This window comes from Indicator indicator, chromosome 32 (assembly GCF_027791375.1).
Source record: "Indicator indicator isolate 239-I01 chromosome 32, UM_Iind_1.1, whole genome shotgun sequence".
NCBI classification, from domain to species: Eukaryota; Metazoa; Chordata; class Aves; order Piciformes; family Indicatoridae; genus Indicator; species Indicator indicator.
Window position 1 is genome coordinate 3,947,436 of NC_072041.1, and position 288,358 is coordinate 4,235,793.

General features: G+C 44.2%; 1 protein-coding gene across 1 annotated transcript; it reads right to left on the reverse strand.

The window, feature by feature from the left end:
* Positions 1-35,350: 35,350 nt before the first annotated feature.
* On the reverse strand, positions 35,351-205,164 carry RERE (arginine-glutamic acid dipeptide repeats). Its single transcript, XM_054394838.1, has 21 exons — positions 204,840-205,164; positions 186,304-186,374; positions 153,509-153,614; positions 151,938-152,034; positions 148,270-148,374; positions 130,294-130,342; positions 127,002-127,126; positions 126,059-126,158; positions 114,160-114,258; positions 89,215-89,295; positions 50,846-51,008; positions 48,612-48,704; positions 47,680-47,879; positions 46,542-46,703; positions 44,952-45,065; positions 42,659-44,043; positions 42,236-42,458; positions 39,885-40,605; positions 36,907-37,053; positions 36,494-36,674; positions 35,351-35,438 (listed from the first exon to the last, which is right to left on the reverse strand). The coding sequence occupies exons 1-21, from the start codon at positions 205,162-205,164 to the stop codon at positions 35,405-35,407; spliced, it is 4,581 nt and encodes a 1,526-aa protein (XP_054250813.1). The 3' UTR covers positions 35,351-35,404.
* Between the last annotated feature and the right edge of the window lie 83,194 nt (positions 205,165-288,358).

Genomic DNA, 288,358 nt, shown 5'->3' on the forward strand with positions numbered 1-288,358 from the left:
TAGAGGGTTTGGTTGTTTTTTGTTTTTTTTTTTTTTTTTTTTAAGGAGGAAATATCAACACCGCCTGCCAGCAACTTCCCAGAGGGGTGCAGTGTCAGAGCACATTAGCCTGCTGCAAATGAAAAACCAGATGCAAAGGCTGAGGCCTGGGAGCAGCAAAGCTTCAGCAGCAGCCCAAGGTCTGTGCATGCTAATTGGGTTTGGAGGAACGCTCTTGTGCTCTTTGCTTTTCAGCAAACAGCTACAAGGGGAGGGGTTTAGCTCTGTGAAAAAATAATTAGAAATAAACACCCCCTATCGAGGCTTTGGGGCCAGATTGACAAAGTTATTTAAATGACAGCACTGAGAAACAAGGCTTAGCAGGATTTAGAGGAACATCTGAATGAAGTGCATGACATAGGCATACAGAAATATTTCCACAGCCTTTCTCCCTGCACAAGAAATACTTTTCTCTCTTTTGGCCACCCACTTCCTAGAAGGACATCGAGGTGCTAAAGTGTGTCCAAAGAAGAGGAACCAAGCTGGTGAAGAGCCTGGAACACAAATCTTAGGAGAAATGGCTGAGGGAACTGGGGCTATTTAGTCTTCAGAAGAGGAAGCTGAGGGGAGACCTCATCACCCTCCTCAAAGGAGTTGGAGTGGGTTTGGGTCAGTCTCTTCTCACTTGCAACAAGTGACAGGAGAAGAGGAAACAGCCTTAAGTTTAACTTTGAGGGTGGCACAGCACTGGAACAGACTGCCCAGAGAGGTTGTGAAGTCTCCATCTCCTAACGCATCCAAAATCCACCTGGATGTGTTCCTGTGTGATTTACTCCAAGTGATCCTGCTCCAGCAGGAGGGTTGGACTAGATGCCCTTCAGAGGTTTCTTCCAACCCCCACCACCCTCATTTGTCAGCTCTAGAGAGATCTGGATTTTGTCCAAACGCAAAACCCACGCTCCCAACATCCTCAAGGTTTGCTTACACGTGGCAAAAGGGTGGTAATAACATGGATAGGACTATCAAATCCTGGAAGTTATGGTTATTTCATCAGGGAGAATAGTCACACAAGACAAGCAAAGGACCTGCAGTGTCTGTGATTCCCACTTCCCATCACAGATACATTCTGCACACCTCCCTCAAACTGACCAAGACTCAGCTGAACGTCTTACACTGCACCATCGCTTGGAGGTCCCTCTAGAACCTCACTGTCCTAAAGCAGCACAGAAGCAATCTCCTCCTGATTTCCAGCTAAAATGCCCACATCCACCTTTGCTGGGGTTCAGCCTCACTGGTATAGAGAAGTCTCTTGGACACAGTGCCCAGGAGAGTTCCTGAGCTCTGGCTCTGCTGTTCCTGCATAGAATGAGGCAGAGCTGGCAAGCCTTGACCCAGAAAGTTTTGACCCAGCTGCAAGACAGCAGTGACCTGCCCTTCCATCTGCTAGGAACTGCAATTTCAGCAGACAGACCAATCCCACCAGCTGTTCCAGGAGCCTTTCCCCCATGGCTGGGTAACACCATGCAAATATGATGTCACGGTAACATAAATCCCAAGAGAAGTCTCCCAAGCAGAGCTCTCTCCATGCTGGGAACAGCTTTCCCTGCAAGTGCACATGCCTCCACTCCTGGCCTCAGACTCACATCCCTCCATCCTTTCAGTGATGGACACCAATAGTGCCACCCTCAGCAGGTGTCTGTAGAAGACCTATTTCCCCATGACCCAGCACTGACAAGGAAGGAGGGCAGAGAAACATTTTGCCAGAGCTTGTTTTCTCCCCCTCTGTGCCTCCCTCCTGCTCCTGTCTGTCCTCACAGTGATGGATGGCTATTGGTTCTGGCTTCATCCAACAGAGAAATCTGTCACCTCATGCCAGGGAGACATGACAGCAAATCCATCAGTATGGAGACAGCAGTCACTTGCAGATTGCTTTCAAGGCCACTGGGGGCTGGATTCTTCTTTACCATCCACCCTTCTGGTTTCTCTCCTCCCCTTTTGTACACAAGTCTTAGCAAATCATCATTTGAACAAACCCATTCATACCCACATTCTAACAGTTTTGAACCTGTGTGTTACTGTCTTGCTTGAGACAAGAGCAGCTCATGTGCAGATGTTCATATTTGGCCCTTTTCTTACTTAGCTTTAAATTCTACTTCTGTCCCCATGGGTGTAGCACATGGTTTGATCCAGAGGGGAACACTGCTTCAAATGGCAGCTTCTAATCAGGGTGGTCTCAAGAATGGAAATGCAGAGGATGCAATAAGGCAAATGGAAACTACAGCTGAGAGAAAGAGAGCAAAATGTTTCTCCATTCCATGCTTACCACACCAGCAATCATCTTGTTCAGCCTTCTGAAATAGTGGACTCCTGCTAGCTGAAGGGCAGCAACACTCCAGCATCTGGGTGGAGGATGCCAGAAACTCTGGATGTAGCCCCTTCCAGTGGCTGCCTTTGCTGGGCTGCTCACTGGATATCTTTATGCCTCAGGCTTCCCCTAGGACAGTAAGATTTGTCTTCCTGGAGTGCAGAGTAAGGCCTTATCAACTGATATGTACAAAGCTGTTGGAGATCTTCAGACAAAAGACCCTAAGAAAGCATCATGATTACAGACAAATTCATCTCCTGTTCCAAACACTAAGGTATGACTGCTGCCATGTAACAGCACTGCTTACAGAGGGGGCAGGGGCAGCCCTGTCTTACAGGGCTCACCTGGCTCTCCAAAGCACATCAGACTTGGAGGACTGAGGTTTTTTAGCATTCTCCACCCCTGAGGGTAGCCAGGAGCGTAGGCATAATGAAGAGCAGTGTCTACTTTTGCTCTGCCTGCCTCACAGGGGGCACAAGGGGACATCCTGGTGATTTGGAATTGCTTCTGACAGGTATGTTACATGTGGAATGTGGAAAAGGTGGCACTTGGTTGCCAGCAATGCCCCATTTCCCCTGAATGCCAACAATACCCCAGCAGTGCAGAGAAGAGAGGTGCCTGGGTCACTGCACTACCACCCTGCAAGGTGCGTGAGGCCACACCAAGAGCACCACTCACAAACACCTGAGCACCACAACACATCATGTAGTGTCCCACAGCCTGCTCCAGCATCCCAAAGCATCAGCCTAACACCATCCACAGCAGTTTAAAATGAAATGTTCCTAAAAATGCTCTCATTTCCTCAGTGACTTTTAACTTTTCAATAAAATTTTCTGAACCACGATAGGAGGCACAAAATTTGCTAAAAGATACCAAACCCACAGTGCTGCCCTGAGGGGTGAGACAGCTGCAAAAACTGCTGCCTAGTCCTAGTGCCACACATGAGCCACATCCTTTAATTTCTCAGTGATCTCTGACTCTGGGTCACACTCTCAGACTCACCTCCTTCAGACTCCTTAGTGGAGTCACTGCAGATTTAAACTGACAGCCTGGATAGGTGGTGGTTCTCTGAGATAAAGCCTGCTGGCAGGCTGAGCTTTGGCAGGAGTACAGCCTGAGCTTGTCCCCAAACTTCACCCCTCCCTATAGACTTTCTCATCATGTCCTCTGTGTGTCTAACAGTGTGGGCAAAGGGCACTCATGCCCCAGAAAGAGCTACTGTTGAGTAGCACTACAGCTCTCGGCTACTGTAGCTGAAGAGATCTTGACTGTTATTATGGTCCCTGAGCCTGACCCTACCTTGTGCCACACCTTGCAGTAAAGAAATTGTTCCTAATACCCCACTTAAACCTCCCCTGATGCAACTTGAGGCCATTTCTCCTCATCCTATTGCTTGTTCCTTGCGAGAAGAGACCAACCCCCACCTCACTCCAACCTCCTTTCAGGGAGTTGTAGAGAGCCAGAAAGTCTCCCCTCATCGTCTTCTTTATACTAAGCAACTCCAGTTCCCTCAGCTGCTCCTCATAAGGCTTGCTCTCCAGAGTGGTTGGAGAGCACCCCACAGTAACCCAGAGAAAGCTGACTTTGGAAGGAGTCAGGCACTCAGGTGGGAGAGATGCTGAGGCAAGATGGTGTGGGAGGTGGGGGACCATCCCCCCATTCTGCCACCCCTCACCACACTGGGAGTGGACCTTCCTAACACTCAGAGTCCAGGAGTGCCAGTGCAGTCTGCACAGCCCATTCCCTGCTGCAGAGCACCGAGTGAAGGCTTCCAAGCTGACTGGAAGTTTCCTGGCCATGGCTCCCATGGCCTCACGGGACACGGCTGGGGGGATCCACGTGGAGCGCAGCCAAAGGGAGTGCCTGGCTGGGACCCTCCGCCTGCAGAAAACGCCCTGCAGCTTCCCAGGGCTGGGACACATGGACACCCTGCTGGACTCCAGGCTGCTGAGTGCAGGATGATTTATGGATCTCTGCAGATGGCATGTTCCAGCCAGAGGGCTTCTGACCAGAAAAACTAGAGCCTTCTGCTTCCTTAAAGGGACAGCTCTGCTTCAGAACTGCAAGCTTACTATAAAGTTAAAATATTAAAATGCCAAAGCAGTTAAGTGCTGACCCCTCATTGATTCTGTTCAGCCTTTTAAATCTTTAATTTACTGACTTGTTTGGGTTTTAAACCTTGCCTGCAATTGCAGCTAATTAAAAAGCTCATTAGTTGGTATCCTGAGCTGATTCCCTGGGCTTTATGTACTGTACAGTGTGCCCCCTGTGAGTCTGAACCATGGCTGGGATTGCCTGACTTGCTTCCTACCTCCCCAGCTTTATGAGGTGTTCCATATTTTGGAATCTTATCCCCCCCTTCCCCTGATTTTTATTTAAACTACCACTTACTACAGTCTTCAGGAAACTTTGCAGCCATTCTGGCTGTATACAGTAGCTGTGTCACAAGTTTATTTATAGCTGATCTTCCCCATGTTCAGAGCTAAGACCTCCCCATACTTACAACCCCTTTTTAAAAGGGACATTATATATAGAGACAACAACAACAAAAATCCCAAACAGATTAATTTCCAGCATCACATACAGGGCTTGACTTGCCCAAGCATGCTGTTAACAGGCTCAGTAGGAAATTCCATCCTGCTTCAAGACAAACACCCAGGACTAAGGGCAGAGCTGGAAAAAACAAGCCCTGATCTCACCACACATCACATGCACGAATCCCAGCACCCAGGCTCTGCTCTTAGAAGTTTTGTCATCCCATCCAACCTTCTCTCCATAGTTATCCAGATGAGACACATGGAAGGACAGGACAGAATCACAGAATCAACCAGGTTGGAAAAGACCTTTGAGATCATCAAGTCCAACCTATCACCCAACACCCTCTAATCAACTAAACCATGGCACTAAGTGCCTCATCCAGTCTTTTTTTAGACACTTCCAGGGATGGTACCTCCACCACCTCCCCAGGCAGCCTATTCCAATGGCAAATTACTCTTTCTGTGAAGAACTTTTTCCTCACCTCAAGCCTAAACTTGCCCTGGTGCAGCTTGAGACTGTGTCCTCTCCTTCTGTCACTGGCTGCCTGGGAGAAGAGACCAACCCCCACCTGGCTACAACCTCCTTTCAGGTAGGTGTAGAGAGCAATAAGGTATCTCCTGAGCCTCCTCTTCTCCAGGCACTTACCTGCTTGCATTGTTCAGGGCCTTAACTTTTGCAGCCATGTGTGTTGATTTTCATACAGGGCTGGGAGCACTCCTAGATTCCACTTACATGGCTGGGAACTGTGGCTACACAGCCCACCTAACAGTTAGGCTGGACACTCATTTACTGATTGATTTGTAGCAGGAGGGAGATGTAGCCTAGACCACACAATACAATTGCTCGAGTAGAACACCCAAATCCATTTCTGGAGTAGGCACAGAGTCTTTCTGCAGCTTGCCACAGCCAGCTTCTATCAAAGCATTCTCATGGCAGCAGAGCCCCCACATGGGAACTGGAACACAGAGCTGCTCCCTCACAAGCTCCCCTTCTCCTCCCCTCCCCTGTCACCATCTGGCTGCTCTGCCATCCAACAAATCCAGCAGCTCTACACCCTGCTTGGGGAAGCTCCTGTTTTTAACTCTGCTGGAGAGCCCAAAACGTGGCTCCAGAACCCATTCCAACATAAGCTTGCACAATAAAGTTCCAAAGGAAGCTGTGATTACGGAGCGGAGGTTTAGCTGCATCCGAGACAGCCTCTCCCTACCCCCTAGCTGGCTGCCTGCTGCAGGCAAGTGTTAAAACCCATCTGGGAAAAAAACAGGCTTCCTGCTGCCTCTGCCTGCCAGGAGAGCTTGGAGGGATGGCAGGACCATGGTCCAGAGCTAGACTGGAGCACAGGCAGCTGGGGATTGGGATTGGGTTTGGCAAGAGCTCGGTCGTCATGTTTTTATTTTACAAGGTCAAAACCAAACCCACCTCTGGTTTGGGTTTTGCATTCATGCCTACAGAAACATGAGAGGATTTCAGACTTAGTAAACCTCTGCTTCCCCACACATGCCCCCCACATCCCCTGCCTTCCCAACTTGCTGGCTTGTGACCAGCAACATCTAAAATAACCATCTCCTCCTTCCTAATTCCTGTCTTGCTTCTAGGACTGTAAAGAGAGTAAAGTAAAACCAGATTGACAGAGGCCATTCTCAGAGCCCCTGAGTGGCCTGGCATAGCCCAGCCAAGGAAGATTGCACTGAGAAAGGCAAACACAGCTCCTTCCAGTTCATCCCAGACAGGCTGGAGCAACAAGGAGTGAATGCTGAGTTGAGACAACAGCCAGAGAACACAAAACTGCACTCTGAATGTACCGGAACGGAAGTGGTCAGGCAGTGAGGAGCAGCGCCTGGATCACAGTATAGATACCAGGGAATTTCAGAGTGAGATTTGGTTCTAGAAAGGAATTTCTGCAAGAAATCCTAAATCCTAGAACATCCCTTGCATGTCCCCCTTACTAGCCATACCATCCCAAAACCCCACATCCAGCATCCTGCACCTTGGAGCACTCTGTACTCCTCTGGCAGGGCTGCCCTCACCTTTAACCATGCCCATTCTTGGTACTTGCTGGTACCTTCCACCAACCTCTTACCTCTTCTCTGAGGGTCCAAAGCAAGGAGGGGGCTGTTTCAAACATCCCTGGGGCTGACTCCTTTTTGCTACTCTTGGAACTGCTGCTGCTGTTGCTAGGTTGAGAATCACAAGAAGAGACAGGCTGCAAGAAGCCAGCGGTGAAAAAAGAGGAGATCAGAGCCCCAGGAACCAAAGTGGATTCCAGCAATGAAATGCAGTGAGCCTGGCAGGACAGACATGTAGACAGGGCACTTCAGGACATGGCTTAGTGGCCATGATGGTGTTAGATAGATGGTTGGACTCCATGACCTTAGGAGGTCCTTTCCAACAGAATCAATTCTATGAAAGCATGGATCAGGGCTGAGCTCTCTGGACTGCAAGAAGCATTTCAAAAGGTTCATGCTAGGCAGAACCTGGGGCTGGGGCAGCAGCAGATGTCTCAGATCAGGACTGAGGTCTCTCAGCTCAGCAAAGCTTGCTAGCTGCCTGGGGATAAAAGTTTCTCCAGTGCTTTTCTATATGTAATGTGGCCACAGCCCATTGCTTCCTTCAGCACCAAGAGCAGCCTCCGCTCTCTTGTCCAAGAGGAAAAATCCCTGGAGACTCTCTTCCTCTGCACACAAAACCCCTCTGTGCTGGGCAGCAGATTTTCAGCAGCTGCTTTGGAGGGGACAAGACTCTGCATGCATGCAGCATCCCATGCTCGTGGGTGTTATTGTGCTGGCAGCTGCAGGTTAGGCTTTGCTGCAGGCATCACCAAGTCTGCTGGAGGCCAAAAGGGCCTGAGGTCCCCTCCCCTTCTTCCCCACTGCTTTTCTTCCCTTCTTTTTTTGCTGGAATTGAGCAAGCAAGCTATTATTGTCGGTCTGGCCCACTACAGTTCCTTTTGGCAGTCACAGGGCTTGGACCTCAGCCAAGGTCTATCCCAGGGGATGTTGGGAAACGCTTTGAAAATTAAATCTCTCAAGAACTCAGGAGGCTGCAAATGCCACGATGCTGCCTGACCTTGGGTTAAACTCGGCGGAAGAGGAGCAGAAGCGGCGGCAGGCACTGCCACACCGCTGGCCTCGGATAACTCCTGGGAAGAGGAGCCCTGCAGGGAGCTGGGATGAGGGGAGGCTGGGGAGGGGGGTGGGGGGTGCACGAGCAGGGAGCTGCCACCCTGCATTAGCCCCTGGAGGACTGATCAGGCCCTGCCACACATTAATTTGTCGCACTGGAGCCTTTGATGCCTCGTGAGAGTGGCCGGCACTACTCCTGTGGGTCTGAAATGAGCTGTGCCCCTCTGCACCAAAACAGCATCACATGGGGAAGGGCCAAAGTCTCCCTCCCACTGCTGTGCCCAGTGGTTAAAGAGGAGCTCATGGGGAGTAATCCACTGCAACATGACAGAGAATGGCACACAAAACTACACCTCCTCACTTTGTCCTTTGCTCGACAAGTCCCAAACTTCCAGGTGGTGGTGATTGCTCCCCACTACTCTTAGCTGTTGCCTCTCTGTCACGTTTAACTCCTGGATATTGAGAAGTTCTTTAGACATCAGGAAGAAATTCTTTACCCTGAGGGTGGTGGAGCACTGGAACAGGTTGCCCAGGGAGGTGGTAAAGGCCCCATCCCTGGAGATGCTTGATGGGGCTGTGAGCAACCTGATCTAGTTGGGGATGTCCCTGCTAAATGCAGGGGAGTTGGACTGGATGAGCTTTAAAGATCCCTTCCAACCCAATGCATTCTGAGGTCTGGGTGAAACACCAGGAGACCTGATCCTTGGCCATTTCAAAATACTCCAGGACAAGAGGGCTTAGTGATGGAGATTTCTAAACCAAGGTATAGAACTTCTAAGTGGAGCTTTATCATGCAAAGCATTTGAGAGGCACCTTGGTGCCTTTTTTGCTGAGCAGCCCCATCATGGTCCAGACAGGAAAGCCCAGAGCACATGTTCTGGGAGCTCCCCATTCCCTGGAGTCAGCTGGCTGGAGAGAGGCAGCAAGGGAAGCCTCACTGCAGGTGCCTTTGTCTACAGTCTGTGCTTTGTCATGGAGATTCTGCAGGCCTTGCAGAGTCTCCACTGGAGATGCTGCAGCTAATGAAACCTCTTCAGCTTCCCCTTCACGATAGGAAGCCCAGGGGGAATTCAAGAGGGATTGATGGATGGACCCCTGGAGACACTTTGGGATCAAGTCCATCTGCCCTTTCCAATTCAGCATGTGCAGGGCTGTGCTGGGTGAGGTGTGCACATCTCATTATGTTCTGCTGCAGAGCCTCTGCTCCAGCAAACCTCCTGGTGGCCTCTGTGCCCCCTGGAACTGGATGATTATTTTTGTCTCAGACTGGAGGCCTGGATGCTTCTGAGGATCACGACATTTGTGTAGCATTGCTCCCCTTTCAGAGTTCCCCCCTGCAGTCCCAGAGAGACAATCCAGATGGAACTGCCCAGCCACCCTCTGATCCAGCCAGGGAGGTTTGTAATTAGGACTCAGTGGCTATTATGCTGTGACAGCTGAGTGTGGTATCCAGGCAGCCCGGAGGCCACAGTAGGAATGTGAGGGCTTTGAGGAAGCAGGGAAGATGCAAGTGCTTTTCAGCTGTGCCATATTGCACCAGCCCTGCTGACAACATCCCACCTGCCAGGCCCCATTCCCAGGGCAGTGTCACTGCAAAATGGTGCTGGAGGAAGAGGAGGATGGGTGGCAGCTACAGGGATGCAGAGGGGTGAGGAAAGACCTCCATGGCCAGCCTAGCAGTTCTGCCTGGGACTGTCTGCTGGGGCAATGGGGGCAGAGGGTTCAGTTTCAGAGACTGTCCACCCTGGCGGCGTCATCCCACAGCTCAGATTCCTCTGGGTGACACATGCCTCTGGAGTGCAGCCATGAGAGACTGGAGTGGTGGCCCAAGGGGAGAGCAGGTGGCACCATCCTTCCCCCACCCTCCTTCAGTGGCCAGGCTTCCTAAAAGAGAGGCCCCCTGCTTTAAAAAGAGATGGCGCCGGGCTCCGGGGGTCCTTCCACATACTTGTGTTGTTGCCAAGCCTTCAGAGAGGTCAAGGAGAAACATGTTCCTAAGCTCCTCTCTGCCTGGCACTTCTGCCTGGCTCCTCTGCTCCAGTAATTACCAGAGGCAGAGAATGGCAGGAGCCACAGACCGGCAAGCAGATCTGCACCAAACACAAACCAAACGCTGGGAATTTGGGATCTAGTGTGTCAGGATGGGAAAAATCAGGTTGGCCTTCATAGAAAAGCAATGCCCTGAGATGTTCCAGCCTTTGCTGCTTCAAACCACATCAGACTTTGAAACAAGCACTAAATCTGTTAGACAAGCAAGAGGAAAATGTAAAACCCAATCCAGGACATCTCAAAGCCAGCCTCTAGAATCCAAGGTCCTGGAAGGCAACAGGAAATTAATGAGGACCAGCAAGGGATGGAAATAAAAGAGTAAATGACCTCAGAAACAGGGATGTATGATCTGTAGCCATCTCCCACCCATGCCCACCTCCCCTTCAGCTGCACACCCTCAGTGACTTCCCAGCCAGTCCATTTGTTCTGCCTCTGCCAATGCAGTTTTCATTGTTGCTGGCTCCAATGCATTACACCATGCTGCTTACACAGCATCACAGAATGGGTTGGGTTGGAAGGGACCTTAGAGATCATCTGGTTCCAACACCCCTGCCATGGGCACAAACACCTCCTGTTAGACCAGGTTGCTCAAGGCCCCATTCAGCCTGGCTTTGATCTAGATCTGGCTGGAGCTTCCCCTCCTGGCCTCACAGATGAAGCATGGATGGACTCTGCCCTCTGAGCAGAACAAGAAGGATTCAGAAGGAACAGGGGAGAGGACAGAAGAGATATAGGAGGTTTCATGCCCCAAAGCATCTAAGCTGGCTGCCAAGGCTGGAGGAAGTGAATCACTGCTGGGGCTGGAGGGGGGGTCCAGAGCAAGTCGTCACCCCCTGGAAAGGCCTGGAGCAGGACAGGCTCTGCCCAGGGATCAGCCAGCATTTGATTCCTGTTTGTGTCCCAAATGAATCATTCCCAACAGCTGTCACTGGGCCTGCCTGTGCTCCTCATCTGCTTTCCATTAGCTGAGAAAACAAGCCAGGCTGCTCCCAGCACAGGGAGGTGGCCTTGTGGCAGTGGGGGGAGCAGAGAGGGGAGAACCTGGGAAACCTGCCTCTGCCCTAGCCCTGCACACAGGGCCTGGCTTCTGGGGAATGGGAGGCAGACACCAATGGGGTGCCCTTAACCCCCCTTGTGCACAAGTTTCTTTTCCACCCTGCTTTCTAAATGCAGCTTCTGGGGACATTCTGCAGTCAAAGTGACTCCCACATCCATGCCACTATTCCTCAAAAGCTAAAGCCCCATGCTCAGCAGAGCCAACTTTGCAACAAGTATTTTAAGAGACCACTGAAGGCACAACCCAGAGAAACCTTCCCATTTAAATGTTGTATCAACACCCTGCAGGCATTACTGACAGCACCATGCAGCCAGGAGGGAACCACAGCACAGAGTCAGAGCAGGGAATAAGGACCTTCAACAGCATGGAAAGAGCCTGAGGATAAAAGCTTAAAGAAAATGGATGGAAAGTCACAGCCTCCCCGTGTGACCTACAGGAAGTCTCTGTGCCTTAGCATCATCCATTCTGCTAAGCAGAGGTGAGGCTGACCCAGTGGGCTAAGAGAACCTAACAGCTCTTAAAGCTCTATGTTGTACTGAGAAAGCTATAGACATGAAAAGTGTGGCTGTTAATTGGAAGAGCTCAAAGGGAGCAGCCTGGGCTTCATTCCCCTCCTGTTTGGGTCACTCCCCTATGGGAAAAATATTAGGGTTGTGCTTTCCACCTCAGCCAAAAATAATCAGCAAGCTGCAGGGGGTGGAGAACCTGGGGAGGGAGAGAAAATTTCTCTTCTCAGGCTGCCAGAGCAGAGAGGCTGCAGAAGCACATAATGAGAAATGCATTCCTTCCCTCCCTGCTCCCTCCTGCTGCAGTCACCTCTTCCTATGGGCCTGCTCCAAAAGAGACAGGAGTCTGCAGGCCAAGCCAGTGGTTCTGTGCTTCCCTCTGAGACAAAGAGTCTGCAAACTAAAATAGGATGTTTGTGCATCCAGCCCATTGCTGCTCTCAAATGGCCTCCAGCCCCCATCAAATATAGCTTGGGACAAATGGAAAATACAAAGTTGTGTTGAGTGGACAAGAGACGTGGAATGCACCCAGCCCCTTCTGAGACCCAAGGGTGTTACTGGCTCCTCAGCTATGGGAGGATCCAGCCCAGTTCCTGGTGCTCCTGGTGTTCAAACCACACTACAGCTCCCAGTGCACTCACTGAGTGGAGCTGAAGTGATAATTCAACAGCAGTAAAGCATTTGTGGGGCTGAAATCCTATTTCCCAGAGAAACATGGCACATGAAGGACTAAATAGAACTGACTTCTGATGATTTTAAAGCAAAATCTTCCAAAAGTGGAATTTAGCCACCTGAACAATCACCCCTTGTCTTATCCCTGCTTGGTCATCCACATTCAGGGTTGCACACTGCCAGGGTTGTCCTCACCAGGGCAGAGCACTGCAGTTTGCCTTCTCCAACATCCTGTTGCTGTGCCTTGTCTGGGATTGGTTTCCTCCTCTTACTCAGAAGCTTGGCTGCTCTCCGGGGGGTGTTCAGGAGAGAAATGCAGGTCAGAATCACCTTCCACCTTAAGCTCCCCAACATCTTTGCCTCAGCCACTCCTTTTGCACGTCATTAGCATCAGGGCTGTAGGATGCCAGGAAGAGGAAGCCTTCACTGGGAGCTCAGGGCTAATTGACAGCGGCGCTGCCAGGAATCAACCCCCTGTCCCCAGGGAGTGGCGGCAGAGGCAGCAAACCCCTCCCTCGGTGGCAGACGAGCTTTTCCATTTCCTTGGTTTCAAATCTTGCTTCTGTTCTCCCCAGCCTCTGCTGCGGCTCCAGCCGCGAATTCTAGGGCAGCCCAGCTGCCTCAGCAGGTATGGGCTCCTTAATGAGCAATTAGCTCCTAGCCTAATTGGGCAGCAGAATGGCTAATGAGGCCAGCCGTGGTTGTCTGTGCCCTCATTATCCTGTGCTCAGCCAGTGGTAATGCTGAACTTCTGTCCCATTTCCGTCATGCCACCATCAGAGCACTGCCTTGAAAGCTCAGATGTGCCAGTGCTCCCTGCCTTGGAGTGCTCTGAACTTGGGGGTTTCTCTTATCCTCTAGCAGGCCTGGGAAAGCTTCTCTCACCCCTGCACTACACAACCAGATCTTCCTTCCTCTGACTCCTACTCTTACAGCCAGTTTTTGAGCTCTCTTCTATGTATTTTTATTTGTGAACACCGCTGGATACAAATACTGAAGCATTTTCCCCGTGCACATGTACAGATTTATATGCAGAGCAGCTGAGACCTGGGGAAATGACCAAGGGTAGCACTTGCCTTCCTAAGGAGCACAGCTGATTAAAACATTTCCAGGGCAATCCAGAACACTGTAGCATGTATCAAGAAGGTGATTCAACCATCTGAGGCACTCAGAGTGCACCAAAGTGTCAGAAGGAAGGAAAATTAATCCCAATCTTTGTTTTGCAATTGTAAGTCACAAAATTCAGCAGTCTTCAGTTCAAGCTGCAAATCACAAACCTGTGTTGATTTGCTCTACTTTGGATTCCAAGTTAGGAAGTCACCAGCTGTTGGATTACACTTAGCATCATAGCTCTTTCCTATCATTTTTATTACTGAAGTAAGGATAGAAGCAGCAAAATGAGCTGCTGCTCCTCCTCTGCCACAGCCACTGACCAGACTTTGCTGATTGCTAGGAGGTTGGGAAAACCTCATGGAGTTGTCTCACAGGTCTGAACCTATCAATTAAAAAGATTATTTTACAGCTACACAGTTCTGAACAGGCAGCCTCACCATGATGCACCAAGTTACCACCACAGATGAAAGATGCACTCTCCCCTTCACTAGCAAAGCTCTTGGGCAGAACTTCTCTTTACTCTCTAGCATTGAGATTCAGAGATCTGTGAAAAAGTGGCAAATGCTCCTTAATGACAGCAGGTAGTCAAGGTTTGGGCCTTTTTTTCCTTTCTTTTTTTTTTGTTTGCTTATTTTTCTTAAGTCCTATCCAGCTGCTGGGTTTTGGTTGATCCAAGTCACATATTAAGACATGAAATATTTTGTAGCTCTACCTGCTGCAGCCATGAACTGTGTTTCTTCTAGGATTGATTATTCTAACTTCCTGCTGTTCCTGATAAGGCTTTCCAGTGGCTGCTGATGGGCTTAAACGTGGCTTCTTCTGCCTCCAGGGTACTTTCTTATATTAGATTATCTCAACATATCACACCCGCTTTTTAGCCGCTTCACTGCCTTCCTGTTAAGAACTAAAATGATTTTTTTAACTGCTCTTTTGCCCTAGAAGGACTTGTTTGACCTTGTTTTACCCCACCTAGTGGCTCTTCTCCTAGGTGCTCCATGAAATCGGCCAGAACAAGAGATGCTGTCACCTCCTGTAGATGATGAGGCACCTCCATGTCTCCACTTTTCACCGAGCAGTTTTACTTTCATTGAGCTGTACGTTTTTTGGAACTGGACTGAAAATCACAGACTGACAGTCCACACTAAACTTTGACCCTTCTCCCTCTTTCCAGAGCTGCTTCTGATAGTCCTGAAAGATGTCATCCACCTGGGACAAGGCTCCTTAGCAGAGAATCATCAGGAAGGAACTAGGGGTACCTGCTACTCCAGGGCTGATGATGTTGTCAGAGCAGGCACATCACTGAGAGGCAAACCCAACCCCCTGATGTTTTACATAAGGAGAAAAGAAAGACTGGGTCACTGGTTCCATTTTAAGTACTGAGCTTTGGGGTTATTTGGGGGGCTAAACTCTCTCAAAATTTATTCATTCTTGCCCAAGCTGCTTGTAACCAGACTAGAATCCAACAAACTGGTTAAAAGCTTCCATTTTAAGCACTGAACTTTTGGGTTTTTTAGGCCAAACACTCTCAAAAAATATTCATTCTTGTCCAAGAATTGGGCTTGCCTACATTAGGAAAGACCCTTAAGATCATCTAGTCAAATCAATTCACCTAAGACAGATGGGCAACATATTTCATCATGCCTCCCCAAAGTTTTGTTGGGCCCTTTTAGAATCTTTTTTCACTTCAGAACTTCTTTACTTTCAGGTGGAGCACTGAACCAGGCTGCCCAGAGAGGTTGTGAGGTCTTCCTCTAAAGACTTTCAAAACCCACCTGGATGCATTCCTGTCTGACCTGATCTGGGTGACCCTGCTTTAGCAGGGGGGTTGGACTAGATGATCTCCAGTGGTCCCTTCTGATCCCTGCCATTCTGTGATCTTGGAGCATTTAACAATCCTTAGTGTAAGCTTCCTAAGTCTACAGAAGAGGAAGCTGAAGCACTGAGGAGGACTGAGCCAGCCATGGCAGATAAACCTTCTCCTAAGAGCCATGCTGTGCACTCAGCCATTAACAACCTGCACCAGTTTCTGTAAAGGGCTAATTTAATGAATGGAACAAATGCTGAAACACCAAGCAGTTAAGAGAAGCTTCTCACATTTTTTTCCCCCCCCTAGCATGTGCTGAAATCTTTCCTTGCTATTGGGAAAAGAGAAGCAGAGTCATGTGCATGGGATTGATTTCCCAGAAGTCCAAGGCTGCATAACACCAGGCATTCCACAGGGGCAGGCAAACAGAATATTGTGTGCATTTTTGACAGTCTTGCCTTTTACTGTGGGCTCCCCACAGCGTTTCTCATGGAAAAAAAAAAAAAAAGAAAGGAAAAAAAAAAAAAAGGCAAGCTGTTGCACAGCCCTGTTTTTATCTCCTGGCTCACCCACCTCCCCTCACTAATATTTTATTTATTGCATCCTGATCCTAACAAGAGAGCTTCTTCCCCAATCACTGCTAATTAGACTGGGTGTCTCTCCAGAGCCTGCACACAGATGGATCCAGACAGAACGTGGAGACACTTTGCAATTCCCAGCAAGTATTCAGTGTCCACAGAGAATGTCCAAAGGCCACAGCACCAATTCTTTCACAGATATGTTTTACTTACAAGTCCAGGCATCAGCAAGAAGAATGAATATTGCAATTCACTGACAGTGGAAGATAACAAAGGATTGGCCAAGCCTATGTGTTGGTGTGGCAAAAGCAATACAAAGGAAGACACCTAAGGGAAACTATAAAATGCTCAGAGTTGAACCTTGTGGGTCTCAAAGTCATCTCTCTGATATTGTCAAGAAGCTTCCCCAGCTAAAAATGCAGACTTCTTGGGATTTTCTTTCCAGAGTGAATCCATGGTTGGTACTTTTTTTTTTCCTCTCTCTTTTTTTTTTTTTTTCCTGTTCAGGACAAAAATAGAGATAATTTTCTTTAAAATAATAAAAATAATGGAGAATAAATTCTTTACAGTGACCATGGTGAGACACTGGAACAGGTTGTTCCAGGGATATCATGGATGCTCCCTCCCTGGAGGTGTTCAAGGCCAGGTTGGATGAAGCCTTGAGCAACCTGGGCTGGGCAGGGGGGTTGGAACTGGATGACCTTTGAGGTCCCTTCCAACCCAATTCATTCTATAGGACGGAGTTGAAGCTGTGAATGCAGAATGAGGGTAGACTTGTCAGGAGCTAGATAGTGGTTGGGGGGCCTTGCAGTTAAAGCTAAGTGAAAGGGCATTTTGGGAGGCTAGAAAGATGGTAAGGAAATGTCTCCAGAACATAGAGCAGTAAATCTTGTTCCCTGCATATCAGAAATCAATATTGGTATTGCACCTGGGACATCAGAAATGGCAGCAGGGACTGTCACACTGAGAAAAGTATTTACAAGAGAGCAGATCTCTGAGCAGCTCTATTTCACCCACTGAACCCAGTCATTAGCCAGAATTAACAGCAGCCATTTCTCATCCACTGCAGAAGAAGATGAGAATGGCTTGGCCAAGCCTATGCATCAGTACAGAAAAGGCAACTCAAAGAAGGCCTTTCCAAGGATGTTTTTATAACTGAATCCATGAAAAAGTCATTTCAATAGGCTCATTTCCAGGGAAATAGTTAAAGTGCAACCCACAGAAGCTATGTGTAGGAGATGGGAGCAAGTCAGGAGTTGCTCAAAGCAGGATTTAAACTTCTGACCTTCCAGCTCTGGGAAGGTAGAGGAGAGGGGAGGGAAAGAAAACAACAGAGGTGGATGGGGAATAGAGGAGAAGGTCATAAATCTTTTCATTCCTGCTCAAGAGTGACATGAATGAGTTGTTCCCCACCAGCAATGCTGCAGAAGACAAGGAGTGGAGGAGGTGTGCTGCAGGATGGACTCTCTGGTAGACCCTACAGAGAAGTTCTTCACAGAAAACAAGAAATGAGGGACTGGCAAGTCTGGCTCCAACCAGATGACCTTTTGCCACTGAGAGCATCATGGCAGGTTAAGAGGAGAAATCTACAAGCTCTGGCATTGCAGCATGGGGGATGAGAGAGATGGCAGAGTGGGGTGCTGTCATTTATCTCCTCACCAAAGCCTGTATTAAAAATAAAAGCTGAAAAGCCACCAGCTGGATGCCTTGCACATGTAGGGCAGAAGACCAAGAGCTTTGCTCTTTCTCCCCTTACAAACACAGCCCTCTGGCACAGGGGAGGCTAAATATCAAAGAGCATGGCTGATATTGTCCCACATACTTGGCAGGGCTGGTGGGGAGAGGGTTAACACCTGGCTGTGAGGCCAACACCAAAGCCAAAGAAGGCTGGCTCTTAGCATCCTGCTGACCCATTCTAAATTAATTAGTGGAGTCATCAGGTGGTTTGGTTTTGGCTGCTCCTGAATGACTTCCACCTGGCTGGGATTCAGGCCTGATGGACTACACCAATGGATACACCAGCTCTTGATTTTAGACTTCCCACTCCTTGCTCCAGGAGGGCATCTTTGCAGAAAGACCTTGCACATGGATGGTTCTACCCTGCTGCAACTCCAGGTCTGAAGAGCAGAAAGACTATTTCCTCCTGTGTCCCAGCACATGCATCTTTGTGCCCTCTGCTCTTTAGCTCCTGTTCTGTGCTCAAGTAACTGAGTCTGAGCAGCTTGGAAAGGAGAGCAGGTGCAAAGCACATGCATGCCAGGAATTGTCTGGGCCAGTGACAGAAACAGAGGAGATGAGTGACATCAGCTCAGCTTCACATCCTTTTCTCCATATTCTCCTCTCCCTTCCCTGTGCTGGTGAACATTGCCAGAAGTACCTGCAGGGCTGTCAGTAACCTCTGGCTATAAACCACCACTTAGAGGTTCAAAGAGAAGAGCTACAGACTTCCACCCCTCCCAAACTGCCCCAGACTGACCCCAAACTGCCCCAGAGGGGCCATTTCTAGTATAAGCAGAACTGAAAATGGGGCAGAGAAATCTAGAGGCAGCCAGAGTTGCTGACTGATTCTGGATCCTACTGCAAACTCCTGTCCCTGGGCTATTCATTCCTGTCTACTCTCATAGGAGTGACAAGGCACACTCCTCACTGCTGTCTTGGAACAAAACCTCTTGGAAAGAACACAGCTAAACACTTCTGACTGAGCAACTAAGACTTAAGAGACACTCCTGGCACCTGATAGCCAGATTACTGTACATCTCTAATCATCTAAGACACTCAGGCTCCCCTACACTCATGCACTATGCAAGAGTACCTGTTAGTTGCTGACCAGGCTGTAAACCAGACATCTGCAGCTATCAGACAGGAATGCAGCACTTCAGACAAGCCTAGAGGCTCTATTGGGTTTGACTTCTTTGCCTGAAGCCCTGTTGGAGAACATTTAGCCTTGTCCTTGAGTTTGTAAGGTGTTTTCCTCTCCCTTTCAGAGCAGGTTGTGTTTCTCCGGTTTAAAAGCAAAGTTTGTGGTGTGATTTCCTCACACCCTTCATCCCACAGGAGCTCCAGCAATAGCTGTCCTGAAAAACCAAGCTGGAGCAACCTCTAGATAAATTTAAAATGGATCCAACTCAAAGAATTTCCTCTCCCCTTTCTGACACTGTTTGCCCTGGTCTTCAGAAAAGGTGCCAAGAAGGTTGCAGTAGTACTCCCACACCTGGGGGAAGAGAGCCTGCTTTCCCTGGAAAAGCCAGGGTCAGACAGCCTGATAAGCTGAGAGGCAGGACAAGAACAACCTGGGACAAAGAGTGAAGGCATTTCAGTGCTTGGAATCCACGCATGGAGGTTTTGCTGGCAGATCTGCATGGACAAGCAGGGCTACACACACAGCTTCAGCACGTCTCTGTATAAACAAACTACACATTTATACATAAACACAGAGCCCTGAAGGAGGCAGGAGCCAGGCCTCTGCCCTCAGTTCCCTCTGCCTCTCCCAAGGACTTCCAGCACCACTCTTAGTCCCCCCGAGCTCCTCTTCCCTCACAATTTGTTTTCTGCAGCCCTGACAAAACGCTGCTGGGAGTCTTAATCCAGGCAAGGTACCACTCCTACCCCCAAAGAGCTGCCTGACATCACTGATTAGGTACACTGTTTAATACAGCCAATTACTACCTTAATTAATTCACTTGCAAAGAATTCTTAGATACTGTCAGCTAGCCACAATCTCTTAATAACCTTAACAGACAAAAAACTCCAAACCAAAACAAAACCAGAATTACACAAAGCACATTTCATGTACAGACAGCACAGGTAGGACCCACAGACAGGAAAATTTGGCTGCTCTGGGTAGGCTGTGCTGGCACCAACACCTGAGCTCAGCCCTGTGCCCAGAGAGCAGCCAGCAAAGACCCCAGTTTGTGATTTGGAGTGAATCACATGGAGCTGCTTGGTGTTTGTGAGCAAGTCACATCCTCAAGTATTCTTGACCATGACATGGTTTGGAGCAGTATGGCTCACACCAGAGCAAGGTCCAGAGCTGCAGAAAGAGTCCACTCCTGACCCTGAGCTGCAAGATTTGATTCCACTCAATCTTAACCCAACTTCAACCCTTGAGGGGGAACCACTTTTAGGGGAGCTCTGCAACACTAGGGTTTGGATGGTTTAGGGGCAGGGAAGTAATGGGGGGAGATGGCAGGAACTGTCTAGGTGGGCTCCTACCGTCACTCTCTTTTAAAACTGAGTTTTCAGAGACAAACTATTTGCCAGGTAAAAGAACAGCCTTTCCTGCCCCTCTTCCTTCCTGCCCCAAAGAACCCTCTGAATGCCATGTAACACTCCTGCCTGCCATGTTATTCCACTGCCCCCATGCATTGCTGCCCAGCATCCTATACCTTTACTTCATCTGCATTTGCTACCCAGCTCCTCTGACCTCCTTCACCATTTCTTGACTATGCAGACTGTCAGGGAATGGGCAGCACATGGGTTTGGGCTGCCACAAACACAGGCTGGGCAGCAAGGGGCCCTGGCTCCACATTTGCAGGTGCTTACAGGTTGAAGCTGTGCTGGAACACCATCTGCACACCCCAGTTGCTGGCCAAACTCCACAAGCATCTTAGAGCTGTGGCCACCAGGAGCTGGGCACCCACTGCAAGAGGAGCTTTCAGACATCAAGAGCTGAGTCCCCTCTCGACACACAGGGGCCGGGGCAGAAAGCAGGACTGATCAATAAGGTCAGAAGCATTTTATGTAAGGCATCCTCTGCCAATACAACATGGACCAGTCCTTACCAGACCAATACTGAGTGACAGCAGCCATTGATCACTGCAGTGCATCTGCTTGATAAATGACACCCATCCTCAGCAGGAGCTGACAGGCAGGCTGGCATGGCCTCCAGACAAATGCTGGCTCTCAGGAGGCTGTGACAGTCAAACCAAGAAAGCCAAAAAGTCTGGAAGGAAACCCCATTTGCTGTCACCCAGCTGCTGAGTGGTGTGGAAGAAGAGGGCTGTTGTTAGCTGGGGTTGTTATATTAAATATTATTGCATGGCTTGTGTATTTTTCAAGTTCAAGAGTGAGCCTGGAGTTGAGGCCATCTAAAAGAAACAAATATTCTCAGGGCAGCTGCTTTGTGTTTATATCTCTGTTCCCATACAAGGGCATCAAAAGCATTAATTGCAGGGAGGGAAACCAAGGCACCAGGAGGCTCTGCAACTTGCACAGGGCCACACAGCTGGTCAGGAGTCCAGACAAAAATTCCCAGACTGCATTCCCCCAGGATATAAATGTGCAGAGAGAGACAGAGAGCGAGCAACTCTTCAAAGGGTCTGCGTCTCCCAGCCCCTAATGTGGAATGAGCAGAGCAAAAGAGAATTGCTACCATGATAAAGCCCAAGGGTGCACAGGGCAGAGCCTTGAGGGTGAAACAAGAGGAGGCAGCTGGGAAGTTTTAGCAACAAACTTGGGTTTGCAAAACAAATGAACCCCAAAGACAGCCACGGATTTGCAGTGTTGTGTGGGAGCAGGGGGACCCGGCTCTCACAAGCTTCTTCTTCCTGGCTGTGAGGAAGCCCAAGCCCCCATGTCTGTGGAAGTCTTGCTTCCTGACCATGCCTTCGGTCCCGAGATGACTCCTCCAGGCTTCCAGGAGAGCTGCAGCAGGGCGAGGGTTGGATTCCTTTTCTCCAAGCCTCTGCTGCCATCCTGTGGCAAGAGCTGCAATGGCAGCCAGGAGCTCCCAGGCCATCCCTGCCAGAGCCTGCGCCCCGGGGACAACCTGCAGCCTGGCCCCAGTCCCCAGCGAGCCTGAGGAGCTATGGTCATGGAGGGAAGGAGGGAGCTGCCTTACGCTTGTCTGGACAGGAAAGACCTGGATGAAACACAGAAATCAACTGCTGCAGGAAGCTATCAAACCACACCGAGGGCTGAAGTTGGAACAGTTGTTTAGTTCAAACCCCTCACACCCCTTGGTCTTCCTTCAGATGGTGTCTCCTTGTGCCACTCTCTATTCAGCCCTCTTCTGGGGTTTCCCTGCCCCAGCCCTCCAGTAGCCAGCAGGCATTATAAAGGAGGCTTTGCCAAGTCCCTGCAGCCCAGCTGGGCACAGGAAACACACATGCCAGGGCCAGCAGCCAACTGCCCATGTTGTCTTTTTTGTAGTCTTGTAAATAAAAATCAGTCAGACAAGGGCCCTGGGGGCCCAGCCAGAAACAGTCCAGTCCCTCATCATTTGAGTGTCTGCTCTTCATGGCTCAGAACTCAGTCTGGAAGATGCAGAAATACACAGGGCAGTGTGCAGGACACTGCATGGTGGTGTCAGACTGGAGATAAAATAAGCAGCAGCCACATTCCTAGAGTCTGAAAATCAGCACTCCCCAGCCAGCAAGAAAAAGCCCTCTATCTGAAGAGAGATCATCTCCTTTGCAAAGGCTTGGACATAAGTAATAATCTAATGCCAGATCTTCCCTTTCCAAACATTGCAGCAAAGGGCTCAGCTCATTATCTGTAGTGGTCCCAGAACCTCAGAGCAAACACAGGACTACCCAGCATGGCAAACACTGAGCAAACAAGCAAAGAGATCATACAGTTAAGCAGAACAGTCCAAGCACTGCTCTCAATTCTTCCAAAGAAATTCAGATGAACTCCTACTTGATGCAGGTATGACCTCCTGCTTATGATGGACCACTTTAGATGCTGCTGCTCCAACCTGTCACTACTCAGCAGCACTGGAGAGTGAAGCATTATCTTACTGCCTCCTCCAAAGCAGCAGCTCCAGAGCATTAGGGGCCAGATCCACACCATGTAACTACAGGACCTCATTAGCAGAACAGAAGGTAGAAGTAACCCCAAGCAAGCCAGGTCCAAACCACATCTGAAACCCTGTGACTGCAGTCATTAATTCTGTAGCCACTAGGAGTCAAGCTCTCAAAACCCTTCATGAACACCAAGTTCTCTTCCATCTCTGTTGCACAAATAACAGAAATCCATCTGTTCAAAGATCTTTTGGAAGACAAAACCAACCAACCAACCAAACCAAACCAAAACAGCTGTAGAGTCTTTTCACCTCTGTTCTATACACAGGAAAACCAAGGCACCAGCAGAACAGCACTGGGATCTGTGGCAGAGCCGAAGAGCACCAGGACAGAATGGCTGAACCATCACCCCAGGCCTGGTGGGACACAGATAAATCATGCAACGGGCCATGAAGTAACCTGTCACGAATGCCAAAATGCTGTTTGAGAGAAATAAAAGCCAGAAGTTGAAAGGGGGAATCCCTGAGGTCCATTGGCAGAGTTCAGCTGCCTGTGCCTATGTGCCTCTCACTGTTAGGAGCACAGAGTGAGGCCACCTCAGCCTGAAGTCCAAGTCAGAAGAAAATGAAGCATACAAGGCACCACTCATAGGTGGTGCTGGGCAGGAGACACAGAGAGTTCAGTCTGATGTGGAGTATGAAATAGATAAAGTAGTTCTGGTTTGCACTTTGCTGTGGCACCTCCTGACCTGCTTTCCCTTTTAAACAGGCAGGAGAGGGGACAGTAAGAGAATTTCAAGGTGCCCAAGATGGTTGCTTACAAGTAGATGTTACTGCACTGAAGTGACTCAGAAAACCACAGGATCTCAGAATAGTAGGGGTTGGAAGGGACCTCTGAAGATCATCAAGTCCAACCCCAACCTTTCCCCCATCTTTGTCAGGGACTCTGCACTGAACTCATTTACTCAACAGCCAACCCAAGTCAGAAAAGTGTGTCCCAGAGGCACAGGGAGGAGCACCAGGGGAGTTCTGTCCCACTTCTACACTCTCTTGTGTCCCACTATTAAAACACCTTCATTTTTTCCACCCTTTGCACTCAAGAATCCACCTGCACACGCCTTACACAATTTCTTTTTCCTCTCCTTTAATCCTTTCTCATTCCATCTGACACACCAGCTTAAAAGCCACACGTGGTCCTATCACCCCAGACCATACATTTCAAATAAGCATAAAAAGGCCTTCTATTGACATGAATAAATTGATTGTGACCATTACTTTGTAGCTGCTTCCAACAGAAGAAAGCCTCTTAAAGGCAGCCTGAGGCAGGGAAGCAACATTTACATTTAGATGAAGGCATTTGTGTCACAGCACCTCCCAACAGTTCCTGGCTGCAGGTATTGTGTCCACAAGAAATTAGTGAAGTCAGGGAGCTTTGCTTTAAATAAAACAGAAGGAAAAGGGGAAAAAACATCTCTACAGTCCCACTGCAAGCACTCTGTAGTCACAATCTGCAGCAGGGCAATGTCAACAGAGGAGAGGTGAGTAGCACCACCACATCAGAAAGTCGAGGGAGGTTGTCTACTCTGCCCTAGTGAGGCCTCATCTGGAGTACTGGGTCCAGTTCTGGGCTCCCCAGTTCAAGAGAGATAGGGAACTACTGGATAGAGCCCAGTGGAGGCCATGAAGATGGCTCAGGGAATAGAACATCTCTCTCATGAGGAATGGCTGAGAGGGGACCTGATCAATGCTTACAAATCCCTTAAGGGTGGGTGTCAAGATGGGGACAGTCTCTTCTCAGTGGTGCCCAGTGATAGGATGAAGGGCAATGGACACAAACTGGAACACAGGAAGTTCTGCTCCAACGTGAGGAAAAACTTTGGTGTGAGGATGCTGTAGCCCTGGAGCAGGCTGCCCAGAGAGGTTGTGGAGTCTTCTTCTCTGGAAAGATTCCAAACCCACCTGGGCAGGTTCCTCTGTGACCTGTTCTAGGTGATCCTGCTTTGGCAGGGGGGTTGGACTCGATCTCCAGAGACCCCTTCCAACCCCTACCATTCCAGGGAGAACAGCAAAAGGCTTATGTCTGAAAACCACATCTTCCAGTCAAACCCTGTTGAAATGCCCTGCTTTGTGTGCACTGAACACTCCCAGAGGTTTTCTATGAACACACTGACCATGGACCAGATTCAGTGGCTTGCTGCGAAAGGCTCTGGTACCACCCCAGATTTACACCATGTAAGCTTTACTTCCAGCTTTTCCTTTCCTCAGTTCATTACACTCTAAGTCCTCAAGACATCAGACAAATGAAATGCATGCCACATTGCTTCAGCACTGACAGAGTGCAAATGCTTTTGCAAAGGTACCTATTTCAGTGTTACTTTTTCTCCAGTGAGCACAGATCTGACATGGATTTTCACTACCCTTGGCATCCATGTCCCCACCACAGAAATGTCACTGAACAACAACAGCCCTGAGCTTTTGGCTGCTGTTGTTGAAAAGCTTGAATGTGCTAGACATTTGTTCCTGTTCCAGCACTGCACAATGGTTCATAGAATGGTTTAGGTTAGAAGGGACCTTAAAAGATCATCCAGCTCCAAACCCCTGCCATGGGCAGAGACACCTCCCACTACCTCCCAGGTAGCTCAAGGCCTCATCCAACCTAGCTTTGAGCACTTCCAGGGAAGAGGCATCTACAACCTCCCTGGGCAACCCGTTCCAGTGTTACAGGAGTGAAAGCAACAAATGCATTTCTAACCAATAAAATGATGTTCTACTGCCTTATCGACTGCAAAGGAATAAACTGGGCCCCTCAGTTTAGGAAAGATGTTGAATTGCTGGAGCATGTCCAGAGAAGGGCAATGAGGCTGGGGAGAGGCCTTGAGCACAAGCCCTATGAGGAGAGGCTGAGGGAGCTGGGACTGTTTAGCCTGGAGAAGAGGAGGCTCAGGGGAGACCTCATTGCTGTCTACAACTACCTGAAGGGAGGCTGTAGCCAGGTGGGGGTTTGGTCTCTTCTCCCAGGCAACCAGCAGCAGAACAAGAGGACACAGTCTCAAGCTGTGCCAGGGGAGGTTTAGGCTGGAGGTGAGGAGAAAGTTCTTCACAGAGAGAGTGGTTGGCCATTGGAATGTGCTGCCCAGGGAGGTGGTGGAGTCACCATCCTTGGAGGTGTTCAAGAGGGGATTGGACGTGGCACTTGGTGCCATGGTTTAGATAGGCATGAGGTTTAGGGTGACAGGTTGGACTTGATGATCCTTGAGGTCTCTTCCAACCTTCTTGATTCTTGACATCCTGCAATCAAGGAATAATTGGGAAGAAAAGTTAAAGTCTTTCTACCTCCCAAATCCACACCATGGATAGGAAAACTCAGCACAGACCAGGCTTTGATACAGCAGTCTGATGGCTAAAGGAGAACAGACAGATTACAAACCCTCTAGGCCCTGCACATTCTCCTGGTGGGCCAAAAAAAGCAGATCAAAATGAGGCAAGAAACTAAAAAAAAAAAACAAAACAAACCCCCCCCCCCAAAAAAAACCAAAAAACACCAAAACCCAAACCAACACCAAACAAACAAACAAAAAAACCAAACCAAAACAAAAAAACCCCAAACCCTCATTAATAATTTCAAAGTAAAAGAGATTCTGAGACAGGATGTAGTCAGGGGATTATTTAAGTGTTGTCATCTGAATGAATTAGTGTTTACAGCCCAGTGCCACCCTAGGGACTGAAGTCTCTGCTCAGATTCCCTGTCTGAGGTCAACTCAGAACAAGTTACAACCAACACAAATGCAGACAAAGCTCCCCCAGATGCTGAGGCAGCTGTAGAAACCTTCCTGGTTGCTCTCCTGACAGCCTGCCTTCACCTGCAGGGTCCCTGCATGCCAGCACATGATGGAATGGTTAATTAACTGCTGGTTTATTACAAGCAGTGAGACACTTCACAGTGGCCCTGTGTCAACCCTAGCATTTTACAAACCGTTTCAGTTCTGTATCACAAGACACTTTGTTTCCTCTCCTCAGACATTTCACAGAATCTCAGCTTGGTGGAGGGTCCTCTGGAAATCATCCAGTCCAACCTCCCTGCTAAAGCAGGAGCACCCACAGCAGCTTGCCCAGGATCACAATGTCCAGGTGGGTTTGGAATCTCTCCAGAGAGGAGGAGACTCCACAACCTCTCCCGGCAGCCTGCTCCAGGGCTCCAGCACCCTCACAGCAAAGAAGTTTCTCCTCATGTTATTATTTACAACACAAAAAGCCTTTTCTGGCAGACACATGGGACATCAGGCAGTGTTGTCCACTGGAAGATTTAGGGCTGAGTGGGCCCTTTCACAGAGAGTTCATGCATTTCACAGTGGCACTTGTGACTGTTCAACAATTCTGTTAGTCCTCTCCCTCTGAATAAATTGTCACAGGCACTCCCCTGGTGACAAACCAACCCTCAGTATTATCACAGAACACCACAGAGAGGCTTAGGTTGGAAGGGCCCTTAATCTACTGCAGTTATGAAATGCTGAAGCTTACTGGAGCTTCTTGGAGAAGTTGGGAAGTGTGTACCTTCGCTTGCTTTGCTACTGAGCATCCTCTTGTCCTTCTTAAATTACTGCTATCAATATCTGTTTTATTTGCTACTATATAAAAAGCATTGAGTTGTGAAAGAACAGAAGCCTAAAGAAGGATAAACCACTGACAGCTGGATGACAATAAAACAACCCAACTGACAGGGAGGAAAATCTCCCTTGAAGCAAGATGTCTATTTTGAAAGCACAAATTCACCCATGGTACAGGCCAAGCAAACTGGACACCGTGTCCCTGCCTGGGCTTTGCAATTAGGGCTCATTTAAACAAGCTGCAAAATGGCAGAGAAATTTCCATCCTAAAGATCTGGCTAGCAGCCTGCTGCAGCAAAACCAAGACCTCAGGCAAAGTGAAACACAACTCCACTGACATCACACACAGCTATTTTCCAAGACCAGTGCATCAATTTATTTCTGAATTTCTCTCCCATACACACATTCCCTGGTGGAAGAAGCTCAGCCTTGCAGCTATAGCGTGAGACAGGAGCATTCAGAAGCTAAGCAACAGCTCTGCAGAGCTTCCTCCTCCTGACATTGCCACAGGTAAGGACATTGGACAAATTTTTAAAGTGCTAACAAATAATGAAATGGGATTGCAACAGGATTCAGAAGCTGGAAAAACCCAAAGTCATCCAGAATAAAGGAATGGGCAACAGGGCTGATGGCTCCAATGTTTTCAGGGTCTTTCACTTTGACAGCAGCACTTGTGATTTATCCTAAGTGTGCTGTGGTGCCAGGGAAAGCACACTAGTTCATTAACAATCAGTGAAATTATGCTTCTGTCGAAGCTGGGCTTGATTTAGTGCCCTAAAATTTACACACTTTGACTTTCAAAACCTGAGAGATGTGGCAGTAAGGGAATTATCAAATTCTGTCCTGGATGCAGCTTCTACCTGCCAAGCGCCCTTGTCAGTGCTTTTTGACTGTGCCTTTTCCACCTTCTGCAGAGGAATGCAGGATTAACCCATCCCAATACTCATGCAAACAGAAAGTGAATGGTGTTTATTGGGAAAACTCAATTGCTCTCCTTTTTGAGATCCAATATGGGTGGTGACAGAAGCCTGTGCTGCATCAGCATTCCCTGGGACATCTCTCAAGTGAACATCTTTAGAACTCACTTTTGGGAAGTATCTGAGAGTTTATGCAGATAAAAGGTTTCGGTTTTGTCAGATTCCTTCACCTGCTTTTATTTAGGGAGTGGAAAAGAGGCAGGGGATTATAGGAACAGGGCAGGGAAGTACGTTCTTTATATATATATATAAATAGAAGTAGCTGAATTTGCAGGGGCCAAGTTACCACTTCTACAGAGAGAAGCCTTTGTGAAGAACAAAAACCAGCCTGGCTAAATCACCCACTTGGGATTTGTGGTTTGCATTAGGTTGTTTTTAATTTCTTTCCTCCTGTTTTTGCTAAGTCAACACCATGAGAAAAATCAGACTTAATTACCTTGCATTAAAGAAGGAAAGAAGCAGAACAGCAGCTTGCAAAGGCTGACTTGTACATGTAGGGCACACCACAACTCTGCCCTCCAACACCAGACATTTGACTCTGACACATTTAGGGTGAGAAATTCCTCTAGAAAAACACTCCCCCAGAAACACCAGCATGGCTTTCTCAACTTACCTGTCACAGAGGGGAGCAAGGGAGGAAAAGCATCTGGGACACATGGAAGAGCACCTGTGACAGTAACATGGACCAGCTGAGCAGAACAAGGGCTGCCTCAGGGACCAAAGGATACTTTCCAGGAGGAGTACAGAGGGACCTAAAGGACACCACCAGGAGGGGCAGAGGAGAAGCTGGCTCCCTTTAGGTCAAGGAACACGGCCAGGAGGGGCCAAGGGATGGCGTACCACAAGGTCAGGGTCTGTCTGGGCCTCGCTCCACAGGCAAGCAGGCATGGCTGTTCTCAAGGAGAAGACCATGGTCCATGACTCCCTCCACCACCTTATGTTCCCATCATGGGGAAAAGGCTCTTACCTGTAGGCCACCAGGCTGCACGGGCTGAGGGATCCCTCACAGCACCTTCCTGTCACACTGTTCCTGTCACAGCACAGGGGAACAAGGCTCTTCTCTGCAGGTCATTAACAATCAGTGAAATTATGCTTCTGTCGAAGCTGGGCTTGATTTAGTGCCCCAAAATTTACACACTTTGACTGTCAAAACCTGAGAGATGTGGAAGTAAGGGAATTATCAAATCCTGTCCTGGATGCAGCTTCTACCTGCCAAATGCCCTTGTCAGTGCTTTTTGACTGTGCCTTTTCCACCTTCTGCAGAGGAATGCAAGATTAACCCTTCCCAATACTCATGCAGGTCGTCATGCCACCAGACCTGAGGAATCCTCCCAGCTATCCCTGGGCTGGGAAGGACTGAAGCCTGCTGCCTGCATTACTCCTTCCAGCTGACCTGGCGTCAGGACGAGGTCTGGTAACGCACACAGAAAGCCCTGCGCTAGACGAGCTTCTGAGGCATCGTTAGCACAAGAGCACCACTGCAACAGGAACTATATTGTTCCATTTATGCAGTAATAAAAACCCTCTCCAGCCTCGTTCCCATAGGATTCATCATGTAAAGTCTGGAAACTTCAGATGCTGTAGCAAGAAAGGGAGGGCAGCCTAAGCCCTCTTGAGTTCTGCGTCAGGTATGAGGAGCAGGCGTTGAACACCTCCCAGGAGCAACTCCCGGGAGCCCCCCTGGGCAACTGGTTCCAGTGTCTCACCACCCTCACTGTGAAGAATTCCTAATCTCCAATCTAAATCTCCCCTCCTCAAGCTTCAATCCATTCCCTCCCATCCAATCACTACAAGCCCTGGTAAAAAGTCCCTTCCCAGCTTTGCTGCAGGCCCCTTCAGGCACTGGAAGGCCACTGTAAGGTCTCCCTGGAGCCTTCTCTTCTCCAGGCTGAGCAGCCCCAGCTCCCTGAGCCGGTTCCCACAGGAGAGGTTCCCCAGCCCTCTGATCATCTTTGTGGCCCTTCTGTGGACCTGCTCCAGCAGCTCCATGTTCCCTTTCATGCTGGGGGCACCAGAACTAGCCACAGTAATGCAGGTGGGGCAGGGGGGGTTGAAACTAGGTGGTCTTTAAGGCCTCTTCCAATGTAAACCATTCTATGCATCTATGAATCAGCACCCCCCACCCCACCCAAAAAAGAAAAAAAGTCAAAATAAATACATAGCATATGTTCAAGCCAGCCTCAGAAAAAGTACTTTCAGAAGCTATTTCCAGTAGACAAGAACTGACCTTCCCCTTAGAAAATGCCACGGGGTATAAATAGAGCAGCCACTTCAAATCTGCAGCTCCAAAGCCCCATGCAATTTGTCATGAATACTTCTCAGTCTCCTTCAAGCACACTCAAAGAAGAGGGCAGACTTCTTGCCACACTCAGAGCACTAATTAGCTTGAACTGGAGTCAAAATACTTCATTACTTCGCAAAATTCATAGGTCAAAACCAAAGCAGAACCAGATTAAGAATGCAGCCTTCCCATCTCCCTTGTGACCAGTTATTCTCAAGTTCTCATCACCTTTCTCTGTGGCATCATATTTCCCAGCATTTTGGAGATGCTGATTATCAGGAATTGCAAATACAGACTCACAGAATTGTTTTTTGTTGGAAAGACCTGAGATCATTGACTCCAACCATCAACCTAAGACTCCCATGGCCACTAGGCCATGTCCCGAAGTGCCACGTCCACCTGTCTGTTCCACACCTCCAGGGAGGGTGACTCCACCACCTCCCCCTGGGCAGCCTGTTCCAATGTCTGACCACTCTTGCAGGGAAGAAATGGTTCCTAATATCCAACCTAAACCTCCCCTGGCACAATTTCAGGCCAGTCATACAATCAGAACACCCAAACAGCCAGCTCACACAAATACATTTAAATCCCTGACAGATGGAAGACAGGGAGCCACTACAAACGTACACAAACATGTAACTTGATGCAATTTGAAAGCAGATTTTAGCTTTTCAGCAGACAATGAACAGACAATGAGTTATTGTGCATCTCCCTCTCTGCAATTACCATCCTTTTGGAATGCATCTCTTGCCAGTTCTGTATCAGCACTGCAAGCCAACTCTACCACACCTCCTAGAAAATAAGATGCATCAGAAACTCTGCTCCCAGGGCAGAGTGAACTGTACCTATCTTCAGGCTTATACTTCATTAGTCATCAGGCCTCCTTCTCCCTTGCAGGTCTTCTGAACATCTCAGGTTCACTCAATTTAAAAGGAGATGAAGGTGTGCAGTCTTTTCTTGAAACTCAGGGAATTCTCCTCTCTGGTTTTGGAGTTCTCTTCTTTCTTTTCTTTGGCTGACACAGGAGCTTATGCACAACCTGTATTTTAACCACTTGTCTCAAGCAGATAAGTGGCTGTAGCTGATCTGTTAATCACTTATAGCCACTGATTATGCATCTGTAAACATTATTTATCTGTAAATCTAGAAATCACCACTGCAGACAGAAAGGCCCTGAAAGCCAAAACATCCGCACACATTTGCTGTTGCCAATTTGGCTGCTTAACTTACGGAAGAATATACCCAAGTTGTGCAGCATGGCCCCAGAGCATAAAGGTGCTACAGGGAGGCAGAATATCAAAGCCAGGTTGGATAAGGCCTTGAGCAACCTGGTCTAGTGGAAGTTGTCCCTGCCCATGGCAGTGGGGTTGGAACTGGATGATCTTTAAGGTCCCTATGATATCTCTAGAAGTGGACATAGTTTGGTTTGGGTTGGAAGGGACCTTAAAGATCATCCAGTTCCAACCCCACTGCCATGGGCAGGGACACCTCCCACTAGAGCAGGTTGCTCAAGGCCCCATCCAACCTGGCCTTGAACACCTCCAAGGAGAGGGCATCCACAATCTGTGCCAGAGTCTCACCACCCTCACTGTAAAGCATTTCACCTCAAAATGTAAAGATGAAAAAAGACGATGAGGAGCAGCTGATATCCAGATGTGATGGTGGAGTTTTGTGTACTGTGTATTAAACCCAGAGAAGGGAAAACTGAAGCCAAGATGCCTTTGAAACCACACACTGTGGCCATCCCGTATCATCCCAGAGGAAATTTAACTCTTGTTCCCCACTAACAACAATCAAGAGACACATTCTGCTTGCAGGCAAAACCTGGCTGCTGTAGTGTAGCTTGGTTTTTATTTATGTCCACAAATATTTCAAAAAAATTACAAAATACTCAAATGGAGAGAACACAGAAGTCACGATTTCTGGGTTTCTACTCTGTTTACACTGTGTTATCCCATGGCAAACTACTCATATATACATTAAGCTTCAAGATATATATAAATGTAGCAGTCAGAATGTACACTCTGCTTTTAACGGTGCAGTGAAACAAGCTCAACCATGACGACATAGAGAACAAGAGAGACGGTTCAAAAAAACAAAAAACCAAAACAGTAAAGCAAGATTAAAAAGAAAAGAAACTATCCAAGCAAGAGGGAAAAAAAACCCAAAACCAAACCAACACAGATTTCTGAAAGAAGGAAAAAAACAAAATCAAAATGTCTGGGTTGTTGTAACAGGGCATCGAACACCAGGATGGCTTCAAAACCTACTGAGTGTAAAGTCGTAGTTAATCATTACAATGGAAGGGTTTCAGTGCTTGTTTGCTGAATGATGTGAAGAGAAACCTCCCATAAATGATTAAGAATGCTTTTCTGAGAGGAAAAAAAAAAAAAAACAACAAAGAGAGATCAATGAACAGCTTTTGAACAGCAAATTTTAGCTACAAATAAAAACACAAAGAGGACCACGGGAGGCAATTAGTTTTTTTTCTTTAAGACAAACTAGAGCTAAAAATAACAGAAGGATCAGAAGAAATGGCTGAAGTGGCTGAACTCCCCCAAAATCCTCAATTTCAGGTTTAAGTGAAATGTGCCTAATTGAAGCTTTAAAGAAAATGGAAGCACTCTCTCTGCTGAGCAGACTGATGTTAGGAGCTACTTAGCTGCCAGCAAAAATCACTCAGAAGAAAACCACTGTAGATCAGACCACTGCAGGCTGTCTGCAGTGCCCAGGTGAAATGGTTTTCTTCTTAGTGACATGTTTTTTACTGACTGAAGACTTCACCATCCTTGATTCTAGACTGACCTCCTGGTTTCCAAGCCTAGCTGTTCCTCCTGCCACCTTCAGAGAGTTCACATACAGCAGATGGAATGGATTAAACACTACTGCAGCAGGTCTTCAGCACTGAGAAATCTCACCTGGTGGGCAGAAAAGAGGAAGATCAACACTAGCTGAAATAGTCTTCCTCTGTCTCCTATGCACTCTTGGACCTAAACTAGCCCACTGCCTATTTTTAATTGCTAAATTGATGTTACTAACTGTCCATCTTTGGGCAGTGGTGCTGGTTTGAGATCCATGAGGGGGACAAAGCACTCTGCAGGCCATGCCTTCCATCAGAGAGCTGATTAACTGCAACTTTATCAACCATGGCTCAGGACAGTCCCTATGACACAACCATCACACTCAACAGCCTACAACACCAGAGAGAGAGCATTCCTGAGTTAGGAGAGAGAATGGGGGGAAAAGTTATGCACCAGCAGAAAAAATGGCCAGCAGGTTCAGATGTCCATTGATTGCATCACCCTCTGCTCTGGCAAAGAAAACCCATGGTAAAACAGTGGGGAAAGAAAACAATTCTGCCTAGACAGTAAGCAGAGCTGTCTCCAAAATAATGCTCACTGGCATGCTGTGTATTCCTCTCCTTTTACCATCCACATGGGAACAAGCCAACAGGAGTTATCTGTGTGGACCTGTTGTGTTGGGAGTCAGTGAAAGCTGCTCTCTGGATGATGTCTGGTTCATCCCAAAGCAGTTAAGTTCCTGAGATATAGAACATTGGTGGCAGTTAGAAAGATTTTTTGCTTATAAAACCAGAACTAAAAACAGTCAAGAGAAAAAAAAATAAATACAGACTGGTCTTTGCAAAAACAACTCTTAAGGACACTAACTGAGTTGCCTAGTTCACTTCTCTTAAGAACATATCAAACATAAGAGGCCAGAAAGAGCAAAAAATATGCACATGCATACAAAATTCTGGCTGGGCTAGTTTGAGCCACGGAACATTTTCCAAAGAGACTTTCAGAACAGATCATTTCTTTGAACTTTTGCCTATAAAGTCTAAACCCAATGTCATTAGATTTAAGTCTTCCAAAGGTTATAGGTTAAGAAATGTATTATGGCCACACTGAAAATGAACCCTGGAAGTAGGCATCAAAAAAAGGTAAGCTAGTTCCAAGGGACATCTGTGCTGCTGAGAAACCCAACTTCAGCAGAAACCATTCTGCAGAACAGAGAGATGGAACACAAACGAACAAACAAACAAAACCCCAACCAATCAAACCAACCAAAAAAAAAACCAGGAACAGAAACAGTCATTTGCAACATTATCCCTGCATCTGCCTTTAATGCTTATTGTTGACACCAAACCAAATGTCAAGCTTTTACCCATGTGAAATTATTGATACCCACCATTCCCTTTAATTAAAGGGACAATTATATATATCTTTTTAAAAATTATTATTATTATTTATTAAAAAATCAACTCTGTATTCTGTCAATACCAGGTAGGAATTCACAATTTGTGATGTTACTGAAAAAAAAAAAAAAACAAATCAAGATAAATGTTTCTGGAGTCCTGTTTGTTGTTTTTTTGTTTTGTTTTGTTTCTCCCCTCTACCCCAAAAAAAGTTATTTACAGACTTAAAAAGCCATGCTGCTGCAGAACTGAGCTCTCTTTAAAATTATGAAGATTTCCTACAATGTATTAAAATAAAAGTAGATTTTTTTTAATTATTATTTTATAGCACTTGGATTCAGAGCTTGTTATGTCACCTACTTGCAATCTTTGTTTCTTTTTTTAATAGCTATAGATGCATTGAGTGTCTCTTCACGCACAGTGACTCTCGTGTTGTGAACCTGATTCTAGCACCTACTCAAAACAAACTAGTAGGAAAAGGAAAAGAAAAAAAAAGGAGGAAAGAAAAAAAATAACCCAAAAAACCCCAAGATTGCAGGAAGTTCTCTGAATATTCCACACAGTCCTGTTATTTCCAATAGGCTTCTGAATATGTTGTCATGCAGGGAGACCCATGTCAGTCTTGAGAAATCTTCTCTACAAATGAACGCTAGATGCTGATCAGTCTCTACTTGTTGGGTGGCTGTTTTGTGTTTTAAATATATAAAGAAATCTTTATAAGATATTCTTTTTTCCTTTTGTAGCTCTTATTGTATGTAAAAATGTTCCACTCCTTCCCAAGGACTGGGGTTTCCGTAGCCAGCATTACAAATAAATAATTTATTACAACTGTTTGTCACCTTCTTTCTTCAGTCGACTGCAAGAGAAAGAAAACTCATTTTAGCAGGAGGAAGGAGGTGTCACATCACTTCAGAGATGGCTTTGCCTTCCTGCTGACCTCCCCCCAGGTGCCCTGAAGGGATCAGAGGTTGCCATGGGGCTTGTGAGCTTTCAGCACAAAAATGAGAGCTGCTGTAACGGCAGCGATAACGCTGTCTGTGGTGGGAAGAAGTGATGACCTTTTGCTACTGAAGTGCTCCTTACATGTGAGCACGATCACTGGTGCCAGCTCATCAAGCTTCAACTTTATCTGCAGCTTCAGATATGACAGTCAGCTTCAGACAGGCTGGCTGCCCCCATGGCATGAGGCCAGCAGGCAATTCAGGAGAGCAGAAGGCAGGACTGAAATATCAGAGCCAAGCAATGCAAGGTACGTGTTTGATATGCTGCTTCCTCTCTGCCCTTGCTACCCACAGACATGTGGAATGACCCCTGCTACGTGCTGGTGGCTTTTTCTTCTTAGCTGACACAGCCAAAGTCACTGCCAAACAGGAACTAAAGTGGTGTCACATAAGAGATCCGTACTACTATGAACACCATACAGCATTCTGGGGAGAAGGATCTCACATGATTCATCTAGGCACTCTCAGCTGGTAATGCAGGACCTGTATTCTTCACACACCTCAACTTCCCACTGTCCTTACTCGTTTCTTAAGATTTATTGAGTTCCTCTTCTCATTCACGTAGCTTTACCCACCCTCCTCCACTATTCTCAAGGAGGAGAGAGAGATGCGGAAGCAGCAGTTGTAGTGAGTATCGCAATAAAAACCTCACTCAGAGATAATTCTGCAATGTAAACCTCAACTCGTCTACACCCTGTGGTGTAGCTTGGACCTAGCTTCCCATCTGCCCTATTTTCTAAACCCAAATGAGGTCTTTCTACAGCTTCACCACTTCCCATAACTGCATCAGGAGAGGAACTCAGCACACACTAGCAAGGCAGCAATCCAGAAGAAAAAAGATGGAACGTGGAGAAAGATGAAGAAGCTGTAGCACCCCTGTGTCTCTAAAAGCTTTCATTGCACCTCTCACCTGTAATAATCTTCCTGACTTGGTAGATGACCACCATGCATGTGAGGATGCCCATGCAACCACTGCTGCTCCATTGCCAGTCTTTGCAGCTCTGCTGACTGGGCGTGCATGGCCTGCAGCTGGTGGGCTGCTGACATAGGAGGTGGAATGGCACCAGGCAGATCTCGTGGATAAGGAGTACCTAAGAGAGAGTTGCTCATTTTCAGACACTTAATTGCTATGAGGCCTGCAGAGACTTGTCCCATGAAGCTTTTTGGTTTAACTTGTTGTTATGACAAAACCAAACCAACCAGCTTTTGGCTGTCACCCAAGTTACAGCTCCACTCCACCAACTTCCCTCCTATGACAGGCTAAGAAGACCCAGATGAAAAGATGACAGTTGTCCCCTGTAAAGGACCATAAAATGCTCTCACCAAAGACTGGATGTCGGAGCATTTCATGCTCATGAGGTGGCTGTCCTAGCAATGGGTTGGGGATGGTCCCAGGTGGGTAGGGGAAACGTGCCAAATGGGGTCCAGCTGCTAAAGGATCCACCAGCGGGTGAACAGGTCCTGCTGAACCTTTAAAAGAAGGAAAGACAGAATCAAATCCCTGCTTTGGGAAGCATCACTCACTGCTGGGGGGATCAAAAGCCCTGTTAGACTTGAGCTGGATCAGCTTTTGGCTGAACTGACATGTAATTCCCAGGAGCTTAACTCCATCCTATTTGAAACCCACTTTTCTATCTTAAAGTAACATCTGCTTTCCAAACAGTCTCAATTGGTAAAGCAACAGCCCAGTGCTTTCCATTTCTGGTAGAGGAAGAAACCCACCAAAGATGGCCAGCATTTAGGAGACAGGTCCCCCAAACTCTTTCCTGTTTCCCCTGAACACACAAAACTGGAGAATCACCAGTGACATTGAGTACTGAAGCACTTAAGCATCCTTCTGTCTTTACTCATACTACTTGGTAGGCTAAAAGCTGGCAAACCAAGGGTTCAGCCAAAGGTCACCCTGTCACCATCCTTGTGTGGAGAGGGACACCTGCAGACAAGCTCTCTGATGTCACTTCAGCAATATAACAAAAAAAAAAAGGACACCAGGAAAACCTGAAAACCTCAGTGAGCTGATCTGAAATCTCTGTGAAGTTGTTAGCAGCCTGCAGAGGAACCTCGGACGAGGGGAATACAGCACAGCTAACAGAACTGTCCTGCAGCTGGTGCAGAGCTTGAGTGTGAGGTCATTCTGCACTCCAAGGAGATGTACAGGTTATGCACTTAGGGCCTCACTCACCTACAGAACTACTCTGGAGCAAGTACTATTTGGAGACACTCAAGAGCCCCTCATAGCTTTAAGGTGGCACCCAAAATTAAAGCCAAAGTAATTTCCAAATACAGGTAAGAGATTTGAAAATGAACTGACTTGGCTTTGTCTGCACCAGTCTCTAGCTAGTGAGGATCTGAACACGCTACCTCTGCTTTTCATAGAGTCACACAATGGTTTGGGTTGGAAGGGACCTTAAAGATCATCTAATTCCAACCCCCCCTTCCACTAGTCCAAGTTGCTGAAAGCCTCATCCAACCTAGCCTTGAACACCTCTGGAGAGGGAGCATCCATGACCTCCCCTAGGCAACCTGTTCCAGTGTCTCATCACCCTCACTGCAAAGAATTTCTTTCTAATATCCAGTCTGAATCTCCCCTCCTCAAGCTTCAATTCCCCCTCATCCTAAACAAGTAGCTGGGGAGTACCCACACTTACCTGCAGAGCTGGTAACTTACCTGCCCACAGACTCCTGCACAGACACGACCTCTGACAAATGCCTTCTGCTAACAGGGGGCTATGCAAACCTGCCCCAAACTGAACCAATCTGGAATTTATGCATTCTCAAGTCCACAGTGACAGCATGAAGAATGATGATACTCAGCACCATCACTTCCTAACTTTAGCAGCCCCCTGCCCCTTCCTCTCACCAGATTCCTTGCTGTACCATCCGGCCTCTGCGGCAGCACTCGAATTCCTTCCCAACTCCCCAGAGCAAACATCCCAGCTCCACTTCATGCACACTGCTCCAAGGCACAGGATGCTAAATCTGATTGCACAAACACTTGTAGCCAGCTGCACCAGAAGCTGCACTTTAAAGCACTTGGACGTTTTTTCCCCTCTGACTTCACATCTACTGCACCTGGTGCCTTGCTTGCTACATTCTCTCCAGTCTGCCACTAGGAAATGTGAAACACTCTTAGTGCCTCATCTTCCAGACTGGAGTAACCATGCAGCTTACTTTAGCAAAAAGGCATCAATTCCTTTTTGAGACTATTAAAATACTTGTGGGGAAAAAAAAACCCAACAAACCACACATCAGAATAAACTGTCAGCTAGGAAGATGCCAACACATAAAGTTAAATGGTTCCTAGGAGAATTGTGACAATTTCAGCTCAAGTAAAGCCAGATGGTTGGCATGTAAATGGCTGAAGGGATGAAATCTTTCTCTCCTCAGTTTTATTTTTCCCAGCTCCTATATGGAAACAGCAGCTCCTTTCCAGCTATACCTCCTAATCTAAGCAGTGTTACCCATTCCATGACATCTCTCCTAATCAACTGCCTTCACCCACTGGATTCTCCACCTGTAGACCAGACACCCCTGTAAGGTGTTGCTCTGGAACTCCAGTATTTTAAACCACCACAAGAAACCAATAACCCTTCCACAGTGACAGTGGGTAGGCTCAACGGAGATCCCTGTATTGCTATTCACTGTCACTGTTGTGGGTCCACCCTCCAAAAGCAGAATTGTTCGCTTTTCAGTTATCACAACTTACACAGTGCAGAATGATAGAATCATTAAGGCTGGAAAAGCGGAAAAGCTCTTTAAGATCATCAAGCCCAACCTTCAACTCAGCACCACCATGGCCACTAAACCATGTCCCCAAATGCCTTGTCCACATGTTTCTTGAGCACTTCCAGGGATGGCGACTTCCCCACCTCTTGGGCAGCCTGTTCCAATGCCTGACCACTCTTACAGCAAAAAAACTGTTCCTAACATCCAACTCAAACCTCCCCTCATGCAACCTGAGGCTATTGGCTCTTTTCTGTCACCAGGGATGGTGTTCACAGAGTAACACCACACAGAAGACAAGCATTTTGCTACTTGATTTCCAGAGTCACAACCTGCCTGGGGAGAAAGGCTCTCTAGCATCACAGAGTCATTAAGGTTGGACAAGCCCTTCAAGATCCAAGTCCAACCATGACCACTGAACTATATGCTGAAATGCCACATCTACACACTTCATGAACACCTCCAGAGATGGTGACTCCACCACCTTCCTGGGCAGCCTGTTCCAATGTCTGATCACTCTCTCAGTAAAGAAATTGTTCTAAACACCCAACCTAAACCTCCCCAGGCACTGGGCTCACCTTGATGGAGGGGATCCTGCTGATGTAGGTGTAGATGTGAGTGTATGTGTGAGTGTTGGTGATGGTGGGGTGTGACGTTGAACATCTGGAGCCGTGCCAGGGGGTCGTTGGTCAGTGACGCCATGCGCTCCGCGTGTATCCTCTCTGCTGCCAGTCTGTCAGGGTAGCTCATTTCAGGCCGTAACTGAGGGCCTGCCAGTGCAAGTCTCTCTCTTTCAAGGGGGTTCAAACCGGGATGGAAGGAAGCAAAGGGGTGAGGTCCTGCTGTTGGGGGAATAGTCAGTGCACCGTGCCTGGCAAAATGCTCCATGGGGTTAGTAGCTGGGTGCAGAGCATCCAGCTCCGGGGGCTTCACCTCAAAGCCAGGTTTCATCCTCTCCCTCAGCTCCCTCTCCCGGATTTCTCGCTCCCGGATTTCCCGCTCCCGCAGCTCTCGCTCCCGGATGGTGGGATCCACGTTGTAGAGGCCAGGCATGTGGTAGGCCAGGAGGGGATCGGTGGGGTTGAGGGGCACGAAGAAGGGGTGGTTGCGGTTTGTGGGGGACATGACGTGAGGCCGAGCGTATTCGCTCAGTGTTCGTAACGCAGGCGTGTCGGGGCCGATGTAGGGCGGCACAGCAGCGATGGTGGTCGGGGGAGGCTCAAACGAAGGCCTCATGTGTGCCGGACCGCTGAGCTGAGACTCGCCGAGCCGGCCCTCGTGGGACGAGCTGGATACCTTCTGCTGCACAGAATGGAGAAGAAAAAGGCAATTCAACACAGTGAATTCGACACGGGAAGGACGTGCATCTGTTAGAGCAGGTCCAGGGGAAGGCTGTGAAGATGATCCAAGGGCTACAGAGCCTCCCCTATGGGGACAGCCTGAGAGAGTTGGGTCTGTTCAGCCTGTAGGAGAGAAGGCTCCGGGCAGATCTTACAGCAGCCTTCCAGGATTTAAGGAGGCTACAGGAGAGCTGGAGAAAGGACTTTGTACAAAGGCATGGAGTGACAGAATGAGGGGTAATGGCTTCGGAAGCTGGATTTAGATTAAGACATTAGAGTGAATTCTTCTCCACGAGGGTGGTGAGGCACTGGAACACTGACAGATCCCTTAATGGACAGATGCTATACCCTGACTTCCACAGTCCTAGAGGAACACACATCTCTGATTCAGACCTCTGAAATGCACCTGCAGTAAAAGACTTTAGCACCTTCTCGTTCAGCATCAATAATATGTAACCACCCTCCCAGGTCTGGAATCATTCCAGAGACATGCATCAGTTGTACTGGCTCTTGACACCAAGACTGGAGTTTGGGTCCCCTGTGATGGTTTGAAACTGTCTTTTTAATTTTTCCTTGCAAAGTTCAGAACAGAGAAAGTGAAAGAATGTAAATAAGTCACTATTGGGTGTAAGAAAGCAAAATAACGATTGTTCTAAACACTTCCATTGGATAGATAGAAATGTTTAAGAACTATTACCCAAAACAAAGTAGGCACTCTGCACATTCTGCGTTCGGCAGTGGGGGCAGTTGCTGGGCTGTCTGGCTGCTGTTTCTTCTTCTCTTCTGGCTGAAGATAACACGTACTGACCTTGGCAGCTAAGTTAACAACTTTCTGCTTAACTAACTCTGCTTCTCTGTCCAGGGCAGTCTGGGGAGAAGCTCCTGGGAGAGAGAGAGACCCCTTTGGGAGGGTCCCCTTGGGGGGAAGCAAAGGGAGATCGGTTGTGCTTTTCTGTTGATTGTATATATTTGTGAATGTTGTGTATTTTGTATATTTGTACATATTCATTGCATTTCATCGTAGATTTTAGACTCTGCTTGTAAATACAGCCTTCATTTGCTTCCAGACTGAGCTAGCCTGGTTATTGTCAGTGGGGGGGGGGGGGAATTTCAGCTCACACCGACACAGTCCCCCCATCAAAAAAAAGAGTTACATGGCTGTAATTAAATTGACTTCACATTGTAAGTCTTCAGATCCCCCGTTTGCAACAGACAGGACTCTCATGCCTGCCAGAGTCTTGCACAAGGTACACCAAGGCATTCACTGTACCTGCACACAAAGTGCTTTTCTACTGCAAATGAAAAGTAAACACTTGACCTAGCTATCCCCTGCTGCACTGGCTTCCTGCACGCAACAAAGACCAGGAGCAGAAACTCCACTGCCTTTAACGAGAGGAAAGTCACAGGCAGACCAAGAAGTGCTCATAGCTGGCTGGCTTTCACTTGACACAGAAGGCTCCCACACTCACAAATACCTGATTGCAAATCCATGAATGTGCTTCTGGGGATTTGCATTCCACAGCCATCATCCAGGTCAGATCCCACCACACCAACTCCCTTCAACAGCTCTAAGCTATCAATAAACCTACCGCAGCTCTCTCTGCTTCTCGCTCCCGCTCACGTTCCCTCTCTCGTTCCTTCTCTTTTTCTTTTTCTCTTTCCCTCTCTTCTCTGGCTTTCTGCTCTGCTTCTCTTTTGGCCTTTTCAATGGCCTCCTCTCTCTTCTTGGCCAGTTTGGATCCTGCCAGAGGCATGAAGTACAAATCTGTTCTTGAGCATGAGTTGTAGCCACGGTCCAGGTGCTTATAGAACCTGAAAGAAACAAATGAGAAAGAGTTTAGTCCCGGGAAGGATGCAAGAGTCTGGGATTTGAGAGCTGTATGCCCAAAAAGTATTACTCTGCACTTACACAATTATTACTATGAACTGCTCTCAGAGCCTTAGGAACATTAATTGTACTGCAGACAACCAGAAGATAGACATTAAAGAAGCACAGCTCACAACCTCCATACCTGGCTGACTGACTGGCATGACTTGGTGTGTCCACCACAGTTGGTTCTGGTGATGGACTTCTGGGTGGAGGGGGAGGGCTTTCTGGTTCCTCAGCTTCATCTGGGACTTCTTCTTTGATTTGAATAGGTGGTAGCGTGCAGGCTGTCACCACTGGCACGTTTCCACTAGAAGCTGCTGATGTGGAGATGGAAGTCGGAAGTGGGATGCCAGGCACGGTGGGTGGTGTGGAAGTGGAGGGGCAAGATGGAGGGGTGATGGAAGGTGGACCTCCTGGGACAAATGGATGCTGAGAAAAGGGGGGCTGGGAGGATACCGGATGGAGTCCAGATGGGGGGTGGTTAGCAGGTGGAGGAAGGCTCTGACTCTGTGTCAGTACAGGAGGCTGGGCTTGTGAAGACTGCAGTGGTTGGCTTTGAGGCATCAGCTGCAGAGGAGGAGGGTGTGCAGATGGAGGGTGGTGAGTTGAGAGGGAGCTCAGAGGTTTTAAAGCAGGTGGAGGAGGCAAGTTGGAGTTCATTGAGAATGGAGAGGGGCCCGAGAGATGAGGAGGATGCTTGTGGGATGCAGCAGTGGGTAGCTGAGGGATTGGGGTCGTGGGGGGAGGTTTGATATGAGGCATGGCCATGGGTGCAGGTGGCAAGGGCTGCTCCCGGGGAGGCTGAGCCTGCGGCAGCGAGGTTGTGGTTGGCAGGACAGGCTGCGTTACCTGAACCTGCAGAGCAGAGTGAGAATGAGATGGTGCTTGTGTCTGAAGGGGAACCTGAGACTGAGATGACTGAGTGGGGAGGGAAAATGGTTGGGAAGGTACAGGATGGGGCAGGAGGGGCTGGGTCTGAAGGCTGTGAGGGGCAGGCTGGGTTTGACTGTGGAGTGGAGGCTGTGAGTGAGGCTGTGAGGAGGCTGGGGTCGGCTGGCTCTGCGACACACTCAGTGGCTGCAGAGGAGGGTGGGGTGATGGGAGTCTCTGTGGGTGCAAAGCAGGGGCCTGCTGTATATGAGAGTGAGGAGGTGGTGGAGCAGGGGCCTGGGGCTGGCTTGGGGGCTGGGATGCTGACGGTGAGACCTGTGGTGGAGCTGAAGCAGAACTTGACACTGCTGGCAGCGATGCTGGCAACGGGGCTGACACCGGTGGTGTGGGAGCAGGAGCCTGGCCAGAAGCTCCCTGTGCCTGCAGCACTTGGGGCTGTGCCTGCAACACTTGCTGCTGAGCAGATGAATCTGAGTCGCTCTCATTGTCCTGGGGGCTGGGAATGCTGGGGGATGTGCTCCGATTGTCCTGGTCAATGTCCTTGGGGTCGCTGCTCCCTTCGTCATTGACGCTGCGGCTGTCAGAGCTCTCCCCTTCGCCCTCGCCCTCCGAGGGAGAGTTTGGCCTGCTGATCTCCTGCAGGAAGAGTGGAAGAACAACCACAGAGCATCACAACACTGCACAAAGACCACCACCAGCCAGTCACAGGATGCAACCTGCGACACGCTGTGCAAACACAAGTGCCAGAGTCACCCTGTGAGCCTCACAGGACTTGAAGCAGCACAGGTAACAAAGACCCCACAGGCAGGGTGCAAGGAGCACAGAGCTTGGCTCTTTTACAGCGTCCAGGGGCAATGGGCATCAACTGAAATGCAGCAGGTTCTGCCTGGATGTAAGGAAACACTTTACCACTGTGAGGGTGACCAAGCAGTGGATCAGGTTGCCTAGAGAAGCTGTGGGTTCTTATTTTTTGAGATATTAAAAAACGCTCTGGGCATGGTTCTCAGTAGTCTGCTCTAGACAGCCCTGCTTGAGCAGAGGAGATGGATCAGATGACATCCAGGTCCCTTTGTACCTCCAACCACTCTGTGATTCTGTAATATGGAAAGCTCAGTGTCAAAATTCCCTATGCACAGAGTGAACCTGATTAGGTGCACCAAGTGAACCTGATCAGGTACAGAGAGCTACAAAGACATCCTGAAAGTATTTCAGTTGTGTTTTGATACCATTAAAGAGAACTCCAGTGGTGATCTTCCAAATAACCACAGAAGAGGAAAAAAAATCAAATTTCAATTAAAAAAAAGTCAGAGGGAATTTGAAAATAATCCAATCAATATTGCTACTAAAATTACCAACCAGACTTCTGGACTTCCCCTCTATCATTCCAGTGGTTCAGCAGAAGGACCACATTGTAATACTGTTTGCTTCCCAACCACAGATTAAGTTACAGTTTGCTGTGGCTCAAAATAGATTTCATGTTTTCCCTTTGTCACCAGGTCTGCACCCCCTCTCCCTCTCTAACTATTGTCCTCTGTCAGACTCACTTGAGTTTTGGATTTTTTGGCATTGGATCGGTCAGGCTCCTCTGTGTCAGAAGCTGCCTTTTCCCGTTGCCTCTTGGAGTTCTTGAGAGGAGAGGACACCTCTTCTTTTATCTTCTGCCATAAATGAAGAACACAACAGTTATCAGTGCTGTCAATGCAAAAGTAAACTGAACACATTCCAGTGCTACCATATTTAACTCAAGTAAGAAGGGTTCCTATGGAGCAGAACTGAAGCAGGAGTCAACAAAGTCACTATTTAACAAACACCCACTAAACATCTGTCCCTCTGTCCAGTTATAGCCTGCAGGGAATCTGTTCTGGAGATGCTGCTGCTGTCTTCTGCCAGCCTCAGGAGCAGCTCCCAGAAGACCTGCACCTACTTAATGCTCCAGCCATTCCCTCTGGAGGTCAAATTCAAGGCAGAATCCAAACCAGGCTGCAGTTTTCCTTCTGCAAACAGCAACCCAAGGGGCAGTTTGCTCACAACCCCAACATGCTTTTTTGACACAAGCTAGTAGGAAAAAGGATCACTGAGTGAAAGCATTCCTCAACATGCAGAGGTGGTCTGCAGCTATGAAAGGGAAGGATTATTTGGAACCAAGTAGTTGTCTTCAGCTGTGCAGAACCAAGTCTATCAGGAACTCACACTGGATCTATCAGCTCAGTAAACTCTTCTAACAGAGACCAACACCAATTAACAGAGGATGGAGGAAGAATTTCTGCAGGAGACAGGCACAGGACAAGCCTCCTTCTACCACATAAAAGTTTTGCTTTACTCCTGGTATTTTGAGAGGGGTATTTTTGTACCTCCTCAAACACAGGGCTGGCAGTGAGTAGCTATTACATGCTTATTACCTCCTTTCATGGCCCACAACAGCTTTATACATCACATAATTACCTAACCTAACTTCAAATTTTGCTAGCTTCTCAGTTTTATCATGTGAAAACTTGCTCCATAATCCAGTTTTTGACTTGGTTGTTTTTTTTTTTTAATTTATTTTTAACTTGCTACTTTTCAATTTACACTGCTCAATAGCAAGCCTGCCTGCTTCAGCTGGCTTTGTTTCTCCAGTGCTCTTGGAAAGGCACTTACTCATTTAAACAGGCTAAACTATCAGCTTGCTCTGAAAAATCAAGCAAATACACTCCCAGAAAACCAGTACCAGAAGTAGTCTCAATTACTCCATATTCATATTCCTTTGTAAACAAAGATTAAGCACTGCTTAAAAAATATAAAATTCTCAGAACTGTCAACTTGTGTCAAATACAGCATTGCTGATCTGTATTACTTCCATGAGCCTAATGCTTGCATCTGCATCTGAAATGGAAGGATTAATTTATCATGAGAGCACTAAGGTTACGTGGGGATACTTGGATGGTTTTTATCACTACACATCCTCATGTACAGGAACAAAGCATCACTCAGATGTACTATGAAATTTTTTTTTTTTTTTTGCTTATGTAGGCAAGTAGGAATTTCTAGGTCACTGAGAGATTCCCTGGTCTCCTCGAATCTGCATCTCATCGAACTGACTGAGGAGGCTTCAGGTGTCCAAGTCCTAACACAGAAGTAGAATGGGAATGTTTTACCTTGGTAGACTTCTTCACGGAATCTGCTTTGCTGTCATTACTGGAGGTGCTGGCGGCACTGGGGGAGTTGCGGCCGCTGGACCGGATGTCTTCGTTAATAGGGGAGGCTCTACCATCGGGGCTGGCTGGCTGCTTTTTACGACCACTGCGTAGTGTAGACATCTATTTGTTTGACAGAAATAAAAGCTTACTCAAGTCAGCATTTGGCCAACCTCTTCACTTTTTTTCCCCCCCCTCTGTCTTATGCATGGACGGATCACTCTGGCTAAGAGCTTGCAAAATGAAAAACCAAAAGCATTTAACGCTGTTACAGTTCTCTCTTGAAAGCTCACCTGGGCTTAAAAGGAGGCAAATTCTTAACTGGTCTGCTTAAAAACATTAAGTGCTGATGATTTGATTTAGCAGTGTCTGCTAGAAACGACAACATCATAAAGATAAGCCTCATCTGGAGTATTGTGTCCAGTTCTGGGCTCCCCAGTTCAAGGGGACTACTGTAGAGTCCAGTGGAGGCTATGAGGGTGATTAAGGGAATAGAACATCTTTGTGAGGAGGAAAGACTGAGAGACCTGGGTGGGTTTAGCTTGGAGAGGAGAAGGCTGATCAATGTTTACAAATACCTTAAGGGTGGCTGTCAAGAAGAAGGGGCCAGGCTCTTCGCACTGGTGCCCAGTGGCAGCACAAGAGGCAGTGCACAGAAACTAGAACACAGGAAGTTCTGCCTCAATGTGAGGAAAAACTTCTTTGTTGTGAGGGTGGCCAAACCCTGAAGCAGGCTTCCCAGAGAGGTTGTGGAGTCTCCTTCTCTGGAGACTTTCCAAACCCACCTGGATGCTGTCCAGTGCACCCTGCCCTAGATGACCCTCCTTTAACAGGGGTTTGGACTAGAGGACCTCCAGAGGTCCCTTGCAACCCCTAACATTCTGTGAATCTGTGAAAGATGTTCCCAAGCTGCTGCTGTTAAATACTGAATTGCCTTCATAAAACACATGCACATACATTTGTAAGCACACATCCCCACAGAGCAAGGTAGGAGGAGAGCCTCATGTTCCATTAAAAAGCCTTCCTGTTAGCGTTCCATCAATCAAGATCAGTTTCTATAATCACAGATGCAGCTGCAAAGCAGAAATGTTCATCCTACCGAGCCTCGACTCCTCCTTGTCCTCATGCTATGCTTTCCACTGAGTCCATCATCTTCCTCTTTGACAGGCTTGAACATAAAGGGGGGAGGGTCTACAGGCTTCTCGATGGGGGGCAGCTCGCCGTACTTTTTGAAGTGAATGCGGCAGTCAGTGCACAACAAGATGTTCTCTCTCCCACCGTGGTGCCAGTCCTTGGAGGCTTGGGGTAGGAAAAGCAACAGCTTAGAAACACACCATGGAGCACAAACACACCTCATTATATGTTACTTTATTATAATGTGTATCTTATAATGTAGATGAAATTGCTTATTTGTTGTGGTTTAATGAATGGACAGATTGTTGCCACATTATTGTACTTTAAAGAATCTATTGGTTTATAGAATTTATTATGTTATTATTTATATGTGTGTGTATACACACACACACACATACGGATGAGGGTGGGGGAGCACTGCAACAGGGAGGTTGTGGATGTCCCCTCCCTGGAGGTGTTCAAGGCCAGGTTGGATGAGGCTTTGAGCAACCTGGTGGAAGATGTCCCTGCCCATGGCAGGGGGTTGGAACTGGGTGAGCTCTGAGGTCTCTTCCAACCCAAACCATTTTATGAATCTATGAATGGGGCTGCTGTAGAAGAGATTTGGTGCAGAGGAAAGAAGTTTTGTGTGAGTCATAGTCCTGCATTGATTTGCTGTATCACAAATTGATTAGATACACTACAGATCATGCAGATTTCTTCCTGTAGACACTTCTCACTGCAAGATTAATTTGCAATGGCAAAGCATGATTAACTCTGGCAGGACTGCTGCACAGTTCAGCTGATCCTAACCCACATGTTTTGAACAGCTGAGCATGCACATGAACTGCTCTGGCTTGAATGAAACTGCATGAAACAGCATCAGAAAGTAGAGAAACAAATCAACTGGGAGCATACTGGTTGTGAAGCAGTGACGACAGGCGTAGCCCTTCAGTTCCTGTTCGCTGTCCTCACTGTCAAAGTCATCTTCACTGGCAGAGCTCAAGTCCACTGAATAAATAAAGACCAAGGGAAAAAGAGAAAAAATAAAAGGCAAACTCAGCAGGATTCTCTATTCTTCCTATTTGTTAAAATAATCACTAATAATAATGGTTTCTGATAAATTTTGTGACTTTCTGCAATCCCCTTGCCTTGAATTGAAATTATTTTGGGATTTTTTTGTTCCAGTCTGCAGATAAAGAAGGGTTCCAGGAATGACACAATTCATAGAACTTTTGCTTCAGCACATGGTACTTTTCAAATTAAGCTGTCATTCCAATACTGTTCATGCTCATGCAGGCTGTGCTCCCAAAGCACAATTCTCAAGCAAAAGCAGATTTATCTCTAGAACCTGGTCAAATTTTAAATCAAATATTCTCTAAATCCTGTTTTACTGAAGTCCATGCACAGATTCTGTGGTGACTCTTCTGGTTTTTGTTTTGTTTCTAGACTTCATATTCTAAACCAGATGGGGAGAGCTGCTATGCTCTGTTAGTGGCCATATTCAACCCAGGAACTAGATGTTCTTTTGTGTGGGAGAAACAATGCTCACACATAATGTACCTGTGTGAAAAACAGTGAATCTTTTGGATGGGAGGTACTACATGGATCCTAGAAGTTTTCCAATCCTTACTGCAAGCCTCCTTAGGAGTTTTGCCACATGGCAAACTTACATATCAAGAGTGTCGTATCTTGAGGACGTGGAGACTCAGGAAGGGGTCCCTTTCCTTTAGCTGATTACAAGTCTGCCAGCTAAAAAGCACTACCCCAACCCACTGAAAATCTGTAGGTATCTCAAAACTAGTCTCTTACCCTCATCTTCTAAAACAAGCCAAGAGTAAATCCTTTTATTGAGCACACTGCATTTTTCTAGCATTGCCCCAATAAATCCACAACATAAGAGATCTGTAATTTGTCACAAGCAGAGAGCCCTGTGGCTTCCTTTGTTCTCATCTTTAACTAGGAAGAGAAGTCCTTGATGCAAGAATACTGTTTTTCTAAAGGTTCCAAGAGGATATGCAGGTTATAGAGAGGGAGGGTTCCTACAGCACTTGCCATTAGTGTTTGTCATCAACTCATTAACCTTCACATTAACACAGGGTCCCATCTAATAACAACAGCTGCTAACACTGCCATCCTTTCTGCATTAATCCTTTCAGGTATTTAAACCCTGGCTACAAAATTGACATCAGGCTAGACCTTGCTTTATTTAACTAGACTGATTTTCATTCCCATCCTGCAGTTGGATCCATATGGATGGGTCCTTCCAGCCACATGTGCACTGAAGCATCGAGTATCTCAGATTGAGCTGCAGAGTCCAAGTCCTCATTTCTTGTGCAGACAGAAATCAGCAATAAATCCTCTCCATTTCACAAGGAGAAGCTAAGAGCTTCTTCTCACTACCTCACTAATACGCTCACCAGAATTCTCTGCCCTGCCCTCTTCACCACATTCTCTATCTCACCAATATGAGCCTGCCAATTTCTGCCTTCCATAGTCCCTTTTCCTTTAGAAGGCAAGTGAGATGTGCTGGCTTTAGCCTATAGAAGACTTACAATTCCCAGGGTAACAGAAGCCTTTCCCATCAGGATTAAAATGCATACATCCACATGGACTTCAACTACTCATAACTCTTTGCAGTGTAGCACATTCCACTGGTTTGGGTAATCATTTTTTGTTTAGGTATTTCTGCTTCAGTCAAGGCCAAAGTTCTTCCCTGATGCATCAAGATACAACAGTGCTGGCTGCAGCACAGGCTTTGAGATCAAGCAGGAGGTATGGGTCACCAAGCAAGGATGAAAAGGGCTTCCTTCCAAAGGGATGAAGGACTTCCTTCGCCTGCATTGTCTAATTCCCATTACTGTAACAAGCATGGAGAAAATAAAACACAGACCCAAAACAAGAGTAGGGAAATTCAGTAGCAGGGCAATGTTTCCATCCTTCCAGGATGCTTTTATGTTTAAGAACTGCACAAAGCACTCAGTGATCAAAGCCGCCTACCGCATTCCAGCATAATGGTATAGGAACAGGAGAGGGCAACTGCCTGAACTCCATTTCCTTGCTTCATTCCCTTGAAGGTGCAGCACCATTACATTACTGTTGCTCCCTGCATCTAAACAAAGATAAATGCATTGCTTTCAGCTTCCACTTACAGAATTCACTGGAGGGGGGCCTGGAGGGAGTGTTGACTGGAGTGGAAGCAGTTCGAGTTTTAATTCTCCGAAACACAGCCTGCCTTCGATGCCTACGGTGGGCTCGAGAACTTGCTGCTTCAGGGGTTTTCTTCCAATAGTAATAGAAGGTGATTAGTTCTCCCTGCAAACACAGAAGGAGTATGTTAGAGGGGCATGCAAACCTGACTTGTCAGCTTTTTCCCTCTCCCTTTTTGCTCTCCGGATGCGTGCACATGTAGTTTTTGTAGGAAGCTTCATGATGTGTTTCAGCCAGACAAAAGAATCCTTTAGATTAGACAGGGAAAAAAAAAGATCCTTATTATTTTTTGCTTGCTCTTGTAGGAGAGAAGTAAATAAATTCCTTCTCACTCATCTCTACCAGAAAAGAGAATGGGGCAGTGTGTACCCAGCACCTCTGGGCACAGCAGTTTGGAGGAGGATGCCCTTGCCCTGCTGGCAACATCCTGCTGACACCCCTGCCCAGCTCCACAGCACCCCAGCCAGAGAGGGACCACATCCAGTGAGCTGTCAGCACAAATAATTCATCACTGCTACGGATTCTCTGCTGCTTACAGAAAGAGGAAGGATCAATACAAACAGACCCTGCCATTTTGTCAACCTCCATTCCACACAGAGGTTTATTTTCAAATCTTCCTGTTTCAGAAGCTGAAAGTTAGACTGAAACCCTGCTCTCCACGCAGTCTATAACCATAACTCAACCCTACCACTGTAAATGGTGTTTTAATTTGAATGTGTATGCCCACATCTAAATTAATTAAGCAGTTAAAAAGAGCACACCTAGAGAAAGGAGTGATAATTTCACAGCATAATGAATCTGGCTTGCATTCAAAAACCAGAGCAGATGCCAGTCAAACCAGTGGATGCAATGCCCAACTGGAGAACAGAATGTGGGTTTAATCGCTTTTCTTTTACTTTGAAACCTCCTCATTTCCTGCCCACTTGTCTGCCTCGAAGGTAAAAGGTGTTGTTTCTTTTAAATTACAAGATGGGGAGAGGAGCGGGGAAGTTCTAACCAGTCCCTTGAAAAAATAAAAACCCCAACATCAGAACAAACATACCTGAATTGCCCACAAAAAGGGTTTCTTTGAACTGTGTTTTGTGTGATCAAATGAAATAACCTCAGCCTGCTGCCTCTGTGGGGAAATCCTGCAGCTTATACTGAGGGCAGATCACTCACCTTAACTCTAAGACAGACACACCCTTAATCCAAACTCTCCCAAGGGCCTCAACCAACCAATTACTGCCAAAACCAGCAGCTGTACCACTGAAACACTTGGAAGACAGGAGGAGGATATAAGACACTTAAGTACTTTACCAAAGTCTAACTTAAAAACAGAAACACCAGAAAAAGCAACTAGCCACAACTGTGAGTGCTGACAAGTGACAGAATGGATGCATTTTTCATTCTGTGCTGGGATTGATGTTACTGATCCCCCACCACAAGCCTGATCAATCTCCACACCAAACTGTACTCACAGTGATGCTGGGTGGGGAGGAAGGAGGAGTATATGTCAGCAAAATGAGTTGTTACCTACAAGTCCTGATTCTGAAGGACAAAAGCCCAACTCAAAAATAAATAAATACCTCTGCCCAAAAAAAACCCCAAAAAAACCCCACAAAACAACTTTCTTGAAGAGAAGCTGAAACCCAGCTGGGTGCAGGCTGGTGCTGAGCATTCAAGCACTGTCAGAGGAGATGTACACAGAGCTCTGACACCCAGCAAACCCCTGCTGCCTGTCCAATCCTACTTGTGTGCTTTAGCAATACCATTTTACTCCAAGTCCATTAAGCAGGCTCAAAGTCCATCCAGCACCACTGTTTGACAAACTGAGAGTATGCCCTGTGCCAGGAGGCACACAGAGCTCTGCAGAAAAGCTTATGCAATGCTTTTCAGAGGTAGAAAGTCTCTGGCAAATGGAACCAGCCATATTCTACCGAGAAATTCATTTATATCAAATCTGAGGTGCCAGCACCAAGGAGCAAGCCAGTAAATCCCACATCTTTATGTCAGTGGATTAATGTGTCCTCTTGACATATGGCCACAGCAGACTGCAAACCAATCTGTTTTCCTCTCATCACAAAACAGGAAAGAAGAACCTATTTGAGCTCTGCTTACACATCACAAACCCATCAGGTCCAAGGGATGTTTAACAGCTTATACAGGCACTACATCATAAACCAAACTTGAAAGAGAAATGGTGGATAGTTATAAAAACCACTAACTTCATGACCAGAAAGCTTTTTTCTTCTTAGTCTTTGAGACCCTCCCAAAACTGCAGTTGAAGATAAAGTAGAAATTTATTCATCAGCTAGTTTCATCCCAATGACAACATCTGGATATATTTAAGGATACAGTCCCACGTATGCTGCATTAAAAAAAAAAAAAAAAAAAAAAAAAAAGAGGTTTCACAGATTGCCTTGGGTTGGAAGGGAACCTGAAAGGTCATCTTGTCCAACTCCCCTGCACTCAGCAGGGACACCTCCAACTAGATCAGGCTGCCCAAGGCCACATCAAGTCTGATCTTGAATGTCTCCAGGAATGCGGCCCCAATCCCATCCCTGAGCAACCTGTTCCAGTATTTCACCACCCTCGTTGTGAAGAGCTCACTCCTTATGCCCTCAACAGGCACTCATCTGAACCTCACTGACATTCTGGAGCAGGCTACCCAGAGATGTTGTGCAACCTCCTCCCTCTGGAGACTTTCAAACCCCCCCTAGATATGTTCCTGTGTGACCTGCTCTAGGTGACCCTGCTCTGGCAAAGGGGTTGGACTCAATGTCTCCTGAGGTCTCTTTCAACCCCTACCATTCTATGGCTCTGTAATTATTAGAGAATATTCTGTACTTCAAATTCATCATCAGGCTGCACAGCTACATGACTCAGTGAATGACTCAACTGTCTGACAAAAACAGAGCAGTAAAAAGCTCAGAGCAGCAGCACAAGCAGAGGTGGTGAACATTGTGCGCATCCACACGGTTAAACATGTATTACACGGAAAAAAATTCCATGCCAGATCTTACTGCCTGCCTGGCTATCTAATATTATATTGTCTACCTAAGGGATTAAATGCTGGAGAGAAGTGAGTCTGGAAGGATTAGAAACAGCATCCTGGTGACTGCACGGGTGGCAGAAGCTTCAGCACAAAGAAATAAGTCAGAACAGCTTTGGTTCTGCAAACAAGAGAGTAAAGGGAAAAAAAAGCAGCTTCCAGCTTCACTGCCAGTGAAGTCAAATGAACTTTAATCAAACATGCATAGTGTGTGCTGCTGAAACCCAGGGTACATAAATTCAGGCAACAAAAGCTGCTGCAGAAATCAATAGCCTGCTGAAACATTAACACAGGCAGGCATTGATCAAAAGGCCCTTTTACAAAAGGCAGCCTTGCAAATTAGCTGCTGTTTTTGCTTGCAAGCAAACAGAAAAGCATAAACGCTGCTGACATGAATGGCCTGTAATGATCATTTTGTTCCCGAGGAGCTCACCTCACCTCACCACAAGGTCTCGCAGTCAACACATCCCACAGCTCTGTGCTGTAATTGCCAGCAGCAGGATGAGCAGAGCCAGGCTGCTGCTGCTGCACTGGGGGAGGGCTGAGAGCAGCTGCTCTCAATCCGATTTTCTGAGTAGCAGGTCTAGACCCAGGGAAATAGTCCTCACCTAACAACCTGCAAATATACTGTCTCCTTTGAAGGTCTTTGTGCCAGGCACTGGTACTGCTAGCAACACACATACACTAAAAATCATACAAGATAAAGCAGACTGAACCATCCTTCACTGCATCATTATACATCCCCCTCACTTCCAAACTCCAGAGAGAAATCAAGGAAGGGGGGAGACCATGGAGACAGCTACTGATGGTGGGAGAGAAGCTCAAGGCTTGCAAGCTGAGTTCAGGAAGGGCAGAATCTGCTGCTTGAAACACAGACCTTGTTCATCCCTAATCCAGTGTAATGGCCTGAAGCACACAGACCATCTGAAGAGGGGACTGGCTCCTTTGCCAATGAGCATCATCCAGCTACTTCTGTTGCCTTTTTCTCCACCAAGGAACAGCTTTTTCCATCAGTGTGGGGAGAGGATTCATTTCTCTCCCTAAGTGCCTAGCTGTTCATAGCAGGAGCCTCACCTCTGCTTGCTTTGTCACCTCCCTTCTGCAAACACAACTCCATTTCTCTGTGTTAACATCTGGTTAACTGTCCCAAGCAATTTATCAAACACACAAAGCAGAATGAGAAGCACTGCTTAGGTTTTTAATGCCACCTTTCCTTGAGAACATCTCCTTTCCCATTACTCAAGTTCCACAGGACAGAGGGCGTGTGTTCTTCACTAAAACCCATGGCTCAGCTTTCATCAATTTTAAAACAAATCTGGAGCTCAGAGCTCCAATCTCCTGCCAAGGCTACGTCACCCTGTGTTGTAGGTACACAGCAGAAAGTCATGCTTCAGCTCCTTTTCTCTCTGTTCTAGGGATTATGTCCGAAGAGAAAGAAATGGTTCAGATCCACTCCCACAGGAGTATACAGCAGGGAGATTTCCTCTGCAACTCAGCTTTGGAGATGGAATTGAAGGAGAGTGTTCCACCAGTGCCCAGCAGCCCACCTCCCCCCTAACCCAGGAATCCTGCTTGCACTGCACAGGCCACCTGCACGGATTAGGAGATGTGGCACCTTTCTCTTACCTCTCCCATTGCTCTCACCCATATTTTTTTTCAGCTCAACCAAGCTCTCCAAGTCATACCACAGAAAACCAGACCAGAGCAAGTTTTACTACCTCTTCTATACCCTTCAACTCTCGTGAGGACTAGTAAGTGCTGCACACCCTGGTTTCTGCCTCCTTATCAGTAGTTGTCCAATGTAAAATACACAATGCAAGCTGTGCCCCATGACTGTGTTTAGTCTTGCCTTAGGTAAACAAAGGATTAGCACTGTGGATGCATTTCTGGATTTGAGAGGCTCTGACAGCCCTGCTGCAGCAGAGCTGCTCCTATGGAAGCCAATCACACAAACACATCAACTTACCTTCAAGTATCTGTTATGGTAGAACACAGTGAGCAAACATCATAATTGCTGTTTAATTTCCCCAGAGCCTTGCTCTGCTAGGGAAAAAAAATAAATAAAAAAAAAAAAAATCAAGGAGGAGGAGAATCTCTTTACAGTAATTAAACAGCAAAGGTAAATGACAACTCTCTTCAGTGGCTTGAAACCAGCCAGGGCAGAGCAGAGGGGAACAAACTGTCCAGCTGTGGCATTAATGAATTCACAGTCTTTCTGGAATCCATCAGGATTTTATTAAGCCAAGGCAATTTAGCTGATGCTCCCTATTACTGAAGTCCTGTGGTAAAAACGCTGTCTCCAGCAGCTCCTTCCATCACTGAATTCTCAGGCTTCAGGCTTGGTTCTGCTCAAATGCCAAGGGGAACATCAGGAAGACGGACTCACAGAAGTAGTTTGTGTAATGGGAGCATTACAGAATCATTTGGGTTGGAAGGGACCTTCAAGATCATCCAGTTCCAGCCCCACTGCCATGGGCAGGGGGCACCTCCCACTGGACCAGCTTGGTTAAGGCCTCATTCAACCTGGCCCTGAACACCTCCAGGGAGGGGGCATCCACAACCTCCCTGGGCACAACCTGTTCTTGTCTCTCACCACCCTCTCTGTAAAAACTTTCTTCATAATTTCTAGTCTGAATCTGCCCTGCTCAAGCTGCAGACAATATATAATGACACAATAAATGCTCTGACCTCCTGAAGAACAGAACCTACCACACTGAGCTGGAAAACAGCAGTGGAGAACATGGCATGCATGGCTCTTCCTTCTCATGAGCCTGTATCCAGATGGTGAAAAATCTGCAGCTTCTCCCTTGGTTTGAACAAGCTCAAGTGTTGAAAAACTGCAGCAGGGAAGAGGCAGAACAGCTGTGTGCACCTCAGAAGAGCTGGACCTAGATGGTTTTACAGGTGTAAGCTCAGCCTGCATGCCTCTGCCAACTACAGCAAACAGGTCTGCAGATGCTCTAATTAAGCAATAAGTCTCAGCAGCACTGATTAATGTCCACCTTGGGTATGGGGAATGCTACATAGTCTAAAAACACTACTGAAATTTTGAGAGAGGCTTTAAAAACCCAAGCAGTACCTTAACTAACACTAAAAAAACAAACAAAACCAACACCACCACCACCCATCCACACAACATGAAAAATGGTGGGGTGCTCCCTGAGGAATACCCAGCTCCCTAGCACACTTTAGAAGTCCAGGGTTTTTTATCTAGCAGTTCCCCACAGCCATTATTATCTCTTGGATGGCAAAACAGACTCAATGGCCTTAAAGCTCTTTTCCAGCCTAAACAATTCTATGATTCTACAACCCTCTTTCCCTGGTCTCTGTCAAGAACTCTCCTGATAATCTGAGGGGAAGATTGGCTGTCTTAATACTCCTTTTCCTTGTTCTGCAAATAGCAAGGTAAGCTGGCTGGTTCCATTTTTTATTTGAAACTCCTGGAAAAAACCAGGCTGGCCAAGCAGGAATCAAAAGAGATGGATTAGTAAGAAACCCAGTCTAACTCCTTGAGTTTTAATGCTGTCGATTTAGTACAGGAAGAATCACAGAATTTCCTGGGAACCCAGCCGAGGCTCCATCTGTATTTTCTGGATTTCATTTTGCTGTGGAAAAAAACCTGCAATCAGACACAGCTTTAGCTTCCTAATTGTTTCTGCTAAATGAGCACTGCTCCCCTGCTTAGTCTTCCTCAGAGCACAGGAAGACTCATCTTCTATCTCCTAGAAATGATGATTTTGCTCAGGAAGCTGACAGAGGCCAAAGATACAACAGGTCATTAGAGAGCTGTGTCACCCCTGAGAGTGCAGAAAGGAGTCTGGAACCTGAAGAGTTCACTCTAAAGTTCCTTGAGCAGTGAAGAAACTAAAATATTTTCATTTTTCATGTTACCTAAACACTCCGATCACTTCTGTAACTCCCCCAAGAGAATATATTTGCCGTATAACAACAAGAAGAAGAATCCACTAACAACAACATCAGCATCATCAACATAAAGGGTGAGTCCAAACTAAACCCAACTCTTAAAACAAAATTACACCTGGGAACTGGAAGTGGCATGAGACATAAGGAGTGATGGAAATCACTAGCAGGAAAGAGTTGGGCAACAGGGACTGGAAAGCCAGGAGCAAAAGGGAATGTACAGGCTAGGATGCAAATCTCTGATTTGAAACAAGTATTTACCTGCGGTAGCACAGCAGCACTCAACCACTGTAGAGCATCTTCCATTTGATGACAAAGACAATGAAGAATTTACAAATCAACTCAGCACATTCCTTTATAATTTTGTTATGCATAGAAACCAAGAGACAAGATTTATACATTGGCCAAGATCAAGCCTGTGGGAGAAGTGCAATTGTGCTGATGAACCTCAAATTAAGTGAGCAGCTCCACCAGCAACAGTCCAGCTTTAAAATTCCTTCATAAATCACATTGGGATGGAAGGGACCCTGAAAGGTCATCTTGTCCAACTCCTCTGCAATCACCAGGGACACCTCCAGCTATCAGTCTGCCCAGGGCCACACCACATCTGATCTTGAATGTCTCCAGGGATGGGGCCTCAACCACATCCCTGGGCAACCTGTTCCAGTATTTCACCACCCTCATTGTGAAGAACTTCCTCTTCATGTCTTTCACAACCAGACCTACCGGTGAGGCTTATCCAGCCACTGCTGACTGTTCTTCAACAGCTCAGCTTTCCATCTGCCCTCCAACAAGCTGCCTTCTCTTTCAGCTGGACATTCCTGTTTCATCCCTACCACTCAACTGGTGTGGTTTCAGCAAACCACAGAGAAATCTGAATGTTATTGTCCACAGCCCAAAAGACATACCAAGAACATGTCTCTGGGCCACATCTAACTCACAACTTCCACCTACTTCATTTACTATCCTCTTCCAGCATTTGCAATTAAGGCTGCATACACTGGTAGGAAATAAAGGATAATCTGCATATTATGGAGCTTACCCTCACTATCTGCTCCATGAGAATGATCCTTTTTTAATTTCATTTTTAGGGATTTAAGTGCCAGCTTTAACAGTTCTGCATAAACAAACATATAAGATGCCAGTTGTAAGCCTCAGCCAGAGTTAAAAGCTGCTGACCCTCTCTCCAGCTGCATGCCATGCCAGAATGAAAAGAAAGCTTTTGTAATTAAGGCTTCTTCCTCCAGAGACTCCTTTTTGTTAATCAACAGAGTTTCTAATCCCCACAGGAACTCACAGACTGTTGGCTGCATCCATTATTAATTATGAGAGCCTATAGTGTCAGTTAGAGTTCTCCAGGACTGCAGTGTCACCAGGTACCCCCCACGGGGATCTCTGGTCCTTGGTCAATTAAGAGGTTAGCAAAATAATGAAAGAGTTAAGAATTTGTTTGCCTTGCAGACATTTGCCAAGGATTTCTCTTCTACTCAGCTCCCCTTTACTACTCATTCCAAATTAGAATCATGTTAGAAATCCTGATTTGCTTGACCACTCAACTCCACCAGTGAACTTCTTCCCTCTCCTCAGCTGACCCTCCACCTCTTGCCTTCCCACGCACCTCCACCAGCCTCTGCCCAGCCTGCAGCACAGAGAGGTCTCCCATTCCAGCAGAGCCCAGCTCTTCAGCACTGCAGTGATGTTTTCACCTGGCACAAACTCCTTCATGCAACCAGAGCCTGGAGAATGTAACTTAGCCCCCATGGAGTCAGGGCATCTCTCTTACTGTTGAGGCTCAGGCTCAGCAGGTTGCAGGTTCCTTGCAACCTGCTGTTCAACAGCCATTTGTAATCCCTGGCAAATGCAAATATTCAGCTTTCTTCCCTTTTCACTCACATCTTGATGCCCAAAGCACTACCCCAAAGAAAGCACATGTGGGCCAGGTGAATCAAGCACGGTGTAGTTCAGAAGCCCAGAGATTAAATGCTTTTGCAGAAGATGGCAGAGTCCTGATTTCCTTGAGCCAGTAATTCTTTCATTCCATTTTACAACCCACATCAAAGCCCTGGGGTTCACAGCTGGTCCCATGCCAGTCTCTTGTTAAGTAAAGTTCTCCATGTTGGAGCTCACACAGCAGGACAAAGAGGAGAGTGGGCTAAATACCCAGAGAAATGAAATGCAAGGTGTTAAGAAAAGGTCTCAGAGCAGAGCTCACCACACCCTCACCGGGCTATGCCTTTCCCCTTTTCACAGCCACTTTCCATCGATGCTGCTGGTGTGGAGAATTCAGCAGCACAATGCAAGGACCAGGATTGTCTCACTGAAGGTGCCAAGCACCAGGACAGGATCCCTTTAGCTGCACTTCCCTTTTCATACCAGCTCAATAATTAAGTTTCTTGGTTGCATATTGCTGGGTGTGGGGGACAGCTCCAGGCTACACAATGGTACCTTTCTCAATGCCTACAAGACTGGGCTCTCCAGTTTAAGGAGCACAGGGGTACAGAAAAGGGCTACAAAGATGATGAGGGGAGCAGATCATCTCCCTGATGAGGAAAGACTGAGAGAATTGGGGCTTTTTTAGTCTGGAAAAGAGAAGACTGAGGGGAAACCTCATCAATGGTGATCTCAGTATTTCAAGGGTGGGTGTCAGGAGGGTGGCACCAGTCTTGGGTGGGTGTCAGGAGGGTGGCACCAGTCTTGTTTCAGTGGTGCCCAGTGACAGGACAAGGGGTAACAAGCACAAACCTGAGCATAGGAAGTTCCATCTAAACAATATGAGGAACTTCTTTAATTTAGGGTGCTAGAGCACTGGAACAGACTGCCCAGAGAGGTGGTGGAGTCTCCCATCTCTGGAGCCATTCAAAACCCAGCTGGACATGTTCCTGTGCGACCTTCTCTAGGTGACCCTGCCGTGGCAGGGGGGTTGGACTCGACGATCCCCAAAGGTCCCTTCCAAGCCCTACCACGCAGTGATTCTGTGATACATGCCACTCTATTTAAAGCAAAGGTTGCTCACATGGGGGTGTGTGTGAGCGAGCAGCAAGCCATAAAGCAGCTAAAGCTACCACACTGCAACCTGTAAACACTTCTCTATTTATCTGCCCGTCATTACATGCACAATCTTATTATCTCTGCAGAGCCTCAAAGCGACAGCCGTCAGGGTCACCCCATAAAATATACATCAGCAATGCTACATCTAATGACTGGAGAGAGGAGGGGAATGAAGGATGGGAGGAGTGGAATACCGCAGGATGTTTTCAAGGGATCATCAGTTATATCCCTGCATTTCCTGAGGTGATAATTGAATGACAGTGGCTGGGGGAAAAATCCATTTCTGAGCTTGGGAAAAGACTGTTAAGAAAAATAGGTGGTGGTGGTTTTTTTCTTTCTTTGGGTAGTAGTAGCAGCATGTAATGGCTGCCAGAAAATGAAAAGGTTCCTTCAACCACAGCACTTCCTCTGTTTTATGGATTTTTTTAGAGAGAGGCTGGAAATTCTATCAAGTGCAATCAGCTATTGAAACCAATCAAAAAATATTGACAGACTTCGGTAATTTCCTCCCCAGCTCGACTTTTTCTGTTGTGGTTTGCATGGCAACTTGAATTCACTGAAACCAAAGCCCAATTTGTGTTTGTGCATGCATGTGCAGAAAGTGGCATTCCAAGCAGGGACAGCAGCATTTTCTACTGAGAGAATTTTTGTATAAATACAGTATTAAAAATTTAATCCTACTATTTGGCAGGGAACTTAATCCTCCTGCATTTCACAGGCTCACTTCACAGAATCACAGAATGTTAGGGGTTGGAAAAGACTTTGAAAGATCACCCAGCCCAACCCCCCCTGCCAGAGCAGGGTCACCTAGGGCACATCATGCAGGAAAGCATCCTGGTAGGTTTTGAATGTCTCCAGAGAAGGAGACTCCACAACTCCCCTGGGCAGCCTACTCCAGGGCTCTGTCACCTTCACAGTGAAAAAGTTTTTCCTAATATTCCTGTGGAACCTCCTCTGCTCCAGCTTGTACCCAGTGTCCCTTGTGTTGGGCATCACTGAGCAGAGCCTGGCTCCATCCTCCCCACACAGCCTTCCACATCATTATCAACACGAATGAGGTTAGGCTCTTCTCCAAGCTAAAGAGCCCCAGCTTCCTCAGCCTGTCCTCACAGGCAGATGTTCCACTGCCTTCAGCAGCTTCGTGGCTCTGCGCTGGACTCTTTCAAGCGGTTCCCTGAGATCCTTCTTGAACTGAGGGGCCCAGAACTGGACACAATATTCCAGATGTGGCTTCACCACAGCAAAGTAGAGGAGGAAGAGAGCTTCTCTCGACCACAGCCCTTCTAATCCACCCCATAATGCCATTGGCCTTCTTGGCCACAAGGGCACATTGATAGCTCATGGACATCCTGCTGTCCACCAGGAGCCCCAGGTCCTTTTCCTCAGAGCTGCTTTCCAAGAGGTCAACCTCCAACCTCTCCTGGTCCATGGGCTTGGCTTATTCTTTCCCAGATGCAAGACTCTCCACTTGCTCTTGTTGGAGTTCATTCAATTTCTCCCCCTCCCAACTCTGAGGCCTGTCCAGTTCAGGGCAACACAGCCTGGGGGGGTGTCAGCCACTCCTCCCAATTTGGTGTCCAGTTTGTTTTCTAATTCTGCAGAACTGAAACTAGGCTTGCAATTGGAAAAAGCTTCACCACTTCACAAATATTTCTATTATTGCATGATTGACAATTTCACAAACAGAACCAAACTACACTTACCAAAACATTCCCCCTGTTGTTACTGTTAGCTTTATTTGTTCTGTTAGCTGACTGCTTCGCAGCAATAATGCAAGTTGGTATTTAAAACAAACCACTTCCAGCTAATTGTCACTTAAAATCAATACTCTGTGTCACTGCAACACTCCACTGGATGCCTCAGGCTCACTGGAATGATACTGACACGTAACTGAAGGGATGAGAGAAAACACTGGCATTGAGCTCAGCAGAATTAGAAGGGGTTTCTCTCACTAGAATATTGAGGAGAGGCAATAAAACCACCCCCATACTGTCACACTCCTTATTAGCTAAACCAGACAACCATTACACAGCTCAGCAAATTCCCCTTCTGCTCAGCTACAAGCTTACACAGGGGTGAGATGGATGACATCTGACTGATCTGAAGTGGTTCTTTCAAATGGTTAAGTGCTAACCTCTTGCAATGCAAATTCCTGGCTCGACTCACCTGAGAAGACACTGGAGTCTCTACTGCTTACCAAAGAAGTTTCTAGCTATCTTTCAAGCCCCAGTTTCAAAGTGATGAGTTAGTCTATGTGTGGGCAAGCGCTTCAGGTCAAATAGACCACATTAGTCAAAGCTTCTGGAGCAGCCTAGACTGTCTGCAGAAAAGTTCCAATCCCCAAGCTGCTGCAGCTTCTCTGTACCATCCAAATGTGTAAATCCTATGACATTTTATGGGCCACTGAGGACATCTTCCTGTTAATTATAGCTGCTGCTTCTGTTTGTTTCCTTGGATGAAACTGCCTGTCTGACGCCTTCCCTGGCTTAAGTCAGAATGTATTAAATTAGCAGGTTTCAAAGCAAATCTAGTTCTTGCTATGCTCTATTATTGGAATCTGATGTCATTCTCAGTAGGAGTTAAGTCCTATGATGTCAGATTGGGTTTTTCTCCCCCCCCACCTTACTCCTTTGCTAAGAGGGTTTTTGCCTCTAGATTAAGAACACAGATTACTCACACTGTGCTCTGCAGTCCTAGCTCCATTTCCTTCCTGAGCAGGCAGTGGTCACAGAGAAGATAACATAATCACAACAGCAAGGAAACAAAACCACTCAAGTCAGCCAATGGAAAATCTGAAAGTTTGATCAGCTTTTCCTGTTTTAATAGACCAGGAAGATCTGAAAGGTAAGGAATCAGCCACTTGTTTCTCTGATGTCACTTTCTGTAAGTGTTTTTATTTTAATACAGAAACAAGAATTGAAGGGTGACTGAGCTCCGAGAATCACCAGCAATACAACTTGCCACTAGCAGCAGAGTTTCAGATGCTGTGTCTGCACCGACCTGCATTCCACAATTCCATGTAACAGATGTTTTAGGTTTTCTAAACACATCTGTGACCAATCACACAAAGCCTGGCCTGTCAAATGTGTGCATTATCTTCCCTGACAGACAGCTTCCTCCCTTTGCAGCTCAGGACCTATAGGGGAGCTCTCGAGTTTTTATAGCTTAGGATAAAGTCATGTTCACACAACAGGATTCAGAGAACACCGAGATTCACACAAGAGGCAAAAAAGCTCCTAAAATAATCCACACTGCTAATGAGGAATGTGAAGATGCATCATGAGGAAAGAGCAACATTTTGTAACTCTTTCTTATCCTTAAAGTCCTCACAGCTCATTATTTCCTGATGAAAACTATCAAACCCCCATGCCAAGGGGTTATTCCATGCTGAAGACAGCTAGATGTTGACATCTTAATAAAAATCTGTATCCCAGGCTGTCCAGCACTTGAACAAACCAGATGGATGAAGAAAGCCATCCCATTTGACACCTGGAAAGTATCAAATGAACTCACACAAAGCTTACCACTGAGAACTTGATTTACACACTACACAAACACAGGTTTAAGGAGCACAGGCTCCTGCTCCACTCTGCTCTCTGAGGCCCGGACAAAGCAACAAGCTTGCAAACAAAACCCCTCGAGCAGGCATCCCTGTCATTATGCCTTGATTTTAAACAGACTGTTTTCTCTCAGATCTGATCCCTGAACAGCTGTTTTCCTTTTACTGTTCTCCAAGAACATTTCTTTAAACCAGGAGATTTTCTAGATTAAGTGTGGAGGGCTGAGGGGTACTTCAGTGTTTTCCTGTTTATCAGAGCAATATGAAAAGAGGAATATTTGAAAGCAGGACATTGAGCAACCCCCCACCCCTCCAAACCACAAAAGAACTGCCACGTAAGCTGCTTATCCCTCAGTTATTGTTGCTTCCCTCCAGTCTCAAATTCTTTCTATCAGGAAAAAATCCTCAGCAAGCAAAATTCACCTAAAAGACAATACTAGGAGTTGTAAGGCAGCATTAGAATGATCAAGTCATTGTAGCTTACTATAATACCTATGCACAGGGAGCTCAAAGTGAAAGAAATTGCTACCTCTTTACAGTTCTGTTCTGATGTCTGCAGCAAGCAGTAATCCCAGTTACTTCCTTGGAAAGTCAATTTGATCCCCACTTCATATTTAGGGATGACAGAATCACAGAATGTTAGGAGTTGGAAGGGACCTCAAAAGATAATCCAGTCCAATCCCTCTGCCAGAGGAGGATCACCTAGGGCAGATCACACAGGAATGCATCCAGGCAGGTTTTGAGTATCTCCAGAGAGGAAGACTCCACGACCCCCCAGGCATCACTAGTTTTGGGGCATGACTTAGGGCTCTGATGACTCAGGTCTTGCAAATCACACTCCAGTGTGCTCAGAAATGAAATCAGGCTGCTGCCATGAATCCTGTCCTCCCTGCATAAGGCCCACACACACAGCAGGGGTTGTCAGGACAGGTCAAAGTGTGCTAACTTAAAATGACATTGATTGCAGTTTCTACTGCCAGCTGCACTGAAACAGGAGGCTCATTTTTTCCTTTCTGCCATGTCCACTACAGGGATGCTAACCTGTAACAGAAGAGCCATGGAAGCAGGAGAGAAAATAATTATGATGGAAGGAGCAAGTTAAGGCACTAGTGTTACTCATCAATCCCCAAATCAACTGCCACTCACAAGATCTCAGCAACAGGAGGAACACCCAAGAGCTGCTTCACCCCACCAGGCAAGCTAACCTTCTAATAGCTATTTCTGACAAGTTGGGCAAATTTCAGATTGTGACCTGCTGGATGACATAAAGCAGCTGCAGCATTAGAAAAGTCATCTTTGTCTATCTGCCCCTGCACAACACCTATTACGCAGAATTGCAGCTCCACAGCCAGTTATCCACCAGAGAGACAGAAGAGCCATTACAGCAAAAGGGCAGTATTGGCAAAAGAACAAATGGCTGCAGACCTTACGAGCTTTAATATGAAGTTTGAACCCTTCATGAAAGGGATTTGAGAGCTGGTTGCCTGTGACAACAGAACTTTAGATCCAGCAATCCCCTCAGGCCTCTTCTGGCTCTGCATTCTTATGACACAGGAAAAAGAAGTGCAGACCCCAGGAAAGCTGTCAAACAAGGGCACTGACCTATTGTGCAGCTTGTCTGCCTCCTACTAGCCTGTTCCTTACAGCTGCCTGCAGAGCTTCTGCTGGAGCTGCCTTTCTGTGTCCCTGAAACATGAGACTCTGCATTTCACTTCACTACCCCAGGAAAGCTCAACTCCCTCATGTAAATGGAGACAGGTTTATTTCCCTCTTGTCTTGTCTCTAGCTCCCTTCATGAGCTGTTCTACAAATTAGAGATTGAGAGAGTTTCTGATAAAGAGGAACAAAATGTCATTTTCACCCTGTCAGCAATCTTCTGAAGATTAAGATGAAGACTGCTTTGTTGTGCTGCTTTATTAGCTGCAAAACTGTGCAACAATTCCTCTGAGTGAGACCTGACAGCTCCTGCCATGCTGACCCACACTCTAACCTACCCACCCAGCTCTCCATCTCCATGCAGAGACCTGTTCTTGTTACTAGCTGATAACATTCCAGCTGCTTCAATAAGAGCCCACAAACTCTTCATTATTAGACTATGCCAACATGCCTTGGACACAGAGGTTGCCTGACCAGCTATGCCAAACACATGCAGCATCACACCACTTACTCTCTGCTACGTCTAACTGCCACAGAATGCTGATGTCTACCATGAGGCAGTGTCAGGGATCACTTTAATTAGTGGCTTGTAACCGACACATCATCCAAGGTGTCAGAAAGAGAACCTCTTACAACTGGGAACTTCAAAACAACTACAGAAAAGGGATTCTACCAATACTTGTTCATCATACAGTGGTTTGAGTTGGAAGGGACCTTAAAGATCATCTAAATCCAACACCCCTGGAGATTAGGAAGAAATTCTTTACAGTGAGGGTGGGGAAACACTGAACAGGTTGTCCGGGGAGGTTGTAGATGCCTCCTCCCTGGAGGTGTTCAAGGCCAGGCTGGATGAGGCCTTGAGCAACCTGGGCTGGTGGGAGGTGTCCCTGCCCATGGCAGGGGCTTGGAACTGGATGATCTTCAACGTCCCTTCCAACCCAAACCATTCTATGAATCTATGAATAATCAAGGTGGCAGCAAGAAGCAGAACTGTAACTGTGAAACCTGTTTTTACCTTGAAGCACACAGACTGAGGTTACAAGGCCAGCTAGGACTTCTAGCCTTAACTTTGTGTGTAACCATTTTAAGTGATTATCTCTAAAATCAGTAGTATTACCTGACTGTAAATCAGAGTGAAGTAAAAGGAAGTGAACCTCCATTAACTAGAAGTGAGAACACGCTGAGTTAAAGAATTCCCTCCCCTGAATGAATCCAAGAACAGATTTCTACCCCCACAAACCAACCTGTGTCTCTAGAGAAAACAACATCAGCTTTCATCTATTATTAAGTTACATCACAGTTTGGATTCGGTTTACTACAGCAAAATATTGCACTATAAATAAATTAGTTCTTGAGAAAGATGCAGAGACCAAATGACACAGCTCAGCGCTGAGAAAAAGCTCCTGATGGATGCTCAGGCGAAGTTTGAAAGCTGGAATGCCAAGAGTCTATTTGGTGGGGACACATTCTCATTTTTCCTTCTCACTGTGGAAGATTTCCATTTGTGAAACAAGATCAGCGCTGAACACAGGGCTTGGGCTCAGGGCCAAGTTCAGCAAACAACCACACGCAGGGCACAAGTTAATGTTTCCTGCAGACACTGACTCCATGGAACTTTTGTGAAGGGTTTCTCTGTGTAGTGCCCCAGCACACCAAACTTGCAGTGAAAGGGCCAGCTTACAAAGGCCATGTTGACATCATATGACAAATTCTGGGAATCTTCCAGCTCCTCTCCTCCTCCTTTGCCTGCCTAAGTACAGTCCTGATTAAGCCTCTCTCACAACGAAGCCTTGCAGTCAGCTCTCTAAACCTTAGTTTTATTTTCACTGCATCCTTACAAGAAAAGGCTAAGAAAAGGGCTTGTAGTGATAGGGAATGGATTGAAGCTGGAGGAGGTGAGCTTTACGCTGGAGATTAGGAAGAAGAGGGTGATGAAACACTGGAACAGGTTGCTCAGGGATGCTGTGGATGCCTCCTCACTGGAAGTGTTCATGGCCAGGCTGGATGAGGCCTTGCACAACCTGGTTTAGAGGAAGATGTCTTTGCCCATGGCAAGGGGGGAACTAGATGATTTTCAAGGTCCCTTCCAATCCAAAGCATTCTATGAATCTATTATCCCATTTCACAGAACTTGGAGAGCCTAATCAATTCAGCAGAGAAGGTCCACACACAAAAGAACAAGGAGATGAAGTCAATTTTCTCTTTACAAGACTAACTTCACAGTCTGTCAAATCATCCTGCTTTGTTATCTGAGTTTTCTCTTCTCCTTTCAATCCCTCTAGAATAAGAAAATGTAGAAATACCTGAAAGGGGCTGTGGCTGAGCACATGAGACATGAAAGAACCCTTCAATTCTTCCTGGTAAGGTCTAGGTAATGAGTGATTGGAGATAAGAGGATGTATCCTGCCCATTTAAGAACCAGGTTGTAATATGCTGCTCCTGTCAGCTCCTCAACAAGAGAAGATCACAGCAGCAGTAATGGTTTGGCATCTGGAGAAAGGAGACAGGCAGCATTTTTCAGGAAAAGAGAAACCCTCTGATTGATGCAGGCAAATTTTTCTGGCATCCAAAAGGAGCAAAGGCATCTGGGATAAAGTGACTTCTGCCCCTTAGCACTGGCAGGGATGACTTTCACTAGATCAGGCTGCTCAAAGCCCTGTTCCACCTGACTCTGAATGCTTCCAATGATGGATTCACAGCTTCTCTGGACAACCTCTTCCCATGTCTCATCCTATCTTTGCAGCCTCTCTAAATGCAGAATCCTTGTGTTTTCCATATGAAATATTCAATATCCTAAGAATGCTCTCAGCTTTATGTGCAGTTCTCCATCAGTTAGGAGCAAAACACAGCAGTGTCAGCCGTCTCAGCTCTTAAAGGCATCTGCTGCTTTAAACAATTCCTCACTTCAAGTTATTCCAACAGCAATGTCATTACCTCACAACAGCCTTTCTGTCCTGCTAAATCCTTCCCTGTTTGCCCAGTTCCTGAGTTGGAAGCACCCTATTCTACCCACCACAAACCCTGCATCTTGCTGGCTTAGGAAAATACAAAGAAATGAAGAGGAGCCATGGCCTCAAGATGCAAGCTCCTTCCTGATTACAAATACCTTCAGTCACCCAACCAGCTGACACAACGAAGGCAGACACCTTGCAATAACAAGAGTTGAGATATTACACAACTCTGGTGAAGAAACCCTGTGACATATGACAGACAGACCACAGACACTATTTTCTTGGCTAAAAACCAGTTAACTGTGCTGAATCTAGCCACACACAATATAAGCACAGGTCATGTTTTGTCTCATGTATCATTTTTAGAAGTAATTTTAGCTCTCCTATTTTCCCCCCATTAAACTAATCACAGTAACACTGCCAAGATGTCATTTAGTGTTGATCCATCCTTGCAGGTATTGTTTTTTGGGTTACTTGAGTAACTTATCCATTTCTTTGTGTGCTTCTATTGCTTAGGCCTCACACTTGTGAAGTCAGGCTGGGATCGAGCCTGTTCCTTTAAGTGATGACAACCAGGATTCCCCAGGTCTGTAACGCTGTTGTAATTAGCTGCTCCTAAGCTAGCAGGGCAAAAATCCAGGTGGGAATAAATCAAAAGCAACTAATTAGGACAAATCCAGATGTTTTCATGTGTATGGTACCAATAGTAAAAACAAGAGGGAAAATACAGCCCTCAGAGGGCTGGAGCACCTCTCCCATGAAGACAGGATGAAAGGATTTGGTCTGTTCAGCCTGCAGAAGAGGAGGCCCCACGGAGACCTTAGAGCAGCATTTCAGTATCTGAAGGGGACCTATAGGAAGGCTGGGGAGGGACTGTCTTAGGGCTTGGAATGATAGGATGAGGGGCAGTGGTTTGAAACTGGAGCAGGGGAGATTTAGGCTGGAAGTTCTGCACCACGAGAATGGTGAAATACTGGAACAGGTAGCTCTGGGATGTGGTTGAGGCCCCAAGCCTGAAGACATTCGAGATCAGAGTGGATATAACCCTGGGCAGCCTGCCCCAGTTGGAGGTGTCCCTGCTGCCTGCAGGGGCATTGGACAAGATAACCTTTGAGGGTCCCTTCCAATGTGATACAATCTGTGAATCTGTTAAATGATGCCCTAAAAAAAAAAAAAAAACATCACCCTAAACCACTATAGAAAAATCCTCTGATTTTTCTATAGTGATGCTTTTCACACCAGCACAACCATCTCTTCAAAATGCTTCATGAATCTTTCATACCCAAACACACACACAAGAGGCCCAACAAACACCTGACATTCAGCTCAGGCATGTAAGAACACCAAGCTGTGAGCAGCAGGCAACCCACTCCACATTCACATCTCCAAAGCAGGAAAGGGACTTTGAGTAGGTGAGATATGCAATTCTTCACTTCCAACTCACTGCTTCAAAATTCAGTCTGAAGCATTAGTGACCCAAATGCTGAAGAGCTGGCAGCAGCCCAAGCAGCAAATATGCATCTTGGGAGATCAGAATATTTTAAGGAGTCAAGGAGTCTAAATCCACTCCTAGCCTTCTGTGTGTAGGACACAAAGAAAAACTGAGAGTAACTCATCTGGACTTTGTGTAAACCCCAATCACTGTGAGCTGCTTCTCTTCAGAGTGACAATGAGAAGTGCAACCCTGCAAAACTCCAGACCTCTGTGAAATGGAGAAACTGTGATCTGAAGTTGAAACTAGAGAAAATAGTTAAGTATTAAAAAGGAGATGAGGGAGGATCAGCAAAGAAAAACCCTCTGCCAATTGCACACCCTTCAGAAAAGCAAGCATGCAAATATCCACATTCAAACAGACAAATAACTCACTAATCCTGTTAATTGACTGTCCAAAGCTCCTTATTAAGTTAAACATCAAAAGTAGGCCATGTTAAGAACTACTGTTCCTCCCAGTTCCCTTACCTCCCCCCTCTCCTTGGCCATCCTTTCCTCTGCAGAAAGACAAGCCCTGAACCTACCCATCTCTGGGTCAACACCACTGCCTGCAATGGCACACACAGGCCCAGCCACTGATGGATCTCTTTGCCCAATACCACCTTCCAGTCTTTCTCTTTTTTAGTAGCTTTAATTGCCACCTGAAACAAAATATTTCTACCAAAGCCCACTGAAAAAGGATGAAGAGGCAGCATTCAGATTTAATCCAGCAGCAGGCATTCTGCAGCAAGGCGATGGTGAAAGTGTTTCTATCACCTCAGTCATCTTGTCTGGAAAAATTATCAACCCTGAAGGGATGTTTGCTGTTCCAAGTTCCAACCATTTGCAAAGCAGCTTCCTGACTAACCCAAGTGACACAGAATAATGCTGCTGTTATGAATATGCTGTAACATTAACAGTCCTTCTGGATTCTGGATACTTCATGAGGAGCTATAAAACCATTTCCAAGTGGCATAGTATGAAAGTAAACAATTATCCAAGGCTTGGTGAATTCTGAAGCACAATGTACAATAAAAAAAGCAACATCAACATGTGAAAAGAGAAAGAGAGACAGTAATTTTTCCACATCAAGTAGAGATAGCTTGGCAGATATCACTTGTTTGTTAAATACAGAATCACTTCACAAAAGGAGAACAAATCTTTATGCTAAACATTTCTCCTGTGGTTGGGTACTGCTGGTTAAAACACATTACCACTGTGCTCTCTGTTCAAAGGAAGTTTCCAAGATGCTATCACAGTTTGCCAGTGTATGTTGCTACATGTCATTAATCAATCCTCTCCCTCCCTCCCATTACCATAAAAACAAGAATGCCAAGCTTTGCAGTGCTGCTTGTTTCACCAGGCAGCACTTTTTCTTAAAGACATTTTCATCTTCAACAGCAACACCAGGAGTAACTGAAACAAGGTAAAATTGCTTAAAAGAATGGGAGAAACTCTCATGGAACATAGAATCATACAATCATAGAATGTTTTGGGTTAGAAGGGACCTCCAAAGAACATCCAGTCCAACTCCCCTGCACTCAGCAGGGATATCTTCCACTAGAGCAAGTTGCCCAGAGCCTTTGTCCAGCCTGACCTTGAATATCTCCAGGGATGGGACCTCAACCACCTCCCTGGGCAACCTGTGCAGTGTTCCACCACCCTCATGGTGCAGAACTTCTTCCTAACATCCAATCTAAATCTGCTCTTCTCTAATTTCAAACCATTGTCCCTTGTCCTACCCCTGCAGGCCTTGGCAAACAGTCCCCCTGCAGCCTGCTTGTAGTCCCCTTCAGGTCCTAGCAGGCTCCTATTACGTCTGCCTGGAGCCTTCTCTTCTCCAGGCTGAACACCCCCAGCTCCCTCAGCCTGTCCTCGTGGCAGAGGTGTTTCAGGCCCCTGATCATAAAAACCAAAACCAACTGCCATGTAACCCTGAAATAATTGGCTCCATCCTTTCGACATGAAATGCAGCTCCTTCCAAGATGAAAGGCAGCAGGCTGCCCGGTGCATTAGTGGATAATCTCCAAAAGGCTGACGTTAACTGCACCTTTGAAAAGTGACCTTCAGGAACACTCATCCTGTCACAAGGCTCTTCCACCCTTTGTGTTTGGAAACTGTCTCAATACCCAGCCTGTAGTTTTATTAGATTTAGGCATGATGTAGGGGTTTGTGTGTGTGTGCGTGTTTTGAGTGTTGTAGTTTGGTTTGGTTGTTTTGTTTTTAAAAAGCAATGCTGCGTTCTCCTTGTTCCTGCCAATTAACATTCATAGCTTCTGTCACAAGGAAAGTGAACCCAAGACTGCCAGGAGCATAGCAGCAACTGAAGGGATCACAGCAAAGTGTAGTCCTGTCACACTCTGGGCTGCATCAGAATGAGCACAGCCAGCAGGTCAAGAGAGGTGATTCTGCCAATTGACTCTGCCCTGGTGAGACCTCATCTGGAGTACTGTGTCCAGCTCTGGAGCCCTCAATACAGGAAGGTCTTGGACCTGATGGAGTAGGTCCAGAGGAGGGCCACAAAGATGATCAGGGAGCTGGAGCACCTCTGCTATGAGCACAGGCTGAAGGAGCTGGGGGTGTTCAGCCTGGAAAAGAGAATGCTCCAGGCAGATCTAAGATCTTCCAGCATCTGAAGGGGGCTACAAGAAGGCTACTGAGGGACTGTTCCCAAAGGCCTGCAGTGTCAGGACAAGGGCCAGTGGTTTGAAATTAAAGAGCAGATTTAGATAGCAACAAGTTCTGCATCACGAGGGTGGTAGAACACTGCAACAGATTGCCCAGGGAGGTGGTTCAGGCTCCATCCCTGGAGATATCAAAGGTCAGGCTGAACAAGACTCTGAGCAGCCTGACCTAGTGGAGGATGCTGCTGCTCACTGCAGGGGGGTTGGACTGGATGCTTTTGGAGGTCCTTTTTAACCCAACCCAACCCATTCTATGTACCCTGGCAATGGGTTAACTTTTCCCAGTAGGATTACACTACTTCTGTACAGACAGGGCAGGCAATTTTCCCCTGTGGAGAAGCTGTGAGTGAGACTACATCACATAAAAAAAAACCCAAAAAAAACAAATTAACTGCAAGGTTTTTGGGGTTATGTTGATCAGTAACAAGTCTGTTAGTCATTCTTTCTGCCACATGTGCTGTGCTCCTTGCAATAAATTCAAATAGAAAGTTCAACAAGTCCAGATAAGATTAAAAATTAAAAATCTCTCTGTGGCTTTCCAAATCTATCATAATTCTCCACACAGGCAGGGGTCAAAAAACAGTCAACTGGAAAAAAATAATTAACTATGAGCTGTAGCAGAGGAAGTAACAGGTCAGCTGAGCATACTGTGTCACCTGCATGGCATGGAAAAGCTCTACAGTCAAACCATCAAACTTACTGCCTTCCTCCTGAATGGTCTTGTGCTTCTTACCCAAGAGGAACAATCCAGCTAACAAGACTTGAACTGTGGAAAGGATAACAAAGCAGGTTGCTTCCTGAATGAGGATATTCTCCAGGTGCTGCAGTTATGGATGTGTGTATATTTTAATGCACTGTGAAAGAAGAGTTGTTTAACAGACTGAAAGAACCATGTTCAACAGTGTAGGAAAATACCAAGCTCCTTTTGGCCTTAGCCAGGGGCACAGAGCTCTGAAGAACATCTCTTTTCTGTACTGACATGCAGGTTTCTGAGAACATCTGTTTAAAATAGGTTAAATATGTGGGACAAGATGGAAGCATTATAAGATACAGCTGCTTTCCTGTGTCACACAGGTAAACAGGATGTTAGGGGCTGGAAGGGACCTCTGGAGATCATCAAGTCCAACACCCCTGTGAGAGCAGGACCATAGAATCTAGTGCAGGTTGCATAGATCCAGATGGGTCTTGAAAGTCTCCAGAGAAGGAGTCTCCACAACCTCTCTGGGCAGCCTGTTCCAGTGCTCTGTGACCCTCCCAGTGAAGAAGTTCCTCCTCATATTGAGGTGGAACCTCCTGTGCTGTATCCATTATCCCTTGTCCTATCATAGGGTGCAACTGAGCAGAGCCTGTCCCCTCCCTCTTGACCCCCCCACCCCCAGCCCTCAGATATTTATAAATCCCCTCTCAGTCCTCTCCAGTCTAAAAAGCCCCAGCTCTCTCAGCCTCTCCTCATAGGGCAGTGCTCCAGTCCCTTTTTTTGGTTGCTACGTTAGGAGAGTTCCTGTTCTACATTCAGTGCTCTGGCAACTAAACCAAAAAAAAAAACCCCAGTGACAAAAGCCACAAAGCCACAACTAACACAAATTATTTCTCCTTACAGTCAGTCACAGCAGACCTTGAGCAGGGTAACATCCCATAGTGTGAGAGCTCACGTAGGCACAAATTCCCACAGCATCCTTGAAAATTTCAATCTTCAAAGGTGTATTAAAAGAGGGGGAAAATATGTATGTGAATATCACAAGTGTGAATTTCAACAGCAAGTTCTTACAGTGGTTGTGTGGATTAACTTTGGTTATTTGTTTGTATTCAAAACCATGCAGGCCCTCTGAACTTGCATTTCCTTCCTCCAAAGAAAGCTGTTGCTAACCCAAACATCACCTGCTCCTTCCTCCCTTCAGAAAAGACACAAGAGACAAAGCAGTAAGACAGGTTTTCTATTACTCATGTTTCCCTAATCCATCAAACACATGTTCCTGCAAAGTGGTCTCATAATTGAAACCATTCTCATTGTCAAATGCCCCAACAAAGCTTTTTCTGTGGCTCACTAGCTGTTTTTTCACTGTGGTTTGGTTACTCACTAGGCTTAAAAAAAAAAAATTGCAATATGACCTCAGCCACCCAGGAGGACCCAGAGAGCAGGTGTAGAGCCAGAAGGCTTCAGAGAATTCCTCCAGAATGCTTCAAAGCTAACAGAGGAAGCCTCCTAACAAAAGGGCTTTTAACCTACTACAGGACTGAATTAACAGGCACCCATTGTAGCTGCTCAAAGATGCAGGTCCTTGCAACTTCTTTTTTTTCAGCACTTGCATCTTGGAGGCCATGCATCCCATGGCCAGCAGATGCCCTGGGGAGCAGGAAAGCAGAGCTGCCAGGAACCCAGCAGCCTTTAAGCAACAATGTCAACATTAATTATTACAGAGACAAAGCAAAATTATACAGAGGCAACAAAGCTTTGGCAGCATCTCACTTGCTTTCCTGCTGCCCTCTCAAAAACACTTCTAAGGAAATAAAATGGAAATCCCCACTACATACTGCAGATGAAGGTGACTTTGGGAAGTGGGGGAGAAAAGGAGTAAAAGCAGATGGATGATCTTAGCAAACTGGGACTCAACAGACCATCTCCTTCCCAGCTCTGTCCTCCCACCTGCTGACAGCCCTTCAGGAATGGTCAGGTAGAGCCAACTGGATCTGTGGGTGCCAGAGCCAACTGGGTGTCTGTGAGCTGTGTTTTGTCCCTGCACTGCACAGTGTGCAAAGACTTTAACTACAGACAGGAACCCAATTAAACAAACTACCTCTGCTCATCAGCCTTCCCATGGCCAGCAGAGTGTTACAGCTGCAATGAAGCTACAAAAGCTGAAGGCTAATTGTCAGAGTATTTGGGAAGCAAGTCACACGACAGGCACTGAAGTACAAAGAGATATTCCTGGAGAGAGAAGGGACAAGGAATATCCCAAAAATCAGTAGGGCAGAGACCTTCTTATTCCTAAGATAAGAAGTCTCTGCTAGTCAGGGGGGATTGGCATTTTGGTTTGGTTTTTTCCCTCATTTTGACATGACCTTTATGGAACAACAACCCACAACCGAACAGTACACCAAAGGCTTTTTATCTACAGCCTGCAGGATTCCATCCACATTTTCAGCTCTGAGATGCCAACCAAAGCAATGAAACAGAACGTGAAACCCCCTTGTAAAAACTTCTCATCTCTTTTCTACATAAGTTCACTTGAAAAGGTCAACCCCAAACTTCAGTAATTCAGAAAATCCAGAAAATCCTCATTAAAACAAACAAACAAACAAAAGAAGCCCTTAACACTGGTTTGGTGCAAACAAATCCATAAAGCCAGCTCCTCAGTGGTGACTCACACCCAGTTGGTACATGCTGTTTCATGGCTGGAGCAATGAACACTTCCATGATCCCAATTTCTAAATGCCAGCATGGCTTTTTGGAGTCATGACTCAAGACTGAATACACATGGGATGAGGACTGTAAAAAGTGATCAGATGAGATGGGGAAATGGCTGGGCAGTTTTCACTCAAACACCAGTCCCACTGAATTGTCTCCAGCACTATTAGTACTTCAGTGATATTAATATTCTCCATGGACAAATATTCAGGAGATGAGTGGGGCAAGCGGGGTCATTCGTAACAACCACAAAGAGCAGCTTACAACCTCTGCTTCTCTCTCTACAGTAGACAGACACCTAGTCAATGAGTATTTCTAGAAGCAGATGAATCACTGCACAGATTGTAGTGGGTTGCAAGGGACCCTCAAAACTCATCTTGTCCAACCCCCCCCCCACTCAGCAGGGACACCTCCAACTAGAGCAGGCTGCCCAGGGCCACATCAAGGCTGATCTTGAATGTCTCCAGGGATGAAGCCTCAACCACATCCTTGGGCAACCTGTTCCAGTACTTCCCCACCCTCATTATGCAGAACTTCCTCCTGATGTTCAACCTAAATCTCTCCTCCTCCAGTTTCAAATCACTGCCCCTTGACCTATCACTCCAAGCCCTTATAAACAGTCCCTCTCCAGCCATCCTGTAGGTCCCCTTCAGATACTGAAGGGCAGCTCTAAGGTCTCTCTGGAGCCTTCTCTTCTCCAGGCTGAACAGCTCCAATTCTTTCAGCCTGTCTTTCTAGCAGAGGTGCCCCAGCCCTCTGATCACCTTTGTGGCCTCCTCTGGACCCAGTCCAGCAGGTCCATGTCTCTCTTGTGCTGGGACTTGTACTGCAGGTGAGGTCTCACCAGAGCAGAGCAGAGTGGCAGAATCACTTCCCTCAACCTGCCAGCCACACTTATTTTGATTTCCACGGACATCTTGGACAGCTATGGGTTAAAACTCTCTGGTTATTCAATTCCAACACGACTTTATCTTTGTCCTTTTCATCCTGTAGCTGAAAATCATCTGAATCGTTTTTGAAAGGCTTACAAGTTTAAGCAATTTGTGTTTCTCTGAAACAAAACCATTACTCACCTTAAAAGAATATAAATAAGGGAAAGATAGGGAGGAGAGCTTTATACCCCCAGTGAGCAGACAAATTCTTTTCAGAAGTGTTTTGCTCACAACAAAAGAATGTTCTTCTAAAGGCAGGCAACAATAAAAATAAAAAAATCCCAAATCCATCACATTGAATGCCACAGAGTAAGAACATGAGCTGGGATAGCTAAATCAATACATCTTCCACACAGTGCTGAAGGTGGAAGGACTTTGTCCATGTCACTTCATCATAACAAGGTGAAAGCCCAGGGATACTTCCCATAGTTATTCTACACACTGGATCTGATTGAGCAGTGGGAATTCAGATAAATGCATTTTGCTAGGTGCTCTTTAAGCACCCAGAGTGTGCAAGGTTTATGGAACAGATTTTTAGCCACATCTGCAGAACAAAGCCAGGGTCCAAATTGAACTCCACTTACTTCTGATGTTCTGCCAGTTGCTAAGCCATTAGAAACTGCAACTGGACTACTCTAATTTCATGAAGGGAAACCTCCACAGAGAGTGTAGTCTGTGTGACACTGACATTGCAGAGAAGTCAGCCAAGCACTAGTGAAACACAACAAGCCAAGGTGAAGATCATTGCCTGGGCAAAACCCCCCAAACCCTTAGCACACAGACCACCAAGCATACATCTCTGATGAGGTCATGAGGCCAGCATGGCACAACCTCTCCTACACAGCCAACAAACATGTCTTCGGGGTCCTTAGAAATAAACAAGCATTTGGAAAGGCAAAATCCCTCTTAGAATCATAGAATCACAGAATGTTAGGGGTTGAAAGGGACCTCTAGAGATTATCTACACCAATACCCCTACCAAAGCAGAATGACCTAGGGCAGGCCAAACAGGAACACATCCAAGTGGGTTTGGAAAGTCTCCAGAGGAGTCTCCACAACCTCTTTGGGCAGCCTGCCCCAGGGCTCCAGCATCCTCGTAGTAAAGAAGTTTTTCCTCACGCTGAGGCAGAACTTCCTGGGTTCCAGTTTATACCCAGCTGTTCCTTGTCCTATTACTGGACACCACCAGAAAGAGACTGGCACCTCTATCTTGACACTCTTTCCCTTACCTTGTGCTGCTACAAATAGAAAAGAGAAATCCAGGTAATGCAGTCAGCACTGCACAGTTGCCTAAATTCACTCTTAGTACTCAAAGTCTAAAGGAAACTTCAGACGAGAGAAAGTAACAGATGGAAAAGTGATAGTGTAAGGCTGCAAGAATACGGAAAGGAGAGAGAAAAGAGTTTGTGTGTCTAGTTTAAAGAGGTTCAATTTGGGGGAGGTTTTATGGCTTGTTTTGGTTGGTTGGCTGATTTGTTGGGGAGGTGGCACTATTTATTTCTCTAGTTCCCTCTCACTGCAATTCAGGTAATGAAAGACTTGAGCTGTGGCAAATCCTTAGCCATCAAAAACAAAACAAACAAAACTAAAAGAGAAGGAAAAAAAAACATAATGAGGCTTACTGGAAAGCAAGCTAATCAAAGCTGAGAAGTAACAAAGGGCAACAGCAACATGTTCACTGTATCACATCTTCCAGGCTGGCCAAGAGCCCAGAGTTTTCATGACTTTTTTTTTTTTTTTGTTTTAATTCTCCTCTCCCCCCCCCATTTCACAACAGCATTAAGAAGCACTGGCCCAGGACCCCCAGCTTTACAAACTGTATTTGCAGGAGGTCAGCTTTTCAGGAGACAAAAAACCCAGCATGTGGAAAGCGTTAAGAGGCTTTCATGTTAGTAGAGGAGGTTCTTAAAACTACTACTGTTCAACTCAAAAATCTTGGAGCTTCACAGATCATTAGAGGTTTCTGAACCACAGAGAAGGGCAGAGTTAGCAAAATAAATCAAGAGTTCCTGTGGGATGTCCTAGTGCTTCACACAACATGAGGCACCAGGCACAAAGCAGGCTCAGAATTAAACAACAGGGAGGACTTCTCAAATTGCATGAGGAAAGAGCTGTTTTATAACCTGGAATGCAGTCTCCCTTTCTCTAAAGGTTAAAGTCTAGAGGCATGGTACAAAATAATTCAGTTTGTGTCAGGGGCATTGGGAGGAAGGGAAAAGGGAGCACAGAAAGCATTGGGGGAAGGGAAGGGGAGGAATCAGCTCAACTGTTCCACCCCACAAGAACAACCTATTTCACTATGGCAATTGAAATATTTACCAGCACCTTTCTTACTGCTATACAGGAGTTTGGTAGCATAAAAAGGAACACTTCTCCCTGCCAGTTTTCTACATACCAGCTGACCAGAGCCAGTCAGATTTCCCAACCATCAGTACTGTCAGTATCTCCTAACACTTTGGCTATTTCTTAAAGACTCCAAGCTCTTCAGGAAATGCTCTTTCATTTACAGCTCTCCAAAAAAGAAGGTTTCACATGAAGTTGGAACTAGATGATCTTCAAGGTCCCATCCAACCCAAACCATTCTATGAAACAGAAGTGGAATTGAAAGATTGAGAGAGTTCAATCAGAAGGAAACAAATTCATCAATAGCCTAAGATTTATAAATAAGGGATGTAAAAACCTAAAGGTTTTCTGTGGCACCTGCTTTGGTTTCTCAGTCACACTAACCTGTGCCTTCCTAACTGGGCTAAAATTAAGAAGTGAAGCAGATGCTGCAGCACAAACGTGGTTCTGCCTGGGGCAATAGTGGGGCCAGAGTCAGCAGAAGGAGGTCCTTTTATTCCAAGCAAAATGCACTAACAGCACAAATGGTGGATCCCTGTCTTGCAAGATAGCAGGAAAGGGAAACTCAAAGCGTAAGCACTTCACACAGCTCACAGGTTCATTATCTTTTTGTCTGAAAATCGTTCTACCTTCCTCCTACCCACTTGCAGAACAGGCCTCTTCCCTCACATGCTGCTGGGATAAAAGCAGCAGTTCTTTATCCAAAAGAACACCACCATCACCTCTACATGATCATTAGCATTTTTATGTCCTGAGAATTTGAATTCCATCATGCTCCTAAGCATTTTTCTTTCAGACACAAAATAGAAAGGGGAAACCAAACAAAATCAGACCTAGCAGATTTCAGCTTGTGATGCTTGATGCTTCTTCAAGTACAAAGCTTTTAGAGCTTGCCTTAGTTTCCCCTATGGCCCAGCACTTAAACAAAAGCCACTAATTCTTAACTTTCTGTTTTCAGTTCATTCCATAATCTGTGTAATTCCTGGGAGTTTTCTTTGGCAAGAACAAAGCAACAAACAAAAACTCCCAGTAATCAAGTACTGCTTCTTTCTGGAACAAAAATGACAAAGTAAGTGCATCTGTCTCCTGAAGTTGTTATTGTCTTGTTCTCACAGTACAGTTAGGGCAGCACAGTACAGGGTACTTAGGACTGACTAATGTATTTGGGGGCTGATTCCATGCCAAAGGAACACTGTAGATGCCATTCCTACAGTGCCATCTGGGGCAGGAAGCAATGGTTAAGGCCAATGATGTGTTGTGTAAGAAGAAAGTTCATTTCATGCTCAGGGTGGCAGGCAAGGCACATTAAAGGTGCAGTTTGCTCTCTGCCAACACAGGATTTCTGTTGGTTCTTTGTTTGTTTTTTTTCTTCCTCCTGGTGCAGAAATTTCTTCCCCTCAAATGGCTTCATCTGCTGAACCCCACCCAATCTGGACAACAATTTAAAGAGTGTGTTAAGGAACTGAAAACTGCTCTGCATTCCAGATCGGCCTGGCTCTTCTGTAATGTGGCTCTCTTAACAAGTCAAAGCTGTTGGCATCCACAACCTCCCTAGGCAATCTGTTCCAGTGTCTCCCCACCCTCACTGTAAAGAATTTCTCCCTAATATCCAATGTCAATCTGCCCTCCTCAAGCTTGTGAGCTGCCAACCAGCTAAAGCCTATCTTCAGTCGTTAACTGGATGGGAAACAACCAACCTGCAGGGTTTGGTGCATGACATCCCTGGAAAAGAATCTTGCTGAGGATATGCCACTCAACTGTGAAAATAAACTACACATTCTCTGATAGGTATCTATTTTATTCACCTGAGATTCACATGACCCTAGGATTGATGTCTGAGTATCTGACACAATCTGACACTTGCTACAGAAGAAAAAGGCCAATCTCTTATCTCACAGAGAAAGAAAAATACAGAATGAAAAAGGAATGCAGCTGTTGATGAACAACAAATGTTTTAACCAGGGACACACATACCCTTCAGCAGAGATGGAAAAAACAGAATTCACAATAGGAAAACAAACAAAACAAAATACCTTATGAAGGTGAATTATAAACAGAAGGTAGGGAAAGTGCAGTGCAACAGCACTATGAGGACTCACAGCAGCATTGTGTACTCTCAGTTGTTGAGGAAGACTCAGACAATACTCTATCAATTTCCCAAGCAGTCTTGGCTCAGCTCCTCAGCCACATACCTTCCACCACAAAGCAGAAGTTGTCCTTTTTGGCTCTCTGACAGAACTCAATGCAATTGCCTAATGGCTTACAACAATATTTTCCCCCCACCTACTTCTAAACCATCAGAGAAAAATAAACAATGAGTTTCAATCATGTAATGTAAAATAATAATAAAAAAACCCCAGCAGAGTGCAGAACTGATTTATTACCCAGGCTAAATGCAGGTCTGGAGTGCAGTTGGCACTGGAATACACCTTCTGGTTTTATGCTCTTCACCTACCATGGTTTCTCAGTATGAAGCTCAAATAAGCAGCCCAGGTTTTGAGCTGACAACACTGTACCTTTAGAATACAAAAGTAAAACAATACCATTGAGAATTTATTCATCACAGATTCATAAAATGGTTTGGATTGGAAGGGACCTTGAAGATCATCCAGTTCCAACCCCACTGCCCTGGGGTTTGACACCTTCTGCTAGAGCAGGCTGCTCAAAGCCCCATCCAATCTGGCCTTGAACACTTCCAGGGCCCCCTCATCCACAATCTCCCTGGACAACCTGTTCCAGCATCTCACCATCCTTACTGCAAAGTATCAGTTGTCTTAAGAGAAAGCTTAAGAGACATAAAATAAGTAAAACTAAAGCACATTAAGTACTTCCTACTTTGGTTTCACTTGCTTCAACTGCAGACAAGACTCACAGACATGCAAGAGGGTATTTTGGTCCTTGGAAGATGGAACCATAGTCATTAATTAGATGGCTACACACTAGTGGCACTGGGCCCTGTAAAAAGGGAGTTCTCAGAGCAAGGATTTCAGAGCTAACCAACAGACACCTTCAGGATGGGTGAAGTTCAAAGAAAAAACTCAAGAACCTAAAACAAAAGGAACGCCTCTGGTATACCAACCAGCTGCAACTCAGGCCCAGGCTTCTCCACTGTAGCATGCAGTTGGCAGCTCTCCTGCCAAGAGCTGAAATCAGTTTTAGGGATGAAGATGACACAGTGAATACCTGAGTTAAACCTTTATGTCTCTTCAAAGACCTTTCCAAAGCTTCTCTTTTATTAGCTAATAAAATGGTGACATTTGCAATGGGTTTAACAGTTAAACTTTTTAAAACAAGCCAAATCACAGCGACCACATGTACTGAACACCCTTTACAGATGATCTGGTCTTTGTCAACAGCTTTCAGCTCGATGCCACTTAAATTTAGGAATATCTCCATCTGAGCTCAGCTCCTGTGAGCTCAGCATTTCATTAAATTCGTTGGCTTACATATTCTGCTCCTGGTGAGAAGCGTGAACAGAATTACTGTTTGCCTCCTCAGTGCACTGCTTCACCTTAAAGCCAAACATATTAATTTAGTGTTCTCCCTCAATCAGCTAAGATTAGCCGCACTCAAAAAAAAAAAGGGCAAGAAAGAAAAAAGAAATAAGAAAAAAAAACCCGACATGTTCCCTACAGCAGAGTTTGTTATGCAAATGAACCAATGGTTTCACTTACACAGGAAAAGCAACTAACTGATGCCTCTGCCCATTTGTCAAAAGGGACTGAAGCCCAGCAGGAGATCTGCTCTGACTAAAGAAAAAAAAAAAAAAAAAAAGACCCAGGCTCTCATTTTTAAAATATGAAGCCTATAGCCCCTGTTTTAACAAGAACAAAACCCTCTGACTGTAATATCCATGCACTGGAAGCACTAGCAGCAGCAAGCAGAGATGAAATGAAAAGAAGCAGTGGCTGTTTATGTTGGCAGTCGCTTCAAACTCTAATGGAAAATTTCAGCTCTGGCTGCATGGAGGCTAGAACAAGTTATTAAGGAAAAAGGTTCAGCTTTCAAACAGAAAAGGCTTACATAGCTTGGCCCTTTCTGAACGTTCCTGCAGCAAAGAGAAGTCAGGAAATAATACTCCTTGTCTATGCAATCTATTAATATCCTATCATTAAGGGAATACAGCATCAAATAAAATACATTTCCTTTGGGAAAGGAGTAATGGCCATGCCACAGACACAAACTCTGCTACCGGCACAAAGAATTGACACTGCTAAATGCAAACATTAAAAAGCCAACGCAGGGCTAACGAATCACTTTATACTAACAGACCCAAATATATCCACCTCATTAGCCCCCTCTTTTGATCAAAGGAGAGCTGCTATTTGAACAATTATGTCGAGGGAGAATCTTTGCCTTTCCTAGGCTCCCGAGAATTTTGCACAAATATTAGTAATGCAGTTTGTTGACATGAGCAGTGTGCAGCCTGTCCTCTCAGAGGACAAACACCTTGCCAGCCTGCACATATGGTAAAAGCAGCGACCTTTCAGCCACTACACAGTTGCACTATATTTAAAAGCTGCTCAGGAAGCCAATATTGTATATTATGTAACACAAGATTAAGCATTAATGAGGCAAGAATGAAATTGTTTATCTAAACCTCAATCTAAAATTAAACAGAAGTTTATGGTGAAAGCTCACACTGCACTCATTTTGTCTCCTAACATTAACAGAGCACAGCTTATTTAGTTTCTGAGGTAAGTCCCAACAGCATTTCATTTGGAGAAAAAGATGTTTTTCTACCAGAAGAGAGACTTTTTCCTACAGATAAAACACAGCAGGCTGCAGATATTTTCATCTAAGGAAAGCAGCTGATATTCACAACTTGTGTTTACACTGTGTTTTTAAGCTAAATACAGGAACATCCACCCAGAAGCAAGACCTTCTCCTTGCACTGTCCTCTTCTGCCAAACAGCCAAACCAAAAATCACACACACCAAAGACACCCATGTGCTCAATAGGGAGGAGGTTCAACACAGAATTAGACCACAAAGATTCACTGTCCTCTTTTTAAACTTCTCACAGATCAAGCAGCTCTACAAGGCTCACTAAGGAGCTTCAGCTTGCCAGGAAAAAAGAAAAGCAGACAATTAGACCATGGTCACAATCAGTGTCCCATAAGCTGTCCTTGCGTGTCAGAGTCATTTGAGACCCTCACAACATTGATGGGTGTCACCCCCTGCTTTAAGAACAGGTAGAAGAGGTCAGAAGTACTTGACTCTATTCCATGCAAGACAGTGTTTCCAAAAATCCCAATTACCCTGCAGCACATACCATGGCCACGGAAGGATATCACATATATGGAAGGCTGGCAAAGGGACAGTCACAACCACATACATCCCTCCATTTCTAGCAGCTGAAGAACCAGCATAAGATGTTTGAGTTCCACTGGTCAGACAACAAATCTGACATAAAGCAGGCTGCAGGAACTCCAGATGGAGGAAAACAAATCTACTTCTTCTGGAACCACAGACTTAATTAGCTCAGCAAACTGAAACTGCACCTGAACTGACACTTACAGAAGTGTTTCTGAGAACCACGAGGGTACACTGAGTGGAACAGGTCCCAGTTCTACATCTGAGCAAGCTGACACCATGATTCAACATCCCTCCTGCTCTGACTGGACATCAGTGCCCTGCTCAAGCTCATGTTCATTCTATGCTTCTATTTACCTTCCACATGTCACAAACACAGAGCTGAGCTATTTACAAGAATACACTAAGTCAATCCCCAACCTTGTAGGCACTGAAGTGCATTTATCTCAGGCCTAGCACCATTCTGGCGCTTCTAAACCTCTCAAGTTCAAGTAGCTCACTGTAATCACCTAAAGAATTCAGAGAAGAATCTGAAATATTTGGAAAATCTCCTACAAAGTTTTAACAAATTATCCCCAAACAGGAGGAGTAAGTATCACATTTAAAGCCAAATCAGACAAAGGAATATTTTTGCCAGCCTTGTACCTTGTATTCTTAAAACACCTGAATTTAAATGAGTTATTTATGAAAGCTTGCTCTTGAAGAAGAAGAGGAGAAAGAGAAAGCTGCAAGATGTATTTAAGGCAGAGTGCAATGGAAGCTCAAGAAAGCCTCAGAAGTTTTACCGATGCTCATCTACATGGAGGTACTTTATCTCCAGAGTAGTACAAGGTTAACACTTAGTGATCCAGCCTTAAAAGTTAACTGGTTTTCCTTGATCCATTTCACAGATTGCATTGGGGTGGAAGGGACCCTCAAAGGTCATCCTATCCAACTCCCCTGCAGGCAGCAGGGATACCTTCAACTAGATCAGGCTGCCCAGGGCCACATCAAGTCAGAAGGCATGATGAGGTCAAAGCTGATTTCAATTCCCATATTTCTTGCTTAGAAAAGCTTGAAAAGTATGCTACAACTATATACATACTGGTGCCCACTGGGAACCCCTCGTGGACACCAACTTTGAAACAAACTGGAAATCTGAAATAAACTGGGAGAAGTGAAGACCTTTCAGCTTTGATATGTGGCAAGTATTTTTAGTTGATTTTTTTTTTTTTGCTGGTTATTCATTTAAAAGAAAAAAAAAAGGTTGAAAACTAGTTAAAAACCACACTGATAAACACTATCCTAAAAGATACTGTACATTAACTGCAGAGAGGAAAAAAAAGCAAAGGCACAACTCAAATAGGCCATTCCTTAACATGCCTGTGAAAACTTGGAACAGTATGGCCTAATTCTTCTCTCTCCCCACAGTCACTTTACACCTTCCAATATCATAAAAGAAATCCAATGTCATATTCACCTCTGTACTCTGACTGCCTCTACAGCAGTAGGTTTTATATTAAACAGGCCTAGACTCCCTGGTATTTTTGTATTTCTAATGTACTACTTATCTTCCACTATTGTAATGTTCCTACTGCAGGGCTTAAGCGATATTCGGAAGAGTTCTTCCCCAGTGAAAGCAGCACAACTCTAAATGAAAAGGCATTATACAAGAAGCATGGTAATAAGGAGATTTAACTTGCAGTGGGTTTTTGCAGAGAGGTAAAACCCCTGGCTCCCCTCCCCACTGGCTTCAGTGAGTGGTAAGGTAAACTCTAATAAATCAGAAGCGTGCAGGATGCGTTGACCTCCAGCCTGTTTGCCTTTAGGGCAAGTCGCTTTAAGAATGCCCCTGATTGATTTTCAAGTAGCTTTTGTAGAACTTGGGAGCTGCCCTAGTGCTTTTGCTTCCAATACAACCATTTTTAGAGTTTCACCTCATAATATAGTTGCTAAACAGGAAAATAAAGGCTTTTTTTCCTCTCTCCAGTATTCCTGCAATTGCTAGAGGGTTACTTCGCAATGCAAGAGAAAATGGCAGGCAAATATCTGACATTATTTTGGTGATGCAAAAATACAGACAGATTCATTCTACCAGCCCTATAATTTACATTGTTCATCATTCCACTTTAAAGAGGAAAAGCAAAACTGGATAGTCAAATATTTAATGCAGCCTTTATTCTGCGTGTCTTGCTAGGGCATAGCTGCTGCAAATTTTGTCTGAAAAAGATTGGGAATTAGGTTAAAAAAAAAAACAGAAGTGAGATTTGTGGGCAAAAATAGGAAACAGAGAATTAACAATCTGCTGCAGGTCAAAGGTTGTTTGTAGATCAGTTACCACCAGGGGCTAAAAACACCAGCTAAAAACCATCAACACACTGATTCCCCGTGGTTCAACCTTAGTATTTAGTCCTCTTTATACTAAAAATTCAGACCTAATGAAACAAAAGTGTAATAGCTAAAAAACCCAGTAGCTTCTGTTAAGTTTCGCACCAGTTCCAAACTCGCAAAACTTCTACAAAAAGCCTTAGGCCTGATCTCAAAATCTGAATGCAGAAGTCAAGTAGTACAAGCAGACCCCTGCCCTCAGCTCTCATTCTTCAGTTTTTCCTTTCTTCTGCATGTTCCTTTTCTCTATCAGAAAGAAATATTTTATCTTTAAACATGTATGTCATTGCTGCTGTAATTCAAACTTCAGAAGAGTGCTTTCGCCTCTCAGTAATTTTACCATCAACAAAATTAAATCCTGAAGTAAACCCCCATTTGTTCTACATACCTTGGTAGGAGATACTCCAAAGAGAAGAGGCACGGACTGCTGAAGCTATGTGCTGGATTGGTGAGATCTTGCACAAGAAGCACACTACTTCAGCCTTCATGTTCCCACATCTAACAGCCAAGTCTACCTGCACTTGATGGGTCATTAACTGTTCCCATCTCTCTCTATAGAACCAAGTGTTCATACAGGGCAACTGAGGCACTCGGGAATCACTTCACCCTCCCCTTCCTATTTGACTGCAGTGGTGTTACTCTTTACCAACAGAAGATCGTGATATCACAGCATCATCTCAGAAACACCTCACAAGAGAATGCAAACACCCTTCAGTAAGGTAAAGTATTTTTACAGTAATGCTCTTCGCTGCTAAACATCCAAATTCCCCACACAGAGAAGTCTAAACCAGTTATGCTTCAAGTATTTTCCAGATCACTAACAAACTGCTGGAAGATCGTCTATTTTCACTATCTCCCCTCTAGATTGAGAGTACATCCGAAAAACACTGTCCAAACCCACCCTCCCAGCAGTTAAATGACACCTGCAGAACAGAAACCGAAGCTTCTAGAGAAGCTTGGCAATTAGGACTAATGGAAAAGTAACAAGATTCCCAAGGCTTCCCAAACCCTCTTTCCTTTGAAGAAGTCAACCACTCCTCCCTGTCCATCTTCCTCCTAAGCACTTGCCAGGATTTCCAGCAGAATGACAGTTACGTAAGCTCTATGAAGTTCAGCAGAGTAATAAGCCACAGATCAATTCAGCAGCTGGAGCCACACGCTTGCTGTCCACGCTTCGGGAACACGAAGAGTTAAACACAACAACCGAATTCTGCGGGTCACAGGAGCAGCCACATACCTCAGCCTTTCAGATTCAATTAGATTTTTGTTTTGTTTTAGGCTTTCTTTAATTACCCACTGCCATTTGAGTCCAACTGGGTGACATAAATGTATTATCCCATCATAATGTCAGAATTTAAAATTAGATTTGCTCTCCATAAATACACTTCAGCCAACCTGAGTGCCTTCGTCCAGCGCCGATGGCTGCTTTATATAACCTTTCCTGCGTGAAAAGCCTAAAAACTGCACTCCAAATTACAGCTCCCCTTCTCTGGCTGGGGATTTCTCTCTTCCATTTCTCCGAAGAGACTCAAGTTCGGGGTGAAAAGGAAAGAGTTTCGCAAGATCGAACAGCAAGGCAGCAGCAGCAGAAAAAAGCAAATTACATGAAGTGGGAATGCACTTACAGTCTCCTTATTCGGAAGCAACTCCTTTCGGATCCTGAAGAAGTTCTTGCCGTACTGCCTCAACCCCTTAATAAAACGTTTCTGTGATAAAAGATAACAAAAACACTATGTCAGCAGCAGAAAAAAAAAATTACCTTGTTAATCAGCACAACAGCCAAACAGTGTTCTTAGCTTAAGGTCTGTCGAGAGAAGAAAGCGTTTACCTACAGAGGGACGGGAAGAGGGGTGGGGGGGGACGGGGACACAGGAGGAGGAGAAGGAGAGGCTTGGAAAAGATACCTAAAAATTGAAACCCCATTCCCTTCCACGTCAAACTTCAACAGTTGAAGCTTTAAAAGTCAGTACCACAATCAGTTCTTTCCCAAAAGGACCGAAGTATCCCGCAGCACGTCTCTTTCGAAGTCTATTTTCCAACTAAGCAACGATAGCAAGCCGAACGAAAATACGCAACGCCGCTTTCCACGGGAGAAAAGTGCCTCTCCGGAGGAGGTGCTGCAGGGGTTAATGAGTCCTTGCAGACGCCAACCCTCCAGCTTCACCCTTCCCGATTTTCGGCGGAATCCAGCAAACGCCTTCCCGAGCAAGCCAGCGGAAAACGGGGCCGGGGCCGCGGCCGCCGCTCCCCCTCCGCGGCTCGCAGTGCTGCGCGGTCGCTCGCCAAGCCCAGACACTTCCTCCTTCTCCCTCCTCCTCTCGACCTACGGCCGCCCGCCGGGGCCGGGGCCGCGCTCGGCGGGGCCCGGCGGGACGAGGCGGTGCGGGCGCAGGTAGGGAGTGCGGCGGGGCCCGCGGCGACGGCAGGGGCTGCGGTGCGGGCAGCGAGGCGAGCGGCAGAGCCGAGCCGAGGCGAGCGGCGCTGAGGGCCGGGCGGGCGGGCGGGCGGGAGGCGGCGGCCGCGGCCGCCCAGCATGTGATCGCGGCGGGGCTGGGCTGCGCGGCACCCGCGGGGCGCGCCGCAAAAGGCGGCCTGGATCGCCGGCCCCCCCACCCCACCCCGGGCCCCGCGCCGGCCCTCGCCTCCCTTTCCCCCGAGAACGCCCCGCGAAAGCAGCCGCCGGCTGAACGCCCGCCGGTCCCCCGGGGGCTCTGCAGAGGGGTGGCGGCTTCTTCCCCTGGCAGTTGCTGTGGCTCATCTGCCGCAGCCCTCAGCTGCCCTTCGTCACTCTACGGACCCCCCTCAGCTGCCCCTCGCACTCATGTTCCCTCTCTGCAACACCTCCCAAATAACTCTTCAGGCCCCAGCTGCAAGCATCGCTCACTCCCCTCCTCCTCTCTTCCCGGCACCTTTCTTCGGTCAACCCTGCAGACCCTGCTATCCACCCCAGCCTGCAGCTCCAGCACCAGGCTCCCTGACACCCCAACATCTCACCACCAAGAATCAGCACCAAGAGACAAGACTAATAAACACAGAGTGCCTCAGGATCTTTTCCTTCCCTATGATAAACAAACAGGTATAAACACACCAGCAAATGAATCCTGCATGCAAAAAGAGGTGAGGGCTGGGGAGGAGTTTATGGGCCCTAAGTCTGTTGGGAGGGGAATGAGAATTAAATATTCTCTAAAGACAAATACCTCAGGTTGGGTTAATGTGTTTCAGACCACATCTTGCAGACATGTACTTGAAGGAGGTGGGCAGATGATTAGAGGCTTCCATATTGTGAAATCACAGAATGTTAGGGGGGTGGAAGGGACCTTGAAAGACTGCCCAGAGCAGGACCACCTAAAGCAGGTCAGCAGGTCACAGGGGAACACATCCAGGTGGGTTTTGAATGTCTCCAGAGAAGGAGACTCCACAACTTCTCTGAGGAGCCTGCTCCAGGGCTCCCAGTGTGGTGTCATCAGCAAACATCTTGGCAATGTACTCTCTTCCCTCATGAAGGTGATTGATGAATATATTGGACAGTACTGATCCCGGTACCAACCCCTGAGGGACTCCAATAGATACCTGAATCCAACTAGACTCTCTCCCATTGACCACAACTAACTTCTTTCCTTCAACCAGTTCACATCCAGCTCACTACCAGATTGCCCAGACCACACCACCTCAGTTTAGCTGCAAGGATGCTGTAGGAGACTGTGTCAGATGCTTTCCTGAAGTGAATATGGAATCCCAGAAAGGGGAATTCACTCCTGGAATGCTGCTCTGTACACCTCCTAAGCTCCCACCACAATGCTGAGTCTGAGTGAGCAGCCTCTTTGGACCCTCATGCATACTATTTTGCATCTATGTTCCCACAGGGATCTATCCTTACCTAACCCTGACCCTCAAAACCAGCAGGACTGCTGGGGTTTGCCAAAAATATGTCTGGAGGTACAGAGACAAGAATTAAGCACCATTTGTATATGCTTTGAGACTACAGTCAGTAGTACAGACTTCAGTGACAGTGGGGCTTGGGCTCCTAAACAAGGAAAATGTTACGATATGTGGTGCCAGCCCCTCATTCACAGGCAGAAATCACACTTGTCTGCAGAGCAAGATACCAAGACTGCCTGCAATGGTAACTGGTCACACAGGTGTAGTACTTCCCACTTCTCACCACGTGAATGACAAGGGGAGGCCAGTCTGGCACCACAGACATACCTCTTTCTGTACTTCTGGGCAAGGAAAGATGGCAGCAGCAAGAAGGCAAATAAGCATGTCCTCATACTACTCAAAACTTCCCGAAGAGCATCATAATTCCCAGCGTACCGCAAAATGAAAATCAACTCAAGAAACATTTAAAACCAGGCAATCCAAAGGGAATTCAGATTCTGAATGATGCAGCTCAGTTCCTGGCTCATGGACTCTGTCAGAGACTAGTTAACAGGCACACACAGGAAAAAGTGGCATAAAAAGGTGTAGGGTAATAAGAAGCAACTACAACTGGAACACTCCAAACATGGATGAAAAAAGAACAGGGAAGTACAAGAGAGCAATGTGGTCCAATGCGTAAAATCAAAGCCCCGATTCTCTATTCTTCATTTTGCCAAAGACTTACTGTGGTGTACCTGGACTCTCAGGGGACCATTTTATTTATTTTTTTAAGATTCCTTTTAACCAAACTGTTTCACATTTGTTTTGTTGTGACTCAGCTCTGTAGTAAAAAAAGCCTATGACAAACTTCTGCTTTGAACTCATGAGATGTCAGAAATCCCTACTGGGAATGCAAGCCCAACCTATACCCTGAGTAAGAGAATTAGAGGGAGCCTGAAGTGCTGCTCCAAATTTCCCAACATGAAGGAAGTGAGTCCTTGTGGCATGCTGAAGTTTTGGCCAATGATGGTATCACCTTCATCAGTATCACAGAGACTTCTCCCCAGGCCATTGAAGCAGTGCAAGACACCCAACTATAAGACAGTCATGTACCTCTATGGAAAGGCAAAAGAAAACCACTTATACACAAAGAACAAAGTTTCTGAGGCTTAAGAGAGCTGAACCAAACAAGCAAGATTGTTTTAGAGCATTTTCAGATTTTCCTTCCTATTCCAATCCTCCATTAATTCTGGCACTGTGTTCAGTCCCCCCTTAGCCTGTGTCCAGAACAGCTACTCCTCCAAGTCCACCATGTAAAGACCTCTACATGTTTTTAGATATAAAAGCACTAAATAATTGCACCCCAAATCAGAAGTGACCTGTTGCTCTCCATCACCTCTTAAAACAGATTGCACAACAGCCTAAATTTTCTCTGCACAAACAACACGCAACAAATTTTATGTCTGCATTTTAGTGGTGCAGGAGATGTAGCACTACTTGCAGAAAGCATCTGAAAATGACAGCTGCTGAGTTAAAATCATCTGGTAGTACAGGGCTGGTAGAACAATGAGGCTTAAACCTATATCAGATGGATCAGAAAGAAGTTTTGATCCAAAAGTGGAAGCGGCTCTGAGGCCTCATGGCTGAAAAAATCCCAGTTCTGTACTTTTCAAACTGAAGATAAACAGAAGTGGGAAAGCTGACATGTTTAACTATAAACCATTCTTTATGACAGACCTCTGTCAGCGTTGCTCTTTGTACTGCTCACTGAAGACAAACTAACACAATTAAAAAAACCAATGTTTAATTATTGCTGTGCAGTGGCCGTAGGAAATCCCACGGCTTGCGAGGGCAGGCAGCGCTGACAGACAAACGCTGTTAGATTTTATGAAGTGGTTTCCATGGCTATTGACCAGCCACAGCTCAAGGTCTCCTAAAAACCATCTGAGCATTTTGAGCTTCCCCAATGAAAAGCGTTAAGATTCTGCGTATCCTGCTACAATGTGTAAACAGGGAGCTATAAATAACCAGGGAAGGACAAGGAACAAGCATAGCAATGTTTGCATATGTGTTACTTGCAGGTCCCATATTTCATCCCAAGAAACAAATATCATGACAAGATACACAAAGCCATTATGTTCTGACTAGCAGAGCTCAGACGGCGTGTTTATCAACGTGATGGTAATGCCATTGCCGAGCTGTAGTTAAGGTTCTACGTCAGGGTTTCTATTATCAAGAGATTACAGCTTGGCAGGAAAAAAATTTGCTGCTGCACGCCGAAATTCAGCACCCCAGCTTTTTAACTGGGAACCAGTTTCCTCCTTTGCTGCAGAAATCTAAACTAAAGCGGGTTCTAAAAGCATGCAAGAATCACATCTTGTCCAAAAGAACCTGTTTAATCGACTGAAGGATTTAAAACTGAAACCTCCCAGGCTTCAGGAAGGCAGGATGACTGATAAAACTGTCAATTCATAACTGCTACCAACATGAAGTGATGCTTCAGTCAGGTTGACATCAAATATATTTTTCTCTAAGAATTATCCAGGAGCTATTTCAGTCCATGACCCCCTCACCCCCCAATTAATTAGTGAAGAACATGTTGCAATGAAGTGTGTTTACAAACAGAACCTTTTCTGCTCCTTTTTAATCAAGGAAATAAGGACTTTCCCCCCTCCCCCCAATCCTTTTAAATAAGAATAATAAAAAAAAAAAAATCTCTTTAGACCCTGCCCAAGAACACAAAGTTCCTCTCAACCTTTGCCTTAACTATGAGCACAGAAAAAAATCATTTTGCTATAATGAAAGCAGCAGGTAGAGTGCATGTTTTGAAAGGCCCCAAGTTCTCTAGGCAGCTGGAAGCTTTCACCATCTCCCATATTTAAGAAGCCTTTGTAAGTTCGATAGTGAGTATGGTAGGAAAATTCATGGGGGTTCAGTAGTTAACAGCAAATAAACACTAAATGCCTAAAAGTATCTTTCTTTATTTCTTGTATTTCATAAGATGAAAACTTAGGGCAGTTGATCTGAAAGGAAAAGGTGATCTGATTGTATCTGCACAGCTTCTGTTGAAAGTGCTGCACATTGAGAGATGGCCCCATAGAGTTTTTCAGCCTGCAGACAGCGTGCATGCACACTAGAGCTGGATTTCAGTGCACAGAGGACATTTCATTAAAAGCTTGGCTGACTTTTAGCATTGTAGTTTGCTTATGTGATTACAGTGCAAATAAAAGGAATTGCTGATAATGTTAAATGTTATATACTGTCCTCTGGAAACAGAAGCATCCTGATCCTTTCCTTAAGACACAATTTAAACTAAAGATGCCAGCTATCTCTTATAAAAACATAGCATTGGGAATAAACCAAGTTTTTTTTCATCAAACTCTACCTAGTTGTAGCAGAACACCATGCTAGAACTCACTGTATCTTTACCTCCAAGGAATTCTATATGATCATTAACAGACAGGGCTAAGTATTGCTCAGCAAGTAATTCCAGCAAGGACAAAAAGAGGTATTTTAAGTTAAGGAAAATGCAGCTGTCACATCCCCAAGCTATTCTCAGAAGCCACCTAACCACTGCAGACACAAGCAAGCCTGGGTTAACTCTTTCCACAAGCCACATAGGGCAGCTGGACTTTTTCTTGGTGCATTCAGGGAACAAAGACAGTGGCCAAAGAAAAATATCTACACTCAGGATTCTGCTGTGTTCCTTTACCCTGCCCTGCTGCTAGGAGCACAAGATACACTTCAGCCTCACCCAAGCTTCACTTGACTGTTTCCTGTCACTCTTGTAACCCTGCTTCATGTTTTTCACATTTCATTTTGCAGTAAGCAGTGATTGCACCCTTAGCATGAGATCCTTGTGCTGTTCTGTGTTAGTTAATGGTGAGCTTGCAAAAACCACCTAGCTGGCAAACCTGTGTAACAGACAGACACCATCAGCCTTCCCCAAATGGCTCTGCATGTTGTTCCACAGGCCCTGGCACTCTCTGAGCTATGTGCAGATCTCAAGCATGCAAGCAGAAGCAGCAGATCTTTCCTGAAACACCTATGTTCCTACTGTTCCCTCAGTGTTCTCTCCCTTTAGCCTACCACATCTCAGATGCTCTTCAGTTGACTGCTCTGTCCCATCTCTAACTACAGACCTCCTTTGTCTATTCCTGCAGGAAGTGAGGCTGTCACCAGCTTGCAATTTAGAGCCTCCTCCTGAAGAGGCTTCACTGAAGCACGAGTCATGATTTGAAGGACCTTATTCTTCTCTCTGACAACCACGTAGAGGTCCACACAGTCTGGCAACTGCTTGAAGATGTCTGCAACCACTTACTACAAATCTCTCGCAAGGAAGTGTCTGTGCTTTGATGACCACTGATACTACACATGAGCTCCCTTATGATTTGTTTGTCTTGCAGGAAGTCATAGAATAAAAGCAAGCAGAGACCCTTCATTGTATAGCCCCTGCAGTGCCAGTTTTTGCTGCTTAATTACAGGTTTTTAAGTAACTAATTTTGATTTTATTTGTTTGTGGGGGGATTTTTTTGGTGTGGTTTTATTTGTTTGTGTTTTCATTTTGTGGGTTTGTTTTTTGTTTGCTTGGGTTTCTTGTTTTGTTTGTTGTGTTGTGGTAGTTTGTGTTTTATTTGTTTGGTTTCTGGTATTTTTGGTCCCTTTTCACAATTGCAAATAGGTAAATGTTTCTTAAAGTGGGCCACAAACGTGTTTCCAGCCTTCCAGTCCAAGAAAGCACATGCAGGTGGTCATTTTGTAGAGCAAGAGTAGAAGAGAATAATCACAAACATGTATGCAAGTGTGCATATGGATGCTTATTTGTGGTTCTGAGCTCTGCAACAGACTTACTCAATTTGCTGCTTCATTCAGCAGACTGTGATCTTGGTTAAAAAACACATATTAACCCTAAATTCAGCTCTTTTTTTTAATAGACATTGCTCTGTTTATTTTTCTTGTCACATTTTAAAAATGAAATAATTTCATTGTGTCCACGCAGAACTGTCCTGTAGCTTCTGTAACACTTTGAAAATAAAATTCTTTTTCACCAAGTCTTTTTACTCAAAAATAGGGAAAACCAGAAGTTCATTAGATACCAATCTATATTAGAAGGGATTAATGTTCTCACTGGATACTCAAAGCCCCTCTGGAGAGTGCATTTGCTGGTCATCTACACGTGATAACAATCTCCTACTCCTTAGGCCATATGCCTGTAAGATCAAGTATCCTCTATAAACAAACTGACATGAAATATATCAGCTGAAAGGCTTAAAGGTGCCCAACAATTAGCTTTCCCTCCCCATTCGGATGGCTTTGTCTCCCTGAAAAACCATACTGAAAAATTAAACCCTGTCTCAGGTTGTAAGGGATCCAACAGCAGAGCATCATGCAGCAGCAGAGGCACACACCATGCCCCAGTCTGTGCTTGGGGTATCCACAGCCATATCCACAGACAGAAAGTCATTAAGCAGCCTCCCTCCAGGGAATGCCAAAAGATCCTGCAATGATAATGAAGCCCCTTCCATGGTGCTGCACTGTTGGCTTTTGTTTTGAACAATAGCTCTCCCATGATACCCCTGGCTGGCTGAAAATATTGGTATGAAGTGAGCATGAGCACAGCTGTGTGTAAATTACATATATAAACAGATTAGATTTGTATATTTATACTGGGTGCAAACACATTAATAGCACATTTGCATACACAGTTGGCTAAATGAGATTGCATGCAGAGCAGGATTACTAGTTACAAACACAGTTATTTAGAATTTTCAATAAAGTATTTAGACTGTCATTCCAGAGGTCAAAGTGGATTCATCAGCTTTTCTCTCCTCCTTGCCTTCATAGAAACAGGCAGAAACGCTCCTGTCAACAGCTCTCCACATCTTGCCAATCCCCCCTCACAACTATGCTGGAAAAAGAACTCACAAGGTAGCAGAAAAACTGAACTGGGGGTGCTTGCCTGAAGGTTATCCAAGCTCCCTTCAGTTCAGCTTATTGAAGGTGATATTTTAAAGTGGGGGGGCAGGGAGGGAGAGTTTTAAGGCTGAACACAGCACGAACCACTACCTAAATGCCAGCTGATGACTCTCTTCTTTCCCCTCTCTGTTTAATGCCAGGGATCAATGCAATGGTCTGTATGAAAGGCAACACGATATCAAAGGTGACACAACAGCTCTTAGACATTTCCAAAGCTGGGGGAGAACGCAACTGTCCCTTTACCCCAGGCTTTGAGCTGTCAGGGTGCTGCTAACCTTATGTGCTAACTCCAGCTTTATTTTACCATAGGTATTTTAACAGAGCTATTTTTAGAGGGAGAGAGATGTCAGGTTCACCCAAAGCCTGGATTCACTTCCTGCATCATACCTGTTTCTGTGTCAGAGCCTAGATTCATAGAAAGGGTTGGGTTGGAAGGGACCTTAAAGATCATCCAGTTCCCACTCCCTTGCCATGGGCTGGGACAACTTCCACTATCCCAGGCTACTCAAGGCCTCATCCAACCTGAGCAGTGAGGGGGCACACACCACTTCCCTCTGCATCCTGATCCACTGTCTCACCACCCTTACTGCAAAAAATGTCTTCCTAATCTCCAGTCTTAAATGCCCCCTCTTCCAGCTTCAATCCATTCCCTCTTGCCCTATCAAGATGAGAAAGAGAAGACCAAACAGCATGAAAAAACCCAAAAATTCTAAATGAGAAGCCTTTATTTTTGCTCTGATTGTGCCCTGTGATTATTTGCTCTGGGTGCTTTCACAGCACATCCCCAGCCAACGCTCTGCAGCCAGCCAGTCTCTCTCTCTCTCGCCTTCACATTTCACGTCGGTTCTTGTTAAAAGGTCCAGTCCTGCCTCTTGGGTTCACCACGCTCCCAGCCCCGCCGATAAATCATCTCCCAACCTGCTCTTGGAAAGGCGCTGGCCGTGCGCGCTGGCTCTGGCCCGCGTTGCCAAGCAACCTGCGCAAGAGGGATGTCTGCGAAGTGCTGACAAATAGCCAAGCGGCTGCAACAACAGACTTCTCTCTGTCAAAAAACGTGTTTGGGAGAAGTGCCTCCCCCGCCTCTGCTCTCTGCCAAACACTGGGTGATTGTAAAACCCGAATCAAAAGGCTATTGTAATGAGCACACACTTCCTGCTCAATTACTAATTGTTCAGAAGCTGCGGGGAGGCTGCGATCACACAGCGAACGGCAACAGAAATGTGAGCCGGTAAACGAGATAAAGTCAACAGCACGCCAAGAAACCTGATCTAAGAACAGCCTGCAGTGGCACAGCAGAAACTGATGCACAGACCCGAAAAAAACCCAACAAACCAACCAACCCAAAACCCAGGCTGGATATTAAAGCAGCAGCAGGAAGGAAAAAAAGAAAACCCTGACTTCATTTTTGCGGAGCTCTAGAAGGGGCATTTGACAAGCAACCTTGACTCTGGGAAAGCAATCTCTGGATTATTAGAAGCATCAGAACCCATCCTAACACCTCTGTGGTTCTGGGGTCCCACATCTGAACAAAGACGAGCAGACAGGGACAGATGAACACCTTTGTCTGAGGACTGTTCAGTGTGCAATTTACTTTCCTCTAATACAGTAATGGTTAGGAAGAGGCTACATTCATTTCCCGTAAGTAGGTCTGGAGAACTCCCTCCCAATGGCACTGAAACAGAGGACTGAGCTGCAGGAAGACATTCCAGAGAGCAACAAGTCCTGAACCTGCAGAAGGCTGGAAATGCACAATCCCTCAGGACCCTCCATACCTCTCCTCCCACAGCAGTACAAAAAGGCAGTTCCAGTTAACACACAGGCAGGCATTCCCTTCATCTACTGCACTCAACCACTTCCATCAGAAACTTGGTTGGCCAACTTGCCCATGTTTCTAGTTAAATGCCCATGACACACCTTGTGCTGACAGACATCAGGGTCCACCTAGGCATGCCAGGCAGATCCAGATCTGTGCTCACAAAGCCTCCCTGCGACATTTGCTCTTTTGTGATCCTCAGGAAACACTCTTGTTGCACAGGTGCATAAACCATAAGGTTTGTGTGTGTAAGGTTTCACGCAGTGAGTCTTAGACTATCCCCTTCTGTGCACACAAACCTTGGAACCCAAACTGGAGACTGCTTTCCCTGGCAAAAAAAAGCTTTCTATTTATACAGCGTTATCTGTAGATTGTTGTCTCCTGTAATCAACAGTTTCTCAGTGCTGCAGACAAAGATAAAATGATTCAAGCGTGGTTTTACATAAATGATTTTTTTACGGATGCATTCTAAGAGTTAAAGAGAATAAAGGTCTGGCACATTTATGACCCTGAGAAGCAAAACAATACATTGCTGCCAAGAGACAACAGACAGCTTTTGATTATACTTCAGATCGCCTTTTTGTGTACACAAAGAGATTCATTTCTAACTGTTATTTTAAACTGCTGTTAAAATGCTGATATACAGAAAACCTTTTCATACATTCCAACTAAAGAGCAAAGAAAAAGTTGGTTCACATGCTTTGTTTTTCTTTCAAGGACATCCTTTCCTATATGACACCTGAAACTATCTCCCTTTAATATAGGCAAGTAGTAGAAATTCAGTACTTAACCTGTAAACTTCAAGCTAAAATAAAGCTATTTGCTTTCCATTTCTCATATTCATGCTCAACCAGGCTTGGTAACAATGCATTTTCTACTAAAAACAAGCCCTCACAGTTCCAATTGTTGTTTTGAAGGGGGTGAAAAAAGAGTCAAAGCACAGAACCCAAAAGCAGAGATAAAAACACATCCAAAGCAGGACATGTAATATGAATCCAAGCAGGAAAGCAGCACTTGTGGCATATAAACAATGCCCTCCTGTACCACCTTCCCTCCAAAGGAATGGTTCTCATACATCACTCTGGGTATAAGAGCTGCTGTGCCAGTTCATTCCTAAAGTTATGGATAATGCCTACATCACAAGGTACAGCATCTTCCACAGGGCTGAAGGTGTTCCTTACGCATGGAAGCTTTCCTCGTGCTTCCTCACCTCTACTGGGCAGAAACAAGCCCAGAAGGAAAACATCGCATTAGCCTCCCCCTGAATTCCAGTCTCCTCACACTGTTTTTCCTAACAACAGGATTTTTATTCAACTTACAATACTGTGGGGAGCACACTCTGCCTGCCAACACAAAGCAGATCTCCATTAACTCATCAATACTAAAATGCCTGTTCTAGGCAATAACATGGGTGGGTGAACACAGATATATCCACCAGCCCCCAGCCCATGAGCTCTACTTCAGCAAGATCAGACCACAAGGCTAATAACCAATGTGAGGGGGAGCACAAAATAAGCTTCCTCTTGAGCTCCTCCCTTGCACATCAGAGCACTTCCATTTTCTCCATCTCTTTCCCCATGAAGTTTTCTTCCTGTTCTACAAATTACACAGAGCTTTGAAAACACACAGCCATGGACTCAGGTTGAACATTACTATGCAAGCCTGAAATTGTTCTTTTTCTCTGTGACCTTTTTGTCCTCTCAGTCAAGTTGTAACACTAAGCACAAACCAGCAGCACTCGGACTGCTTGAAATTTGCTGTATGGCCCTTTCCAGACTCAGACACACTGCTTCTACTGGAGATTCCCTAGTGCAGAAAGATTGTTCCACTGGGATTTCAACCATTATTGTCAATTATCCTGGAAACTATTTCTGCCTTCAAACAGTGCCTTTATGCAAATGACAAAAGGAAACAAATAAAACCATTTCAAGAACTCCCATACTTCAGAGCAATGAACAAATCCAAGTGAAAGGAGACAAAATGGTGGCAAGAATTCCCAAGAAAGTCATTCACAGACAAAGGCAGGTGACCTCATCATGTATATCATCAAACAGCAGGGCTGTGCATGGTGGCAATGGCCACCTTTGAGTTCAAGCACTGAGATAAAACTTCCAGTTTGTGACCCTTACTAAGATGACATCAGGCAACCTCTGCAAGCTTCTTGGATTCCTCTGAGTTTGCTGCTGGCTGCAGTGGCAGTAAAGAGAGACCCGAGAGCACAAATCTGGATGTAAGACACATTAGTGGTGACAAATTTGAAAATTAAGGACCAGAAGTGCATGTCTCACAAAGGTGAACACCAGGAAATGAAGCTTAAAAGAAAAGTATTTGGGAGAAGGAGTGCTGAGTATGGAATTACCTCCCCAGACACCCAGAAATGGACAATATCTTCCCTAACAGGTAACTGAAATATGCACCCTAATAAACCAGAGCTTCCTTCCTCAATTTATAACAACTGGAATGTCTGAAGTTACTCCAGTGCAGCACACAGTAATCTTGCTGTAATGTTTATTTATTAGCTCCTCTTAATGCATAAGCCCCTGTCTGATCCATCACCCCATGTAGCCTAAAAGCTACATAAATCTGAGTGTATGCTATGGAAGGAGGAGCAGGGAGAGGAGGAAAAGGAATAAAAGAATAAACAAACAACATAGTGGGTCATGCACAAGTGGGTAGGGGAACAAGCGAGCTATCAAGAGGCTGGTAAAAGCTGCAGCAAACCCACAAAGCCAGAAGCTACCTGCACTTTGAGTCTTTACCACAAGAAACTCAAAACCACAAGGCACATGAAAGTACAAGAGCAACACTGGCAAGGAGCACAAAGAGGAAGTTTTAAAATGCACCCTCATGAGCACTGATCAACACTAGGCATCTTTCACCTAACACTTAAGGAGAAGGAAGAGCAAACCTAACCACATGCTAGATGAAGAGAAGCTTTGCAGAGGCACACACAACATTTATAAGCTGTCCAGGGTTCATCTGTGTCAACCACAAACTGTTAGAAAGGTTAAAAGTGATGTTACTCAGCTACTGTGAAATGAAAAACAGTATAGTGAGGTCACATCTGGAGTACTGGGTCCAATTCTGGACTGCCCAGTTCAGAAGAGATGAGAAACTACTGGAGAGAGTCCAACAGAGGCTACAAAGATGCTGAGTGGCCTGGAGTGTATCTGTGAGGAAGAAAGGCTGAGAGACCTGGGGCTGCTGAGCCTGGAGAAGAGCAGCCTGATCAACGCTCAGCAAGAGTGTGTGTGGGCAACAAACAGGAGCAGACTCTTCTCAGTGGTACCCAGTGACAGGACAAGGGGCAATGGGTACAAACTGGAACCCAGGAGGTTCCATCTGACCACAAGGAAGAACTTTCCTCTGAGGGTGCTGGAGCCCTGGAGCAGGCTGCCCAGAGAGGTTGTGGAGTCTTCCTTCTCTGAAGAAATTCCAAACCCACCTGGCCATTGTGATCCTGGGCAAGCTCCTGTGGGTGACCCTGCCTTACAGGGGGGTTGAACTGGATGATTTCCAGAGGTCCCTTCCAACCCCCACCATGCTGAGATTCTGTGATTCTTCCAAGGTGGCATTTTACACTCAAACCTCAGCTCCTTCAGGCTCACATGAAACCTCTCACATTTGCTACGTAAGCAGCACGGAGCCAGGCTGGGAAATTAAGCCCTCTCAGCAGCAGACTTCCTCAATACTAGCAGGTACTGAGTATCTCTCTGGATCGAGTCCTTATTTGCTGTCAAACTCTTTTTATGGCAGCATAATCATTAGCTTTACGGCACTGTTACCCTCGTAACTAATGAGGAATCCTGGATGGATGCAGCAAATGATTAATATTTAGTCACTCTGCGTCTCCTCCAGAAGCAGCCTATTATCAAACAAGTGACACCTCCACAAACTTCAATTAAATAATGGCTCCCATGGAGGATTCAGAGCCACCGACAGCATGGCAAGTGATTCAAGTAACATGAAGCTGAGCAACTGGTGATGGATCACAGGTTTTTGGTTTTGGGGTTTTTTTTCCCTCCACTTGCTCTGTTACAGCCTGTAACAGAACAATGATCATTTTTCAGTCTAATTGAATATGGCCACCCTTGATTATACAAGAAAGGAGACAGAGCTATGTAATTTGCTTCATTAAAATGCATTTTTATGCCATTTGAAGGATTACAGAAAAAAAAAAAAACAAACAACTGGTGGTGTTGACAGGGAAGATTAGAAAAATCAAATGGATCATGCAAACAGCACTAACAAACAAGGGGCATTTTGGTATTCACACTGCTTATGCTTGGGCAAGAAAGGCAAGTCCTGAGTGCTAAAGCAGCCACACTGTGACAGCAATCAAAGTTTCTTAACTAAGAGTTACGTCACTGCACCAACTTGAAGAAGCATTTAGTCATTTTCTGCTGCAGTGACCACTAGGCCATACTGAATAATGCTCAGGCAAGCTGTCAGGTGGAATGACAGAGCACACAGTGACATTCCAAAAGCCTGGGGGGGAAAAAAAAAAAAAATCTATAATTATTAGAAAAATCAAATTACTTGTTAAAAAGGGAGCCTTTTCCAACATTAAAATCCTAGGATCACAGAATGGTAGGGGTTGGAATCCAGGCTATTTACAATTAGTTACTAATTGAGCCTGGGGTTTTGTATTTGTAACAAAACTGTTAGGATCAGCAAATTGCTGTTTCCCATGGCATTTCCCATGCTCTACTCTGGTGAGACCTCACCTGGAGTACTGTGTCTAGCTCTGGAGCTCTCAGGACAGGAAGGACATGGACCTGACAGAGTGGGTCCAGAGGAGGGCTATGAAAATGATCAAGGGACTGAAACACCTCTATTGTGAGGAGAGGCTAAGGAAACTGAGGCTTTTCAGCCTGGAGAAGAGAAGGCTCCAGGGGAACCTTAGAGCAGTCTTCCACTAACCAAAGGGGTCTACAAGAAGGCTGCAGAAGGACTGTTTCTAAAGGCTTGCTGGGATAGGATGAGGGACAGTGGCTTGAAATTAGAGGAGATTGAAATTGGATGTTAGGAACAAGTTCTTTACTATGAGGGTGGTGGAAGTCCGGAACAGGCTGCCCAAGGAGGTGTGGAGGCCCCATCCCTGGAGATATTCAAGGTCAGGTTCAACAAGGCTCTGAGCAACCTGCTCCAGTGGAGGATGCCCCTGCTGACTGCAGGGGGATTGGACTAGATGACCTTTGGAGGTCCTTCCCAATCCAAGCCATTCTATGGTTTAGACAACAAACAGCTCTTTCAAAACAAGACAGTGATTTGCCATACCAAGTAATCCATTCCTGGACTCCATGTACTTAATGAAGTGGAATTCCAGCATAAATATTCCAAAATGAAACACTTTGACCTCTATCAACTTAGGCTCAGCCAAAATTACTTGGAAAGATGCTGGAGATTTCTATCAGACACTTAACATGGAAAAATATCAAAGCACTTCACCATCATTTATTACTGTAATTGCACTTCAGGTGTTAAGGAGGCAGGAATCCTGTACACTAATCTCAATTTCTTAACACCTGCAAGACAGAAACTCAACCAAGCTACTGAAATGACAAATGACTGAAACAATCTGAAATCAAACCAAGGACTCTAAATGTTGCTATTAATACAAACCAATAAACCACTCAGCCTTCCTTAACCATCAGAAAAGGTGAACCTACATTTAAACCACATTATTTAAAGCATTTCCTGAAGAACACAAAATATTCTGAACACAGCTAACCAGCTTTTTTTTTTTTTTTAATTATTAACATTGCTTTCAAAAGCATAAATGAGCTCCTCCAACCCTAGGTGTTGAGTTGTTAGGATAACACACACCAAGGAGCGTGAGCCAGATGGCTAAGGCCATTTATTATGTTTGCACTAAGAATAGGAAGCAAACTGTAAAACCAAGTCCAGCAGAGAGGTGTCCCTGCCCACGGCTGGGGAGGTTGGAGTAGATAATCTGTGAGGTCCCTAAACCATTCTATGAAACAGATCTTACACTATCAGTATTTTAGAAGTCATAATATTAACAGATCTGAATTATATCTAACATTAGTTTTTTTAAATGAAATATCAGAGTTTGGGAATTAATTTATGAACAAAGGGAGAGTAAATAGGTCAGTGGAATGTGCACAACAAAGCTCTGATACTGTGCATCTTAACACACACACAAAAATTAAATCAAGATGCATTCCCTCCCTCCCCAACAAATAGACACGCGAGCAAAAGAAGTTTTACCATGGTCAAAAGATGAACACTTCAAATTACACCCTTGGTTTTGCTTGCTATGGCAAGAGCATTAACTCCCTGCACTCTCCAGATGCTCTGTCACAATGTCAAGACTCATTCTCCTTTTGGAGAGGAACAGGACATGGAACCTTCGGTTTAGGTTGGAAGGGACCTTAAAGGTCACCCAATACCCTGCCACGGGCTGGGAAACCTTCCACTAGAGCCCAGGTTGCTCAAGGCCTCATCCAGCCTGGTCTTGAACACCTCCAGGGAGGAGGCATCCACAACCTCCCTGGGCAACCTGTCCGAGTGTCTCACCACCTCCAGGGAGGAGGCATCCACAACCTCCCTGGGCAACCTCTCCGAGTGTCTCACCACCCTCACTGTAATGAATTTCTCCCTACTAATGCTGCTCTATTTAAACCAGGTTCCAGATCTCTTAGCAGATCAAATCTGAATAGGAGGTCAGAGTACTGCAGACAGTAACTGTGTCAGGGACCAGAATATCATCTGAATGGGGAGAAGGTGGGGGGAAAAAAAGGCAGGTCCATATCAGCACTCCTGGTTTCTGTTCCTCCCTGGCACAAAGCTGGGGTGAGCAGTCTTTGTTCCAGTTGCAATACTGCTGAGCTCCTGCTTCTATACATAGAACTTGTAAGATATACACGAACATTAAAACTGACTCCAGCTCTGTTGCTAAGGAACTAGGGAGGATAGCTTTTTTGGCCCTCTTCATTTATAAAATAACCACTCTGCCCTATGGGAGAAGGAATGCAATCTCTCAATGTCCCCCAGTGCCTCGTTCTCATTTTTAAACGAACACAGAAAGATGATGGAGAATGCCAGCAAGTGTGAGTGAGCGAGCTCCGGTTTTAAGATGCCCTTGAAAATGAGATGAAAAACATGGTTTCAGCAATCAACTGCTGTCGTGTTTATTAATCTTTAAAGCAGCAGATTCTTCCCCCTTGGCAACAGTGAACTCTGTGCTTCTGTCTGTGTTGGCTGTGCCTCTCTCTCTCTATTACAAACCTTTTCCTACAAACCAAAACAAACCACCAGCTTCTGAAAGCACCCACAAATGATTTAAGTTTATACCGAAGTTCAGCTTGGGAGTTTAGAGTTTAGCTTCCGTCCCCACACACACAGAAATAGCCTTCTAAGCTATGGCAACTGGCCAGTGTAAATATCTGTTGGGGTGGGTTTTTGTGTTGTGGTTTTTTTTTTTGGGGGGGGTGGGGTGATCAGCAATATGTTAAGTGCGTAACAGAAAAAAATATTCCACATGAAGGCAGAACGACGCTGAATCAAGAACCATATGGTGGTTAAACAAAGCAAATACAAAAAAAAGGATATTGTTAAGAAAAGACTAAACTTATTTGGCAGCTGTAGAAAGATCAAGATTAGGGAAAGCAGTGAAATCACCCATTTTGAAGCCAAGGTCACTGACAGGATTTATAGATTTATCCCTGAAGGCAGCCTTTGCGGAACATGAAATGCCGAAATAATTTCCCCCCCCCTTTAATCTACTTCCCCCACCCCATTTGGGCCATCTCATTTGCTGGAGGCTTTTAAAATTCATTCCTTTTCACAGCTGGTTAAACAATGGAATCTTTCTGCAAACTAAAAGGACAAAATTGATTGCCCTACACAAACTTTTCTGCACGTATAATTGATTTTTAATTCACTGTCTTATTTCCAAAAGGACTTGACAATAAACTCAGTGCTGGATGTGCAATATTGATCCCTTTAAACAAGGGCTTGGATCAAAGACTGATGCAAGTTAATCACAACCAAAGAGATTTTAATCTTTTGTCTAGAAACCTGTGTTTAAACTAAATTCACCTTTTCTAGCCACACTAGAACCTCCTATTTCCTAGCTGTACTAGACCTTATTATTTTGTGCACCTGTCAGCTACTCAGTGCTTGCAATTTTACACAACCTTTCATTAATAACTTCCCCCCCAAGCAGAATTCTTTCATCCTTCATCAGTTAATTTTTTACTGTGAGGACTGATGGCTCTTTTACACTCTTCACTTCTCAGAACAAGCTACAGCCAAGGCTCTACATTCCCACTCAAACTAAAATCTCTCTTCCTAAAACAAAGTTCCCACTAGACCATGGTGATTGCTCTTTGTGAGCTTTATCTCAATGCTCAGTTAATTTTCCAGTGTTACTGATTAACACACTTGCAAATGGCATCAGGTGGCTTGATTTCTGAAGTCCAGGAGAGGTTAATTTGGCAGCAACTGTCACTCTGAAGCTGTATCATTTAGTTTTTGGTGATAAACCCCCCTAAAACTAAGCAGTAACTGATACCTTAACCTTCTAAGCCCACTCCATTACTCAAAGCAACCCTGTAATGCCAGCCTCTTTTTCCGACATCCCTTGATGATATTCCCCCCCCTCTGACTATTCCAGAGGCTCTGTTTCAATTTTGCTGTGAATTCCATTTTCTATAGCTGCCATATAAACAGTAAATAAAATTCATGGTATTTTTGCCCCAGTAAGCAGCTCTGTCTTCCAGCATATCTGAGAAGCCTGGCTTCAAAGGAGTGAGCAATGAAAACAATGTTTTTATGAACAGATATTCCAAAAAGGGCAGACAAGAGACATTTGAGGATGATTTCAGGCAAAGGAGCCAAGCAAATAAGAATGTATTTTGCATAAGCAATTTCTTGACCAGCTACACTGGATTACAAATGCTTGCAAACATGTTTGGAAATTAGTTTGCTGTATCTTGTCACTTTTGGCAGAAGGATCCCTGCTTCTATTTTATGACAAATAAGCTTAAAGCTGAAGCCAGGTGTGGAGATTTTAAAATTTATGAACTTGTAAATCCATGTACATGGCCAATTAAGGTTTATCACCAGCAAGGATTAACTATCCCTGCACATAAATTTAAGAGGTTGGTTGAATCTAGGTTGTTTACCTCAACAACTCGACATCAAAAGCAATGTAAAATATTTAAAGGGCAGCATATTTCATGATAAAAGCTACTTATCAAGGATGTCACAGGGGTGTCAGCCACAGCTCTGCGTGGAGATGCACAAGTGAAAAGAAAACACAAACCACCTTCCTAAGGAACAGTGAGCAATTTGAGAATTTTACATCTCTGAAAAGACAAGGCCAAGCATAGCAGAAAAAAGGAGGAGTGATCAAAAAAAAAAAAAAAAAAAGGCAAAACTACTCTTTGGTCCCCCAGATTTTGCTCAGCTCTGAAGCCAGCACCCTAAATTTTCAAGGGGGTTCTAGTAGCCTCACCAGTGTTCTTCATAATCAACATCTGAATGCTAATTAGGAGCACAATTCCATGCAGCAGAAGCATCCCTGTGCAATAAGCTGCAACACAGCAGCAGTGAACTCTGCCTTTAGCTAGCATGCATAAGTAAACAGAATTAATAACTACCCAAGTGTGGACGGGTGACTTAATCTGTTTCGATTAGATGCAGCTCAGCCTGAGGCCTTTGTGTTATTTAAAATGTGTTCATCATGTTTAATTAAAAACCTAATAAACTAGAGGTTCTTTGGGTTCTGATTTGTATTTCTCTCTTCTGTAAGCTGTATTGATTTTGTTAGTACTTTTTATCAAAAGCCAGGGAAGAGGGAAAAAAAAAAGGCACATTCTGAATAAAGGGACAAAAAGGTGAGATCAAATCAGCCAGGACTTATGTGCAGAACAGGCTGAACCAGTCCAATTCCTTCAACCTTTCCCATCCATGAGGCTCACCAGAACAGAAAACTATCTCAATAAATTAACCAAACTTGGGATGAACATTGTGTCCTTTGCAAATGGCAGCCATTTGACAGGCTCTCTGTCTGACATGGAAGGGTGCACAATAAACTCATTTTTGGACTTGAACCAAGTGTAGGGTCAGAATTGCACTGAACATCATTGGAAGTATCAAACCCATTTTGCAAAGAAGATTTTGGGTGGAAATTCCATAAGGACACTTCTTTTTTCCTGTGAAGTATTTCCACTGAAAGCATGCCAGGAAATATGATGTTCAATGTTCAATTTAACCTGAACTGAAAGAAGCCAATGATCATAGTTCCAGATTTGGAATCTGTGGAAAGTAAAGCAGCACATCATCAGCTGAGTTTCAATACAGGCAGGTTTCAGGTCCATGGTATTTATTCCCTACAGATGATTAACTCACCATAGTTCAAAACACAACTTCAACGTCAGTTTTGGAATATTTCTAACTGGAGAAGAACATATTAGGGATTTCTGATTGCTGGCACCCAAAATGCCTGCACTCTGACAAAGATTAACAATTTTAGAGGTGACCATGAGATGCAAAGCAGAGCTCACTTCTCTTTCATTCTGACAATCCCTTGCTGAGTTTTGAGTCTTTGGTTTCTCAGACAAATACCAACTACATCTTGCCTGTACAGGAACCCACTGTTGTACACAGAGAAACAAAACCAGTGTCCCAGAGATTGGGTGACACCAGGTCTTAGGGAGACCAAGAAAGATGGCCAAAGAAAATTAAAGAAGTGGTTAATGTGGTATCTCCTTCTAGCTAAAAGTACCACCTGGAACACATGCCCAATGCCTAAGTCACAGACTCATAGAATGGTTTGGGTTGGAAGTGACTTTTAAAGCTCCTCTACTCCAGTCAGCAAGGACATCCCCAACTAGAGCAGGTTGCTCAGAGACCCAAACAACCTGACCTGGAATGGTTTCAGAGCTGGGCCTTCTACCACCTGTCTGAGCAACCTCAGACAGGGTCACACCACCCTCAGTGTAAAAATTTTCTTCCATTCAGTCTGATTCTCCCTCTTTTAGTTTAAACCCATCATTCCTTGTCTTGTCACAACAGGCCCTGCTAAAAAGTCTGTCCCAGCTTTCTGATTGTCCCCTTAAAGCACTGGAAGGCCACAAGGTATCCCCAGAGCTTCTCTTCTCCAGGCTCAACAACCCCAACTCTCAACCTGGCCTCACAACAGAGGGGTTCCAGCCCTCTAGGCATTTTTGTGGCCTGCTCTAGACCCATTCCCAGTCAGTTTTTCTCTTCCCCAGCTACCCTGATCTTGCTCCAGCAGAGAGCATCACACCAAACTTCAAGCATGGCATTCAATGGCAGGAAAACCCTTCAGGGGCCACTGTCAGCAGCTGTGTCAGAACAGAGGGCTTGCTCCATGGCTCCTTCCCAAAGAACACACCCACCAGAGCTTCACTGCTGGTTCAAACTGCAGCCAAACACTAACAGGGCTCCACCAGGTGATGCTGCTGAAAGCTGGTCTCTATGGGTGCTTGCTTAGAAGGTGCTTAATTGTGGCATTATACATGACCATTGTTCAACAGAACTGTCCACAGAGGGAAATTTATGAGCATTACAAGAGAACCAAACACCCCCACCAAATCACTGCTGGAAATGGATGTTGTCAGGTGTAGCTTCAGCCTTGGTAAACAGGAAACAGCTGCTGTTTGAGCTGCATGGAGACACATCAGTGAAGAAGTTTCTTTAGCCACTGTTCTGAGGCAGTGTGGATGACTGCTTTTCACAGTACGCCTCTGAATTTACATACTGGGGGAAAAAAAAGTTTTAAAATAGCCATTGGTTAGAAGCACAAGGCAGAAAACAAAGCTCTATCTTCATACTTACAAAGCCTTCCAGTTAATTCAATCACTGGCAAATTTTATCCTCTCTTTAATTCGATCTCAACCTCTGTAACCACATCAGCAGCAGTAAAAATAACAGAACTTCCCAGCCTTTATTGTCCTCTCTTCTGATCACTGCAAAGTATCTCTTGCTCAGTTTGCTCACAGGCAGATAAGCTGGTTTTGTCTAACAAGAAAAGTTCTCTCTTTGGTCAACAGAAAGTCCATAGGAAAAAAAGTTTCAAGTTTTATTTAGCAATGAATTTTTGGTAATTTTGCATGATTCACAGCATCATATCGCAAATATTGTTGAATAGTGAAGAGACACTTAAGGTTCTCACCTTCATTTCATTATTTTGGCCAGACTTTGGGTTTGCCACACCAATGTTTCCTAACAAATACTCTGCTGGGGAGTTCCTGTGCAGCTGTAGCACTCCACGTATCATGCACAAAGGTCTCCCCAGGTTCACAATGAAGAAAATTCCCTTGCAAGTCTCACACATTCTCAGAGGTGCAGTTCAGCTGCTTTAATCTGAGAGTTTTCTATGAACTGCTAGGGACAACCACACCATGAAGCTGTGCAGGTGGAGCTTAGCTGCCTATAAATAAGAGCACAGTTTGATCTTTGGCTCTGCTGAGGCTGGAGGGCTGCCAAAGGTTTCTGGAAACTTGGATGGAACAGAACAAGAACAAATATGATAAAATGAGCTGAGCCTGACAATGATTTATAGAGTCAGTGATCATTATTCTGTACTCACAGAGTCTGCACTTTTGGAGCAATGCTTCATTTTTCATGAACTTTGCTGTTTCTATTTGTAAGGCTCTGTTCTCTGTCATTTAACAGGGACTGCCCATCAACAAACCCTGAGCTGCAGCAGCCATGGCTTTGACAACATAGTACTGCTGATGAGAAAAGAAAAAAACAAACAAGGAGAGTGGAAAAAATACACGCTACATAGAAGAGAAGAGGGCTGTTGGCACTGGACAATTTAACCATGGCTGTGGGAAAATGTATGCAGAGAAAACAGAGGTTAAACCAAAATGAACAGAAACCTACTAAACACAGGGCAGAGCACTGGAAGTATTTGTTCTGACAGCCAGTTCCCTAAACAAAACTCCCTTTGGTGACAAGATAACTGCAAAACTTACCAGGAGACTGTTCTAGGCTTTTTACTCATCTGCTCTGCTGCCAGTGTTAGCTTGTGATCCTCTTTCACTCCGCGACTTCAGGCAGTCTCCTTCCCACAAAGGTCCTTTGTTGGATTTCAGACTAAGCCTGCTTTAATCCAGGTTTATATGGCCTGGCCTACCCCTAATCTAGCTCTTGCAAAAAGGTTTACAAAAGGAGAGAACAAGCACACATAATTCATTGGAATAACTCCCTGAAAGACTTAAGGAGAAACCAGAGCTTAAAAAAAGTCTTTCCAGATGCTGTCTGAAAAATTAAAACATGCCAGGAGACCCTGAAAGCTTTGCCTGTTATTAACCAGTTCTAGTTTATAGCACCACTGCCAACTTTACTAGTAGCTTAACAACATCACAGATTCCATTTTTATTTACTTCTTCAAATACTGTACCAATGAACTAGCTTAAAGACCTATTGATTCCACCCAAACTTCCCTCTCATCACATTCACACAAGCAATGCTGTCTTGCACCATATCAGGTTTCTCTCATTTATATACCTGGTAAGTACACCACAAATTGAATCTCCACCCTCATTTACTCCCATCTGGTACATAAGATACATCTACAACCCCCTGAAAAGAGGCTGGAGCCAGGTAGGGGTTGGTCTCTTCTCTCTAGGAACAAGGGACAGGATGAGAGGAAATGGTCTTAAGGAAGTGCACCAGGGGAGGTTTTGGATGGACATTAATGGAGACTTCCTCACTAAAAGGCTTCTCAGACACTGGCACAGGCTGCCCAGGGAGGTGCTTGAACCCCAATCCCTAGAAGAGTTTAAAAGCCACAGAGATGTGGTGGTGAGGAACATGGTTTAGCACCAGCCCTGGCAGACAGAATGGTTGACCTCCATGATCCTAAAGGCCTTTTTCAACCCAAACAATTCTCCTATTCTATGATAAGAGAGCAGCAGCTTTCTCCAACTGTGAAAGGCAAAACCCACAAGAGAGTCTGTGATAAGTATTAGTCATAACAACAGTCAGCCATAACTAACTTCCAGTTGTCTGATTTTCTATTTTAGTGCACACTGCAACCTAATTATTGAGCCAGGAAAGACAACATTTCTCCATTTGCACAGAACCAGACAGGCCTTAGCAGCCTGCTGACGAGTCACCATCTTCCCACACGTTACATTTCACATCAAGCTCCTCTTGAAGCACAACTAACATCAGCACTAAAATGCCAGTAACCACTTTCTACTACCCCATATGAGGGGGAAGAAGGAACTTCATCTTAAACTGTTTAGGAGACACACTGATAGCAGCCTCCCATGAGCCAGCTTGAGTTGACTTTAAGCTTCCTGCAGGACCAACAGGAACAAAACATGAGACAATTCCTTACATGCCTTTTACATCTTCTTCTACTCCAACTATGAATGTGGCCAAGCTTCATTCACAACAGTGAGATTTAGAGTCCAGCAGTTTTGCAGCTGTTCACTTACCCTCATTTTTCTCTCAGAAACTTTTACAGATTCAGATTGCACTGAGTTGGAAAGGACCCTCAAAGGTCATCTTGTCCAACCCCCCCTGCAGCTAGCAGGGACATTTCCAACTAGATCAGGCTGCCCAGGGCCACAGCAAGTCTGCTCTTGAACATATCCAGGGACAGGGCCTCAACCACATCCCTGAGCAACCTGTTCCAGTATTTTACCACTCTCATTGTGAAGAACTTCCTCCTGCACTTGATCATCTTCTCTTTTATTCTACCAGTAGAAAGCTATTCTCCCCAGTCTAATAAAGTTCTGTATATCAAACAAAGGCCTGAATGGGGCACAAATTGATCCTGCGCAGGAAATAATGTGCCCCTCTTCCTTCCCATAAAGATAACCTCTTTAGAAAAAGAACAAAGAAAGCAAGAAGCAAGAGAAGCAACATGAACTATAAGGCTCAAGGGAATAATTCGTTTCCCTACCACTTCATCTTCAGTCCAACACTTCTCAATCAGTTTGGGCACAGGTTTCTTCACCAAGCGCTGCAGGGCTTTTCCAGCATCATAGTTACTTTCATGTAGCTAAAAAATAAAGAAGACAAATAGATCATTCAGTGGAATTAGCAGTGATCTGATATTGGAGCAAAACCACTAAAGGGGCCACATGAGATGTTCTATGCCTAATTATTTTTGCTGTTGATATATGAAGTTAAATTCAAACAACCCGAAGGGTAATTGGGGTTTTAGTAGTAGGAGAAACAGCATTAAACCAAATCTGTTTTCCCCTTCCTTCCTAAACTTCTCCCAGATAATGTTTGAGCCCACAAAGCACTGAAGACTTTTTGTACTTAACTCTAAAAGAAAAAAAAAATATTTTTCACATTAAAAATTCTAAGGAACATTTTAAAAGCTCCAACAAACTATTTAGCAAAAGGAGCTGTATTTTATCCACACTAGTAAAACCAACCAGAAAAACTGACATTCAGGAAGGACTGCAAGTCATGGGATGTTGAGTTTGCCCATCCAGAAAATGCTCTTAACTTTTATTGCACTGCAAAGATCACCAGGCTGTTGGAATACAAGGATGCAGAGAAGCCCAACCTCTACAGATAGCTACAGGAGTATAGAAGTACAAGGGATGTGTAGAAGGGATGTGTAAATTGAGATTCCTCTTTCAAGGGGTCACAGTTTAGAGTGTACCTTAGCTTCTACCCTAAACTCATTATCTATATGATCAAAAGTTGCCTGAAGTAGACAACAGACCTAAATCAAAGAGACAGAAGAACAACTACACTAAAAAAAAAAATAATTCAACAATGAACCCATGAGAACCTCCAGCTCTTAACTCCTGATAGGAAACCTTTAGCAGACTACAGATTTAGAGCCCATCTTATCTCCACAGTACAGTGGGATTTTGACAACTGAAGTCAGCCTGCTCTATGTCTTCTGAAAAATGATCTCAAGAAGAAATATTGCTGGGATGCTAAAAACTGAATCCCACACCCAAAAGGGAGAATGGTTTTCATGAAAAATCCCCTAGAGACACAAGAGTTTGGTTATATGTAAACCAAAGCTTCAAAGCTATCAATTAACAGCACAGAATTTTAAAGGCCCTCAAAAGTTTCCTTACAACAGGGACAACCAAAAGATGGTTCTGTGCATTGATTATCTCCTGCTTTTCCTTCCCAGAATTTATCCTCAGCTATCTGGACTCCATTCTCTAGAACACCTATGCTGCTAAACCTGTGCTTAGCCAGGTCTCACAGGTCTCAAAACATTTTAACAGGCATTATAATAACTGAACTCTTTGCAAGCCTGAGGACAGAGCAGGCATCAAGAACAGTGATAAGACATGAACTGTCACCCTGCACCCCTCCTCCTCACAGGGATGACCACATTGTCAGCTGTGTAACAAAGAAACCAGTATTTTATGGGTTGTACTTCACACAAATTGGCTCAACTATTCTATAATCAGTAAACCAGACCTTGAAGGTGCTCTTCTACCTCCACCAAGTTATTGGGGCACTCGAAATTTATTTATACTTGAGGGGCTTTTAAAGCAAGCAAAGTACTTCTGAAAACAGTAGGTCATTCCTGTGCAAAGACCTCTCTGATCATTAACTGCAACATGTTTTGAGAACAAACAGTAATGTTCCTTAACTGGTGGCCTGAACATTTTTTCTCCTACCAACAAGTGCAATAACAATGGCATACAGGGTGTTAACTGCAGTACAACAAGTGCTTGGCTAATAATGATGGGAACAAAAAAGCAAGCTAAGCCAGACTGCTTTTCTATTCATTTTCAGCTTTCTATATGGCACCTAAAGCAAAGTTATAGATATCTCTGCTGTAATTGTGACTGTATATACTAATGGAGAGGAACTATACAAAACAATGCTTCAACTCCCAAGCAATAATATCCTCCCCACTCCCCTTCTTCAGCTTTCTGCAGGCTGCTGCTGGGAGATGCATTCACACACTGGAGGCATCCATACTCCTCACCTGCTGTATGTCAGGGAGATCCATCACCCCTGGCCCCTTAGCAGGAGCCACTGCTTTCAAACCTGTCTCCTCAGGTGAAATTTCCTAACATACAACAGAAGAATGGCTGTAAATCTGCCTCTGCTGACCACATCAGTGTCAGTTCCCATGACTGCACCTCCATGCAAAGAAACAACCACCTCAGTCCATCTTCCCTAAGCCACAAGGCAAGGGATAAGGGAGGAAAACTGGACCTGCAGTGCCAGTGGCTCAAAACCACAAGGCAAAGGATAAGGGAGGAAAGCTGGACCTGCAGTGCCAGTGGCTCAAAACCACAAGGCAAGGGATAAGGGAGGAAAGCTGGACCTGCAGTGCCAGTGCTCAATGTCCTCATGCAAAAAAGCACTGCTGACTTCAAACCCCTTTCTACCTTGGTTTTTTTAAGGCTCCTGTGGTATGCAATAGCTACTTAAAAGGCATGAAAATAAGATGTTGTCTTTACTACAGGGTACACATTAATTTTTCTCCTTGTTTGCACTCCAGCACTGGGACCAGATCCATCTTAAAGGAAAAAAAAGCCTCTGTTTGTTTTGCCAGCTCACCTTGCAAATGTTTTTTTTTCTGTCCATGCCACTACTGAAAAGATTTTTCACTTGGGGAATCTGATGGTCTTGAAAAGAATAGTGCTTCTGTTTCTTTTCCCTCCTTGCTCCCTCCCAAAACATGCAGTAATGCCAAAGCCTTTCTGTAACTTGGAGGGCATCTTTATTTTGCTTCAAGGACAACATGTGTTTTTAACCTGGCATCCCAACTGCCCAAGGAGTTCAAACTGCAAAAAATCAGAGCAGCCCAGAAAGAATGGACTGGTCTCACAGAAAACTGACTGCTCTGCTTACTGGAAAATGGAAGAGTTTACAAGGCCATCAGAACTGTCCCAAATCAGCAAGAGAAAAATATACGCATTAACTTTTGAGCAACCAATCACATTAATAACAGTCACAAAAGAAATAAACACAGATGTGAAAGGAGTCATATAACAGAGAAAACACAGTTGTGTAAACAAGAGACCTGATACAGGTTTAGAGTCTCCTGAAAGAAAAAAAAAAAAAAAAGTTACTTCTAGCAAGCTGGGGGGGAAAAAAAAGAAAAAAGAAGAAAAAAAAAAAAAAGCTTTTCTAAGTGCCAGGAGTGGGATAATGCAGCAAAAAGGAATTTTTTTTTTTAAATGAATGGCAGAGTTAAATTTATGTGTTTCAATCTGGCTCATTCTCTGCTTATTACTTTCAGTCATTTAATATACATAAGCACTTTATTGGCAAGCAACTCAAACATATAAATAATAGCTAATGATGACTGCCTATGGTTTCATTAACTTCTGGTTGAACTTTTCAAGGTACAGCTATAAACACTAGATTGCTGTCCTGTCATCTAGAGAATCACCATTTTTAGCATGAATTCTGCCATCCACATTTGGTACACACAAGTGGAACAAAAGGGAAGCAACACAAAGGTGTTTTGTACTTGAGAACAGAAAACACAGCACCTTCCACAGGACCGGACAGGATTTTAGATTAAAGAAAAATTCTGCACGTGCACCTGTCCCAAAAGCTCATTTATATTACAACAGGCATTAAACAATGCTAGATCCCAGGCAGGCCTCATTACCATAAAGCCTGCACATTACCACAGGGTTTCAAGTTTCTACTCCAGCCTCTCAGCAGAGCTGCCATTTTCTGTCTGCGTGATGTTGCAAATAAATTCTCCTTTTGGCATGGCTCAGCTGTCAGACACCTCTGTTCTGTAATGAACCCATGAATTACATCTTGCAGCTCTGACATCTCTGCTCTTGCTCATCAAAATATTGTTCTTCGATTGTAATTTATAACTTAATTTAAATGTCCCTTTTACTGTGACCTTTTTAGCTCAGAATGGCATTGCATCTGGCAGCTTCTACTTCAGCAAGGCATCCTTTTGCAATTACAGTCATTATGATCTCTGTTGAAAAGCCTATCTGAGTTAGGCTGCATTCAGGCTACAATATTAAATAATTGTAGTCCATTAAGAACACTGTTAGATTCCAGAGGCTTTTACTCTCAAGAAAAATTGCCACTATACAGTGAGGAAGTACTGAACTGCTTTGTGATCTACCCAGAAAAACCAATACGAGCCGAAGGGATTGTTCAAGCAGGACACACTCTGGGGGGGATGCAGTCACATCCAGCATTTTGAGGACAGCTCTGGAATTGAGGAGTTCCCCAGCTCGGAGTGCTGGCTCTTCCACTGGGCACAGACAAAGCACATCACTTGTCAAGGCACAAAGACCTAAAGCCTGACCTGCCAACCACGAGGTAACCACCACCAGTACTGCAAGAGCAGTTTAAGACTCAAACAATGCAGGTAGGTCAAAGAAATGTTCAATTGCTGCCAAGAAAGATACTTGGTGGAAGAGGCAAGGACGATGGTATTTGCCTTGTACTGCCCTGTCAGTATCTACATAACACCCCTATTTAAGCACCAGGTATTTTTATCTATGCAGGCTTAAGAACATTGTAGTTATTAATGAGGGATTTGCTCCTCTCACTGAAGGGGACAATGGTGAAAACAGGCAGCAGCTCTCTAACACTGTACCATGCTCAAGAGGCTAGAAAATAGAGGAAAGAGGATGATGAAATGAAAAGCAGAACAAGAATTACTGCCATGTGGCTAGGTAGCTAGGTCTTTTGCTGTAATTATGCTAATTCAAGCACCCAATTTAATTCAGGCCACTTCTTTCAGTAGCAGAGCTGACAAATCTGAGTTTGCTGCAGATTCTCTTTACAGGTATCTTGCCCTACTATCAAATGGGATATGCTCCGTGGCAAATACATCTCATTAAGTGAAACAACAAAAGCTATTTTTCACATCTGCAGCGTTCTTTAAAGTGCTCACCCTCCAAAATGAGAAGATTTGATTCTTGTCAACCGTGTCTCATAGCCAACAAGACACTAAGCCCCACATGCCCTTTAATTCCAGGAATTTCCTTGCCCCCTCCTCTCTGAAATTCTACCTCCTCCCACCTGCTGCAATACACTAAACAACCCAGATCAGAGGGAAAAAAAATACACTGCCCACAGACAACAAAACAACTTTGCTGAGCTCCCTCTGGTGCCCAAGGACAATGGAACCTTTAAGCACTCAAGAACCTCAACTGTCCAACAAAAAGACTCTGCCCAGCAATTCTGTTTTGCTCACATGCTGCCACAGCAAACGGGGAAGTTTTGATCTTGAACTGGTTGACACAGGTCAACTGCCACAGAATTTGAAGCTAACATAAGAAGGTGGTGACAAGAATCAGTAAGCTGCTCCAGGAGGAAATTGCTACTAGTTCTGGGTTTTTAAATACCTGATTTGTGGTATCTGACAGCTTGGAAACATAGAAATCAGTCCCTGCTGCTTTGGCAGGGGAAAGCAGCAACTTCCCTTTCCTTCTCCTAGTTCTACTCTATTTTAAGCTTCTCAATAACTCTAATTGCTACAAAGTGCTCCAAGATGCTAATGATGGAGATTAAAAAGCCAGATGTTTGTGTTACATCCACTTCTCACACACTGGTACTGCTGGGGCTCTGCTGAACAGCTGGAAGAACAGAACAGCAGAGGGAGCCAAGGGTGCCAGCCGGCCTGTGGGTCACCACTGCAGACATGGCCAGTGCTCCCCTGGCACCCAGGGCAAGAACCCCTCCAATACCTGCTACACTTGCAACAGTTCTGTGTGTGTGTTTTGTTTTTTGTTTTGGTTTTTTTTTTCTTTTTTAAGGATTATTTATAGTCCCAAGCATTTTCACAAGTACTCATAGCAGTCATTTTTGGCCCTTTATATCTGCCTGTTCCAACAGTTACTCTAGAAAGATTTCCTGACTCATCTCACAAATAAAGTGCTGAAGTTTCTCCCCTAAGAGCAAGGATAAGGATGAATGAAAATTCAAAGTGGCAAAATTGTCTCATGCAGTAGAAGTGGCTTCATTTTCCAGCAAGCCCAGGCAGAGAGTGATGGCCCCTGAAGTGCTACTCTACCTCATTTGAACCATGAGAGGAGCTGACTCATCCAAAAGGAAAACCAGTAATAAGAAGAAATGCTAACGTGTATTTAAATATTTTTTTTATGCTTGCAACCTTGTCTGTAGTTAATGAACAAGAAAATCTGGTCTAAGGGCAAGTTAAAACAGGGAGTAATTTGTCTGGGTGACATCTTACTTCGAACTGAATTTCCTTAAACTGGTATTACACTGTCATGTTTGTCACTCATAATGACACGTTCCCATGTCCTGGTGTGTTAGGAGAAGCCAGGACAATGCTCTTAGCAAAGAAAGATTTATGCAGTATTAGCATATGATGGTTTGTCTTGCCTCCATGTAGCAGCATGCAAGCTGCAGTGGTGGTATTTTCTTATCATACGAGCACAGAGTTGCTGGCTCTTCAATTTGCCCACCAAAAAATAACCCACGTGTCAAAATGACCACAGCCTCTGAGACTCAGTCTTGGACACTGAGCTTGCACATGCTCATTTACTATTTCTTTTCTGCTGTTTTAGAGAACTGATACTCACATAGAATCATAGAATGGTTTGGGTTGGAAGGGACCTTAAAGATCATCCAGTTCAACCCCTCTGCCATGGGCAGGGAACCTCCCACCAGCTGAGGCTGCTCAAGGCCTCATCCAGCCTGGCCTTGAACACCTCCAGGGAGAGGACATCCATGACCTCCCTGGGTAACCTCTTCAAGTGTCTCACCACCCTCACTGGAAAGAATTTCTTCCTAATCTCCAGTCTACATCTGCCCTCTGTTTCTATTAGTATGGAGCAGAAAAAGGATCCTAAACCAGATCTGCAACTAAGTATCAGAGCTCTGGAGGACAGAGAGAGAGGATCAAACTACACCAAGATCTACTCCAACTCTTACTCCACAGCCAGCAGCAATGTTTATTCACCATCTTTCCATGGACTGTCAGATCTAGAGCACCAGCTTTCTACCACACTGCAGGATGAATTTTCTGAGCATACTTTTTCTCCAACCTATTTGCCAGCCATTTCTGCTCTCTGAACTAATTAATTTACTCTGACCTGGGAAGGGAATGAATTCTAAGGTTTTTTGATTGATTTCCAAATTTCAATTAGCTTAAAACAGACACAAAAAAAAACCCCAAAACCCCAACAGTCCACAACTGACTGATTAAGTCCTGGTCTCACCTGCACTTTTTTTTTAAACTTAAGGATCTCTACAGGTATCTTGTAATTATAGTATTTTGAGGGTCTTTCTGATGATATTCTGATCATTAAAACATGACTCTTACCCACACTCAAAGCCCAGGAGCACTCTAGTCAGTATTAATTATAAAATCTTCACATCAACCATGGTTGGCTCTCAAAATGCAATAATGTTGTCTACAGTGACCCAAGACAAGGTTTTGGGAGTAACTCAAATTCACTTCTGAGGGATTCTGCCTTGAAGCAGTGTGGTTCTCCTGATCAGGAGGAACTTGGTAGCTATAAACCAATTGTTTCCATCCCCTACCAGTTGGTGACATACAAATGGCTTCACAGATTATGGCTTGATTATGGAAGTGGAAAAACAAAAGTGCCCTGAATATGCATGTTTGCGTTTTACATGACTAAGATTTTAAGGTCTAATGAATCAAACTACCTCTGCTCATGAATATTTCAACAAGCACAAAACCCAGCTAGTTCTAGTCTAGAAAGTCAGCCAAATTCAGCTGCTTGGTTTATGATCTGGTAACAAAAAAGATCATCTCCATCTCAAGCTCTCATGGTGAAAGGCTTGCAGAATTACCAAGTCCTCCTCCATACCTCTCAGTGCAATGCCAGCACTCATCAGCAGGGCAATCACCTCTAAAGGCAAACTTAATTCCCTTCCTAAGGGTTACAATGACAAATGGGGCATCAAATCCCCATAGCTAGACAAAGGAACAGGACCTGAAATTCACCTGGAACATTAAGTGAATAATCATTTCCACAAACTGATACATATACACACCTCTGTGTGTGTGTATGTATATATAGATATATGTTGCACTGTGCCTTCCATGATCTTCATTTCTATCTGGAGTAATTAACAATAAATCATTCTAGGGGCTGCAGCATCTGTTATTACATAAATAAAACACTAGCAAAAGGAGCTTGTCAAGGCTGATGTATATGAAGTGCTGCTCAGAAGTTTATTGCCTCTCCATAATAAGAAATCACAGCACACCAATTTTTTTTACATCAATCTTCTAGGTTGTATATGACCATTTCGAAACAAAAACACAACTTAGTGCAGGGTAGGGCCCTCACTAATTATTTATCAGATAAATCTGGTACATTTTAAATGGTGAATAGAAACATAAAGAGGGCATCATTTTGTCAGGACAACAAACTATCACCCTAACCTTGTGTCAGGCAAAGAAGTTTCTTAACATATCCCACCTGACAGAACCATTACTCCTAAAACCCCTCACTTCTCTGGGGAAATTCCAAGTGAACAAGGAAAGCATCTTGACAGGTTTCTAGAAATTGTGATGAACAGTATTAGTGCACAGAACAGACTTTTGAAGGATGAATGAAATCCAACATTTCAAAAGCCTTAGGACCTTTCAATAGTCACTAAAGCAAAAGCTTGCAGACTCTTCTTTTCTTCGAAGTCAGGCCAAGTATTCAATGAGAACTCCACTGTGTCAATAAAGGGTTGAAAACCAGCCTGCAGAGGAGTGGAGGATGAGCACCACAATACCTACAAAGGAGACACTTCAAAGCTGAAGATAATGAGATGATTTCAAGAACACCACAGGATAAAGTCTCATGATGTCATATCAAGGGGAAGAGGAAGTCATAACAACAGCAATTAAAAATACTGCACACAGACAAACAGGATAAAGAAGATAAACTATGGGTTTGTGCAGTGCTTTGAGCTTGGAAGTGTGAGATTTTCTCCCAGTCAGAAAAATGACTCAGCAGTGATTTTCAAAATAAATATGTACTGGAAAGACAAAGACAATCAGAACAGAAACAAAATATTTTGGAACTAAGCAAGAAGTCTACAAGTGCAACAACAGGCTCCTTAGACTCCCAAGGGATTAAAAGGGATAAAGTAGATGGTGAAGCAGTGAATTTTCTTCTTTAGTCTTTTATTATAGATGACACAGAGAGAAAGTCCAATTCCAAGAACTCTTATGTAAGGAATAACTTACAAAACTTGGAATGGTAAACCACCAGAATCAGATGGCATCAATCCCAACAGAAAGGAAGGAAATAAAATGTAAACTCGGTAAGAAACCGAAGAGGATGTGCAATACAGACTGATCTGCAAGTCAGTACAAACACACACACCAGCTGCCTTTGGGAAAGGAACCAAAGGATGAAGACTTACACATGTCCCTGCTCACTGCAGCAGGGTTGGACTAGATGACCTTTGGAGGTCCCTCCCAACCTAAATCATTCTATGCTTCACCTCAGTTCTGAAGTGTGCTGTGAAGCACCAAGAAGCAACACTTGACTTGGTAGATATAGAAGTGAGAACAACAAGCAAGCATTTAATCTGGGTACAGAAATTGATCTTGGCTTTCAGGTGGTTCCACATGTGAGTGCACAGACTGGATTGAAACAGGTTTACACATTAAGAATGAAAGTTCTCTTGCTGTTTACTCAGTAAGTATTACAGGGGCACATTTTGTATCTTTATTCTATTTTAATCCTGCCTGAGGCAGGAAAGAAGACAAAACCTGATGCACTCAGATAGAAGCAGAAATAAAACAAGAAACCAATGCAAGTGACTTTGGTAAGCTAATGCTAGCCAAGGCCCATTGCTCAGGTTAAGAACACAAGTATTTTGACTCTAGTAGAGATAGTCATGGACATCTAATCATGGACTTGACCAGCTAGAAACCAGTTCTACAATTTACAAAGACTGAGCTTCCTGTCAATATTCTGAAGTATTTAAAAGCTTCCTGTAATGACATGCTTTACTGACAGTGAAAACAGTTAAGCACATTTCGTGTGATTTACAGAATCACAGAATAGCTCAGGTTGGAAGGGACCTTAGAGATCATCTACTCCAACCTCCCCTCCACGGCCAGGGATGCCTCTCAGCTAGACTCAGATGTTCAAGGCCTCGTCCAGCCTGGCCTTGAACACCTCCAGGGAGGAGGTATCCACAGCCTCCTTGGGCAGCCTATTCCAGTCTCACCACCCTCATTGGAAAGAACTTCTTCCTAAGACCCAGTCTAAACCTACTCTCCCTCACCACTTGGGATCATCTTTGTGGCCCTCCTCTGGAGCTGCTCCAACAGCTCTGTGTCTTTCTTCTGACACCAGAATTGGGTGCAGTATTTCAGGTGGGGTCTCACAAGAGCAGAGTAAAGGGGCAGAATCCCCTCTCTTGTCCTGCTGGCCACACTCCTCTGAATGCAGCCCAGCACAAGGTTAAGAATTCTGCAACCATAAATAGTTAAAGCCCAGTGAGCAGAGGCAGACATAATACTGTGGTCATTAGGTGATACTTCAAGCCAATTTGCAGGAGTACAATATCTTGAGTTGTTTTTTTTGTTGGCATCATCAGCAGTTTCATTTTTACTGAGTGAAAACAAATTACCTGAGCCTCAAGCACTATCAGCAAAGAATGTCTGAGTTGCTGGAGATAGTTACAGTGCTGGGCACTGAGGCAGAATGCTTAAAACTTTAAGATCTTGAGGAAAGGTCTCTGAAAATTAAATTTGAAGCTACACACTGCATCCCCTCCTTGGCAGTTTCACAAACCACATGCTCAACTGAAGCTGCTCCCAGCTTCCAGCCTTACCAGCTGTCCTTGAGTCTGTACATTGCCCCTAACACAGATTTAGCTAGCAACTCATTCAGCAAAGGGTACATCCTGTCCTTTCCACAGCTTTCAGATGGGATTAGAATGTAGCCAATAACCATGAAATGACAGAACTTAACTGTTCATACCTCCACGATGTGTTTTATGGATAAAAGGTGACATACAAAAAAGGAAGAATCAATAGTGTTTACTGGTAGAGTCAGCACATCTGTCTATGTGTTTCTTCAGACTAATGTATGACCAGTTGCACTAAATCATTTTATTATATTTCAGGAAGGAAGCAATGAAGAGACACCAGAAGGCAGCTTTGACTCATTACCACCACAATCCTCCAAAAGCTGCAGACAGAACTCCAGGGAAACAAACTACTATGGATTTCACTATGTTCCCAAAAAAGTACAGAATGACAGACAAATTTCTTCAGCTTGATCTTAAAAAAAACTATCTCGTATCTCATGAGTTACTCATGAGGGTGGGAGTGCTCTCCACCCTCCCCAGAACAGTTAATTATGAAACTGGGAGCACCTCAACATACTCCCAATCTGCACAACCACTCAGTGATGTTCCATTTACACACATGATGCTTTTACAAGAGATCACTGGATATATATGCACCCAAGTATAAATGCTAAGGAAGACTGGATCATAAGAGAGACAACTTGCAGTCAGTCATGACCACGTAAACAACACTGTGAATCTTCCTTCTAGGAAATAACTACTGCTTTCCAACAGCTAGAAACTCACTAGACTGAATGAAAGGACCAAAAGCCAGGTCAGGTGCCAGCTGCGTAAGAACCAGTTCCACCTGGTGTACTGACCTGAGCATCTTCCCATCCAGAATATTCATTAGATCTTATCTTCAACACACCACCCAGATGATGATCCCTGAAGTTGTGTAGGTTAAATTTCTGAGGACTAGTTGGTACTTAGAAGGAAATTATTATATCCTAGGCTCCTATCATACTCATACTCCTAAATACTTGATGCATTTTATGCTTCAAGGAATCCAGGAATAAATGGGAAGACTGTCCTGCCAGCCAGTAATCCTCCATACTTACTGTGTTGAGAGCATTAAGTGTGGTGTCATCACGGGAGGCTGCAACACAACCATCTTCTGTGGATCCTCCATCACACATGCCTGCAAAAGCTGCCATGCTCCTTCATAGTGTGGGGGGGGAAAAAAGTTTAAATTCTTCAGCTGCTGTTTGATGCACACCATGCAATATACAAACAGTGTATTTACACCTTACATGACAAACTACAGGGCCTTGTGATACTATGGGAAGAAGTAAAACAAAGAACCACAAATGCTTGTTGTGTAAACCTGAGACACCTCAGCATATGGAATAATTCATTGGAAATTGGAATCCAATCTAAGTGGATTTCATCAGTTAAAACCTTCACTGCAGGAGCACCAAAGCTTGGTCAGGATTATGGGAGATATAACCTCCATACATGAGGACAGAGTCTCAGCAGAGACAGCAAACCTCTTTGTTTGTTTCACCCTAAGAAAACAGCTTATAAACTGCATATTCCCCACACTGGGGAATCCTTTCAAACTACAATTTACTCATACTCTGAATTATTATGAAGCCCACCAGTGTACCTGATGAATCTACCTGCCACACCAGAGATCTGGAGAAAATGCAAACTAAAGCTCATTAGCAAGCCAGTCTGTGAAAGAATCCTGTGCTATCATGGCTGCTCCACTCAAAGCTGTCACTTCCCTTGCTACAGGTTACACATTCGACATCTTTCTACCATGGCAGCATATGCTGCTGGCTTTGCATTTTAAATCCAAAAGCCACAGTCAATGGAGAGATTCTGTGCTGGCCCAACATCAAATCAGAGCATTCTTATCTTGAACTAAATGTTGCAGCTTATCTGATTGACATCCATGCTTCTCCAAAGTGGAAGAGAGGAACGAGTGTGGCACACATGGCAGCCAGCACCTCCACTAAAGCACTCAAAAGACAGGGGAGGTATCTTGGCTGAAATTACCTTGCTGCCCTAAGGTACATAAGTAAGTCACAGTCATTGACTCCTGGCATCCACACAAGTTCTTCATGCTGTGTCACTGTGTCACCATCTGGGGAAGGAAACGGCTGCAGATCAGGAAGCTTAGCCTGGAAAAAATGGGAGAGTTCATACAGACATTACAGCTGTTATCAACGTCAGGAGGATGCACAAGGGTTGTAGTGAAGAAGTTTGGAAATTCTTTGGATCGTGATCTCGTAGAGGGAAGTTATTCAAACAACAGGTGGGGAAACTATTTGATCCAAGTTTCAGAAGTTTAAAGGAACAGGGTCACCAGGCCCCAATCTAACCACTGGATCCAACATTCCTTCTTTTACAAGGACAGCTCATCTGCCGACATTTCAGCTGTCTTAACACCACCTCTCAGTCCACCATTACTGAAGTCCTGCCTGTACACAGACCAAATACAAGCATAGCTCCAGAAATATTACTGCTTGACCATTTTGTAAGTCCTCTGTTGTGCAGAAGTCAAACACTGTTGGACAATTTACCCTCAAAGAAACAGTTTTTATTTGTTAAGAATTTGCTGTTAGAACTCCTTCCAGCCAGGGTAAAACATACTCCTGTAATACATTGATACAAAAGAAGGCAAGCAGGTGGCTACCATGTGTGTACCATTTTAGAACAGTAAAACACCCCACACAAGTTTTAAATCAAGTCCTCAGTAAATCATTAGAGCTAGAAAGAGAAACAAAGACACTTCCTGAAAGTGAGCTAGCTGGGTGAAATGATCTCTGCTACTGAACAAGTATCACACTGCATCCAGAGACCCAATTAGCATCTTTAGTCATCTGCTGCAATGGGATGAGATAGCTGAGAGCCTCTTCAGAAACAGCTTTTAAGCCCTGTAATTACCTCCCATACTTACAAGCTAAACATATTTGAGAGGCAACATTCAGACATACCCAGTAATTACAAGTCACAGGTTCAGATGGCTTTCATGTTCCGCTCTTTAATCTGTACTTTATTTTACTTCTTGCCTGGGAAAATGGGTATGTCATTGAACTTCTCTTCTGGAAATGGCTAAGCCAGCGTCACACCACGATGAGATTTCTCTGAGAGACATGTCTTCCACCAACCAGGGCACCTTCACCATTAACGTTCATCCTCACGTACCATAGGAGCACACTTAATGACTAGAGCTACTCCCTAAGAGCAACTACCTCCTGGTCATGAATTTGTTAGGCAAAAGTTTTCAGAGGAGAACATTTAGAGTCTCTCCTCCTCCACATGAGAGTGTTGAGGACAACTGCAGTTCTACAAAACATTTGTCTCCACTTGTGTCCCTACTTGCTATCGTGATACAAACAGGAGCTTGAGGGATCTGTACACTAAGTGTCAAAAAACAAACCCCAACAGTCCTCCATAGCATCTGCAGCATGGTTTGAGAATGATAGATTTAGACTGGAGATTAGAAAGAAATTCTTTACAGTGAGGGTGGTGAGACACTGGAACACAGTGCCCAGAGAGGTTGTGGAAGCCCCCTCCCTGGAATTGTTCAAGGCCAGGCTGGATGAGGCCTTGAGCAATCTGATCTAGTGGAAGGTGTCCTTCCCTATCACAGAGGGGCTGAATCTAGATGATCAAACACTTCCAACTGAAACCATTCTATGAATCTGCACATGCGCAATTCTAGGACAGTGAAGGCAACAGATACTAATCAGAAACCACTGCTGGGATCCCAAGGTTATTTCTGGATTCTGTCCTGCATACTTCATTCTCAGTGAGATGAGTGGAAGAAAGTCTGTCCATTCCTTGAGTCAAGCCCAGTGTGTAGGGCAGATTTATTTTACACTTTCCACAAAATGAGTCAGGCTACAGAAGAGGAAGCAGCAACTATCACCTTCAAACTGACTTCCTACGATGGCCTACAATCAACCATTTGTGTATCTTAAGATTATACCTTACACTAATTAACAGGATGAGGGAACATCCTCTTTGCCGTGACATTTGTCAGAATCTGAGGTGCTCAGCAAATGAGCAGAAGAACAATGGAAGTTTAAAATGTTAGCCAAGCAGAAATTAACAGTGTTCTAAATTGTTGGACCTTCTCCCTACTTTTTTTTTTTCCCATCTGTAAAAGCACCTGGTAATTACACCTTACAGCACAGGTGACTAATCCCTGCCAAAATATTAGATGGCAATTTGAGATGAAAGTTGTTTGGAAGGTATCATTTACAGTCCTCTTATTATGCCTAGTGAAAAGAAGACTACAGGTTTAATTGCCAAGGATTCTTTTTTCTTTCTCTAAATGCAGAACATCCTTAAGAATGTTACATAGGTTCCATAAATGTTTCCTTAAAACAAGATTTTTAACAGAGTCTGAAGGAATATTCATTTTAGACCTAATCTTAAGGACTTTTCCAGCCTAAGCAATTCTGTGAAAGCTTGGGACATAAGATCCTTGCTAAATGTAACTTCACAGCTACAGAATCTGCAGGCTCCATCCTTGATCTAAGACCTTAAGTACACATTGAAAAATTTTTATCAAATACAGTATCAGACATTCCATGTTCATTTAATCTTCATCAGGTTGCCCAGAGAGGTGGTAGCTGCCCCATCCTTGGAAACATTCTAGGTCAGGTTGTCTGGGGCTTTGAGCAACCAAATCTAGTTGAAGATGTCCCTGCTCAGACGACCTTTAGAGGTCCCTTCCAGCCTAAAGCTTTCTGTGATTCATCACTTGGATGCAAAAAATCCAGCTCTTGGGCAGCACAAAGTGAATATCCCAGGTAAAGGAGAGGACTCAGCTCCTCGTGACAGATGTGGCTTTATAATCCAGAGTAAGTTGTGCTTAATGCTCTTTAGAATAGATTCTTTCCAATGCTTATGAAGGATTCCCCTCAAATTAGAATGAGCTAACATCTAGAGTCTTGACCTTATTCTGCTCCCCAGTGTTTGAAGCCATTCGATGTCCTTTCTCACCTCCTATTTTAATAACCCAAACAACTTAATTGCTGCTCTCAGTCAAACAAACAATACAACTGAGGTCTCCCTACCTCTAAAAATCAAAACCTACCCTCTCTACAGCATCAAAAAGGGAAAAGAAAGCCTGCAGAAAAAACTGCCTGGGAAATACAAATAAGATCCTGTAATTAGAACATGATTTCTGTAGACTGTGCACAAAAGGGATACTTCAATAATCACCCAGAACTACAGTATGTGAATGCAGACAGCTTGAAAGCAGTGGTCTCTGAACAGCTGAAGTGGCAAAAGCATGCCCTCTGGATATTGGAACATGAACAAAATCCCTTACCTGATGGCTGGGTCCAACTCTGATTTCACCTTGGGTACTGTTTAGCCTCCTAGTATATAAAGAAAAAAAAAAAAAAACAGTAATGAGAAAGAAGTACAATTAATGCAATTTAGGATCATGTTCTGTATTTTCTGCCACTGCATTGGCAATGCAAATGGAATGAAGTACAATAGGACATGAAGAAACCAAGAAAAGCTGCACTCAGGTGCACTGCAGGCTGCACTGCAAACAGCAACAACCAACAGGGCAAGCCTGGAACACCAGGCAGACAGTTAAGAAAAGAATCAAGGTGAGCTGTCCCCACAGTGGCAGGAAGGCTTTGGGCAGCTGACACTGGGACACACATTGACCTCCTTCCTGATGGCTAGATTTTGTGCCCTGCAGAAGTAGCACCGACTTGTAAACACAGAATCACAGAATGGTTGGGTCATGAGGGACCTCCAAAGGTCATCCAGTCCAACCCCCCTGCAGGCAGGAGGGACATCCTCCACTAGAGCAGGTTGCTCAGAGCCTTGTCAAGCCTGACCTTCAGTATCTCCAGGCATGGGACCTCCATCACCTCCCGGGACAACCTGTTGCAGTGTTCCACCACCCTCATGGTGCAGAACTTGTTCCTAACATCCAAACTAAAACTGCTCTTCTCTGATTTCAAACCATTGCCCCTTGTCCTATCGCTGCAGGCCTTTGCAGTCCCTCTTTAAAAGCCCCTGCAGTTCTTTACATCTCTGAACTGCTCTGTGCTTTCTCCAGTACCTGCTATGCAAAGAGCCACCTGCCAACAAGCATCTGACTTCAGTACCATGTTCCTTCAACTGCTCATTTCAACACCAAACCTAAATATTTCATCAGCAAAACTAAATCAGTGCAGACAACACACCAAGCCCTCAATACCCAGGAAACACCACATTCCTTAAGGAAGGTCTTTATGGTCATTTTCATTTCGAAAGAGAAAATAGTTTAAATAAAAATATTTGAGTATTAATCTTTAAAGAACAGAGCCTTGCATTACTAGAATTGGCAAAATTCCTTCTTTTTTCCAGGCAGAGTTCATGGAAAACCATTCAAGTTACTCAGGATCTCACGTGCAAAATTATGCAGCTCTTGTTTTAAAGAAGCTAAAACAATTATTGCTGCTGCTAAGTCGTTTGCTAAAATCACATCAGATAGCATGACAGAAGCATGGAAAATCCAAAGAGCAATAAAAGTCTGGTCTAGTGGGAGCTGTCCCTGCCCATGGCAAGGGGGTTGGAACTAGATGATCTTCAAGGCCCCTTCCAACTCAAACCCTTCTATGATTGTATGAAAAGTACACCCTGTAACAGCTGTGTAAGTGAATTAAATTCAGTTTGTACAGAAAGGGTTTCCCTTCTACAGAACACATTTGGCCCTCACATTTTTTCCACTATTTTGAAAAGTTATTTATATAAAAAGCTTCAAGTTCCAAATGAACTGTCCTCCATGTAGTGAGAGTTATGCTCTGAAGAGCTCTGTGCTGCTCACACCATGGGCTGGAGCTACTGATACATCACGTTCTATGGCACAAGAACAAGCTATGATTTCATGTTGCAGCAGAATCACCCTGGCAACACTGCAAGTTCAAGGTGTGCCAAGATAAACCAGAACAACACATCTGACATGACAGGATTTATTTATCTTCCTATATTTTGAATCAACTAACAGAGTAAATAAAAAACTTTATCACTGAAGGGTGCCCTTTTTCTTTATTAAATATATTGGAAGATAAGCAACAAGAAGGCACATGAGCAAGACTTTACTGGGAACTAATTTCTCAAGGACTCCAGTTGAATCCATGAGGCCTCTCTGCTGTAATCTCACCCATCCAGCTCCTCTCAAGAGCCGGGTCATGAGATTCTATCAAGGCACTTGGTGCCTGAACATTGCTATTTGGGATACAGTTTGAAAACTTGAAAGATCCTCCAAGATTTCTGTACAACAGCATTAAACACCACAACCAATTGCAAAGGAATTCAATATCCTTAATGCCAATATTCGTCTTTTCCTGTAAGTTGCCCTTATATAAACTGATATCTTTTATCTATAATCTGCATATAAGGAGGATGACAAAAACCTGAATTTAGCACTTCAGTAACTGCAAGACATTGACGTGAGCCTCACCACACAGGCAGAAGACACAAACACAAACTTAACAGATCCCTATCGCTCATTTTCAAACGGCAAACCTCACTTGGTCTTGCAATTTGCTGCTGTAGGAGCAGTGACATCATTTGACAAGTCAGCTCCCACTCTGCAGGATTTCAGTGATCAAAAGCAGTGACTGAGAGTTTCCTTTGAACTTCAGAAATTGAAGATCATGACCATGAAGTGCCAGCTCTGAGTGACACAAACAGTGGATAGTCCAAACCATTCAACACCATTCCAAGTCTAAATGGTTACTGGAGGGGTTTTTGACATAATCATTTGTGTATCTTCATGAATATTTTCACATTGAAATTTCAAACTGTGCTGCACATCCTAGAAGTTAAACTTCACTTTATGACCACTCTGAAATGTTACTCATTCATGCATGAAGTAGGGAAACTACAAGAGTGGATCTAAATGGACCTTATCCAAGACAACATGGCAGGAGAACCTGTCAGACAGGAATAAACACAGGTTTTGTCATTCCCGGTCTTATGCTGTGATGTCTGCACAATGCTGCCTTGCTGGTAAGCAGATCTGCTCTAAAATAAGAGCCAAAAGACTCCCAAAAGGAACATGTAAAAAACGTTTCTCCAATGCAAGATGTGATCTGACACTATTCTCTTGTTTTCAGGTTATACAAAGAAATGACTGAACTAGAAAATCAACTTATTTACAACAGAATTATAAATTAAATACTAAGTCAATTTTTTTTCCCAGCTACAAGGTGTCAAAATTTTTTCTTGTGAAGAAGGGGAAGCTGACACCAGAAAATGCTGATGTTCTTCCTTTATTCCCAGAAGTCATTTTAAAGCCCTGCACATCTCCACTAGTCAGTGCAAGTCAAACTCCAAACACGTCTATGCTGTTTCTGCCAGCTACAATCTCTCACACCAGGCAGCACAAGGAGGTTTTGTACTTAAAAAGAAAATTAAGCTCTTTTCTATTTAGATAGGAAAACACAAACCACACAGCACTCCTAATATCCTCCAACTCCCAGTTTCTTAGGTTGCATCACAGTGAATGAGATAAAGCATTTAAGAATTAAGACTGACTAGAGGATGCTGGAGCATCCTGTAAACAACTGCAAAGACAAAAGCAAAGTTTTGGATGGGACTTCAGCTGCCAACTCTTCATGTGGAGTAATTTTCAGCTGCGGAAATTCAGTGGGGCCATGCATGAAAATCAAGTGTTGAGAGGAACATTTCTGTGTGTATTTCATCATTTACCATTTCCTGATTGTATTCACTCCTTCCCCTGCCCCAAAAGGGAAACACTGGACTGAAGGAAGCTCTTTCAAGCCTGCACTCCATCACACTGTGTTTCCAAAGGGCACAAAGCTGAGCACTCTGCAGTGGCACACAACCTGTTAAATCTCTCTTTTTTTTTTTTTTTTTTTTTTACTGTTTCCAGGTCCTCAGGAATGGCTTTGCAAATGGAAAGAAAAATTCTTGCTATGGAAACCGAAACGCACTGTAGATTTTTAAGCTAAATTATATTGGTGGAGAGCAATTACAATAATAATGGCAGGGCACTCTGTTTATTCTATGGGGAAGAAAAAAGGGGACCCAACACTGTATATGAAATCTGACACAAAAGAAACTGATGTAACAAAGCAGTATCCATAGCAACAACAACTTAATATTTCAGTCCTCTTCAGCTGCAGTGGATTAAATATAATGACAAGATGTTCCCTTTGAGAAGTAACCTGTTGCCATGGCAACGTTGTATTCTGCAAAGTAAACAGGGGCCGGTCAGAAAGGAGATGGAAGCCTGCGACTGAATATCAAAAAGGCAAGAAGCTTCTGTAGCAGAGCAGGGCAAAACAAGCACCCTCTAATCTGAGAGAGCCTTGTCGCAAACAGCTCAGAGAGAACAGAGAGGATGTTCAGCTCAATAAAGCTTTGTCCTCTCAATTCTAAAGCAACAGGGGAGGTTGGAGGTTCAAGGCCAAAAGCAGCACCGCTGAGAGAAACCAGTTCAGAGGTGAGGATGAGAAAGGAACAGGAGACAGCACAGGGTGGTGCAGAGCTTTAATTTATCTCCTTCAGAAAGGACAGAGGAAGGAAGGCTGGCAACAACAGTTGCTGCATGATTTCCAACAGAGAAACAGCTTTAACCCTCTCTGTCACCTTCTTGTCCATAGTGTGCACCAGACTCACTCCACTTACACCACAGCTGGCACAGCTGGCAGTCCCTGTCCATAAGAATAAAGCAGCACTGCAATGCCATGGAGGACTGAAACACAGAAACAGAAAAACTGCCACTAGACAATCTAAGCTGCATGACACCAGATCAGCTTTGAGGATAGATTGGGTTCAGGACTCTCAACACCGACAGCTGTGATGGCATTGCCAGAGCCATGCAGCAAAACTCTCCAGAGTTTGGGGGTGACGGCAAAAGCCATTCAGAGATTTCTGTGTAGCACTTCTCTGCACTGTCCTACCCTTGACATGCATCCAAGTCAGTTCTTTCCCCAGCACATTTAGTGAAGATCTTTGCTGGGAAGCCAGGCTTCTGAAAGAAAGTACACAGGCAGTATACATAAAGTGGACCTTCAAGGTCAGGGATCACCTGTACAAGGTAGAATCTTAAACTCTGACACTGCTCCTTTCATGTCTTCCTTTTTGCCACCGAAGTTCAGCAAGAAACATGCTGTGCAGTAATTGAACATTTTTTTTATACTGACTTCCATGCCTTAGAGAGGAGTGAGGGAGGTGGCACTGCTGCAGTTTCACACTGAACCCACTGTGTCCTTCATCAGTTCATCTCACCCAGCAACTGACATGGTTTCATTCTGTTCTGCTGTGCTCACCGTGCACTCAGTGCTCTCCACCACACACTGCACTTGCACTGCCTTTCTGGAACACCTGCTACTAGCCAGCAACAGCTCAGAAAACAGGAAAACAGCTTAATGTTATCATTAAGTTAAAAAAAAAAAAAAACAACAAACCCCAAACCCCCCTAAAAAAAAAACCCAAAACAACTAACAGCCACCACCAAAACAGAACACCACAACCCAAACACCACATGTAGGACAGCATTCTGTGCTGCGCATCTAACCACTCTTGGCCTAATCACTCCTGACTCTCTACCACTGTGGTGATCTGTAATTAAACTAAAGGAATGGTTCAAAAGAAAATGGTTTTTAAACTGCCCAAATCGCTCAGCCACAGCCTGCCTCTCTCAGTCTGAAGCTCTTCAGAGCTCTCAATAAAGGGTTTGTAAGACCAATTCTCTAAAACCTGCTGTCTGCTGCACCAAGTGCACATCATCAACACAAACTTACAGTGCAGAAGAAGTTGCAGCCATTAAACTAGAAGCACCTTTACTCCAAGTAGCTCTCACTACCCTGAAATGCATTTTTTAGAAGGTGACACAGAGCTCTCTAAGCTGAGACCAGAAGAGGTCACAGATGTAGATTCATAGATTGCATTGGGTGGCAAGGGACCTCAAAGGTCATCTTGCCCAACCCCCCAGCAGTCAGCAGGGACACCTCCAATTAGAGCAGGCTGCCCAGGGCCACATCAAGTCTGATCTTCAATGTATCCAGGGATGGGGCCTCAAACACCTCCCTGGGCAACCCTTTCCAGTGTTCCACCAAAACCAAGGTCAGATATATGCATCACAGGCATAATAGATCATAAATTACAATCACACACTTCAAACACTGATGTAGCCAAAGAGTTATTATTATAGGGAAGATGAGGTACATAAATGGAAAGCATGATGCAGTCAGACACCTCTTAGATATTTTTGATTTCTATAAAATCAATGTAAATCTCAAGGAGTTAGGAAAGAGAAAGTCTCAAGAAGATTGGTTGGGGTTTTTTCTTTAAAAATCCTTTTATGTAAATTATCCAGTACCCAGAGATTCAAAAAAGGCTCTTCAGAGACAATTCTAAAAACATCTGGCAAGAATCGTTTTGTTCCTATCTTGAGGGACAAAACAGGAGAGAACAAAACGACTGCATTTCAATTTCAGCTGGTTAAAAAATAGTTTATCAGAGCCTGAAAGGGACTAACATTATGTTTAAGAGACCCATTTGGTAGGACATAGCTTCATTTTATTCCATGCATCCATAAAACCAAATTCAGAACTTCCCTTGCCACGCTCCTCCGCCATGCAAAGCTACACAAGGCTCTGTCTGCAAAGATTTAGCTATAAACCAGAGCTTTACATTCATTTGTTCCTGTGCAGCACTGAAGCTGTTGAGATTTCACCCCAGTGATGCAAAAACAGGCTGCCCACAAACATGGTAAGCCTCTGTCATACGTCACAGCTCCCTGTGTCATCCATCACAGCTCTAGCCTTACTTTCTCCAAACATCTGCTTATAGTCACTGTTGGGGGACAGAATATTGAGCCAAACCAATCCTCAATCTGACCCAAGACCGTTATTATGCATTCAATGTCCTTTTGTTACATGGTTTAAAATCCAAAAGGGACAGTCAGGTTCATACCACTCAAACTTTAACCAAAAACCCCTCCACAGATACCACAAATTTATGACTCTGGTACCTAACAGAATTGGTTCCTTTTTCACCCATCCAAACTTCAATTTTTGCCCACACTGAGTTGGTTACATTGGTTTGTACATTGTATGGGGATGTACACTATCCACAGATTAAATAATGTCAACCTTTGCTAATCATTTTCTACATTAAAAATTTTACTTCCGGCTACCCCATTTCATGTGTCCAGGTTAAACTTGTGCCTTAAATATTTTTTCAAGCAGGATTTTAAAATACCTTTTCTCAAAGTAGTATCTTAAGGCTCAGAAAATAATCTTGTTCTAATGGCAAGTAAGATTAAGTTTTGTTTAAAACCTGTTGTAACAGACTGTAATAATAATAATAACAGTAATAAAAAAAAAAGAGCAATTTTGTGTTCCAAGTGAAAAATCAAACCTGTATTTCAGGCAAATGAACTTATACTGGCAGATTTTTGGTGATTGCTCAATCTAAAGCAGTTATGAATAAACGTGTAGTGACAGTGGTATCTTCAATACAAGTTCAAACCTGCTGAGTGCAGCCAGAGCTTTAAGGAAGTGCAGAACTCTTGCGTTCTGCTGTTTGGAGAAGGAAATAGTAGCAGAAGCTGGAGTCCGGGAAAGCTTTTTCAAGCTAACGATACTTCTCATCAGGTTTATGAGAAAAGAGACCAGACAGGCCTTAGGAGTATTGCTCCCTACTCCAAATGCAGGATGGAAGTGATCATAACACAGCCAGTCTAAGAGAGAAGTTCAAAAGATTCATACAATAGTTTGGGTTAGAAGGGACCTTAAAGATCATCCAGTTCCAACCCCCTACCATGGGCAGGGACACCTTCCACCAGCCCAGGTTGCTCAAGGCTTCATCCAACTAGGTCTTGAACACCTCCAGGGAGGGAGCATTCACAGCCTCCCTGGGCAACCTGTTCCAGTGTCTCACGAGCCTCACTGGAAAGAATTTCTTCCCAATCTCCAGTCTAAATCTACCCTCCTCAAGTTTCAGTCCATTCCCTTTCATCCTGTTATTACAAGCCCCTGTAAAAGGTCCTTTCCCAGCTCTTTAGCTCTTTTCAGGTACTGGAAGGCCCCCTGGAGCCATTTCCTCTCCCAGCTGAGCAGCCCCAACTCTTTCAGCTTGTCCTCACAAGGTAGGTTTTCTAGCCTCTGATCATCTCCTGAATTCCTTTGGTCCTGCTCCAGCAGTTTGATGTCCTCCTTGTGCTGGGGGCACCAGAGCTGGATGCAGTGCTCCAGATGGGGTACTTCCTGCAAAGGAGACAAGCAGTATCTCCACATAGTTAATTACCTGTGTGGGTAATAGCCTGATGGTGGATTTCATTGATCACCTCTCTAATGCTCACTTTCCAGTATTTGTTTACCTTCAAGTAAGGAAGGCACCAGTATTTTGATCCCAAGTTCAAAAACAATGAATTAGTAGAAACCTTTGCACGATGTGAAGTTTATCTGGTCTACAGGTGAGTTTAATAGAACTAGAATGTTACTTATTTAGAAGCAACATTTACGCTAAATGAATTCAATGTGGAATTGTGTTGCTTTAAGTGTTTATCCTGCACTGTTTTTAACATGACCAGGCAGTACCCAGAGCAGATATTCACTACTAAAACAGACCATGTCCTACAGAAGCACCGTTCCTGCAGCACAATCACAGTTTGTATGCAGGACAGTGGAACCAGGCAGCAGCCCAGCAGTTAATTTTTTCCCCACAAAGCTCCATCGAGGTTAGATGCAATGATCTACCACTCTTAGCTTGCTTGCCAACACCAGTCTCCAGCTTCCTGGAACAGCAGATACATGGAGAAACAACACCATGTGTTAAAGGTGATAAGCATGAATAATGTGAAGTGTAAAACAAACCTGAAGATATCCCCTAGTTCTACTATACACCTGGAGAGGCAAAACTAATTAAAACAAATTAGAGCCTAAAGAATTGGGGGGTGAGGGGGAAGAAGCAATCTTACTGATTTAAACCTTCAGAAAAAACTACAATGCAGCCAGAACAAAGGGAAGTTAAAATACCAAGTACCTGGCCACTATTTCTTCATCCAAAGAACGAAACCCCAAGCACTTCCCATAACATGTTTGTGACTTCTACAAGTTGGGTTTAGTGAAACTCTAACTCACCAGACCACCAAGCAACAGTCCCTGAACCAGAGAGAATCTTCTGGGCATCCCACCAGCTGAAAAGTTCACCCTTAGTAACAACTGCATAACCATGATGAAGGAGAAAGGGTCTTTCCAGTGCACTGCGTATCTTGCCAGTACCACAGATAACTTAGAGCAGGCAGCCCTGCTTCTCTACTACTACCAAGGGCTTTTTTTTGGTTTGATTTTTTCCCCCCCTTGTTAGGTTTTGTTGGTTTAGGTTGGGTTGTTTGGGGTTTTTTAGGTGGGTGTGGTTGTCTGTTTCTGTTGTTGCTTTAAAGTGTAACAGTCTCATACATCTACACCCAAACCTAAAGAATTGCTTCTGTTACCAACTGACCAGCCACACAACTGACAGAACAAGTGAAAGACATTTGTGTTGAAGCATGTCTGAAAGAACAACTGAGATCTCAAAAAGCATTGATTGTCTCCTGTGGTGAGAGTCCTGCCACAGGGAATAAAACTACCTATCCATTTACTAGAAGCAGGAACCACCTGATTCCACACAAGCACAGAATGGACACCAGAGGCACGCTTCAAGTGGGAGTCCTGGGAGCCATCACCAACATCAGCTCCCAAGTGCCAGTGATGAAGTGAGGAATGCCTTACTTGGCATATTATTCCAGCAGTAGCCTTTGCCAAACAATACTTTTGTTGAGGACCAGATTGCTTTGTTATGATCTAGAAGTGCTTCCATTTTTTACCACCTGTAAGTCGACCTTCTAAAAACAAGCCTGACCAAATTTCATTTGAAGTGGCACTTTTTCCCCCAAGAAGTGGCACTTATTCCCAACCTTTTTGAAATGCATGCACAAAGTATTGCTGAAAATTGGCACCAAGAAGAGTGCTTAGTACCCTTCCCATGCCTTAATGCGTTCCCTTCTGCTTTTAAGTCAGCATTTAAAACAAACATTAAGGACACAAGGTCCTGCAGAGCGATGTCAGATTCCTGCACTCATTCAAGTAACTCCTTTATCAGGAAGAAGAATGTTTCTAAAGCCCAGACCTACTGACACATCTCTTTCAAGTCTGAGGTGATTCAGCCAGACTGAAGTTCAAGGGAACTGTGCTCTCTAATCATCAGCATGACTTTGCTTCAGTCAATGGCAAAACCAGCCAGTGACCCACAGCAAATAGGTGCTCCTGATTTGTATGCTCTATGAGTATAACAGGAGATAGAAAAGGGAATGACACTTCAGACAGCATACAGATAACAGACGTGGCACTAGCAGGGCAAAATGATGCAGTCTTATTAATCATTCAATCCTCAGCTCCTGACAAGAGCAGGAAGATGGTCCCAGTAACACACACAGCACAGGTGAGTGACTGTGTGTGTGTGTGCAAGGCTAAAAGTCAACCTTCTGCTATAAAGCTCCAGAGATGTCACTATGAGCGGCACAAAGCATCCTGTCACCTTCAAACTCAATACACTCCACTAACTCAGACAAGTTACCTTGACTGAAGTACTGCCCCTCAGCAACAGCCCCCACAGTGCCGAGATCAGTTCTGCAGACCAGGAGCTGCCCCAGCAAAACAGCATCCAGCTCTGCACAAATTCAGACAACTGCTGTAGGATCAAATTTGCCTCCATTCACTACTCTCAACGCCCCTCAAACCCCTTTACATTTAGCAGTGACAAGTCACCAGTGGCTGTCCCACACACACACCTCAAATCCAGAAGCAGCCATCTCATCATTACACAGACCTGCAAAGCCCAAGCCCTTTATTTTATTCAGATCAGTCTAAAAACGTGGTTTCTGAACCTGAGAAACATGATGTGGGTACAGCTTACACAGCTCTCCTGTGACAGCTTCTCAATGCTGAGACAACATCGCTGCATTTCAGATGCACAAGTGATATCTGTGACTGAGGAGCAAGCAGAGCCATGCTGGCTGCTATTTATTTTTTTTCCTTAATAGTTGAGGAAGTAGCAGCAGGATCCCTGCCCTCAATCACAGTGAGAACCACCCCTCCTCAGAGCAACCAATGGCTGATCCACGACCCTCCTGTAGCCTTCTGCAGACTGTTGCAGGCCCCAAAACATTCCCTAATAGCCACTTTGGTAAGGCTGCATCCCGCAGAGCGCCTCTGCAGCTCCCTACAGACCTGCCAAAAGGTTGGCATGCAGACAGCACAACTGACATTCAAACTGCACCACGAGGGGATAAAACAAGAAGCATAAATATAGAAGCCCACCCAGCTTCAACGTTTTGCTCCATGCACCCCTTAAGGCAGCAGATTCCCTGCTCAGTGCCCTCATGCACCGGGCAAACAGCTGCAGAGCAAAGCTGCTGTGGTTCCGAGGTTCTGAGGAACATGCAATAGTAATGAAATGATTTCATAAACATTGCAGAAGTCACAAATCACAGCAAAAATCAGCACTGTTTAGGGGAGGCCAGAGTGATGTAGCCTACCTGCAGGGGCTGAATGGATCATCCATGACTATGACAGGCTCTGGTGGGTTTAGATGTATTCCTGAACCCTCTACTTAACAGCTAAAACTCTGCCTTTTCCACTCTACCAACTCAAAATGGAGGCACATGCAGGCTGAGAGACCTCAGAGAGCTTTCACTGAGCTTGTGCTGTGACCTAAGCCTGCACGCAGAACGCAGAAACTTCGCCCTCGGACTGACAGGACTGAGCATGTGCTGTGACCCTCCCTCATCCACACAGCCTCTCACAACGCAATCAATCTCACCCTGCTGTTTCCGTAAATACAGCAGCGGCAGCCCGAGCTCTCCAGCAGCCTCCGCAGCTCCTGCCGCCTGCGAGCGGGGACGTGTGGGGCCTTAGCGAGGGGATCTGGGACAGCCAACGCCGCACGCCGCGGCCGCCCAAACTCTGCCTCCCGCCAAGCGAAACCTGCATCCATTTGCAAAGGGCTTCTAAAAAGCTTCTCCCCTGCCCCCCAGTTTGCGATTAGCTTTTAAACGAAATTATTGAAAGGCTCAGAGGTTGTCACAGATGCAAAGCCAGGAGCTTTGCGTTTTTGTATGCGGTTTATTGGAAGCAACAAGCTGGTTCATAAAATATTTGTTCTACCTGTCAGTAGTGCTAGAGAGGAGAACATTTCCAGGTCTGGGGCCCCCAACACAAGGAGCAGGTCCAGAAGAGGCCATGAAGGTGATCAGAGGGCTGGAACACCTCCCCTGTGGGGACAGGCTGAGAGAGTTGGGGCTGTTCAGCCTGGAGAAGGCTCCAGGGAGACCTCAGAACAACCTTCCAGTACCTGAAGGGAGCTACAGGAGAGCTCGGGAGGGAGTTTTTACAAGGGCTTGTAGTGATAGGACCAAGAGCAATGGCTTTAATGTGGAAGAAAATGGATTTAGCCTGGAGATTAGGAAGAAATTCTTGACAGGGTGGTGAGACAGTGGAACAGGTTGTCCAAAGAGGTTGTGGATGTCCCCTCCCTGGAGACAGATATTCAAGGCCAGGCTGGATGAGTCCTAGTGGCAAGTGTCCCTGTCCATGGCAAGCGATTGGAACTGGATGACCTTTACGATCCCTTCCAACCCAGCCATTCTACAAATCTGCTCCACAACTCCTGTTGTATTAACAGCACAAGTGGATACACCTTTCTTGCTGCCCATATTATGTTACCTCCCACCCCTTCTTGGGAACCTTCACCAACAGTCTGGCTCCTTCAATCATCCTGCAGTAATAATTCAAACCTTCAGTAACTTGAACATTTCAGCTGCTGTAGCTCTGCTGAAACTATTTGATGCTATCAAAGCTCACTCAATTGGAACGAGCCATTCCCTAAGATACAGGATAGGGGGGCTTAGCTCTTCTGTATTAAAAATATTGCAGGAGGGAGCACATTCAGAACATTCAGGTTTTCTTAGACTTCAGACTAGAAAAACTACTCCAGATATGTCACCCAGTCTTTACCAGCTGACTGATTTAAGCAAGAACACTTACAAGGCCAAATGTATGTGGCTTTCATCTCTGCTACAGCTCAAATGCATCTCTGGATTTTTCTCTTGCTGTTGTTCTGTTCTCAAGTTCACAACAGGATGTTGAGGAAAGTTCTCAGCTTTTAGTTCAGAGATAAACTGAGCTGGGGACACCTAGAAATAATGCATTCCAAACTATAGGAAGTGCAGCATTAGCCAGAAAAGACAACTCAAGGAACTTAGACATCCATTTATATATCTAAGTAGTGTGGGGAAGAGCTTGTCTCCTGTTTAAAGGGAATCAACTGGAAAGCACTCACACACATGACAATACTCAATACTGAGGGTGCTCATCATCTTCCACGATGCTTTCCTGGGAATACTGGACTAGAGAGGTACAAAACAACTCTGCTGTAATTCAGTAAGACATACAGAAGCCATCTGTTTCACATCACATGGGCATACCATACAAACAGCCCCCAATTTCCCCCATCCAGAGGATTCCTGGTTGTATTTAAGACTGCTAAATCTATTTGAGAAAATAAATTGGACATGCAATATGCTGCAGGAATTGTCTTATTTAAGCAAAGTACACCACAAACTGTCAGAATGTTCCACTAAATGTAAGAAAAATAAAGAATTCATTTCAAGGCTCCAATTTGAGACAGAAGGATAGATACATTTTAAAACTTCTATGATCATTTCACCCTCTAGGCACTGTTACATGCAGAGAATCAAAATATTCTGACTGCTAGAAATTAACTAGACAAAAAGATCAAGATAGCAAATCAGTGCTCTGCGGTCCTCTTCAGCCTGTCTCTAGACACTCTCATGAAATGTCCCTCTCCAGCCTCCCTGTAGGATCCCTTCAGGTATTGGATGGCAGCTCTAAGTTCTTCCTGGAGTCTTCTCTTCTCCAGGCTGAACAACCCCAGCTCCCTCAGCTTATCCTCAGAGCAGAGCTGCTCCAGCCCTTGGATCATCTCTGTGGCCTTCTCTGGACTCACTCCAGCAGCTCTGTGTCTTCCTTATGATGGAGACACCAGAACTGGACACAGTATTTGAGAGGGGTTCTCACGAGAGCGGAGTGAAGGGGCAGAATCCCCTCTCTTGACGTCAACCACTATTTCCATTAGAAAGAGGTAAATAAATAAGTAAGAGGCTCTTGATTTAGTTTTTCAACAGAAATCCCCTTCCAGACAACGAGAACAAGAAAGAACAAATCACCTTCAGATCAATTCCTGGTACACTCCTCTCAGAGACACACTGAAACCTGCTTAGGTCACTATGTCACCCAACAAGACACTGCAGAAGATTAAAAATAAAGGACAAGCAAATTTTGTGGAATAAAAACACAAACAAGATCCTGGTCTCCCCAAAACATCTACTCAGAATGTTCACCCATGCCTTGAACACTGGGGTTTGCTTTGTTTTACAAGGCAAAACAAAGTTGGAGAAGAGTGATTTGGATCCACAGCCATGAAAACAGGTTGTTGAGTATCTGATGCTTCCTACTTCCAAGTAAAAATCCAGCAGCATCTGAACCTACCTATATTTACAGATGTGTCAGGCAAAACTTCACAGCACACCTATTTACTCCCAAGAGCAAAGAACCAATTGCCAGGTTCATGTCAGTACACTACCAGTATCAATGTGGCACTTGGCACAGGACATCCTTGAGGAGGAGTTCAGAGTCATCTCTCTGAGTCTCTACAGGATGGCTGAGTACAAAAGGAAGGACTGGAGGAAGTTCTTGCTAAAATTAGCTACATCTGGCATTGTTCTACAGCCAGGGGTAGTAAATAGAGTTGTAGTAAATGAGTGGCAAGATGTGAGCTGGTGAAAAACAGCTGTCTGAGGTCAAGCAGCATGTTGAGCAGCATTCCCAAGCCTTGCTGTGTATTTCCTTTTACAGGCAGAGCTGATTTCTGACTCAAACACCAGAACCATCAGCTTAACTCAAGCTGGTGCAGCTACTACTTTTCTGAAGGGGTACATCAGGTCTGCTTTTCTTTGCCCAATGTTTCTAAACTAATTTAAGGCCACACACAATTAACCAGCCATTTGGAGAACCTAAAAGTTGGAGTGGGATTTCACATTGGTGGAATTGATAGTCAGTGTCAGAGCAGTCACTTCTCTGAGGACATGTGAAATTAATTATTTTAAAGTACTCAGCATAAAAAGAATTTTCTTCCTCAGCTGGCTATAGAAGTTTAAAGGAGATACTCCACACTCTTGAGAGGCAGGAACATATTTTAGATCTAGTTACTAGCTTGATTAACTCTCTATTCAAGGTGATAACACTCAGCCTCTAGCTTTAAGATCAGTTTAGGGATTTATGCCTCAATCAGATTTTTCTCACTGATGTGAAAATTCCAAAACCAGTGTGTAATCTTCTACAGAATTCTATAAAAAAACCAAACCCAAACAGTTGGATACACCCTGTAAAGGAAAAGTTACCCCAAAAAAGCACAGGTTTACCAACTGCAGACCACAGAACAACAGAAGGATCACAGTTGGTATTTCCCAAGCTAAATCTATATAGTCAGCAAGCTCCAAGAACAAAAAGGCCTCTTCCTCCACATCCACTGAATCAGTGTTTTTGATGTTTTGGGGCTCAGGGATTTTTGCAGGTTCTTTTGTAAATGGAATACATGAGAACATAGAAAAATAGGCAGACTCTCAACACACCAAGCTGCTTCTGAGAGTCCTGGAATAGTACCTGAGCCTCTTACACTGAAGACAAAATAAAATCCCTCAAACAAATCTCTCTTGAAGATGCAATCCACAGCTCCAGCTTGTTTGGTCTAAGAAAGCATTCTGTCACACATTTCTACAAGTCAGCTGAGGGCTCACACTGCAGTTCTTAAAACCTTACCTCTGACATAGTTCATTTTCTATCCTTTTCATATATATAAAAAACACATTAGAGAAGCAGATCAAATGGAAGACCCAAGTTTTGTTTTCATAGACCAACCACCAACAGGTTGTCCTGGAATGCACATTAAAATGCTTCAACTTCTAAAAGCAAGATACATCTAGAATTAGGTATTCATAGATGGATGGAATGGTTTGGGTTGGAAGGCACCTTGAAGATCATCTACTTCCAACCCCCCCGCAATGGGGAGGGACACCTCCTACTAGGCCAGGTTGCTCATGGCCCCATCCAACCTGGCCTGGAACACCTCCAAAGCAGCAGCAAGCACACAGTTCACAAAATAAAGAAATAACCTAGACATAAGTCTTTCATTCTAAACCTCCTCCTATTCCAAGCCAAAATACAGACTTGAGAAGACAGAATTCAAGAAACCCCCGGCTGTAACCATATGAACCACCCACATTTTGTGAGCTGGCAAGTCTGAGTAATTAGTTGGTCACTAAGTGCTGTGCTTTGTCATTTCATTGATCTTTTCAGGCTCAGTCATTTACTAATAGCTGGGAGAATTAACAGCTACTTCTACATAGAAAGTGGGTTTGAAACTGCACTGCCAACTCCCACAGATGGCATTTCATAAAAGAGATCGTTCATTAACCACAGAACTTGGCCCCTAATGCAGCACTGAAGACAAGTGATGCAAGAGTTAAATACAGGGGTCAAGCACAGTGCTGAAGATCATGACACACTTCATAAACACCCTGCCTTGTCAGGCTGATGAAAAAAACCCCACGCTATTGAAAACTATTCTGTGTTTTCATGCTCCTTTTCCCAGAGCCCACACCATACACTACCAAGATTGCCTCCTAGGGACTTCCACTGACAACACTGAACATAAACTGGATGGATTAAGGGAGATTTCCTGGTCCAATGCCCTGTCTCAGATATGCACAGTTCAAAAGACTTCAGAGTAAGGTACAGGAAGCCTCATAAACAGGCAATTAGACAACAATATACCCACACAGGGAGGTTCTTCCTAACCCAAGCAGTTAGTGGTTGGCTACGCCCTAAAGTGTCAAGATTCATATCTGCATTAAAACCAGTAAATCCACCACAACAACAACTGAACAACTGAAACAGCCATTATGTACACACCAATCTAATCCCCACTTAAACCAATACTTTTCTCAACAACCTCTCGAGAAATCAAGGTCCAGAGCTTATGATGTTTTCTGCACTGAAAGAAACAAACCAACTTTCAGCCAGCACAGCCCTTGAGCCCTGTTCCACATTACTAATATTTTACTCAAGTGCTCATAGAAATACACCCCTAGAAAATAAACTCTTTAAGGCTGGCATTTGTAAGACTTCCTTGCTCATTTATAAAGCATTTTAAAACTACAGAGGTGGAGAAAAGAAGTCATGTTTTGGACCTGAAAAAATAATGAAGGTGTAATGAAGCAGGCCTACAAAAAAGCTGGTGAGGGACTTATGAGGATGTCAGGTAGTGATAGAACTGGGGGGAATGGAGCACAACTAGAAATGGGTAGATTCAGATTGGTTGTTAGGAAGAACTTTTTCACCATGCAGGTGGTGAGACACTGGCACAGGTTGCCCAGGGAGGTGGTGGAAGCCTAATCCCTGGAGGTTTTTAAGGCCAGGCTGGATGTGGCTGTGAGCAACCTGCTCTAGTTTGAGGTGGTCCTGCCCATGGCAGGGGAGTTGGAATTGGATGATCCTTGAGGTCCCTTCCAACCCTAACAATTCTATGATTCTGGAATCAGCTTTGCTTTCCAAAGCCAGCTAGTAAAGATGGCTTGGACAACTCCCAGACAGACTGAAGGATATGACAGAGCATGCTGAACATACCTCCTGCAAATAGGTACTCATTCCCCAAAAAATACTTTCTGTAACTCTAATTTGCTCTAAGCCAGCAAGATTTTTTGCTACAGGACCCTAAGTGACTACTTAGACTTAAAAACTTTCCCTTTGATTTCTTAGAAGTGGTCAATTTCCAACACTGCTCACTAGAAAGTGGAGATGTATTTTAACAAGGCATTTCAGAGGGGTGTGTTTAGCCAGTGAGGCAGCTAAAAACTCTTGATAATGTTTACAACCTTGAAAAAAATCCACAGTTCTGGAAACCTGTTTTGAAGCAGTTCATTAGTTACCCACAGACACATCCTGATGTCACGACTCACTGCACGATTTTGTTATCTACTCTTAATTTTTCTCCTCTACACTCAGCTTCTCCCTCACATTCCCTCCCATACCACCTTCCAATCAACAGCATACTTGATGGCAACTTTTCTTCCCTTGAATGGTTTCACTGCTCCTACAGGCCCCCAGATCAGCGGGGTAAGGCTTGTTTTAAGAATCATTTTACTTACCTTGTCTCTGGATTATAGCCCAGTATGTAGAAAAATGAATCCACTCGAGCTTTAAACTCTCTAGCAGCAAATATGTCAGAGAAATGGGAGATGTTACACTTCCCTCTGAAAGAAAAAGGGGAAATGGTGTTAAAATTCTATCTTGAATAACAGTTATTTTAATTAAGTGCCACTGCAATCTGGGTAGAAGCCACAGACATCCTTGTGTTCTCATAAATGTCTAAAGCATCATAAATATAAAGCCTGCTGTAACAAATAACCATGCATATTCCTCCCATGGTGGAAAAGGAGGAAAATTCAGTTACAGTGTCTCAGATGGTGTTCTACAAACATTCATTAATTCTCATTCAGCCAGCACACAGTCCCGAGGAGCCCAAATTTAATTAGACTAATGAAGAATATCTATCCTGTAAACACAATCCTGAAAATGTCTTATTTGCAAAGTTTTTTACAGTCCTATTACATTTACAGCCCCAAGGAAGCTTCAAAAATTCTGCTATTCACATTATTTGGGAAGTCAGCTTTTTATTTAGCAACCTAAATGAAGCTTTAGTTTAATAACACTTCCAAACAGAAAGCAAAGCTGTGGTGGCTTTACCCAGGCTGCAATCCTAACAATGCAAATTCCAAACATACAAACATTTCTTCCTTCCTTTCATGTACAGAGTAAAACACAAAAGGGCATTTAAAAAGAGAGAGAGGAAAAAACCAAACAAAACCAAAAACATAAAAGAGGGTTTGTGGGTGCCCCCTCCCTGGGGGTGTTCAAGGCCAGACTGGATGAGGCCTTGAGTGGCCAAGTCTAGCTGAGAGGCATGCCTGCCCATGGCTGGCAGGTTGGAGTAGATGATCTCTAAGGTCCCTTCCAACCTGAGCCATTCCATGATTCTACGATTTTGTGTTGTCATTTAACACACTGCAGTTTACTGCCACCAAGTAAATCAGATCAGAAGTGGCAGAGACAAATGGGCCAGACAGCTAAAGACTTCCTGCTTTTGATCTCAACTTGATTCAAAGCAATAAACAAAGCACAAGGTTTTGCTCTTTTCCAGTGTCAGGCTTTCTCGCATTAATACAGATGGCATCTCCTCTCACTTGCATTTGCTATTATAAATAAGCTGCTATGGGGCTTATTTAACACTGTACAAAAAGGTTTGCCAGCCTTGGTTAACATTGAATGAAGTGCTATTGCCACCAAGGACAGCAAGAAGAATAATTATGTTGCCTGTAGTAACAGTGGATGTCTGCCTGTTCTCAGCAGAGCTTAAAAGCACTGCACACTTGACAAACTGCACTCTGAAGTTGAAATGCCAAGCTTCCTTCCCCCCTTCCTAATCTTTTCATGGTAAAGCACTTCAGAAAAGCTTCCCCATCAACAGCCACTAAGAACTTTGCCTTGGAACATGAGCTCTCTGATACACATCAGCTACTCCAGGTGAGGAAAACACAGCAGAAGGATGAAGGATGAATAAAACTGGCGACAGTTTTAAGACAAAATCGATAGGGCTCTCCTGCGAGCTGAGGCTGCGTAATTGCCCCTATGATTGCCTAATTCTCAGTCAATTGCCTTTCTGGCAAAGGACAAAGCAGCACTGGATATTGCACAGGTCAGGGCAGGTTGTAATGGAACATTAACAAGGTCCATAATTGAGCCGTCACACAGAAACACTGCAAGACAAACTTCTTCTCTGATACTTATTCCAGCCCTGGTGGCTGTAGCTGTTTTCCTAGACAATGAGAAGGGGTGTTTGGTTTGGTGTTTCACATGAAAGCCCCATTTTAAAAATATTTGGGGGAAAAAAAGACTGTTTCCTCTCAGTAATGCATCTAACAGCTAATAAGCATTTGCCAGCACAGTTTGTTCATAGTGTTCCAGACAGCAGTACTGCATCTTAGAAAGCTAACAGGGACGTAACTTGCACCACACACTTCCACAGGGATCTACAAGTATCTTCAAGATATTTTCTTCCACTAGTTCTAGCAGAAGATTGGTAGTTACAATCTGAGTTTACTTCCCAGCTTGTCACTCATTCACTGTGTGGCCAAAGCCATTTGTTAGCAGAGGGCAGAGAAATCCTCTAATAGTTCAGGATTTCATGTTAACTTTCCTTTCACACATCACAATACATTCTGCCTACTCCATGTTCTCAAGCTGGGGGAACACCACATGCAATTCCCTTATGTTCCTCTCATACGCTGAAAAATTACTGACATTTATTAATCCCAGTTTGCTAGAAAAGACTCAGCAGAAATACCATGTTTATCCTGCAAAAGTACATTCTCTCTGTTATCAGCATCTTTAGATGCCATCTACAAGCCTGTCTGAATTACCCAAAGTATGAACAATCCAGAAGACAGAAGAGAAACCATATGCCAGCAAAGAGAAACCAAAGAGTGATCTGACAGGCGCCTGTGGTGTGCACTTCCAAACAAAAAGAAGGCAGATAAAACACAAGACAGGCTGAGGAACTGATCAGTTGGGCTTTCAACAGCCTTCACATCTTGCAAGGGGAGAAGAGAAGGTTATGTTTCATGTTTGCTTGGTGTACACACAGATTCCATTTTTATCTTTCCTTCTTTAAAGAAAAAGGCTGTAGAAGTTAAAAAGCTCGCAGGGAAAATTCCATGCACATTGTTCAGTTTCTCTCTCTTCAAGAAGAAAGATGTCCAAGGTTGGTTCCAGCCAGACAGCCAAACTCCTGCTAGCTTGTTTCTAAGCACACAACGATTTCAAATTGGAAGGTGACCTTCTGTACCTCAGCAAAGGCGCTGTGGAATTCCATGAGATGCTAGCACACCACTGGAATTTTCAAGAGTTTATTAAAAACAGTCTAATATGTAAATCAAAGACATCATTCCACCCATGGAACAGAAGTTGCAGCTAGTTTGTCTTGAAGTAAAGTGGCTTCAGCAAAGTGACTCTGAATAAAAAAATGTCTCCAGATGGTTCTAGTGAAACACCATCTGAGCATTATTATCAGGGAGATTATTCAATTTGCATTTTGACAATATCCATGCATGTTTGGCATGCTGAAAGCCTGCTGAAAAAATGATGCCTCGCTCCTTCTACTTGAAAACATTTTGAAGTCCTGATGTATCCCTTCAGCCTAGTCAGAGGTTAGCCACTGAAGTTAAAAACTCGGTGAGTCAAGAGAGCAGCAACCTCCAGGGAAGGGCAGAGCACAGAGAGAACAATACAGGGGTCCATTACCCTCTGTCTGTACAGCTAGTTTCTAATGGAGCTCTTAGCTCAGCTGCAACAATGACAAGTGCCTCAGAGAAAAAGCCTTTAACGCAATTTAATCAGGGCAGCACACTAACAGTCACTTCCCTGGGAGCTGCTATTGTTAGGAGTGAAATCAAACACGGAGGAGGAGGGCAAGGTTGGATTTCTGCGGGAACCAGCAGCAACCCAAATTGGCAATGATGGGAAACCATCTTCTGAGCAACATTGATTAACTGAGATTAAAAAGAGATTGTAGAATTACAGCTCCTTTTTGAATGAGAACAGATAACACAAGTTAATTACTGGAGGAGCTGAGGAGAAAGCTGAGCAGTATGTTAATGATCCCCACACCAAACCAGAAAAAGCAGCCCCCCTTTCTCTCTCTCAATAAGGTTTTTCTCCTCAGCCTCTGAGACACTGCACCACATCCTCTGCAACTTACCTGAGGGCAGCAGCATGGTAAGTGTCAACATAATCTGAAATGAAGAGCTCTCGATTCTTGATAACTGGGTCTGTAATAACAAGCTCTCGTCCAGAGTCTGCCAGAAAGCAAAAACACAAAACCACCACACATTAGCTGTGGTCTGAAGGCATCCAGCAGGGCCCTTCTGCAGGTTACTTTTTTACAGGTCAGAGTTGGAGGATGTTTCTCAGATACACATCCCTCAGTGTTCAAATGATAAACACTTGGATTGTTTACATGCCCTGGAGGTTACAGAAATAACTCTGACCCCCTTTTTTACACTCAAAGTGTCCTTTGTCCTATCTAAGGAGCTGCTAAAGATCTTGCAGGGGTACTGGGTGACACATCTTATCCACTGACCACTTCCAACTGGCCACTCCTAGGTGAAAAGAATTAAGCAAATTAATTTGTCACTGACTTCTGGTTGAAAACGTTAAAGTTTTGGTTGTTTTGCCTGTTTAATATCAAATCTTCATCAAAATGTTGACACCACTAACTGGCTTGGTGCTCAGGCTTCGAGACAAACGTTGACAGCCATGTTGAGATAAAGAACACTCAGCATTAAGGAGAAACTGGAAGACAACTTTCTCCATGGCTTCTTTATAATACCTTTGAAAAACACACAAAAATACTTCTCCCCATGCACAGGAGTGTGACATGAAAAAGCAGGCACATTATCAAAGCTGCCCACTTTCTGACACTGTGCCTATAATCCCTGTGTTAGAAGCTTCAAATGAATTACTAAGAGAAATGTTAAATGTGTGCAGCTTTTGCTAAAAGCACACACAAAACAGCTTTTATGCCTGCAAAAAAGAAAAGAAAAAAAAAAACCCTGCTCAACTTTGTACTGTCATGCACCAAAAAGTTGCTGTGCTCCAGATTTCAAGCATCAACTTTTATCATCACAATTCACCTTGGAGTATCTTCAAAATTTTAAGTTGCCTCAAGGAAATTTCTTGGTAAGAACAGAAACAAATGTTATGTCTCCCCTAGAGGCAAGAGATAAATGACACTGGGATATGTACTAAAGTTTATTCTGCCTCTATTGAACCCAGGATCACACTTGTTTTTGCAAAGAGAGCAGGGGGAAATTCAGCTACGAGTGCCTCAGTTCTATCACTTACTGCAATACTAATCACAGTGAGTATTCATAGGTGCAAGGTAGCATGAACGGAAAAAACAGAGGTCTCAGGAAACTGGGGGAATCTCAATAAATAAAAAGATATTCACAATTTTGTCAGCTTGGTCTTCAGCCAGTTAGTTATTAGTGCACTGTCCAGAAGGACTACAAAGGATCCAGTGTTACTTTTCTGTTTCCTCTTAAGGCATTAGTATAACACAGTACAGTATTTAGGCAGAGCTATGGTTACAGGATATAAACCAGTTAGAACAAATAAGGCAGACAGGAATCATCCATCTTCTAAACCATCATTTCCAGCAACAGTCCTTGCTTCACATCCCTTTGCAGAAGAGTTCTTGCTTTCTGGGCTGTTAAAACTTCAAATTCAGAGTACAATAAAGAAGACCTTGCTCTACAGAGCCTAACTTACCATTCTCATTGTGTCTGTCCTGAACCAAATGCTGATAGACTGAATCTGGGACTTCAGACTGGCGATAGTACCATTTGACATTCATAAGGAGGTGGTCCCGTTTGCTCTGAAAGAGAAGGTCTAAAGGCATTACTAAAAAGGAAATCAGACCACATCTCAGTCTTCTACAGCAGAAAATTTGTTTTCACACCGAAGAAAACCTGAGGTAAGACCCAAAAGGGAAGAAAACAAATTTCTATTACAAAGAAACAAAGGCACCATGCTCATAGCAGACTGGCTTTCAAACCAGACAAAGGCAACAAGAACCTCCTCCGCCATGGAGCAGCTCTCTTTATCTGGCCAGAGAATCGTTCCACTCATAGAAAACTACCCCAAGGAAAGATGTGGCAGGGATCAGAAAATGAGTGGAATTCTTGGCCTCATGCAGGACTATCTTCGTCTGCTAATTTCTATAAACAAGAGGTATTTATGGCCAAACACAGCCAAAAAAGCATCACAGCACAACCATAACTCAGTGCAGTCATTCTTAATGGTTGTAATCAAGAGATAGCAGATTTCTTTTTTCCCCAAGGACAGATGGATTCAAATATAATTGTAGATGTTCTTTATTCCACTTCTCCACACAAAAGAGCAGGATGCTGCACTTCAACCCCAATAACTAAAAGCTCCCTGATTGCTCATGTGCGTCACAAAACCAACAGCAAAATTCACACACAACATCTTCCTCAAGTGTTTGTTCCTTTTTCATTTGAGACTCAAGTTTGTTCCTTCTTGGAAGGAAACTAAAACACAAACACCATTTAAAAAGAGAATTTGTAGATCAAGTTATTACAGACTCTTTGCTTCAGCTTATCTTTGAAACCCTGGGTAGTCAATTCTTTCTACTACTCCAAAGCACTTGAACCAGAGGAAAGCCTGAAGGGAAATCAACATTCTTTTGGCATGAGGCAGCTGCAAGCACCAGTTGTTTTGGTTTTTGTTGTTTTTTTTTTTCCCCCCCTCTGGTCTGCAGTTCCCTACACCCTTCTAAGACTGCTCTTAAAACATTTCCATTTATAAATTAAATCACGGGTTACTGGACTAGAAAGTTCTTACCGCCTCTGCTGTTCGCATCAACCAATTGTTACAGCAATTTCCACCCTTTCTGCTTAACCACCACCACCAAAATGCCTCCACTGAAGGCTGAAGGCTTTGATGAAAGCCTCCTGTAATACCATACAGCAACTGCTAGTGGCAGCATTGGGCCAGAGAAAAGTTCGTTAACTCACCCCCACACACACACTGCCCATCTGCTCTGCTACTGGAGAGAACTGGTGCTCTACAGCAGAAACCTGAACCTACTGCTTTTTTTGTTTTAAATAATACATTTGCAGCCAAGGACGAGCAGCTTGTCTGATGCATGGAAAAATAATATCCAAGGGACAAAGTCTGAGTGGCAACACTGATCTCTGCTGCCTGCTGTTCCAAAAACGTGGATAAAGATTTGTCTGTTCTCCCAAAAATCAAGCTCTGTGCATTGCAGGTTTTGGAATAGATTCTGAATTGTGAAGGAAAAAAAAAATTAAATTAAAAAAAATGAAAGTAATTGTTCCATTATCCTCTTCCTAGGAGTTTACAAATTCTATTAGTGCTAACAAAAACTGCGTGTAGCAATGCTGGGAAATACCAACCCAGCATTTCTCTGCAAATTCTCTTTGCATTTCTTGGTTGAAAAGAGAGAGCATCCCTCTTGTGTTAGATAAGTGAAGCTAACACGCAGAAAGCAGCACAAAAACTACTCACTTGCCTGTAAGTGAGCAGTGTATCTATGAATAAGGGCAATTTACAACAAGTACCAACAGCTAATGCTTCAATTTTCTTTTCTGTTTGTGCCACTCAAGTCTGGTGTCTTTCAAATAATACAACACTCTAAGAAACACTGTAAAGGATCCCTGAGGACATATGTATATGAATGAAGACAGCTCTGGATTTTGGTCGTGGTGGTTTTCAGTAGCAAATTACACCAAGGAGAGGAAAAGGACCAGAAATCTGCACTGTGCTCTGCCAGGGATGGTGCTCATCTTGGTGAGACCCTGGAACAGGTTGCCCAGGGAGGTTGTGGATACCCCCTCCCTGGAAGTGTTCAAAAGCCCAGGCTTGATGAGGCCTTGAGCAACTTGGTCTAGTGGAAGATATCCCTGCCCATGGCAGGGGGGGTTGGAACTGGATGATCTTGAAGGTCCCATCAAACCCAAACCATTCTGTGAATCTATAAACCCAAACCATCCATAGTCTGAACAACCACCAGTAGCCAATGGAAAGATCTGAGAAGAGGAAACAAGTTGCTATGCCTTGGTAAAAAAGAAAGAGCTGCTCATGGAGAAGACAAAGGTAGAAAATGAGGAATGAATGGATAGAAGCTCCTAGGGTAACCTTACAGTGATCCTGCTACAAGGGGCAGCATTGCAAAAAGAGCTCTGGAAATTTTGTGTAACAGTAAATCCTGTATGCATGCACACATTGGGATTATGGAGGCATCTAAACTGTCAAATGTTTTCATTGCCTTGGCATCATGCAGAGCTGTGAGCCAGGAGGTCACAGTTTTATTGTGAATTAGGCCAAGACAGTAAAGGAGATGGTGATGCAATCACTTAGCTTCCCCATCTCGGTTTCTTTTTATATCACAGAAAGGCACAGAGCTTTTAGCAGCACAGGGATGAGGTGAAGGTCACTCAGAAAGCTCTCTGATACACTTGGGTAGAAGAAATTAGTGGTTGGAAGCAAGGTTTTTTCCACTGCCAGAAGGGACCACCTCATTCTCTTCCCTGTGCCCAAAAAAAGCCCTCCCAGTTTGTCACTCAGTCCATGCGAAGGGATTTTTGCTCATTGCTGTCTCCTGGAAGCTTCACTGCAACCCCCCAGTATGGGTTAAAAAGAATGGAATGGCAGGCAGAGGATTACACAAGAGCTTATTAGGAGCATTCACACACTGACACACAGCAAAGGCAGTCCAAGTATTTACTATGCTTTGCAGTATTTTACCATCTCAGCAGTCAAAAATCCCATACCTTAGGAAAGAAGCACAGCAGCTACACTGAGCCCAGAGCTTTTGCTAGCTCAAGCATTTCAATCTGCAGGGAAGGTGCTTGTTTCCCATTCTGAAATGCTCTCCTCACGCTCACAGAATGCCTCAGTTGTTCCCTTCACTGTGTTTTGTTCCAGAGATTTGCAGTTACTCTGCACAGTGAAAGAGAACAACATTTCCTCCCCTGAAATCAGATTCACAATCAGGAAGAGCAGAGGGAGCGAGATTGAATTTCAGGAGGCTGGCTGAATCTAAGAAGTTTGCAGGGAAATGATGAATTGCCTACCCTGCAGCCTGCCAACAGCACTGGTGGGGACTTCTTCAGGTTGATCAGAGTGTTGTGAGGCATTGTCAGGGGGGAAGATTACAAAGAAAAAGAAATTATTTGGGTTTCATAACAGAGAAGTGGCTGTTCTTTCACTACACTTTTGAAACAAAACCAATCTACCTTTAAAAACCGCAGAGAAAAAGATGAAGTTAGAATTAGAACCAAGGCAGATGATAAAGAGAGACATTCAACCCAAATGGTGTAAGTACAGATTGGAAGCCACAGCATACACCAACTTCCTACGTTTTTAACTTCCAAAACCTGAATTTTCTGGAACAGGAACTTCAAATCAATGATAAATGATAGGATCATAGAACACAGTGGGTTGGAAGGGACCTTACAAGCTCATCTAGTCCCTGCAGTCAAGTAGGGAAGTCTTCAACTAGAGCAGGTCAATCATAGTCCCATCAAGCCTGACCTTGTATACATCTCCAGGAATGGAACCTCCACCACCTCCCTGGACAACCTGTTCCAGTGTTCCACCACCCTTATGGTAAAGAAATGTCCATTCTGAAATCTCTAATTTAAAACCCATTTCCCCTTGTCCTGTTGCTACATGGCTTTATAAATAGTCCCTTCCCCAGCCTTCTCTTAGGTCCCTTCACCTACTGAAAGGCTACAAGGTGGTCTCCCTGGAGCCTTCACCAGGCTCAACAACCCCAACTCTCTCAGCCAACAGACAGGAAAGTTGACCACGGCCAATGGCACTTATCTTTTAAGATGATCAGACTCATCCAGTAGCTTTCCAAACAGAAAGCAGCCCATGCTGCACCATGGTGAGTGCTCCTCTTCACCTCAATCACAGATCTCACAGGTATGGCACAACTCAAAGCCTCTGTGCAGGAGGGACACAGCAAAGACAACTGCCACCAAGATGTGCAAGTAGGGTGGTGAGACACTGGAACAGGTTGCCCAGGGAGCTGGTGGAAGCCTCACCCACGGAAGTTTTTAAGGCCAGGCTGGATGTGGCTCTGGGCAACCTGATCTAATGGGAGGCGTTCCTGTCCATGGCAGGGGGATTGGAACTGGATGATCTTCAAGGTCCCTTCCAACTCTGACAATTCTGTGATTCTGTGAAGCACCTTCTTACAGAAGAGTCTCTAGACAATGATGTACCTAAAAATACAGCACACTGATCTGTGCTCTGCTGACAGCAGTTGGGTTTGGCCTGCTTGGCTGTAGGGCTTTTGGGAGGTGGTGGTTGGGTTTGGGTTGTGGGCTTTTTTGGTAGATGGTGGTGATGTGGTCACTTTCCTAAACACCTCTTTCTATCATGATTGCTGCTCTTGGTCATTTAAAACCTTCATCTTAAAAATAAAGTATTTTCTGTCTCTCTCCTCCAACACAGGTGCTTCTGCGGGTTTTAACCTAAAGATTCCATCTCCTTAAAAACCCAAAATGCCTGTCAGAGTCTTGCTTTCCACAGTTACAGCCTTCACTGCACAGAAATTCCTAGACATGCTATTTTCTCAGCCAGCTTTCTAAATATGGAGATGTCATTTACAGAGCAGACTAGATCAGAGGTGTCAAGGCGCCAACTTCTGTGGTAGACAATTTATTTTAGAACCATGTGCACACAAAAGAAGTGTCCCTACTTCATAAAGTGTTACTTTTTTTTTTTTTTTTTGCACCTTTTCATATGAAAAGCTGCAGATAGTCACATGCCAACTTCAGAGTTGCAGAAAAATCACAGCAAGTGCTTTAAAAATCAGCTCCAAAAGAGTCTCAGTGCTCCAAGACTCCACACTCCCCTCAAACGAAAATACTGCTGCAGGATTCACAATACTCATCTGGGGATTTTGGTGTTGCTGCTGGTTGGGTTTTTGTTCCATTTAAAAAAACTCCATGAATTAGTTTTGGACACTGAACAAGAACTGAAGTCTGTAAATGGATTAAAGCAGCACAGTTTACAAGCAGCTGGTCAACTTCTATTTAAAAAAAAAAAAAAAAAGGCCTTTCCCTTAAAAGGGGAGGGAAAAAATGAGAGAAAAAATTAATCTTGCAGGTTCTCTTTAAAAAGATGGAGTGAATTCTACAGCATTTCTGTCAATTCCAGGTGCCAGTTGTCTTTTAACAGAGTTACTGCACATTACAGTTCCTGCCTTCAGAGATTCCACATTCTCTTCCCAGGGTTATGACTAACCAAATTGTGCAAATGATCACAGATGTCCTGCAGATTCTCTCCCAGGGATTTAAGCAGTATCCTTCATTACTTGCCCTATTTAGATACCATGTTAAATCACAACTAGCTTTGGAAACAATATACCAAATGCTGGAGATGACAGATGGGCACGCTGCAGCCCGTCAAGAGTAGCTATTCCAAAGCAACAAGCAGCAAAACAGAACCAAGGAAAATAACGTCTTTTTTTTTTTTTTTCCCTTTTCAACAGGGAAATTTTTCTTATCAGAGGAAAATAAATTAAAAAATACACATCATCTAAGAGCCTAAATTGTGTGGTTTACCTTAACAACATATTAATGATTTTCATGGTCACTCCAGTGCTCACAATAAACATCTTGTGCATTGCAGCAGGGAAGCTCTGGCCTCACAAAACCAGTTTTCAAGTGGTCATTGTTGTTTGTTTTTCTTTTCTTTCTTTTTTTTTTTTAGCCCGTCACTATAGATGAAGTCATTCCTTTGGGATACTGAGTGTGTGTGTGTGTTCCCCCCCCACAAAATCATTATTTAATTTCACACAAATGGTTTCAATTATGCTCCATGTCACAGGATTAGCCTGACTCCAACACAAGGAGTCGACTTGACTTGCTCCACTTGCTGTGTCCCAAACCTCCCTGGCCCTTCCCTGCCATGCTGAATCGCTCCACAGATTTATACTCCTGCTGTAAGAGTATTTTAACACTTAGTCAATTTTGACATTTATTAATATTCAAAAGGAGGGAAAAAGAAAAATAAAGACCATTCATACCAGATCCCCTGGGTTAAAAGGAAAAGCAGAGAGGGGATACAGAAATGAAACTATCTGGAAATCAGAAGGGAAAGATCCAGCAAGGATCATTTTTCTTCTTACTGCAACAGCACATGTAATTTCAAGTTCTCTCTTTTTGTAGGCTGTTTCCTAATTAAACAGGAAACCTGATCAGCTGTTTGTAAGCCAGGAAAACCCAGCCTGGAAATCCAGAGGCTATTATTATAAAGGTTATTTTTTGCAGCTTGATGGTTTCATTCAGAAGCATGCATATTAACACATCATTACTTCATGCAAACAGAAGCATTGTCTAAAGTGAGAACTATCAGTATTCTGCAAGAAATAAACATGTTAAACACCCTACACATGGCACTGGGCACTTTAATCCTCTCTGCACCTCGCACACAGCCACCCAAGGCAGCAGCTCTTTTGGTTCCTGTCCTCTTAACCCAAACCAACACAAAGACTGCAACCTTTAAACCTGTTAGTGTTATCTAATGACTATTCCATCTACAAGAGCTTTTCTAATAGAAACATGCCTTGATGGCTTATCTCAGTGCACAAGGCAGGCCACAAAGAACCGCTGGCTTGATTGAGCGCGGTAATGGAAGGCAGGAAATGAGAAGGCTTGGTTAAGCCGCAGATAATCGATCAGTGTATTCAGTGAAGTGTGAGCTGAGCTGGGAATAAGCTGCCTGGGGTATCAAATATTGCTGTTTCCAGGGTAAAGTTCCATTTCTGTGATCTACGGAAGAGAAAGCATAATTTATTGACAAAACAATAGAGGAGTTTTTCACAATGTCTCGCTCCTGACATTCTGTGATTGTTTATAGCAAGGACTTCTCCCGGGTCCCCTTTTATACACAACCCCCTTTTGGAATTCATTCACTGACTTCAGCATGCTGGAAATTAACTTGTGTACAAATAGCTCAGAGATGTAAAACAAGCACCACACTCACCTTCCCCTGAATTTCAACCTTCTACCCTCAGATGTACACGAACACTCACACACCTTCCAGCCTACAGAAGACACACACAGCTCGTCTGCTCAAACTGCTCTGCTTTGGTGAGAATGATCTGTTCCAGATCTCTCCTACAGTTTCTACAAAGTTTGAAGCAACACTGTTTGCAAACAACACCAAACATGCAGTACAGAGGGGTGACTTGCATAGAGAGTTGCTTCCTCCAGAAGGAGAAGGCAAAGCATCCAATCCTACCTGTAAATCTCAGCCTACACAGATACCAACGCACACATATGAAAGTCTGAAACAACAATCTGCTTGCCTACACCTTTAAACGGTTGCAAAATAAGGCCAAAAATAGTCTTAAATCATGTCTTGTTATCTGCAAAGGCTTAGTTTGTGCATTACAGGGAAATGGCCAGACAGCCAAAACCTTAGAATCCAGCTATCAAGGCTCAAGGCTTTGTAAAAAGCAGGAGGTGATGTGCTACTTATCCGCATGTTAATTCAGAGGAGCTGCCATATGTTGTCTCCTAGTGTGGGTGGTTTGGCATTAGAGTTGCTAGACTGTCTTTAAAAAAAAAAAAAAAAAAAAGTCCCCAGTCTTCAGCTCACCAGAAGAGCTGTACTCTCCAAACCTGCTACACTGCCATTTGGTGAACACGAGATGTTCTGGTGGGACAGCTCTTGCAGTCACAAGGCACGAACTCCGCAGCAGATCTGACAGAAAAACAATTATGGTAACACAGCTAGGGAAAGATCCAGCAGAAACTGCAACAAACAGCACTAAAGGTCTGAGTGAACCTCAGTAAACTCCACAGCAAAGTTTGCCTCATAAGAATCCATGTCACCACTGAATTTCACTATGCACTTGTATGCCAAAGCTCAAATTGAACTATCTGTATGCATTCTTCTCTTCTGTCTGCTCCTCACAGCTCATCTTCCCCTCCACACTGTTACCCACCACCTCTTAATTTTATTTAGTGCTACTCCTCTCAGTTTCATAAATTCATAGAATGGTTTAGGTTGGAAGGGACCTTAAAGATCATCTGGTTCAAATGCCCCCACATTGTGCAGGGACACCTCTCACTAGCCCAGGTTGCTCAAGGCCTCATCCAACCTGGCCTCGAACACCTCCAGCAAGGAGGCATCCACAATCTCCCTGGGCAACCTGTTTCAGTGCCCCACCACCCTTCCTAATGTCTCATCTAAATCTACCCTCTTCAAGCTTAAATTTCTGCTTTCCAGATGTACAAACCAGCCCAAATCAAGCCCCAGTCACCAAGAGCTGAAAAATGCTATAGTTAAGGCAAAGACATAACCAGTGTATAGACCCAGCTTCCTCAGCAGACATTCCCAGTAAAAGCAGTATGCAGGGATAGTCTTTTGCACCCACCAAACAAGTGCTTCCAGTTTTAAAGGTTACAACTCCTCCTGGGTCTTCAGTTGGAAGATGTCATGCATTAGCACCTCACTAGTGAGCTAAACATCACTCTCCAGATAGGGCATCAATAAAGAAGAGAGCTCTGCACTCATAAAATGTTACTTTAGAGATAAGATAATCCTCTCCAACATATTGATAACAGCTTCATCCTCAAAGAGCTAGTAAGCCTAAGCTAGACTCAGACTGGAACAAACAAACTCTTCCAGACACCTCTATTCCCTTCTCCTGCTATTCTTTCCTCACTGTTTTCAAACCCATGTCCTCTAATTATCTGCTTCCAAATGAAGTGCCAAGGGGTGCGTGTCAGCAATTCCCCTTGACAGGGAGAGGCTGACATTGATTATGCTGAATGCCAACAGGATATCAATCTGTGAATTAGGTATCACATAAAAGAAAAAGAAAACAAGGAACAAATGAAAACTGCATTAGGCAAGCAGTCATCATTTCCCAAGACCTAAGCCCATATGGAAGAAACAGCTTTAATAAGACAATTGCCATGAGCCAAATAAAAATTAAGTCTGTCTTTGAGCCCTGAAAAAAAAAAAATTCTAAAAACAACTGGGAAATAGCCACTGAAATGGAGAGCTTAAGCTTTACCAGCTTTTTTCAAGAATAGGTAACCATTTAAAGTCTTATTTCCTAAAGGCACAGGACCATTAAAATTTAACACAAAGCCTCCTGATTTTTACTGACACAGAAGAGCAAAAGGAAATATCAGGAAGGGAGGGAGGAAGGGGGAATCTACTGTATAAACAACTAGTTCAAGTTAGCTCCAGAATGACATACTTTGTGCAAAGGAGAGTATGTGTAATTATATAAAAACAGGTGCAAGCTAAAACTGATCGAAACGAGGCTACAAGGCTGCTTGAAAATGAAGCTCTGAGGGCATTGGCCATCTGGCAAAGCAGAACAGCCTTCAGTACACTCAGCATCTATCAGGCTTCTGTACCCAGGCTCTGTGGACTCCTCCTTCAACACCACAAAAGCATCCATCTTTTATCGTTGGAATTCCACTCATTCACTCCCTTGAAAATGTGATCTAATCAATAACCAACATCATCATCTCTGGTTTTAGGAAGATCACAAGAGAGGTCAGTTGGGACCAAACAAGAAGCTACTCTATGCAGTCTTTACCCAGGTTATTTGTGTTTGCTACCCAATTTCCTCCTCACCTACACCACTCAAAATTCCTCTCACCTTCCCTGCTTTTAGCTGGCAGTAACACAGAGAGAAGATCAGAGACTGCACCCTTACATCCCACAGTCCATCAAACAACATGGATCTTAGGAAGAAGCTCTTCGGTACAAGGGTGGTGAGACACTGGAACAGGTTGCCCAGAGAGGTTGTGGATGTCCCCTCCCTGGAGGTGTTCAAGGCCAGGTTGGATTAAGGTCTTAAGCAATCAAGTCTTGGAGTAGATGATCTCTAAGGTCCCTTCCAATCTAAGCCATTTTATGACCAGCTATTAAATGTGTATCAATTCACAGGGGGTTTGAAAAAAGCAGAAAACAGAACTGGACACAACCTCATCCAAGTTTTCAAGGAGAAAAGGAACATTATTCATTTCAGATCATGTCCAGAAGAAATTTCTGTATTTAACACAAACAACTGTATTTATTCCATAAACTTTTCAGCTTTACCAGAAACAAAACTGCTTCTCGTGCCAAGATCTTTCAAGTCACCTATTTTCCTATCAAAGACACTTCAGCACAACACCACCCTTACCATTTCACTGCCGTTCAAAATGACAAAAGATAATTTCATCTTATTAAAAAAAAAAAAAGTTATGCTTAAAAACTGTCTGGCTTAAAATAAAACTCTCCTAAGAACTTTCATGAAGGTTATGGGTCACTGCTTACTACCTCATTTAATCCCTTTGTGGCATCTTTCTGCTCTGTTTCCCTTTTATATTCCTTAAATCCCATCTGTGGTTCACGGTGTCACTTATGCTGAGCAAAAGCACAAAGTAACCACACTATTACCATGTCCAAGGACCCACCAACAAGCCTGTTTAATTATAGCTGTCAGGGCTAGGAGACACTGCCTCCACCTGTTTCCACCCCCATGAAAGCTGCTATGGCATAAAAAGCTTTTTTCCCCAGTTGACTGCTTCCTTCTGGGGAAAATAAGCAGCTGCCTACACCAGTGGATCCCAGTCAGCTAAGTGTGGATCTATCTGATGAAACCTGTGCAGATCCACTTTGTGCTGCCTCCACAAAGGCTCAAGAGGAAAGCAGAACACAGGCACACACAGCAGCTTTCCAGGCTTATTAGCTTTGTTTTAGCAAGTCACATCTCCATGCAATGCCCTGTGCTCATGCTGAAAGATCTTCACAACGCACAAGGGGTGTGCTGCACCCCTGCATGCACACACACAGTCCCCTCAGCTCACAAGGGAAGCAGTGGAGATGCTACATCTCAGCTCATAGTTCTATCAGTGTCATGACATCACAGAATGCTGGGGGTTGGAGGGGACCTCTGAAAAATCATATTGTTCAACCCCCCTGCAGGATCAGCCAAAATCACCTAGAAACACATTCAAGTAGGTTTTGAAAGCCTCCAGAGAGGAAGACTCCACAACCTCTCTGGGCAGCCTGTTCCAGTGCTCTGTCACCCTCACAGTAAAGACCTTTTTCCTTACGTTCACATGTTCCAGTTTGTGTCCACTGCTCCTTGTCCTATCACTGGACAACACTGAAAACAGTCTGGCTCCCTTCTCCTGACAGTTGCCCTTTAGCAATTGATCAGCATTAATGAGACCCTCCCTCCTTGGTCTCCTCTTCTCCAAGCTAAACAGCTGCAGGTCTCTCAGCCTTTCCTCATAAGATATGCTCCAGATTCCACTGGACTTCCTCCAGTAGTTCCCTGGGACTGGGGCAGCCCAGAACTGGACACTATACTCCAGAAGTGTCCTCCCTAGGGCAGAATAGAGCGGGAGAAGAACCTCCCTCAGCATGCTGGCCACATACTTCTGCACACACCCCAGGAGACCATTGGCCTTTCTGGCCATGAGGGCACATTAAAATCATAAAACTAGCATATTGCTGCCTCATGGTCAGCCTGTTGTCCACCAGCACTCCCAGGTCCTTCTCCCCAGGTCACCCCACAACCTATGCTGCCACTGAAAGCCCTGTATGAAAGATACGAGCAGGGGTGAGACTTCATTAACAGGCTGTAATTAAAATCCCTGCTAGAGAAAGCAATAAGCACTATTTTTTGATCACAGCATCTCTGCTCATGTTTGCTGCTCCTACCAACTCCACTCTGATTACAGATGATGCCTTTCCCCAGAAGCAGACCTGGCAGGGAGCTGCTGACACAGGGACCCTCCTTAACAGAGGGGCTGATTAGCATTTCTATTGCTGCACTGCACCCGGTGTACATCCAACGCTGCAGCAAGCAGCCACCTCACAACTAATGGTATTACAAATGCATTTAACTAATCAGGGAATATATGCTCTGGTAATTAAATTCCATTAAGGTTTTTTAAGCATTATCCCAAAGAAACACAGCACTGAAATGAAGATACCACTCAGCCTGCTCCTGACATTTGCCATTAGATGTCATTTACAGCACACAGCTCCAATCTAATTGCTGAGCCCCACCAGCCACAGTATTTATCACTTCTATAAAAACAAGCAGCACACAGCAGTGGCACTATTTGAAGCCATCATATACAGTTTAAATAGATTTCTCACCTTTGAAATATCAAGAGGCCACATTTCCTTTAAAATCTCACTAAGGGGTTTACCTTTTAACAAAGAGATACCAAGAGCTAAAGGATAAAACAATCAGGAGACAGTTTGCTCTGCAAACCCAGCACAGTTTGAACAGTCATGTGGCTGTTAAAATAGCACCTAATAGTCTGGGGAGTTTTATCACAGGAAAAATTTAAGCATCTCTTCAAACTGGAAAGGTTTGCTAGAGCTGGGTTTAAAACTACAAAAAGAAAAGGAAAAATAACCCCCAAAACCCCAACCCGACCAAGACTGCTCAGCTCAATCCTGTGACTGGGCTAATTCACCACATAAGCAAATGCTGTTCCTGTGAGGAAACAGTGTGTATCTGCAAAATAAAGGCTTGGAAAGTCAATGTTTCCTTGTGCAGCTTCTCCTAGGATGCATTTCCTCATGAAATGCTCAGTCACTAAAATGTTTGCATCCTCTAAGGAACAGAGCCCAATGTGCTGTGTTATAAAAAAAGCTAATACCCTAAACCAGAAAAAAACTCAACCTAATAATCAGTTTTCTACACACATGCTTCATCTATCAGGGTGTTCAGACACTGGCTGATAAACAGGGCCATGATATAGCATTAATAAAAATAATTCTGTCAGTAATTAATGTGAAACAAACCAGAGCAGCTCATCAAGAAAACAAACCATCAAGCTTAAAAATATAATTGTATCTTCTACAACTTGATACCTTACTATGCAGGGAATTTCTAATACAGGCTGTTGCTGTCTGCTATCAATAACCTGAAGTGGCAAACCTAGACTTGATATTTTTCCTTTGTATTTATATGTAAATCAGTACTAAATAAATACACCCCAAACCAGGTCCACAGGCTGCAATCTAATCTAAAGCTGCAGATTGGAAAGATGGCCTCCATTCATCTGGAAATAGCCAGATATTGGAAATGTTAAACTCTGAAATAACTACACTGGAGAATAAAATGGATGCATTTACCTGCTATAAAAGAGAAACGCTCAAAGGAGAGGTTGGGAGAGAGGTACAAAGGAAAAAAAAAAATCCTTTTCTCTGGTACTAAAAGTCATGTGTGAACATACAGACAACTAAGAGGAGTTCTGAAACAAAAAAAATCTACCAGTTTTAAGCATACAGGAGACCATCTGCACTCTCATTTGAATTAAGATTGAAATGAATACAGCCAGCCAAGCTAATATACAATTCTAAGGTTAATCATTTGTCTTGGGCAATATAATCCTCGCAGCACCACAACTTTAACAAATGAAGCTACTAATAGCTTCCATTTAAAAAAGTCAAGGTGTTAATTCAGTCAAAGATCCAGAAGCAAAATGCTTTGACACCAACTAGCAGCTCCATAAACCATTCAGTCCTCCTGGAGAATTCAAATTAATTTACCTTATTACCACAGGCACTGCATGGAACCCTTCTTTGCCAGATTCAAATGCTCCTGACTCAGAAATCAGCATGTATGGAAAGTTTTTACCTTCCCCACTGCTGTGGGCAGAAGGTGTATCATCATAACCATCATTGGTTTTTTTACAGACTTATTCTTGTGATGAAGAACTCTGTGTTGAAGCATTACCTGTAACTGTAGAGACTGGTAGAGCATCTTCACACATAAAATTTTTCATAGAATGGCCTAAATTGGAAGGGACCTCAAGAGATCATCTACTCCAACCTCCCTGCCATGGGCAGGGACAAATCTCTACTAGACTCAGCTGGCTCAAGGCCTCATCCATCCTCAGGGAGGAAGCATCCACAACCTCCCTGGACAACCCATTCCAGAGTCTCACCACCCTCATACTGAAGAACTTCTTCCTCAGCTCCAGCCTAACCCTGCTCTCCCTCAGCTTCAAACCATTCTCTCTCTTGTCCTGTCTCTAGACGCTCTCATGAAAAGTCCCTCTCCAGCCTTCCTGTAGGATCCCTTCAGGTATTGGAAGGCAGCTCTAAGGTCTTTGATTCTTCATAAAGTGAGCCAAAACATCCAAACCAAGCATTAGTGAAGCTTGTCAAGGGTGTGGGAAAGCAAATGACAAGAATCAGAAGAGAAAAAAAAACACAAAAACAAGAAAAGGGGGAGGCAAAAAAGGTCCTAAATCACTGGGAGCCCGCTCCTAAAAGCTGTGGAGCAACCTGAGTTTTTCCTACCTTAGAAAAATGAACTAAAATATTTATGCACTGGCCCAAGCATCACTGACAAATCCATTTTTCCAACACTTGAACTGCTGTAAACTGTAGCACCTGTCCTACAGCTGCTTCCCAATGAGCACTGTAATAAATGAGTCCTTAATATAATGCAATATTAGCTCAAATTTAAATATTTACTCCAGTTAGTGCGTTCCAAATGCAGCCATGCTCCAGATGCTTTCCCAGCTGTTTGTTTTCCTGGCCCAATGTCTTTATTAACAAACAGCACCCTTGGTTTAATCACCTCTCCACAGTCAGCGTTAGAGGCAAATATTCAACGGCAGCTCCAGCTCCAGTGCCAGCCCTCTCTGGCACCCAGAGCGGTCGGTGTGTGGGTGAGAGCTCGTTCAAAGGACGTGTCCTTCCTAATCAGGAGTGAAGATCATGCAGCACACAGACTTACACCCAGTAGCAGGTTACACTGGAAGACTGCAGACAGCACCAGACAGCTGCACTTTCCAGATGAAAGATTTATGATGATATTTTACCACAGTTAATGGAATTTTGCACTTCAGAGTGTGAAGTTTTTAGCTTAAAGGCCCAAGATACTTCAGAACTCAAACAGCTTATGCTGAAAGAATGTTCTGAGGGCTGAGGAAAGCAGACAGAAACAGCTTCTGCAACCACCAGACGCAGTTTTCCCATGATTTCCTTACAAATTCACCTCAGCTAATGCACTCAGCCACAGCCCACAGTGGTGATCATCATCTGCTTTGATGGTGAGCACAGCACAGGGAGCAGGAACCCCTCCGTTCATGAGCAATTCTGTAACACAAATATGCGAAACACCACCACACACCGGAACCAGGAAACTAACAGCAAATAAAAACTTCCTTATTTTTTGTTTTGAAAACACATTTCTAGGTCTTTTCAAGCAAGAGAGACATCACAAAAAACATCCCTGGGAATTCCTTTCTGGAGATTTCTCCACATCAACTGCATACAGAGAAGGATATTCTCTATTACACCTTCTGCCTCGCTGGGTCCTAAGGTTCAGACATATCAAAGCACCAAACTGCCTTTTCTTCTTATTTTTTTTATAAAACATGAAGAATATAAAAGCACATTCTGAAGCTGGGCCTTGTTAGCAGGCCCATTTTCATCTCTTTAAACTCAAAGAGAGCAATTCCCTTGAAAACTGTCACAGCATTTTTGCAATCCATAAAGAGGAAGTTCAACAGCCTTAGGTCACTAATCAGAGCTACAGCAGATAGAGAGCGTAAATTATGTCTTTCTATTTCACAGTTGTGAATCATGTATATTCTTTTATCTTATTTACTTGATTCTTCCTATAAACCAAATATTCTAGACATGTTTGTAGCCAGTAGGGTGTAAACAGCTGCAACTCCTTCCTCTGAAGTAATATTCCCAGCACTAGTGTTCCAGCTCCCTTCCTTTCTGCCAGGTTCTGCATACACCTCATCTTCCCCATTCCCTCTCATTTTCTAGAGACAATAAACACCCAGATGCCACATTTATTGCTGTTCCTACTGCACAAACAAAATTGCTAAAGCTGTCAAGTGGCCTTAACTCCAATCAAGAATCTCTTCTGTATGTGGAAGCACTGTTGTGTAGATGAAGTCACATCTATTTCATATTGCAGCTACTCCAACATTTCTTAGATACTTAACAGATTTCATAAAGAAAAGGCACTGGGGAGACCTTATTGCAGCCTTTCAGTGCTTAAAGGGGCTGATCAGAATGCTGAAGACAGGCTTTTCAGCAGGGCCTGGTGTGACAGGACAAGGGGTGATAGTTTGAACTAAAAGAAGGAGATTCAGACCAGACATAAGAAATTTTTTACACTGAGGGTGGTGAGACACTGGCTCAGAGAGGTCAGAGATGCCCCACCCCTGGAACCATTCCAGGTCAGGTCGTTTGGGGCTCTGAGCAACCTGATCTAGTTGCAGGTATCCCTGTTCAGTGCTGGGGGTTGGACTAGATGACCTTTAAAGGTCACTTCCAGCCAAGCCATTCTGTACTAAGATGCACATTACAGTGAACCATAAACATGGGACACAGACTTCCTCAGATGCTCACTCACTGTAAAGCATCGGTTTGCTTTCCCAGCACAATTAGGATACAGAGCAGAAAAGTGCAAGGCAAAGCACTTTGGCAGTGTCAGGCTACCTGAAAAAAGTCCCTCTGGATCAGACATCCACTGGAAGTCTCTGGCTTTTATTTGTTTGCCAACAACACAAGACTTTGTTGGTTTATACAATATGCCATACATGAGGCATATCACCAGGGTGAGCAGGTGGATGGAGCAAGAACAATGCAGCCTGTGTGTTTTCCAAGAGGAGAAAGTTCAAATCAAGTTTAAGACTTGCTTAGAACAAATTTGTTTGTTTTACTAATTTTGCATTGCTTTTAGCCTTAAAATGTGCCAAGAAACAAGACCCTGAAAGGAATAATTTTTTAAAGGAAACAAAACAAATCAAAAAACAAAAATAATAAAAAAATAAAATTAAAAAAAAATTAAAACATAGAAAAATAACAAACAATTCAAACCCCCAGAGTTCTGCTTAGCAAGGAGAGCAGGATACTTATGCACTACTAATTTAATTAAAGAGTTATTTTCCTTTTAAATACCCTCCAATGGCCCAAAACGAACTTAGACTGATTTAAAATCAATCACTTTAATCAAAATTACAAGTTCTAATTCTCCATGGATTAGTGTTCAGTGACTACAGAGTCAAAAAACTCCCATCCATCACATCCCTACTTTCACTTGCTCCAAGTCCCAGGCTGGGAACAGAACCAGTTATCTCATTTACAGAAACCATGTGGATCTCTGGCTCAGGCAGCTAGCCAGCCCTGAAGCCCCACTGATGCTCTCTGAACAGGCTCTGGGCAGCACACAGCCCTCCTGTCTGCCTTCTGGAGAGGAGAAAAATGAATTGACAACAGATCTGAAACTCTATTAGACAGTCACAAGGTGGAGCTGACTTGAAGCATTTCCCTAAGAGGCTCCATCCATCTCGCTGCTGGAGGAAGGGGAGATGTTGCCTCCCCTGCCACTCAGACACAGAACGTGCCCCAGGTATTCAAAGAGCATCTCTGCTCTTTTCCTGCCAGCATTCCTGAACCTCTCACCAGCCACCTGCCAGAGCAGACATCTTGCCTGACAGTTTTTAATCTGTATGAAATCAACACCTTTGGACCCCTTGGGATCTGCTAGTCTCAAACTTACCAAAGACAGACCAACTAATCACTTGCCTCCAAGAACGTACTTGTTCTACACGGTCACACGGCGAGACCAGGGGTAACGACGTGGAAAGGACTCACCAGCAGTGGCCATCCAGAAAACTGACATTTCAGAACACACACACACACACCAGTTGCCCAAGGTCTGTCACGTTACCAAGTGCTTTGCAGTGAAGAGCAACAATGGCTGACCTTTATGGAGAAAGACAACTGGCACCTGCTTCAGCAGCAGCACAACAGCATCACAGAACGGTACGGGTTGGAAGGGACCTCTGGAGATCACCTAGTCCAACCCCCATGCCAGAGAATGGCCACCTAAAGCAGGCAGCACAGGATGGTGTCCAGGTAGGTTTGGAATGACTCCAGAGATGGAGACTCTACCACCTCTCTGGGCAGCTTGTTCCAGTGCTTGGCCACCCTCAAAGTACAGAAGTTTCACCTCATGTTTAGATGGAACTTCCAACGTTCCAGTTCCCACCCGCTACCTCTTGTTCTGTAACTGGGCACCAATGAAAAAATCCTGGCCCCATCCTCCTGACATCCACCCTGTATTGATAAGCATTGAGAAGATCTCCCCTCAGTCTTCCTTAGGCTAAAAAACCCCAACTCTTTCAGCCTTTCTTCATAAGGCAGATGTTCCAGTCCCCTCATCGTCTAGCAGGGGAAGCTACCCATAACTGAAGATGAACACAGACACACACACATGCCAACAACCTCCATTGTCCCCAAGTCCTAAAATGTTAAGGAAATTAGGGAAAACAGGAGAAAGAGTTCAACCAACTCAACACAATAAGAAGGAATAGAGATTCTGATCATATCCACAGCTCTACACAGGTTGAGGTGAAGAGATTTTTCTACCAGGACTGGCAGCATGGTAGACACCTGCACTTCCCACCTTCGACCACAGCATTTAGGCAGTTCCAGTGATGTTCTCCATAACTGCACTCACACAACTCAGATGCAAATTCTCCAGTGTAGCTGGAACAATCACAAGTGTCCATTTCCCATTATCCAGGATTCTTCTCTGCCCATGTTTCATTTTCAAGCACCCATTTCCTAAGCCTAGCAAGATGCTACACACCAAAGCACCCTTAACCATCCCTACACCAGAACTATTCCAATGCTTTTACAGCTTTACCAGCACCAAAACACAACTGCCCATTGGAGCCATGGCTGGCACAGATCACATTTTGGGTCAGTGGTGGTGGGATGTTTATGTCCTACACCTCCAGATGCTACACTGAGCACTTGATATTCACAAGACCATCATCACCAGTTTGATCAGCAATATGAAGCACATCAGTGAGGTTGCCCTTTCCCAGCAGAAGGCAAGCAAGCAAATGACGAAGGATGGGACACACACTAAAATTTAGTGACCACAGTGACATTTCCCATTCCTTAAGGAAAACCATTTTGAAAGCAGGAAAACAAATTTTTTTAATGAATCATCTTCAGCAGCTCACGAAGCATAACAGTGTATCTTTGGAGACTGGGCACAGGCACAAGAAATCTGACAGTGCTCAAATACCCCCAAATGACCAGAGAGAAAATTTCAACTTCAATAATCCTAAAGGTCAGGAGCATTATTAAACATGACAGATGCCCTCACTATTCAACACTAGAGGACATGGCTAAATTTATTCTAACTCCATTTTCTCTTGCTACATGTAAAGCAGCTAATGTACCATTTAATACCTTTTTTTTCCCCTCCCTCTAAAAGCTAGAAATAACAATCCCCCCCCCCATAGTTTCAGGATGAAACTTACTGATGTATTTAGCAGTCAATTATCTCAGCAGCAGGTGTAGGAAACAGCTCGGTTTACTTAGGGTGAGTAGGAGGAAACAAGATAGTAGAAAAGCAAAGGAAAAAAAAAAAAGCAATTAAGTGCTGAAAAACTACACTGCCAGGAGAAAGGGGCTAACAAAACTAAAAAGCTGGGCAAGCCAAACACACAAAGGGATGGTAATGAATTCTGGGGTTGCTGTATGCACAGTCAAGCCACTCATCACAGATTCACAGATTGCACCTGGTTGGAAGGGAGCCTCAAAGGTCATCTCATCCAACCCCCCTGCACTCAACGGGGACATCTCCAACTGGATCAGGCTGCCCAGGGCCACATCAAGGCTGATCTTGAATGTCTCCAGAGACAGTACTCAACCACAGCCCTGGGCAACCTGTTCAAGTATTTCCTAACCCTTGTTGAGCAGAACTTCCTCCTGATGTCCAACTTCAATCTCTCCTGCTCCAGTTTCAAACCATTGCCCCTTGTCCTATCACTCCAAGCCCTTCTGAACAGTCCCTCCCCAGCCTTCCTGTAGGTCCCCTTCAAATACTGAAATGCAGCTCTAAGGTCTCCCTGAAGCCTTCTCCCCTCCAAGCTGAAGAGGCCCAATTCATTCAGCCTGTTCTCACAGAAGAGGTTCTGATCACTTTTGTGGCCTCCTCTGCACCAGCTCCAGCAGGTGCAAGTCTCTCTTGTGCTGGGGGCCCCAGAGCTGGACACAGTGCTCCAGGTGAGGTCTCACAAGAGCAGAGTGGCAGAATCACCCCTCTCAATCTGCTGGTCATGCTTCTTTTGATGCAGCCCAAGATGTTCTCAGATGCAGATTATTAGCCCCACTCATCCCTCTCCATAACACAGCATGGGAAAAGCCATCTTGATGCCCCTCCACAACCCTCAGTAGTACATTCTTGTTTTTCCCTGCTTGCTCAGTATCTGTTGTCATCTTTGGCACATAGTCAGATGGAGGCTGGAGTGTTGCTGATGGAATTTGTGTCCATTGTGCTTCCTGCTTTCCTTTTTACAAAATTAGGGGAAACAGCACAATAGCAATCCTGCAAAACGAGCAGGGGATTGCACATCTCAGCCTATTTTTGTCCCTGGTGCAATTCTCAGAATCCCCTTCTCTGTTTGCTGCAGAAGTTGGCTCTCAAAATAAACCAGCTTTCCAATGAATGGGAGCAATGTTCTGATTTAAACCAAGCTGACAAGCATCAGCAGCTCACACTGAAGGCAGTGGGCGCCATGTTCTCTCCTCTGGAGCGTGCAGACACCGCGCTGCACGCACGCAGGCGAGCAGCTCGCCACTGGCAGGAGCTTCAAACAGCTCTGCTGATATGGGAAGGGCTTCAGCAGCTACTTGCTGGAGCCACTGAAAGAGCTCAGAGCCTTTGTTGGGGGTGAATCCTCAGCAGCCTCCAGACAGGCTTTCATTTGCCACGTGGCACGAAGCCAGCAATGAAAATTCCAGTTGCTGGCCTTCTGGATGCCAAGTGGTGCAAAACCAAACAGGCTAATTGCATGCAAAGAAAAAGCAGCAAAAAAACCTGTGGGTTAGTCTGAGGTTTGTTTTCTTTTTTTCATATGCAGCCCTTAAGGTGTAAGGTCTGGATTTCAACTGTAAAGATCTAGGCCATATGGAGGGGAATGGAGGAAGAGCTGGAGTAGAGTCCTGAAATACATATAAAGCCTTAACTTCCAGCTGTTTAATCCTTATTCCTAACAATGCTACCATCTGTTTTAAACCCCAGATATGAATATTCTCTCCCTTCCCAAAAGAAAGTGATGCAGTTGTGACACAACACTGTGGCTTTGTAGAAATTGATTCAGTTGCATCGGTGCATTACACTCCCAAAGCTACTCAGGGCAACAAAACCCAGAAACCCCAGAAAAAAGTAAAATATTCTTCACTTGACAAAATAATGCCACTGGTGAAATTGCAGATCTCTGCCAGCATCAGCCAGGTCTGAACACAGCATCTTCACACAGCCCTGGGCACTTGGGGAATGCAAGATCTTGCTGGTTTAGCTACTTCAGGATGGATTGGTTTCTGCTCCTGCCTTCAGATGATGTACAACAAAATGAAAAGAATGTTGCTGTATTTTTCACGCAAATTCAGTGAGACTCCAATAGTCATAAATCCAGAGCTGCCTCGTTCTCCTTCTTCAATTCTCAACTCTCATCTGCAAGACATTACAAATACCTTGCTAATTTAGCACACTGAAAGCAAGCAAATCAATTCAGCACTTGATTCAGGCTGGTGCTACAAAAGGACTAATTTTTTATTTTTTTTTTTAAACATGTGTGGGACATGAGCTTTCAGCCCTGCTGTGTAGCAGAACTTCACATCAGTGTGAAAAGGTAAAGTATCACCTGGGCAAAACTAAACCAAAAATAATCCAAGTCTATGGAGAAGCATTGCAAAAAAGGCAGGAATTACCAAAATGGATTCAGATGTATCTGGAATGATTTTAATACAAAATGCCCAGCAAATCTCCCTGCACTGCTGACAAATCACCAGCTGAGGTAAATCCCAGATAATGAAACACTGTAAGAAAGGCTCTATTTAATAATTTAGCCCCTGTCAAGGAGTTTGTATTGATTCTTGTTTTCAGCACAGGGAGAGAATGTTATCTTCAGCCTTACGGCTCAGTGACAGCATCAGTGAATTTAATCACTGTGCAGCTCCTGCCATGCAATCCTTAAACTGTCACCTCCCATTCTTCATCACTCCCTGCCACTTGGTTGAGAGCCCCCTATACCCACATTTTCGCACTCATCTCCCACCCCACACATGCCCCACTGCAATCACAGCACCACTTCAATCTGCTTCACATGAGACATAAAAGCCAAATCTCATTTGCAGGCTAAATTTTTTAGCTTAAATAATTCAGCACTCCTTCAAACGTCTCATTTGTCTGTCTCTCATTAGCATGTCTGCTCTCTACCTTCACAGCAAACTTAGCTGTGAAGGCAGGATTGAGCAATCAGGGGACAGCAGTTTGGGGCAGAAAGAAAATCTTCCAGCCTTTTCTTGGCTATAGAAAGGGTGATGGATCTGAAGAAGCAAGAATCTCTATTAATCAGCATTTTTTTTTTCCCCTACACCAAAAAGGAAAGGTCATGCTGCCTCGTAACTGGCCAGGAAAAATTAGCCACACATTAATTCAGCTGCAGTTCAGGAACAGAACATCAATTCAGCTGCAAACAGAACGAGGCTTTTAAATACATAAATGCTTGTGGCTACAGCAACCTCACCCAGATATTTGCATTCAAAAAACAGTCGCTCCTGTAAAAGTGCAGGGAATAGCAGATGTAATTTTAACATGTTTGCTAAAATGCAAAGGCATATGCAGGAAGAATGCAAAGGAGAGGAGGCACAGGCTGCATAATTTAGATCAACACACGCTTCTTTCCGTTTTCCCTCTTTATTCCAGGTGAGAAGCAATCCTTTCCATTTTCTAATCCCTTGGATCACAGCTAAAATGATCCCACAGGCCCATCCAGACAAGGTCATCATACACAGATTTTCTATTACAGGGCACTAGCAGCGTTTCACAACTGTCTCTTTATGCACTTCTGCCTTTCCATCCAGACTATAAATTGTTACAAGGCCCTGGGGCAATCCAGCTGTATACTCCATTCAAATCAGGCTTCAAGGAGAAAAGCACCACAGTCAAGATGCTTCAATCAAGTAAACATACAGACACAAAGAGCAACTGCATGGCCATTAATAAGGTTTTCTTTTGTGTGGCAAAAAAAAAAAAAAAAATCACCCTTTTTTGTTGTTTGAAAGTTTCCCTCTGATGCTGGGATTCAAAGTGTGGCCCATTAGCATTTTAAATGTGACAGCAAATTAAGGCAAAATAGGATAAATCAGAAGCATGCTGCTGAAATCCATTTGCTGGTTGGGTTCTGTCTCTGGAGAAAAAGGAAAAAAAAAATCCAACCAACTTAAAAAGGGAATTTGGACTTATTTATCCAACACTGCAAATTCATACCAGGAAAGGTTTCACTGAGAGGATTAGAGGGTAGATTTGCAAGATTTATATTTGTATAAATTAGCCTGGAGCATGGGCAGAGACCTCCTGTTATTGCCAGCAGTGATGTGTTTCTTTTGGCCATCAGTTATCACCCTTTGGTTTTGCTTTTCTTGTTTATTTAACTTCTCACTTCACCTCGAGCTGCTATCACAGAGGAAAAGCAGATAAACTTTGTGGGAGATGGCTCCACTTTGGGTTGTGTCTTTCATCCCTTTCAAGGTACAAGTTAAGCTGGAACTGCCTTGGTTTCTGATTACTTCACATTGAATCAGAGCTTCTTATTCAACACACTCCTAAGTGGAATGTCTTGTGCCCAGCTGTGTTGGCAAGCTAGACTGTTCTTAATTGGGATGGAAGTTAGGCAGGTTCAGCATTGTGCTTGGTTTCCTTCCCCCAAAACACTAACAGGCAGTAATCTCATTTCACTGCTGATCTCTGCACACAGACATCCTCCCAACAGCCAATACTTACTGGTTTAGGTATCCACACTGAAACAAGCAATCAAAGCTGGACAAGCATGGGGTTGGATGTGTCACATAATTAAATGCCAGATTTGAAATGCAGTTACTGCTGTTGCATTATACACTTAAGCCAGCAGCCTGTTATTTAAGGTAAAGAGAAAAGTTTTATTAGGATGAAACAGTTCTGTAACCAACAATGCAGACTTATTTTTGCTCACAACCTCCTAAAGCAGCTGCTGCTGTCTTCCAAGGAAGCAGTTTGCACCCTTAGACAGAAGGAGAGCTTGGTACACATCTATGCTCCTCTGCAGAGAGGTGGTACCACAGAATGCAGTGGGTTGGAAGAGATCTTTGAAGCTCATCTAGTTTGAGCCCCCTGCAGTCAGCAGGAACAGCTGCAACTAAAGCAGGTTGCACAGTCCCATCAAGCCTGACCTTGAATGTCTCCAGGGATGGGACCTCCACCACCTTCCCTGGGCAACTTATTGCAGTGTTTCACTGTCCTCATAGTAAAGAATTTCTTCCTCATGTCCAATCCACCCTTTGCTCATTTCAAACCACTGTCTTGTCCTATCGCTCCAGTAGTGTTTGCTTAAATACTCTAGGACTTAAAAGAATGCTCCCTCCATTTCAGTGAGGTCCTATGGAAAAGAGCATCAAAAGCAACCTCAATGACCACTGTCAATGTGTATTAACTGAATTTCTGCACATTAATTGGATTTTCTCATACCAGTCAGTCATCTAAGTTTTAATCATGTATTTTCATCACCTGGAAGTAATCACAATCAACATTTTAATTAAGATAAAGTGAACAGGCTGAATTTTAGGACTTGTTAGCCCTTAATAGAGATGAAAAAGAAACTTCACTGCTTATAACACACTGATTATAACATAAAGACTCTGTCAAGGTTTCAACTACAATAGAAAAGCATGAAATAATACCATTTAATAAAACACTGCAGCTATGAAGCTCTATATCCTCAAGTCTGAACCCAAATCTGTTTCTTCAAAGGGCCTGATCCAACAAGAAATTCAGTGAGGATTTCAATTTTCAAAACACTGTTCTTGAAATAAAAAAGGAGAGAAGGATTTTTTTTTCTTTTCCAGGGGTAGGACACAGAGCTGGGTGGAATGAAGCAGCATAAAGCAGTCAAGGTGTGTGAAAGACAAAACATGATCAGCTGAGCAGATCCTTAACTACTTCCTCCAGAAAACTCCAGATCCTGTTCATCTGCCAGAAATTTAGAACAAGGAGATCAAAGTGATTTTGTCCGGGTTTGATTTATTCTTAGCAGAGCTTAGACTTCAATTCAGAGACTGCAATAACAGGATAAGTAACTGAAGTCAAGCTGACTTCTGAAGGGCTACATGAAATGAGTGAAAAAAGTATCAATTCTGGAAAACCAGCATTTGAGAGGGTTGTGTGTGAAGCAATATTTGGTTTCCAGCTATTTATTTCAGAAGCATTAAAGTTCAAAACTTGAGGTCTGCAGAAAATTTCCCCCCTCCCCACTGCCAACCCACTCTGACTCAGTCAGCAGCATTCTGCTGCCTGTGCTTTGATCAGGGTATTTGTAGCACCAAAGACTCTTTACAAAACACTTTGTGAAGCCTGTAGATTTTTAAGATTTTTGACTCATGCCAAATTAAAGTGAACAAAAAGTCTGCTTCCCTGGGCTGTGTGATGAGTGGGAAATGTGTGCTCGTGACAGCAGTGTGCTGCTGCTCAAACAACTCCACTGGTAGGAACGCAGCACTACTGTTGCAGAGTTAACCCCAAGCAGCAGAGTGATGGACAGGAGACATCTCTTGGGGGAAACAACCTCAACATTTCCTCACAGGAAGAAAAACTGGTCAGAAAAAAAAGTTATGTGGGAAAGCTATTTTAAAGCCCCACACTTAAGAATTAACTGCTTCCACTTAACTGACTTGCCAATGTCATCTAACTCCCAAGCTCAGAATTGTAGAATGTTAGGGGTTGCAAGGGACCTCTAGAGATCAAGTCCAAGCTCCCTGCCAAGGTAGGTTCACCTAGGACAGGTCACACAGGAACCCATCTAGGTAGGTTTTGAAAGTCTCCAGAGAAGGAAACTCCACAACTGCTCTGGGCAGACTGTTCCAGAGCTCCATCACTCTCACAGTAAAGAAGTTTCTCCTCGTGTTGAGGAGGAACCTCCTGTGTTCCAGCTTTTACCTTTCTCCTACTAGTGGGCACCACTGAAAAGAGCCTGGCCCCTTCATCTTGACACCCACCCCTCAGATATTCATAGACATTATAAAGATCCCCTCTCAGCCTTCTCTTCTCCAGACTAAACTTGTTCTAGAATAAAAAAAACCATTGACGGTAAGTGAAACATTTTCCTCCTCCTCATAGTTGTTCAGTAGTTAAGTCAGTGAAGTAAAAGCCACATTACTGTGCCCTTTTACAAGCATAATCCACATGTTCCAGCTTCTCAATTATATTTTGCTGTTTCTTATTTTAAAAAAGCAAACAAACAAACAAAAAAACCCCACCTTATTTTAGAAGTAACTGACATTGCAAAACGGGTAACACAGGCTTAAAATAAAAAGGGTGAAGAAGTGTTTGCCAAGCAACAAAGCAAGGTTAGAAAAGTTGCTCTAAAGCTAATCATAACCTTGCACAATGCAGATCTACAGAAGGCCACTTAAACCCAACTGCTTGTTCAGCTGCCCTGATGCCCTGCTTGGAAGGAGGGAGAGCACTGCAAAGAAACCGGGAGCTGACACAGAGTGCCACCACCAAAAAAGAAGGAACTGATAAGCTATAAAAACATGGAAGGTAATAAACCAAACAGATTGAAGCATTGCTTCACCACATTTGTTCCTAATCAAAGTCCTTAAGGATAATCTGGTCTTGAATCCTGAAAGAGGATAGCATTAATCCAGAGCAAAATGAATTAGTACTGAGGAGAGGTTAAAAAACGTCCTGGGTCACAAGCAGCAAGAAATAACACCCTCAGTATGGGGGGAACAGTCCAGTAACTCACTTCTGTGGGATTTTTTTTAAAGCACAGACAGCTACCTCACAGCCCTCTGATCATCTTTGTGGCCTCCTCTGCACCCGCTCCAGCAGTTCCATTTCCTTCTTATGCTGGGGGCACCAGAACTGGATGCAACACTCCAGGTGGGTTCTCACCAGAGCAGAGGGGCAGAATCACATCCCTTGCCCTGCAGATCACACTGCTTTTGATGCAGCCCAAGATTCTGTTTGCCTTCTGGGTTACAAGTGCTACAAGTGCTCAAGGCCACATCCAACCTGGCTTTGAATGCTTCTAGACTTGGAACCCCCACAGCTTTCCTGGGCAACCTGTTCCAGTGCCTCACCACCCTCACAGCAAAGAATTTCTTCCCAATGTATCATCTAAATGAACCTTCTTGCAGTTAGAAACCATTAGCCCTCATTCTGTCACTGTATGCTTTGGTGAGAAATCCCCCTCTGCCAAATTCCTGCTCTTTCCCTTCCACAAAAATGGGTTACCTCACCAGGTTATTACCTACTGTTGCAGAAATTAAGCATTCTAGTCAAATTGATGGTGTTAAACTCAGGTTTATAAATGAAAACCCACACATTGTTAGCACTTGGGAGTTCTGCTGTCATCAGTGCACAACATCCATGCTAATTGTACTGAATATTTCCAGGGAGGAACTGAAATTACACTGCCATCACTGCTGCCTTCATACAAGTTAAATTAGAGGAAGGAAAAAAAAAAAGTCTATTAGCGAAGACATCTGGTAGAGTAAAGAAGTCAACACAATGCCACTATTTGGAAACCTGTAATTTTTTTATCCAGCAGCTCTATTATTGCTCTGTATTAGATCTGTGCCTCTCTGTGGCATTTCAGAGGTCTCTGCACGGAGAAAGCTTTGCCAACAAGATCTGGTTCAGATCAGGCCACTGTGGGTTTGGCAGCACTTTGGGGAGTTGTTTTTGCCTTTAAAGGAACTGTCAACAAAATTACCTTTGTGCTAAATTCTGCTGATTGCCTGAAGATTTATGGACTTGCTACAGAACACCCTACAAACACAGCTGAGATGGTTTGTCAGAGACTGCCAATTCCCAGTAGAATCATAGAACAGTTTGGGTTGGAAGGGACCTTAAAGATCATCCAGTTCCAACCCCCCTGCCAATGGCAGGGACACCTTCCACTAGACCAGGTGGCTCAAGGCCTCATCCAGCCTGGCCCTGAACACCTCCAGGGAGGGAGCATCCATGACCTCCCTGGGCAACCTGTTCCAGTGTGTCACCAGCCTCACTGAAAAGAATTTCTTTCTAATCTCCAATCTAAATATCCCCTCTTCCAGCTCCAAGCCATTGCCCTTCATCCTAGCAGCACAAGGCCATGTAAAAAGTGCCTCCCTAGCTCTCCTGTGGTCCCCTTCAGGTACTAGAAGGCCAAAAGTAAAAAGATCACTGTGCCTCTATCAGAGTTTCTGGTAGCTACTAGTAATCAATTTTAAAGAACTTATCACACAGAATGAAAGCAAGGAGAAAGTTAATTAAGGCCTAACTACATTTTACTATCAATTTAGCAGACCCCAGTTAGTGGCCACTACAGATATAGAGATTGCAGTCTTGATTATGCAAATACACAATTGCTTAGAAGACAAAAACATCAGAGAACTACAGAACGCTTTTGGAGAAAAGGGACCTTTAAAGGTCATCTAGTCCAACACCCCTGCAGTGAACAGGGACATCTTTGACTACAGTAGATGCTCAGAGCCCCAAACAACCTGGCCTGGAATGGTTTCAGGGTTATGACCTATTGAAAAAGAGATTTTTAAATGACATAAGGAAGCATCTGATTTAATGGATAAATTGGACCAATAGTTCACCTCCAGTTTGATGAAAAGCATGGAGAAAAAGAGAAATCTGCATGTTTTTCCTGCTGTCCCTTCTCTCACCCACCCTGAAACCTTACCAACTTTTGAACCTAAAAGGTTCCCCCACCAGGGAGCTGGTTTTTGAACCCAGCACTCAGATCTCAGCATGCAGCCAGCAGCTGCAATGTATATGTGGGTTTTCCTTCACTCCCTTTCTGCATACCAGCCATCTGCTTTAAGCAAAGTTCAGGCAGATCAAAGTAACAGAAGAGATCCAAGACACTGCCTTAAAAATACTCCCTGTTGCCTCACTCTTGATTTCCAGCCTTTTGCTTGGCTCCTAAACAAGCACCAAATTTCCTTGGATTCTAAAAACCCTACTACACTAGAAAGGAATCATATGTGTTTAGGAGGTGGTTTTCACCTCCACTATCATTTGGGGCAAGGCACAATAAAAACCAAGTGTATTTGTGCTTGCTGTGACAAGCATCTAAGCATCACAGAGAGTTAGGTGTAACAAAACCCATGAAGTCTGGCCAGGAATTGAGTGTTCATTTGCCTCCCTCAGAGCCTGAAGCCCATTATATCAAGTAGATGCTAAATAGCAAAGTCTGAACTCCAGGAGGTTTCCAAACTCATGACTGGCACTACAGAGCAGAAAAGGACAAACAATAAAGGAACAGGTGAAGTCCCTTCTGTCATCTTATTTATTCCCTAGCAGGGTTCTAGGAGGCTCCACAGGTTTCAAATCAATGCTTTTTCAAAGTGCTTTCCCAGCTGCAGAAGCAGTCAGTGCAGCTCTCAAAAGCATGCCAAGAAGTTCACAGAGCAGAGCAGCTCTCCTGTCATACCCCTGGTGTAATTCAGCTTTCTCCCCAGGAATGTGTGAGGCAATCAACATGTTATTGGAAATGGTTTTGAAAGGAGATATTAATCTTAGCAAAACTCCTGTTATGGAAGTACTGAAGCAACAGCAGACCCGAAAGGACTCGACAATTACTGAAGTGCCACAGCTTGTTGACAGTTACCCTAAGATCCAACACATCAGACTTGATCATATTTTACTTCTGAATTCCACAAAGTTATTCACATGAGTCACAGAAGCTGGAAAGGATCCAGTACCTCAGAAATGCTAAAGACAAAACAGGATCTATGTTACCCATGACAGCTTCTAACACAGTTAATCTGGATGGATCACTTCACTTCTTCCCACACAGCCAAGCCTTAGCACGCTACTACTTTTTTTTGTTCAGGAGAAGGACATAGAAAGCCATCTAAGCTCCTCCAGTTGCCCTCACCACGTGGGAGCCAAAACCTGCTGCTCACTCTTCCACCCTCACCTTATCTTAGAAGAGCCACAGAATGGCTTAGGTTGGAAGGGACCTTAGATATAATCTACTCCAGCCTTCCTGCCATGGGCAGGGATGTCTCTCAACTAGACTTGGTTGCTCAAGGCCTCATCCAACCTCCAGGTAGGGGACATCCACAACCTCCCTGGGCAGCCTATTCCAGAGTCTCATCACCCTCGCACTCAAGAAATTCTTCCTAAGATCCAATCCGACCCTACTGTCCCTCAGCTTCAAACCATTCCCCCTTGTCCTGTTGCTAGACACCCTTAGGAAAAGTCTCTCTGCAGCCTTCCTGTAGGATCCCTTCTGTTTGGGATAAACAGTGCCCAGAATGCCTTTCACCCTGCAGGGTCACCCTCATGTGTATCAGGCAGTATTTACTCTGGCACTTTTAACTCCCTCCTCTACCTTATTTTTTTTAAATGCAAGCTTACATTCTTTGTTTTTACCAGTAAAAAACCCACCAGCAGCTCCTATGATCTGAACTGCACCTAGAGCAACAGGAAAGCACAGGGTAAGACTCATAACACTCAGCCAAAAACTTTTAGTGTATGACAACCAGCATGATAATGTATTTAATTAGTAGGCAACATTTCAAAGCTGTTGACTTGAACTTCCCTGCTTCACTTGACATGTTTAGCTGAAGGCAAAACAAGGCTGTTTTCCTGTTGGTATCTCACACTAAAAGAGAATTCAAGTGTCTTTTCCACTGTACATCTTTCCTTTCCTGCAATAGTAAAATCAACAGTGACAAACACACTGAGGATTCATTTTTTGCTGGCATAATCAGCACCGAGGGGTTTTTGGCTGTGTCATTTTCACAAGTTCCTTTTACACATGATGTCAGTAAGGAGAAAAAAAAAAAAAGAGAGGGGAAAAAAAAAATCTAACAGAGAAGTTCAAGAAGTTGGAGCAAGCAAAAAGTAAACAAACCCCAATGACACAATTTCCATGGGAGAAAAGCAGCAAAGCTGCCAGTACCCTGATGTCATATCCTTTGAATGCTGAAAGCAGGAGGAAAAAAAAGAGAAACCACTAAACCAAATAAATTCTAAAGGTATTAAACCCTGCTGCAATACACTTCCCACATAGTTTTGCAAACATCTTTAATGTGTTGTACAAGACTGATGCTGACAACAGAAGCTTCAGCTTTTGTTGTTAATATCCTGAGCAATTAATGCAACTCAGCAGGAACTTATTGCCCAGAATGGCAAGGATCACATTGTCATTCCAGTCAGACACAAAAGCACCTGCTGCTGTGCAAGAGGAACACAACTGTGCCTTAACCCATTGCTAGAACCTGTTCACTACAAATCCAACAGCTCCTTTCAAATACCACAAAGCAGGAGAGAAGGGAGAGAGGGAAGGATCCTGCATGCTTACAGGTGGCAAGACTCACAGATTCACAGACAGCATCAGGTTGGAAGGGGCCCTCAAAGGTCACCTTTGTCCAACCTTCCTGCAGTCAGCAGGGACACCTCCAACTGGATCAGGATGGCCAGGGCCACAGCAAGTCTGATCTTGAACATCTCCAGGATCTACCATGGATATCCATGTTGAAAAAAGCCTACATGGCCTCCCTCACTGTGGGCTCACAAAACTGAGTCATAAGGACTACAATGGAAGGCTTGGATAAAAAAAGCTTGGGGCAGGGGGAATATTTTGCCTGCTAGCAAGAGATAGCAGGTAATCTCTGCCTTCTAAGGACAGTTCACCTCTTCAGAACTTGCACTAACCAACACAGCAGGATAATCAGCCATAAGTTAACTTACCCACATATCGTGCTTACACTACCCACAGCAATGTCCAAAGCAAGCATGGGTGCCCTTTATGTCAAGCAGGCAGCAGCTGCATAAGCAGCCAGAGGCTGTGCAGTGACAGCACCCTGGGAAGAACATGTTTAACCTTTTACATGTACAAATTCAGATAAACAGAGGCAAACCACAATTGAACTCATTTGTTCTTGCTCACAGCCCTGCATTGTCATTTGTAAAGATTAAAATAATCTTTAAAAAGGCACTAAAGAATTACATCTTTTATTTCTTCTTTTTTCCCCCAAATCAAACCTGCCACATTGCTTTAGTGTCTTTGCATCCTCATTTGTCCACCCATCTGCTGAGACAGGCTACCACAAGTCAGCCCCCTCCTGCTTCCCTTCACAGCCCTGTGCTATATAAAACACAGCCAAATTTAACTTCCCAGGAAAAACTTCACTTACTGAGCCACAATTTCCCCAAACCACTCCAAGTTGGTATTTCTGTGGGTTACAAAACCTTAACATTACACAGACCACAACCTGAGCTCTCCAGCCCAGTTAACTAAGTCTCCACCAAGCCCAGATCAACATTCTAACAGCGAAACGATTCCTGCTTCAGAAGCTAAAGAGCTAAAGGAGCTACAGGAAGAGATCTGGATGAAGAAATATCATCACCTCACTGGAGAATGGGGCAGGGGAAGAAAAATGGGAGATGTGAAAATTTTCCTTACCAGTTTGAAGTCTTGAATGCTGCAGATGAAATAGGGGGTGTTCGGCCGGCGGCTCTCGATATATACGCAATCTTGGGGAGAAACACAAGATTTTACAATCATGGCAATTAACTTCTGTCCCTCCAAGAAAGAACCTAAACCCAGGCTAAATTAAAAAGCAGCTGAAGTCTTAAGAAAGAGCCACCATTGCATTTGCATAACATAATTTACTCCGAGTGTGATCTCAAAATAGGAAGTAGATGCTTTGTGATGATAAATAAGGGAATCGACTGCGTAAAAAAATTGCTTGGATTTGAAAAGACATTTTGCTAGGAAAACAAAAAGGGACTCATCTAGGACCATTCTGAATTCAGTTCATCAAAATGACCAGGTCACAACCTATGAACCAGATGACAATAAGACAGGGAACTAATCCAATCTTGTGTGGTTAGCTTGCTATTAAGAACCTCACACTAACATAGTTGCTCTTCTAATTGTGAAGAAAACCAAGACAACCAATCCTAGCTGAAACGTAGCAAACTAAATTAGATTTACCTCAGGGAAGGACTGGGCTCTCTCAAATTACATTTGACATGACAGAAGCTGAGTAATTATGTTTGTTTGCTTTTGACAACTGGACTCTACAAGGTTGCTGTAAAAAGAAAGTCTGTGGGATTAAAAACAGTCTTGGCAATAGCCCCAACGAAAGCAGTGCCTCAGAAGAAAATTACAGTGGGATGGGAAAGGGCCTGATTAATGATAATGACCTGGGAAATCAGAGCATTCACACAGAGCTTGCTAGAAGGCAAAGAGGCTATTCACAAAGCCAAACAAATATTTAAAGGACAGTCACTGTGTCTCTCATTTTATATTCAGATAGGTAGCTGCAATTCTAAAGGCAGAAGACACCAGGAATGCAAGCTACTCTATGGAGGAGTCTCCAGCTAAGAAGAATCAAAGAAACTAAGAATGATAGGGGTTGGAAGGGACCTCTGGACATCATCTAGTCCAAACCCCCTACCAGAGAAAGGTCACCTAGAGCAGGTTGCACAGGAAGGTTTTGATTTCAGGGAAGGAGACTTCACCTCTCTGGGCACCTTAATCCAGTGCTCTACCACCCTCAGAGTAAAGAAGTTCCTTAGATGGAGCTTCTTGTTCCAGCTTGTGCTCATTACCCCTTGTTCTGTCACTGAAAACCACCAAAGAGAGCCTGGCCCTGACACCCACCTTTTAAGTATTTCTTTCTATACAAAAAGAAAATCCAAAGTCTTAAGTTTCACAAGGAAATGGAAGAGCAAAGCTACCTAGGCAGCTATAGAAGTAGTATCAGTTTGAAGTCCTCCTCTGCATATTTTCACTATCTAGCATGTCACAACCCAAGCATCTCACACCAAGAGTCTCAAGACAAACAAATTTCAAGGATGTAAAATGCTCTAAATCTTGGGAGTTTTTCTTTTTTAGTAGGCAAATAACAATAAAGAGTTTTCTGTAACAACCTCCAGTATCTCTCCAGAATCAATAAGAACTGCTTCCATTAATTTCAAGAATGGCTTTCCTTTTCCAAAGGACCAGACTTCCTCAGCTCATCATCCCCTTTGGCCAGCTCTCTACTCACTCAAAGCACCAGCTCAGGATCCCAGGTGAATCAGCCATTTACAGGATGTTCCAGCACTCGTTTGCAGGAAGTTTTTCAGGACTCACTGGGGAATGTGTCTAAAAAGCTATACCATTTCAGCTAGAGAAAACACTACAACTTCCACGTGTCGTGGTTTTTTTTTCTTTCTCTTAATATCTCAATTTTGCAAGCCTCATTTTCAGAGTGTTATCAGACAGCACACAGAGTAAACAGCCAAGCACCCCTCTGAAATGGCTGACACAAAAGAGAATCTGGCATCTACTCTGGATAAAGCAAACATGTTGACTCACTGGTATACTGCATTTAAGGAAGGCACTGCTGGCTGCCTGCCAAGATTGAAAACAAAGATGACATCCAGTTAAGATGTCTCCAAAGCAATAGAGGCTGTAGAGATAAGCAAACAAGTTAATCCAGGTGCAAAGCAATGGAAAAATGGCTAACATTTTGGGATGCATTCATATTAGCCACTCAAAACTCACCATAAAGAGCAATTTTCATTTGCCAGAAAGCCAAAACCCAACTGGATTGTTCCAAAGGACAGCTTTGGTGTGAACCAAAGCAACAGAGGAAAACTAGACACTGTTCTTCTAATGCAGCAAACCTGTGTACTGTCACTAACACAATCCTAGAATGGTTTGGGTTGGAAGGGACCTCCAAAGGCCACTCAGTCCAATCCCCCTGCAGTCAGCAGGGACATAATCCCACAGATCAGGTTGCTCAGAGCCTTGTTGAGCCTGACCTTGAATATCTTCAGGGATGGGGCCTCAACTACCACCCTGGGCAACCTGTTGCAGTGTTCTACCAGCCTAATGATGCACTTGTTCTTAATATCTAAGTCTCCTCAAGTTTGAACCATTGTCCCTTGCCCTTGTGTCCATGAAAAATACAGAATAGTCCCTCCTTACCCCTAGCACACTGCAGTGTGCTCCTGAACCCTTCTTTTCCACTGAGCACATACTTCTGGAATGTTTTCAGCTCTGTATGACTGCCAAGATCTTCTGCATTGTCAAAGTCTAAGTCAGACAATTCTCATCTCTATGGCTAAGGCCACTCTGTATCCAAGCATCACTTTGTCAGAAAAGCAGCAGCCCAGAAGTGCAGTTAAGCCATTCCACTTTGTGCCTACTCCTCCAAGCTGCATAAGGGCCTCGACAATAATTTCTTAAGACAGGAACACTGGAACAGGTTGCTCAGGGAAATGATGGAGGCTCCATCCCTGGAGACATTCAAAGTTGTGCTTGATGTGGTTCTGAGCAACCTCATCTAGTTGGGGATGTCCTTGCTTACTGCAGAGTGATTGGACTAGATGAGCTTTACAGGTCCCTTCCAACCCAGTGCATTCCATAACTCTATGAGGCTGTGCTCAGTGCTGTCCAATGACAGGACAAGGGGCAGTGGGTGCAAACTGGAGCAGAGGAGGTTCCATGCGAACAGAAGGGCAAATTTTTTCACTGTGAGGGTGACAGAACCCTGGAGCAAGCTGCCCAGAGAGATTGTGCACTCTCCTTCTCTGGAGACATTCAAAACCTACCTGGATGCATTCCTGCATGGCCTACTCTAAGTGATCCTGCTCAGGCAGGAGGGTTGGTCTGGATGACCTTTCAAGGTCCCTTGCAACCCCTAACGCTGAGGGATTGTGTGTGATTCTGTGGTAAGTCACTACTTCACCCTCAGTGTACTCTGTCCACTGATTAGGTTGCACCTCCTGATATTCGCCCTGCAATGGCAAAACAGAGTAAAGCCATCTCAGGTTCCCTGCACAGCTCATGGGATTCAGTGCCTGACCCCAGCCATGAGTGCATTTGCTTACTTTCCTATCTCGTGTAAAATGTCCCACTGGAGATGAAGCATTTCTACAACACATGGTACAGAGTCATTATGCCTTTGGGCTTGTGATATTCACCAGATGTGCCCTAGTTCTGAAGGGTTGCATTAATATTCCCCACACTAAAAGCTGCTTTGAAAATTAGAGCTTCAATAGATGGACTCAAAGACCTTTTGTAAAAAAAAAAAAAAAACACCAACCAACCAAACACCACAAAAAAAATCCCAACCAGCACCCAAGCACCTTACTCTTCTGAGCACACAAACCTTTACCAGCTTAACTGCTGCAGTTTATGTAGCAACCATCTTCACTACTGGAATCTTTTTATGCTTTGCCCAATGAGTCAACGCTTGCATCATCCAAGAAACAAAGCCTTAGGGTCTCTGCACAGCACCACACTTACACAGGAAAGATATTCCTTGAAAGTCATCATCAAGGAATTGCCTGCAAGCCCAGCCATTGTATTTCAACAGTCACAAGCTGAGACACTTTAGTGTAGCTGTTAGCAATCAGAGTTCCAGTCTAGACACATTTCCCAGCCTTGACATCCCAGTATCTTACTGGATTACACATTCTTTCCCTCATAGAATCAGTCAGGGTTGGAAGGGACCACAAGGATCAGCCAGTTCCAGCCCCCCTGCCATGGACAGAGATACCTCACACTAGATGAGGCTGGCCAGAGCCTCATCCAGCCTGGCCTTAAACACCTCCAGGGATGGGGCCTCAAACCACCTCCCTGGACAACCCATTCCAGGCTCTCACCACTCTCATGGGGAAGAACTTCTTCCTCACGTCCAGCCTGAATCTCCCCACTTTCAGCTTTATTCCATTCCCCCTACTCCTGTCACTCCCTGATATCCTAAAAAGTCCCTCCCCAGCTTTCTTGTAGCCCCCTTCAGATACTGGAAGGCCACAATAAGGTCACCTCAGAGCCTTCTCTTCTCCAGACTGAACAGCCCCAACTCTTTCAGTGTGTCCTCATAGGAGAGGTGCTCCAGCCCTCTGATCATCCCCATCTTGCTTTCTTACACATGTCCTATGTTAGACCTAGAGGTTCTAAACACCAATAATGCCAGGTGTGCAAAAAAATCATTTGCCAAGTTAGGTACAACTTCAGGGAGCTCATCAGACACCCAGTGCATAGAACCCTAGAATGGCTTAGGTTGGAAGGGACCTTAGAGATCATCTACTCCAAGCTCCCTGCCATGGGCAGGGAATCCCCTCAATTAGACTTGGCTGCTCCAGGCCTCATCCAACCCAGCCTTGAACACCTCTCTGGGCAACCCATTCCAGCGTCTCACCACCCTCACACTGAAGAACTTCTTCCTAAGCTGCAGCCTAACCCTACCCTCCCACACCTTCAAACCATTCCCCCTTGTCCTGTCTCAAGACACCCTCATGAGAAGTCCCTCTGCAGTCTTCCTGCAGGATCCCTTCAGGTACTGGAAGGCAGCTCTAAGGTCCCCCAGGAGTCTTTTCTTCTCCAGGCTGAACACCCCCAGCTCTCTCAGCCTGTCCTCATAGTAGAGGTGCCCCAGCCCGTGGATGACCTTTGTGGCCTCTTTCGGACTTGTTCCCATAGCTCTGTGTCTTCTTTATGATGGGGACACCAGCACTGGGTGCAGTATTTCCTACATCACCTCTAACATTGTCACAACTAACCAGATCAATCAGGCTCAGGAATCAGTAGAAGCAGGTGTTCTATATTCAACCATTCCATCAGTGTGCCAAAACCCATGCTCCAGCTGTACTTATCCCTGTACACTCCTGTTTCTCATCCACCACTCCTGACTTAATACACAGAAAGCACCACTCTCATTAAGGCTGCAGATTGAGCTGCACCACAGCAGAAATTTGTATGATGGATCTGAGACACTGGAAAATAAACAGTGTCCAGGCAAGCTCTGGAAAACAGGTTTGTGTCATCAGAACCAGCCTGGTTTGTTTCATTCTGGATTTAAAAGAAAAAATAAATCCAATTGTTTACTGAGCCAGAGCTCAATTCTGTGAGAGGGAATTAATAGATTTTATGGAGTCATATATGGAAGGACTTGGGAGGGAGATATTCTTCCTGTGTGTGCATGCACATATCCTGAATCCAAGCTGTGGGGTAGGCAAATAGTGACAGGATAGCTACATCCTAGAACTAAAGGATATTTGAATTCCTCCATTCTAGTGTTTAAAATTAAAAGATTTAGTCCTCCTAGTGCTCTCTGCCAAAGAAAAGCAGCATGATCAGGCAATTCTGAACTGTTCTCCCTGTGCCCAAGCCAAAACCAGTGGGAGCCCCAAGCAGCAGGGCTCTTCCTTTCAGTGTCATAGGTACTTAAAGTTAAATGCCACAATCCTTCACTGCCACCCCCAGAACAGTTAAATGCTACCAGGAGAGCAGGATATTAGCAGTTACAGGTCATTAATAGCCAAGTGGTACCTTCCAAAGGATCAGAAAAATATTTGCAACATTCAGTGAACTCTGAATGCTGCAATCGGAATTTGCCTGCATTCCAAGTAGAGGAAAATGACCAAACCCTGGAAAACAAAGGTCAGTCCTGGAAACAGCAATGCCTTTGGCATGAAGGTTTAGTAACAAACACAGAAGCACAGGGAAGAAATGCACTGGGAACCACAAACACATGGTTGTAGCTAGAGAAATATTCCCACTGACAGGTAGGGAGCTGTACAGTCGCCTCTCTTCCCCCCATATGGCTGACAACAAACAAATTGCCAGCCTGATCTTTTAGTGTCTCTTCCTGCTGAGCAGATTTCAAGCAACACTGCTGGCTCCTTGTCAGAAAACAATGGGCTAGAGCCCTGCTCTGCAATAAATGGTTCAACCAATTTACTGTCTTCATTTGAAACTCACAGGAGTATTCCCAGTGCCTGGACTATAGTTCTTATTTGGCAAATGATTTTATTATAAACTGGTATCATAGTGAATCCATTTTCTTCAAGGGGTTTTGCTGCTGTTTAATGGACTGTCAGTATAATTTAGATTTCATCTATTTAAACTCATTCAAGCCTGGCTCCTGATTGTACAATAAATGGAACATATTTCTATTCAACAAAATTAATGGCAGCTAATTGTAGTCTGCAGCTCCCAATTTCATAAAAGCAACTGTTCTGTAGCTCAGGCACCCAGCTACAGCCTTTCCCACACCAATTATTTTTCTGCACTTCTCATGCATGTCCACAACACTTTCCAGTTCTTCCTGCAGATGCATTCAGACACAGTTTGTTAACCATTCTGGTACAAAGCAAACACTTTTCTTACAGAAAGTGTGCTACCAAAAAACTCCTCACTGGAAGCAGAGACATTGTAGATGCTCAGGGTACCTATGCTAGGCTATCCTCCCATCTCAGTGCTGGTTTTCTTCAATCAAAATCATGAAAAGGGAGGAGGGGTGCCAATAAGAGTGCAGCCCACTAAAATAACCAGTTAGCCTAAGAGCTCCTTTTGCAGCAGCAGATAAGCTTCACTGCATCTGTGAAGACTTCTCTGATCTTTTAAGGTCACAGCAGACTTCTGCTGGAGATGCAATGTTTGCTCCTAACACTTCTCCCAGGTTATTTTACAAATCTCTCTGCATCTCGTCCTTCAAACCTGAACTGGATGCATCTCAAAAGCTCTTCATGAACACTCACTTGGTTCTGTGGAAACCACAAAAGACAAGCAGCACCACAAATATATCACATTGCCACAAGGTCTCACTACTTCAGATATCCTTTTTTTTCCCCTTTATGTGCAAATTAGACTTGACATGGCTGTGGATAATTTCAGGGAGACCTTCAAAACAACCACTAATAACAAGCCTTAAGAAACCAATAGAAGGAGTTGTCATTGTCTACCTGAAATCAACTTCATCTCCACAATGCCTCCCAGTAAGAGCATACAGTTGGCCTGTGAAGCTGACCACCTTTACACACTGGCATCTTCACATGGCTTGGAGCTTAAGAAGTTCTTCTATTGCTCTGTGCATGAGTACAACTCTGTGCTCTAGCAGCCAAAGCAAGCACACCAAGAGGACTTGGAAGAGCAAGCTCTTCTACTCCCAAGCCCACCACAAACACCAAATGGTTGCTTAGCTTCTCTCCCTTAGCTATTCTTTTGATAATTAAAGTGCAGCACACCACAATGCCTCATCACAATCAGGATAGGCTTTAGTTGTGTGGCCTTCAACTAGAAAAACATAACAGCCATTACTGTTTCCTGAGTAACTGGCCCATCACTTGATCTTCCCCTTTAAACAAATGGAGAGAGAGTGACCCATTTTATAAAGTATTGGTACAGCCCTGGACAGGGACACATCTTCTGAAGGGGAAAACTAAATGTGTCACTTGAGTGAGGCTGATTTTCACAGAACACTGTAGCTCAAATACTGCAGTCTGCTGCCTCAGATCCTGCTGGGATGCAAATACACTCAGGTCAGCTAAGCTTATGTGATATCCTCCCCTGTGGTCTGCTAACCTGATATTCACCTACCTGCAAATATCTTGCAGCACTCAGGCACTACCTGATTTGAAAAATAATCAGCGTGGATTTTCTGAAATGAAAAGTATTTTCCTATTGTTTCAATATGTAAATAGCTCTGGGACACCTTTTGCACAAAACAAATTAGTGCAGCCACTACAATGATGAACTTACAGGGGAAACCCATTTACTGTTTCAACACTGGTAGGTTTTTTCTTTTTTCCTCCTTCATTTTAAAGCATAATGATGATGCCAGTATGCTGGCCAGCTGCTTAAATAAGAAATGCCCACCTCAGGGAGAACAGAAAAATGGCCTTCCCTCACTATTAAGTATAGAGAGACACAATCACCACAGTAAAGACACGAACACACATTTTTCAAGCCAAAGAAAAGTAACTATTAATCTACTTTTTGGTGTGTTTCTTTCCTAAACTAACACCAAAAATGGAAGTTTTAAATCTCTATCAGCTTTTATGTATATCAAGGCACTCCTTTCACAAACAGGTTTCTGATCCTTTCTTCCTTTAAATCTCTTGATTGCTTTTGGTAAGAGCATCCACAACACATAGGTTGGGCTAAGTGGGTCCAGAGGAGGCCACAGAGATGATCAGAAGGCTGAAGCACCTCTCCTGTGGGGACAGGCTGAAGTAATTGGGGCCTGGAGAAGAGAAGGCTCCAGGAAGACCTTAGACCTTCAATATCTGAGGGGGACCTACAAGAGAGCTGGGGAGGGGCTGTTTAGAAGGGCCTGTGGTAATAGGATGAGGAGCAATGGATTGAAACTGGGGCAGGGCAGATTTAGGTTGAACATGAGGAGGAAGTTCTTCACCATGAGGGTGGTGAAGTACTGGAACAGGTTGTCCAGGGATGTGGGTGAGGCCTCATCCCCAGAGACATGCAAAATGAGACTTTGATGGGCCCCTGGGCAGCCTGCTCTAGTTGGAGGTGTCCCTGCTGAGTGCAGGGGGGTTGGACACGATGACCTTTGATGGTGCCTTCCAACCCAAACCAATCTGAGTCTGAAGGTTGGACTCTATGCTCTCTAAGTGGTCTTTTCCAACCAAAACAATTCTGTGATTCTATAGAGCCAGTCCTCCTGCCAGTACTGAAACAAAGCAAAAATCTTTCCATTTGTAGTTCCATTTACTTCAGATGCTTCCTTAGAGCAACACACACTCTGCTTACTGGATACTCTTCATACAAAACTATCCCTTTGGGATAAAGGAAAATCAAGTAACTGCCCCAAGATTATGATATTACAGAAAAAAAAAATAAAATTCAGTGATGACTTACAAGATATCCAGTTACAGGCATAAATGCCTTATACCAGCGTGGTCCATCAAGCAGTAACATGAAAAATGGAGATAAATTCTCCTTTCAAAGTTATTTTCATCAGTTTTGAAGTTGTATTCAACTTGTTTCATTTTCTATTCCCTTGGAAACAAACCAAAAAAAGCATTCTCTTTTTAACACACTCTTCCACTTAGCCTGCTTACACGCAGCAGAGTGTCAAACCTGCAGAGAAACACCTCTCTCACCTCTGAGCTTTCTCCTCCATCCCCCATGAAGGTATTTTGACATAATATGCATTCCAAAATGGAGCAGCAAAGGTTAGTCCCAGGACCAAAATTCTGACAGATTAATTTTCACTCCCTCCTTCCCCCAATTTATCAGAACAATCTCTGGGTAGAAGTTCAAGCAATCTCTGGCATGAACTAAACTGGCTCTGCTACCTGGGAAACCACAGCATTGTCCCCAGTACATGAACTGAGAATGTAGTTCACTGTGCACAGTTGTCTCTGTGACTGATCATCCTCCCCTTCACCTGACTGCTGATGAAACACATGGAAACTTCCACAGAGCAAAGGAAAAAGGACCTTGCAAATTCATATGCTACAAGTTCAAACTATTTTAACTGAAGGAAATTGAAGACAGGCCATGAGCAATTACTGCAGCCACAAACCTCATTCTCCAACTCTCCTGTTTCAAGGAATTCCTTCCTCTTACTCCAATTCTTCCACAGTTTGTATTTCCAGTGTTTGTGTTTCACAATTTCTGTTCACCTAAGTTCAGAATGACACATGCTGCATTCTCTGTGAAGCAGAGCAGGTCTTTCTGCCTAGGTTACACTCTCTCCACAAACATCCTCTGCAAAAATAATTCCCTACTACTCCTCACCCCTGGAAGGTGTGACTTTAAGCCCAGGCTGGATGAGGCTTTGAGCAACCTGGGATAGTGCCCACAGCAGGGGGTTGGAATTAGACGATCTTTAAGGTCCCTTCCAATCCAAGCCATTCTATGATTCTGATACTGCTGTCTGCCCATCTGCTCGTATCTGTGTTCCACAATTACCTACAGTAGTTACACCACAAATCTTGCAGTGACCCCCACAAAACAACTTTCAGTCAGATGTTGATGTAGTTTCACATTCACCCTGTAACAGCACCAAAACACCACAGCTTTACAAGGTGTTCCTAATACGGGTTGGACTCAGTCTTAAAAGGTCTTTCCACAGCATCACAGAACTGTTTATGCTGGAAGACACTTTTAAGATCATGAAGTCCAACCATTAACCCAGCACTGACAGCTAACTACTGACCTATGTTCCTCAGCACCACGTTTCCCCACAACTTTGAAAGCCCTCCAGGGCCAGGGACTCCACAACTGCCCTGGACAGCCTGTTCAACGGCCTGACAAGCCTTTTGGGGAACAAATTGTTCCTTATATCCAATCTGAACCTCCCCTGGTGCAACCTCAGGCTGATTGCTCTTGTCCTGTCACTTGTTCCTTGGGAAAACAGACAAAAGACTCCTCCAGCATGAAAAGCAAAGCAATGGCTCTGAAGGTGTTACTTTAGGATTCTATTCTATGATTATGCTTTGCATTACAAGCTTCTGAGGAGCATGTTATGAAGCTCATTTTGTACCCAGCTCCTGTTTGTAGAGCTCCCAGAATGGTATTACTTTAGCAATACTTCACCAGTCAGTGGCTGTGCAGCTCCTCGTTAATGCCCCTTGTTTTAGGATGGCAGAGAGAGGGATGGCTCACAAAGAGAAACCACCTTAGAGAGAACACCTTGACTTTTACAGCTCCACTTGCACAGCTCATCTGTTATGAAAAGACCATCACAATGTCATGCAAAAACAAAGACAATGTGCAAAACTACCAGCCCTGGCTCAGCACTGTCCCCCAGCCCAGACTCCCAGCCCCCACCCCTTGGGATACACTCACCTCCTTCGTGCTGCTCTTCATGATTTATACACAAAAGCCAAACAAAGCCAGAGGAATCCATTTGCTAGATCAACCTTGATCTGCACTTAGGGCTCCATCTGTCAGGCACCAGCAGCTGCCCGTACACAGAGCGATGCCTCCCACATTTAAGAGCAAATATGAACTCAGTAAATGCATTGTCCTTTTCTCCCCCAATTTGGCTAATGTTTACTGCTTTTACTAACAGCACCAGTACAGAACATGAGTTATATGCAGCAAAGTAGTCCATGTATGCTGTCACAGAGCCTTCATTATCCACATTCATTATTCACCTACTCACCTGATCTCTAAAAACCATCCTTTTCATAAAATCTCCAATGTTGAGAGTAAAATCTAATTACAAATGCTGTTCTAGCCAGTAGCACAGAACAATCACAGCACAACTTTCAGCTGCATGTGGAACCAGTTCTCTACAGACTTCAACTGACTTCAAAGAAAATCCCTCTCTGATGCTTATGCATTTTGTTAACCCTCCTGCCACGTTTTAAGACTCACCTACTAATCCTGGCCTTTTCTCTATTTTTTATTCCCCCTCTTTTAATGACTAAAGGGTAAAGAATGCATTTGTTTCCATTTAAACAGAAGTATTAAAGAGAATCTTTTCTTCTGGGGGAAAAAAAAAAAAAAAGATGGTTAGGAGTTTCCCCTCCCCATTACTCTCATGTGCAGAAAGGTTGAAAACACAGAGGGTAAGTGTGAAAAATAAGGGAACTCTTACAAAGCCATTAAGCAGCACAGCTCCCGAGGTTATTCTTATTTACAGCAGCTGAAAGTCTGTCACTGAGTGTCTGATTATTGCCATGATCTAGTATCACAATGGCAACAGACTTGCAAATGGAGATGGAAATAGAGAGTGCAGCATGTTAGAAAAACATGCTCTTCTCAACTGGGAAGCCTGAGGGAAGAAATCTCCAGTCTGACTACATCTTAGGTAAATACAATTCTGGTTCCACTGTGATTGGAACTCTGCTGGCCACACTCCACAGGACACTTTGATGACAAGCTCACAGATCCACACAAAAGGTGCCCCACCATCTTTTATCATTTTCTCATTGTGATGGTGCAATAACCCAGCACCTGCAGGCTTCAAATCCCAGCCACTGAAGACTGCAAACTACCTTATGAAGTGCTCCCTTTGAAAAATGGCCACGTACACTGCAACTGCAGAAGGTATCCAAGTGAAAAGTGTGTAAGATCTCACTTTGATACATGTGGTGACAACTGAGCAGCAGTATTTCACAACAGTGCATCCCACCTGCAAATTCAGTCTCTTTCCTTCTCTGACGCCTGTCCAGATAATAGCTTATGGGGTTGTGCTGCCTCCTTCACAACACTCAGAGAGAGAAATCTAACAAAACTTTAAAGAGACATCAGCCCATAAATCCAGAAAAGTTAGTACTCAGCTCCAGCTGTATTTTCCAGTAGCAATAGCTCACTTTCATCCTAGTGACAGTGATTTCCCATACCTTTAAAAAGCAGGGAAGGAAGCAAAAAAGTCCAATGGCTGTTCCATACAGAGACTGCCTAAAACCCCTCCAAGTGGCAGAGACATTCCTATTTTTCATGTACTAGGCCAGATGTTCCAGGATCCACATCAAGCTAATTCTGCCTCTTTCCCTGCACCGCATCACACCACACTTCCTGTATCTGACATTCTGTACCTCTTCCAGCTTCACACAGATGTTAACACCTAGAACAAAGAGGCTGTCATGTAAGCTGTTCTGAAGCAATTTGCTCAGAAACTATCAAGTCCTTCAATGCTCCACTCTCCCTGCAGAAGCATTTCACCTTGTGTTACCTCATGTTGATTCCTCTTGCTGATGTGTTGTTTATATAGCTACTGATGTCACTGTAGAAACAGATCCTCATAAATCCTTTTAATTCCAACAGATCCTTTTAAATGTTTCTACGTAGGCAGAGCAAACAATATTGTCCTCATCTCCAGGTGACATCAAGTCATCTGTTTTCCTGAGACTCCACATCAACTTAGACTTTAATCTGACACAGTTTTTCCAACCCAGCATTCAATGATGACATTACAACACTGCTCAGCAGCAACAATATTCTCAGCACTAAACTCTATGGCTTTAATGCAGTAATATCCCTTCCTGTCGTGCTGAGCAGACTGAGGGTGAAAGAGGACAGAGACCACACAGCTTCTTCCAGCAAGAAGGTGAGCATGAGTTCAGAGAATAAAGAGAAGCAGGGCACTAAAAGTATCCCCATAAGCAGCTATTATTGTGATGCAGGTATTTCTGCTAGGTGCTTTTTCTGGAGTCTTAACCCATCGACTTCATAAGATCAGCTTACTGGGATACTGAAAAGAAAAGCTCTGTGCTCAAGGACAAGATGAAGATATATAAGAAAAACACCACCATAAGTCTAGTCCTTTTAAGACTAAGCAAATTGTTGCCCTCTGGAACAAGGAGGAAGAGAAAGATTCTCTGGAGCAGTATCATCATCACTACCTTTTTCCTCCTTTTTTTTTTTTTTTTTTTTTTTAGGTTGGCCAGAAATGTTAAGTTACTGTCAGAAATTTAAAGGCACTGACAGCCCTGTTTGCCCTCTTCCAACTATACAAGTTGCCCAGGGAGGTGGTAGAAGTCCCAGGTTTGCAAGGCCAGGCTGGATGGGGCTCTAGGCAACCTGATCTAGTGGGAGGTGTCCATGCCCATGTCAGGGGGGTTGGAACTGGATGATCTTTGAGGTCCCTTCCAACCCTGACAATTCTGTGATTCTCTTCACCAATCACCAAAAGAAGGGCCTATAAAAGGCACTATATTAAGTGTTTGGAGCAGCATGGCACTGAGGACAGCTGTTCCAGGAGCACCTTGGCCACTCAAGCCCAGTACAATACACTGCCAGTCATCTGACTGACAGCACTTCAGTACCTCCTATACAGAAAATCCTACACGGAGACCAATTGTCTAACCCAAACAACAGATGGAGCTCTGAAGTCTGGTTTGCACAGCAGAGTATCAAAGTATTCAAATTTGCTTACAGCCTGACAATCAAAAAAGTGGAACTGCAAAAAGCAGAGTACAAAACAAGCCCACCAGTTTTCAAGTGCACCCAATTAGGAGCCATGTGTTAACCATATTGCACGTGAGTACGAACCGTATGGGAAACCAACCTTCTCCTGCTGGAGAAGGGAATCAAACTGCACTAAAAACTGAAAGCAATTCAGCATTAAATGATTTAACTGAATCGAAGAGGAAGGCAAAAAAAAGCACCTAACGTCTCAGTCTTGATGCAACTACCTTACACTATCATTACCTTCTGTTAAAGAAGCCTCTAAGGAAATCTGAATAGACGCTGTGCATTAAAAATGGATTTGTTACCCTCTCAGTCATTTTGACAACTGCAAGGTAAGAACTGTGAGAAAAAACAGAGAAGAAAAAGCAACCCACAGATGAGATTTGGAAGGAAATAGGAGAGAGGTTGTGGAAACCCAGAAGACAGATGGGGAAATGGGCCAACAGCTTCTAGGACAGGCCTGTGTGATTTCCAAGAAAGTAGAGAGGATTAATTGCACAGTGGTGGCTAAGCTCTACTCAGTAAATTTCAGTGCATGGGTTAGAGCTATGCATACATTAGTTACACCTATGCAAATTAATAAGAACAGTATTTGTATAATAACAGTAAAGGGCAACCTTGCATATGAAGAAATTCCAATTATCTTGATTATTTATTTACAGTTTATCTGCTATTACTCAGAGTTGCTGAGCTCAGCACAGAAAGAAAAATAGCTTTGAGTGTTGGAATAAGGACTGTACAGCAGTGGGGTAAACACGGAATGAGGTTTTAAGTGAGGAGTTCAGAGCAAGGGAATGCAGACCTTTAACATTCATGCACATCAGATAAGGGCATTGAAGGGAAAGAATCAAAGGAATGGAATGGATTTCCTTTCAGCTATCCATTCTGCACACACCTGGAATCTTCAGCTCTCTGATCCGTGCTCTGCAAGTCTCATTAATTGAAACTCTTAATCCCTCTTAAATTTTATATAATTTGCACCCTTAGCTACAAATATGCAACCAAGGACAGAAGCAAAGATTTTCTTCTGTAATAGATGCTAAAATTGCTTTAGAACATATTACACACTGAAAAGGTGGACTCAAGATCTCACTCCTGTTAAAGAATTAAGTTTTAAATAAAATTTTAAAACCAGTACAGTCACTCAAGGTTTCAGCTAGGCTCATGCCCCTCCACTGAGCTTGCCAATAATGTGTGTTCTCATTGCTCTCTGCAGTTCTCAAGACAAGAGACAGATGCAAATTTGAGAGAAGCACAAAGAGCAAACTGAACAGAAGAGTGTCAGTGCTGGGGTACGTCTCTTATGCTAATTGCTTCCAATAAAATAGAACATTTAAGAAGAAGAAGATTTTTAAATTACAAAGCAGGGATAAAACATCTCAATTATCACCAGTTCTATGGCTTTCCTTGTTCATTCAATAATCTCCTCCAGATCAGATATAACCACCTCAATTCAAGGGTGGGGTACCAAGGGGGGGGCTTCAACTCAAACAGAGCAGCAAGACAGGCAAAGAGAAAATCACAGAATCAGAAAATGGCTTAGGCTGGAAAGGACCTTAGAGATCACCTACTCCAACCTCCCTGCTGTGGGCAGGGACACCTCTCAACTAGACTTGGTTGCTCAATACCTCATCCAACCCAGCCTTGAATACCTCCCTGGGCAACCCATTCCAGAGTCTCACCACCCTTGTATCGAAGAGCTTCCTCTTAAGAGCCAGTCTAAACCTACCACCCCTCAGCTTAAAACCATTCCCTTGTTCTTTTGCTAGAAACCCTTGTGAGAAGTCCCTCTCCAGCCTTCCTGTGGGATCCTTTCAGGTCCCCCCTGGAGTCTTCTCCAGACTGAACAACCCCAGCTCCCTCAGCCCTTGGATCACCTTTGTGGCCCTCCCCTGGACTCACTCCAACAACGAAGCAAGGTGCCTGTGGCCAGCACTAGGCTCAGCTGAGAGCAGCCAGGCAAGCTTCAAATCCTTTCCCTACACAAACCCTGCCAAACACCACTCACAGGAGGAACTGCTCCCTATGTAGTCAGCTCCCTTATCACTGGTTGTGCAACCACCATCACCAAAATACCTTTGATGAAGCACTCAAGCTTTTAGAGAAGATTGCTCTCCCACACTCTCACCCACATGTGTGCTCCCTGAAGTCCCACAAGGTCCCAGTGGTACCTGGCCAGCATTTGCTGAGTGCAGGTCTTCCAACAGCTCATGCCCGCCCTGGGGCTGAGGCTGTGCCTTGCATTTCAGCACATAAACAGAATCCCCCCCAGTGTGCAATTGCTGGCAAGTGAGAAGGTACAAGCCATAACAATTGAAGCACTCACCAGCCTGCACAGAAAGATGATTTCTATTCTGGATGGATACTCCTGTGAAAAATACAGCATAAACAAATCTCGGCTGTCCCCACACAACCAGCACTTACAAGGACTCTCTCCCCTCCTTTGTCAATTAGCTGGCAAAGGCACAAACTCAGGATAAACACAGTCCTGACCCCTGCTCTCCTGCAAATACCCTCAAACCAAGTATTGCTTCATCAGAGGTACCCCAAGCACTGCACCAACAGATAAAAAAAAAATGCTAATATTTCTCCATCCTTCTACAAACTACAAATTGAGATCACAAAGTGATTTTTCCAGCTTAATTTTAAGCAAAGTCTTTTTGCAATAAAGCCAGTGTATCACACTGTACTGCTGGGCCCACACAACAGCTGTTCTTAACAGATTCTCAATTATTTTTCATCCTCTGACACTGAAAATGAGATTGCCAGAGCTGACGCTGCTGCAGGCTCCCTATCGCTACTGCTCACAAGCCCAAACTGAGAAGAAAAAAAAAAAAAAAATCACTTAGTTGGAATGGTTTTAAATGGTATTTGAAGCATTTCAGCAGGTAAGTGATTCTGGTAAATATTGGGAGATGTAAGTGAAAACAGACTCTACAACTTTCACATGGAAAAACAAGAACTGCCCCCAAATCAGCAGAACTTTAGCCCATCTGTATCTGCAGCTGGTAATGGCCCCCACACACAACCAGCATTTGTGAGCATTTACAGCAGCTAAACTGGAAAGAGCATTTCAAACATTTACATCTCTGCCCATATAATGAGATTTTAATACTTGAGATATACAGCACCTCATGGAAAAATCAGACACGATTTTACCTCATTAGTTTCCATGGTTTTCAGTTTGAATCCATCTCTGTTTTGCTCCAGCAGCGTTACTACAGCACACTGAGCATTGCACAGAGAAGTAATAGAGAACTAGCAGAGCCCTTAAGCCAGTGCTTTGAGCAGTAAAGGCAAACGTAACTACTCCTTGTGGTGGAACAAACAACTGCAATCAATGCTTTTTAAGTGCTATGTAGATGAACACAGGAGTTTTTACTCAAACAGGAGGAACACAGCTAGCTGAATAATCTCATTTTCAAGTACAATTTCATTGTGAGGAAAAAGCTGGCAGCAGCTGCAGGTTAGATCCTAAAACTTTACCTGACACCCTAAAAACCTGAGGTGAACTTGGCAGTAATTAAAAGGCAGATCCAAGATATCCAGAGTACACTGCAAGCTCCCAAAGCATCCCAGATACTTGCTGACATTGACACTGTTTTGACCACCAGCTAAGCTGCTGTCCACAGGCATTAGCTAGCTATTAATGAGAGGGAAATCAATGGCATAATGAGATCTTGAGTCACCTGATTTCTGTTCCACAAACAGGACTGGAGAGGAGCTCTACAAAGAAATCACAGCTTCACCACTCTCACTGCAGATTCCCAGATAGTATTGGGTTGGAAGGGACCCTCAAAGGTCATCTTGTCCAACCCCTCTGCAGTCAGAGACACCTCCAACTACATCAGGCTGCCCAGGGCCACACCAAGTCTCATCGTGAATGTCTCCAGGGATGGGGCCTCAACCACATCCTCAGGCAACCTGTTCCAGTGTTTCACCAGACAAACCTGTCAGAAAGGTTGGGAGATAGCTCTCTCTGCCACCTATCAAATCTCTAGCTCAGATCAGGTCTTGTTTCAAAGCTGGAACAAACTGCTGAGTGCAATTTAGCTTCCAAATGCCCAGGGATGGATTCCAGACCATACACAGCTAATTAACTCAGCAGGGGGGTGGGGGGGGAGGAACAAAAGGAATAAAGGGTGGCTCTTTTTCTAAGAGGAGCTAAGTTCATTCCAGCAAATCAGATATCACAAGATACAGTCACCCCTTCTGCATGCATATCCATCTGTCTCTCCAACAGAACAATGCTCCTAGGACAGCCCCAATTCCAATTAACAGGTAGCAGCCCCCGCAGTGGTGCAGAGAGAAGGGTTTCTTACCTCCAGGCCTGTACACTACGTCATCCTCCGTGATAAAGGAGGTGATTTCACCGTTGTCTGTTCTCTCGTATCGCGACTTCTTCTTGGGGGGTTTCTTTTTGCTTTTCTTTGTGGACTCCTCAGTGGTGGCACTGTTGTTGTCATTGTCCTCATCCTCACTGTGGTCGCTCTCTGCGTAGTTCTTGGCGCCTCCCTCCAAGGTACAGCTCCGCCGAGGCCGCGAGTTCTCGCTCTCCCTCACCTTGTCTCTCTTGTCTCGCTCCTTATCCCGGTCTCTATCCCTGTCCTTCTCTTTGTCTTTGTCTTTTTCTTTGTCTGCTGTCATGATTCGCCACGTGCCTTCTTCTGTCCTCTCACGGCTGGGCCTCCGTGAAAGGTAGACAGTGAGCCTGGGCTTCAGTCTTCTGAATTTCTCACTCAAATCCAGGAAAAATTCAACCACTCCAACAACCCCAGCGTTTTAAAAAGGTTCTTCAGGGGGTAGGGGGAGGAAGAAAGAGGGGAAAAACCCATGTTAGTATTCAAAATTCTTTCAAATTTCTGAAAATAAAAACTACAAAGCAAGATGAACTCCGCATTCCAAGGCAATTCAGTAGGGAAAGCAACACAGTGAGATAGAAGAGAGACTTTAGAAGCATTCAGAGAGTCTCAGAATGGTATGGGGTGGAAGGGACCTTGAAGATCACCTAGTTCCAATCTCTTTCCATTAAACCAGGTTGCTCAAGGCCTCATCCAACCTGGCCAAGAAGGGGACATCCACAACCTTCCTGGGAACCCGTTCCAGTGGTTCACCACCCTCAATGGAAAGAATTTCTTCCTTATTTGCAGCATATATTTCTGCTCCTCAAGGTTCAGTCCATTCCCCCTTGTCCTATCACTCCAAGCCCTTGTCAAAAGTCCCTCCCCATCTCTCCTGTAGCCCCCTTCAGGTACTGTAAGGCTGCTTTAAGGTCTTCCTGGAGCCTTCTCCAGGCCCCAGCTCTCTCAGCCTGCCCCAATAGGGCAGGTTTTCCAGTCCTCTGATCATCTTTGTGGCCTCCTCTGGACATTGCTAGAAATAACTGATGAAGAACCTGTAAAGGTGTCTCCATCCTCAAAAACATCTCACAACTCCTTAAAAAAAAAAAAAAATTACTTGGTTCACTACAGAAGTGACTTCTCTCACAGAGGCCATGAGGTCAGCATCACTTCACACCCAGAGCTGAACAGGAAGCATGCAAGTGGAAAACCCCAAATATTTAGGAAGGGCCAAACACAACAACTCCTTCTCAAAGCAAAGGAAGTTTAGCAAATGACTGTGTTGTTTTGCATCTTAACACCACTAGCAAAGGATGTCCTACAAAGCTGGTACAGACTAAAGAATGCCATCTGCCACCTCCGGGCCAAGCTGTTCAGAAGTCTTCCCCCTACCCTGCTCTTCCAAAAATAGAGCTAACCTGTAATCCACAGATGACAGGAATGCATCCAGTGAACCCAAACCCCACCACAGGAGCTGCAAGTGCACTAACAAATTCTGCTTTTCCATATATCATCAACATGACCTTTCATGCTTGCTTCAGCAGTAACAGAACACATGGAGATGGATTTTGTATCTCATCACCTTCACACAGGCAGTTTCCTGCTGGGGAATAGGAAGAGAAGAGGTAATCCTTTGCTTTTACTCCCCTGATCACTTAATCAATACAGTTAACATCAACTGCAGCTTTTTTTTCCCTTCAACACAAGCTCAGATGGAGAGAACTGGACTTGCTAGGACAAGAGTATTTGCGAGCTTGGACCTCTGAGCCAGGATCCTCAAGCTACAACCAAGCAGACAGGACAGCTGCCTACTAGCTGTAGTTTAGCTCCTGCAGGCAGCTAAGCACCACAGAGCTGCTCCCCACCTCCCCTCCAGCACCCTGCAGCTGGGATCTGGATTCATTCCCTGTGAGACATTATTACCCCACCTCAAACAAAAGGTTAAGAATACTGGCCATGTGTGGGCACATCCTTTATTCTTTTGACTTTCCTTCAAATATCCTTTCCATTTGATCAAATCCCAATGATGCAGGCTGGCAGGTTGCATGAGACACCTTTGAGTGGCAGCCAGCAGTGCGCACATGAGAATTTTTGGTACCTTCTCTGGAAAGGCTCTGGTGGATTTGCACCGACTAAAGTACTTGCAAGTGCCTTTTAATATTTCTCAGCAGCACCCTGAACAGTTACAGCTGCTACTGAACAGGAATCATACATCTTATTCTCTGCAAATATTCATGAAAGAGTATTTCCAGGAGGATGCATCCAACACACAAAGCTAAGTTGCTGGGTTTCCCTAGTTCATCAATTTGGGATAAAGCTGAATTTATCCACACCCAATTCCAAAGTTTTCAGGAAGTTACTATTTGGTACAACTTGAAATGAGCCCAGGGTGTTGAATGCTGCAGCATGAAAGACAGGGACCTAAGAGAGCATGTTCATGAGTTAGGCATCTGAAACCACATTAGAGAAAGGAAAAGACTATTTGCATTTCTAAGAAGTCAGCTGAGAAGTCTGTGATCCTGTGTTTGCTGTTTCTCACTCTTACATAAATCTCAGACTACAATAGTCTTCTCCCTCTTGACTCCTACTTTCCAGCAATGGAAACAGCCAAAAAGAGACAAATTGCTTCTGCTGATACAATTCAGGCTGTGGCTTGAATCTCTCAGGCATTTCCTGAATGAACCGATCATCCAGGTAGGAAATGATTCTATTTTCTTTCCTTCTTATAGCAGCTGCCATCACTCTGGCAACACACCAGGGGAATCCAAGGAACTCCTGGAGAGAAGACCACAATGAACCTGTCAATTGCTGGAGAAGTTGCAGATAATAGTGATAACGACAGCCTACAGGGACTCAGTAAGAAATGACTCAAATTTCTAGAGGCTAGGAAATACCCAGGAGAAAGCTTGAGGGGATTTTTCCTATTGTTGTTGATATAAAAGTCACTTCAGAGAATAAATAATCTGTTCACTATGAAAGAAAACTAATCACTTACCCAGAGCTAGCTAAAAATTAGAAGCTGTGGCATTTCCACCTATGCACAAGAGATCCTGATGTGTTCTTCAGAGATCAGAATCTAAAGGACATAGCTAAAAACTTTATTCAACTACCTCCAAGGAGGGATCAAATCCAGCCACTTCTGATTCTAGCCACTAGCCTAAGATCTCAGAGACTCCATTTTTGAGCTGGGTACAAAACCACAAGAAACCAAAGTCTAAACAGAAGACATTGTTCTTTTCAGAGCTTCTTCCATTAGTTTTCTTCTTAGCTGTAGTATATCACACTACCATCTTCTCTCCATTGAAACTTGAACGTTGTTTATAAATTAATTTTGGGGAAGCTCAAGGAAAAAAGCCACTAAGCAAATTTTTTGGTCTTGGTTCAGTGACATCTAGGAAGCACTTGCAGAGTCCTTAAGCAGACTGGGCTAACACATGGTGTATATTGCCAAATACAGTAATCACACAGATGTTTAACTCTGGATTAGGATAGTAGAAGCAAACACACTGAAAATCTTCAGTGATTTTTGGCAGGCTCCATAGCTTGGGTTTCCAGTAATTTCACTCACTGGCAGCTCCTCGTTCTCACTATACCAAACCACTACAGCAGCTGCCTCTGTCATCACACTACCAACAAGAAATTCAGGTTAGAGCACCACAGGCTGGAGATTATTAGCTGCCTTTGATACTGGTTTACTGCTTCTTCCATTGGGAATGCTTTAGAGATCAAACTCTAAAAGAAGCCATTTAAGCTAAAAGGGGAACATTCACTTACAAGGGCTGAGATGGGTACACAAAGGAATGGGAGAACAGCCTCCATCCATTATTTGTTCAATGCAAGTGGAGAAGTGCTGCCTTCACTGCAACCCGGCTCTGAGATCATTCTTCTTTGTGTGTTGTTTTTTAACTAAAGCCTCAGGATGTGCCCATTTATCCCAACCAAGTTTACTACATCCAATATAGGACAGCTGTAGTTATCTGTACCCAGTGTGCCATCAGAGGTCCTTATTCTTAAACAATTTAGAACTCAAACAAAAACATATATTATTTGCATTCTGCTTTCTACAAAATGCAGATACAGAATCACAGAACCATAGAACTGTTGTGGTTGGAAGAGACCTCCAAGATCTTGAAGCCCAACTGCTCGCCTAGAGCTTACAATCCCCAACACTACTGCTAAGCTGCTGCCACCAAACCATGTCCCTCAGCACCACATCCATGCATCCCTTAAACACTTCTAGGGATGGTGACTTCACCATCTCCCTGGGCAGCCTGTGACAGTGCCCGAGAACCCTTTCTGTGAAGAAATTTTTCCTAATATCCAACCTGGACCTCCACTGGTGCGACTTAAGACTATTTCATTTTGGTATTTACCACTTCAAAATTATATTCAACTGCTCTCATCCCTGTCACAATGCTCAGGTCTCCAGGGATAGAGACAGAGGAAACTAGGATTTTGGTAGGAGACAGGAACTTCAGATTCTAGGCCAGACATGCTGAAGGCAAGTTGGCAGTAATTGTTCCAAATGAAGACAAGTCTGAAAGGTGGTGCTTCACCCAGTCAGAACACTGCCCCTGCACCCCTCTGCTACTTAGTACCATTAAACACTGTAGACTTAACTTTCATACAGAAGAGGTGTTTAACATTGCACAACAGTTTCTCAGAGCAGTTAAAATTGCAGCAACTTCAGACAAGTCTTCAAGATGACTCCTCTGCCCACAGAACAGAAACACTTGAGTGCAAATGAAGCTGGAATGAAAACACAATTACAGCCCCTGTGCTCCTAAAATGGTCTTTTGCATCTGTCACCTATCAACCCAAGAGCAACAACACTCCAGAAACACCCAAAGGTCCCTTTCAGGACCCAGGTGCATCTTATTCCCAGCCCTCCTCTAGTCAAACCCACGGCAGTCAGGTGTTAGACCTGTCTCTCTCTCACAAAGACAGCAAATGAAAGAAGTCACAATGGGTATGACTGAATCTGCCCATGCAATTTCAAATTCCATCTAAAAAGCTCTTGCCAAAGTACCTAATGAGGAATCAGGCAGGCACAATTTAACCTTTAAACTTCATTTAAAGAACTGAAGAAGTGAGGAAGTTGATAATCATTATTTTCAACTGCTCATTACTCCATATTCACCTGGTTGAGGTTTTTGCCCAGCATTTTAAATTTAGTTCAAATTCAAGTCCAATAATTCATTCAAACACAAAAAAACTTCACATCCTCACATCCCTTCTGTGACTCTCTGATCCAAGTCAGGAGAGCAGGATATGACTTCTCCCAGGAAAAACGAGTTCCAGTCATGTTTGGGCAGCATGAGTTAAGATGGGCAAGCTCCAGTTCACAGAATCACACAATGTTAGGGGTTGGAAGTGACCTCAAAAGATCATCCAGTCCAACCTCCCTGCCAGAGCAGGACCACCTAGCATAGGTCACACAGCAACACATCCAGGCAGGTTTTGAATGTCTCCAAGGTAGGAGACTCCCCAACCTCTCTGGGAAGCCTGTTCCAGTACTGTCACCCTCAGAGTGAAAAAGTTTTTCCCCAGGACACACAGCTCTGCAGTTATTTGATCTATACACCTGGAAGTAGTTATCAGAGCCAAAGGCACACATCCCACCTCTTCACACATTAAGTACTTAAACCTCTTAACTAGTATTAAAGAATCAGGTTTTAAAGATAACATGAAAGCAAGTCCCACAGAAATGCTATGAGAAACAGGAAGGCACCTAAGTACAGAGGGTGACTAAAAATATGGAGAAGAGCTCCTTTTTCTTATTTAAGCCAGACAGATAAATCTTTTAACAAGATTTGTTTGGTCATGTGTTGCCAGCCTTAATAAACACAACAGGACCATTCTTCTGTAAGCTTTTAGTCTTGGACTGCAAGATAAAAAGGCACTGTTTGCAGCAAATGCCAGATTAAAGGAACTATGTGCTGCAGCTGCTAGAGTTCCTTTCACTGAGTTTTGCTAATTTTGATATCAAGGGAAAATTGTAGCTTGGTTTTAGTGCAAGGGCTTGACAGTACTAAAAAAAAAAAAAAAAAAAAAAAAAAAAAAAAAAAAAACCAACCCAACCAAAAAAGAAAACCCAACAACACACACAAAAAACCCCCACCAACCACACGCAAATCAGCCCATAAAGATTCCTCTGTATACTCTTAAGGTTTGAAGAACTGCTAGAAGAAAATCTTTAGCATCACTTGTGAAAAATAACCCAAATGAGACAACATTAGGAAAAGCAATTTTCAGACAGAGGGAATGGCTACACTGCAGGCATCAAAATGCAGCACTAGAACCGTGGCTCAAACGTACACAAGTCTGCCTCAAACAAAAAGAGGAGCTCTGATTCAGCTCACACCTCCAAATCCCCCATCCCACCCTCTGTGGGCTTGACCTCCCTCGGGAAGAACACACAAGTTGAACCTTTAAATTCCAAAAACAAAAAAAAAAAAGAATCTGTAACCAACTTTTTCTCAGTACCCATTTGCTGTTGAAAATTCAAGTTGCAGATATTTAGACTGCAAAAAGGTTTGAAGAGTTTGTGCAGGATAATCCCCAGGCTGCTTGAAGGTATTTACAGGATGTCCCTCAGAATACTCCCCACCCTACAATCCACACAGCAGCTCAAAATTAGAGCCAGAGCTACCAGCCTCATGGTAACACAGCTCCACAGGCTGCAAACTGAAGTCAAACTCAATGAGAAGGCAGCATAGGAAGGAGAATAATAATTAAAAAAAAAAAAAAGAGCAAGAGCTTAACACCACTGCACTTGGACAGCATTTCACAGAGTTTGGAGCTAGAGTTTAGAAGAGATACTTGCCCCAGCTTTCACGATCCAGATCCTGGAAGCAAGTTTGCTGAAAGCCTTTTCAAAAAGCTCTTACAAGTCTCTCCAATGAGTTCTATGCCTCCTTATCAGTGCTCCTCCTTATCTGCTTGCATTGAGTTTTTAACAAATACAGCTCGGGAACACTTCAGGCAGTAATGATTGTTATGAGCTACATATTTACAGCCCATAGCTCTTCTAAGTTCTCTAAGTGCACACAATTAAAGGCCTGTTTGTCCACTCTGAACTGCTCTCTACTCATCATCCCCAAATGGTTCCAAGAAGCTGGTGTGTGGGGCAAGAAACCACCAGGCTCTGACTCCATCAGCATCTCTCTCAGAGGAGAAGCAATCATCCCTTGAATAAAAGCAGCCAATTCAAGGTGTTTCTCATGACAGACAGTGCCCTTTTTCCCCCCTCCTGCTATTTACCTAACTTGACCTGAGGAAATAAAAACAAGAGCTCTTGTATTTCTGAGCCATGCCTTAACACCAGCTCTGCTCACAGCTGTCAGTTTGGAAATCACAGGCTGTATAATGCCACAGATCAGAGCTCTCCCACTGCACATTCCACCTTCGCACCCATCCGCTCCGACTCAGGATATTAGGGCATCATTCTGAAATCCAGGTCGAGGGGTGGTTTGACAGATGAGCTGTGCAGGATGACAGCTTAGATAAGATCCTAAGTCCCTTTCTTCAACACGATGTTGATGCTACAGAACTGAGAGGAATAGGAAGAAAAGCAGCAAAGCAAGATTTCAGAAGGCAAAATAAACACTTCTGCATTTATCAACAGAAAATGACAGGCTCTTTTGCATGGCTTCAGTTGTGTTCTCAGAGGAGGAACGTGCTTCATCTCATTTTACTCAAGAATGCTTCAAGGATCAGAAAGCAGCCAGGTTCACCAGGCAATTGTGAGGATTTTTCAAGAGTGGAGAGATTTCCTCTAGGAGAGGAAACGCTGGGGGTATTCTAATGGGCATAGGACAGGCAGAACAATTAACTACCTGCAAAAGGTCACCAACTCAGTAAGTACCAAGAACAAAATTTTACAAGACAATCAGCTCTGATCCATGAGCAGACTGAAAGACCAAGGATAATATTTGGGATTAATCACAGAATCATAGAATGTTAGGGGTTGGAAGTGACCTCTGGAGTCCAACCTCCCTGCCAGAGCAGGGTCACCTAAAGCAGGTCACACAGGAACACAGAGGTGGGTTGTTAATGTCTCCAGAGGAGGAAACTCCACAACCTCTCTGGGCAGCCTGCTCCAGGACCCTCACAGCACAGAAGTTCCTCCTCATGCTGAGGTGAAACTCTGTGTTCTGGCTTATACCCATGTCCTATTACTGGGCACCACTGAAAAAAGCCCAGTATCTTCATCTTGACATCCACCCCTCAGATATTTATAGGTATTGATAAGATCCTCTCTCAGCCTTCTCCAGACTAAACAGCCCCTAGTCTCTCAGTCTTTATTCTCAGCAGAGAGACGCTCAAAGTCCCTTCCTCATCCTTGTAGCCTCTGCTGGACTCTCTCCAGCAGATCCCTGCCTCTGTTGAACTGGGGAGCCCCAAACTGGACACAGTATTGCAGGTGTGGTCTCACCAGGGCAGAGCAGAGGGGGGAGGAGAACCTCCCTTAACCTGCTGGACACACTTTTCTTGATGCACCCCAGGACACCGTTGGCCTTCTTGGCCACAAGGGCACATTGCTGTCCCACTGATAATACATTACTGCCCTAGTGGACAACAAGTTATTTTCTAGCTCCTCCAGAAGAGGTTGGGCAATTCCTCTATCATATTCACACCAGAGATCCAAGAGAAACTTCCTGAGAACGCCTGTCTTCAGCTAGCTTTACACATAGCTTCCATAGAAGTAATGGAATTCCAGATAAGTCACAAATTCTCCCCACATGAACTCAAGAGCAGCAATATCAAATCAATAACCTCAGAAAGTTTCTGCACTCCCAAGAAGATTTCCCAATTTTAACAGATAAATTAGCTCAACTTCCTCTTCTCTCTAGTGCTGTTTGGTGAGGAATCTGAAAAGCAGCAGGGATCCTGAAGCAGTCTGCACACTCATTTTGATAGGAGGCTGTTAGTTCAGTTACCACCTGAGGAGTTCAGCCCTCATTTCCCATGCTGTGATACATCAAGCACTGCAGACAGCCTCTCCCAAATCCTGCACCCTTTTCACCTCTCACATATCAAGAAGCTTAAGGGCTGTGTGGCTTGGTGGCCACTTCAAACCCATAGAGCAGCCAAGATGAGAAGAAATTTCTTCACTGAAAAGGTTCTCAAACACTGGAACAGGTGGTTGAATCCCCATCCCTGGAGGTGTTAAAAGGCAGAGAGATGTGTACCCTCAGCAAGTTTGCTGATGATCCCAAACTGGGAGGAGTGGCTGATAGACCAGAAGGCTGTGCAGCCATTTAGTGAAGCCTGGACAGGCTGGAGAGCTGGGCAAGGGGGAACCTCATGAGGTTCAGTAAGAGTGAGTGCAGAGTCCTGCACCTGATCAATACCCTGTACCAGGACAGATTAGGGTTTAACCTGCTGGAAAGCAGCTCCACAGAGAAGGACCTTAGAGACCTGGTGGACAGTAATTATCCATGGGACAGCAATGTGCTCTCATGGCCAAGAATGCCAATAAGTGCATTAAGCAGAGACTCAATGATCTTCAGGAGGTCCCTCCCAACCCCTACCATTCCAAGACTTGATTAAGCACCAGACTAGATAACAGTTGGACTAAGATGATCTTAGAGGTCTTTTCCAAGCAAAATGATTCCACAACTCTAAGATACCCAGCTATGACCATAAGACAGAAATTCAGATCCCAGCCCACTGCACTGACCCACTCTGATGAACCACAACGCTTAGAACAACTCCACTCACTTCAAAAGGTGCTTTAATAGCCTCCAAGTCATAACCTATGGGCCCAAACAATGATCCCCAGAGAGCAAATACAAGCCCTGTCAGTGCTTCTCTTCCTCTAAACCCATTCAGGCTAATGCAAATGATTACAACAATATATGTCTGAGTAATGCAAAGTGGTTGTCCCATAACATCATTAAAAAAAAATAAGACTTAAGGTGTCCATATAGTGCAACACAGCTCCCTCCTTTAAAAGGCTGTTAGGGGAGAAAAGGCCCAAGGGACCTGTAAAGAGTTGCTATTGCAACAAGAACCATTATCTAGGGAATTTAATGTCATTTGGAGCCAAGAAAACATCTGCATTATGAGGTTGCTTAACATTTAAACCAGACAAAAAAAAAAAAAAGGAACTTGTTATGATATACAACAGATTATTTTGAACAGATTCTACTTTTATCAGGCACAATTGCTTTGCTTTCCTTCCAGTAACCATAACAAGCCAGAACTAGAATTGTGGGGTAACTACTCAGCCAATAATATTCACTGAGAGGGTGCTGGAGCCCTGGAGGAGGCTGAGCAGAGAGGTTGTGGAGTCTCCTGCTCTGGAGACATTCAAAACCCTGTGTGACCTGCCCTAGATGATCCTGCTCTGGCAGGGGGGTTGGACTGGATGATCTTTTGAGGTCCCTTCCAGCCCTTTCCAGAAGTATTTCCATGCAATGGACTCTCAAGTCCATTTTACAACAGCTCTTCTTCTCATGAGGGCTATCTGTCAGATAGCTAACTACCAGAGTTCCCAGCACATCAAATTCCCAAAGCCATCCTGTGAGGTCACTTACTTGAGGACAGAAATGAGTTCTACATAATGCCGGGAACAGTCTTTTGTGTGTTTATTAGAGTGAGACCAGCACTGCTTTGCAGGCCACTGCAAACATCACTATATCTCTACTCACAACTAAGTTCTATTTCCATGTCTCTTTTGGTACCTCCATCTCTGCAGCATGTCTACAAGCAGCTGCCATCCTCTACATGCCTATGTACACAGCTCTGCTTCTTGCCACTGGATGTTCCATTTTTAAATGGCTGAACACTCAGCTGCCCTCTCACAATCCTTTCATCTTCTAGGTCTCCAAAACCTCTTCATTTAAATCACCCAAACGAAAACTAGATCAGGTTATTTTTGGAAAACCCCTTTGAGCTGCAAAGGCAAAACCTCTGGTCTCCAGCCACATGAGCAGTTTTATTTAACTCCATACAACTGTCTGTGGATTTGAACTACTGAAAATGGAAGAATAACTGCAGGGTGGGCTCCTCTGATGAGCTGTCTGACCAGACATTTCCACTGTGGCTATAATTAAAGCAATTTCTCTAAAGAAAGCAGCATCCTGAGAGCTGAGGAGGCTGTCTACAAGACTAAAGCTATGCCACTTAAGTACTCCATAAAATTCCACAACAGTGGCAACAAAGAAATTCTGTTCTCTTTCAGCCCTACAACAAAGAGGGGGAAAGGGTACAATGTCAGCAGAATGAGCAATGGATTTCACAGGACACTTTTTTTCTTGCCCAGTGTTTTCAGATACTTTTTACATAAGCCACCAAGGCAGATGACATTTCTGTCTGGGGAAACTGTCTTTAATTTCAGACACTGGTCTCATTTTCTCTGAGGAGCAGCTTATTTTGGTTAATGACAGAGCAGACGTCAGAGTTTTCTTGCCTACAAAGCCTCTCTCCCCAGTACAGCAGCACTGTTGTAATCAGGAGATTAAGTGTGCTTATTCATGTGTGAAATGCAGCCTTGATCTGCCTCTGTTAGGGACTGGCTGCAGCAAACGGGCAGCAGATTCTTCATAATGCTCAACAGCTGAGACGTGTTCACTGACAGCTCACTGCCCTCACTGCACCCACACAAAGCACTAACAAGCACTTAGGATCTCAAGTCATAAAACTTTACCAGTGCAAGGGGGACAGCAACGTGCCCTCATGGCCAAGAAGGCCAATGGTAGCCTTGGATGCATCAAGAAGTGTGGCCAGCAGGTCTAGGGAGGTGCAATACTGTGTCCAGTTTGGGGCTCCCCAGCTCAAGAGACAGGGATCTGCTGGAAAGAGTCCAAGGGAGAGCTACAAGGATGAGGAAGGGACTTGAACATCTCTCCTAATAAGAAAGACTGAGACTTGGTGTTGTTTAATTAGTCTTGAGAGGAAAAAGCTTAGAGAGGATCTTATCAACACCTATGTATATCTGAGGGGTGGGTGTCAAGCTGAAGGTGCTAGGCTCCTCTCAGTGGTGCCCAGTGAAACAAGGAGCAATGGCTACAAGCTGGAACATACCAAGTTTCATCTCAACATAAGGAAAAAACTTCTTTGCTTTGAGGGTGCCAGGGTGCTGGAGCAGGCTGCCCAGAGAGGTTGTGGAGTCTCCTCCTCTGGAGACTCACAAAACCTGCCTGGATGTGTGACCTGCCCGAGGTGATCCTCCTTTGGCAGGGAGGTTGGATGTGATCTTTCAGCTCCCTTCCAACCCAAAGCATTCTATGAATATTTTGATCCCCAAAAGAGAGCTGGGTGTCTCAGACATCCAAGAATGTATCTAACTTGCCCAAGGTCACACTGAGACCCTAAGAGACTTGCTACAACCTGTCCCCAGTAAGAACAAAGCATACACCCTCTTTCCCTCAGCTTCATCTCTACCACTCTTAAGAAAAAAAAACAACCTGAAACTAGTCACAAAGCACTGTACAGAACATCCATCTACTACAGGTAGAATTCCCTCCTGACACTAAGATTAGCCTTTGGTTTTGAAATGAAGACAGACCACAACATGCTTATTTTCATTATGTTCAGGATATTCTAAAGCTTGGCTGACTTTTGAACCTGTTTTTCCACAGAGTTTCAAAGCCTTGAGGTTTGTTCATTAAATTCAATATACTCCAGAGAGGCAGTGGTTAGCAAGAACACCTTATGGAACTAGAGACTACATTAAACAAACTCATTATGGCTCAATAACTGAGAATTATAAAGAAAAAAAAAAAAACACCACCAATCTTCAGATTCTTTATTATGTATTTTTCTGCCCAGCAGAAACTTTTATTGCTGCTAAGCAGCATCAGTTCTCATCTGCATTTATTTCAACACAGTGTGTGCTACAATAACCACCACAGAGCTCATTTCACCCCAGCAAACCACAGCAGCCCTGCTCAAGTCCTGCAGCCACCACTACCTGCAGCACTGCTAAGTTCTCAGCAAGTTCACCTGAGCACAGAGCCTGTCAAGACCATGCTGAGCAGCCCAGGGAGCTCACCTATGCATTCTTCTTACCAGTTTCCATACCACACATCAATACCAGGCTTCTCTTTTCATAGAACATCTTAGGTTGGAAGAGATCATCTACTCCAACCTCCCTGCCATGGGCCTCTCAACTAGCCCAAGTTGTTCAAGACCTCATCCAACCTGGCCTGGAACACCCCCAGGGAGGGGGCATCCACAACCTCCCTGGGAAATCTGTTCCAGTGCCTCACCACCCTTACCATATTAATAAGCCACAGCAGACACTTGCTGGCCTCACTGACATGACAATATCACCACACAATTGCTACCAACACTCATCAGGAGCCAGGCACTGTGGCAAAGCATTTTGTCCCCTTCTGCCTAGCTCTCCTTCAATCCAAGACTACTCATCCTTTGTGTGCTGAATGACAGAGCCTCACAAAAGTTAAGACTTAGAACATTTAAAGAGAGAAAAATGAGCACATGGGGGGAAAAAAATGAAAGAAAATCTCCTTGTGTTTCATAATTACATGTTAATACTCCGTAACATGCAAATTAAGGCCACACAAGCCACAAATCACACTGAAAATGTCTTCCAAATGGAGGTTATTGGAACTAAATGAAGCAGTATGGAATTCCTAATTCTATTTTCAAGGTAAAGTTTTTAAGGTTAGACACCAGGAACAGCTCTGAGACAACTTTAAAAGATTACTAAAGCTACTTGCAGTCTGTGGTGGCACTGGAGACAACAGACACCAGACTAAGCCCAGCACCATTAACTGTTCAGGGCAGTGTTTAATCAGTTTAATCAACTTCCTTTATCCCCACAAAAACAAACCAGGATTACTGTATTTTGCTTGTTCCTCCAAATAAAAACCTGAGGCAATCTTTTAGCAAAGGCAGTAAAACAAATTAAACTGTTTATTGTCAATATGATGCAATGAAGTCCTGCTTGTACAAGCATACCTGTGAGGATTCTTCTCTATGCAGTTTCCATCACTTACTGCACATCAGCATTCAACTAATCAGGCAGGAGTTCAGCAGGATGTCAAAGTTTTTTTCCTGAGCCACTAACCTGATCAGGAGCTGACTTAAGAGCTACTTTGAAAATGCTACAGAAAAAAATTCACCAAGTGCCAGTTGCCCAAGCAACTGGGACCTCATTAAATCTACCCAACACTTCAGGGATTAGTCTGTTTTCTCCTCCAGTCCTGGTGCCTCTCCCATGAGATAACAGATACAGCTCTGGTGAGATTTATTACGTGCTGACTAGTTCTTAACACGTATGTTGAATTATGATCTGGCCTGTGAATCAGAATGAACTTTGGTGTAAGTGACATTTCCAAACAATTATGTAACTTTTTCATTCAGAATCTGAAATAAATTTTGATGTATAGCATTTTAGTATCAAATAGCATCGATAGTGCCAAGAAATAACACGATAAACTCCTGCAGAAGGATATTTATCAAGCTTTCAGCCCAACTGCAAAGCGAAAATCATTCTCCACCAGTGCTGTGCATTTTATTTCTTTGCCCATTGCTTCTTAGACAGGTTTAGCTTCACTCACACTGCTCAGAGAGTTTCAAAACACTCCCACAAAGTAACAGTCTTCTTGGAGAAGGGAAAAAACACCACCAAACCAAAACCCAAAACAACCAAGCACACGCTCCCAAACATAGTAAAAACCAGAGCAAGAGTTCTAAGAAAAAAATCCTTATTTAAATCTAGACAAAACAAACAGAAACCCAACACACAACCACTGTTTTCCTCACATATGGCTTCCAAACAAAAATAAACTGAAGAAGCCACAAGCACAATTTAGGCTGTAAGAGGCAGGAAAAGTTGCAGTCACAGAATGGTTTGGGTTGGAAAAGACCTTAACGACCTTAAGAGACCTTAGTTCCAACCCCCTTGCCATAGGCAAGAACACTTCCTACTAGACCAGGTTGCTCAAGGTCCCATCCAGTCTGGCCTTGAACACTTCCCAGGGTTGAAGCCTCCACACCTTCTCTGGACAACCTGTTCCAGTGCCTCACCACCCTCATGAGGAAGAATTTCTTTATCTAATCTAAATCTAGCTTCTTCCACTTTGAAGCCATTACTCCTTGTCCTGTCACATGTCTTAATCAGGGGGAGGTTTCTATTATTCATCATCTATCCACATCCTTATCTGTAGGATTAAATGATTTATCTGCTTAAGAATGGCTAACACGCTGTAGTACTTCTGTGGAAGGAAACCAAAAAACAAACAAAAAACCCAACCCAAGCTCCCGGTGCATTTCCAATGTTCAATCTGCATACAAAAGGCAGGTTTGAAGAAAAGGACATCAGTGGTTACAAAGCAGATTCACAGATTCGCACATTGCCTCAGGTTAGAAGGGATCCTCAAAATGCATCTTGTCCAACGCCCCCCCCAGCACTCAGGAGGGACACCTCCAACTAAAGCAGGCTGCCCTGGACCACATCAAGTCTCATCTTGAATGCCTCCAGGGATAGGGCCTCAACCACACCCCTGGGCAACCTGTTCCAGTACTTTACCACCCTCATGGTACAGAACTTCCTCTCCTTATTTCCAACCTAAATCTGCCCTGCTCCAGTTTCAAACCATTGCCTCTCATTCTAGCCCCCACAAGCCTTTCTAAACAGTCCCTCCCCAGCCTTCCTATAGATCTCCTTCAGATACTGAAATGTAGCTCTAAGGTCTTCCCAGAGCCTTCTCTTCTCCAGGCTGAACAGCCCCAATTCTTTCAGCTCGCCCCCACAGGGGAGGTGCTCCAGCCCTCAGAATCATCTTTGTGGCCTCCTCTGGACCCACTCCAGTAGCAATGCCAGGACCCAGAACATCCATGCCAAAAGACACTGCAGAATCTCATGCTTCCTTTAATACTTCCAGTGGCTATTTCAGCTGTGTCAGCTGTCTTTAGGAACCTTAAGAAAGAGTTAGGAACACTGAACAGGTAACCTTTCCTGTGACAGTCTTAAGCTTGCAGCAGAATACCTGAAACATTCTTCTGAAGCAGCCTGCTAAGGACTTGACTTTCCAGCTGTGAAAAAGCCCATGATAGAAACCTGACATACCAGTTGAGCTTCAAGTCATGCCTGTGCACTAGTGTCAAAGACTCTCTTCCCACCAATCCAAGGCTCACACAGCTCTGCATGTGCAGGGATGCTGTCACACCTGCACTATGCTGATCTGCTCATCTCCCAGCCCAGAGGAAGCACCAAAGCTGATCTCAGTTGTGCACAAGTCAGGCTGAAACTTAATGTTATTTCATTTTTTATTTTAATCTTAAAAACTCACACTGATATTCCCCATGAACTGGAGCACTCCAGCATTTGCTGCCTTAATTAAAGACAGATAGAGCATCCTGACAGCTTCTTTCTCAGCCCCACTTTTTCTTATGTCAGGGCTGCACTGAAATACCCTGCTACCAACTGATGAAGTTGCAACAACCCTGCTGAGCTTCAACTGCTACATCCATTCATGAAAGAATTCTTTCAGCTTAGACCAGTGCATACTTCAAATTCCCCTAGCAACAGTGGCATGTACTATTGTGAGGAAAACAGACCCAAGGTGAAATATTATCAAAACCTGAAAAACCCCACAGAAAACCTACACAAACAGATGGCATCATTTGGGTTTTGCTTTGTTTTTTAATGCTACTTAGCTTTTACAGCTGGAAGTGGCAAATATCCGACATGCTTTCAATATGCAAATTCTAAGATCAACACAAAAGAGGACAATGCAATTTCTTTTAAAGACAGGCAGTCATAATGTTGAAACAGACTGCAACCAATTTTCATCCCCTATTCATAATTACTTTATTACACTGTGAAAGGGTAATCAGTTTCCAAATGATCTAACAACCTTGGGCTGCTCTTAACTCTTTTATACCAGTAATAACCACGAGCACAGGCTAGGGCTCCAACTTGAAGCCAGTTACAACAATCTAATATTAAACATGCAGGTTAAATGGGTTCTTCCTGACACACTCTTACACAAACCAGCACACAAGATTCCTAAGAGCATTCAATTAAGTAGGAATAGTTAGATTAAAAAAATAAAGAAATCCATTCCCAGCTCTAATCTCAAAGGAATAGCTTTATTACCAGGAAAGGGAAGTCTGATTTTTGGCTCCTTTGTTAGATTTCAATAGGAAATGGAGCACAGAGAGTATGTTTTGACTGCCTGGAAGAATAAATTCTACAGGGATCTGTTACAACGTCAAGCTGAAAAAAGAAAAGTCTCCAACGGTAAGTGCCTGAATTGTGTTGACTCTTCTATTACAGCTCTGTCATTTCCATATTGTCTTGTGGTTTAGCTACCTGCTGAGGCCACTTTCAGTCATCAGTCACCAACTAAACCCAAGAAACTTCACAACATGAGTAACTGAATTCCCAGGTCCAACTCATGCCCGGGGATACAACACCTACTGCTCTCTGCTGGGTTTCCGAACAATACACAGGGGGGTGAGGGGAACTGCTGGCAAAAAGAGAAAGGCTGTGAACTTCCCACAGGCAGAGGAAGTAACATATTGGTCCTGCTTTAGGTAAATATGTTGATTTTTATAGACTGATAAGATTAACAGGCTGAAACCTTTCCTACAGCTACATCATTTTTAAGTTTTAGAATGTTTTACTGCCATCATTTTACTAGCCAGATGAACAAAAACAGAGATTACAGAACGACAGATTACAATACCCAATGGAATGGCAAAACTCCCTGCACCTTCTCCAGTTGCCAGAAATCATCGAAATAGAGGCCCCCTAATCTTCCAAAACAAGATTAACAAACAAAACCTGACAATAATAACCTTCAAACTACTAAATGCTTTTAAACTTCAAGCATCTAAGCAGAATAAAGGCTTATCAAACTCCAGATGCTGCCAAAACACTTAGTGCCTGCTAACAAAAAAAAAAAAAGGCAGCTTTATTTCAAAACCAAGTGATTTTGATCTCTACAAATAAGCAAGTTCAGAAAGAAACACTGCCAAAAAACAAAGCATTTTTTTATTGCTAGTTTCAAGAAAATTCAGATCAGCACTTAAGACAAATTTTATTTCATGTATGAAACTGGTGCTGCAGATGCAGCAATGTCTCTGTACCAGGACTGGTTTGCTTTAGTAAAAGATTTCAGTAAAAGCTGCTCCATTCATAGATTCATGGAACAGGTTGGGTTGGAAGGGACCTCAAAAATCATCTAGTTCCAGCCCCTCCTGCCATGGGCAGGGACACTTTCCACCAGCCCAGGTTGCTCAAGCCCTCATTCAACCTGGCCTTGAACACCTCTAGGGAAGGGGCATCCATGACTTCCCTGGACAACCTGTTCCAGTCTCACCACAGCCTTTCACAGGCAGCTCATTTAAAATATAAATTAAAACTCAAAAGCTGAAATATGTGCAAGTATCTAACTTTCAGGAGCCGATACCAATGCATTCCAGACTGGTTATTTCACACTGCATTGTCATCTCACATGAGAATGACAGCCAAACCCATTTTCAGAGAAGCCTAACCAAACCAAGTTTGCTCTCAGAACTGGCTACTACTTCCTAAGAGAAGGGCACAGCTATGTGTTAATGTCCAATTTCTAGCCACCATTTCTTTCTACCATTAGAAAAAAAACTGAACTCCAATCCCATCATCACAGGAAAAAAAAAAAAAAAAAAAAGAAAAAACCCACAACACATCTGGCTATGAGAGAATCTACACATCACGATCAAATATTTATTCAGTAGTGAAACGTTTCTCCAATCCCCAAGATCTTTTCTTGGCAAAACTTGACAAAGAAAGTTTCCTAAGGAAGGGCCAGCTTGTTTTAATCATTTACATTTTTCAACACTATTTGTTCTCACTTTGTATCCAAAGGTCAAAACTCAAATCACTACCCCAGGCAAACTCTGTAATAAATATCACTTTTGTCCACTCTTGTGGAAAGAATTTCACTTCTATCAAGGAAGTGGAAGTATAAAAAACTCACAGATTTCCCTCTGATGCATTTTAAGTTGCTTCATGATTTTTTTTAATAGCACAAAGCTAACTTAGACGAAGTTTTCCATGTGTCCTGTTTTTTGTTCCTTGGGTCTTACATTATTACAGGCTTTTGCTTTTTTTTTTTTTTAGTAAGAGAGGTTTGTCCTGTCAGAAACAGACACACCAACATGAGAAACAGTAAGAGAGAGCAAGGCTAAGCCAGGTCCAGTTGACATGACATGAACAATGCTGATTCCAGTTTCCCTGACACAGCCCTTCTTCCCTAAACCACCCCTCCTGCAGGGCAGCCTTCAGTGTTCTGCACACAGAGATGAAAAAACTTGGTTTAAAGATTCATGCAATCGACTGTCGATGGCAGAGATTCATATTCAGCACTATGGAGATTCTCTCTGCTGCCAAAAGCAATGGCATTTTTATACACTTAAAAAGTGGTTTGGGTTTTTTCCAGATAAGAGAGTAAAATCAGCCTCTAAGTGCTTCACCTACACATCACCCACTACAGCAGGAACTCATTCACAGTACACCAGAAAGAAAACACCACTGACCCTGCACAATTAGGAAGTAAGGAATTCCTCCTGGCTACTCTTAAGCAAAACAACAGGGTAATATAACCCCCCCTCAAGTCAAAATTAAAAAAAAAAAAAAAACAAGGCTTGGGATTAGTTTGATAATAACAGCTTATTTTCTTTTCCACACACAAAAAACCCCAAGCAAAGCTCTCTAGCAGAGGAGCTATTAACCACTCACATCAGGAAACAAAAGCCCCATCTTGTCACCTTAACATAAATAAAAGTAAACAAAAGCTGGGGTGAGACACACACCATGAGATTCTCTACAACTTGTAGTAAAATTGCCAAGGCAATCGATGCATCCTGACAGAACAGCTGTACACATCACTATGTTAATTAAAATTAAAGTCTCATCTACTTAGCACGCAAGCAATTCACTGAACCTCAGTGAAAAAAGAAGGAACCATTTCCTCCAAGAGACAAAATCACACAACAATTGCCTGCTTCTGCTGAAGGCTAAGGGGCTTAGGGCTTTGTAGCCTGCAGAAGAGAAGACTGAGGGGGATCTCAGTGCTTATCAGTACTTCAAGTGTGGGTGTCAGGAGGCTTTTGTCAGTGGTGCCCAGTGGTAGGACACTGGAGTAACAGGCACAAACTTGAACATAGAAAGTTCCATCTAAACATGAAAAGGAAGTTTTTTTACTTGGAGGATGGTAGTGCACTGGAACAGGCTGCTCAGAAAGGTGGTGGAGTCTCCATCTCTGGAGTGATTCCAAACCTGCCTGGATAATGTCTGAGCAACCTGCTCTAGGTGACCTTGCTCTGGCAAGAGGGTTGGACTAGATCTCCAGAAAGTCCCTTCCAACTCCTGTCATTCTGTGAAGGCCACAGCATAAAGGAGACCAGAAGAGTAATTCAGAAACAGTACTGGCTATTTTAAGTAAAACAAAGCACTATCAACTATAAAACACACACAAAGGAAGTGGTAGGCTAGATTACGTCAGCTCTTGCCTCAATTCATAAATCCTAACCACAAAACAAGACAAATTCTTAACTGCCTTTCTCTGGAAGCATGGTTAAACTGAATACATGCAGTTCATGTCTTAAAATATGCTCTTGAACAACACTCGCTGATGCATCACTTTCAAACAGCCACGGGGAGGAGGGGGGGAAATTGTGTAATCCTAGTCAAATCTATCATGCAGCCAGATCAAATAACAGTTCAAGAATTGCCTGCCAAGCACCCAGCCTGCCAGAGTACAATAAGCACTCAAGTGCTCTGGACTCAAACCCACCTTTCACTGGTCCCAGAGATCGTTATAAAATAGTTTAAACACTCCTAAATTACAGGGTTGGAAAAACAAATAAGAAAATGCTTTGAAATGTGGCTCTTCCACAATTCTCAACTCGCTGTTAAGCATCTAAAACGTCTGTCTGGTGATAGTCACTAGGCATGAGTATTCAAAAACACGACTGGAGGAACAAAAACTGACAAAAACGCCGAGCTGGTTGCACGTCTGGAACTAATTGCCTGCAGATTAACGGCTTTACATTGGAACAGTGTTGGTCTGTAGGGTTTTAAATCCAGTTTACTTTAAACCGAGTTCCCAGAAGAAACATAGTGGTGGAGCATTTGAAACCACACTCCACTAGATTTTCATTCTGCGCTTTCCTTTCCTTCAAGCCTAACAATAACGGTAAGCTTGGAAAAAAAAAATAATAAATTAAGTCTCCTTGTCAACTGCCATCTCCATCCACCATCAATTAAAGCAGCCCCATATGGCTGCGAGGAGGCCATCCAGTCACACAATGCCCCATGCCGTGCAAAGCCACATGTACTCAAGAGGAGCTTAAAACCAATTGCAAAACAAAGCAGAGCGGGTTTCTTCCTCAGGAAACAAAGTGGCCAAGCAGGTCTCCTGTCACTATCTTAAAACACCATTAAACATCGCTAAAAAAAGAAAGAAGAAGAAAAAAAAAAAGTTACACCACACGCCGTACCAATTAGTACTTCAAAGGCATTCCATTTTCTCAAGTGCAGTGAAAAAGTCCTTTCTTACAGGATAAGGAAAATGCAATCCTTATCTGCTTATCGCCTCTGCTTTAAAAACCCAGAATTAAACCCAGCACTCTGTTCAGCTTCGCTGTTCATATTCAGGACGCAGAGGTGAAGCATGTTATGGAAAGAACACCCTGCAGACTCCCAGCATCCTGAACTTCCCAGGCCAGTAGAAACTATCACCTCACCAACCGATGTGACTCAACTTTTTGTGACGAAAAAAAAAACAAAACTGGAGCAATCAAAAGCGGAGAGACTGAAGTCAGGCTTCTCCATCCAGGTGCTTGCTGTGTTATCACTGGTTAAGTCAACTTTAGGAGCAACCTTCCTCCTGGAAACAACTTGCATGCATAAAGCAACAAGTCACACATCATCCCTGGCTGGGGAGCTGCTCCACTGACCCTCACAGCTCTGCTGCCAGAAGCAGAGTACGAGTCCCCTCTCTGCCCACCGCCGCTCTCACAGCACTCACCCGAGGGTCCCGGGCGCTGGCAGAGGCCGGGAAATCCCCACGCTTCCAGCCTGACCCCAGCACCCCGCCCCGTGTTCCTTTTCCCGGCTGCCCGACGGCGGCCCCCGCGGAGCGGAGCAGAGCAGGGGAGGGCAGAGGACGGGAGGAAGCCGGGCCGGGGGCGACGAGACGGCGCAGTTGGTGAACAAAAGGAGGCCCCTGCGCCTCGCCGCCGAGCAGCTGGGCCGGGGTGCGGAGCAGGCGGCGGAGCGAGCGGCGTCTCCCGGGCCCGCTGCCGCCGCCGCCCCAGCTCCCGGCCGCCCCCTCACCTCAACAGCGCGGCCCCGCCACATGCTGCTGCTGCCACCGGCCCCCGCCCGGCCCCGGGAGGCAGCGGTACGGGGGAGAAACCCGGTACAGCACCCGCCCCCCGCCCTGCCCCGCCGGTCCCGTACCCCGCCATCCCCGGTACCCACCACGCCCCGCCCGGCTCTCACGCACCGGCCCGACCCGGCGCCGCCGCTCCCCCGGTGCAGGCGGCGGGGCGCAGGCAGGCAGACGGAGACACACGCTCCTTCCCCCGGCGGCGGCCCGCCTCTGCCTCCTCCCCGCTCAGCCGAGCCGGAACCGGGAGCCCCGTGATTGATGGCAGCTCTTTAATAGCGTGGTCAGCTAGAAAATGCATCTGCAAGCAAGATATGAAAGAGGTGAAAGCATCCCCGGGAGTGCTCAGCGGCTCAGCGCCGAGCTGCAGCTGGGAATGTTAATGCTGCCGGCCCGCCTCGGCTCCACGGCCGCGGATCAAAACACACAGGGGGTGGGGAAAATGCAGATAAACCGAGGGGTGGAGGGAACCCTTCACACACGGCATTCGCGCCTAAGATGGGTAAGAAAGAGCTGCCTGGCCAGGGTCACGGTACGAGCCGCGGCTCCACAAGGCTGTGCTGGTGGCAGCGTGTTCAATTAGAAAGCCATTTTGTTGAAAATCCTTTCTACGACGTCTTCCCTCCCCCCATTAGAGACAGAAATTCATCTGCTCAGCAAAAACATGTTCCTTCTAATTGCATTTAATTGGCAATTTTAAATAATAATGACTACTTACCTCTTACTCTGTGTCTTCACGCAAACCCCTAACTTGCCTGCATCTCGCTGTCTTGCACTCTTTAACACCACAGTCCTGACCTTTCAGCTGCTGGTATCGACTTAATTTTAGAGCAAAGCTTTGCTATTTCCCTTGCAGAATAACATGCAAAACAAGCCATCTATGTAATCCATTACCCGAGGGCAACGTACACTTTTTCCCTGCCAAGCAAATCCAGTTCCTAGCCACACAGCAGTATTTCAGCTGTATTAGAGGTATAAAATAAAGGAGCACACCTTCTCAGGGTTGTTTTTTTTACAAAGTGAACTTAAAAGATAAAAATAATAATATTCAAGGTTCAGTTAATTAGAGCAACACCTTCAAGTACCGTCTGCCAACTTATTTCCTGCTGTTATTTGGAGTTGTGTCTTTTCCCTCTATTTATCCACAGCTATTCCCATCACGTTTTGCAGCACAGCACCCAGGTCCTTCAGGAAACAAAGAGCCAACTTCAAAATTTTATTCTGCACCTCCTAGAAGCAGCTGCCAAATGCCACTAAGGGAGCTGAAGGAGTTGATTAATTCTCATGCCTCTGCCACACCACGAGGCTGCTGTGATCGATACCAATTGAAGCTGGTGCACAGCACTTGTCCCTGTACAACAGCTTCCCAACTAGAGCCCATCCCTAAAAGAACCGGTTCAAAATAAGCTTTGTAACCAAGTAGCCGTGTGATAGCTCCAAACCTGCCCGAGCTGAAATTCAATCCCAAAGTCAGTACAAAGCAACCACACTGTGTTTATCCTCACTTCAAGTTTCTAACCAAATGTGGCCCCGCACCTGGCAAATGAGCGAAAGAAACTCACTGCTCCAGTGTGTATTTAAATCAGGGTTTACTTCTAATGACTTCCAAAAGAGCTTTCCAGCAGCGAGTTAAGTCAGGCCAAGCTCCATTTATTTGAAAAAATATCCTGTTTGAGGTTATTTGTTTAAAAACACCTTATCCCTTTAGGGCAGATGACCCAGCCAGCTTGGATCACAAATCCAAAAAGTCAGGCTATATTGGGAGACTGCACTCAAATTAAGAAAGGAAAAAAAAAGAAAAAACACACAAACAGCATATCTGCATACTTTTTTTTTTGTATCCCATTAGGATGAAAGTTGTTCAAACAGCGCAGAGCGCAGCATCCAGCAGTTTGAACACAGCAAGAGAACTGGTGAGCATTCTTGGATCTCAGGCACTGTCTTGCAGAATTCAGCAGTGTGGTAGATGGCAGTGAAATCATCTGAAGCCCCATCTGGTTTTGTACAGCATATTGGAGATTCTTGAATGAACAGAGCAGCCACAGCATTCAATCACTGACATCAGAAACAACTGAACTTTCACTAATTGGCTTTCCTATGAGATACAGAGATCTGCCCCCATTTCACAGACTAAAATAAAAACCACATGCACAGAGCACAGCCTCCAGCTCCATTTTGCAATAGGGACTTTTTTTTTTAATCTTGTCTTTGTGAAATGGATTATGAGAGACGAAAATCTTTTCTTGATCATAAAACACACCCTTGCCAGTCACAGCATTACAAACTTACACCAGCATTTCCTTTAGTATCAACACCAAAAGAGTGCCTGTACAAAAAAAGGGGGGGGGGGGGAAGTGAGTTACACATACACAACACCCATCAAGGCTACTCAAGCAAAAAAGATCTCCACAAGGGTGAGGCAATGAATGAGACCTAAAGTGGGCTTAAGCAGTGATTCACTGGACAAAAAACTGCTAACAGACCTCACACATGTGTTTGGTCCAGCGTGCATCAGTTATCTGGTGCTACACAATGAAATACAGCTCATTCCTCTGCCTGCAAAATCCAGCCCAGTTTTCCTGGCAGGCTCCATTTATCAAAACAACCCTGTCATGTTGAGTACCATTAACAGATAATGAACTGAGACAAGGGATGCAGTTACAAGCAAAGCACTCGGCATGCTGCAGGCCTAAGCACGCAGCCAAGGGAGCTGATATTTATTATAAACATTATAATTAAATAGAACACCTAGTTGAAGAAACGCTAAGGTCGTGACAACAAACAACAGAAGCTGGAAATCTGAAAAGAATAAAGCTTTGACTCACTGTCAGTAATTCCTGGCATTGCTTAAAGGCACGTCCACATACACCAGGTACACCTTCTCCTGCAGCCAGGAATGGGGAAGCAGCCATTCACTTGCAGCTTTGGGTTTTCAGTGCTTTCCATGAATCCTGTAACACTTTGTGTACTGTACCTACGCACTTCAGCTCATGAAAGATTGAGCACTGAGAAGTGACAGACAGTGTATCTTCAAAGGGCTGTAAAATCTGCTGCTTTCTAGACATACTATTCATAACAAACAGGAATAATTCATCACTTTGTGCAAGACTCCTACCATATTTGAGGAATATCAAATGCAGACGTGCAGATTTGAAGACCATTAAGTACAGATATACTCCCTCCAAGCCACAAGATCTATCCATCAGCAGCATTCTCCCCTTCTTCCGACACAATTAGCCATTGAGCAGGCATAAAGATTTCACCCACCAGAAAAACTGCTCCAAAGGAACAATTTCAGGTCTACCAGCTATGTATACACTTGAAACACAAACTAACCATAAACAGACTTAATGAGATTATGGAGATTAAATGGGTAAATTAACTTTTTAAGAGACATCCAAGACAAAGAGGTCCCACAAACACTTCAAGGCAGCTCACTGAAGTCACACAGTTCACTCAGCCTTTGCAAGCAGCTTCAAGAAGTGTCTAGCTTGCACAAACCCTACAAAAAGGAGCCTTAAACTTACTTTTAGCACCACATGGAGATGTGTGCCAGGGCAAGTGTTTTCTGAAAGCTAATGTAACACCACTTCCCAGCTTAGGCAAGCAACAAGTGTAACACATTAAACCCCTGCTAAGCTGAACCTATTTTTAAAATGGGACTTAACACTGTAGTCAGAGCTTCACGCACATCAAGCTCTCCCTTTGGGTTTGACATTGGGGGGGGAGGGAGAGGGGGGAAGAGGAAGGGAACAGGAGAACAAGCTAACAGTTTCATATTATTGTCACAGCACTGTTTTTCTTGTGTCACTTAATTCCAGTCCTCATCAGAAGTTTCCCTTTCACTGTATTCCCAGCCAAAACAACAGTGATCCCTCCGGTTAAACAAAAAGCCTGAAGCAGAGGCAGTTTAAACTGAAAAACACAGCCAGAGAATTCCTGAGGCCAATGGTCAACTGAAGATTCCTCAGCAGAGCAGAGGAAACAGGCTGGGCTGCTAACATGAAAGGTCACCTTAAACTGCTCAGAACAGGAGCAGTGAGTGTTTGTTACCGGTTTCTGTTTGTTTTCAATTCAACATCAAAGCATCCAGGCTCTACCTATTTCTAAACACAAAACCTTTGGTCAGGTTAGAGGTGATGTTTTCTTCCTTTGCAAATAACAGACTGTTTTATTAGTACAAACACAGCAGAGAATAACTGATACCTAGCTCTTGACAAGGCACTTAACAGCTGTCCAGGTTCTTCAAACCTGCTTGAAGCAGGACAAACCTTACCTACACGTGTAGATGTGTGAGCACCAAGTGAATACCCAACATGAAATCTGCACTAAGTTTTAAGCAGCTTCCTGCCACAGCTCTAATTCAACTTCAACAGCACTAATTCAGCTCCATCTCGCTCCACAAAGGTGCTTTTCCACACTACTAACACGTCATCTCCAAGAGGAAATTCAGTGCAATGTTGTTATTGCTTCAACATAATCAAAGGGCCATTTCATTCTGTAATCCAAGTCTGCCTAAGGAGAGAGACTGTAAACTCTGCACACAGTTAAACACAGCCCTGTCCTCTTGGCTCCACCACATTTACACATACAGCAGGCAGCGGTTGTTAAAAATCAGCACATGAATCATAGCAGAGCTATTTTAATTTAGCATAGAACTGCTGGAATTTGGATCAACCATTTCCTTGCCTCTCTCAAATCCCCAAACAGAACTTGTGCCCTTTACAGACCATGAACCTTCAGAGGTTTGGCTTCTTTTGTTGGCTTCAATTTTGGTTGGTTGGTTTTGCTGTGGGTGTTTTGTTTTGGATGTTGGTTGCCAGTTGGGGTGAGAGGTGTTTTTGCCCCTCCAAGCCTCTAGGTATACAGCATCTAACCTAGAGCCTGCTCAAGTGACTTAACACTATCATCCACTTCATGGTTCAAGAACTATGCCTCCTTTTCTGCACTTACATAGTATTCAGCTTCTTGCTTCAGAAGACCTCCAACCAAGCTCTAAGTCCTTGCAGCCTGATGCATCAGTGCCCAGGGGAAGGATGACTCTACCAAGCACAGAAATATTCTAAGATCTTCAGCCTCATTTTAACCACTCTCAGGCCCAAGAACACCAGGCACAGCCGTTGCCATTAACTGCCACCAGCAACTGCCACCAACAGCCACCCTGTAAGGTAGCACTCTTGGACCAAATTTCACCAAACAAGACGCACAAGTCTCAAGAGCACAAACAAACAAAAATCCTCTAAAGAAGACAATGCACTGATGCCACTTGCTGCTAGTAAATACAATTGCTGGTTACTAGGTAAAAACACATTGCCTCAGAATCCTTTTCAGCCTAGCCAGAACGAACTGCTGTGGGTGCTTCAAGGACATGAAGCACTGCATAAGACCATTCTACATGCCTTTGGAAGGCATCTGGTCAGTTATTTTTTATCTTAGATTCACACAGTATTTCTGGCACAGTAGGAAGGGAAAAACAAAAGTTGCTGTCTTGGGGAGCTGTAAAGGCTTGGGCAATTCACATGCCAACATGTGAGATCTCAGCATTTCACAAGGAAAGCCAAGTGTAGGAAGTGCTGGGAGAGAACAAAAAAAAAAAAAAAAAAAAAAAAAAAAAAATCAAACCACCACAAAGATTAAAAAAAACAAACAAAAAACCCCACACCAAGCAACCAGCTATGGCCCAGTTCAAAGAGCTCAATCTCAGGTCTCCATACAATGAAGTCAATGTTCACAGCAGGGTCAACCCACACCCTTCTCCCCTTCCTCCCCCTGCAAGTGTTGAAGACTCAATTCTGACAGCTCTACAAACCCTTGGAACCAGACTTTAGAGTGCCACACAAGGTCAGGAGAAAACTAACACAAGCAGAGGGGAGGCAGCATTTTCTATTTACAGTTAACTTAATTCGAGGGCAATGCTCTAAAATAGCTGCACCCCCAAAAGAACAAAATTCATCCAGAAAGACAATACACTTTTCTTCAACAGAAACGAGGGATACAAAAGAAAAGAAAAAAAAAAAAACAACAAAAATATGAACAAGCTGAGGAATGCAGCAGCTTGGCAAGATCTTAAAATAAAAGCTTTTAAGTGCCTAGGTAAGTACGAAGTGTAATAAACTCAGCTGGGATATTGTGACCAAGCTACCAGGGAACAAGTAGTGAGACAAGTAACTTGAAACCCAGCTACAGCTTTCATATCCGGAACTGAAAACAAACCAGGCAAGACAAATTTAAGCTCCAGAGTTCGTGTCTGCAAATCATAGAAATCACTTTTCCTTTTTTTTCATTATTTCTCCTCTGGCTTCTTTCTTCTTCACTTTAAGGACCAAAACTTAAAATTCAAAAATGTAGAAAGTCCCTGCTCTGGGAAACTCCAAATTACAGAATGGTGCATTGTAAGCCAAGAATATTAAAACAAAATCCAAATTCTTTACAGTGGAACAAGTTGCCCAGAGAAGGGATGCCCCCTTCCTGGAAGTGTTCAAGCCCAGGGAGCAGGGACCAGCAACCTGGTCTAGTGGAAGGTGTCCCTGCCCCTGGCAGTGGGGTTGAACTAAATGATCTTTAAGGTCCCGTCCAACCTAAACCATTCCGTGGATCTCAGAATCTGTTGTGTCTGACAGACTTTGTGATACTTGTGACAAGACATCAACCTGTTCAGCAGCCGCTCAAATTTAAGGACTAAGTGACAATCTTTATTTATTTTAGAAGGTGTTAAGCAAGAAAAAAAAAAATCCAACTATTTGTTAAGAAGAAAAGTCATTTAAAAGGAAAAATTTACATACTTGAGAAGTCTAGTAAGTGGATTTATAAAACCCTGAGACACCATTTGTTCTCAGCTGAATATAAAAAAGCAAACAAACTAAAAGACTGAATAGTTAAATGAGGAGAGGAGGAGGAGGGGTAAAGCTAAAGAAAAGGAGGGAAGGAAGAAGTAAGCAAACACAGCTTTTTTAGCTCTATCAAAGCAACTGTAAAACAACGGAAGTTTGCCTGTTCTTCCCTCCAGTTTCAACTCAAAGAAACTTTGGGAATGGAAAACTTGATACCTCTATCAACAGCCTGTGGTATGTTTAAACTATTATAATATAAAGCATGCTCATACTCACAGGCTAAAAGGAAATGACTGCCAAATGCTTCCTTCACAACCTTCCTTCCAAAAGCAAGACAGATTCTTCACCAAGAGGTTTTTCTCAAGATACCAAGTGGAGAAGAAATTGAACTAACATATGTAAAATTTGCAGTGGATTTAGTCTTTTTTTGAAATCACAGCAGAGATGGGAAATGTGATTACAGCTCACAGGTTTTTAGCACAGTAATCGCTTTCACATTCCAAAGCTTCAGATAATTCAATAGACTTGTTGTCTTGAAGTGACAATAACCACAGGACGTGACCATACCTATCATAATCTTTCCCTCCAGACAGGGAGATAAGCTCTAAAAACAGGAAGTTTCTACTATAATCTTGAACAAATGTTAACAGTCTGAAACCACATGACTGCAGTTCAGTTACATGGGGAAGGAACTCTTGATTTCCCAAACTAGGGGAGAAGGTACCAGTGCATGAATTCAGACACTGCTCCTCCACACACCTCCACAATTCCCCAAAACATGGAATACTGTGAAGGTTCTTAGTTTATTCTTTGTCTCCTTTTCCCTCCACAAATTCACAGGAGTAGGGAAACAAGATAGTTTCCACCTCATAGGAAGAAAATGTTTTATGTCAAAAACTGATACCTGTGCATAAAGACATATTGTGAAACATTCCAGGTTATAAGCTAAAGAGACTAGCCCCAAATTGCTTTGGGCTATGAGGGAGTTGAAATGAGATGGTAAGAACAGAATAAAGAATTCAGAGCTGCCACTTGCCCTGCTGGAGCAAGACATACACAGTTTTGAACCCGAGCACTTACCCAGTCTGAGTAGAGCACTAAGTGATACATTCCCTGGTATAAGCCAAAGTAAAGGGGCTAGCCTCCCCCCAAAACCAAACAAAACCAAAACAACAACCAAAAAACCCCCACAAACACACCAGAGTAAGAACTGAAACCAAGTGCTAGGCATCTGTCTGCCTTGACTGTGCTACAGCCTACTACACTTAAACTCTAAACCTCTGATCCTTGTGAAAAAGGTCTCTTTACACTTTGAAAGACTTGATAAAGAGATAAGTTCAAAACTGCATTGCTCAGAGTGCAGCATGACCTTCCTTAAATCACACAAATTACAGGAGCAGTTTGCTGGACTCAGCTTATTTTGATTTGTTTCTCAAACAGATGAGAAGTCTCTGATGTAGGAACGTGTTTCACACAGCAGTCTTCAAACTCCTACACAGATGCTTTAAGTGAACTAAAAGAAAGCAGCAGATTCTTGAAAGCTAATATCAAGCAATTAATGGTCCAGAAGGCCTGTCAGAACGAGTTTCACAATATTTCTCCAGCTGTAGATGAAGAGGTGGCAATAGTCAAGCACGGCTTACACTAGATCATCAAACACTCTCTCAAAGAAAAGGATCCTGCTGTATATTTAAACATAAACCAGCACTGTGCTACGTGTCAAAACAGTGAACGTTTTCCTAACAGCATTCCACATGAAATAACAGAAAAAACACACCAGGGGCTTCAAAATCCCATTCGTGTGACTACATTCTGTCACACACCTACAGGGACTTTTCCATGAAACAAGCATTCATTTAAGAAAATACTGACGTGTTCTACATTAAACATGAACCAGAAACAAACACTCCTGGACAAAAGGAGGCCATGAGTTGCAGATCATGAGGCAACTTTCTCATGGCACAAACAGACAGCTTTAAAGCCACTGCATAGCAACATCAGAAAACTTCTATCAACAAGGGCTCAAGAGTGAGCAGGGAGCACTTTTTTTCCATCAGGTGAGATGGTCAAGCTGTAGTGTGCCATCTAGTGTCAGACTCCTAAAAGGAACGGTAGAAACCCAACCAAAACACGAAATTCGAGGAAACCACAAAGCCTATGTGAAGACTTCACTTCAGTATTGCACATTTGAAGCATTCCATTTTCCCCTGAAGTGCTGACAGCAGCCCATCTGAACGTATCAATAAAGCACCACACAGCACAAAGTTAACCAACATCACAGGAAGTTCTTTAAGGTGTTTGGTTCCCACTCCAGCTAACAACTGGATTCATTAATCAAGACATGAGCTAAAGAACCACAGAAACTCTGCAGAGTGCACAAAAATGCAGAGGTGCTCAGGCAGATCTTCTGACGTGTGATGCACAGAACCTTGAAGCTGTTCTTTGTTTAGTCAATGAGCTGTCATCTCATTCTCTGCTGAGCACAGTGTCTCAGCTTTGACAAGATGACTGACAGGAGCTGCTGAATTTTCGTACTGGTGTTTTTATCAGGAGAAAGTACACATATACACCTCACCGGTTCATTAATAATCCATTAATAACACTCTTATTAAAGCTTGGCAGACAACTTCCTCATGAGATAAAAATCCATGGCTTGGCTTTTTAGGATCTCTGTGTGTCAGGGGTGGCATATCAAGAGGTGAAAATATAATTTAAAAGTCACACCTAGTTTCAGTTTCCCTCAGAGCCATCATTAAGCAGTCAGAGAACACAGGCTCCATTATCCAATTTTGTTCCTGTTTCTAATAACCTCCAGTCATCAAGTTTCAGAATGAAACTTTCCAAATCACAGGTAACTTCGGTCACCTAGCCACACAGAGATGAACTAGTGCTCTCCCTCTAAAACACAGATGAAAAGGTCACACTGCACATGTTTAACCCACCTGGAGATGCCAGCCCGTAGAACAAGTCAAGGCTCTAAAATATATTAAGCAGGGAATTGCCAGGAGTGAACCAACAGGGGAGGAAAAAAAAACCCACATAAACAAAAACACATAAAAATCAACTGAAAGAAGCTTAGCTTCCCACTTACCCCTCTTCTCTAACTAACTGACTGGAATCAAAGCCTGTATTTTCAGGCTCATTTGTAAAGCACAGTTGTTAAGAGTGGTTAAATATTAACAGTGAATGCCATTTCAAGAAAGCAACACGAAGTATACTCCACAGCCTCCCTTCACAGGCATGTAAGCAATGATTGCTTAGTCCATTACCCAATTCACTGGGTTACAAGACATCAATTCAACCCCAACACCACCTACATTTGTCCAGAGGAGTAGGCAACAAAATATGCTGTTGTCATTGCCCTTCCTACATCATTCTCTATGAAATCTACACTTCGGGTACCAATAGCCAGCTCTGCAATAGATTATTTTAAATAACCAGACCTCACTGGACAAATGAGGTCAAGAACAAGCCTGACAAGCCTGTTTGATTCCATTCTTGGAATGAATAGAAAGTGCCTTTCATGGCTCCCACTACAAAGGAACCCATCATTAGACCTCATTTCTGTCAGTTCATCCAAAGGCTGAAGATATATAGAGGAGATGGTGCTTCAAAGGCAAGACTCTGAAATCAAATAGCTCCCAAGATTATCACTATATATCCATTCCAGATTAAAACTTCTGCTCTTTTCCTTCCATTAGTTCAACTTTAGGCAGGAAGCACCATGTTTTGCTCATTCACTTCAGAGCTTGGGGGGGGGGGGTGTTGCATTTTGTTTGTGGGTTTTTAACTAACCTTTAAGATGGCTCTCTTGATGAAACCATTTTCATCCTTCAGTGAGTTTGATTCCTATTAGTTCAGACTGCAGAGATGACATTGATTTTCACTGAAGTCAGGATCAAGAGAAGTAACAGCTTTTCCAATTAAACAACTGCTCACCACGTTAAGTAGAAAAATATGTCAACAGCAATAACGTGCAAGTGGGCAAAGCGCTCTTCAGTGCTAACAAAAGCCAGCAGAGAAGCTTGTAATAACTTTCACCTTTAACTTGAAAAAGGAGGGAAACCCCCTCTCTTACAGACAGTTCAGCTCCTGTTAACTCTGCTGATAAGAAGCTGCATCACTGAGAAAGGCTCAAAATTATAGACAAGTCATCTGCCAGCTCTGAATTACCGTCATTACACCACACAAATCACCACACTGGGCCTCAGCCTACTAAAATAGAAATCACAAGCAGGAATGGTGTAGTAGGCTGCTGCTTCTTCTCTTAAATGAAGCTTTTATACCAAACAAATCTACACAGCTCTTGCATTATAGCCTTTCACAGAGCTGCACTGTAAATCAAATATTTTCTTTCACAGCCTGCAGCTATTTCCACATTTAATAACTGACATGGAAGACAAGTTTTACTCTCCATTAGGCTGAAACAATTACTATCCTCATCAGCACTCAAGTCAAAGGTAAAAATGATGAGATTTGTATTACCTGAGAGTATGTTCAGGGGGAAACAGTTTTACTTTTCCAGACTAAAAAGGCAAAGCATATTTAGTACAAAGAAATAAGGCAGCTCCACCAATCATGTTCTAATTCTGCGCATACCAGGATGACCATACATGCCAAGCAGTCAAGAGAAGACTTTCTTTTCAGCTGTAGAATAAATGCACCATTCTTGCTCCAGAGCAGCAAGAAAAGAAATCTGCACAAATACTACATTTGCAGATGCAAATTTCTCTTCTTTAACGAAGAACTTCAGCTACAGCCTTGGGTAAGGCCTTAAACAACTGGGGGACTTCAGAGGGAAAGCTGTTTAAAAGCTAGTAAATTAAGCGACCTGGAAGCCTGTCCTCCATCTATCCAGTGATTGCCAGTGCTGTGCTTTCAGATTTTTGAACTGCTTAGTCAAAGGAGTTTGACTTTTTGCTTAGAAGGTTACTCCAACAGCAAGAGCCAGGACCAGGAACAGCAACACTCAAAGCTCTCTGAAATGCTACTGGTACTTCTCCTTCACCACATACAGCTGCTCCATGGATACACATCCTGCCACAACTGCCACAACAAAGGAATTTGATCTGGCATCTCCTACCCTATGGTGCAGCCCAACACTAAACAAATATCAGCACTTTGAGGCTTTACAATTTCCAGCCAGGAAATGCCCTTTCAAAGACTTGGTTGGGAAAGGATCAGACTCTGCATGTAAAAGTAAGAAAAAGGAGCAATTGTTACAGGGGTGGTTATAAACAACAGGGAGGGAAATACCTATGTGAAATCTGAATGTGGAATTTATATAGTTACATGTTTTGCTACCAGTTATTAGCAGCTGCTAGAAAGGAATATTAAAAATCATAGCACTGCTTCTTTTTTCTTTGAGTGTATTGAGGCAAAAAACACAGTATTTGACCCCTTGTCAAAGAAAGGGAAAAGCAGGCATGAAGTTTGAACCATTCATCCATTTATTTATACTCTCAGAAATCCTGGAAAGTTACCTTAAGCACCCAAATTATTCAAGTCCACATGAAAACAACAGACAGGACTTGGGAGCTCATGGAGTTTTGGAAGCCTTGCAAAAGAATCCCTCCAGAGCTAAGTAATTAAGACTCATCTCCCAGAGCCACTCTCCAGGCCAAACCAATACTCGTGTTTCCAACTTGCAGTGAGGCCATGTGGTTGGTGAGAAAGCCAGCAGGAATGCACAGCGACTGGGATGGCTTTTCGTCAGTGAAACCTCCTCTTAGCTTGCTGAAGGCCGGGAAGGAGAACGCTGCATTGATTCGGAGTGCCCTCTAGAGCCAGCTCCTCAGCAACGAACTCCTTCACTGCAAGCATTCAAACCACTGCTGCCTGCAGGTTTCTGAACCCTCCAGGATTTAACACCAAAGCTGAGGGCAGCCCCACCACACATCAGTAAACACGTCTGCAAAATGCTGCTATCAGGGGATAAATCTATCCTTTTGTAACCATACACACTCTGTATGCGAGCTGCAAACCCAATCATTTAAATCAGCAAATCATACAATTACAGAACCATTTGGGTTGGAAGGGTCCTTTACATAAAGGCTATCTAGCCCAATCCCCTGCACCGAGCAGGGATATCCCCAACGAGAACAGGTTGCTCACAGCCCCAAGGAACCTGGCCTGGGATGGTTCCAGGAATGGGGCATCTACCACCTCTCTGCACAACATGGGGCAGGGTCACGCCACCCTCAGCATGAGACATTTCTTCCTCTCCCTAGTCTGAATCTCTCTTTTACTTTAAACCCACCACCCCTTGTCCTGTCACAACAGACCTGGCTGAAGAGTCTGTCCCTAGATTTCTGATCAGACCCTTCAAGTACCAAAAGGCCACAAGGTCTCCCCAGAGCCTTCTCTTCTCCAAGCTGAACAAGCCCAACTCTCTCAAGCCTATCCTCACAGGAGAAGTATTCCAGCCCTCAGATCATTTAGTGGCCAAAACAGATGGTCCTTCCTGTACAAATCTCAGTAAGTTAACTATTTGAAGTGCTTTAACTTGTGGAATTACACTAAGTAACAGTCAAGTCCTGCCAATTCAACTATTTTTAGGAGTTACTTTTCATCATTTAAAGATGCAGGTCCTTCCATTCTTATCAGCCTTAAAGGGTGTCATAAGCTACTAAATTTGATCTCAAGATTACACCATCTAACACAAGACGAGCTTCTTATCTGAAGCCTCAAGGGCATGGGCAACTTCATCTCTTTCCCTACATATGAACCCTTTTGAAAGGCAGTGTGCATGAACAGAGCCTGAATAAAATCCTACACGTTTTTTCCTCTGGGTATCTGGTGATTCCTGCAAACCCTTAAAAGACCCAAGCAGCAGTAAATCCTTTGATTTTATCAAGTAGTGCATGTGTCCATGTCAAAACTACTCTTTCCTCAGACAGCAAAGCTGAACAGGTATGGCACCATTCCTATGACAGGACATATTCACAGCAAGAAAGTCATAAAACTGGAGGATTTAATTATTATTTGTGAGAGATTACAAGGTATAGGATTTCAGTTAATTAAAATCCTCACTTAGTTGACAAACTATTATAAAAAGACCTATTTCAGTCTCAACTGAGGTTAAGTTACATGTAGAAATATATCATTAAATCCTCACTCACTGATTATAAACTTTTTGCTTAAAGCAGGTACATGACAAAGTTAACTCTGGCATAAGGAAGGAACATTTAATAAGTGGCTTAATTCAATTCTATATGATTCATTTCGTTCAAATTTGAGCCCTTGGGAGGAGAAGAAAAAAAGAAAATAAAACCACCCAACAACAATAAAACCACCCAACAACAGTGAAAATGCAAAAAAAAAAACAAACCTCCAGAATTTAATCTTTTTGTTATAATCCTCCATATTAAGCAAAGTCTACTGCTAACTGAAAAGACTGATCAAGTTACACAGTGTAAGCAATTTCTAGTGAGCTGTGAAGGCAACTTCAGTTCCTAATCAAGGAGGAGGAAATTGTTTCCTTGACACCCACAACCAACTCCACTCACCAATCTGAGGACCTTATTTTCTAGTACAGAAAAGCAAGTAAACATACAAGGTCATGCTCTAGAGCTTTACTCACATATCTCATACTGCAAAGCTATCTTCTGTTTCAGAAAATCTATGATTATCCTTCTAATCTTTCTTGGAGAGGATATTCACCCTTCATCTAAGGGGATTCAAAATGATCTCCAGAGGACTTTGCTTTAGGACACAGGCAGTAACTGTAGAAACTCTAAGGACCATATTAATTCAGAGCCACCTTCAACCAATCATTTCCTTCAAAGTCAGTCATGGGAGAAAAGCTCAAGCAAAATTGGGTTTTATTTTTAAACAAGCTCATAATAATCCAAAAAGGAGAAAGAAAACTATTTTTGTCTCCCACACAAAAAGGCATTGCTAGAAACACAAATATTTTGGACAAACAAAAAAGTTAGAAAAGGGTTTTTTTGCAGTATGCACAAGCAGAAACACTGGCTCACACAGAAAGGATGTAATAAACTCCCAGCACAAATTAGCTTTCATAGAGACACAAGGAGGTCATGGATGCCCCCTCCCTGGAGGGGTTGAAGGCCAGGCTGGATGAGGGCTTGAGCAACCTGGGTTGGTGGAGGTGTCCCTGCCCATGGCAGAGGGGTCAGAACAAGATGACCTTCAAGGTCGCTTCCAACCCAAACCTTTCTGAGAATTGAGCAGCTTTTACTGAAGCTCCTAAGGTCTTTGGTGTAATTTCAAGTTGGAGCTGTGTTTCCCTGGAAAACCCTGCATCAGAGATTTGCTTGATTTTGCTCAATATCCCAAAATAGGCGCTACCTGTAGGCGGAAACAGATCTGTGTGGGTGGCCACGATACAGATAATAAAAGCAGTTTCTGGTTAAGGTCCCCTTAACCTTAAATACTGAAAAATCCATCTTTAGCAATATCCTGATGGAAGTAAGTGCCCAACTATGTAAAACATTGCTGGAGCCACAAAAGCTGTAATATCACAGCTTTTAAGGTCTAAATTGAGTGTCTTACACAGCTAACATCTCCTAGACTTCCTGCTCACAGCTCTATGCTTTTACACACACAAAGTTTGCAGTTCTCCCACAGCTGTCAGAGCAAGAAGCAAACTGGAGTTTGAAGCTCATGCCTCTGTATGATTCTGTTCACCTCTGAACATCAAAAATCAACAAAAAGATGAGAACAGAAGCTAAAATTACCATCTAATGGAAGATACATCTAGAGCCTTTGATAGCTCCAAGTCCTCACTACATCTCTTAATGGATTCTTTGTTCAACGAGGACCAATAGCTGGCCACTCGTTCAGCATAGCCCATTCCTTAGGTAGAACCACTACTGCTTGATTCTGAAAGTTAGCAAATTGCTGTGCAGATAAGAGAAAACATAAAATTATGTATCTATAACCTGCAGTTCAACCGACAGTTCGGTAATCCTGGTTGCTTTCCCATCTCTTGCTAAAGAGCATTTCCTCCAATCTCATGTCCCTTTCACTTGACCAAAACAGAAAAGTTAAGGTAAGCCATTTACAGCTAGGAAAAGTCAAACTTCTTGTTTTTAACCAGCTATACGGAATTTAAAACCACATTCAGAAATGATGCTTTGGCTTTCAGTGGCAACATTTGTACCTCCCACGGCTAAAGCCTGTGCATTCTCTCCCTCCCTCCTTCCCATTAATGTGTTTATCCAACCATAATTCCATTAGCATTATGTAACACAGACAATCTTCTTAGGCTTTTTATTATTACCTCACACCAAAACCAGCCCACTGCAGACACACACCTACACCACCTGCAAAAACTCTTCCGTTCCAGGCTTTGCTGACATACAAGAAACTGTCTGATGCAGAACTAAACAGACATCTCCAGCTACTGAGCAGCTCTGCTAGTACCACAGACCAGTAGGGACTGGAAGTGACCTCCGGAAATCGAGTCAAATCCCCCTGCCAAAGCAGGATACCTAGGGCAGGCTGCACAGGAAAGCATCTAAGCCAGGTTTTGAAAGTCTCCAGACAAGCAGACTCCACAACCTCTCTGGGCAGCCTGTTCCAGAGCTCCAGCTCCCTCATAGTGAAGAAGTGTCTCCTCATGTTGAGGTGGAACCTCCTGCGTTCCAGCTGGTACCAGCTGTTCCTTATCCTATCACTGGGCATCACAGAAAAGAACCTGGCACCTTCATCTCGACACCCACCCCTCAAATATTTATAGATGTGGATAAGATCCCCTCTCAACCTTCTCTTCTCCAGACTAAACAGACTCAGGTCTCTCAGTCCTTCATCACAGCAAGAGATGTTCAAGTCCCTCTGCCATCCTTATAGCTCTCCCTTGGACTCCTTCCAGCAAGATCCCTGTCTCTTGAATTGGGCAGCCCCAAACTGGACACAGTATTGCAGTGTGGTCTCACCAGGGCAGAGTAGAGGAGGAGGAGAACCTCCCTAGACCTTCACCAAATCCTCACAAAACAGAATGACAACATCCCTGGCCAATGCTGTATTTTCCTCATACACCCTCTCCACATAACATTTATTGTAACAGTTGGGATTCTTCCCATAAGAATAAAAAACTCTTGAAAACACATTTAATGTTTGTCAACTGTCTGCCTCCCCTGCCTGCTGAATACAGCAAATACTATTTGCAGTTATGTCTGTAATTTGACATTAATTCCTTAATCTCCTTAAGCCAGGGCAAGCCTGTACATCATTACGAGGTTATGCAGAAGAGCACACTGCAAGCATTACATGAAGTGTACATTTTATTAAGAAAATAAGTGAACTCAAGTTTGCATTTTGTCATTCATACACCTGAAAACAAATCAATCTCCTTTGGAGAGCAATAAAAAGATACACTAGGAACTATTATTGCTACGTAATCCTCTTTTGCGTGCTGTAGTATCTGCTAACAAGATTGTGGAGCTCTCACATTGGATCTGCAAGACTGTGACCTTTCCTGACAGTTATTCAAGCCACTATTAATGCTGGAGAGATGGCCAGTGCAACAATCTTCCACAGTTCTCTTCCCATACACATACCACACGGATTAGCTTCCACTGCCTGTCACCACTTCTTTCTGGCTTGCATCATGGATCAAGCCCAAGAATTATTGGCATTGCAAAGGCACAAACTACAGGGCAGGTTTCACCAGGAAAACCCTTACTCAGGCTGTCTTTTCTGTGCCATAACTCATTTAGCAGGCAGAGCAAACAGTCTTCACTAGTTCTTTTCAAATTATTGATAGGGACTTCTGCCATTCTCAGCACAACCATTTCTGATTATGTCACACCTCTTCAAATACAAACAGCTCATGGAGAAATTCCCTTCAACAAAACCAGTGGGTGGCTGGTACCAGCCTCAAAGGAAAGCATTACCTTCTTTCAGCTCAGCTAAACCACCCCAAACATCTGTGTTTCTCTGAGAAGTGTTTTGTTTCTAAAGATAGAGCAGAAAATCCCACTACAAGTTATCTGATATATCCCTAGAAGAAGAATCAAACCACATTGGTGCTTCATGACAACCCATAAAGCATGGAGGAATTATCACAGTTAAGTTAAAAAAACTAATTCCAGCAAGTTAGAATCTGGCACTGAAACATAACCAGAAGAAATCCCTGACCTTTCCCTGAGTCACTGCCATTCTTGAAGATGCATTACTCATCCAGCTTCCACTGCAGTGCAAGTTGGTCTGATGTATGCCAAAAGGGTTTTATTTTAAGCAAGCAGTAGTATCCATTTCAAGAGCAGGTACTTCTCAGCCATTGTAGCCTCGGTCTGGTGGATAGTGTTTCCTTTACAAACAATTCCCTCAACAGAGAGCTTTAAAATTAGCAGAGAACAAAGCTCTGCAGGGATGTTTATACAAAATTCCTCCCCTAAAACCATCACGATTACTGTTGAGAGAGTAAATTTCTCTGGCCAACACTTCAGCCCCAAAAGTCTGCCTCAAGGAGCAAGCAGTAACTCTAGCTGAGAAAAAAAACAATCCTGTTGTAAAAACTACAAAAGAGCATTTCAGCTCTATTGTCAGTTTTGGTTAAGAGCCCAGTAGCTTTGGTCTTTCTGTTGATTGGGATCCAACCGAGGTGGATTTGCTGTGATTCACACTTCTCAGGATGTCCTAATAAGATGAAGCATCACCAATACCACCAACATGCCTGCTCACTGCAGGGAGGTTGGACAAGAGGACCTTTGAGGGCCCCTTCCAATACGATGCAATCTGCGAGTCTGTGAACTGAGAGGATTTTTTCCACCAGACACAACAAAACAAATCTTAAGGTAGCAAATAAATTTGCACGGCCTCGGCTGTGGTTAGAACTGACAACTGTTGGTCCTCATTTAGCGAGTACCTCTCTGCCTTTTCCTATTCTGGGGCTGTCTCACAGCTTATTCAGTTCTGCAAACAAAAGCAGTTGCGCTTTTAACCAACAGACTATCACGTTTTATCATCACTGGTAATTGTAACACATCCATGTACCTCCAGAAATAAGAGACTTGATCTGCAAGTGGCTTCCACCAACTGCAGGAGACATTCTCTTTGTATCAGCTGCAGACACACAGCAGTGTTTTGCCCAGAATTGCAGGATAGTGTTTTCATCTGCCATGACAGCTGAGGTTGTGTAGATACCAAATACACAGTAAGTGTAGCAAGCGTTGCTTTTAATAAACTGCCACAGCAAAAGTAGGAAAAAAAAAAATGATTCAAGCTGAGGACATATTGATGGGTACAAAATCCTTGAGGCATTATGCAGCTCACACAAGCTCATGGATCAGTATTATTGCAGCAACCAGTAGCCGTCAAAGCCAATTACCCCAGGGACTCTGCTGTGTGAGGACCAGGTTCTATAGACGCCTTCTGTAACTGTCAAAGGCTGGAGCAGGGAGGGGAGGTGGTGGGGGGAGGAGAGCTGGAAAAAAAAAAAAAAAATCTGTCACAGCCAATTACTGCCAATGTTTTATTTATGTCAGGATACACCTGATCAGCGAACAATAAAGCCATTTTATAAAGAGATGATTGCAAAACCAGAATGCAAAATGGCAACAACTGGTAGGGGGAAAAAAAAAATAAATAAAAAAATCTCATTTCTAGATAAACACAGCACGTAGGCTTGCCACACGGGGACGTGGGAAATAAATTCTCGACGCTGAAGCGGTGACACGCACGCAGGGGGTTTAAAGCCTTTGACTCCAAAATGCAGGCTGCATTTTTCAAATGCCCTGACAAAAGGCTGATCTGTCTATAAGTTGTTTTAAGGGCAGGAAGATACAAGTCAATCTGCTACAACGGGTTTGAGGAATTAAATTTTATATGGAAGGAAAACCAGAGAGGGAAAAAGAAGGGAGGAAAAAAAAAACAAAACAAAAAAAAAAAAAAAAACAACCAACCCAAAACCAAAAACCACACCACTGGCAAGATGCAGAAATAGATCCACAGAACATCTCTTCTGTGCTATTTCAATTGCCCAACTCAACTGATGAAAGAAAAGGTTATCTACAGGAAAAAAAAAAGAGAGATTATAACGTCCTCCAAGGCTTGAGGACCTGCTTTGTATTTATCTGTCTTCAACTTACAATATACTACCTGCATTTTTAAAGTTGAAGAGATTTCAGTTTAAATCTGTCCTTTGGCCACGGGACTCAACATCAGACCCAAATAAAATACTGATTTTGGGTTTTCCCCCCCCCCCCCCACAGATATATAAACTTGGCCTGCTTTTATTCAGGGCAATTTTCAACTCACTGCTTACAAGGAGATGGCATTGTACAAATCTGTTCTGAATGAAGAGATCAGCTGGAGCCCTGGCAGGTGAATGTGCTGTTGGGGAAATCCTTCTTTAAACAGAGTTGACATCCCAAGAGAAGCTGTATCGGCCACCAAGATGGAAGTTGGCACTTTCAGATAATTCTCTTGAGGTATTTTGCTGCCTCAAGGTCTGACTGCAAACATTTCCTCTCTTCCCCTACAGGAGGAATCTTAGGAAGGTCTTCAGTATGAGTGTGGTGAGACTCTGGAATAGGTTGCCCAGAGAGCTTACAAATGCCCTCTCCCCAGAGATGTTGAAAGGCAGGTTGGATGAGGCTTTGAGCAGCCAGGTCTTAGCTGAGAGGTGTCCTTGCCCAAGGCAGGGAGGTTGGAGTAGATGTGATAACACCAATCACTACAAGCACCCACAGCCACCACACCACCAAGCACTGTGGGGGAAACATCCCTTCCTTATGTTTCAATGTTGAAAACTGCTTCGAATAATCTGATCATCTGCTGGACTCTGCAGAGCCATCACAATACTGGCTGCTGCTTCTGTTTACTCTTTGGTTCTAAAGCACAACATCTCAACCCAGGGCCTTAAAATAACTTTGACCCCCACACGTACATAATTCAAGGAAATTCAAGAGCCTATTTATCATACAAAAGGCTCCCATCTCAACAAACACTGCAAGTAGCTTCGAACTGCTTGTTCTCGGGGTCCAAAGGCACTTACCAAAAACAGGCAGAATCTGAACTTCTCTCAACTTTGACTGTTTCACAAGCATGTCAATACTGCCAAGTACTATTTTCAACACCATTTAAAAGGAAGAGTTTACTAAAAAGCTAGCTAACCTGTATGTCCTGATGAACCAAAACAGAAGTCCTAATGGGTATGAAAACCTCCCCCACAGCAGACTTCAAAGGATTCCAAGTATCCTACAGATCCACTGCAGAAGGATCCACAGAAAGGTAAGGAAACAACAGAATTTAAGGATAGCCTGGTCACATCTTTATCCACCTGCTCACTTGCTTCTTCCTGCACCTGGGGACTTAAGCATTGGAACAGGCTGCACAGGGAGATGGTGGAGTCACCATCCCTGGGAACGTTCAAGAAACATGGACATAGCACTTTGGGACATGGCCTAATGGCCATGGTGGTGTTGGATTGATGGTTGGACTCAATGATCTTAGAGGTCTTTTCCAACTAAAACAATTCTATGATTCTAATTTGGCTATTCAGAAGCTGCAGTAACACTACAAGCACAGTGAGCAGGACACCTAACAGCTCCAAGAGATGGTCACATACTGCAGCACTCAGAAGCTGAACACAGCTCAAGAATCACATCAGCCATCTCTACCTGCTGCAGAAGCCCTCTTGAAGACTTCAGAAGCCCAAAGAGAGAGGACCCAAACCCAGCAAGATTACATATAGCACCTTCAAAGGCATCACCACAGACAACACAGGAGTATTTGGGTATTGCCTTCCTAGGTGCAGCTTGTGAAGACAGCAAATAATCAGTATTTCAGACCTGAAATAAAGGCATGAAAGGAAAGGCTGTCAGGTGCCAAGCTGAGTATGAGATACTTGGATTCCCCTCTCCCTTTCACATATGGTGTATGGAATATTTCTCCAATGGTCTTTTTGTTCTCAAGTCAGACACTGTGCAAGTCCAGCTGCAGGATTAGAAGGCAATTTTTACACAAAACCAGCCCCTCTAGGCAGAGTTTTGGGCACGCTTTGGGGGGCTTTTAAAAATCATCTGTCCTGTAGCTATTAGAAGGGGATATATAGCTTTCTGCTGTAATAGAGCTAAATGAGAGAAGATCAATATTATTTTAATTTTTAAAGGTCTGTTTATGAAATGCAATCATCCTTCATTAAAAATGCAAGCTGTGCTTCACAAGAGGTTAGTGTAAATGATTCATAGTTTGATATCTCTCCAGTATAATCAGCCTCTCTCAGGAGGGCCCAGCGGATGCTCCCTCACACCACTCAAGCTGATACTGTTAAAAAAAAAAAAAAAACCACTTGCCCAGGACAAAAAGCTAACACAGCTTTAAATGCCTGTCCCATGCATTTCTGCACCCCAGATACCTACAGATCTCCCCTGTTTGTATTATCAGGTGGCTGCCTGGTTTGGTTGGATTACCTGTGGCTTAGAAGGAAAACTGACCAGGTGGATTGTTCCTTTGGCTGTCTTGGGAAAACCCAAACACACACAAAACCTCACCATGACCAAAGTCCACAAACACACACTGCATTAAAGAAACACCTTTTACTTGAAGAAAACTAAGAAAAAAAACAATTATCACCACACATTCCACCCTGAATGTCATAGCAAGGAAAACAAGTAAATAAAAACACACCTCGAATTGTTCAAATTCCCTTACCTAGCCTGAAATTTCAGTAAGACTCCTGCCTTACTAGAATAAAAAGAAAAGTCACCTTCAACACTGGACTTTAATAGGTCCTGAAGTTTGAATTTTCAAAACCAAGCTTATACAGCATTAAATACAAAGACCCTGCTGTTTAAGCCCACTAACTGCTGCTATTCTGAAGCAGTTAGCTGCATCTGGCTAATTACAACATGAGATTTTTTTAACTAATAAATTCTTAATTATTAAACTCCAGTGTTCAATTTCCTTCACACATAAACCAGCATCATATCAGAGCAATTACAAACACTATGGCTACGTCACTTCCAAAACACTTGTATTACAGAAATCCCTTTTTAAAAGCTCACCAGCTGCTACATTAAATGGGAGGACGTAAAGCTTAGATTATAGCAACGTCTAGGGAAGTGTCCTTATGAGCTATTATACACAGCCTTTATCTGGCTAGCAGATATTTCACCTTGCTATCTGCACATGCATAACACAGCAGCTCTGTTTGTGCCCATTACAAGCCTATCTGCCAATAGTTCTCATCTTTATTCTTTTCTCTCCAAACACACGCCTCTGAATTTAATATAACCCCACTACCATCACCCAGCCTATTTACGTGCCTGATGCTGAAAATATATTTAATCAAGGCAATATTACACACTGTAGTGGCTGAGCTCCTCAAGTTCCCTGGAGAACACATTTGGGTTAGATTTTAATACCTGACAGGGACACCCCTCCCCTAAATAAAATAAAAATCAGAACTACAGCAGATCTGACAGAATATTTTACAATGGAGTTGCACAGTGTATGCATCCAATCGCCCCGGCTCCCAGAAGATTCATTACAGTTGCATTAGAAAGTCAAATCAGGCAATTCTGCAGTCTGGTGAAAGCTAGCATATGAAAGCAGGTTAATACAAAAGAATTTCATTTTAAATAGAGGACATTTAGGACTTTTAAAAGCAACATTATGATAAAAATTTCAGGGTGTTTGTTCTGGCTTCAGAGCACGCTTTTCAAGTCTCGTTTCAATGCTGGGGCTGATTTTCTAAAGGGAAGAGGGAGGGGATGTTAGATCTCCAAGGTTTGCCATCTTAATTACCCTACTGCTTCCTCATGTTGCTAAGAATCACATTGCAGAGACCTCTCCACTCCACAGCCAGTCTGCTGCTATCAACTCTGAGCAGTACAAATTCTGCAGGCATTAGTTGGCATTTAGGGAGGCTGTGAATTGCACACTAACAAACCACCAGGGACTGCACTTTAGACAAAGGTATTATTAAGCACAAGACAACCCACTTGGAGTTTTCTGCTTACTTTACAACTCAAGTATTAAACATAATTATTGCCATTTATAACCTTGCCTCCATTTCAGTGAGTAAAATGCAGATAGGGAATGTAATTACTCACTGAACTAATAATGTAAGAATTGATTGACAGAAAGGGGAAAAAAAAAAAAGTGTTCCATGCAGCACTAAGAGCATAAGCTCATCAGAATGGAAGCCAACTAATTTTAGAGGCATCTTTTCCAAAAGCAAGACACCTCTGAACACAGCAGCCATACACACAATTACAACACCAAAGAACACAACCCCACAGGACACAAAAAGCAGCTGTCAAGAGCTTGGGCAGCATTAAAAATGAACTTCATGCACCCCTGCCTCTATTTAATTTAACACAAAGCTAAATGCAGTCAAAACATCTGGTGCATTATTGATGGTTACAAAGACAAATGAAATTTGACATTTCACAGGAACTTGGACATTCTACTTGTGCCCCTTAAGGTGGAAGTTCCATTTGTTCCCCATTTCACATCATTTTGGGAAATACACATTGTGTGGGTAACTGAGACCTCAGGAAAAGGAAGACCATCTATGAGGAGCTCTCATTCCTACACAGTATTTAGAGGACATAAAGGAAATAATTGCATCTTTGGGGGCAGGAGAAGGCAGCTCTCAGGTTTTTTTATTCCTGCTTACATACCAGCTACAGGCCATTACACACCACTGGAAGGCAGAAAAAGGTACCCACCTGGATGTGTTCCAAGGTGACCTGCCCTAGGTGATCCTCCTTTGGCAGGGAAGCTGGACTTAATCTCTACAGATTCCTTCCAACCCCTACCATTCTGTGATTTTACGATTCTGTGGCTCTCCTAACCACCTCCAGAAGAGTTCTGGTTTCTGACAAGACAGGCCCATTTCTTCCTCATTCTGCTATCACCTCATTTCAAAACCTTCCCTCACACACACACTTATCCCACTTGGTAATAGGATTTTCAGGAGAAAAGTCTTTGAAGGGCAGAGATGACAAGCAGGAGCAATACGGACACAGGGTCATGCAACTCCTGAACAGAGATGAGGGAATGAACTCTCTTACAGCACTGCTAGAGCAAGCCACATACTCCACGTCTGCATGAGATAATGCCAGGCATCAGGTATAAACACACTGCAGTGGAACCAAGAACTGTTTCCCTTCAATTTCTCACATCTTGACTCAAGAGCTGTACAAAAAGTTATTAAAATTAATGCAAACTATCATAACTCTGTCTTCTTTATTACTGGTAATATTCCTTCTAAAATATTAGTCTCCTTGGCTGCACCAGCATGTCTTTTTGAAAGTTGCCTTTGAAGATCAGAAACTCTTTAGCATAAGAAGTGAAACATGCAATCATGTTAATTTGACAAGGTAAAGGGGGAAAAAAAATATCACTTCAAGCTTAGTATTTCTGAAACAAGCTATTCTTTCATTTTCAGAAATGAATTAAAAAGCTGCTTCTTCCCTGGTTCCCACTGCAGTCGCTGAAGAGAGGATGTAACAAAAGCTTTTCCTGCTGCAAGCATTTCAAAACAAAACGAGAAAGTATCAAACTTGGCAAGTGACCTAAGTAAACACTTCCCTTCTTCGAGCAAAATTAGTAGGTTAAATTGCTGAAGCATGAATCACCCTGGCAAGCCAGTGAGCACTCTTTCCTTGTTTGCATCGTAAATGCTGCACCATACACATAAATGCTTACATGTAGGTACGTGAAGGAGGCAAGAGCATGAGCACCGGTGTTTTATCAACAAGACATCCAAGCTGGAATTTCTCACTCTTCCTTCTGAGGTTTAAGTGAGCTGCATGTCACAACACCGCATTATTTTGTCAACAGCACCCACACGCTGCAAGTTTCTGTACAACAATAAAACTCCAAACCCAAGAACTACATGAGCTGGTGACAGTATCACAGTTTCCCAGTATTCAAGCACACTTTGTGGTTAACAGTTAATACATGACTGTTGAATCATGCCCCCTCCCTGGAGGTGTTTAAGGCCACATGCTATGAGGCCTTCAGCAACCCAGTCTAGTTGAGAGGTGTTCCACGGCAGAGGGGGTGGAACTAGATGATCTCTGAGGTCCCTTCCAACCTAAGCCATTCTATGATTCTATGATCTGCTTTGCACCACAATAAGTACATATCACACTTGAATGACTTCGAAGAGCCCATGTCTCACTATTCATGGACAGTTTTGTGTCAAGTAACTTGTGACCAGCAGAACGAGGGAGGTGATTCTCTCCCTCTAGTCTGCTCTCATGAGACCCCACCCAGAGCACTTATGCCCCCAGCGTAAGAAGGGTATCAACCTGTTGGAGCAGGTCTAGAGGAAGCCACAAAGATGATCAGAGGCTGAAGAACCTCCCCTATGGGGACAGGCTATGAGAGTTGAGGCTGTTCAGCCTGGAAAAGACTCCAAGGAGACCTTAGAGCATCCTTCCAATGCCTGTAGGGGGCTGCAAAAAGGGACTTTTTACAAGGGTCTCCAGTGACAGAATGAGGGCCAACAGATAGAAGCTTGAAGAAGGGGAGATTTAGGCTGGTTATTAGGAAGAAATTCTTTACAGTGAGGGTGCTGAGACACTGGAACAGGTTGCCCAGGGAGGTTGTGGATACCCCCTCCCTGAAGGGGTTCAAAGCCAGGCTGGATGAGGCCTTGAGCAATCTGGTCTAGTGGATGGTATCCCTGGAACTAGATGATCTTTAGGGTCCCTTCCAACCCAAAGCATTCTATGAATCTATGAATTTATGTTACCCATTACTGTTCCTAAATATTGATGAACACCAATAAAGGCTCCAGACTGCAGAGATTCATCTGCAGTGTTGATCAGCACTACAAGAAGTGAATACTTTCCAGAGTCATCTTGTGGGACAACCCAAATGCCTGACTTGAAGAATGAAAGACGTTAGAATCATATTTGTCTGAAGTTGGATTTTGCAGAGGTATTACCTTTGAAACCAGAAGTTCTACCTCTGTACACAATAAGCTTTCTCCAGGACAGCCATCCTCATTTTGCAGACATGTAAATGAGCACTCACCACGGCTGAAGTCACAAAATAAACACCTAAACAGAAGTTGTGAGACTGCTTTGAGTGCTGACTCCCCGATGCTTGTTCAAACAGTGAACACTCAGCTCTGACAGAGGGAACCACGTGCAGAAGTGGTGACTAACCTCCTTTTCATAATTGCTCACTCCATTTTTAAAAGCCTGTTCCTCTCCCTTACAGTTACAGAACTATTTCAAAAGCATGAACCCATTAAACATTTGCCTCAGCCTGCCCTCAACAATAGCCTCAAGAGATAAAAATTCTCATTCATTTCAACAGAGGCCCTATTGATTCTGCTGTCACAGAATATGACTATTTTCTCCTCATGCTGCTTCAGAACAGAGCATTCTGTCATGGAGCTACACATTTATTTCCTTTCCTGTCTCTTTACAGGAGCTTTGCAGCAGTGGTTTCTCACACCCCACCACCCTGCTCTCTGCTCTACCCCAGCAGATAGCTTCCAGCAGCAAACATGCAGGTAAGTCCACTGCATGCACACTAATACACAAGAGAGTTAAGGCAAGAAAAAAAAAAAGGCAGCAAAGAGTGGGCTTTAACCTGCAGGCATTCAGAGTCAGTCTGGGCGGAATACCAAAACTTCCTTCACTACCATATTATTCCTCTCACCATTAAGATGATCCAAGAGCCTAGGAGCCAGCTGGAGATGAGCTGCCCATCTTAGACAAACCACCCACTGCATCACACAACCACTCCTGGTTCTTTAGGAAAACAAGGTCAGAAGTCTTATTACTGGCAATTCTGTAAATGTGAGTCTCCAGGCATGATGCTTGGCTGTCATTGTAAAGCTGCCAAGTTTTATTGGAATTGGGGAATATCGACTGCATTCTGTCCCCTGAATGTCAATGATCCGATCCTCCTGAGTTAAGTCAAGTGGAATTTCCACTTCCAATGGTGCAGCCAGCTGAGGAATTCATGTCATGGTTATAGAAGCTTAAGAACAGCTGTTTAGGAAAGCCAGTACTAGTGCTCACAACTGGGTGGAACTAAAGGTGTCCTTTCATCAGCCTCCAGTACACATCAAAGAAGGGCACTGCCTAGTCCCTGCAAATCATTCAGGTATGTGTTGTTTCCTGGGGAGTAAACCACAACGTCCTGGGGGAAAACAAAACAAACAAAACCCAAACAACTCGTCACAACAACAAAAAACCCCCCACACACCATCAAAACAACCAAAACCAAGAACCTTTTGATTGTTGTTAGAGGAGAAGGGAGGTTGTTTTAGGCAAGATCACAACCAAGTCTTTCCTTTTACCTCCACAGATACCTGCCCCCCACATTTTTCCTAAAACCCTCTAAAAAAACCAGCTCTGCTCAACAGCAAAGGCATAGATGAGATCTTGGGTCTCTACAAACAAGCTCACCATTACTCAAACATTGAGCTCTCTCCTTCCTACCTCTCAAACATAACCAGCTGGCCCAGTTATCAAGACACAAAGATAAGCTAAACACTCAGACCCACCTGCTGAAACCCAAACTATGGGCAGGATTAAAAACTGATCCCAGCACTCTGCATAAAGAATCGTAACAACACAAAAATTGATTACTCACTAAAGACAGGAGAATGCATAGTTTAGGGCTCCACATGTTCCCAAATGCTTTATCATTTCTTGATGGACTTCAGTTCACCACAGATTTCCAAGGGCTACCTTTCCCCCTTGGATTTTTGCCACTGTTTAATGCTTTGCATTCTTCCTTATCAAGAAGAGATACAGTTTTGTTTCATCTGGATTTATTTTTCATGTGCAATGTTACATTGGACATTCAGTTTCTACTTATGATAGCTTACCACCCAGAAGTATTTACTCATCAGTCTGTGAGCTAACAAAAAACTCCGAAAGGGAAATTGCAGGAAGACAGATGGGGAAGACTGCAGCAAATTAAAACCAAAGGCAAGCCATGTGATAGGTACTTTTTGTACAAACTGCTTGCAGAAGAGCAAACAAACTAAGCAGAAAGATCAACAGCCACAATTCAGCAGAGATCTCCCTGCTGAGTGGGCTTTTCAGAGCTTGACATTGAGGAGCAAGAGCTATTACTAGTTTCTACAAAAACCAAGCAAGTTTTTAGAACTCTGGGTTTATAGGGAAACCACAGGGTTTAAAACCCCCTGAAGTCTACAGATGTTTAACTCTGCCTCCCACCTTATTGGTACAGTCTAGCCACACAGATAAACCACTACAGAAGCAAAAAGGTGGTTTGATTTAATTTCCACTGCAATAAGGAATAAAGACATCAGTATTCAGCAGACTAAGTACTTTATAGAGCTTACATGTGGCCCTAAAAACGTTTTCAGGGATTCTCCAACTCCACTTTAGTTATAATGCTGCACAGGGCCAGCTTTAACTCACAAAAAAAAAAATTAAAAAGACAGATTGTTAAGTATTGTGAAAATTTAGCTTTCTTGGATGGGAAAGAGCGAGCATTTAGTGAATCCATTTCATAAATGCTAGTTAGCCTATAGCTGGGAGCTATCTGGGGATGGGCTAAGCTAATTCCAAGAGCTCTGTGAAGCTGCTTAGTCTCAGAAGCCAACAGTGACAAAGTAAGAACTCTTTGTGACCTTGCTGCTACCGTGAGACAGACTACCTGTACATCCTGCCATCAGAGCCAAGTGATCTTCTGCAGTAGGCAGCTCATTGTCCTACTGAATTCAAGTGTTTCCAGTCCTGGCAGAATATTCTGACAGACTTATAAATCTCCTCTTAACCTCCCCACTTCCCTAATCCTCAGAAGTATGAGAACTTTTTTTCCAGTACCCCAAGCAGTTTCAGTGGTATATAACTCACACTTGAGAGCTAACATATGGTTCAAACACGCATCAAACTGGCATGGTTTTCATACCAGCCCTCAAAATCCATGGGTTCCTAACATCTGTCTTTAATTTGTAATGTAATTACATATTTATTTTTCATTTTACTACTTTAATTTCATATACTGTTTACTTGATCTTGAGGATGGTTCTGCTGCAGCCAAAGGGCATCCTGCTCCTTCTTACTGCTATGAACATGTTGCATTTGAACTTACAAAGTTCTGCAGTTTCCTTGTTCACAGATTCATTTCTGCACAGAAGGAAAGGGCTCACCCAGTTTCCCCCCCGCCCTCCACCACTTCTCCTATTAAAGATTTAAAAACCACAGCAAAAGCTTTATGAGTCTACTGCAAGGTGAGGGGAGAGAAAGAGATATCAATATTTAATCTACTGCTAAAAAAAAACCCCATAGCATCAAAGCTGCATCAGGGTGGCATAACATTGCAGCTGGTTCCTGTTTCGTGTTCTTCCATTAAGAAACCAGATTTTCCTTTTGCATTATGTATTAAATAGTACAGACTTTAGAACCTGAGAAAATAATCTCTAAACCTTGCTAAGCCTTTATAATTGAAAAAAAAAAAAATGGCATTTAGCACCTTACCAGCTAAACATGCATGAAATACTGAATTCAAAGACAGAGCTAATGTTAATTTCTTGATAGTCCCTTCTGATATACAGCTCCTTCTCAAATGGGCTACATCTGGAAAGCAGAGTAATCAATCTAAGTAATACACCCCACTGAAAGCATTCTTGCATTCTTTGTGTTTGAGCAAAGAAAGTTCAGATCCAGCCACACAAATTACTGGGAAAATTGCCACCACGTGGTGAGTAGCTGTCATGTGTGTATACAAATATGCAGCCTAGCTATAAGGATATTATAAAACAAGGGGTTATGTCATAGAATCATTAAGGTTGAAAAAGACCACCAAGATCATTGAGTCCAATCATCAATCCAGCATTTGTCAGGTCACCACTAAACCATGTCCCTCAGCACCACATCTCTACATTTTTTGAACACTTACAGGGACAGCGATTCCACTGCTGCCCTGGGCAGCCTGTTCCACCCTTTTAGTAATGAAATTGTTCCTCATGTCCAACCTAAACCTCCTTGGTGCAACTTAATGCCACTTCCTCTCATCCTGTTGCTTGTTACTTGGGAGAAGGGACTGCCCACCCCCTGACTCCAACACCTTTCTGGTAGTTGTTGACAGCGAGATGATCTACCCTGAGGCTCTTATTTCTCCAGACTTAACAACCCCAGTTCCCTCAGCTGCTCCTCACCAGACCTGTCCTCCAGACCCTTCACCAGATCTATCACCCTCCTCTGGATCTGCTCCAAGCACCATAATGTCCTTCTTGGAGTAAGGGGCCCAAACCTGAACCCAGTGTTCAAGATGCAGCCTCACCAGTGCCAAGTTAATGAGGGATGATCACTGCCCTAGTCATGCAGGCTGATCTGGCCAACAGCATCCCAGCTTTTCTTGGCCACCTGGGCACACACTGGCTCACGCTCAGTCAGCTGCTGACTGTTTCAAAACAGTGATGCATTCATCAGAAACTCTGCAGTGGAAAAAAAAAAAAAAATCTGGGTTTGCAGGTTGCTCCAGACAGGAATTGTGTTTTCACAGTTCAAAGCAGACCACTAAGAATGGTCACTGCTTTATCAGCTTTCAAATTCAACTCACACATCTCCCTCAATGCGTGACCTCTAAATACAGTCACGTAACAGGAAAAGTCTTTCTGTAATTCAGTAAGCCAGGCACATGTTTACACTGACAACATAATGCAACCATCATTAGGGGGCAGAAGGAAAGCTGGATGAAGATAAATTGGACATATTGCTAACAGAATACACTTTTGGCAACCGGAGAGCAATTAAGATTAGAATTCTTAATCATCTTGAACATCTCCAAATTTGAGATCAGTGTGTTAGCATGTGGGAGAGCTGGTGGTAACGTCGACTTTCACAGTCATCATCAGTTTGGAACAGCAGGCTTAGCATTAACACCACACAGTGCCGGCCAAGTCTGGATGATGCACTGCCTGAAATCCACTCACGTACAAACAGATCTCCTCTTCTCCCAAGCCCACACAAATTCAAAGACCTATAAGGGAAGTTCCTGTCAAAAATGGGAGGGGAAAAATACTCTTCAGATGACATACAGAGAGAATAGTGCAACACATCTCTGTAGCACCACAGAATGCACTGCTTACTGGTTTGACTATATCCATTAACACAGAGTCACAGAATGGTAGCAGATGGAAGAGACCTCTAAAGATAGCATCCAACCTCGTCAAAGTGGAACCACCTAGGGCAGGTTGCCCAGGAACACGTCCAGATGGGTCTTCAAGGTCTCTAGAGGAGACTTCACAGCCTCTCTGGGCAGCCTGCTTCAGTGCTCTGTCACTCTCACAGTAGAGAAGTTTTTCTTCCTCTTGAGGTGGAACTTCCTGGGTTCCAGTTTCTGTGTTGCTCCTGGTCCAAGCCAACACGTTACTCTAAACACAAAAATTCATCCCCCAGATACCTTTCAAAACAACAGGTCATGCTTCCACAGTAATGTCAAAGTTTGCCATCCCCACTCCCACGTTTGTTTTTCTCAGTTGTAGGTAAATACATGCAACTGTAGCTCAAAGTTCTACAACCTGCCTAGTATCCATTATTAAAAGCTAAACAGATGTTTACTCAAACTGTAACATCATTGTTTGTCAAGCATCTAGGAACTGTTTATATCAGCACAGAATGGATGCCATTTACTGATAGTGCTGGAGGCTGAGTCAGAAAGCAGCACAATGAGAGGCATTCAAGCAGAGCAAAACTGGCTAATGGAGTTTGATAACAGCAGAGACATCCACTGTATTCTTCATTAGTGCTGCAACCATTGCACAGTTATTTCCACACAGATCTAGATGCTACCATACCAAGCACTGCAACACAGGAGTTATGGAAGTGCCGAATCCTTTCAGCACCTCTCCTATAGAGTGTGGCCAGCAGGTCAAAGAACGTTCTCACCTCCCTCTGTGCCCTGGTGAAGCCTCATCTGGAATGCTGGGTCCAGTTCGGGGCTACCCAGTTCAAGAGGGACAGGGAACTGCTGGAGAGTGTACAGCAAAGCGCTATGAAGATGATTAAAGGCAGAGAACATCTCTCTTAAAAAAAAAAAAAAAAGGCTGAGAGACTTGGGGCTTTTTAGCCTGGAGGAGACTGAGGGGGAAATCTTTTCAATGTTTATAAATACTTAAAGGGTAGGTGTCAAGAAGATGGGGCCAGGCTTTTTTCAGTGGTGGCCAGCAACAGAACAAGAGATAATGGACACAAACTGGAACAATAAGAAGGAACTTCTTTACTTTGGGGGTGGTAGAGAGCTGGACCAGGCTGCCCAGAGAAGTGGTGGAGTCTTCACCTCTGGAGTCATTCCAAAACTGCCTGGACACTGCCCTGTGAAACCTGCACTGGTAGGGAAGTTGGACTAGATGATCTCCAGAGGTCCCTTCCAACCCCTCTCACTCTGATTTACACATCCACCCTAATGGAGGCTATCTCCTCCAGAATCTGTTCTTCAGTTCTTTATGCTCGTTCATTCCCTCCGTGCTTTGAGTGGTTTTCCATTCTTCAACAGAATACTCTTCTGGCCACACCATTAAGGGTATCATCACAAAAGAACAGCACAGAAACACTGGAGGCGGGGGGGGGGGGAATATTCTTCCACTCAGTATTTCTAGACAGCATCACATTAAAAAGCTACTAAAAGACAATCACCCCAAAACAGATCTTGGCTTTGTCAGCTAGTGTAGATTTTCAAATTCAGATGCTTGCATTTTACTTGTCTGCCATTACTGGCAAATTAAAGCTAGGAACAAACGCTGCGTAGGCAACAAATAATTCTACTAACATGCCAACAATCGCTTTAATCTCCTCCACTTAACAACTCATGAACCTTTTATGAACATAATCTTCTAGAAGGTAACTGGTAATACAAGATAATCCCAGAACAAGTTTAATTAAAAACACAAACTACATATAGCTGCATGCTCACCAACTCTTTAATGCTGAAAAAGCACGAGTGGCTATTATTAATAGCTCTGTTAAGCTGGCAAACTGAAGTGCACAGAAACAAGCTAAAGCAGCCTTCAACAGACCATTTCACACTGAAAAAAAAAATTTCACAAATTATAACTTGCTTTAGCATAAGCATTTAAAAAGACAACACTATTTTAAACAGCTGAACGAAGTATGCTTGTGGAGCTATGCATCCTGCTCTTTAAAAAGAGAATCCAGCACAAGATTATTCATTGTTACAGGCTACAATGGAATTAATCTAAAATTAAAAAGCCATTTTCCAGCAGGAAACAGAATTTGAGTTGCTTGGCTGTCAGATGGAAGTCAACATAGATTTCATTTGAGTTTTGAATGCCAAGAACCTTATTTGACTGGACATAAAATACATTTGCTATTTTTAAACCTACCTCATGTAATCGTTTTACCAGAGCTCTGTAATTCAAACTGGGGAGCTCTTTTCACATTAAAAAGCTGATCAGAAGACAGGTCTTTACAGTTCTGTTTAAGTGTTGGCTTGTTTCCATAAATACATTTTACGCTCCCAAGCTCCCCTAGTAATCGTCTCTATGGCTCTTTCCCCTTCTTCTAAACCCACTTAGAAATATTTCAAACTGCCTGAAGGCCTCCAGAAAGCTTTTTCTGCTTACCATTGCCACAGACTCATACCTGTGGCAAGCAATAACCAGTCCAGTCAGGTCAACACTGATTACACAGTGGACACTCAAGAGGTGATGAGTGCATCCATCTCTTTGCTCCTCTGACCAAGAATAACAAAGCCCAAAATCTTACTGCACCATTTTATGTGGTGCTACCAATCAAACCTGTCACCAAAATAAAAACAGCATCTTACTGTTTCCCAAATCTGAACCAATTTCATACCTCAAAGGCTTCAGTTGTGTCTTTTGGAGCCTTGTAGTTATTCAAAGTCACAAAAGGAATTCTTTTTAACATATACAAGTAAATATATCTATAATGAACTAACTTACACACAGAGGATGAAGTGGTGTGTAGGTGAGCTGTGGCATTCTTCTCGTTGGGAAAGCACATATCCCAAACCACTAAGTTTATCATATGGCACAGTGTAATCCAAAAAGATATTATGATAAAAGGCACAGTTACTGGCTCTTTTCACACTGAGAAAATAGCAACAAATCCCACACTGGAGAGAAAAAGGAAAAAAAAAAACAACACTAAATGTGTGCAAGCAAAATTAAACCTCGTAATCCAACACAGATTTCTCTCAACATGTTTCAGCTACGACACTTCACTGAGAACTCAATCCACAGAAAGTATTTTTGCCTCCTACAAGAGAGCATCAAATTTTAGACAGCTGAATGAGTTACCACTACAGAGAAATGTGGGTTTCCTCAAGCTCAGGATCATCAAAAAGATCCAAGACTACACAAAGACTTCATCTTTTCAGGAATGTGCTCAACTAATCATAATGGGAAAATGCAATTTTGATGGATATCCAGCTCCCAAAAGGATCAGGGAGGGGTGCTGCTGCTCAGAGAAACTTCCTTCATATTTTGAAACCAGCTCTTTCAGATGCTGCACTGTAACAGCAGTTCCCTCCTCTTCCAGGATTTGATGCATTTCATTACCCGGGGCTACCCCCAAATGTTAGATCTTCTGCACACACTACCTCTAAGCAGTTTCTCACTAATGTGAACGCTTCCAATTCAAGCTTCTGCAGTACTCCGTCCCCACAGCAGCAGAGGTTTGTTTTGAAACCAGTGGTTAAAAAAAAAAAATCTTCTTTGCTATAGAGACAACACTTAGTGCCCACCCTGACAGCCAATTTATCTACAGTTCAAATTCATAGCTAATCAAGTCACCAGAGCAAGCATATCGGCCACGTACCATGCTCTGCAAGTTCCTTCTGACAAACACTTAACATCTGCAGCCTTTTGAAACATAAGACATTTTTTCCACAGCAAGAGAAGTCAGACTGTGCTATGGATGACTGGCCCCTAAAGTCCTATTTCTGCAAGTAGGAACCAATGACCTGAGAACTGTTAACATCAAGGAACTAAGCAGGCAACAGTCTCAAAGGGATGTTTAAGTGATGCTGCCCAAATAGGTTCTTCCCACACAAAAATCCACTACTTTCTAAATTTAAAATGCTTCTTATCACTAGGGCATTTGCCTGAACTTAATCACTGAAGACATGGCTCTCTGCTACAGTGAAACAATATTTTTAAATCCATATTGTAGTAGTGTGGAAAATGAACACTGTGGATATGGTCTTCATTTTGCTCAAAAAACCCAAACCAGCAGGGAAAAAAAAAAAAACAAAAAAACATTCAACACCTCATGCATACTCATACACATGCCTAAATACATCCAGAAAAAGACAATGAAATCCACTTCCCAGATACGCTCCCCAATAATTTGTTGTATGACATCAGGTTTTATTTTGAAGTTTAAAGAACATTTTGGTTTTACTCATGATACCAACTCACTGCAGCCACCACCTCTTCTCCTAATCACAGGCTAGACAGAGAGGCAATACAAGCTCAGAAACACACCCAGCCACACAGAGAACAGACCCAGTTGGACTTCAAACAGAAGCTTAAGATCACAGAAGGATCAGTCAATTTTCTGCACCGCAAGTATTAATCTCTTTGCTTAATTTTCTTGACTGGAGCCCTTCCTTCCTCTCACCTAGGGGCAAAGGGGGGAAAGCAAGCTAGAGAGAACATGAATGTTGTTCTTCACACACCCACTGAACCACAGACCAGTTTCCAAGAACCATATTTAAATGAGGTTCAAATTGTGTTCCTACTGAACTAGATTGTAAAGAACATGTTTTTATTCAAAGCAAACATGCACATAGGAAATAACCTCCTGGCCTTCCTTAGCTCACTAATGGGTGACACCACCTCCTTCCATCTTGGAAGCCTCATTCAACATTTATATCTTCACCTTTGTACACCTGAAAGCAATATTCCCATTTGATTCACTTCAAGGAGGTAAAGAGAACATTACTCAGACTGTATTTCCCCTATTGATTCAGAAGTGTTCCCTGAATGGGCAAATAGTCAATTAGTAACAGGAGGGAGACAAAGTATGGGAGCTCTCCATTAGTAATACCTAGAGACATCCTGCTGTTCCAAAGCACAGAGGCATACACCTTCTGCTGAAAGCACAAATAAGGAAACCAGGGAGTGAGGAGCTACAATAATTCCTACAAAGCTTATTTCAAAGACAAACTTGATTCAAGGCTAGAATTGTAGCACAAAACAGTTCTGAGAGTCATAAAACCCAGCAAGCTAGAAATTTATTCTAACACTTCGAGAAGAAAATTTAATGTAACTCAAATTTGGCAGCTAACACAACAGGCATTTATAAAACAATAAGAAAAATTGCCATTCAGTACTGAAGAACCAGATATTTTCTACAGCTGCCGCTATCAAAGCCTTGATATGGACAAGAATTCCCCCATAGATACTGATGATACATTGAGACACAAAATAACAAACACAAAGACACAACAGATAGTTGCTATCAGAGTTAGACTCAGAAGTAAAAGAGCAGCCATGTCTTAAATGAAAAGATACAGTGAGAAAGCCCTGATCTACAGCCACACAGAGCAGAGCTCACTGCTGTCTTGATGTAAATACATCACCTCCTCTGTGCCAATCTCCAGACCTCACAGGAAAAAACCCACTGCCAAAACAATGTCCAGACTTCAAGTGCACCTGACCTCACTGTTATGTCCCAACAGCAAAAAACCCCAACAACATAGTGACATGGTGAAATACCAGGACAACTTCATTCTTCACTGGGGGAAGAGGTGCAAGTAAGAACAGACTGAAAAGAGCTGCTCAAATGATTACTTCTGAAACGTAGTCATTTCTCAACCAGTAGAACAAGAGGTTCCTGAGAGTTCACCTCCTGTTCCTGTAACCCACTGCTGAGCACAAACTGACATTACAAGAATTTCTTTTAATCCCCACACATTTCATCATTATTGGTTAACATCTATAAAACTTCCTCATGACAAAGAATCATCACACCTATTTCATAAGCAGAACAGCACAGCTGCAGTGAGTTCTTCAGCTTGAGCTCAAGCCACAAGTTGTGTGTTATTTTAAAGTGCCTGGAGAGCAATCCAAATATTGCAATTCCAATGACATCTGAAGTCTTGTGAATTAATAATGTGCAATCTTCCCAGTCTCTCTTGCTGTCTGCTTGTAGTACAATCCTTTATCACCTTAGGAATTAAATATATGACCTAATTAAAATTTCTTTGCTATTTAATAGAAAAAAAACATGTTTCATTTCAAACAGAATGCCACAAACAAGAGGCCTCTTCATTAATAATCCCTCCCAGTCTTTGTCTCTATGCAAAGATATTTAACATGTGCATCAGGACCTCAGGAAAGTCTCAGCAAAGTGTGACTATAACTTACCAGGACTTAGAAGACTTCACTAAACACACACAACAGTAATTACTTTCCACATCTTACTCAACTTGTACTTTGGGACAAAAGCTATGTAAGTAGTTATTTGCTGAGTAATTAGTGTAGGGAAGAGAACAGGGCTCTCATTAACCGAGGCAAGCCTGCATGGAGAGAAGTGACACACAAGGGGAACATGAGAGGAGCCAGGGTCCTTTTTCATACATTACAGCCATGGAAAGAGAAATATGCAGTTAGACAATAGATGAAATCCAACAATAAAAGACTAAGTCTATTCAGCATGAAGAAAGGCAGGAAATAAGAATCAAATGACTTTTTCCAAGCAGAAGAATGAGCAGATAGCTGTTTACAGAAGTGTGTTGAACAAACCAGCCCTGGAAGGTATAAGCTGTCATGGGGCCCGAGACACAGGGGTAAAAGAAACAACCTCAAACACTCACATTCATCACCAAAAAACCCCAAAACCAAAACAGTAAGAGCAGGTTGAATCCCAACACCTACAAGAGGGAAACTGGCATCATTACAATGAAAACATAAGCAGAGGTACATAGTAAATATTTTAGATGCTGCATTTCTACTGAGCTGCTAAAGGACAGGACACCTGAGATACAGAAAGAGATGTCCACGATATTTCTAACACCTCCCCACCAATTAACCACCTCAAGGCTACTTGCATTACTACCTTTTCTCCCACTGCACTCCAACATTCTCTCAAAACTTTGACAATCAAACAGCAACCAGCACTGTTTCAGCAGGTCAGAAGAGAACCTGGATTCTGCCTAAGTTTTCTTTCAAGAGCATATGGTAACAGTCAACTTGGTTCTTGTCTAATCCAAATATTATTCAGACTTTCACCCAGAAGCACACATTGCAGCATCCCTCCCAACACCAAGAGACTTGCCTCGAAAGAGAAAAGCCTTACTGCTGTTGTTCAGACTCTAAGCTGGTTTATTTGCACCTCTGCCCTGATCAGGGGAACTACTTGCATTACCATACTCCATCCACATTTCTCCACAAAAATTTACCTTCATCAGGTTATCCACGTTTGCCCCTTTTCAGTCAACTCCTTTAATTTGAAGGCTACCCTCTGAAACAATACCCTGCTCTAGTTTTGGCCAGTGACACAAGAGCAGCCTTAAAAAGCTTTTCTACTGTCACCATCTGAAAGCCTTCCATAGCTTCTGTCCTGAGTTCAGCTGAATTAAGCAGCAGGGAATATAAAATTTACCATGGAAACTGAGTCACAGAAAACACTACGAACAAGAAAGAGGAAAGAGGTTTCCCTGATTAACCACAGATACAAGGGGCAAATCACAGCAAGGTCCCAAAACAGAAAACAAAATGGATTTTACTCTGCCATAAAAACCCCCAAAATTTAAAACACATTCATTTCAGTTTGTTCCCAGTAAAAAGCAAATAAATGTGTGTGTGTGTGGTAACAATAAACATTAGAGATGATTGCATAGCCCAAACCAGTCTAAAGGTACACCAGTTTCTCTCCTGATGACTCTTAGTCATTTGTCTCAGAAATATTTACATGTACAGGTACCTTTAAGTTCATTCTGTCATTGGGGAAAGTTTCTCACCTTAAGGGTTCACGTTAGAAGGCAAGAGGCATAATTCAGTGGTTTAAGGAGCAGTCTGAGGCAGGTCTATTAAGTTTCATGAAAATGAATGACCTTGGAGACATAAATTAGATTTCCTGCATCTCACTCCCAGTTTGTAAAAATGAGGATTAAGTGTTAAGTCTCCTGCACTGACCTCATTAGAAGATCTCTAATGGAGACATTTCATTGCTTTTTATACAAGATGAACCACCCTGGCACACAGGTACCAGAAGGACACACAACTGTTATTGAATTGTGTGGGGTTTGCTCACCTAAAGGGCTGGTGGTCTTTCCTGGGTTTAAAATTTACTACAAACAAGAAGCAAGGCAAAGCTTTCTTTGCAGAATCTTGTCACATGCTGGACATTGACCACGTAAATTTTAAGCAGTTTCACCAATGTAAGTTCATAGTTCTAATTCCACACTTGAAAGCTTCTCTTACACTTCCGAGTTCACACTTCACTTCTAGATCATGCTGAGGTATGAGCTCAGTGAAGCTGCTGCACAAGAGGTGAAGTAGCTGCACTAAAACTGTTGCAGACAGAGAGGATGGGAAAACAAGTTGAAGAAGAATTAGAAAACAACACAGGCAGAATTCCAAGAGATAGGTTGAGCTGGTTGCATAGGCAAGAGTAACTTCCAAGAACAGATGAGGAGCAATAGTAAAACTCAAAAGCCACAAAAACAGATGAACAAAAGATCCATACGTGGAGTAGAAGACAGGAGTGTAAAGAGTAAAGCAGCTCCCTTCAACTCAAACATTTTCCAAGCTCAGAGCCACTACTCAATTACAGGTACAGGAGAAAGCTTTTGCTGTGTGTGGCTACCCCATTACCATGAGGCACTTGCTCTGAAGAACCTTCCCACATGACAAGTGCTCTTTTCTGATTCAAAAGAAATCTGAAGGTCCCAATTGCCTGGGCACCACGATTTTTTTTACTGGGGAGAATTTCTTGGAGAAAGCCAACCTTTAAAGCACTGGAATTCTGTGATGTACCATCACTTTCATATTCATGACACTTTTCATGTTAACATGCATGAATGAAGACCCCTAAATCAAGGGAAAGATAAAGAGGCATTTTAGCATCAACACCGTGTACTCTAGTCCCTTGTGGCTGCTGGTACCAGCAGACTTATGTCATCTAGGCACTTGTTTAAGAAGATTCATAATCCTTAAGCACATACATTTAATAACTTTGATATCTAGCAGAAAGCTTCTGATCCCTAACATCCTATAATAGTTAATTACGAACTGAACTTGATATTTTTTCTTGAAGCTGGGGAACAAACTGGTTGCCAAAATAGTGGCCTTTGACAGAAGCATGACATTCTGTTTGAATTCTCTGTTCCAGCACACCAATACATTCAAGACTACATTGTCCTGCTTTACACAGCAATGCCACCCCATCATTATCATAAATGATCAAGTTGAAAGCAAAGTACTGTCTTGGGGACTCCCCTTAGACCATAATGATTTCAGGAGCAGTACAGAAAAGACCTCTCTGGCATCATAGCTCTAACTTAATGCCTTTAGCTGCCACTTGAACACTCTTAAGTCCACTGTTCAGCACATGTTTTAGCCCTCTCAGTCTATACATGCTTTCAGCTGCCTCTCACTTACAGGAAACTCAAAACCTTCCTTCACCAGAGCTTCTGCTGTCAAGATCACAGATATCTTCTATTCACATTTTCAAGATACTAGCTAAAACAAGACAATCTGTTCAGTTTATGCAAAAGATGGGTGCTTATGAAATGAGTGGTACTACACAGAGGGCTGACTCAAGGTGGGAATGCACAGATGAGGTCCCATGAGTCACAGCCTCTCTGTGTTAAGTGCCCAGAGCCATTTACTAAAGGCCAGAAGTAAACAGGGCTGCCTGAAGTTCAGGGAAAGAAAATCAGCATCTCTCTCATATCTGTTAATGGGATACACTCAGTATATCTAACATTCATTAAGTTATACAGCAACTTACCTTACACTAACCCATTAATGTGCCTCATCTCACATTAAGCACAAATATTATAGGTATACAGGTTATGAGCATCATGATATGCATGATCAATAACCCCTTCAGGTAGGTTCCTCAATCCATTCCTCTACACACATTCACACTATGATTCCATGCACAGAATTCTGTAGGATCAAGAGTTTAATATACAATATCTGCCTAAAAATTTAATATATACAACTGGCAAGATATCTGAGACCAAGTAAGAGCTACCATATTTCAGTCCTCTCAGATGAATTTAGCTTATTCTAGATGAGGATTCACTTGTTGAAGTACTGGTATGAACACACACCAAGAGCCATGTCAAACCAGACAAAAGCTTGGGTTTCTGTCACATTAACAGATATTTCTCACCAATAAGACATTCTGCTCCTCAAGAGTTTTAACACAATATATAACAAGAAAATTCCCCTTGCGTATTTTAACCAACAGTTTTAAGGGATGCCTGTTCCCAGACCAGTTGATCACTAAGAATGCTTCCAAACAGCTCCAAGAAAAAAAAGGTAGGTCAGTCTGCAGGAAGAAGTACCCCAGAACTTGCCTGTTTCCACCCCAAAGCAGCTGGCCGTATGAAAAAGATGAACATAAAAGAGAAACTGCTCATCATGCCCAGAAAAATACTTATTAGCTCTAGATGACAGAACTTCCTTTATCCTTTAACCTGATTTCTCAGGGAAAAAAAAAAAAAACAAAAACACACAAACCACTAACAAAACCAAACCAAAAAACACTTCCCTAATTCACCTCACTTCCCCCTCCCCAACTCCCTTATCCTCTCATTTCATGCCAGTATCTTCTGGTGCGTAATGAATTTCATCCAGCCTGCCACGACAGTCAGCTCAGCAATAACCAACATTCCTGAAAGTTTTGTGCAAACCAGCAGATGGATAGGAAAAAAATCCTCTAATTAATTACATCCCCACTAAGGCATGGCCAGACAGAAACCAGCATTGAAGTTTAGCTTGGCAGGCAGCTAGTCCACAGGCACATCCATGCTACTTGCCCATTTGACTGTTATGAAGGGCAGGGGAAAAGGAGGAATTAACTGGCAAGAGGGGTGGTGGGGGCAAACTTCAGGACTTAAAAGCTCTTTGTCTCCTCCAAGGAGCTACTAAAACATAAATTCCATCAGTACTGCTGGTCATGAAAACAAAATTACAGTACAATCTCCACTGTATGCACTGGAGGAAACCAGGTAACATCAGCATTACAAAAGAGAAATTCTGGTATGGTTTTAAAACAGGCCAAAACTGACTCTCAGTACCAGAGACTGACAGATCCCTGATATGACATAAATCCCACAATAACGAATTTTTTCCCCCATCTATATAAGTAGACTAAATACAAATTGAACTACGACCTCAAAATTAATGAGCACTCATTCTCTTCCACTTACCTTGAATCTTAAAAGCATGAACTAGCCTCTCATTTTGTGAACAAAAGACAACCTACATGTTCAAAGAAGTACTCCTCCTTTCAAATAACTCAGCCATAAAAATCTACTTTTAAATCTATCAAATTTATGCAACATCTAAACTGATCTACATTTTCAGAACTGCACTTTTAACACAATGAACATGCCAGATAGAAATGTAATCCTTCATGTCTACAACTCAGAGACTAACACCATCAGATCCACATTTCTAGGAATTTCACAACGAAAAGCCATCATTATCCCCACTGGGCATATAGGGAAAACTGCTGTTTGCATCCAAGCTAGTTTTACTTTGCTCTAGGTCAATGCACTATTCTGGATGCTCACTGAACAGACATAAGTATTAAACAACAGCCAAAAAAAAAAAAAAAACAAAACCACCACAAACAAAACCAAACTACCCAAAGAACACCTACTGAAACAGGAACAGACAGCTAATATTTCCATGTTTGGGTTTTTTCAGTCACTCACAGCAATTCCTTGCCCCAGCAGACTTTTAAATCAAAAGGAGGCAGCACAGTATTCATATCTTGTTTGCTCCTTTGTTCATACATCAGCCTCTCTGAAAAGAGCAGTTGGGCACAGCTACCAACATTATAAAAGCTTGTGTAAAATGCTGCTGGCAAGCCAACATAAAGAGCACAATACTGCGTTGTAGATCTTGCTCCCTAACACCTCCCAGCACTCCAAGAAGAGACTAGATTTTCTTCCTAGCAACTTGCTGGAAATGCCATTTCCAAACTGCATCTGATCACACTCACCTCCTCCTGACACCTTCCACACCACCAATGCCAACTTCCCCATTGCACTTAACCAACTCAGCATCAGTACAGCACAAGCTTCATTTTCAGAAGCTTTAAAAAACCACACTAAATAAACAGGTCTCAAATCAATTGAGGGTTTGTTCTGTTCTGGTTTCAAGACTTTTTTTTTTTCTCTCCTCAAATACGCTGTATTTTAAAGCCTATTGATTTAAATTTAGGCTCTGAGCTCAAGTCAGAGACTATGCATCCCTTTAAGGCAAGCATAGAATCAACAGAATGGGTCGGGTTGGAAGGAACCTTAAAGATCACCTAGTTCCAAACCTCCTGCTAGATCAGGTTGCTTAAGGCACATCTAACTTTTCTCTGAACACTTCCAGGTTATAGCATTCATGACTTCTCTGGGCAACCAGTGCCTCACCACCCATCACTCACCACTTCAACCCAAGCAGGATGATTTGTTTAGACTTCATCAAAATGAGCAACCTTGTCTAGTGGAAGGTGTCCCTGCCCATAGGGGGTGGACGGGGTGGAACTAAGCAATATCAAAGGTCCCTTCCAACCCAAACCATTCTATGGAAAAACTGCCAAGTATTTCCATAACAAAACCAGAGTGAAAAATAGCTCAACCTTAAAACCAGTCTAACCAGGATACTACCCTGAAAACAAACCAACCCATACATCAGAAAGTTAAGAGAGTTGCTGGGTGGTTTTGAATGGTTCACTCCAACCCCGACCACCACTTGTAGGTTTATGTAGCTGCTCATTCATCCCAGGATCACGTAACAACTGATTGTTTTCCAACTGAAGTTAACTACAATCCCAGCACTGTATTCATATGCCAACAACACAGAGCCCTGTGACTGAAGCTTACAGTGTCCTTAAATATGGCACGTAATGAAATCAAAGCTACCCTCAGGCAATCTTAATGTACCAACAGCTCTGCTGAGAGGATAACAGGTTCTGCTGTGCCATTACACAACCAGTAACACACACTTGCAAAGTTCTATATGCTCACAGCACACTTCCCCACCCCCCCTTCACCTCTCCCCACAAAGGGAAATAACTTCTTTATGGGCAAAACAACTACCCAGTATGGCTGGAACAGAAAAATGCATTTTGGAGCTATGACAGTAAATTCACAAATAGTGCGTTATTAAAGTCAGTTACGAAACTGCAACCTCAGAAAGACATTTTTCTCACCTCAGCTGTAATCAGCATTAAGAATCACATACACCACATCTCTTCACATTGGTGAATGTTGTTATTATTAGCGCCTTGCTGCAGCAGCACTGAATCTATACCCACAGCTCCACAGGATGGACTTCTGCATGCATACAAACCCCCCAGGAAGGGAAAACAAACCCCTGGATGTAAAGAAATCACTATTTGATAATATGCAATTCCTCCTTAAGGTAGATCTGTCTCTCTCCTAGCCACACTTAACACTTTCTGCCCAAGAAATGTTTCTCATTCTGCATAGGGATATCAAGAGCTTTGTCCTGATGGAGAGTTATCTCCCTCAGTCACCCCACAGCACAAATTCACATGCCACAGGAATCACAAAACCACAGAGGCAGAGCAAGTATTTCACTGTACCCCTCTGGGAGCTTAACTCATAAGATTCATACACAGAATCACAGAATCAATAAGGTTGGAAAAGACCTCAAGGATCATCAAAGTCCAACCTGTCACCCAAGACCTCATGACTACTAAACCGTGTCACCAAGTGCCACATCCAATCCCCTCTTGAATATTAAAATTATCACTAACCATACCAAAGCTATACCAGTGGTGTAAAAACACCCAAATAACTGTCATCAATCCAGAGGCAACCATCACAATTCATTCAGGGAAGGCAAGTGAAGTCATTTACCCTGATTACACACTGAAGTCAGCTGAACAATCAAACCCAAAACTTAAGAGGCCTCACAATGGAGCTATGACAGCCACTGCTGCCTGCTCTCCAAAGAATCCAGTGCATTGGCATCTTTCCAGTGCACTGGCATCTTTGCCTCAACATCCACGTATTTTCCTATCCCTTCTGCACACCTCAGCATCACCACTTAGTTGATAGGCTCTCCAAAGAATCCAGTGCATTGGCATCTTTCCAGTGCACTGGCACCTTCGCCTCAACATCCACGTATTTTCCTTTCCCTTCTGCACACCTCAGCATCACCACTTAGTTGATAGGCTCTCCAAAGAATCCAATGCATTGGCATCTTTCCAGTGCACTGGCACCTTTGCCTCAACATCCACATATTTTCCTTTCCCTTCTGCACACCTCAACATCACCACTTAGTTGACAGGCTCACTATCAGTGAGCCAGCTGAGATCTGATCATACCTCAATAACCCAGAAGCTAAGGCCCTTGGGCAGCAGTTGCTCTCTTACAGCTTCAGCACACGCTTGTAACGGTCATCCTGTGAGAAGCAAGGATTTGGACTCAATGATCCTCATGGGTCCCTTCAAACCCAAAACACACTGCGATTCCACAATTGTTCTTGGTTGTTTATTTGTTTTGTTTTTACAGATGCTGCTGTAAAAACAGAAACATTAAACAATCATCCAGGAAGGAAACCAAGTATACACTGAAATCGACCTCTGCACACTTCCTTTTACTTTTGTCATCCCAGCACATTAATCTGGAGTATCCTCCCTTGACAGCACTTTTCCTGGCACTGGTGTCTCCAGACCAAACACCCCAAAAGCTGATACATAGATCTGACGTGGAGTGATTTTTAAGGCAAGCCAGATGGAGTTCGATTTGAGGGGAGAATGTAGAACGTGAAAGAAAGTTGAGAGGGGTTCATAAGAGTGTACTTCCGAGTCTCACCTCATGTGCTCCCTGCTCCCTCTCTATATATACATTCAGTTGCAGACAGAAAGCAGCAGAGCCAGCACTGGGAGGGGAGAAGGAAAGAACACACACAACGTTTTGGCGGCCTTCAGCTTCTAATTTACTATTTCACTTTTTTTGCAAGGTTACCAAAAGGCCATTCTGAGGAAGGAAGTAGCAAACGCTTCCCATTCTCTATCTTCCACTTCTCAAAAGAAAAAAAGACACGGTGTCTGAGTGAGCATACAGTCCCAAACACAGCAGAGTGCACAGCAAAGAACAATGAGCTCCCAAGCCTGGGCATTGTGTGCATCTACCTCCTCCTCTTCCCTCCAGACCCCACCAACCAACAAAACAAATCTCTCAAATGACCACACACCCACACCAGGCCACCAAAACCAACCCCAGGTCACAGTTTATGTTACCAACTCAAGGAGTAAAACCCAGATGAGATGTATTTACCAGAAGTGCTTTTATTTTTATAGAAAGGCTTCCACCCCTCTTAACAACCATGGATTATGGATTTCTCAGTGCTAAGGGAGCAGTGTACAAAAACCAAAGTGTTTGCCTGGCAATACTGGAGCTACAAAAATTGTTATAGATTGCACATTAATATCAAATTTGACACATGCCTTTTAAAACAGCCAAGTACTTCTTTTGACATAGTGTTCATTTCTATCTGGTTAAAACCCTTCTTTAAGAACAGACACGCTACTCAAATTATGTCACCTCAGATTTGTTCTGAGAAAACATTTTTACTAAATCAAAACAGCAAAAAATCCCAACTGAAGAGGGTGCAGAAGGGAAACAGCATCTTTGATTTCAATAACCGGTTAGTGTAACTCAAGAGTAAACAGACACCAGACAGCAGCCTGCTGACTGCATAAAAACACTCTGGGCTTCTAATCGCCAAGAGCATTACTGCTTCAAGGGAAAACTCAGCAGAAAAAGTCAGTAAATCAAAATAACTGCAACCAGCATGTAAAAATAAATCTAAGGGGAACGACACTTCAACAATGAATCATATTGTTTTCCTCCCAGCAATTCCTTGACCAGCCAGTTTCAGTGTGAAGCCTCTAATGTTGTCTACCTCCTACTACTTTTCTGATGCTGGTCACCTTCCTTTCACACTTCAGAAAGAAAAATGGGAACAAAAAAACCCAAAACAACACAAAACAAAAAAACCCAGACTAAAACCCCACCCCTTCCTATGTTACTGAAAATGTTATGATTAAATTCATTTGCATAAAATCTTCATTTCACAACTGCATACCCATCACACATGAAAAAGCGTGCAGCTTTTCAACCACCTCAGCCAATTTCCTCTGGGTGCCCATTTAAGTTCAATATTTCCCCATCGCACCTTTATTTAAAAGGTGACCAAGTTCAACCTTTCCCTGGGAGCCCCTCCTCTGCTCAGCATCAGACAGACGCTCTCCAGCAAATAAAAAAGCCAAACAAACAACATACACACAAACCCAAGCCCCGGCAGCCCCGGGGTGCCCCCTCCCACAGCAAGAGCAAGCAGGAGCACCAAAGTCTGGCGAGACACTTTGTCCCCCCGCTCTGCTCTCACGCCTGCAGACACAATCCCCCCGCTCCGCGCCTTTCCCGCGTCCAGCCCCGGGCATTCTTCCCGGAGTTCCCTCACCCAGCGCTCCCTTCTCTTCTCTCCTCTCCCGGTGATTAACACCGGTAAAACAATAAATAAACCTGCTTGCGCTGCACACACAAGGCAGGAGGGAAGGGCCTCACCTCCCGACTCGCAGCCACAACAAAATCCCGGTAAGTTACCCCGCTCCGCGCCCACCTACCTCCGCGGTGAGCTACACCATCAACGGCGGCTCCGTCTCGCTGCCGGGACAAAGCGGCGGCGGCGGCGGCGGGGCCGCTGGGCGGGAGCGGGGCGGCGGCGGCGGCAGTCGGGGAGCAGCTCCCCTCTATACCCGGGGTGGCGGCGGCGAGCGGCAGGGTCCCCGTGCGGTGCTTTCAACAGCGGCAGCCCAGGGGCATTTTAACGGGAAGACAAGGAGCGGGGCGGCGACCGGGCCGGGGCGGGGGACCGCGGGGAGGGGGAAAGGAGGAGGAGAAGGAGGAGGAGGAGAAGAAGGAGGAGGGGCGGCAGCGGCGGGCTGGGGTCCAGGCAGCCGAGCGCTGCCTCCGCCTGCCTTCCCTCACGCACGCACGCACCGAGCGGGCACCCAACAACGCAGCCAGGCCGGAGCCGCATTCCAGTATCCGGCCTCTCTATTGGAGGAGGAGGAGCACCCCGTGACCCGGCAGGAGGTGGGAACCAATCAGCGGAGTGAATGGAAGTGATTTAAAAGAATAGGGGGAAGGCAGCGGGGGGGTGTGGGCTAGGCTCACGCCGCCGCCGGCGCGGAGAGCGGGCGCTGGGCCCGGTGGCACAAAGGTGGCTGGTACCTGCCCGCTGACCGAGCGGCTGTGGGGCTGGGCACGACCCCGGGAGGGAAGGAGGATGGCAGCGGGGACGAGCCTTCCCTTCTAACACACCCATCCACCGGCGGAGCGTGGAGCGAAGTGATGGACACACACACACACAGGGACACGTACAGCCCGTGATGATTCTGCGGGGTGGCTAACAATTAAAGGTCAAAAACATCGAGGGACAATTGGGTTTAGGATGTCGTCATCCCCTGCTGCAATGGCACGCTTCGCGAGAAAAAATAATGGAGAGTGTGAGACCAGTGACACCCTCACCAGCTCCAGCATGGCCTGGCCTGGGCCCTGGCACTGCTGGCCCGAGCAGGCAGGTGGACATCGGCCACGCACCCTGCCCAGGCTGACCCTGGCACCCCTGGCCCAAGCAGGCAGGTGGGCACTGGCCATGGAGCCCTGCCCAGGCTCGTCCAGGCACCGCTGGCCCCAACAGGCAGGCAGACATCAACCATGCAGACCAGCCTATGTCGGCCCTGGCAGCACTGGCAGGTGAGCATTGGCCATGTGGCCCTGCCCAGGCTGGTCCTGGCACCACTGATAGCTGAGCATCAGCCATGCAGCCCAGCCCAGGTTGGCCCTGGCACCACTGGCTGGAGGGCATTGGCCGTGTAGCCCTGCCCAGACTGGTCCTGGTACCGCTGGCCGCAGCAGGCAGGTGGGCATCGGTCGCACAGCCAAGCCCAGGTCAGCCCTGGCACCACTGATGGGTGGGCATCAGCCGTGCAGCCCATCCCAGGCTGTCCCTGGGAGCCACACAGGGCCTGGCACAAAGGTGGAGCATCCCCAGCAGTTGCACTGCTTTGTTTGTAAATCACGTAGTAGCCTTGCTCCAGCAGTACGTGTTCAACGTGCGTTCTGCATGCGAGTGTTTCTTCCGAGTTGTCTTGTTCTCATGAATAAGTAAACAGCTATCAGCGGTATGAGTAAATGTGTTTGAAGTGTCTTCAGTGCGAGACGAGGTGCAAAATTTTATGGCTCTGTCAGAAGCTTTTGGCTGCAGTGTGGCTCCAGCCCATCAGACCTTTTAGGTTGACGCTCCATATTAGTCACATTAAGCCACTCTTACTGGTCTTGCACTGCAAGTTAAGATTATGCATAAGTGCCTTGCTGGATGAAAAGCTGATGCTGCTGCTTCTTGCTCTGCACAGCGAGGAAGTTGTCAAAACAGCAGAATTCCAAATTCCTGATTAGCAATTAATGAACTACTTGGTCACTTAGGAGATTTTTAAGCTCCTTCATGTTGGAGCTGTCACAGAGTTGGAAAAGATAGCATGAAGGTACCAGTGCTGAAAACAGAGCAAGCTTGTTGTTTAACATTAACCTCACCTTTCATCTGCAGAACACAGGCCAGCAAAATAGATCACATGGTGGTGAAGAAATTCAGACACTCTTCCTGGGCAGCTGAGAAATTTCATGTGGAATTATATCTTCTTTTTGAAAAAGCACTAGGCTGTGTCAGGACATATTTTGCCCTCAATTACACTTGTGCAACCCCAACTGTTTGCTGTCTCTGTAAACTGTCTTCATGGCTGATTCTGGTAGTGGCACAGGAGATAAGTTGGAGGCTGTTAACATTATTGCCTTTAGCAGGGGGAAGTGGGATCTTGTTTTCACTGAACAGAAAGGCACACACAAGGAGATCTGAGGTCTGTACATCAGAGGAATTTAGTTCTTTGTGTTGAACATCCAGGACAAATTTATCCCTAGCACAACTTCAGGGAGAGGTTGAGACACAGAGCTGATTGTGTTCTAATAACTAATTTAGATAAGCGTCTAAAAATGCACATCAGTTAAATGTCTGACAGCCATTTTGGAGGCTACACTTTAGCTGTCCTTGATAGAGTCTGATTCCATCTCTCCTATTTTCTCTGCTAATTACAATTTCATGTTCCTTGCTCTCTGGATGTGCACATTAAAAACTGCACCAATTGCCACAGCAGCAAGCTTGCCTTCAGCTCTTTCCAATCACTGTCTCTCTGATGGGGAAATTTGCCACAGCAGTCCTTCTCCTTCTCCTTCTCCTTCTCCTTCTCCTTCTCCTTCTCCTTCTCCTTCTCCTTCTCCTTCTCCTTCTCCTTCTCCTTCTCCTTCTCCTTCTCCTTCTCCTTCTCCTTCTCCTTCTCCTTCTCCTTCTCCTTCTCCTTCTCCTTCTCCTTCTCCTTCTCCTTCCTCTCCTTCTCCTTCTCCTTCTCCTTCTCCTCCTTCTCCTTCTCCTCCTTCTCCTTCTCCTTCTCCTCCTTCTCCTTCTCCTTCTCCTTCTCTCCCCCCTTCCTCTTTTCTTCTCCCTCTCTCTCCCTCTTTTCTACCAACCTTCTGGTCATCATGTCACCACACAGAAATTAGAAGTATTTACTCACAACAGTTTGGTGTCATGTAGTTAAACCAAAATAAGCATGTGATGGCGGGAATTTCCTCCTGTAGTGCATGACTAACATCTGTGCATCCCCTGAAATGCACTCAAGTTGCACTGCAGAAGCAGGTGACTACTGACAGCCAGTTGTTGCTGCCATGCTCACATCCTCATAACCCTGCACAAGTAATCCAGTTACAAGTTTGCTTCCTAACCAGAGGATTGCTGCAGGAACAGCACTTAAAGCTGTTTTGTTTTGTTTCATTTTCCCAAAGATGCAGCCCTCCCTGTGGACAATAATGAACAAAGCCACAGAGCTTGTCCTATAATCTTCTACCAGCTAAAGTAGTATGAGGTTTAGTTAACACAAGGAAGATCAAGGAAGACCCAAATGCTGCAGAGGGACATCATTGCTCCTCTGTCTGGGGGCTGCTGGTTTTTGTGGGTCACATCCCAGTGGAGAGAGATTGGTGGTGAAATGACTGAGCATGTGCTACCTGTAAAATATTTTATGTACATATAGATTGTCTGTATGAGATACCAGCAGGTCTTTAACAAGGCAGTTCCTGACATCTCTGCAATGTTTCCTGTGTCTATCCCCCAGCATTCCTGGGAGGTATAAAACTGCTGATGCAGAGAAAGGCTAATTGGCCATATCCACAAAGAGACTTAAATTCCAACATGCCACATAAGGTATCTACACACAAAATGTTAATCTTTGAAATCCTGTTCCTTACCCCTGGATATTTCTGAAGATCTGATGCAGCAACATTTCTGCTGTCTGAATATTCTGGATCTGAAGCATTGCTCCTGCTGTCATCTGGAAATGCCTCTGTCTTGACTGCAAACAGAGTCACACCAGAGCCCACTCAGCACTCACAACCCACTAGCAGGGCTGCCTGTCCCAGTGCATGCTTAAGTGTCCATTGTGGAGCTCATTTCACCAAGAGCAGGCTCTTAGTTGCTCCAGGAGCCTGGCTCCAGGCTGCAGCATGCCCTTTCACATCCACAGAAAACACAGTGTTGCTTTCCCATCTTCCATGCTCTCCTGGATCTCCTGTCCCAGCTCCCTTTTGGGCCTCTCAGCTACAGAGTTCTGTTCTGCTGGTCACGTGTCTGCATCTACTTAGGCAAAGACATAGCAGAAACTTCAAGTGTTTAGTATTAGTATTTTTATGTTACCAAAAAATCAAATCCTACTGTGTTTTGTCTGTTGCCATTCCATCTTCCTTACAAAATAAACCCAAGAAACCAAAAACAAGTGGCCAAAGACCACAAAGTGAACAGAGAGAAAGCAAAATGAAAATCTGATGCACTGGTACAAAAAGAACATCAATTCCAGACAGAACAGGCCATCAATGAGTGAAGAGTTAAACTGTTTCATGAGGACTTTGCTGCCAAAGCCAGATAACATCCATGTGGGTAGGGGAAAGTATCTGCAGTGCATCCAGCAAACCTTAGAAACACTCTTGGAGGGAATAAACACATTTGCATGATAATGAGGCCAAGCATTTCTGGATTTATTAGTGTGCTGCCAGAAGAATTCATACCCTGGGTAAAGGAGGGTTCTGCAGGCAACTTTCTGACTCCTTTCGGGTGCTGATCTCTTGCCTGCATGGGCATAGAACTTTCTGACCTGCCTTTTTGCTGCCAAGTTTGCTGTCAGTGTGTTAGAGAGACCATGGTTTGGTCAGTAGACATGGAGGTTTCCTACATGGAGAACTGACTTAGTTCTGGCCTAAACTGATGGTTTTTTTTTTTTCTAGTTTTCAATAACATTTCTTTCTTGCCCCCTTTGTTAGCCCCTACATCTATTACATCTGGCACCTCTGTGTTAGAGTATATATTTAATTGTTTTGATTATCTCTTTACAAATCTGTTCTAACATGGCTCTTTTCATTAATAACTGTCACTTGGCCAACTAAATGAAAGAAAAAGCTATGAGAAGCAATCTAACTGAGAACTTCAAAAATCCACCAGTGTGGAGAATTCTGGGGGCACCACTTCAACCCAACTAGTGGAAAAAAAAGGAGAGAGATATTTTCTTTTAGTTCTAAGGTGATGAAATTACAAACCAGTCCTTGACCATGACAGATGAGTCAGGTTCTAACCTCAGCAATGCAGTAAAAAAATCAGCTCTAATGAAACAGGCAAATGTCAATACAGCGATTAGCCTGGAAGATAATATTCTGAGAGGCTTTTACAGATGACCTAACTCCACTCACCAGAAGGATTATATTCTTTCCTTCCCCTTGTAATATCTGAGTATCAGCCCTTTAGCTGAAAACTGTTTGCTTTGAGGCTTTTGCTGGTGTGTTTTGTTTACTGTAGAAATCTCAGGAATTTCAAATCCCATTTTTGCACATATCACTAGAGAACTTTCTGGAAGACTCATACCACTTGAAGGACAATGCACTGGATGGTTGTGAACTGCTCCATTTATCTCTCTTTAAAACTGGCTCTGTGGGTTGCAGTGAGAGCAGGAGCAAAGTAAATGAGATGTAAATCAGTTTGGGAATACTGACACACATTCAAGCGCGCACAAAATTACAGTGGCTTGGTTGCTCAAGGCCTCATCCAACCTGGCTTTGAATACCTCTGGGGAGGAGGCATCTAGCAACCTCCCTGGGCACCCTGTTCCAGAGTCTTACCACCCTCATATTGAAGAACTTTTTCCTAAGATCCAGTCTAAACCTACTCTCCTTCAGTTTCAAACCATTACCCCCCTGTCCTGTTTCTAGATGCCTTCATGAAAAGTTCCTCTCCAGCCTTCCTGTAGGAACCCTTCAAGTATTGGAAGGCAGATCTAAGGTCCTCCCACAGACTTCTCCAGGCTGAACACCCCCAGCTCCCTCAGCCTATCCTCACAGCAGAGGTGCTCCAGCCCTTGGATCATCTTTGTGGCCTCCTCTGGACTCACTGCAACAGCTCTGTGTCCCTCTTATGATGGGGACATTGGTGACTTCTTTCACATTCTTCAACATCAAGCTCCTCAGTCACCCTTGAATACATTTTCTGTGACCTACAACAGTGTCTTGTCTGTATTTTTGCACTTCTTTGCTATGAAATTTTGAGCACAAACAACCCTGAAATTTCTGCTTGCAATATTCTAAAGCAACCCAGAAATATAAAATGTTATAAATTAGTTTCCTCAGGAAAGAAAGGGAAAAAAAAAAAAAAAAAAAGAAGGGAACTAAAACTCTTTTTATCTTTTAAAGGTTTTCCATTTCCCTGACTCAGACCATTTCCTAGTGGGTTCTGCATAATGAATATTAGCAGAGGTTGGCTTACCACAGTGTCTAGTGAGACTCATTTATCAAAGCCCAGGATGTGTGCCATGCAAAGGGGGGGGGGGGGGGGGGGTGAGCGGGGGGGAAAGAGAAGGAAAAAAAAAAAAAGGAAAGGAAAAAAAAAAACCCACCACATTGAAAATGAACAAAAAATTTCAGCCCTAACAATCCTTCCTCTCCTTTTTGTGTACTTGGGCATGTTCCAGTGCATGCAGCGGGAAGACAAAATGGCCATCTGCAGAACATGAAATGGATCTAACGAGAGATTTGTACACCTTGAAAGTCACCACTGCTGAAGCTGCAAATGACTAATGACAGTTTTTTCCCTCCTGAGTGGGATTAATTGCATCACCCCTTGATGCTTATTTCTCAATCCTGGTTATACCTGGGGATAGCTACAAGGTAATTAGTTCTGTGATTTACATACCAGATAAAAAGCAGTTAAGTATAAAGAAAATACAACAAATTTTTGACCCAAACCACCTTTTGGGAAAAGAAAAAGGGCCAGTTTTCCATAAAGTTGTAGCCTGCAGGCATATGTGGACAAGGTGCCTTAGGTGAGCCACACCAGAGACCTAACAGAGCTCCAAAGTGGGGGAATTTCTAATTTCATCCAAACCCAGGGATCTCACTGTCAGCGACAAGCTGGGCACATGCTGGCACGTGCCCAGAGATGGCTTCTTTCTATGTTTCTTATGGGTAGCACCAAGTGATGGCTCAGAACAGAGGTGTATGTAGAGATCAGCTGATTCTGAAATTACAGACTGAAAGCTGGCTGCCTCCACACACCAAAAGCGGGATGGCTTTGGGACAGGCTGGCTGGCCTTGCAGGAAAAGGAGCTCTGGAATCACAGCATCAGTTTAGCATCAGTTGCTAAGCTGTGGTTTCCACAAGCAGTCAGGAAACATCATAGGAGGGAATCCAGATGTTCACAGTGCCTGCTGTCAAGCTCTCTGAGCTATGAAGAGGTTCACCTGCTGCCTGGAGAGGCCAAATTCCACCACTCCGGGAAGGAACCCCGTCTTTTGGAGACAGCTGGCCATCCCCAAGCTGGCAGGGAAGGTGGCAGGGGGAGCCAGTGATGAAGCTCCTGCTGCCAGCACAATGGGAGCACAGACAAAGGGGACTCGAGGGAGATGTGGCAGTGACACCTCTGTGTCTTTGATGAAATTTCAGAGCCAGGGCAGCAGAAGGAAAATGAGTGCAGAAAGCCATTTGATATGTCTGGATCCCAAGGCCTTTGTGCTTTCTGTTTGTTCAAAGGGTTTGCTCTGATAGTTTTCAGCCATCCTCTGCCACTAACGTGGAACACCTCATCTGTGCACTGACTGCATTCCCACTGAATTCGCTGCTTCTCCTTTAGTGCAGAGAATGGATTTCCAAGCTTCTCTTCCTGTCCTCAGTGACTGACTTCACTTTAAAGTGGTACAAATGGCCAAAGTGTTCAAGGGGGAGAGAGAGATGGATTGATTTCAGATTTGCATTTTTGTCCTTCCCACCGCAAATCCGTTCCTCCAGGAGGAGGTTTCTGGCTCTCACCTCCCCATTGTAGCTGCTCCTTCCCTGGTGTTGCAACACCACTGCCTTTGATGGTACATTTGAATGTACCTTTTTAAAAGGAGGGAAAATACAGTGACAGAAATGGGAACATTTCCATTTCAAGCACCATCTCTTTTTTTCCCCCTCAGCACTTGTTATCTTCAAAGCACTGTACAAAAAAAATCGACTGATGAATTCTTCCACCTTACTGCAAAGTGTCATCCATCCCCTGGGACAGGTGAGACAAGTGAGCAACAGAGAAATGAAACAACACATCTGAGGTCTCAGAATAGATCCAGGGCTGAGGAGAGCTCACAGCTTCCTGGCACCTGCGTGGGGACTCTTCACTAGAGAGCCCTGTTCTTACCACTCATCACCCTGAACAGCTGGGCAAGAGGATTTTAGATTTCTCTATCTGCCTTCCTAAAGACACAGGGATCTCCTCTTCAGAGACTGGAGACAGGTTCATGCTGTACACCCCTACAAACATCTGCTCTCTGGATTTTGATGGGACAGCAGGCTTCCAGGCTCTTCGGCTATTCCCTCTGTCAGTGATTTTATAGCTTACATAAAAGCCACAATATGCATCTTTCAATCACTGTTTATTGCAGGAGATGAGAGAAGAACCTGAGTACTACAGAGCATAAACCCCACAGGTTAGGACTTATTTAAAGCAGTGCAGTAAAACGGATCAGTCAGCTCTGCAACGGAAGAGCGGCGCAGCAGCCTCTGAGCTTTTCCTCCCCAGCTTTTGTTTGCAGACCTGCTTCAATGAGGAGACAAATCAACAAATAAACCAGCGTGGCATGGGAGCACATCCTGGAACCTGCCTTCACAAAAGCCCTGCAGCTCCACTCTGATTAGCAAGCAGGGTTTTTTTTCCAGGGATTTGTCACCTACCCTCCAAAGCACTGGCTTAGGGGCTTTAGCACATGCTGCATTTTCAGCATCTTTCTGATTTTTAGGTACTCATGAGAGTGCAAATGAGACCTGGTTGGCTTTAGGCTTCTGATGCAGCTGGTGTGGCTTTATTTCTTTTTACTTTCCTCTTTCTTTTGCCTTCCTCCACACCCTGGAATACAGTCTCTGCAACTGTATCCACAGAGCACAAAGTACAGGCAGTGTGTCAGACCTGATAGCGCTTCAGTCCTTCTTAGGCACCAAGCAAAGGAGGAACACAAATGGGCATCATTCTCCCTGTAGAAATGGCCAAACCTGGACTCCCCAGGATGGGACAACTTGAGCACCATCACAGTGACCCCAGCAGTCAGAAGCAGTAAGAGGTTTTGTTCCCATGTGCTCAGAAAGGAGCAGGGTTCTTCCATTTAATTCTCACACCCACCCACAGCTCCTATCTACAAGGAAATCATTTCACCCAGCAATACAAAGAGAACAGTAATAAAAGCTTTCCAAGGGAGTGGTGGGACTAAGCTGGTGCCTGGCACAGTTCTTTAAGTCCTGCTGTGAAAGGGAGCATGAGGCCATAGCCTGAGACACTGCTGCAGGGCAGGCAGGGCTGGCTGGCTGCCCAGCAAAGATCCTCTCCCTGCATCCACCATCCACCCTCCTGTCTCCTTGCAGTCTACACAGCAGCAGCGAAGTCAAATATCCTCCTTCCAGAGGGGAAAACACAGCAGCTGCACTCCCTGCATCTGCTCTGACTGCTCCCTTGCACTGTTCTGGGGCTTTCCCCCTCAGCCCCGAGCTGAGCACCCCCAGCAGCTTGAGGCTGCTTACACAAGGCTGTGTCTGTGAATCAGTGAGTGGGTGTTGAGGAAGCACTGCAGTCAATGAATTCCCTTCAAAGGGGGCTCACTCCCACAGCTTCTGTCTCTTCAAAGCCAGGGAAACGTGACACAGGGCTTGCTGAAGCCCCTTCCACAGGACATCAGAAGGCACAGCAGCCCAGGCTGAGCAGTGCATGCCATGGGCTCCCCCAGGATCATCACACTGGATGCACACAAGGAGAGTGTCTGTTTTGTGCATTGGATGCCTGGAAAGGTCCCATCAGGCATGCTCAGGATAAGCAAGGAGGAGGAAAAACAAAAAGCCAACCCAAACCAACCAACCAACAAGCCAACCAACCAATCAACAAAAAAACCCAACCCAAACTAAAAATCAGAACCAAACCCAACAGAACTGGGTGTAAAATTGTTCTTACCCAGGTTAGAGGCAATTAAATCTACCTGGCAAGTGTCAGATTTCACTGAGCTGAGCAGTGCCTGCAAGGAACAGGGTCAATCTACTGTTCCATTGTAGTTTTGCTTCCTTTTAAAAATCAATGACGTAAGAAAAAAACCAATCATTTCTGACATTTTTAAATGACACAGAAATCAGGGAAGGAAGATGAACAGGGTGAAACATGGACACTGAGCAATCCAGATCATCACCCCAACCAGCAGCACATGATGGACACACATCATGTCAGGTCTGTGCTCAGGGGACACAGCTGCCCTCACCAGGAGGGTGATCTGACAGTGAGCTTCCAGCAGCACCAAACTGAGCTGTGAGGGTGACAGTACTTCTGTGTTTGACACTGTTGCTGCTGCTGGAAGACAAGGTCCAGTTTTTGTGCTACTAGAGAGAGAGTTATCAGGCTCCAGGGATGGTTGAAAATAAGCAAAGGGTTAGAAAAGATGCCTTGTACTGCCAGCTTCAGTTTCTGAGGGAAGGTGGTGTGCTTGCTTCCTGCCAGGGGCTAACATACATGAGAAAGCCAAATATTGACTCGTTTGGTCTCTCACTGATTACAGAGGGATGGCAACATTCCTTTTGGTCCAGAACAAAGAGACAGAGCCTGTCTGACACCTAGAAGCCAAGACATTAGGAAATCACTGCTAAGAGCAGGCTATGCTGCAAAGCAGAAGAGCTACTTCTACAAAGGTAGCAATAGAACCAGTGGGTAATGGGAGATCTCTCCCACTCTGGCCATTTGCATCACTCCATTATATATCCTGTTACCTGAATAGCTCCCCAAAGGGCCACCCACCTCTCTTCCTTGCTCATCACTCATCTCCTCTGCCTGCTTCTTACTTCAGATCTGCTTTTAAGGCTGCCTGCTATTCTCAGAATAGCTTCCCTGTCCGTGTTTGCTAAGCTGATGCCTTCTTCTGCTCCAAAGAGTGCCATCCCTGCAAATTATTACAGTAATAGACACTGGCTGTGCTGCATTTGCACTCTGTGATAAAGCACAGCCTTTCGACTAGGAGCTCCGTGGGGACAATACAGAGAGGTGAGGAGCTATGCAGCGGGATGCAAGCCCTGATTAAAGAGCAGACACATCTCTCCCCCTCTCCAGCACTGCAGGTTTAGGTCTTGATTTTCAGCAATCAAATCTTGTTCTCTGTTCACTCCAAACACACACACACACACAGAGTTATCAATCATTCTCACACACTTTACATTCTTATCTGCAAACCCCAGTTCTGCTTTTCAGCACTTACCCATTCTGGGCTCTTTTCTTCCTTTGCAAGTAACTCCTTTCAATGTTCCAGCCTCATTAGGTAGAGCCTGAATCCTCTGCAGCTGCAAGCACCTTGCTGATCTGGCCCAAATACTCTCTGAGATTCAACTTGAAAGCTTTATCTAGCTCTGGTTTGATGGGACAGGTGAGCACAGCATGTGACATTGTAGGATTGATTCCTGGTCTAGGAAGGAGGATACAGTTCAACAGCATCTGACTCCAGCTCTTGACTCTACAGCCCAATGTCCTTCCAACCCTGCCATTTTGCAGGTCTCCTGATTATTTTAAGACATACCTGGTAATTGTACCTGTAACAGCTCTCCCTTTACTGACAAGGTGTGAATGGTAATGAATTAATGCCTGGGCTTCATTTGCAGTGGTGTTAAGCAGCAGAAGGCTCTTTTGTCAGAGCTGGGACCAAACCATTCATCTGAACAGGAGAATTCCAGCTCAGTGCACTGCCTTTTTTTTTTTTTTCCTAGGTTTCTGTAGCTGCACACAAGCACAGCAGCCCAGGTGCCTGGCTCTGCTCATGTCATATTTCATCACAGCTATACTCCCATTTAGGGTTTTGTCAATTTATGGCAATGGATGACCTGATTTCCCAGCTCTTTCTAATGCCTATTAAAAAGAAAATCACCAGGTAGAAATAGAAGCTCAGGTGAAAGGGATTGAGAATCTGGACTACCTGAGGTACCAGGTGAGACACAGCCACACTATTGCTTCCTAACACAGCTCTGCTCAGCAGCTCTCTAAACCATTTTGCATATATTACAAGCTTGCCTCTTCAACAGAAGAAAAATCCCTTGATAGGATTTATGTGTAATTAGCTGGTTTATTCATTTAACAGGTCTAATTCAGAGATCAGCTACGTGTGAAAACTGCACCAGGTTTCAAATCTGCATGGAGTGCAACCAGCTTGGGCCAATGCCTTAGGAAAGGGCAAATGGGTAAGAGAAGGCAGCTACCCAGGGCTGAGCTTGGGCTGGTGAACCTGGTATTTATAGCAAAGCTCTTCGTAAGAAGGGCTTGACAGAGGAGATCAACCTTCTAAGGACAAACAGTTGCCAAGTACCCAAGAAAGGGGTGTTTGCATTGCACTGGTTATTGTCTGGCAGGAGGGACTGGCTCAACAGGCAGCTGTGTCTGTGCCTACTTTCAGACTCCATCCACTGAAGGAGCTGGAGAGTCTGGGGAAGCTCAAGTCGTGGCTGCAGTCTGCATTCACTCTGCTCCCAGTGGATACTGCTCCATGCTCA

Bases quoted from the DNA above. Each gene is read 5' to 3' on its own strand.
- RERE (XM_054394838.1), bottom strand. From the start codon at position 205,164: ATGACAGCAGACAAAGAAAAAGACAAAGACAAAGAGAAGGACAGGGAT. The intron at 127,127-130,293 runs GTAAGGGATTTT...CATTTTTTCCAG, and splicing joins GAGTTGGACCCAGCCATCAG to GCTAAGCTTCCTGATCTGCA. The intron at 36,675-36,906 runs GTGAGAGCATTT...ACTCTCTCTTAG, and splicing joins GCTCCGACATCCAGTCTTTG to GTACTCCTTATCCACGAGAT.